Below are 288,358 nucleotides of genomic sequence, written 5' to 3' on the forward strand. Positions count from 1 at the left end.
CTATATAGAGAGAATTCAATCCAACAGGCAATAGAGACTGCTGTTTCTAACATTTGCTTTCTGTAGTTTTTTTTAAATTGCAATGACATACAACAATAAAACAATTGCCCCCCACAAGACAGAAACTATACCAACTCATGCATAAAATAAATCATCTAAAGGCAGTAAGACTGCCAACTATTGCTAACAAGATTCATTTTACTTAAAAAATACCTAAAAGTTACCCAACCCTATTTTGCCTTTTCCTGGGGCCTGATTCTGTTTCTGCATGTTAACGTCAACAGTTACAAATGGGGTTGAACTCCTGAACCAGGTGACCAGTGCTTCGCTGGACTTATGAAAATGTTTCTGGAAAGTTATTTATAAATTAAATCAAATCAGAAACTCTCTAGAGGAAATTGTTATCTAAAGAAATTTTATAAGAAAATTTTAAAAAGGAAGGTATCTGGTAAAAGAAAATGTCCTCGGATTTGATGTTCATGTATACATTTTGTTTTTCTTATTTTGGACATGCATTAAGCAAAGTATGTCTAGAGTTCTCCTTTTTGAAAGTCATCAGAAATCAAATGACATTGAGGTATCAGACCACTCTAAAGTAGTGTGCCAGAGCAGGAGGATGTTGAACCTAGTTAACTGAGGACTGTGCCTAAGTGAAATTAAAGCCTTTTTCTCTTTCCTTGTTGAGCCAGATTTATAATATTTGGACTGAAATATTTTTATATATAGGGATAACATATTTATTTTCATAAAGAAGTTTTTTTTTAAGTTAGAAGAAAGGAGAAAAAAAGCTCTCATCTGAGGAGTTTTGAACTCATTCTTTGGCAGGTGACAGAAAGTCAATTCAAACTAGTTTGAGAGAAAAAAAAAAAAATCAGTACTCATGAGCCCCTTAGCAGGATGAAACTATCTAATTCCTCAAATCGTTGCTAAGAACTGACAACTTTTCACCAATCTGAAAAATTTTCTTCCTTTGATTATTGGTGGTACTTACAGTCTTTTTCTATGCCTATTAGCTGTTCAACTGATTTTGTCAATTGCTCATTTGTTTATTTTTATTAAAATGTTTTAAAGTCAAGAATGCTAATATTTTGGTTATTAAGGGTTACACTTGTTATCCTATTGCCTTTTGACCTTATTGTGTGAATTTTATTTTGCTCACCATTTAAAATTTTTACATAGACAACCCTGTCAATCTTTTCCTATATGGAATTACGAGTTACTTAACACACTTAGAAAAACTTTCCTACTTCACAATAATTTTCTTGTTTTTGTAGTGTCATTTTTTACATTTAAATATTTTATTTGGAATTCTGTTGTAAGAAGTAGCTACCTAGTAAACTTTCCTAAAAAACACTTTTGGTGCTGCAGTTATTGGCCATATCAATTAAAATAGGGACAATCATGGACTAATTTGGCTCGGAAAATCATGAATTTTCTTGTTTTGTCTTGGCTTTATTAACTGTATTAGTTAAGATTCTTTTGGTATACTTGTAGTAGTTGTCTTGTGTTAATATTTTAAGTCACATACTGACTTAAAATAAGAATAAACATTTATTATCCTCAGAGTTTCTGTGGGTTATAAATTTTGTAGTGACTTCTCTGAGTGTTCTGCCTCAGGTTCTTTCATGAGATTGAGTCAAGATGTGAGCTGGAAGTGCAATTATCTGAAAGTTTGGCTGGGACCAGAGGCTCTGCTCCCAAGGTGCTCATCTAGCATGCTGGTGCTGTTGAGGCCTCAGTTCCAGCCCACATGGGCCTCCCACAAGACTGTTTGAGTGTCTTCATGATGTCGTGCTGGTTCCCTCCAGAACTGGTGACCCAAGAGAGCAGGCTAAGTGAAAGATACCCTGTCTATGACCTGGCCTGGAAACTCAAACAGCATTTCCTCTGCCATATTTAATCTGTTAGAAAAGCATTACTTAGGACTCAAGTAAAGTTGCCAGGATTAGAGTTCCCTTTCTCCATCTTCGAGCTCAGCTTTCTCAGCATTAATTTGTTCCAGAGAAGCTCTTCTCTTGGGTTGTAAGATGATGCCAGCTTAGGTTACCACATTCTAACATCTTGATATACTGATTTGCTTAGCCCTGGGTTACATGGTTTACCCCATCTCTAAGATCTGCTTCAGACCACATAAATAGAGAGTGGAGGGAGAATATACCCCTTCACAGAAAGAAGGTATATTTTTAGAAGAAGATGAAACTGATGCTAGTGTGGCAAACAACAAGTGTTTTACTGTACTATCCACGTATACATACACCTGAATGGCCCATCACTATAACTTAGATTACATTTCGCATAGGACAGAAATCACATTTCTCAAATTTATTTTGTATAGTGCCAATTACAGTATCATGCACTGGGTTGGACTCACCTAGTGCTTCTGGGTAATCATTGATGAATGACTTAGCATTAGTTGAGCATGGATACGCAAGACCAGGAATCCCACACAAGTGTAGAATACCAGAATGTAGAGCAAGGTTAACGGCAGCCTGGGTTCAATGGGTACTGAAGAAGGAACCATGTATTGCTGGGAGACCTTCATAGTGGCAGTTGAAATAGCATAAGTGAATAGATGACACTGCTTAATGTTTTGTGTTCCTGGGACCACTGAGGAGGAATAGTATCAAATCCCATCGCAAACCTCTTGAAATTAACAAATGTGAAGACATGTGATTATTCCTTTTGTACAGCATATGCTCCCTTATGTTTATCCCAATTTGGTAGTAACACTTCACAAACTTACAATTTTCCCAAAGTTTACAAACATTATAGAGATTGGGGCTATATTTTACTCTCCTAAAAAGTCTCGTTGCAGAGAGTTCTTGACAACCATGCTGTGGAGATCTCTCGCCTCATGCCATCATTCAAAGCATCTGTTTAGCTGAATGGCAGCTGGGAAGAAATAGTTGTGAAGGACCCCACAAAGAAAAGATGAAGTGTGCAAAGGGAAACACAGGTTCTATAGTTTCTCATAAAGCCCCTTCTGTACTAGGAGTGTCTGTGTAAACAGCAGCCCCAGCAGAAAGGTGAAGCTTCCCAAGGAGAGCTAACAATTAATACAATTCAGGTTAGTTCACACTGTTTCCTTTTTCTTTTATTTTACTTACTTTCTTTCTTTCTTTTTAGAGACAGTCTTGCTATGTTGCCCTGGCTGGACTTCAGCTCCTGGGCTCAAGTGACCCTCCTGCCTCAGTTTCCCAAGTAGCTGGGACTTCAGATGCCTGCCACCACGCCTAGTTCACATTGTATTTTAAACAACTTTCTCATGATGTAACTACATCTCGGCCTTCATATAACTAATCATGTATTTAGTCACATCCTTGGCATGACTTGCAGAGTGCTAAAGCCAACTTCATCCCCACAGTGCATCCTCACCTTCACACAAAGGCTGAAGTCTCGTACGAGTGACGCCTTCAGATAGGTTCTTTGTTACAATGCCAGGGACAACAACAATAGACAGAAAGTAATCTCAGAATGGGCTCTTAAATGCACATCAATGTCTAGAAAATGAATTTTCTAGTTTCTTTCTCAGCTGCTGTGTGCTCTATAAGAGAGAGGCAGCCCTATCATATTTTAAATTTCTGCATGGTCCCAGGGAGGAGTGCTCTAGAACATAAAAGTATGTGTCCTTTTGTGTGGGAGAAGGAAGATGATGGTATAGGTTGGAGGAGGACATGGAAGAAAGAAAAAGATGCATTTGAGGACAACACTGTGTACTTGAAGTTGCCCAGGGGAAGCTCCTACTCATTTACTAGGAGATAGGAATTGAAGTTTTAGACTATATTAAATTCGTTAGGCAGTTGTGACCTTCAAGTCCATCTTCACTGTATTTGTCAGGGTCCTCCAAAGGAGCAAAATCAATAAGGGTGTGTGTGTGTGTGTGTGTGTGTGTGTGTGTGTGTGTGTGTAAAGAGAAAGAGAATAGGTCAGAGATACAAGTAAGAAGAGTTCAAGCCTGAAGGCACTGCGCTAGCGCAATTCCTTCTTCCTTTGAGAAGGCAGTCTTTTTTCTTTTTTATTTGTTTTTTATTTATTTATTGCATTTATTTATTTTTATGTATATAATAGTTGTACATATTTGGGAGGTACCTGATATACTTTGGTACCTGCATATAATGTGTAGTAATCAAATCAGGGTAATTGGACCATCTATCACCTCAAACATTTGTCTTTTCTTTGTGTTGGGAACATTACGAATCTTCTCTCTAGCTATTTGGAAATATACAATAAATTATTGTTTCCCTACTGTACTATCACATACTAGAATTTATTTCTTCTACCTAACCATATTTTTGTACCTCTTAACCAAGTTCTCTTCACCTTCAACTTATTGAGTGAAGTTCACCTATATTTTGGAGGGTAATCTTTACTCAAAGTCTACTGATTTAAATGCTTATTTCATCCAAAAATACCTTCACGGAAACATTTAGATTCATGTTGGGTCCAATAGCAGGGCACTGTGGCCAGGCCAAGCTGACATATAAAATTAACCATCTTATTCACTATGGCCACTGATAGAGAACACGCCAGTGGTTTTAGGACCAAATCTTCCAATTCTGTCTTGAATAATAAGAAAAGGGCTTCTCATGATGAAGTTTTTAATTATTCGTCTCAAAACATGATTACAGAAATATGACATGTGATAAGGAGTTGGCAACATGATGACCTTTGTCTTATTCCAGGGAGTTCACTGAGCCACATAGTTCAAAGACATTAAGTATGGCACCCGTATCAGAGGTGAGAGTTCATACAGCTGTTAATTTCCAGTCTCTGGGGTACAATAATTAATGTTTAATGATCTGCTGGCAGGGCTCACACCTTATAGATTATATGAAGAAAACCGTCACTTTCATAGTTTATTTGTTCACTACTCAGCAAAAACATTTAATGCCTATTATGTGCTAGTATGCGAGCTAGATGCTGAAGAGACAATTAAGTTAAAAATCTCTCTCCTCACAATCAAAATAGAGATACAGGTCAATACCCTTCCCTCCCTAAAACCGAAAACGATAAGTATTTTGAAAGTTCTTAATTCCACTTTGAAGGAGTTAGGTAAAGAAATGATTGTCTGAGGTCAACGTGACTTCTGAAATAAGACTTACGTGATGAGTTATAGGAATAATAATAAAAGATTCCTTGAGTACTTTTTTATGTTTCAGGCATGGTTATAAGCACTTCCCATGTATTCAATTATTTAATGAGTAATATTTTTCCAGTAGCTCAGGGTGGGATGGCATTCTAGGTGTAAGGCACAGCATGTAGATGAAAACACAGTGGCCTATGAGAGGAGGACACACATTCAGGGAACTGCAAGTAACTTAGCAGTGGAACACAGGGCTCCTACGTAGAGGATCAGTCAATGAGACTAAAACCTCTCTCCCTAAGATATTCCCAGTTGTCAACAGGCACTCCCTGGTTTGTCTCTAGTGCCAACATCCATCCTCAGTCCTTTAGACCTGGGCTGTGGAGCCTCCCAAGCCTTCACCCAACAGACCCAGGAACTTGGAATACACTTACTTTTTATTCACAGTGTTAATTGCTTCAGGGTCTCAGCCTGTTTCCTTTGTTAACTGAGTCACCTACCATCCTTGCCACCATCATAGCTGACCCCTCCTCCGGTACCTTGAGTTATAGATTCTCATGATATTTTCTCTTTGTCAACTGGCTTCTACCTGCTTTATATCTTTAAGGAATTCATCACAAATTTTTGTCAAGACAGTATCTTTTATGCTTTAATAATATTCTTGAATTCATCTTTATCTAAATAATTTATAAATATGTATATATTTATTTGTATGTACATAAGCATATGTATGTTAAAGGATTTGGGGCATCAGGAGAGGTCAGTATATGCTCATTCCACCATTATGATAATTTTGACTGCTGAGTCAATGAATTAAGCATCCCCATTGTTTTATTTTTATTTTTTATTTATTTTTATTTTTATTTTTTAGGTTTTGCTGCTGATATTCGTTGCCCTGGCCTCGTAGTGAATATTGAAATCCTCCTGACCTTGGAATCAATGCTCCAGTCCTCATCTCAAAACCCAAGGGGCAGTTTAATCTGTCTCTGTAGTTTGAGAGAGCAGGGAGAGACACTCAGCATCTGGATCTGCTGACTGTCCCCGTAGGATCCTAAGTCTTTTTTTTTCTTGATGGTCTTTGTCTAGTGTCCTTTCAAAGACTCTCCCTTAGTCCCCTGCTGAGGATCAAAGGAAATAACACAATGGCTTGATATGCAAACATGGTAGTTTATAAACTACTGTCATCCCAGGCGAGAGGCCCTCTGGGGTACTTTAACTTCCCTTTTCACATTCTTGTGCTGTTCTGTGTGCCTGACTTCTTTGTGGTGGCAGGGTGAAAATGGTTTGAGGACTCAGCTCAGAAAAAAAGGAATTTCTGAAGTTAGAGTGGGGTTCCTAACAGAGATTCAAAAAGTTGGAAACACCTTAAGTATGTAGGTTTCTAAGGTCAGTCACTGAAAGGAACAAAAGGTCAAGACATTGGAATTACAGGAACTGCCTTACAGGATATGGCAGCAGAGCATGAGATCAGATTTTTCCTTAAGTCATCTGGATTTTCTATCAGAATTTCCATCATTTCACCTGAGCACAGTGCTTTGGGGTCCCTGAGAGACCCAGACTGCATCTTTCTCCTACTCTTTTTTATTTCTCTGCTTCCTGCTTATTATTTAAAACTTTATTTTTTGTCCAAATTGTAGGAAAGTTGCTCTGATATCATTTCCTTTATTTGCTCTGACTATTTTAGTAAAACTGGATGGTCCAAAGCCCACCATGATTGATTTTTTTTTTAAATCACACTTTGTTCCAACTAGAATTTTTTAAATCACAGCTTGATTGAAGTAGAATTCATGTAACATAAAATTTAGTCTTTTAAATTATACAATTCAGTGATTATAAATATATTCATGGAGTTGTGCAACTATTGCCACAATCTAACTACAAAACACTATCAGCACCCCAAAGAGAAACCCCATATACATTAGCAATAATTTCTCATTTTCCTCTTTCCTCCAGCCTTTGACAACCATGGATCTACTTTCTTTTTTAGTGAATTTAACTGTGCTGGACATTTCACATAAGTAGAATTATATGATATGTGATTTTTTGTGACCAGTTTCTTTCACTAGGCATAATGTTTTCAAGGTCTATCCATGTTGTAGCATGCATCAGTACTGCATTCCCTTGTATTGCTGAATAATATCCCATTGTATACATAGACCACATTTTGTTTACCCATTATTCAATTAATGGAAATATGAGTTATTCCTACTTTCTGGCTATTATGAGTAACACTTCTATGAACATTCATGTGTAGATTTTAGGGTACACTTGATTTTCAATTCTCTTAGGTGTATGCTTCAGTTCCTGGTTTGTATGGTAAGCCTACGTTTAACCTTTTGAGAAACTGTCAGGCTCTCTTCCAAGTAGGCTGAGCCATTTTACATTCCAACCAGCAGTATGTAAGAGTTCCAATTCTCCACATCCTTACCAACAGTACTATTATATGTCCTTTTGCTTATAGCTTTCCTTCTGTGTATAAAGTTTTATCTCATTGTGATTTTGATTTGCATTTCCCTGCTAGCTAATGATGTTGAGCATATTTTGATGTGATTATTTGTCATATGTATATCTTCTGTGGAAAAATTCCTTTCAAAGACTGATCATTTTTAAATCTGGTTGTTTTCTTATTGTTGAGATTTAAGTTTTCTATATATTCTAGATACAGTTCCCTTATCAGATATATGGTTTACAAATATGTTCTACCATTTTCTGGGTTGTTTCTCGCTTTCTTGTGTTCTTTGAAGCACAAAAGCTTTTTAATTTTGATGAAGTTCAGTCTACTTATTTATCGTTTGTAACTTGTGTTTTCTATTTGGTTCTTCATATGCCAAAATAGTTGTTGGAGTTTAGAAAAACTCTGCTCTCTATGCACACAGTATGGCTATAAAAATTGTTGTCTCATCATAGACTTAATAAAGTCCAAACTCAAAGGCTGATCAAAGACTTCTTTGTCCTAGAAAGTACCGGAAGCAATAATCTTTAATGGAAGATCTGCTAGGAGAGTTAAGATGTGGAAGAGATTGATTTCTGCTGGGGAGGACCAAAGACATATCAAAGACACTTTTTTCAACTTCGGTAGGTTTTAAGTATGGAGAAAAATTTACAATCCCAAGGGCACTGCAGACCTATTCTAAAGACAAAGATGAAAAGGCTGGTTGAAATCTGAGTCAGAGAGGAGGAGTGCATGATAAAGCATTGAATGCCAAGCCAAGGAGGAATTCATATTCTCTTATGAAGAAACCATTAGATAGTTTAGGGGAAGGTAGGACTGTGAGTCCTTCTGGACTTTGCAAATGTTAATCAGATTATAGTCTGGAGAAATGATTGCAAAAAGAGAGCACAGAGTCAAGGAAGCCAACAGGGAGACTACGGCAATGGGATAGATGAGAGTTAGTACAGATGGAAGCCTTGCTCGTAACTGTAGGGCAAGGAAAAAGAAAAGATGCCGCAGTGGTCAGTTTGTCAAATACCTGGCACTACTAAGATGCAAGGTGGGGTCTCACAACGGGAATAAGAAAACAAGCTAATTGCGATGAAAAAAAATTCCAATTAAAGAAAGTTATTTTGAATTCATTGTAATCCATTGTTCTGATGTTCCAAACATCAGAAGTTTGTAGATTCCTTAATAAAATATATCTAAATTATATCGTTTTTTGAAAAATATTCCTGCAAATATTTTTTCAGCTGCAAAGGCAGGAACAATGTTGAAAAAGAAAATTTATTTACTTTGTCATTTTGACTCCAGCTGTAATGGAGAAAGAAGCCTGAACTCTATTTTCAGCTCTTCATGGAAACATCTTAAAATTCTCATTTCTTTATGCAGATTAGGTGCAACTTAAATGGTTGTATGTTTTCCCCTCTTGAAGACAAAAAAGATTGTATATATGTGACTGCAATAGCATATGAAGCAGTGTTTTTCTGTATTATATTTTTGTTCTTATATATTGCTCCACTGAAGCCCCTGGGGGTTCTAACAGATATTAAATTTGTACAGTAGATCTAAAGGAGTGAGAAGAAGTTCATTTTTTCTGGCTTTTCTCCCTATAAGCTCTAGTGACCACTAAAGAGCAAAGATAGTTAATCTAGTTTAGGTTTAAGGAAATCAGGTAAAGACAAGAGATATTCTAACTAAATTTAATTAGACATTTCTTACCTAACAAAAGAAAAATGGGGAGATAGGGAAAAAGTATTTCCCACATAGATGTGTGATGACAGATTCTTTAGTGCTGGTTCTAGTTGTGTTCTAGGTGGCAGTTTTTTGTTTATATGTTTTTTTCTTTTTAACCTCCTTTTGTCATAGTGACTTTAGGAAACGTAATGCAAGCCATGGACTTTTTCCCAGGAAACACACTGCAATAAGCATACAGGTTCAGGGGTATGCAGACTCCCCTAAAACCCAATTACAGACACACCACGAAGAAGTCACTAGCATCACACTTGAGTGATGTTAATACCCAAGATTATATTGTAAAGATAATAATGTTAAAATAATCACATTGATATGACTGTCTAAAAGTCAATCATGAGTTCAGAGTATATTAAAAAATAAAAACTCATAGCAGAAGAAGGGCACTTTGGGTATCTTAACACAAGACAGTTAATAAAAGAGTTGGTAACTTCTCATGTCTTAATCACTTTACAGTAGCCATAATGCATTCAACTCTTCATCATTCCCAAATAATCTAATAAAGTTATATACTAAGACAAATCAGAAAGATATGGAATAAGTGTCCCCATTCCATTTGTCTACTCAGAGCTAGCTTCATGCAAGGTACATAACCTCAGTCAAGATTTACTGGGTGTGAATTTTTCAAAAATTTACTTGCTGTTTGCTTTGATGAAATTAATTAACCACTTTAGTTGAAGAGCACTTTTACTGTACTGCAGGTAGCAGTAAATGCAAAGGTGCTGGTTCTACCATTGTATAGTAAAATTGGGGTGTGCCTGATCACACCTTAAGCTCTCATTCTTGCAACAAGGCAGTCTGTGAATTCATGGTTGCTAGTGCCTATCAGGAAGCAGCCTCTAGCCTATGACCTTGTCACAAGTACCTGTACAGATGACCCTGAGCTTAGAGATTGTAATACTGGCTCCCCATACCCTCTAATGTGGAAGGGATTCAGAAGGGCAATGTGTCATGCCAAAGAGAAGGTCACTGAGGACTCAGTGGGCCAGCAGTTGCCTGACATTGAGCTGCAGACAGAGCAGAGGCAGGAAGCTTTATGAGAAGCAAAGCTCACGACAGGAGGTCCATGTATGGCTGTGCAGGTTGGGTCCTGTGCCAAACACCCCACTGAAAGGGTTTGCGGACACAACATTCTGCATCCAGAATCACTCGCTTTGGTGGATAGCAGTGTCTACCTGCAGGGGAAATCTCTTTCCAGTTCTGAAAAATGTCCAAATGCCCCACATAGGCTATTGGTGGTCCTGATTCCAGGTCCGTGGCAGGTACTGATGTCTTCACAAACTCAGTGGAACAGCCTCCATCACGATCAAAATCAGGACTGAGAGAGGCTGATTCTCTGAGAGAAGTGGAATAAGATGACAACATGAAAAACAGGCCAAACCTCAAAACACTGAGGTTATATCAGCTCCCTTTGAACCAAGATTCTACTTTTGGAAGGAAAAAGTTGAGAGGATAACCAGTCCTGGATGGAAATTGGAGTTTAAAACACCTGAGTATTTACCCAGATGACCCTGATCAACCTGAGAGAGACAATGCAAAAGTAAAAGAGTTTGCTGGAACTAAAATTGCCAAGTTTGTATCCTTACATCCTACTCCAACAGACATATCCAGCCTCTGAAAGTTATTGAATGAATTTCATGTAGGAGATGACTACATTTATAGAAAGCCAAGAACTCTATGTTTCTGATGATTAAGCGTAAAAACTTATATATCACATCTATTCCCATATAATTTTAAGTCTCTCCCCCCAGTATTTATTTTATTTCCCAGAAGCTCTTGAGAATGCTTTGAATATAGCATATTGTAGATGCTCAATATATTTGCAGACGAAGTGTTTTGCTAATGGCTTAGGATATCATGAGGCATGTTTAGCTCTTCCATTGAAGACTGACTGCCTTTTCAGACTCCAAATAACTTATGTCGTTGTTTTTATCACATTGGATGTCTTTGTTGTCAATGTTTTGGGTTTTGGCAGAAGAAGAGAGAAGGAAAACCTGTTAGCTATATTTGCACAACATATACAGTCAAACGTTGGCATAGCTACAGCCTAAACCTGATAAAAATCTGCTCAACAATCTTTCTAAATTAGTTCTTTAATCCTATGAAAGGCAAAAAAAATATTGGGAGATGAACAGAATGCTTAGAAGATGCTAGATTAACAATTCTTGAAGCTGAAGATTTCTCTAATTAAATCACAAATAGTGAGACCCATTTCTCCTAGCTATACTATACTCACATCCCTGGCTGAATTATGTAATATCTTTAGAGGGTGACATTAAGTGGTCTTCTACCTTTTGTGTGTGAACGTTACTTGTGTCACACTGAGACAGGAAAAAGCTGGACAAGGCACCAATATGAAAAGCTTTCTAACTTGTCTGCCTGCTATATGCAACAAACTTTTACTGTAATTATTTCGCTTGGTTAAAATATTTTTATATTTATTTATATTTTTGATAGTGCAAGATTTATATCCAAAATGGAAATCTTTATTGCTTTGCTTTAATTCCAAATGTATCAGGTAAATAGCTTATATTTTCATATTAATAACTCATGGTATAAATATTACTTGATATTTTTCTACTTTTCTTCACTGTGTATGGAGCATCATCTCAGCACACATAGACTGCCTTAATCTTTTTAAAAGAATGTATGCTATTACATTGTATAGTCTCCACATAAATATATATCAATGGAAAATGGATTAAGATGGTTTTTACCTTTTTAGTGCTTTTGCAATCAATATTATATTAAACAACTTGAACATATATCTCTGTGGATTTTTCAATAAATTTCTCTGGGTCTCTATAAACAGAATTGCCAGGTTAAGCAATATGTGCATTTAAACTGTTGATTTGCATTGCCAGCCTACTCTAGAATGGTTGTACTACTTTGGACATTAACGTGGCACTTACCATTTTTTTTCAACTCATGATGCATAGAGGAAATGAAAGTGTCTGGATGATATCTTAGATTGTTTGGGCTGCTATAAAAATGCCTTAGACTGTGTTGGGCGCAGTGGCTTACGCCTGTAATCCCAGCACTTTGGGAGGCCGAGGTGGGTGGATCACGAGGTCAGGAGATCGAGACCATACTGGCTAGAGATGGTGAAATCCCATCTCTACTAAAAATACAAAAAATTAGCCAGGCATAGTGGCAGGTGCCTGTAGTCCCAGCTACTTGGGAGGCTGAGACAGGAGAATGGCATGAACCCGGGAGGCAAAGCTTGCAGTGAGCCGAGATCGTGCCACTGCACTCCAGCCTGGGAGACAGAGCGAGACTCCATCTCAAAAAAAAAAAAAAAAAAAAAAAAAAAAAAAGCCTTAGACTGGATGATTTACAAACAACAGAAATGTATTGCTCACAGTTCTGGAGGATGGAAAGTTCAAGATCAAGGCACCAGCAGATTCAGTGTTCGGTGAGCGCCCACACTCCACTTTATAGATGGCACCTTTTAACTGTGTCTTCAAATGGAGAAGGGGGGACTAGCTTCCTCCAGCCTCTTTAATAAGGATATTAATCCCATCCATGAGGACAGAGCCCTCATGACCTAATCACCTCCTAATAATGCCACCTCTTAATACCGTTCTACTAAGGATTCAGTCTCAACATAAAAAGTTGTGGGGACACAAACATTTAAACCATAGCAAATGGCATGCAGATAAACATAGGAAGTTGTTCTCAGCTAGGCAAACCAGCCCGAGGGCTTCAGTTACACCTAAGTTTAAGAGTATGAGTATTCCTCCAGACCATTTCTGACGCCCCATATAGGAAGCATTATTCTGACCAACAGTGTGTTGAAGTCTATTATCAACATTTAAAAAAATCTCCATTTAACCAGCAAAATTCCTTTTTTAATTTTATATTTCTTTGACAATTAGTGACATTGAACTTTTTTTTTTTATGTCAATGGATGTCTGTGTTTTTCTAAGAATTAGCTCTACATGTGCTTTGTCCATGTAACCCCAACCTGTGCCACATGGATGTTCCCAACTCCACACTTCTGAACACTCTTTCCACTGGATAAGCCCTCTCCCCACACCCTAGAGAATCATTACCCTTTCCTCATAGTTTCTGAGAGTTTGGCACATGGTGGGGTTGGTTATACCCATTGGCTCTTCCCTTGTGGCTGCTGTTCTTATTCAACCACTTGCCCTCACCCCATGAGGGACACCACTCCTTTTTTTGACTAACACAGTGTTAATAGAAGCCCGTTTAAGTTGTAAATGTTTAAGCAAATTTGGAGTCAACACGGGGTTACAACATAGAATAGCCCACGCATCATAAACAGTATTAGACTTCAGTGTTCCCAGGATGGATCTTTGCCACGCCCACCAATGGGAGACTCTCTGGGCTACCCTGTACCTGCTTAGTTCTTACTTAAGCTTCTCCACACTTCTTGGGCCCTTTCTTTTCCCTGTGTCTACCTTTCTCCAAATTCTAGACTCCATAGTCTCTCCATAAACTCTAAACTTCTGTTAGTTTAAATATCAGGCAATCTTGATCATGTACCTACACTTTTCAATTAAGCTAAAACTGGAGGACTTCTTCTCAGACTATAAGGTCCATCAAAGTGTTTCCTGAACAGGAAATGCATTCTCTTCTGTGATAAAGATAAAAATACTGTACCCTTTCCTTCATTTCTGTTGTTGTCTTTTTAAAGAAGATGTGCCCCATTTTTCTAGTGGGCTGTTTGCTTTTCACTTTCATTTGTAAAAAAATCATTTATAACTTATTTTTATCACTCACAAGCTGCATGCCTTGGATAAGTTTTTAAATTTCTCACTATCTCAGTTTCCTCATCTGTAAAATGAGTCTAACAGTAGGACATACGTTAAAGTCATTGAACAAACCAGATATATACTTATTCCAATTACTAGCATGTAGTAATCACTGTATATATTAGCTATTATTGCTATAATTAGTACCATTATGAAGAATATTAACCTTTTCTGTGTATTGTAACTAATTTTCCCAGTTTATAATCTGCATTTCTAGTTTTTGCCCTCAATCTTTTATTCTACAAAAATTCTTAGGTAATCCGTCAGGTGTTTTCTTTTATGCTTTCTGCCTTCCCCATCATGTTAAGAAAGAGTTCCCCCACCCCAAGATTATTTTTAAGAATTCATTTTCACTTTTATATTTACTATTATTATTTAATCTGGAAACGTTTGTTAAAAGTGCTAGACAGGAATGCAATACCTCCACTCACCCAAATGAATATTCTCATATCCTCAGAATCTATAAAGGAGTTCTTTAAACTTGAAATTTAATAAGGATAACAAAAGATTCATCATAGAATAGGTGCATATTTTTTATCATGTAATGGGCTTAAATAAGCATAAAATGGACACAAGACTGTAAACCACAGTTACTGGGTTCTTACTTTAGCTTCTAGACCTTCCTCAGTAAGGCCTTTGTGAAACTTGAGCCAGGTTCACGGAGAAAAATATCCTCATGGAAGAGTTTGGATTCTCCTTTTCTCACTTTCTATTTAGCACGATCCTCACCTACCTAAGGGCTCCACACTCTCTGTTAGTCTGAATTTGGAGACATTGTAGCAACAAGACTTAAATTTCTTTATATTAATATAAAGCCTGTGATACATGGCAGGGGGCAGGGGTGGGTATCAGTTCCATGCAGACCAGACGTAGGCTCCTCCTCAACTGCTTAAGAAGACTTCATCCCTGATCTTTCTAGCTACTGCAGATCCCCATGATAATGAAACCTAAGGAGATCTATCCTTCAACAAACTCAGCTTCATTCCTGCTGCGGCTGCCAATCACTCAAAAACAGCTTCTATTTCTCTGTACTCTATGTCTTTGAGTTTGGAGAGAAAGAAGTAGTAGAAAAAAGCAGCTTTGAGCTGGCTCCTACAACTCTATCCAGCCTTTCAGGAATTTATGGCACTTTCTTGATGAGATTACCACATGCACCGCTCATAGATTTTGAAACTTAAATTTTACTGTGGGGGTATTTTAAGCCTACTTGGACTGAATAGTCATTCTGCTATACTGTGGGCTCACAGGGGGAAAACTGTACTGCAAGATACCCAGCCCTAGGTGTAGGCAGAATAAACATCTGTGTAAAAGAGAAATGAAAAATCACCCTCGATGGATTGTTATGGAACCTACAATTTCATTAATATCCTTTTTAAAGGCCTCCTTGAGAATACAAGTGTTTGCATCTCAATTAAATAGGCATAACCATTTTTTAAATTGTGAATCAGAAAAATTTATGTATCTCATAATTCAGTGCTCGTGAAAGCACTAAATTAGTGGAAATTAATAGGGAAGTGGTCACAAGCAGGTGACAGGGGTTAGGGATGGGGAAATATAAGTTGTAAAGTGTAGTTGAAAGAGGACTAGTTTGAAGTCAGAATACTCCATTCATTCACACACAAAAAATTTAATCACAAATTAGTATGTGCTGAATAATGTGTATGACGGGGAGTATATGCTGGTGACTAGGACAGACATGTCCTCAGCCTCGAGGGAGCTTATACACTGTTGAGGAAGACCAACGGGTAGATATATAATTACAAATGGCTATGCGTGCCACAGGGGCAAATGAGCAGGGTGTGGAGATAGGAACAGACTTTAGAGGGGGGACTTTTTCATTAGATTGGTCAAAAAAGGGGCCTCTGAGGAGATGATTTTTAATTCAAAACCCAAAGCATGATCAGGAGTCAGTGATGTGAATGAATCAGACAGAGAGGAAATCACATGAGAAGACCCAGAGAAGTGACAAGATTATGGAGTTTGAGGACCTACTGGGGGTTGCATGACTGGAAAATGACGGAAACAGCAGAGAAAAACATAAGATGAAGTTGAAGGATAGGCAGAGGTCGCAGCATGAAGGGCATTCCCAGCTACCCTATGGACTTTGGGCTTATTTGAAGTGAGGGGAAGTCGTAGGAAAGTTTTAAGCAAAAGAACATGTGATCTGATTTGCATTTAGAGCTATTCTCTGGCTACTGTATGGGAATTAGACTGTTTTTATAGTCTCGACTCTGCCTTAATTTGCAGTTAGATCCAGCCCTGTGGACTGTAGATGTTCTCTAGGTTCCCTTCAAGTTGTAAAATCTTAGACTCTTACTAGCTCTAATGAAAAGGTGTGATGGAAAACTGGGAGAAATGTGTAACTTGGTGGTGATGGGGATTTGGAGATGTTATGTTAGAAACCGCTAGATGGATATTTACGGCAGCGTGGAAGAATGACAGTCAAATGGTTCATGTCACAGGCTTATCCAGAGTCAATCTTTCCTACATGCCAGAAATGTGAATAACACACATCTTTACTTAGCACTGCTTGACCTGATAATCCTTTATTTACATTTGGGGAATCTAGTTCAATAGTCTTTTGTACACTCACCAAATATTTATTGAATGCTTTGTATTTACATAGCACTGGGAGGGACACAAAGAAGGTGGTGTGATCTAATGAAAAACATGTGGGACGTGGAGTCAGTTCTGAATTTACATCTCAGCCCTACCATTTATTAAACCAATAGTGTCAGGTCTCTGAGTCAATTCCCACTTCTGAGAAGTGAAAATGATGACACCAACCCGAATGAGATGATGTATATCAAGTACCTAATATAAGCATCTATCGCAGAGTAAACACTCAATAAACATGTGCAACATTTTAGGATCTCAGTGACTGTTTCTCACGAGGCAGGCAACTTAATATGCAGTCTATTCTTCCAATATAGTAAAGTGAGTTCAAGATTGCAAACTCATTTCTCATAAGTTCCTAAAAGCCTGTATTTTTTCTAATGTAAAAGGGAAACAAGTTGAACAGTCACACTAAGAAAAATTGTTACTTAGCAATATCTATTCCCCAGAGAAATTTAGTCTTTCAATTTTTCTCTTAAGAAATAGATATGTACAGGCATTTGCAATTTTGTTGACTTGTATATTTCCCCCATAGCTCATGAGGCCTGTTCAAATACAAACTTGGCTTTCATACAAAGCCCTTGATTTGTAGATAATACAGTCCTAAAAGGTGCTATGTGGAACTCTCTTTAGCAACATTTCTTAAAGCTTAAGATCTTCTCATTCAGACACTGGCATTAGAACTGAATCGTATTTTTGGCTAAAGAAAATAGCATAAGCCACTACAGGATTTTCTTTTCATTTTTGCAAAGGATTCATCAACTTGTCATAGAAGCAGCAGGGCTGACTCCTCTACCATTCCTTCTCTACTAACTGACACTGATGCTTGTATTTATAAGAAAGCTAAGTTCTAAAGGCCAAAAGAAAACCAAACACCCTGTTGTAAATAGCCGAGAGACAGATTTCATAATATGTGTACAAATATTAATGTTTTAGCATAAGCGATACAAACATCTTGAATGAGTTTTGCATCTTTATACTGCAAAGCGGTATCCTCTCTGAAATAAAACTCAAGCAAAATATTGAACTAAAAGGATCACTTGCAGCATGTGGGAGGTAAGGTTTAAATGGCAATTTCTTTCTAAAAGACATAGCCAGAGTCTAGAGTTAGTGTCACTTATACCTGACCTCAGAATATGCATATGGAGGTAAATATTCCTATTAATTCAAACGTACTGGTACCTGCCATGGCCTTACTTTATTTGATGTATTCTTTTTACAATGGGGTCCCCACTGTATCATTCAGCTCGCCCAGACAGCAATGACTTTGTTGATGCAGTATTCTCAGGAGCTGCTTACCTCACCCAATCTTCTTTACGTATAGAATCTGAAATTGAAATTGCAGTTGTCTACCTAGTTTAAGTACCCTTAGCTACCCTTACCTTCTTTTTCAACTTATAAAGCACTTATCCAGAATGATTGAATCCCTATCCCCAAAATAACCTATATATAATCTAATGATCAGTTATGTATAAATGCAAAGATACATGTCATATGGCTATAGTTTTATATCTTTATCCTTATTCTTGAAATTCTCACCCATGACAATTTGTTCTATTTGTGCTAAGGATCTTTACTGGTCCTCTATTAAAATGCAAATACTTTAACAGAATTTCTGGGACTTTCAGCCAGGGATTGGCTTTACTGTTCTTACTATAAATGTGTTTACCTGAGTAGTAACTACAGAGGTAGCTGAGATTTAAGTCGATATGGAATATGACATCAGCAGTTTCTGATAAGCTGACAGGACAGAGTGTGGGAAAATAGTCTTAAAGCAAGGGGATGACCAGAGGAGGTGAGGAGACAGTCTTTCGTGGATTCTCATGTAGTTAGAAGAATAGCATGAAGGCCTTGAGTACTCACTGTAGGAAGAAAAAGAGTAGCCTGGAAGAAGAAAGAAGCTCTAAAAAGTGAGTAGGAATATCCAGCCATCGGTTTACTTCTTCATAGTCTTAGAAGTGACATTTTTGTTCCATAAGTGATTCTACCTCAGTACATGTTTCAGAAGGTGCTTGGCCTATGTGCTGTCTATATCTGACATATGACAGCGTTAAAACAGATAACACAAAAAGTTGCTTTCTACTCAAACATTCCATGAACTCACTCCCCAATGAGGAAGATGGAGGCAAAAGCAAAATCTCCTTCATTTGTCCATAAGAATATTGATTTGTTTATGCCACAGATACATAAATAGCAAGGCAAAACCTCCACAATGGAATTCATGCAATTTTCATGGAAACTAGAGTGTAACAGCCAAGGCTGGAAAACTGACATTGGAATAATATCATTCTTATAAGCCATCACCCTGATTAAAATGGAAAGTTGCCAGGGGCTTGAAAGGGGTTTCAGATGAATGGTTTCATTTGTTTTGAGGATATTTGCAAACCCTAGATTCAATCATGTACTCATACATTAAAGGACCTGGTGAAAACAAAGACACTCTTGAGATACTCTGAATGAGAAAAAAACAGAAAAGTCAAAGCTTGACCAGAAAGCTTTCAAAATACTTCCACTAAAAGTACCCAAATGTGGACTCATATTTCTTATCATTTGAATAACTCAAATCCATTTAGTTGCAAGTTTACTCTGTTTCCCCTTGCTGCCATAGTCATTTTCAGAAAGTATATTAAATACCCCAACCTTCCATAACTCCTTATAGCCTTTTTCTGATGTTTAAGATCCTCCAAATCTTAGTCCCAATTACTCATATAATGTTACTTTTTCCCACATGTAGATATCTACTGATTGAAACAAATTTTACATTTATAAATACATGAACATGCTGGGTCATTTTGCTTTTGTTATTGTTGGAATAACAACCTTTCTCCTACTTCCTACAATAGATATTCAACTCATCCCTCGAGATTCATCTATCCTAATCTCCCCAGTCACCAGCTTAACTTTTTTCTCCTTTAATTCACTCCACCACCATCTCAAAGCACTTAATATTTAATACTTTTTATGACACTTTTAATATTGCGCCTAAAATCTGGGGGTTTCTTTTGTTATTATTTTTTACTTTTAGAGAATGAGGTACTTATCTAAGTTTCCCTTCTGGATTGTTTCTATTTCAAGGCAGGAACTAGGTTTCACTCACCTTTAGAACAATTGTATCTCTCACATTTCTGTTGAATTAAATATTAATGTTGACTTTCCTAGACTTTTAAAGGCATTCCCAGATATAACTGAATTTTGGAATTGTGGAAAGAACATAACAAAAGCTAAGGCATGCTGGTTAGTTAAATAATTCAGCCTCTTGTGTAGAAACGTGCCTAAGATTACTGTCCAAATTATCTGTCGTGTTCTTAATACAAGGAACCACTCAATAGGTTTCTGTTTGACTTCTATAGCCAGAAAAAAATTTCCTGCTGGTGTGTCTGTTCACTCATTTTTTTTTCCTTAATGTTGTGAGCACTCACTATGTACTAGGATTAACAAGAGAAAAATAAGAGAAAGTCATACATTTTGGTGTATATTCATCTTAACAGCCTTTCCAAAATGGTTTGTTCTACTTAAATCCAATACCTGAAAACATCTATTCCCCCCATTATTTTTCATCCTCACGTGTCATATTTTGCACTGTTTAAATCTGTAAGTTGCTACAGATCCCTTTGGACGTAGGCGAAGGATGCATAGTGAATATTAATGACTACATCTGCTAATACTCATCATCCAAATGCCTCAAAAGTTCCACAGATCATATCAACACCTACAGAGAGCACTCTGAGATACACCCTCCTCCATTTGAAAACGGAGTGATGTATAAGATAATCTCATCAAGTTTCTTTCTTTTTGGCTGCTGTGAAACATGAAGATTTTGGGCACTGAGCACGTTTTGCCATTAAGGATCCCACAGCACAAATTGTCCACAACGAGATGCTCATAACCCAGACACCTTGGCCTAACTCCAAAGAAAGTAATTACATTCAGTCTACCTGAAATTCCCACTGCAGTGAGAATTGGAATCAGGTCTGTCTCCTGCTTAGTTGAACTATTATGCAGCATCATTGTACAGCAATAAAACAGCTGCTCTATCTGACTTATTTCTACTTTCTCCCAGTTTGGGCAACTAAAATGGCTCTGTACAAAATTCTTTCAGTAAGAACTTGGACAGATAAGACCTAGAGATTACTTCATCTTTCTCTAAGACCCAGGAATTCTGATGTTAAGAAAATTTATTTATGGGGCTATATAATCTCAGCATTACAAAGAGCCAAGTTGCTACATGGTATAGACATGTTTAAAATTACCATTTTTCATTTTTCATTATTATTGTCAGCAAAAAGAAAAGTCAGTGGCAAGTCCTACAAAGACTCTCTAGTTTCTTCAATGACAACAACAACAATATCAACAATTTATACAGTCAGGATGAAGCCCGTCTTTTATTTTTATTTTGTTTTACTAATAACGCTAAACTCATGAGAAATTATGATGCCTATTACAAGTAGTTCTTAATACATCATAGTTTTTTTCCTCTTCTTTGCGGGTCAGAATATATTGATTAATTCCTAATCCTAGAATTAGAAATGTTTTATATACTTTTACTGAGTGTCATTCATTATCGGATAACATGGTAAACTGCTATAGGAGAAACTCTTAACACCTGTTTTTGCAGGCAGATATTTATTTTCTTTTTTATGAGCTACAAACAAAAATGGCCAAGTCTTTGACTGGGCTATCAATGTAAGATCAAAGTGAAGCAACATCTCTCAAAAGGAATAGCTAATTATCACTAGCACTTATTGATGACCTCACTGTGTGTCAGGCTCTATGTTAAAGAAATGACTGTGTGTTCTCATTTAATTGTCACAGTAATCCTATAAAGTAAGTGGTTTTAGTCTTCTTAGGTTAACGATGAGGAGAATTAGGCTTTTAAAAGTAAATAACTTGCCTAGTATCACAGACAGAAAGTGGCAGAATCAGAATATAAAAGTCAATCAGCCTGACCCTCAGTCTATAATATAGATATTGTGGAAATGTTAAATGTTGAAATATCTTAGAATTTTTAAAAAATGAAATACTATGACAGAAACTAAGAAAAACTCTCGAGTCCTTTGTAAAAAAAAAAGAGGCATTAATTTTCAATCTATTTTTAAATGGTCAAAATAACTAGTTATTTAAATAAAACAATAATACTAATAAAGTTCAAAGGCCCTTGAGCAACTTTGCTTTAGAACATGGCTTGATAGAACAGCTTATTTTAAGTAGGACATTCAGATAAGTGTTATTATTTTTGTGCTGGGGTCTGAGCAAAACAAAAAAAGACCAGAATCTGCTAAAACACAATCCTTCTAGGGAATGTTTCTTTATTACCATAAAACAATTAGTAATACTTGGCATAATGCAATGAGAAAACCAACAGCACCTGCTCATCCAAAAAAGGTTCATTAAGGTTCACTTTTCTCTACTGAGACATGAATATGACTGAGCAAATACAGTCCCTTTTGTTTGACCCCTGTTGAAAGTCTAATTTGTATTTTGTTTTGGCTTTCCCTCCAACTTTTTTGTTGTTGTTGTTGATACCTTTCTTCTCCAGAAAATCCATTAAATAGAATGATTTACTTCTTGTGTATCTCGCTTAACTTAGGGTTTCCCATGTTACTCAGTAAAAGACAATGGGGCACTAAGAGAATGGGATACTAATCCCATACAGGGATTTTAGAGCACACTTCCTTCTGGCAAGAGGCCTGGGTGGGAAAGAAGTTTTCTTGAATGAATGGTGTTTCTTTAATCTTCCATGTCAGGTATGCCATAATCTCTCACAGATATTTGTAATTACTCAAAAGTAGCTACCACGCCCGGCCAAAAGTAGCTCTACTTTTTAGGGTAGTGGCTTTATAAAGTTTGACACACATCAGAATCACCTGAAGTGCTTGTTAAAACGGATTCTTAGGACCCACCCCACAATTTCTGATCAGGACTCCAGAGTGAGGCCAAGGGTTTGTATGCCTAACATGTTCCCATGTTACTGATGCTGCTGGTCTGGTAACCATACTTTGTGAGACACTTTTCCAAGTTATATGGAGGCATTCTTTTGCCATGCTGACATTTTTTAAATCTGTAATAGTTTTTATTTTCCTCTTACCACACCTTCTCTTGTTGTGTTAAATTCCAACCATGCACCTCCCACAGTATTGTTCAGATTCTACAGGTCACAATCATGGATGACTTGCCCAAATCTATGCACCTGTCCGAATATCTGCTAATAAAGAGATTTCCCTGGGATTTTTTTTTTTCTAATGGAGGACAGAAAAGTGCAACTCTTTCTTTTTCTGGTGCAAGAGTCTCAAGGTATAAAATGTAGGAGCTCTTGGTATCTATATTTCCTTCACATGATGAAGTTTAGTCTGTAGAGCAGAAGATTAAGGAGCATGCAGTGAGAAGTAGAGGTGAGAGGCTGAAGAAGGTTATTAAAGCATTGAGTTCTAGCTGTTCTCGATGTATGGCTACTCCTGCCCTTCCTGTTGTTTGGGTAAATGAAGTACTCTAGTGAAGTACCCTGCTAAACAATTTTTTTTTTTTTTCTGAGCCAGCCAGAGTTGGCTTTTTTGTTACTACTGAAAATGTAACAGCCCTTTTGTCTGCACTTAATGTATACACCATTGATTTCTCCTAATGAGTTAAAACCATGTAAAATCAAGTAGCAAATCACCAAGATTTAGTGTTTAATTAAACTGACTTATGGAAACACATCCCAGATTACTTGACTCAAAAATCATGTTCCTAACAATGGGACTTAAGAGAAACAAACTCTTTTGCCCATGTATGGATTGTCCAAGGTCACCACTGCTATACAGAGATTGAGACCCCATGTCTCGATGGCTCCCTAGAGCCAGACCTCTAGGGACCATAAGGACTATTCCAGAAAGAAGATATTCATGTTCTGCAACAGCCAAGACCACATACATATATGGCTCCTGGAACTCAGCTTGCTTTTCACTTTGAGGCTTTGTGGTAACCAATTGTTCTCAGTTTGTCCGGGACTATCCTGGTTTTTATTTATTTTTTATTTATTTATTTATTTTTTAATGCTTTTTAAAATTATTTTATTTTATTTTATTATTATTATACTTTAAGTTTTAGGGTACATGTACACAATGTGCAGGTTAGTTACATATGTATACATGTGCCATGCTGGTGTGCTGCACCCATTAACTCGTCATTTAGCATTAGGTATATCTCCTAATGCTATCCCTCCCCCCTCCCCCCTCCCCCCACCCCACGAAAGTCCCCAGAGTGTGATGTTCCCCTTCCTGTGTCCATGTGTTCTCATTGTTCAATTCCCACCTATGAGTGAGAACATGCGGTGTTTGGTATTTTGTCCTTGCGATAGTTTACTGAGAATGATGATTTCCAGTTTCATCCATGTCCCTACAAAGGACATGAACTCATCATTTTTTATGGCTGCATAGTATTCCATGGTGTATATGTGCCACATTTTCTTAATCCAGTCTATCATTGTTGGACATTTGGCTTGGTTCCAAGTCTTTGCTATTGTGAATAGTGCCGCAGTAAACATACGTGTGCATGTGTCTTTATAGCAGTATGATTTATAGTCTTTTGGGTATATACCCAGTAATGGGATGGCTGGGTCAAATGGTATTTCTAGTTCTAGATCCCTGAGGAATCGCCACACTGACTTCCACAATGGTTAAACTAGTTTACAGTCCCACCAACAGTGTAAAAGTGTTCCTATTTCTCCACATCCTCTACAGCACCTGTTGTTTCCTGACTTTTTAATGATTGCCATTCTAACTGGTGTGAGATGGTATCTCATTGTGGTTTTGATTTGCATTTCTCTGATGGCCAGTGATGGTGAGCATTTTTTCATGTGTCTTTTGGCTGCATAAATGTCTTCTTTTGAGAAGTGTCTGTTCATGTCTTTCATCCACTTTTTGATGGGGTTGTTTGTTTTTTTCTTGTAAATTTGTTTGAGTTCATTGTAGATTCTGGATATTAGCCCTTTGTCAGATGAGTAGGTTGTGAAAATTTTGTCCCATTTTGTAGGTTGCCTGTTCACTCTGATAGTAGTTTCTTTTGCTGTGCAGAAGCTCTTTAGTTTAATTCGATCCCATTTGTCAATTTTGGCTTTTGTTGCCATTGCTTTTGGTGTTTTAGACATGAAGTCCTTGCCCATGCCTATGTCCTGAATGGTAATGCCTCGGTTTTCTTCTAGGGTTTTTGTGGTTTATTCAAGATGGATTAAAGACTTAAACGTTATCCTGGTTTTTAAAAGGTAAGACTCACATCCCAGAATCTACTCAGTCCTGAGTAAACCTAAACATTTGGCCAATCTACTTTGAACCCACTATTCACTGAAGAAATGATTCTCTGCCCTTTTCAAATGGGAAACATGATCTTTCAAAATGGAAGCTTATTAAGTAAACCTGTTGGTCTTGATTTCAGGAAAACAAGCTATGAATAAATATATCCTTTCACCAAAGAAACCTTAGCAAATCTTTGTAACTATACACTCCTAGCACGTTATCAGTCTGTGCCCACATTATTTTCAGTACTTTTTTTTCCGAATTGAAGACCAAACTTCACAAATGTAGTCTTTTTCCCCCACACTTATCTGTCACATCTGAAAAACTGTTTATCTAGACTTCTCAATGCTAAACTGTGTAGAAGCTGAAGATGTTGATGTATTTTCTGAAGTCTTACTAATCGCCTCCATTTTTATTAGCAATTTACCTTAACATATAAATGGCTAATAATATTTTACTCCCCTGGTAGTATTTGTTTTTGTAATAAAAGGCTCTTATGAACATAAAACCTTACTCTCAAGGGAGTTTCTATTGCTGGAATTTATAAATCAATAATTGACCCGAACTGAATCAGTGCTCATTTGGAATAACATTGTATTAAGAGATTTGTTGCATTGCATTCTGGTGCATTTAAATGATCTGGTCATCATTTAATCAGATATAACAGGTCCTCTCAAGGATAACAAAGTACAGAGTCAGCATTCACCAAGTATTTGTTAAAGGAATAAAAATATGCCAGTGTGACCATCTTGAAGACAGTCGCTTTTGAAAAATATTCAGATATGTTTAGCCACAGCTATCCATCCCATGTAGATTAACATAGAGTAGTGACTTTACATTTCAACCAGCAACTCCTCCTAATGTTCTTTCTCATGCTTCAATTTCCAAGAATGCCACCATCACTCTTCCAGTTACCCATGCATGAAACCTGGGAGTCTTTCCTTTAATTCATCATCTTCAAGGAAAACAAATTTCCTAGTCTTATTAATGTCTTACATGAACCCCTCTGCTGCTACTATCCTGGTTCTGGTCACACTAACTTCAGCCTGAACCTCCTACCTAGGAGTATTCTCCTGTTTGTCCACTATTTAATCCGTAGTGTCATTTTCACAATGCTAATATTACTAAAGTATCATTTGATCATGCTATTAACATAATGAAAAATACCAATGTCTCTTACCTAACTACTGAAAAAAATGATGCATATAAAATAAGGATCATTCTCAAAGTATTTTCAATAGTAATTTCAATTAAAATGGTATTATTTGCAACAATTCTAATCAAAAGTCATTTATAACGTTAGAACCTGGTTGTTTTTCTAGTGTCTACCATGGATTTCATTCTTCTCCTATAGTACTTTTGTTACCCAACTCTGGGAATTTCTAGGAGAAAATGGCACCATGTGGTACATATTGATCTACAGGGAACAATAAACTGGGGGTAATGGAACCAAACTCCCAAGATAATTTTCTTTTTTTGTAAATGCAAAACTCCACAGCTGCTAATCTAATGAATTAGCCCAGCATGGAGTCTTAATTTTTCCATGCTTTTCCCCTTCTTGAAAAATGCTATTTATATTCATTTAAGAAATCACATTGTAAAAAGGAAACATCATGTGAAATTAATTGTGACAAAACCTAACTATGAAAATAAATATTTGTAAAAATAAATAAAGCTTCTGGAAGATTTTTAACAAATAGTTATCTCAAAACTTGAGCTGTAGAGCTTGGCACTATGTTAGGCATCCCAACACCAAGTTTATTCCTCTACCTTGCTCAGTTTCCACTGCTACCCTGAGAAAGGCACGGCCCTGGGGTTTTCAGCATCTGGAAGGTTCCAGACTTCTAAAGTAAGCTGCTGAACATGCACTCAAGGCACCCACCAGAGGTAATTTTCAGAGACAATGGAGTGTTGTCTTCTAGAAAAATATTTGTGCATTATATCAAGATCTCTGTATAGTATTATATACCCAGTAGATAAACTAAATGGGTCCAAGAGCCAATGTGTGGTAGCACGTGTGGTGGTCCCTTTTATAGTTACTTCAAATGATCCATTGAAAAACTTTATTTTTTTCATCTTTTTGTCTTAAGGTCTCTGGTCACTGAATGGAGTATGCTTTCCTAGGGTCCCATTGAATTAAAGGTATTGCTAACATCTGGGCTCTTTAGGATCCTTGAATCCAGAAACCAGCAGGTAAGAAGTAGAGTAGCCATCTTGGCAAGGACAATTTACCCAGATCATCAGGAAGAGTAATCCTGCTGTTACACAGTGGAAACCAGGTGGTCCACTTGAGTGCATCTTGGTAATTACTTGCCCAATCACTGCTTTAGTTGGTCAGGTACAGGCCTCAGAAGGATATGGTGACAAGGGTTTTAGGACCCTCAGGGTCAGGAATTTGGGTAGTGCCACCAGGGATACCACCAAGTTTAGCAGAAATAATAGCTAAAGGTGAGAGACTATAGAATGGATAGTGGAGGAGAAGAGTGATAAGCATTATTTTTAGACTCAAGACCTGTTGCAGTGATGGAGGCCTGCCTTCCTAGCCTAACTGTTGTAAGTTTACTCTCAAGAGGAGAGGCTACTAGAGTCCTGGAAGAGCTACTCCCAAAACATATTAAGAAGTGGACCTAGGCAGTGCAACGGATGAATATTAGCAGATATGGAGATATGTTACCTAGATTCCCCTTCAAAGAATGAATTGCCACTCGACTGTGAGCAGTTAGTCACCTCCCATATTGTCTGCTTCAGCTTCAAAGAGCTTCCTTGTGAAAAGTTACAACCTTCCCTTGAAGCCCATATTGGGTGACTGAATGAGGCATCAGCATAAAATTTTGGCCATCTTGACACAATGTTCAACAACTTTAATGGATTCTCTCTAGAGTGCTCTATTTTGTTGGGTAAGGATTTGTCAGAATGCATTTCAGTTCAGCTTCTCTCTCTGCCCAATAATGGTTCTCCCCCTTCCTTTACAGATGTTGATTCATAATAAATACCTTATATCTAACCCCTAACCTGAGATAACTTTCAAACGATTTGCAAAGATTTGAAGCTGAATTTCTGAGAATATATTGGAACATACGTTCCCCCAGTAGACAGACCTGGATCTACTTGATCTGGAGGGTCTTTCTTGATCTGGAGAAATTGAGCTTGAATCCTAATTCCACTACCCTTAATGATTCGCAATCAGGGACAATTTTGCCCCTCAGTAGACATTTTTCAATGTTTGCAAGCATTTTGAGCTATTAAAAATGGAGCAGGGTGCTACTGGCATCTAGTAGGTATAGGCAAGGAATACTGGTAAACGTTTTACAATGCACAGGACAGCACCCACAACAGTGAAGTCCTGCTCAAAATGTCAATAGTGTCAAGGTTGAGAACCCTTGTCCTAGATGAGTAACCTTGTGGGAATTAACTACTCTTACTAAGTACATTATTTTTCTCTTGCTGCTATAACAAATAATCCCAAACTTGGTGGCTTAAAACAATGCAAATTTTTTCTTTTACATTTATGGAGGCCGGAAATCTGAAATCAGGTTCATTTGGTTAAAATCAAGGTGTTGGTAGGGCTGGTTCTTTCTGCAGGGTATAGGGGAGAATTTGTTTCATTACCTCTTCCAGCTTCTAGAGGTCACCTGCATCATGGCTCTTTCCTGCATCGTTTTATCCTCTGCTTCCATTATCACATCTCCTACTGTGTTTTTGACTCCTAGTGTGTGTTTTGTTTCCTCAATATAAGGATCCTTGTGATACATCTAACCCACCTGGATAATCCGGATTTCTGCATCTCGAGATCTTTAACTTAATTACATTTGCAAAGTCCCTTCTGCCATATAAGGTAACATATTCTCAGGTTCTCAGGGACCTTCGGGAGCCATTATTCTGTCTGCCACACTAAACTTCCATTTTCTCATGTCCAAAGTAAAAATAATAAGAGTAATTAGAGTTATTCTCCTGGAGTTGTAAGGATAAGATGAGTGATTGTATGTATATTCCTTAGCAGAGTGTCTGGCACATAATTATAGCTAATATTGTTTATCTTTACAAATATTATTTAACTAGGCCTATGATATAAATCATGAGTCCACTATTTATATCATAGCATTTTATCCATGACCTCCAAATTTTTATCTACAGTGGCAGACACACAAAACATGCTTCCCTATTTCCAGGGTGCTTCTGGCATACTTCTGGATTTGGAGAGTAAAAGATTTCAACTGGTACATCTTATTACATGGGTGGTCGAGTTATTGAACTCTATTGACAAAAGGCTGGATTTTCCAGCAAGATGGAGCTTCATTAAAATTCTGCAGAGACTGAAAATTCAATAATCTCTCTCACAAAGAACTGCATGAGCAGGGCTGATTAGGCAATTTCTTTCTCATTCCATTTCTTTTGCTAAAAGCACTGTTACTTCTTGTTTGGTACAAAAAGACAATCATTAAATGAACATTCGTTATAGGTGATTAAGCGGAAAGTTTTAAAGGTGCTCTGACTTCTTTCTCAAAGTCTAATTGAGGGCTTGAAGGGGAGTGTGAAGAAAAATATAAAACAAAACATCATTACCATATTCTGGTCTAAAATATGAAAAGTGCGATGCTAATAAATACTTTGCAGTTTGCTTCTTTTCAACTCTTGATCTCTGTCTTGTTTACTCAAACATGCTTCCTTTCCACTATCCCATTGCCTTCTCCCTTCTACTGCCCAATCCTTTTTGTACTCTACTACTTCTGTCTGGAAGAATACACTCATGTTGGACAGAATACACAATAGTGCCCAATGAGCCTTACATTTTCCTGATTAAACCCCCCATAATTATTGAAATCAAGAGACTTCCCAGGTATTTATCTTTCTATCCACACTTAATATCGAATACCCGATTGCATTACTGTAGTAGCTTTAGAAAACTGAACTAGTACACGCAAGTAAAATTTTAGGATAAAGACTAAGGCATCTTTCCTTTTCATTCATGTATTACCTTTCTTGATAGATAGATAGACAGATAGATAGATAGATAGATAGATAGATAGATAGATAGATAGATAGATGACAGATAGATAGATAGACCTCTCAATCTTTTTTCTGTATGGGACATGGCTTTGCCATGAGGGCAGAGACTTTTTTGGTGGCTTTTATTTACCGTTGTATATCAAGTATGAAGTAGAATGTCAAGTACATAGACCTGTTCAATAAATATTTGTTCACTCAATGTATCTTGAGTGTAATAACAGATATGATCTTCCCTGTACAGAAGTCTTATCTAGAACAATAACTGGGTGAGGTCTTTAACTTGAGTCTTTATGAAGATAGCAATCTTTACTGTAAGTAAAAAAAGCATATATTTGTTGTCAATTATTTTATACTTAATTATGTTTAAGAAAAATATAAATAGTATCTACTGGGGTTCCAACAGAAAATTTTCATTTCTTTTACAGAAGATGTCCTTGAAATATCTTGAGTAGATATTCCCAAGACTCTCCTTTCTAATTCAGTCCATATTCCTCATGTTTCACTGAGTCCTGCTGATTCTCTTAAGCTCAGGCCATTTTGTTCTTGGCCCATAACAGCTTGCTATGGGATGTCACTTTTTAATATCAGGCCTTTTATCCTCAATATTTTATGAAGTAAAGATCAAATTCCCAGTAACAGGCCTTTGTCCACCGTTATTTCTAAGAAGACTTTAATCCCAACCAATGCCGGTGTAGATTACTTGCTATAGATCACTCACCTAATCATTTCCAGACGACTTCAGGTGTTCTCACTAACGTAAGCACCCACAAGGTCTTAACTCTGTGTTTTGCCTGTGCCGCTAGAAAAGGGAAGAATATTTTCCTGTTCCCTTTGGCAGGAATAGAAACAAGTTAACTCTATTCCATGTGAAATCTCTGTCTATCAAACTCCATGAGCCTCCCAAAGTATTTGAATATATGGGAATTATAAAATAAAAAATATGCACAGGCCTTACCTACAAACCTCAGAGCTTGGTCTTCCTGTGTTCTGAATTGGCAAATAAAAAAGAGTATCCTGAATCTAGCATGAGAGAGAGAGAGGAGAGGAGGCACATTCTAGCCCATGCCTTTTCTTCTCTGGAGTTCCTGAATGATTCTTTATGAGTTGATATGGGGTTCTGTGTGTAGTCAGATAAGTTGGACGGGATGAGATGAACAATAGGAAATGACAAGCAGAAAGGCAGTGTATTCCTTGTGGCAGGCTAGATGGAAGTACATTGCAGGGTAGCTGCACTGTGAGTGAAGACAGATCAATGGCAGGCAGAGAAGACAGAGCTATGCCTCCGGATTCACAGACACTGCCTCCAGTGCTGACATGGTGCCAGAGGCATCTGGGAAACTACTACAGCTGACGGTTTGACAAGCCAGTCTGGTCTATGGCTAGGAGAGGTGAACTTGCTGTCTTTGAGCAAAGAATTCAGGCCAATTGTAACTACACAAAGCAGCGCAGGAAACAGTAATATGTGCTATGTGTATTAGCAGAGCCAGGCCCAAAAGATAACGAATATTTATAGGTGACCCTGGAATAATGCAGGGGTTAGGGCAGGTGTTAGGAATGCAACTCCTCCCCCACCTCCACACACACACACACACACACAAACACACACACACAGTCAAAAATCTGTGTGTAACTTTTTTGGCTGCCCCAAAACTTAACTACTAATAGCCTAGTGTTAAATGGAAGTCTTACCAATAACAAGCAGTTAACACATATTTTATGTATGTATTAAATACTATATTATTTTTTTATTATTATACTTGAAGTTCTGGGGTACATGTGCAGAATGTGCAGGTTTGTTACATAGGTATACACGTGCCATGGTGGTTTGCTGCACCCATCAACCCATCATTTACATTAGGTATTTCTCCTAATGCTATCCCTTCTCTAGCCCTCCACCCTCAGACAGGCCCCCGAGTGTGATGTTCCCCTCCCTGTGTCCATGTGAAAACATGTGGTGTTTGGTTTTTCTGTTCTTGTGTTAGTTTGCTGAGAATGATGATTTCCAGCTTCATCCATGTCCCTGCAAAGGACATGAACTCTCCTTTTCACGGCTGCCTAGTATTCCATGGTGTATATGTGCCACATTTTCTTTATCCAGTCTACCATTGATGGGCATTTGGGTTGGTTCCAAGTCTTTACTCTTGTGAATAGTGCTGCAATAAACACACGTGTGCATGTGTCTTTATAGCAGAATGACTTATAATCTTTTGGGTATATACCCAGTAATGGGATTGCTGGGTCAAATGGTATTTCTAGTTCTCGATCCTTGAGGAATTGCCACACTGTCTTCCACATGGTTGAACTAATTTACACTCCTACCAACAGTGTAAAAGTGTTCCTATTTCTCCACATCCTCTCCAGCATCTGTTGTTTCCTGACTTCTTAATGATTGCCATTCTAACTGGCATGAGATGGTATCTCACTGTGGTTTTGATTTGCATTTCTCTAATGACCAGTGATGATGAGCTTTTTTTCATATGTTTTTTTGGCTGCATAAGTGTCTTCTTTCGAGAAGTGTCTGTTCATATCCTTTGCCCACTTTTTGATGGGGTTGTTTTTTTCTTGTAAATTTGTTTAAGTATTAAATACTGTATTCTTAAAATAACGTAAGCTAGAGAAAAAGGTTATTAAGATAATCACATAGAAGAGAAAATATATTTACTATTCATTATGTGGAAGTGGACCATCATAAGATCTTCATCCTCATTATCTTCTTGTAGAGTAGGCTGAGGAAGAGGAGAGATTGGTTTTTCTGTCTCAGGAGTGGCAGAGGTGGAGGGGAAGGCAGGGGAGACAAGCACATTAGATGTAACTTTTATTGAAAAAATTCATGTGTAAGTGGATCCATGCAGTTGAAACTTATGTTGTTCCTTTTTTATGGTTGTGTAGTATCCCGTGGTGTATATGTACCACTTTTTCTTCATCCACTCCAACGTCGATGGGCATCTAGGTTGATTCCATGTCTTTATAATTGTGAATAGTGCTGTGATGAAGGCATGTGTCATGTGTCTTTTGGTATGATCATTTATATTTCTTTGGGTATACACCCAGTGATGGAATTGCTGGGTCAAATGGTAGTTCTATTTTAACTTCTTTAGGAAGTTAAACATTTGTTTATCTTGAAAAGTGCCCCTTATGCATTTGAGAAGAATGTGTGTTCTGTTGTTGGGTAGAGTGTTCTGTACATGTCTATCAGATTTAGTTGGTTTTTTATATTGTTAAAGTCATCTATTTTCTTACGTATCTTCTGTCTCTTTGTCCTATCCAGCAACCAGACATCTCCAGACTGGGAAATCTTCAGACTGCTTCCTAGAGTAACTGGACTAATTTACATTCCCACCAGCAGCATATAAGAATTCCCTTTTCTCTGCAACCTCACAGCACCTGTTATCTTTTTGCTTTTAATAATAGCCATTCTGACTACTGTGAGATGGTATCTCATTGTGGTTTTGTTTTGCATTTTCCTAATGATTAATGATGTTGAGCATTTTTTCATACGCTTGTCACATATGTGTCTTCTTTTGAAAAGTATCTGTTCATGTCCTTTGCATATTTTTCATGGAGTTATTTGCTTTTTGCTTGTTAATTTACATTCCTTATGGATTCTGGGTATTATGTCTTTGTTGGATGCATAGTTTGCAAATATTCTCTCCAATTCTGTAGGTTGTTTGTTTACTCTGCTGATAGTTTCTTTTGCTGTGCAGAAGCTCTTCAGTCTAATTAGGCACCACTTGTCGATTTTTGCTTTTATTGCAATTGGTTTTAGAGTCTTCATTATGAAGTTTTTGCCAGGACCCATGTCCAGAATGGTAATTCCTAGGTTTTTCTCTAGGGTTTTTATAGTTTTAGATTTTACATTTAAGTCTTCAATCCATCTTGAGTTGATTTTGGTATATGGTGAAAGGTAGTGATCCAGTTTCAATCTTCTGCATATGGCTAGCCAGTTATTTCAGCACCATTTATTTGATAGAGAGTTCTTTTCCCATTGCTTGTTATTATTGGCTTTGTCAAAGATTAGATAGTCATCGGTGTACACCTTTATTTCTGGGTTCTCTATTCTGTTCCATTGGTCTGTGTGTCTGTTTTTGTAAAAGTAGCATGCTGTTTTAGTTACTGTAGCCTGGAGGTACAGTTTGAAGTCGGGGAGTGTGATGCCTGTAGCTTTGTTCTTTTTGCTCAGGATTGCTTTGGCAATTTAAACTCCTGTTTGGTTTCAAATGAATTTTAGAATTTTTTTTTTATTCTGTGAAAAATATCATTGGTACTTTGATAGGAATACCATCGAGTCTGTAAATTGCTTTGGGCGGTATGGCCATTTTAACAATATTGATTCTTCATGTCCATGAATGCGAAATATTTTTCCATTGGTTTGTGTTATCTCTGATTTCTTTCAGCAGTCTCTTGTAATTCTCATTGTTGAGATCTTTCACCTTCCTGGTTAGTTGTATTCCTAGGTATTTTATTCTTTTTGTGGCTATTGTGAATGGGATTGCATTCTTGATTTGGCTCTCAAAATTCTTGATTTGGCTTGGATATTATTGATATATAGAAATGGTACTGATTTGTATACATTGATTTTGTATCTTGAAACTTCGCTGAAGTTTTATCAGATCCAGGAGGCTTTGAGCAAAGATTATGGGGTTTTCTACGTATCGAATTACATTGTCTGTGAAAACAAATAGTTTGACTTCCTCTCTTCCTATTTAGATGCCTTTTACTTCCCTCTTTTTCCTGGTTGCTCTGGCTAGGCCTTCTAGGACTATGTTGAATTGGAGTGGTGAAAGTGGTTATTCTTGCCTTGTTCTGGCTTTCAAGGGGAATGCTTCCAGCTTTTGACTGTTCAGTATGATGTTGGCTATGGGTTTGTCATACATGGCTCTTATTATTTTAAGGTATTTACCTTGAATTCCTGGTTTGTTGAGAATTTTTAACATGAAAGGATGTTGAATTTTATCAAAAGACTTTTCTGCATTTATTGGGATGATCATGTAGTTTTTATTTTTAGTTTTGTTTATATGATGAATCACATTTATTGATTTGCATAAACAGAAATCAATAAATGTGATTCTTGCTGTGTTGAATTTTATATTGATATATACTGTCTTTCTTTGTCTCTTGCAACATTTTTCATTTTAATGTCTAATTCATCTGATATTATCAGATTACAAAGATTATCATTTTGTAAATTTTTAAATAATCGAAGTTTACTTTTGATATAAAAACTTTTTAAATGTGATATTTCTTAATTTCTTTCTTTAACATAAAATGCTGATCTTAACATTTTCTTTACTACTCAGAGGCAGTATACTGAACATTCATTTTCACCGGAGTGTGCTGTAACCATTCTTGAGGTTTTCTGCCTCTTCCTTCAGGCTCAAAGACATCATCTCTTACTACCACTAGGATGCCTACGTGTGTGAAAATAGAGCTGGCAAAACTACAAAGACATGAAACAAAGATAGCAACTGCACTTAATCTATCTGAGACCCAATTTCGTCATTCATAAAATTATTATGTTTGTGGGAATTAAGAAATACTGTCCTTCACATTGAAAGTGCTCAATGAATAGTAAATATTAACATTATTATAATCAGCAAGCAGAAATGACAGGGTGTATAAGAGGAGGTGAGGACATGAGGAATAGTTGAAGGGTGGAAAGATAACATTAGACTCAGAAATATATAAACTTTCATAATCTTCCCACTTTCCAGTAACCTTTACTTTATCTGTTAAATCCTACTGATCCTTCATGGCTTAACTCAAAATCTCCACCACCGAGAATTCAGAATGAACCCCTGTATCTGTCAGGGTTCAGCCAGTAGGAGATATATCTCGAGATTTACTGCAGGGAATTGGCTTAGGTGATTGTTGGGGCTCATATGGCAAGTTAGAAATTTTATAGGATAGGCCATCAGGAAAGTCAAGCCACAACTCTCCATTATGAGCTGAGGCTGCTGTCCACAGGTATAATTTCTACTTCTAGGAAATCTCAGCTTTTCTCTTAAGGCCTTTCAACTGGTTAAATCAGCCTCACCCAGACTATCTAGAATAATCTCCTTTACTTAAAATTAATTTCTCATAAATGTTAATCACATATACAAAATACCTTCATACAAACACCTGAATTACAGTGTGATTGAATACTGGGGACTATAGCCAAGCCAAGCTGACATATATACTGACCATCACAACCCTCTACCCTGTTACTGTTATATCTCCATTGAAGTACTCACCATGGTGTGTCTTGTGTTAGAATTAGGTACACAGCTGTTCTTCCAACAAAGAAACCCTTGAGAACAAACACCATGAATTAGCATTGTTGTTTCCTGCAGACTTGAAATTGAAACTCAATTTACATTTGATTAATTAAATTCTCCCACAATCCCACTTTAATAAAATACTATATTTTCTGTTCGCTGAGTTTGCCCAACGTTTAATCTCTGAAGAAATGGGATTTTATCTTATTGTACATTGGCCACAGGAAGTAGCTAGTATTTACTTCTCCACTCTACAGGAGGAAAATTGCATGTTTCCTAAATCAACTTCTTTAGAAAACATACTCTGTGCATGTGCAGACACGTATGTGTATACACACACACACACACACGACAGGTTGATAAACAAAATGAATGAGAGATAACTTTATTTCACCTTAGTTTTCTCAATGCATTATCCTGGGCTTAAATGTCTGTGTAGACTATGTTTTAGAAATGCTGTTCATTATTTCTGAACTGTTAATCCCTCTCAGAGAGAAAAGTAAAATGAATATATATATATATAGTCATACTTTGTTTTAGTAGAGGTTATACTAATGGTCATGAGTCATGTCAAAGAATCATTTTGAAGGAAGGACTTTTGAGCTACTCCTTTGATGTAGCCATATTCTTGCCCTCCCAAAAATAAGTTAATAAAACAAAATTAAGTAACAATGTGGAAACAATTTTATCCTTTCAGAAAATGCATAAATAATCCCACTGTGCCCTGGGATATGTTTAGGGATAGAAAGAGGGATTGTAAATAATGGTCTAATAAAGAGAGATGAAAAATGAATAATTAAGTAGTGACCGAAGAAAAGCATGCTCATTTAGAAAGAGAAAAATGGATTCTAGTATTATCTATGAGTGTGTCTTAGAAAGAGAAACAGAGACAGACTGAGAGAGAAAGAGAAGCACAAAAATGAAAATTACTCTTCTGGGTCTAACTCTGAACAAAAGAGTAGAAACTGAATGGAGAAGATGTGATAGATGCCCCAAGAGAGACTGTCAAAAACATTTATAGGGATATGGCCAAAGTCAAATGTGTGGCATAAATTTCAAAATAACTTTATAAAGTCTAGAAGGAAGATGGAAACACTCCAAAAGGAAATATGGCAAAAAGGGGGTAGAGAGCAATAAAAAAAAAGACATCCATTTAAATTTTTCAGAAGTCTTAAAGAGAAAGAAATAAAGTAGGAATTCAAAGAGATCAAGGTGTCTGGAAAGCAAGCCTTCTGGTGGGCTCAGAATTGAAGGATTTGAAAGGGTATCACATAACCAAGAATTAAGGCATCTAATAGAGTGCCCCCATGAAGTGTCCAGATGCTTATAATTGCACAAGTGAACACAATGTCTCATTTAAGAGCATACTGATGATAGAAAAAGGCACTGGAGAGGACCAAACAAAGTTATGTAAATAACCAAAAAGTCACAAAGTACCCACTGCACTGAAGGAAACAGTGCAGTGGTTTGATAAAAATGGCTCACCTTGTCCTCCTCCACTAGGCAAGGTTCTGGAGCAGAGTGGGAAAATATGCACAAATAGACCAAGGCCTTCTGGAGAAAAGGTGGGTCACAAATGTATGTGTAGGAGAAGACTATAAACTAGCATGATGCTGAAGAATGTCTACAGGCAGGATAGAATACTAGGTAAACTCATCAAGGGAGGGTGATTCTCAACTGAAGAGCTGAGCTAAACAATGGTCTACAGGATCCTGAGAAAGGTTGCTTCCAGTACAAAGCCCCTCTGTTCACAATTGCCACAGGATGGTAATATGACTTGGAGAACCTTGGCTGACTATAAAATGAAAGAGCCCTTGGCTAACCTCCAGAATGAGTGAAACTTCAGAAACGCATTAAAGATAACCAAAGAGCTATTAGAGTGATGTCACCTAAGATGATGGAATAGGAGATACCAGCCTTCATTATCCCACAGAAAAGCAACACAGATGGCTATTCACAAACCAAAATGGTGCAGAGAGGGCTCCATGGCCTATTAAAAATCTGAAGCAACATAGTGGAGCAAAAACACAGAGAATATTTACATAGAAAAGACCACTGGTGAGATTGGCATACATGAGATGTCAGGAGATGTCTAGGAGCAAAGAATAAAGGTGAAAGTTATTGGTATCAGCCACACAGCAGAAACCATCATAGTTCCCAGCAGCCTTTTCTGCAGAGGACACTAGCATCTCTTGCCAATGAGGTAACCAACAGCTATTTTTATTGAGGAACCCAAGAGAGGGAGAATTGGCTGCATACCCCTCCCTAACCCAAGAAGCAGCCGCTATGGAGTCATTTTGAGAAAGGAGCCACTCTCTCTCCCAATCCTGTGCATGTCCCATTTCTGGAGCCATGGCTACTCTGTAAGTGCCTACATTCCAGATCCAGGCCCTGTAGCTAGATTGGGTCTGCCCATGTCTCAGACTTTGAAGTCATCACCATATACAGCTAGTTTGCACTCTGGGCCCCAGTAACAAGCCCTCATTGCAAACGCCCATGCTATAGACACTGGCTTACCTAGAGAGCTAGGCCCCTCCCTGACCCTGGAGCTGCTTTAATGCTGCACACATGTGTGTTTTCATTCTAGGATCCCCCTAATGTTTCACAAGCATCCTCATCTCACACAAAGATATCAATTCAACGTCAGAGGTGGCTGCCCAACGAGCACCAGTGCCATTGCTACTCTGGATCCTAGAACTGCAGTGTTTCCAATCATGACTGTTTTTCAGACCTCAGCTCCATGGCCATTTTGGGGTTTCACTCATCAGACACCAGTGCCACAGCCACTGAAAGTGAAAATCCACAGTTCTGCAGACACCGCTGCTGATACCCAGGCAAACAGGGTCTGGAGTGGACCTACAGAAAACTCCAAGAGACCAGCAGCTGAGGGTGCTGTCTGTTAGAAGGAAAACTAACAAAGAGAAAGGACATCCACACCAAAAACCCATCTGTACGTCACCATCATCAAAGACCAAAAGTAGATAAAACCACAAGATGGGGAAAAAACAGAGCAGAAAAACTGGAAACTCTAAAAAGCAGAGTGCCTGTCCTCCTCCAAAGGAATACAGTTCCTCACCAGCAACGGAACAAAGCTGGACGGAGAATGACAAGTTGAGAGAAGGCTTCAGATGATCAAACTACTCCGAGGTACAGGACGAAATTCAAACCAAAGGCAAAGAAGTTGAAAACTTGGAAAAAAGTTTAGACGAATGTATAACTAGAATAACCAATACAGAGAAGGGCTTAAAGAAGCTTGAGAACTACGTGAAGAATGAAGAAACCTCAGGAGCCAATGCGATCAACTGGAAGAAAGGGTATCAGTGATGGAAGATGAAATGAATGAAATGAAGCAAGAAGGGAAGTTTAGAGAAAAAAGAATAAAAAGAAATGAACAAAGCCTCCAAGAAATATGGGACTATGTGAAAAGACCAAATCTACATCTGATTGGTGTACCTGAAAGTGACCAGGAGAACGGAACCAAGTTGGAAAATACTCTGCAGGATATTATCCAGGAGAACTTCCCCAATCTAGCAAGGCAGGCCAACATTCACATTCAGGAAATACAGAGAACGCCACAAAGATACTCCTCGAGAAGAGCAACTCCAAGACACATAATTGTCAGATTCACCAAAGCTGAAATGAAGGAAAAAATGTTAAGGGCAGCCAGAGAGAAAGGTCGGGTTACCCACAAAGGGAAGCCCATCAGACTAACAGCTGATCTCTCAGCAGAAACTCTACAAGCCAGAAGAGAGTGGGGGCCAATATTCAACATTCTTAAAGAAAAGAATTTTCAACCCAGAATTCATATCCAGCCAAACTAAGCTTCATAAGTGAAGGAGAAATAAAATACTTTACAGACAAGCAAATGCTGAGAGATTTTATCACCACCAGGCCTGCCCTAAAAGAGCTCCTGAAGGAAGCACTAAACATGGAAAGGCACAACCGGTACCAGCCGCTGCAAAATCATGCCAAAATGTAAAGACCATCGAGACTAGGAAGAAACTGCATCAACTAACGAGCAAAATAACCAGCTAACATCATAATGACGGGATCAAATTCACACATAACAATATTAACTTTAAATGTAAATGCACTAAATGCTCCAATTAAAAGACACAGACTGGTAAATTGGATAAAGAGTCAAGACCCATCAGTGTGCTGTATTCAGGAAACCAATCTCACATGCAGAGACACACATAGGCTCAAAATAAAAGGATGGAGGAAGATCTACCAAGCAAATGGAAAACAAAAAAAGGCAGGGGTTGCAATCCTAGTCTGATAAAACAGACGTTAAACCAACAAAAATCAAAAGAGACAAAGAAGGCCATTACATAATGGTAAAGGGATCAATTCAACAAGAAGAGCTAACTATCCTAAATATATATGCACCCAATACAGGAGTACCCAGATTCATAAAGCAAGTCCTGAGTGACCTAAAAGAGACTTAGACTCCCACACAATAATAATGGGAGAATTTAACACCCCACTGTCAACATTAGACAGATCAACGAGACAGAAAGTTAACAAGGATACCCAGGAATTGAACCCAGCTCTGCACCAAGCTGACCTAATAGACATCTACAGAACTCTCCACCCCAAATCAACAGAATATACATTCTTTTCAGCACCACACCACACCTATTCCAAAATTGACCACATACTTGGAAGTAAAGCTCTCCTCAGCAAATGTAAAAGAACAGAAATTATAACAAACTGTCTCTCAGACCACAGTGCAATCAAACTAGAACTCAGGATTAAGAAACTCACTCAAAACCACTCAACTACATGGAAACTGAACAACCTGCTCCTGAATGACTACTGGGTACATAACAAAATGAAGGCAGAAATAAATATGTTCTTTGAAACCAATGAGAATAAAGACACAACATACCAGAATCTCTGGGACATATTCAAAGCAGTGTGTAGAGGGAAATTTATAGCACTAAATGCCCACAAGAGAAAGCAGGAAAGATCCAAAATTGACACCCTAACATCACAATTAAAAGAACTAGAAAAGCAAGAGCAAACACATTCAAAAGCTAGCAGAAGGCAAAAAATAACTAAAATCAGAGCATAACTGAAGGAAATAGAGATAAAAAAAAAAACCCCTTCAAAAAATTAATGAATCCAGGAGCTGGTTTTTTTGAAAGGATCAAACAAATTGATAGACCACTAGCAAGACTAATAAAGAGAAAAAGAGAGAAGAATCAAATAGACGCAATAAAAAATGATAAAGGGGATATCACCACCGATCCCACAGAAATACAAACTACCATCAGAGAATACTACAAACACCTCTACGCAAATAAACTAGAAAGTCTAGAAGAAATGGATAAATTCCTCAACACATACACTCTCCCAGGACTAAACCAGGAAGAAGTTGAATCTCTGAATAGACCAATAATAGGAGCTGAAATTGTGGCAATAATCAACAGCTTACCACCCAAAAAGAGTCCAGGACCAGATGGATTCACAGCTGAATTCTACCAGAGGTACAAGGAGGAACTGGTACCATTCCTTCTGAAACTATTCCAATCAATAGAAAAAGAGGGAATCCTCCCTAACTCATTTTATGAGGCCAGCATCATCCTGATACCAAAGCCGGGCAGAGACACAACCAAAAAAGAGAATTTTAGACCAATATCCTTGATGAACATTGACGCAAAAATCCTCAATAAAATACTGGCAAACCGAATCCAGCAGCACATCAAAAAGCTTATCCATCATGATTGAGTGGGCTTCATCCCTGGGATGCAAGGCTGGTTCAACATACGCAAATCAATAAATGTAATCCAGCATATAAACAGAACCAAAGACAAAAACCACATGATTATCTCAATAGATGCAGAAAAGGCCTTTGACAACATTCAACAACACTTCATGCTAAAAACTTTCAATAAATTAGGAATGGATGGGACGTATCTCAAAATAAGAAGAGCTATCTATGACAAACCCACAGCCAGTATAATACTGAATGGGCAAAAACTGGAAGCATTCCCTTTGAAAACTGGCACAAGACAGGGATGCCCTCTCTCACCACTGCTATTCAACATAGTGTTGGAAGTTCTGGCCAGGGCAATTAGGCAGAAGAAGGAAATAAAGGGTATCCAATTAGGAAAAGAGGAAGTCAAATTGTCCCTGTTTGCAGACGACATGACTGTATATCTAGAAAACCCCACTGTCCCAGCCCAAAATCTCCTTCAGCTGATAAGCAACTTTAGCAAAGTCTCAGGATATAAAATCAATGTAAAAAAATCACAAGCATTGTTATACACCAATAACAGACAAACAGAGAGCCAAATCAAGAGTGAACTCCCATTCACAATTGCTTCAAAGAGAATAAAATACTTAGGAATCCAACTTACAAGAGATGTGAAGGACCTCTTCAAGGAGAACTACAAACCACTGCTCAAGGAAATAAAAGAGGATACAAACAAATGGAAGAACATTCCATGCTCATGGGCAGGAAGAATCAATATTGTGAAAATGGCCATACTGCCCAAGGTAATTTATAGATTCAATGCCATCCCCATCAAGCTACCAATGACTTTCTTCACAGAATTGGAAAAAAACTACTTTAATGCTCATATGGAACCAAAAAAGAGTCTACATCGCCAAGTCAATCCTAAGCCAAAAGAACAAAGCTGGAGGCATCACGCTACCAGACTTCAAACTATACTACAATGCTACAGTAACCAAAACAGCATGGTACTGGTACCAAAACAGAGATATAGATCAGTGGAACAGAACAGAGCCCTCAGAAATAATGCCACATATCTATAACTATCTGATCTTTGACAAACCTGAGAAAAACAAGCAATGGGGAAAGGATTCCCTATTTAATAAATGGTGCTGGGAAAACTGGCTAGCCATATGTAGAAAGCTGAAACTGGATCCCTTCCTTACACCTTATACAAAAATTAATTCAAGATGGATTAAAGGCTTAAATGTTAGACCTGAAACCATAAAAACCCTAGAAGAAAACCTAGGCATTACCATTCAGAACATAGGCATGGGCAAGGACTTCATGTCTAAAACACCAAAAGCAATGGCAACAAAAGCCAAAATTGACAGATGGGATCTCATTAAACTAAAGAACTTCTGCGCAGCAAAAGAAACTACCATCAGAGTGAACAGGCAACCTACAAAATGGGAGAAAATTTTCACAACCTACTCATCTGAAAAAGGGCTAATATCCAGAATCTACAATGAACTCAAACAAATTTAGAAGAAGAAACAAACAACCCCAACAAAAAGTGGGCAAAGGATATGAACAGACACTTCTCAAAAGAAGACATTTATGCAGCCAAAAGACACATGAAAAAATGCTCATCATCACTGGCCATCAGAGAAATGCAAATCAAAACCACAATAAGATATCACCTCACACCAGTTAGAGTGGTGATCATTAAAAAGTCAGGAAACAACAGGTGCTGTAGAGGATGTGGAGAAATAGGAACACTTTTACACTGTTGGTGGGACTGTAAACTAGTTCAACCATTGTGGAAGTCAGTGTGGCGATTCCTCAGGGATCTAGAACTAGAAATACCATTTGACCCAGCCATCCCATTACTGGGTATATACCCAAAGGACTATAAATCATGCTGCTATAAAGACACATGCACACGTATGTTTATTGCGGCACTATTCACAATAGCAAAGACTTGGAACCAAGCCAAATGTCCAACAATGATAGACTGGATTAAGAAAATGTGGCACATATACACCATGGAATATTATGCAGCCATAAAAAAGGATGAGTTCATGTCCTTTGTAGGGACATGGATGAAACTGGAAATCATCATTCTTAGTAAACTATCACAAGGACAAAAACCAAACACCGCATGTTCTCACTCATAGGTGGGAATTGAACAATGAGAACACACGGACACAGGAAGGGGAACATCACGCTCTGGGGACAGTTGTGGGGTGGGGGGGGGGGAGGGATAGCATTAGGAGATATACCTAATGCTAAATGACGAGTTAATGGGTGCAGCACACCAGCATGGCACATGTATACATATGTAACTAACGTGCACATTGTGCACATGTAGCCTAAAACTTAAAGTATAATAATAAAAAAAAAAAAAAAGAAAATGAGCTCACAAGTCAGATCCTATGCCAAAAGGGATCCCCTCAGGCACAACTTCTCAGGGGTGGAAGAAAAAGACATTGGGAAGACCCTGGCAACTATCTAACCAAAGATCCCAAAAACCCACAGTGCCACTGCAGACATCCATGGCATTGCCTACAAAGGATCCCTGCAATCTTTATCAATGCCAACCTTACCTGGCAGAGCTACACAGATACTAAACATCTGGCACACTCACTGGTGCCAGATGTTTTCCAGGTTTTCCAGAGTGAAACTAGCTGGCAAAACCTGCAAGAGGTAACTGCTCTACCAAACGCCAGACATCAACACAAGGCAACAAAAAACACAAAACCAAGGAGATGTAACACCACCAAAAGAACACAGTAACCTTCTAGTAGCTGCCAAAAGAAAGGCAGATATACAAACTACCTGACAAAAAATTCAAAATAATTGTTTTAAGATAGTGCAACAAACTTCAAGAAAACATAAACAATTCTATAAAATTAGAAAAACTATAAATGACAAAAGGAGAATTTAACAGAAAGATTGAAATTATAAAAACAAAAAATCAAACAGAAATTTCGGAGATGAAAATATGATGAATGAAATTTAAAAATGCAATAGAGAGCATTGACAGTAGAATTGATCAAGCAAAAGAAAAAAAAACTGTGAAGTTGAACACAGGTAAATTGAAAATAGAGTCAGGCACCACATAACAACATTTCTGTTAATGATGAGTTACAAAAATGATGGCCATCCTATAAGATTATAATAGAGCTGAAATTGTCTAGTGATGTCATGGTCATTGTAACACCATAGTGTAATATATTACTCGCATGTTTGTGGTGACATTGGTGTAAAAAAAACTGACTATGCTGCCACTTGTATAAAAGTATATCACATACAACTATGTGTAGTACATAATACTTGATAACAATAGTAAACAACTATGTTACTGGTTTATGTACTTAACATACTACTTTACTATTATTTTACATGAAATTCTTTGACTTATTAAAAAAGTTAACTGTAAAACAGTTATACAGTTCTAGTTTTACAGTTAACTTTTTAACTCAGGCATGTCCTCTAGGAGGTATTCCAAAAGAAAGCATTATTGTAATAGGAGATGACAGCTCCATGCATGTTAATGCCCCTGAAGGCCTTCCAGTGGGACAAGATTTGGAGGTTGAAGATGGTGATATTGATTATCCTGATTCTGTAAGCCTTAGTTAATGTGTGTGTTTGGGTCTTAGCTTTTGCCAAAAAAGTCTAAAGAGTAAAAAGTAAAAAGAGTAAAAACTTACAGAGTAAGGGTATAAAGAAGAAAATACTTTGTACAGCTATACAATGAGATTGCATTTTAAGCTATGTTATTATAAAATAATCAAAGAGCTAAAAATTAAAACGTTTATATAAAGTAAAAATGTTATAGTAAGTTAATTTATTATTGAAAAAAGAAAAAATACTTTTAATAAATCTAGTGTAGCCTAATTGTACAGTGTTATAAACTACAGTAATATACAGTAATGTCCTTGGTCTTCAAATTCACTCAGCACTCACTCATTGACCCATGCAGAGCAATTTCCAGTCCTGCATTTCCCACTTCCTCCATTTGTGGAAAGTGACCTATACATGTGTATCATTTTTTATCTTTTATGTCATATTTTTGCTGTACCTTTTCTATGTTTAGATATGTTTAGACACACATGTCTATGTTTAGATATGTTTAGACTATGAACAAATAGAAAATTTGAACAGACCGACAACTAATAATGAAATTGAATCATTAATAAAAAGTTTCCCATCAAAGAAAAGCTGAGGACCTGATAATTTCATCACTGAATTTTATCAATAGTTTTAATCTTCAAACTCTTTCAAAAAAATAAAGAAAAGGGAATACTTACAAATTTATTTTAGAAGTCCAGCATTACCCTGATGCCAAAGCGAAACAAGGACACTACAAGGAAATAAAATTATGGGTCAATATTCCTGATAAAAATAGATGCAAAAATCCTCAACAAAGTACTAGCAAATTAAATTCAACAGCACATTAAAAGGATCATTAACCATGATCAAGTGGGATGCATCCCAGGGATGCAAATATGATTCCACATATGGAAATTAATAAATGTGATACACCACATTAATAGAATGAAGCATAAAACCCATATGATTATCTCAGTAAGTTCAGATAAGGTGTATTACAAAATTCAACATGCTTTTATTTTTAAAAACTCTCAAGAAATTAGGTACAGAAGGAATGTACCTCAACACAATAAAGACCATTATAATCACTGGTGCAAAATTAAATATTTCCTTTAGTATTAGAAGCAAGTCAAGGATGCCCACTCTCACACTTACAACACAGTACTAGAAATCCCAGCCAGAGCAATTAGGCAAGAGAAAGAAATAAAAAGCATCTAAATCAGAAAGGAAATAGTTAAATTGTCTCTACAGATGATATAAGCATACACATAAAAATCCCAAATTATTTTACCAAAAAGCTGTTAGAACTAATATAAAAATTCAGTAAAATTCAGTAAAATTTCAGGATACAAAGTCAACACACAAATATGAGTAGTCTTCCTATACACTAACAACAAACTATCTGAAAAAAAGTCAAGAAAACAATTCCACTTACAATAGATATAAAAATAAATAAAATACTAAGAAATATATTTAACCAAAGAGGTAAAAGATCTCTGTACTGAAAACTACATTGATGAAAGAAATGAAAGAAGACACAAATAAATGGAAAGATATCTCATGTTCATAGATTGAAAAAAAAAAACCTTTAAATGCCCATATAAACCAAAGCAATCAACAGATTAAATGCAATCTTTATCAGAGTTTCAATCACATTTCAATAACAGAAATTTCTTTTAAAAAAATATTAAAATTTTGAAGGAACTGCAAAAGACCCTGAATACAAAAAGTAATCCAGAGAAAAAAGAACAAGGCCAGAGGCATTATACTACCTCGTGAGAAAATCTAATACAAAACTATAGTAATTAAAACAGTATGGTACTGACATAAAAACAGACACATAAACCAATAGAGCAGAACAGAGAGCCCATAAATACATCTTTCATTTACAGTCATATGATTTGCAACAAAAGTGCCAAGAACACACAATTGGAAAGGAGAATTTCTTTAAAAAATGGTACTGGGACAACTAGATATCCAAATACATAAAAATGAAATTAGATCTTTATTTTTTACCATATGCAAAAATCAACTCAGAATGAATTAAAGATTTAAATGTAAGAACTGAAACTCTAAAAGTAGCAAAAGAAAACACAAAAAGCTCCATGACATTGGTCTGGGCAAAAATGTTTTTAAAACAACCTCAAAAGCACAGGCAACAAAAGCAAACATAGACATATGAAATTACATCAAACTAAAAAGCTTTGGTCCAGCAAAGGAAACAATGAACAGAGTGAAGAGACAGCCTATAGTAGGGGTCTTCTGGGCCGTGGGTTGCTATTGGTCCATGACCTGTTATGAACAAGGCCACACAGCAGGAGGCCAGTGGCAAGCCAGTAAGCATTACCACCTGAGCTCCCCCTCCTGTCAGATCAGTGACAGCATTAGATCCTCACAGGAGCACAAACCCTATTGTGAACTGCACACGTGAAGAATCTAGGTTGCTCCTCATGAGACTCTAATGCCTGATGATCTGAAGTGGAACAGTTTCATCCCAAAACAATTTTCCCTCCCCCAGACCATGGAAAAATTGTCTTCCATGAAAGTTGTCCCTGGTGCTGAAAGGTTGAGGACTGATGACTTATAGACTGAGAGACTATATTTGAAAATCATACATCTAATGAGGGGCTAATATTCAAAATACGTAAGAAACTCAAACTCAGTAGTAAGAAAACAATCTGATTAAAATCTGGGTGAAGGACTTGAATAGATGTTTCTCAAAAGAATACATATAAATAAACAACAGGTAATAAAGAAAAATGTTCAGCCGGGCATGGTGGCTCATACCTGTAATCCCAGCACTTTGGAAGGCCAAGGTGAATGGATCACCTGAGGTCAGGAGTTCGAGACCAGCCTGACCAAAAAGGTGAAACCCCATCTCTACTAAAAATACAAAAATTAGCCGGGTGTGGTGGCAGGCACCTGTAGTCCCAGCTACACAGGAGGCTGAGACAAGAGAATTGCTTGAACCCGGGAGGAGGAGGTTGCAGTGAGCCAAGATTGTGCCACTGCACTCCAGCTTGGGTGATAGAGCAACATTCTGTCTCAAAAAAAAAAAAAAAAAGAAAGAAAGAAAGAAAAGAAAAAGAAAGAAAAAAAGAAAAAAGAAAAATGTTGAACATCACTAATGATCAGTAAAACAGAAATTAAAACCACAATATTGCTTTATACCTGTTAGAAGGGGTATTACTAAAAAGACAAAAGATAACAAGTGTTAATGAGGATGTGGAGAAAAAAGAATCCCTGTATACTGTTAGTGGAAATATGAATTGCTACAGCCATTATGGAAAATAGTATGGAGGTTTCTCAAAAAATTAAAAGTAAAATGTATGATTCAGCAATCTCACTACTGGGTATGTATCTAAAAAATATGAAATTAGTATGTCAAAGAGATATCTACACTCCCATGTTCATTGCAGCATTAGTCACAATAGCCAAGATATGAAATCAACTTAAGCATCCTGAAACAGATCAAAGTGCTAAAAAAAAGTGATATATATATATATATATATATATATATATATATATATACACACACACACAAAAAAAAAGGAATACTATCCTGCCTTTTAAAAAGGAGATAACTGGATCAGTTTCAAGATGGCTGAATAGGAACAGCTCCAGTCTGCAGCTCCCAGCGTGATCGATGCAGAAGATGGGTGATTTCTGCATTTCCAACTGAGGTACATGGTTCATTTCATTGGGACTGGTTGGACAGTGGGTGCAGCCCACAGAGGGCAAGCCGAAGCAGGGTGGGGTGTCACCTCACCCGGGAAGCTCAAGGGGTCAGGGGATTTCCCTTTCCTAGCCAAGGGAAGCTGTCACAGACTGTATCTGGAAAAACGGGACACTCTCACCCAAATACTGCACTTTTCCCATGGTCTCAGAAACTGGCATACCAGGAGATTCTCTCCCTTGCCTAGCTCGGCAATTCCCACACCCATGGAGCCTTGCTCACTGCTAGTGAAGCAGTCTGAGATCCACCTGCAAGGCAGCAGCCTGGGAGGGGAGGGGTGCCCACCATTGCTGAGGCTTGATTAAGTAAACAAAGCAGCTGGGAAGCTTAAACTGGGCAGAGCCCACCACAGCTCAGCAAGGCCTAGTGCCTCTATAGACTTCACCTCTGTAGGCAGCGCATAGCTGAAAAAAGCCAGCAGAAACTTCTGCAGACTTAAACATCCCTGTCTGACAGCTCTGAAGAGAGCAGTGGTTCTCCAGCATGGCGTTTGAGCTCTGAGAGCAGACAGACTGCCTCTTCAAGTGGGTCCCTGAGCCCCATGTAGCCTAACTGGGAGACACCTCCCAGTAGGGGCCGACAGACTCCTCATACAGGCAGGTGCCCCTCTGGGATGAAGCTTCCAGAGAAAGAATCAGGCAGAAATACTTGCTGCTCTGCAATGTTTGCTGTTCTGCAGCCTCCACTGGTGATACCCAGGCAAACAGGGTCTGGAGTGGACCTCCAGCAAACTCCATCAGACCTGGAGCTGAGGGACCAGGCTATTAGAAGGAAAACTAACAAACAGAAAGGAATAGCATCAACATCAACAAAAAGGACATTCACACCAAAACCCCATCTGAGGTCACCAACATCAAAGACCAAAGGTAGGTAAAGCCACAAAGGTGGTGAGAAACCAGAGCAGAAAGCCTGAAAATTCTAAAATCCAGAGTGCCTCTTCTCCTCCAAAGGATGGCAGCTCCTCACCAGCTATGGAACAAAGCTGGACAGAGAAGGACTTTGATGAATTGACAGAAGTAGGCTTCAGAAGGTCGGTAATAACAAACTTCTCTGAGCTAAAGGAACATGTTCTAACCCAACACAAGGAGGCTAAAAACCTTGAAAAACAGTTAGATTAATGGCTAACTAGAACAAACAGTGTGGAGAAGATGTTAAATGACCTGATGGAGCTGAAAACCATGGCACGAGAACTTTGTGACACATGCACAAGTTTCAGTAGCAGATTTGATCAAGTGGAAGAAAGGATATCAGTGATTGAATATCAAATTAATGAAATAAAGCAAGAGGAGGAGTTTAGAGAAAAAAGAGTAAAGAGAGACAAACAAAGCCTCCAAGAAATATGGGACAATGTGAAAAGACCAAATCTATGTTTGATTGGTATACCTGAAAGTGATGGGGAGAATGGAACCAAGTTGGAAAACACTTTTCAGGATATTATCCAGGAGAACTTCCCCAACCTAGCAAGGCAGGCCAACATTCAAATTCAGGAAATACAGAAAACACCACAAAGATACTCCTTGAGAAGAGCAACCCCGAGACACATAATTGTCAGATTCACTAAGGTTGAAATGAAGGAAAAAATGTTAAAAGCAGCCAGAGAGAAAGGTCAGGTTACCCACAAAGGGAAGCCCATCAGACTAACAGTGGATCTCTCAGCAGAAACCTTAGAAGCCAGAAGAGAGTGGGGACCAATATTCAACATTCTTAAAGAAAAGAATTTTCCACCCATAATCTCATATCCAGCCAAACTAAGCTTCATAAGCGAAGGAGAAATAAAATACTTTACAGACAAGCAAATGCTGAGAGATTTTGTCACCACCGGGCCTGCCTTACAAGACCTCCTGAAGGAAGCACTAAACACGGAAAGTAACAACTGGTACCAGCCACTGCAAAGCATGCCAAATTGTAAAGACCTTTGATGCTATGAAGAAACTGCATTGATTAACGGGCAAAATAACCAGCTAACATCATAATGACAGGATCAAATTCACACATAACAATATTAACCTTAAATGTAAGTGGGCTAAATGCCCCAATTAAAAGACACAGACTGGCAAATTGGATAAAGAGTCAAGACCCATCAGTGTCCTGTATTCAGGAGACCCATCTCATATGCAAAGACACAAATAGGCTCAAAATAAAGGAATAGAGGAAGATCTACCAAGCAAATGGAAAGCAAAAAAAAAAAGCAGGGGTTGCAATCCTAGTATCTGATAAAACAGACTTTAAACCAACAAAGGTCAAAAGAGACAAAGCAAGCCATTACATAATGGTAAAGGGATCAATTAAACAAGAAGAGCTAACTATCCTAAATATATATGCACCCAATACAGGAGCACCCACATTCATAAAGCAAGTCCTTAGAGACCTACAAAGAGACTTAGACTCCCACACAATAATAATGGGAGACACTAATAATGTCTAATATTGACACCCCACTGTCAATATTAGACAGATCAATGAGACAGAAGGTTAACAAGGATATCCAGGACTTGAACTCAGCTCTGCACTAGGCAGATCTAATAGACATCTATAGAACTCTACACCCCAAATCAACAGAATATATGTTCTTCTCAGCAACACATCACACTTTTTCTAAAATTGACCACATAATTGGAAGTAAAGCACTCCTCAAAAAATGTAAAAGAACAGAAATCACAACAAATTTCCTCTCAGACCACAGTGCAATCAAATTAGAACTCAGGATTAAAAAACTCACTCAAAACCGTACAACTACATGGAAACTGAACAACCTGCTCCCGAATGACTACTGGGTACAGGCAAAAATGAAGATGTTCTTTGAAACCAATGAGAACAAAGACAGAACGTACCAGAATCTCTGGGACACATTTAAAGCAGTGTGTAGAGAGAAATTTATAGCACTAAATGTCCACAAAAGTAAGCAGGAAAGATCTAAAATCAACATCCTAACATCACAATTAAAAGAACTAGAGAAGCAAGAGCAAACAAATTCAAAAGCCAGCAGAAGACAAGAAATAACTAAGAACAGAGCAGAACTGAAGGACATAGAGACATAAAAAACCCTTCAAAAAATCAATGAATCCAGGAGCTGGTTTTTTGAGAAGATCAACAAAATTGATAGCCCTCTAGCAAGACTAATAAAGAAGAAAAGAGAGAAGAATCAAATAGACACAATAAAAAAAGATGAGATATCACCACCAATCCCACATAAATACAAACTACCATCAGAGAATACTATAAACACCTTACACAAATAAACTAGAAAATCTAGAAGAAATGGATAAATTCCTGGACACATACACTCTCCCAAGACTAAACCAGGAAGAAATTGAATCTCTGAATAGACCAATAACAGGCTCTGTAATTGAGGCAATAATTAATAGCTTACCAACCCAAAAATGTCCAGGACCAGAGGGAATCACAGCTGAATTCTACCAGAGGTACAAAGAGGATCTGGTACCATTCCTTCTGAAACTATTCCAATCAACAGAAAAAGAGGGAATCCTCCCTAACTCATTTTATGAAGCCAGCATCATCCTGATACCAAAGCCTGGCAGAGACACAACAAAAACAGAATTTTAGACCAATATCCCTGATGAACATCGATGCAAAAATCCTCAACAAAATACTGGCAAACTGAATCCAGCAGTACATCAGAAAGCTTATCCACCATGATCAAGTCGGCTTCAACCTGGGATGCAAGGCTGGTTCAACATATGCAAATCAATAAACATAATCCATCACATAAACAGAACCAACGACAAAAACCACATGATTATCTCAATAGATGCAGAAAAGGCCTTTGACAAAATTCAACAGCCCTTCATGCTAAAAACTCTCAATAAACTAGGTACTGATGGAACGTATCTCAAAGTAATAAGAGCTATTTATGACAAACTTACAGCCAATATCATATGGAATGGCCAAAAACTGGAAGCATTCCCTTTGAAAACTGGCACGAGAAAAGGATACACTCTCTCACCACTCCTATTCAACATAGTGTTGGAAGTTCTAGCCAGGGCAATCAGGCAAGAGAAAGAAATAATGGGTATTCAATTAGGAAAAGAGGAAGTCAAATTGTCCCTGTTTGCAGATGACATGATTGTATATTTAGAAAACCCCATCATATCAGCCCAAAATCTCCTTAAGCTGATAAGCAGCTTCAGCAAAGTCTCAGGATACAAAATCAATGTGCAAAAATCACAAGCGTTCCTATACACCAATTAACAGACAGACAGCCAAATCATGAGTGAACTCCTATTCACAATGGCTACAAAGAGAATAAAATACCTAGGAATCCAACTTACAAGGGAAGTGAAGGACCTCTTCAAAGAGAACTACAAACCACAGCTCAACAAAATAATAGAGGACACAAACAAATGGAAGAACATTCCATGCTCATGGATGGGAAGAATCAATATTGTAAAAACGGCCATACTGCCTAAGGTAATTTATAGATTCAATGCCATCCCCATCAAGCTACCAATGACTTTCTTCACAGAATTGGAAAAAACTACTTTGAAGTTCACATCGAACCAAAAAAGAGCCCGCATTGCCAAGACAATCCTAAGCCAAAAGAACAAAGCTGGAGGCATCATGCTACCTGACTTCAAATTATACTACAAGGCTGCAGTAACCAAAACAGCATGGTACTGGTACCAAAGCAGATGTATAGACCAATGGAACAGAATAGAGGCCTCAGAAGTTACCACCACACATCTACAATCATCTGATCTTTAGCAAACCTGACAAAAACAAGCAATGGGGAAAGGATTCCCTATTTAATAAATGGTGCTGGGAAAACTGGTTAGCCATATGTAGAAAGCTGAAACTGGATCCCTTCCTTACACCTTATACAAAAATTAATTCAAGATGGATTACAGATTTAAATATTAGGCCTAAAACCATAAAAACCCTAGAAGAAAACCTAGGCAATACCATTCAGGACATACGCATGGGCAAGGACTTCATGACTAAAACATCAAAAGCAATGGCAACAAAAGCCAAAATACACAAATGGGATCTAATGAAACTAATGAAATGATCTAATGAATCTAATGAAACTTCTTCTGCACGGCAAAAGAAACTACCATCAGAGTGAACAGGCAACCTACAGAATGGGAGAAAATTTTTGCAATCTACCCATCTGACAAAGGGCTAATATCCAGAATCTACAAAGAACTTAAACAAATTTACAGGAAAAAAACAAACAAACCCATCAAAAATTGGGCAAAGTATATGAACAGACACTTCTCAAAAGAAGACATTTATGCAGCCAAAAGACACATGAAAAAATGCTCATCATCACTGGTCATCAGAGAAATACAAATCAAAACCACAGTGTGATACCATCTCATACCAGTTAGAATGGTGATAATTAAAAAGTCAGGAAACAACAGGTGCTGGAGAGGATGTGGAGAAATAGGAATGCTTTTACACTGTTGGTGGGAGTGTAAAATAGTTCAACCATTGTGGAAGACAGTGTGGTGACTCCTCAAGGATCTAGAACTAGAAATACCATTTGACCCAGTGATTCCATTACTGGGTATATACACAAAGGATTATAAATCATGCTACTATAAAGACACATGCACACATATGTTTATTGTGGCACTATTCCCAATAGCAAAGACTTGGAACCAACCGAAATGTCCATCAGTGATAGACTGGATTAAGAATATGTGGCAAATATATGCCACAGAATACTATGCAGCCATAAAAAAGGATGAGTTCATGTCCTTTGCAGAGACATGGATGAAGCTGGAAATCATCATTCTCAGCAAACTATCACAAGGACAGAAAACCAAACACCGCATATTCTCACTCATAGGTGGGAACTGAACAACGAGAACACTTGGACATAGGGCAGGGAACATCACACATCAGGGCCTGTCAGGGGGTGGGGGTTTGGGGGAGGGATAGCATTAGGAGAAATACCTAATGTAAATGATGAGTTGATGGGTGCAGCAAACCAACATGGCATATGTATACCTATGCAACAAGACTACACATTGTGCACATGTATCCTAGAACTTAAGGTATAATAATAATAATAAAAATCCTCTAGTGAAAAAAAAAAAAGGAGAAAATCTTGTCATTTGCAGCAAAATGGATGAATCTGGAGGACATGGTTAAGTGAAATAAGCCGGGTACAGAAAGACAAATACTACATGATCTCATATGAAAAGTATTTAAAAAATCAAACTTACAGAAAGTTTGATTTTCAAACCAAATTTTATGAAAATTTTATATCAAATTTTATATTGGTATGAAATGGTGCTTATCAGAGGCTGGGGAGCAGAAAGCTTGGGGAAATGTTGGTCAAAGGCCATAAAATTTTAGTTAGGAGGAATAACTTTAAGAGATCTATTATACATTATAGTGACTATAGTTAATAACAATGAATCATATACTTGAACATTGCTAAGACAATGGATTTTGTGGGTTCTCACCGCAAAAAAATGATAAGTAATGATCTGAGGTAATGCATATGTTAAGTAACTTGATTTGGCCATTTCACAATGTATACATACATCAAACATTGTGTTGTACACCATAAATATATATTTTTACTTAATTTTTAAAAAGGCCAAAGATATCTACAAATTATGTTGGAGGAAAAGATCAAGAAAGGAATAGTCCCAGCAATGATGGTCTGACAAAAGTCAGGGATAATAAACAGAACTTCCTAGAATAATATTTTACCTTATACTCACTGTGAAAAGGCTTGTTAGGATAAGAGATGTAAGAAAGAACTAGTTTCACTGACTGAATTTAAATCTCCTAACCAAAATGAGTGATTTTCCTGACTACAAAGAGTCTTATTTATGAGAGTACTAAACCGTTTATTAAAAGGAAGGTGCAAGAGGATAGGATATGACCGTGTGGTCCTGTGAATGATCGCCTGGTTAGATTTCTGGCAATTTGGTGCAATCTATTCACTTTTTATGAGCACTTTGATAACAATGATTATTATTTCATTTTTAAGCTTGAGTTTACAATGCAGAAGTCTTACTAGATCTACCTCGTTTTATTTTTGGATAATTTCTTTTTTCTTTTTCTTTTTTCTTTTTTTTGAGACGGAGCCTTGCTCTGTCGCCCAGGCTGGAGTGCAGTGGCGCGATCTCGGCTCACTGCAAGCTCCGCCTCCCGGGTTCACGCCATTCTCCTGCCTCAGCCTCCGGAGTAGCTGGGACTACAGGCGCCTGCCCCCACGCTGGGCTAATTTTTTGTATTTTTAGTAGAGACAGGGTTTCACTAAGCTGGCCAGGCTGGTCTGGAACGCCTGATCTTGTTATCACCCTGCCTCGGCCTCCCAAAGTGCTGGGATTAGAGGCATGAGCCACCGCACCCGGCCCATTTTTGGATAATTTCTATCCTGGTGGATAGCCCTGTGTGAAAATAATGTTTCCGAATTTTATCACTGCATTTGACAAGGTGTCTTTCATAAAATGGTTGTGAACTAGATGGAAAGATATACTTGGACAACAACAATCAGGTGCCTTAGTTATGTTTAATAAGTATATGCTTTGAGTGATAATACATTGATATGTAGAAGAAGGTCTCATTTTTTGTTTTGTTAAATGTTATCTAACTAATTATTACATGAATACAATTAGTTAACAGCTACTATTACAGTTTTTACACTGTACCAGATTCCAGGATATGTGTACTTTCTCGTTTGATCTTCTCAAAACTCTGTAAGGTAGATACTAATATTACCTTCATTTCACATAAAAGGAAGCTGAGAGTTGGAGATTTCCACTGCCAGCTGACTAGCAAAATAGCAGTGATGGCTCACTCACACTGCTATTTTATTCAATCCTAGAGAAATCTTAGAAATAAAAAGAAAATGTGGATCACAGCAACTGACAGTAACAAAAGCAATATCAAAAATCTATAGGAAACCCTGGGCTATTTTTGGCTGGCAAATTCAGCCAAAGTAAGAAAAGGAAGCCCAGATGTTTTCAGACAAGAACAAGTAAGAAAATGAAGACGTGGATATTTCACACTGTTTGCCTGTGGTATCTTAAGACAATTATTGGCTGCTGCTTTAATGGGAGGGGCCTACAGCAGTGAACCAGAACCCCAGTGCAGGTTTCTGAGGGGTTAATAGGGTAGTTGCAAAACTCCACTAGGGTAAGAAGTTGATGAGAATAGACATGGTTAACCTGTTCTCCTCAGGCCTTTATTGTCCACGCCTTCAGATCAAAACCTTCAATGTTGGTGTTATACTATGAGGAAACTGTCTCTGACGGCTTTTTCAAGGTTTAGAAGATGAAGTTATAACCAGAAGAATTGCATGGTAGAGCGGCAGCAAACGGGAGTGGTAAAAAAGGGATCTCTGGCACCTGCAATTTCTCAGTCCACAGATTCACCTCTTCCCATTAAAATCACTAAGCTCTAACACAGATGAAAGCTTCTTTTTTTTCTAGGTTTTTCTGCAAATCACATTACCATTCAGAGGAGCTGATGCCCTCAAGTAATATAAACTCGGAGACTATAATAACCAGATATTAGAGTAGCACAACCACCTCAGAAGGCACACGAGGACTTGAATTTTTCATATGCTTTCTCAGGTAAAAGTACTAGAGAAAAGATGGACCGAGATTTTAAAGTAGTTCAGGAGATAAGAAAAAATATAATCATTATGAAACAAGAAGAAAAAAATTCTTTAAAAAAAACCCACTGGGAATATTAAGTTAAAAAAATATGATAGTTTGACTTCTCTGTCTGGGCATAATGGAGTAAATGGAGCCAAATTTGATCTTCAATGGTGAAAAATTAGAAAACTGAAATAGATGTTACACACACAAACACACACAAAATTTTACTATATTTAAATATTTAACAACAAGCAGTAAAGAAAGAGGACATGTGGGAGAAGAGAAATAAATGAGATAAGCCCCATGACTTACCAAGATTTCCACCTTAAGGCATTTTTCAAACTATGGCAGGAAGGGTATAACCAAGCTGAGGTGAAGAGCAGAGATCGGAAGTGGAAGCAGATGGAATTTGTGGGCAAATGGCCAGAAATGAAGACTAGCTCCTGTTAGATGCATAGAAGTCTGTTTAAGTCTGGCTGAATACGAAGTTGAGCATTTATAAGATAAAACTTCATGAATCCTGGTAAAGAATCACCATAAGTGAAACAATTCTCAAAGCTCATATAGAACGCCATGGTAGTCAAGGTCTGACCTGCTAAAACAGAGAAACCTTAATGAAGCTGCAGCATATTTAGTATAGATCCCATGATGACCATGCTCTATTTGTAGATTTAAACTAGACATGGGTCCTCAAAGTGTGGCCTGTAGAACCCTAGGGGGCCCCTGAGATCATTTCAAAGGGTCCATAGTGTCAGAATTCTTTTCATAATAAGAAGGTATTTGTTACCTTTTTCATTACATTGATATATATACTAAAGGTGCAAAAGCAATTGTGGGTAAAACTACTGATGATTTAGTATGAATCAACGAGGTAGCATAATAATGTATTAGTTGGTCATTGTATTCTTCATCTCAATGTACTTGTGGTTTAAAAAATAAATTTCAATTATGAATATTCTTGAAGCTGTAAAAGTGATTAATTTTTTAAAATCTTAACTCTTGTTTACATATATTTTTCTTATTCTAGGTGACAAAATAGGGGATACATAAAAAGCATTTCTACTGCTTACTGAAGGATGGTGATGACTGCAAGGAAAAGCACTTTTATAATTTTCTGAGTTACCAGATGAACAAGCCACTTACACAAGTAGTGGTTTCTTAAAAGTTAGTTGCAAAGTAGAATCTGAAACCATAGCAATGAACTTCTGTACTTTAAAAATATTAGAGCACTTTCTCAAGCTGTGAAGACAAAAAACCTATAACCAATGTGATGGCTAAATTTATGTGTCGACTTGACTGGGCTAAAGGATTCCCATATACAGCTGTTAAACCTTATTCTGAGTGTGTCTGAGGGTGTTTCTGTAAGAGATTAGCATTTGAATTGGTAGATTGACTAAAGAAGATCACTGTCACCAATGTGGGTAGGCTTCATTCAATTTGTTAAGGCCCAAATACAACAAGAAGGTGGAGAAAGGGGTAAATTTGTTCTCTTTGCTTGAGCTGACACATTCGTCGTCTTCTGTTCTCAGACACTGGCCCTCCTGGTTCTTGAGGTTTTGAACTCACACCGAGACATACACCATCAACCTCCTAATTCTCAAGCCTTTAGACTCAAACTGAATTACACCACCAGCTTTCCTGATTCTCTAGCTTGCAATTGGCAAATTCTGGGACTTCTTGACCTCCGTAATCACATGAGTCAATTCCTATAATAAATTTCCTCTTATATAAACAGTTCTCCCTCAGTATACATGGGAGATTGGCTGTAGAATCCCACCACAAATACTAAAATTTGTGAATAATCAAGTTACTTATATAAAACTGGGATAGTATTTGCCTATGATCTACACACAGCCTCTCATACGTTTTAAATTATCTCCAGATTACGTATGTCATTTTAAATTCATATTCTTTTTATTACTGGATTGCTATTTTTTAATATTTTTGATACACAGCTGGTTTAATCTGTGGGTGTGGAACCTACAAATATGAAGGGCTAACTGTATCTATATATCTCCTATTGGTTCTATTTCTCTGGAAAACCCTGACTAATACAGGCAACTGAATAAGACTGATTTTTTTTCCTCTTGATGTCAGGAACAAGGCAAGGATGCCCACTTTCATCATTTCTTTTCAACATTATGCTGGAGTGCCTAGCTATTACAATAAGGTAAAAAACAAAAAATGAAAGTCATAAATATCACAAAAAAGTTATTTCTATTTATAATATTATTATTTACATTGGAAGCCACAAGAAATGTCCAAAATAACTACTAGAACTCATAAGTAAATCTAGCAATGTCACAGGATGCAAATTGAATACACAAAACTCAATTACATATTTTTAAAAATTGAATATAAAATATTTTAAAATTATATTTTTATAGTACCATAAAACATCACATTTAGGAATAAGTCCAACAAAGGCACTCAAGATGTTTACACTGAAAACCACGCACATTGCTGAGAAAAATTAAAGACCTAAATAAATAGAGAGGTATGTCATCTTCCTGAATTACAAGATTCAATATTGTTAAGATATCAATTTTCCCCAAAATAACCTATGGATTCAATGCATTCCTAGCAAAATTCCAACAAGCATTTTATAGAAACTGCCAAACTTATTCTAAGCATTATGTGGAAATTTAAAGAACCTAGAATAACTAAAGTTGTTTTTAAAAAGAGCACAGTTGAAGGATTTACATTATCTAATTGCAAGACTTAACACATATAGGCGGCCCTTTGTTTCTGTTGGTTCAGCATCTGTGGATTCAACCAATCATGGGTAAAAAATATTGGAAAAAAATTTGGATGATTGCATCTGAACTGAACAGATACAGCTTTTCTTCTAATCACTATTACCTAAACAATATAGTCAAGAATTATTAACATAGCATTTACATTGTGTTAGGAATTATAAGTAACCTAGAGATGATTTGAAGTATATGGGAGGATGTGCATAGGTCATAAGCAAATACTACAGCATTCTATAACAAGAGCTTGAGCATTGAGGATTTTGGTATCTTTGGAAGGTACTGGAACCAATATCCCATGGATACTTAGGGAAAACTGTAATAGGTAATCAAGACAGTTCAGTATTGGCAAAAGAGAGAGAAAAAATTATAGATAAATGAAATAGAATAGAGAATCAAAAATGGAGCCCCCACAAGTATGAGCAATTGAGTTTCAACGAAGGTCTTCGGATAATTAAATGAGAAAAGGAAATTGCTCTTCAACAAACCATGGTAAATCAACTAAATATTTAAAATGATAAAAATGAATATTGACCCTTACCTTATACCATGAACAAATTTAACTTGAAATTGATAAAAGAAAAACTTCAGCCAAATTAAATTTAAAAGAGTTTAATTAAGCAATGAACAATTCATGAATCGGGCAGCCCCCAGAATCACAGCAGATTCAGACTCCAGGGGTGCCTTGTGGTCAGAACGAATTTATAGACAAAAAAGTTAAACTGACATACAGGAATCAGAAGTGAGGTACAGAAACAGTGAGATTGGTTACAGCTCGGCGTTTGCCTTATTTGAACACAATTTGAACATTCAACTGTCTATAAGTGGTTGAAGTATGGCCACTGAGATTGGCCAACACTCAGCCATTGTTACAGGTGCATACTATTAAGTTAGGTTTTCAATTTTGTCTGACTATTAAGCTAGGCTACAGTTCATCCACAAGAACTCAAATATAGAAGTACGGAGTCCTTCTCAGGCCACAATGAGTTTGCTTTAACAAAATCAATTATAGCTCTAACTTTAAAATCTATAACTATAAAACTTCTAGAAGAAAACATCGAAAAAGATCTTTGCAACTTTACAGTATGTAAAGTTTCCTTAGATAGAAGAAAATAGCATAAACCATAAAATTTAAAGAATAGACTAAGCTTACTTCATCAACATTTAAAACATTTGCTCTTCTAAAAGCACCATCAAGATAGTATGCCATAGAATGGGAGCAAATATTTGCAACACAAATATCAAACAGGAGACTCATATCAATAACATATAAAGAATTCTTATAATTCAAAAATTAATTATACAATCTGATAAAAATACAGGCAAAAGATTTGAACAGATACTTTATGAAATAAGATAATCAAATGGCAAAATTTCACATGAAAGATACTTAACATCATTAGTAGTCAGAGGAACACAAACTGAAAACACAATGGGATATAATTATGTGCTTGTTAGATTGCTTAAAATTGAAGTGACTGAATATAACAAGTGTTGACAAGGTAGTGGAGCAACTAGAACTCCTAAACACTTCTGTAGAAAATGCAAAATGGTAAAACCACTTTAGAAACCAGTTTGTTAGTTTCTGATAAAATTAAACATAATTTTAATTTGATCCACTACCATATGATGTAGGCATTCCACTCCTAAGTATTTACACGACAGAAACAAAACTTATAATCTACCCCAAGACTGGTGCACAAATGTTTATAGTAACTTTATTTTTAATAGTCCCAAATTGGAAATATCCACATGTCCATCAACATGTTAACAAATAAACAATTTGTGCTATATCCACATGAAAGAATACTCCTTAGCAATAAAAAGAAACCATTGATATACACAACATGGATAAATCTTGAAATCATGATGCTAAGTGAAAGCAAGAAAAAAAGAGAATGTGAGATATTTTATACAAAATTCTAAAATGTAAACTAATTTATGGTGATGGTAAGCCGGAATGGTTGCTTAGGGATAGGAGTAGTTGGAGGACAGATTACAAAGAAGTATGAAGAAACTTTTGGCAGTGATATAAATATTTGTTTTGTTCATTATGATTTTGCAGGTGTTTGCATATATCAAAACTGATTAAATTGTATTTTTAAAATAGTTGGGTGTCTATATTATTCTTTCATTATGTATAAATAAAGCTCTACAAATTCAGAAAAATTATTTATTATCTCTTTCCGCAGAAGCAGCCTAAAACAATGACAAACTCAGTTGTGATGAGAACCCCTAACAACCACTAGAGGAAATCATGGCTCCTTGGGAACAATAGTAGGTTTCAGGTCTGGAGCAGAAACTGAATGTTGAGCATAGATCATGTTATCATACCAGGGAGCAAGAAAGCTGCTATAGTCTGAATGTTTGTGTTTGCTCAAAATATATGTTGAAATTATAACCCGAAAGGTAATGGCATTAAATGTTGGGTCTTTGGGAGATAATTAGGATTATATGAGGTCATAAAGATGCAATCCTTATTAATGAGATTAGTGCCCTTATATGTCCCAAGAGAAGTTGCCTCCCCACTTCCACCATGTAAGGACCCAGCAAGAAGTTGGCATCTACGAACCACAGAGCAGGCCCTCAACAAAGACTGAATTTGCTGTTGCCTTGAACTTGGACTTCCCAGTCTCCAGAATAGTGAGAAATCAATGTTTGTATTTAAACTACTCAGTTTAGAGTATTTGATATCGTAGCCCGAAGAGACTAAGAAGCTACCAAGGACTTCTAGGGTCCTATCAAAAGGAACTCTAGGCTATGAAATCATAACTATACACTAAAGAAAAGTAAAAAGCCTCAAGCCTCCAGATCTATTACCAATCAATAGGAAATAGAGGGGACAGGCACCATAGTGATAGAATCAGCAAAATTCAGACTATAAGAAGTAGCTGGGTTTCTTCCACACCACAACAAAAATTAAGTAGTTCATTCATTCATTCATTGAATTACAAAAAAGAGCAGCAACTATATATATATATATGTGTGTGTATATATATGTGTATATATATATATATATACACACACACACACAAAGTGATTATTAATTAATTGAAATGTATGGGCCAGGCTTTTTAAGGATTCTAATTTTAACAATGAATTGAACCAAAAGATTCTAAGATATTTGGGGAAATGTACACACTGCTTGGATATTTGATGATATTGAGAAATGACTGCTTATTTTGTGAAGTAGCAATCATGAATAAAAACAGAATACTAATCACTTACTAGACCAACCTCCTGAAATATTTGAAGATGAAATGTTATATTAAAGCATTTAGCTAAGCAGAAAGATTTTGCTAGTCAAAAAGAAGAGCTTTGTGTAAGTGGAGTTGCCCAAAGATGGAATGGAGTGTCTTGACAAATAGTATGCGCTTTTATCACAGGTGGATAAGCAATCAGGGTTTGATGACCCCGGTAGAGAATATTGAGGAAGGACTTCTGGCAGTGTGTTAAATAATATCTAAGGTTCTTCTCAGTCTCATATTTTATGATTCTAAATAGATTTTATCTGTGTACCAATAATCTTAAAACTAAAAGTGATTCCTGGGATTTCCAGGACTTCAAATAACCTTTCCGATCTCTTCTCTGTCTTACATGCTTCAGAATCGTTCACAGGTGTCCAATCTTTTGGCTTCCCTGGGCCACATTGCCACATTAGAAGAAGAATAATTGTGTTGGGCCACACATAAAATACACTAACACTAAAGGTAGCTGATGAGCTAAAAAAAAAAAAGGTTACTAAAAATTCTCATAATGTTTTAAGAAAGTTTATAAATTTGTGTTGCACCTCATTCAAAGCCATCCTGGGCCGCATGTAGCCTGTGGGCTGCAGGTTGGACAAGCCTGATATAGACAGATTAAATAAATTGGTCAGGGTCACACAGCTAATAACGATATGTTCTTTCCATCACATCACATTGTAAATTTCTTCTGGCATTGTTTGGCAAGTCGTTGGCCTCGTGGATTTTAATGTTTAATTATAATACATTCTGGTCACTCATGTTCTGTTTTATTTGCTTTGCTTATTATTGTTCTCCTTATCATCATCATCATTATCACCATCATCATCATCATAGTTATTAAGTATTTATATTTTTCCATGATTGTTATAAAGGTAGCCATGACTTAAATTTAAATAAATAGTATTTTATCCATCTTTTGTTTACTACTTGAACCTCAAATTTGTAAGACTGCTATTTCAAAAAATAATAATATATCTTTTAGGAAGAGGACTTTGTGGGATTTTTTTTTTAAAGGATATCTACTACCTTTTCAGCTATATGATTTCTTTTTTCCAAAAGAAAGTGTGATCTCTTTAGTAAGTACCACATATCCTCCAATTTCCTTAATAATCTCAGGTGCCTGTCTAGCTGATTTATAATTATGCAAATTTTCCAAGTTCTCTATTCCCTCACCTGATTTTTGCCAATAGCTATTTGGCAACGTTTATATCCTAATAGTCCAAATTTGTTGCTTCATTTTTCCTGTTAAAAGCAGATTCGAAGAATGAGTTCATTCTCTCAGCCATTTTAGAATCATCCTCAATTTCATGTCTACGCCTGCTGATTGGCAGCCTTGATTTCTCCTGTTGTTCAATGTCCCTGGACGTATTTATTAAAGCCTTCTTTTGTACTTTGAAACCCATTTTAGCACTAATCATTTCACTACCTCTGTCTTTTCTCTACCAAGTTTTAACTGATGTGGAATATTTTTACTCTATGCTCTTCTTTTTAGGCATGTCAAGCGAGAATTTTGCTCTCTCATCAGTCCTCTGTGATAGTACATTGAATGTGTCATGCAATTAGCATTGCTGTTTTTCAGAAGAATTGAAGCACTATCCTGATAATTTGGTTCCGAGCTTCACTTCTGCCTGAAATGTCTAGATAATTGCAGCATATGTGGGTGTTGTGAGGTTTTTTTCTGCTTGAATTATCCAAATAATTGCTTTAATTCTCCACTTTGCCTTACATATAGAGACACAAAGAAAGTGGATCAAGAAAATGGAGGAACCACGGGAATTTTTTTGTGGAATCCTTATTCTGTGCAAGGCTATGATCTGATTGCCTTCTCTTCTGAAAGGAAGTGCCTTCTGGTCACCAATATGTCACTTGCCTGGTATCTTTCTATTTTGAGTATTTCTCTCTGTGTGAACTGCTGCTTAGCTGGCCAGGACTCAAATGGTTTCTTACATAACCCAAGATATTTTCTTAGATTCTCTTCTATGAGTCAGTGAATCATAATATTCAGGGCATATCAGAGATAAAAGAAGTCCAGAACATCAACCACCTCTCAACCTCTGACCACTGACCCCACCATTATATAGATGTAGTCATTGAGACCTAAAGGGGTAATGTAAATTATAAACGCTTTCATAGAAAATCGGTGCAGAAGCAGGAACAAACAAACACAGGATGTATGTTAACTGTGGACCAAAAACAAAATGAAAACTCCAAAACTGATTTTACTTATCTTTTCCCTAAATGCATATAAAGCTCACAATATCAGTTGAGTCATCTATAAAACATGATTTAGGGAAAACTGGACGAGTGACAACAGAGGCTCTCTCCATCTCTTCCCAAGGCGGTACTCTCCCCTCTTTTGTTGAGTAATGTAGGGTAGCGAAAAAAAATAAAACAGACCTACATAATTCCTCCAGAAAAGGGGACGGCACCTGAAAGCAAGAGGTATGTCTCCTTCCTCTTCATCCTCTGCAGAGTTGTTCAAGAAGTCAGCTCTCAGGCACCAGCTAAAACTCTGGAGCCAGCACAACTCCAATTTTGGAAACTACCATTATGGAAAGAAGAAAGTGAGCACAGCCGTGAGAGGTCTATGGCTCCGAATATGGAACTCTTCATCCTCTCAAACCTTTCTCCAGCTTCCATAGAAGACTTCATCTTCTTATCTCTATTATCATTTTCCTGCTCAGTGAAAGTTGCTCTTCTACCTCCACCCCCAGGCCCGGGTGTGTGTGTGTGTTCCTTTGCAACTCAGCTCTAGGTGTCCAAGCAAAAGCTTGAGTTTTGCCGTCTCTTCCTTCAGCTTGGGATTCCTGTGGAAGGAATTGCTGACAGTGAACACTGCCCACCACTAGAGAGCAGTCAAAGCCAACATTTTCCTGGGCAAAAACTTCTAAGAAGTTGTTTTCAAAGGAGCCAGGTTCTCTTGGTCCTCTCTTTCCCTCTCTCATCTTTCTCAGGGCGGAGCACCCTGTCGGTCTCCTTCACAAAGGCATATTCTACATATCTATTTAGACATTATGGGCACAATGAACACTGCTAATTCTGCCAGAGAAGCCATTGTCAAAAACGTTTGTTCTTGAAATCTTCATGTTTTTACCCCATCAGCACAAACATAGCATCAAGCTGACCTATGTGAATCATAAAATGTTGAAAGTAAAGGCAATATTGCAGTTAAGAAAAGAGTTATCTTCATAAATCCATAAAGGAAACAAAATCAGATCTTGGTTGATTCTTCCCTAACCCTCTTTAGTGAGACTAACAGCAGACAAACCTAAGCAGGGTCCTATGCACATCTTTAGATATGCTTTATTCCTTCAGACTACATGCTTTTTCCAACCTTAATGAAGAGAACAATTGTGCCTCATATAGGCTGTCTTTCAAATTTCAGTAGGTCCATGTCTACATTATTTAACTTACTTTAATGAACAGTAAAAGAAAATAATTATTGCAGATTGGCCTGTTAGTGTGCAGGAAGAATCCTCTAGTCTACTAGACTGGAAGGTGAAGAAAGGGAAAAAGAACTTCTGGAAGGAAAGGTAGCTGGATTCACATTCACTCTGGATTCAACCTTAGATTTACATTTGAATCATGTCTTTGCCACTTGCTTAAGTGTAACCTCAGGCAAGTTACTTAAGTTCTCTCTAAATCTTAGTTTCTTCCTCTGTAAATTGGAGGTCATAAGTGTTTTCATCAAATAGCATAGTTTTAAGAATTAAAAGAACAGTGTATGTAAAGCACTTAATAAAGATTTGCTGTTATTGTTCAGGAAGAGAACTTTGTGACTTATTTCTGCCTTCTTCCTCTATTGCTTTATTTCTATACATCCAATTTCAATTTTAATTTTGCTAAATATTCATTATACATGTTTTATGTTCCATGTATAATATAATTCTGATCCTTAAGAGGTTACAATGTGGTTTTTAAAAGAGATAAATATGAAGGAATGAAATACAAAGAAGACACATTTTATAACATTAGATTCTAAAGATAACACATAACACAGAAGGTCTATATTGTCAATACTACCCGCAAGAGTCCCAGAACTGGGCTTCTCATAAAGTCCAGTTCTACATATATATATATATGAGTTTTTGTAACTCTTTATTACCCAGCATTAAAGGTTAATAAATTTATGGCTGAAATGAATGCACCAAAGTCACCCCTACTATTGGTATCACCAGCTTCTTGCTTGACCTCTTACATAATAAGAATCACATCTCAGTCATGAAAAAGAACTTTTAAATCAATTCACACTTATTTTCTGAGATTCTTTCAGGCTTGGTTGCATTCATTGCCTGTTTAATATAAATGATGCAATAGCACCATTGCCAAGCACCTTGAGTTGGATTCTTTCAGCCGATGCCCTGAGCAATTTAACTCCACGCTATGGGCTAAATGGAAATTCAGTCCACTTGTTCTTGGAGCACAAAACAAAGTTCAAGTAATTATCACTGTAGGGCATTTAGGGAAGGATCCACAGAAGATGGAATTGAACTTGCATGATGAGTTGGATTTTAATAAAGAAAGATGATGAGGAAGAAAAGGAGATTATACAAGGATGAGGGAAGAACATGATTAAAAACAGCAAGAAAGAAGGGAAAATAGCATTTATTGATTAACCCCTATGAAACTAGTTGGACACCTTGACTCCCTTAACTTGTTTCATTGTCTCCACAAACCTAAAAGGTTTATAGGATTAGCTCCATTCTTGCCAGTCAAGGGAACATGAGATGGAGGATGTGCAATAAAGCCACACAGCCAGTAAGCAGCAAAACCGGGATTTGTATTCAGATGAACAGAATTCCAAAATACATGCCCACTATGCCACATTGCCAAAGGCAAAAAGAAGTATAATTACAGAGGAGGTGATGCTGAAATAAAAGCAAAACCATTGCATTGTCTCTTTGAGAGACAATAAACATTTTAACAGGGTTTTCTTTTTTATTAAAAAGTGCTTGCTAAACATTAAAAAATGATAACTGTACGTTGCTACAGTTTTCCCCCTGCAGCTGGGGACTTGCTCATAGATGACCACTGACTTTTTCATAACCAAGGCTAATCAAGAGACCAACTAGCATTTTGAAAAAAATGAGAGAAAGTCTGAGGTTAAGCAGATAAAAGAGTTATGACTGAGTTAGAAAATAATGGATGTTAAGTGGAAAGGATGCTGTAGATGGGAAAAGAACCTAGCCACTATGAATATATCAAGTAGTCAAATGTGTCCTTTTTTAGGAAACTATAACCCATCTGTTTGAAATAGAGATATTTCTTTATTATTGCTGTTCTTTCATTAATTAGAGCTGATCGAAGTCTAAACTCTAGCCCCTACCTTAAGAAGTTACAAAGATCTCATTTTTCAAGATCTAGCTAAAAAAGCACTTCTTTCTAAAAGGCTTATTTAATCCCTTACAGCGAGATTTTTGAACTCTTACAGGCATTTTTGTTTGTATCTATATTTTTTATTTATTGATGGCTTATCTTTCCTTTTAGACTGTAAGGTCCTGGAAACTATGGTAAGTATGATTCATTATTGTATGTCCAGACCCTGCTTTACATATAGTCAGCACTCAAAATATTCGTTGGGTGAATATTGCAAGTGTTTCAGATGGGTTAGCATCAGCTTTTCAAATCAAGCATTATGTATACATAAATTATTTTCTGCCTATTCTTTTTTTCCATTAGTCATCTCATGGTCACTGCAATAATCGTAGATTCTATAACATCCTGAGTGAATGGACTACCCTGCTGAACAAATAAACTCAGTGAATCTGGATTTCCAAATGAAACTGGTTCCCCATCTCTCACTTTAAACAAAAATAAATTCAAGATGAATCAAAGACCTAATTTAAGACCTGAAACCCTAAAAATTCTAGAAGATAACATTGGAAAAACCCTTCTGGATATTGGCGTAGGCAAATAATTCATGACTAAGACACCAAAAGCAAATGCAACAAGAACAAAAATAAGTAAATAGAAGCTAATTAAACTAAAAAGCTCCTGCACAGCAAAAGAAATAATCAGCAGAGTAAACAGACAACCCATAGAGTGGGAGAAAATATTTGCAAACTATGCATCTGACAAAGGACTAATATCTGGAATCTACAAGGAACTCAAACAAATCATCCAGAAAAAGTCAAATAATCCCATCAATAAGTGGGCAAGATATGAATAGATAGTTCTCAAAAGAAGATGAACAAGCAGCCAACCAACATATGAAAAAAGTGCTCAACATCACTAATTATCAAGAAAATGCAAATTAAAACCACAATGGGATACTGCACCTTTCTTCTACGAGAATGGCCATAATTTAAAAGTCAAAAAACAATAGATACTGGCATGGCTGTGGTGCAAAGAGAACACTTTTACACTTCTGCTGGGAATGTAAGTCAGTACAACCTCTATGGAAAACAGTATGGAGATTCCTTAAAGAACTAAAAGTAGATCTACCGTACAACCCAGCAATCCCACTACTGGATATCTATTCAAAGGAAAAGAAGTCATTATGTGAAAAAGACACATACACATGCATGTTTATAGCAGCACAATTAACAATTACAAAGATACAGAACAAACCCAAGTGCTCATCGATCAAAAAGTAGATAATGAAAATGTGGTATATGTACACCATGGAATAATACTCAGCCATAACAAGGAATGAAATAATGGTCTTTTGCAGTAACTTGGATGGTGCTAGAGACCATTATTCTAAGTGAAGTAACTCATGAATGTAAAACAAAATACCATATGTTCTCACTAATAAGTGGGAGCTAAAGCTATGAGGTCACAAAGACATTACAGAGTGATATAATGGATTTTGGAGACTCACTGTGTGGGTGGAGATTGGGAGAGAGGGTGATGGATAAAAGACTACATATTGGGTATGGTGTATACTGCTCAGGTGACAGAAAATCTCAGAATTCACCATTATAGAATCCCATCCATGTAACCAAAAACCGCTTGTACCCCAAAAGCTATTGAAATAAAAAAAATAGAAATGATATTAAAAGATCAAAATTCTGCATGGAATTAATTATAGGAAAAATATTTATCACTAATAGCCCAAAGTGATTATAGCTTTTGTTAAAGCCACCGAATAAAACTTTTCGTCAAAAGGGTTCCATAATTTCAGGCTTCAATACACTTCTAGCAGTGACATTTAAAACCTACAAAGAGTAAAGCAATGAGACATAGTTATGGTGAAAACAAAATAAATAACTATGTGGACCAAAATCCAAGCCCACAAGTGATGCTGAAGCTCAAGGCTACAGAGGTCTGAAGTCAAAAGCAGACTAGGCCACTCAGAGAGCTGGCTCTTGCAGAGACCTAGTGACTACAAGGGTTCAACAAGAGTCGGGAGGTAGGAGGGAGCAGACTCACTGTTTAAAACCAGGGGAAAGTGGATCTCTTCACCTGCAAAAGCGTGGTTTGGGGTGGGTGGGTGGGTGGCTGCCGTGATGGTTAATACTGAGTGTCTACCTGATTGGATTGAAGGATGCGAAGTATTGCTCCTGAATGTATCTGTAAGGGTGTTGCCAAAGGAGATTCACTTTTGAGTTAGTGGGCTGGGAAAGGCAGACCCACCCTTAATCTGGGTGGGCACCATATAAGCAGATGCCAGTGTGGCTAGAATATAAAACAGGCAGAAAAACGTGAAAAGGTTAGAATGGCTTAGACTCCCAGCCTACATCTTTCTCCCGTGCTAGATGCTTCCTGCCCTTTAACATTGGACTTGAAGTTCTTCAGCTTTGGGACTGGGACTGGCTTCCTTGCTCCTCAGCTTGCAGATAGCCTATTGTGGGACCTTGTGATTGTGTGAGTTAACACTCCTTAATAAACCCCCATACATATCTAGAGGATATATATTTACATATCCACAGGAAGTTGTTATACAACTATCTAGAAGAAGCTATATATACTTATAGATATATAAGATATATTTACATATCTAGAGGAAGTATATATTTGATACACAACTTCCTCTAGATAAGTAAATATATCTTAATATTTTTCTGAATCATATAAAAGAAAGCTACAGAAATTATATTTATTTACCCCTAAGTACTTATATTTGTATAACCACAATAAGATAATAAAAATCAGGAAAATAATAAAGATACAACACTATTCTATAATCTATAAAACTTACTCAAATTTTGTTCATTGTCCCAATATTATTCTTTACAGCAAATAAAGAAGAATAAATATGCTTTAGGATCACATAATTCATTTAGTTGTCATGTAACTTTCATATCTTGAATCAGTCTCTTTTTTGTCTCTAATGACATAAAAATTTTGCAGATGTCCCTCAATTTATGGATGTCTGATGTTTCCTCAGAGTTAGATTTGGGTTATGCCCTCTTGTCAGGAATACTACAGAAGTGATTTGGCTTCCATGGCTTTTAATACAAAGTCTGCAGTAATTCTTATCTTTTGTCTCACTAAATAATGTTGGGGGGTGGTTCTTGCTGTTTTTAAGATTCATCACTTTATTAATGGTTTTTACTAGTTTAATTACCATGTTCCTTGCTGTAGTTCTTATTTTCCAATTATATATATGCTAGGTCCCTTGATAGTTCCTCAGGATACTGAGTCTCTATTCATGTTTTTAAATCTTTTCTCTATGCTCCATTTAGTTAGGATAGTTTCTATAGCTGTATAGCTAAGTCAAATAATCTTTACTTCTGCAGTGTCAGTTCTGCTGTAAATACTGTCCAGTGAATTTTTAAAATTTCAGATACTGTATTTCACAAATAAATGATTCTTTTGGTGTTTTTATATCTCCTAATTCTCTCTTCATTATGTTCATATTTTTATTTAAATCCTTGAGAATGTTATATATATATATATATACACATATATATGTGTGTGTATATATATATATATGTCTGTGTATATATATATGTGTGTATGTGTATATATATGTCCCTGTATATATATATATATGTCCCTGTTCTGCTAATTCCATCGTCTCATTTTTATGTCCGTTTCTACTAATTTATTTTCTTCTGATTATGAGTCATATTTTCCTAATTCTTGACATGTTCTAGTAAAAACATTCTAGTAATGTTTTTATTAGATGCTGGATCTTGTGATTTGTATGTTTTTCAGTGCCTGGATTTTATTGTTTACCTTTAAAGTTTGCTGGACTTTACTCGTGAATTAGCTGGATCTTTCTGTGGCTTGATTTTAAGATTTGTTACAGAAGGTCTAGAGTAGCCTTTCCTCTCAGAGTTGTTTAGCCCTACTACTAAATTTGACCCTTCTAGGGTCTCTATCCATTGTTTGGTTAACGAGTGACAACTCTTAATTCTAGATGGTTAGAGCCTGAACATTTTCCCCACTCTCTGTACACTCTAGGAATATTTCAATTTATTGCTCCATAAAAGTGATTCTCTCTTCAGCCCCATGGAATTTTATTTTACACATGTAGAGATTAACCATCACTAAATACCCAAGATTTATGTAGATTTCGGAAGCTGTGTGTGTGTGTGTGTGTGTGTGTGTGTGTGTGCATGTATGTAGTAGTATCAGTAGCAGTAGTAGTAACAATAATAGCTCCCTCTTCTCTGGACATCTGCCCTAAAACCTCTGCCTCCATGACCTGTGTCTGATTTACCTTAACTCAATGAGGCTAGTATTCTGCTTAGGATTCTCGTCTTCACACCATAGTCTAAAATGTGCCTCCAGTTAGGAAGTCAGACTAATCTTAGGGTCCACTTTTATTTTCCTACTCTCAGGGGTCCCTGTCCTGTGCTGCCAGTTGTTCACTATCTGAAAACAACTGGTTCATATACTTTTGTTCATTTTTCTAGTTGTTTACAGAGGAAGTGTAAGTTTATTCCCTGTTATGTCATCGTTGCCAGAAGTAAAAAATTGCCCCTTCCTCTTTCTTCTCTTCTCCCCAAGAAACAATTCTTGTCTAATACTGTGTTCCAGGACACTACAAACTTTTACATCAGTGCTCTGGTTTACTAGGATTGTTCCTCAGTATTTTTGTACTTATGAAAACTTTGTCTTTCTAGTGTAGTTTTCTCTTAATCTTCTCTCCTCTGTGTACTTTCACTCTTTCCTTTTGTTCCCCACAAAGCCTTATAGTAGAAGATGAAAAATTAGTTATCCCCAAAATTACTGTTTTTTTTCTTTTTTATTTATAGAAATTTATCTTCTGTAATTTGAAGTCTATGTTTCTTTGTCTTCTAGTTATGATGAAGGTTTGAGATTTGTGTGCATTCATTTATTTTTGCTGTATATTTATTAGTCTGTTTTCAAACTGCTATAAAGAACTGCCTGAGACTGGGTAATTTATAAAGGAAAAAGGTTTAATTGACTCACAATTCAGCATAGCTGGGGAGGCCTCAGGAAACTTACAATCCTGACAGAAGGAGAAGCAAACCTGTCCTTCACATGGTGGCAACAAGGAGAAGTGCTGAGCAAAGTGGGGGAAAAGCCCCTAATAAAACCATCAGATCTCATGAGAACTCACTATCATGAGGAGAGCATGAAGATAACTGCCCCATGATTAAGTTACCTCTTACCAGGTCCCTCCCATGACATGTGAAGATTATGGGCACTATGATTCAAGATGGGACTTGGGTGGGGACACAGCCAAATCATATCAGGCCAGAATAAATAAATAAATAAATAAATAAATAAAATACCTAAGAATAAATTTAACCAAAGAGGTGAAAGATCTGTATACTGAAAACTATAAAACATTAATAAAAAAGTTGAAGACACAAATAAATGGAAAAACAGTCCATGTTTACAGATTGGAAGAATTCATACTGCTAAAACGTCTGTGATATCAAAGCGATCAACAGATTAATGAAATCTCTTATCAAAACACCATAACATTTTTCACAGAAACAGAAAAAAAACAAACCTAAAATTTATATGGAACCACAAAATCCAAATAGCCAAAGCAATTTGATCAAAAAGAATAAAGCTGGAGGCATCATACTATAACTTCAAAATATACTACAAAGCTATAGTAACCAAAACAGCATGGTACAACATAACAACAGACACACCAACCATGAAACAGAAAAGAGAACCTAGAAATAAATCCATGCACTTACAGCCAATTGATTCTTAACAAAGATTCCAAGAACACACAATGGGAAATGAACAGTCTCTTCAACAAACTGGATATCCACATACAGAAGAGTAAACTTAGACCCTTCTCACCATATGCAAAAACCAACTCACAATATAGTAAATAATATTAAAGACTTAAATGTAAGACCAAAACTATGAAGTTCTAGAAAAAAACATACAGGAAAACTCCATGACATTGATCTAAACACAATTTTTTTGTATATGACCTCAAAAGCACAGGTTAGAACAGCAAAAATAGACAACTGGGATTACATCAAACTAAAAATCTTCTGCATGGCAAAGGAAATAATCAACAGAATGAAAATACAACCTACAGAATATGAGAAAATATTTGCAAACTATAAATATGATAAGGGATTCTATCCAAAAAATATATAAAGAACTTAAAAAGCTCAATAGCAAGAAATAATCCAATTTTTAAAATGGGCAAAAGACCTAAATAGACATTTCTCAAAAGAAGACATACAAATGGATGATAGTTAGATGAAAAAAATGTTCAACTTCAGTAATTATCAGTGAAATGCAAATCAAAACCACAAGAGATATCACCTTATTCCTGTTAAAATGGTTACTATTAAAACAACAAAAGATGACAAGTGTTAGCAAGAATGTAGAGAAAAAGGAAACCCTTACACACAGTTGGTGGAAATGCAGATTAGTATAGCCATTATAAAAATTTAAAGTAGAACCACCATAGGATGCATCAATGCCACTACTCGGTATATATCCAAAGAAAATGAAATTAGTCTTTGAAGAGATTATATATATTTATGTTTATTGTAACACTATTCACAAAAGCCAAGAAATGGAATCAACCTAAGTGTCCATCAATAGATGAATGGATAAAGAAAATGTGGCATATATGCAAAATGTGATAGTATTTAGCCATAAAAAAGAAGGAAATCCTGTCATTTGTGACAATATGGATGAACCTAGAGGACACTGTGTTAAATAAAACAAGCCAGACACAATTAGATACATACTACGTGATCTCACTCATATGTGGAACCTAAAAAAGTTGATCTCATAAAAGTAGACAGTAGAATGGTGGTTACCAGAGGCTGGGGTGGATAGGAAGATACTGGTCAAAGTATGTATATTTATAGTTAGATAGGAGGAATAAGATCAAGAGATCTATTACACAGCATGGTGACTATAGTTAATGATGATAAATTGTATTCTTTAAAAATGCTGAGAGTGGATATTATGTATTCTCACCACAAAATGATAACTATGTGAGGTAATGTATTTATTTGTTAATTAACTGTATTTAACCACTGTGCAAGGTATATATGCTGTGTTGTATAGGATAGATATAATTTTAATGGAAATTTAAAATAAATAAATAAAACAAACTTTTTTTAAGGAAACACACAAATAAAGTCAGGTTTATTCAATTTGATACAACAAGGGAGACTACATCCTGGAAGAACCTTAGGAGAATTTCAGGAAAGGGATTTGAGGGTATGTTTGGGTATAAGTTGGATTATTCTAAAAAAGGATTAGGAGAGTGGGGAAGACTTCTGAATTAGAGACTGTTAAAAAGAAGCAGGAACTAGGGATTCAGTATTTGGATATGTCAGAATTTCTTTGTTCACAAGGTGGGAGGAACCAAGCAGCACTAGGCTATCAATGGCACCAGGCTAACAATAACTTAGAAAAAAAAATTGCCACCCATTATTACAGTTGTACTCTGACCTTGTATAGAAAAGGTGCCTACTTTCCTTACCATGTGGTAATAGAAATATTAGTTACAGTTGGTTAGCAGAATTGCTGATTTTCAGTCTCTGAAAATTACTGAGTTAGAATATAGCTTAAAAGAATTCACTCAGAATTTAGGTCAAAAAGTCATAGATAAATATATAAATATATATTTATAAACTCACAAAAAAGAGATGAAGGAGCTTGCTCAAGAATCTCCAAAAAACGAGTGAGAAGCTATATTTAAAGGGATCGGAGCTTTTGCCAGAGAATTTTCCAGAATTGAATAAAATATTATTCCTTAGATTCACTTCAGAAATGAGTAATAGTAAAAAACAAAAACTGTAGACATTAATAACAAGATGGTAAAGGAATGTCCATGTAACATTAAAGAGCGAAAAGTTTCTTTTCATGTCTTGGAAAATAAAAACATAATATACATATGAAAAATTAAGGTAACCACAATACAATAGTAAAATATATAATATATACAATAATATAACACTATATCTCCCAATTCCGCAGATAAAAATTGAGGAAATATTTTAAAAATTTTCCTTCAAAGAGAAAACAAGCAAAGAGAAAAACAAAAGGAAAGAAAATTATAAGTAGTATGATTAAGACGGTAGGAATATTTGCAAATGTATTAGTGATCATGATATATGTTAATTTGCAGGGTAGAAAACAGAATATCCAAATGGACTTTAAAAAATATATCTCAACAATTCTTTTTTTAAAAAAATCACACAGACAAGTTAAAATCACATGGATATCAAGTCACATCAATAAAGTACTAACCAAAGCAAAGCTGTATTAATAGCAGACAAATTAGAATTCTTTGTAAAAATCAATAATAGTGATAGGGGAAAAATCCACCAAGATGGTTTGATTATCAGAAATTTAGATGCACTTACTGATTTAAAATTAAAATATATAATGCAAAAATTGACATAATTGCAAAGAGTAGTTAGCAAATCTGCAATTAGTAGGGGACTACACTCCTCTTGTAACACTCTTCTCTCAGAAACCAGTCTATGAAGATGACAAAAATTAGTAAGTACAGTAAATTTAAATAATACAATTAACAAGATTAATCCACTAGAAATGTTAATAGAACTTGCATCCAATAAATAAAATATACATTATTTGCAGGTATTCATGAAATATTTACTAACAACTAAGGTCTAACAAATTCCAACAATTATAGACTACATTCTGTAACCATAATTTGATTAAGTTCAATTAACAATGAAAATAGCATTTTACTGAAACAAACAAAAAATTTGGAAACTTTAAGGTGCATTCAGGAAGGCTATCTAGTTTAAGATAAACTGCACTAAACGAATCATTTCTTACCCATCTGTTTTAGTTTACCAATGTGTGTAATTAATAAACTGGACAATTAGAAGATCAGGAACTCTACTATGTTTTATTTTACAACATAAATTGCAGAAATCAAAGAGTGATGATAAAATATTGAGAAACAGTGTACTTGTTAATTTGTTAAACCAAAAGATTTTTGAAAGAACCAAGATTCCTTTTGAGAAATGTGGTAAAAATAAAAGTTATTTGTGTATTAATAAAAATGCAATGACATTTTTTAAACATAGTTACATTTTGCTATTACCATTTGCTGCTTACTATTTTAAAATATAGTTACATTTACCAAATTACATTTTTGTAAAAGACTGCTTTATATTACATACTGTAATCTCTTTTAATATTAACAATAGCAATAACAGCTTATGATAATGACAATTAAGGTTATTTTTATCACCTTCCTTAAATAACTACATTTACTCAATTATAGCTTTAACCCTCAGAATACTATAATTTTTCAAACTCCTGGTCAATTGCATATTTAGGAAGAGTGAATCCTTGTTTTTATTGATCATTCCAATGACCATTGTCTTGGTTGTATTGCTGAGATTTCTTTTTTAAAAGAACACATTCTTCATTTTGTATGTTGAATAAATGTCTTGATTCTATCCAAGGACACATTCAATGTGTTTTCTTTCACCACAACTAAGCTTTAGTTCACTTTCCAAGTCGACCTTCCTAATTCCAAGTCTATCTTTCATATTCTCCCAACAATTTAAAATATTCATGTTTATGTTTCCAAGATCCCCCTTTTCCATTTCATACATTCTTTTACTCTTTCAACAAACATTTAGTTGCTTCCTGTTGCATGCCAGGAGGTGTAAGGCTTTATGCCAGGTCCAGTGTTAAGAACTTCTCCTAAATAATCATATTTAATATTCTCAACAATCCAAAGAAATAGATATTGATCTTATCCCCACATAACAGATGAGAAAATATAAGGACAAAGATGTTAAGAAACTTGCCCAAGGTCACATTTCTACTAAATTCCTTAGCTAGCTCTAAAACCTAGGCACAGAGCATAGTCTCTGTACTGTGGCTAACTTGGGAAAAACAGTAGTGGAAGTTTGCACTACATCACTCCAATACATCACCAATTTTGTACATAGCCCTCTGCCATGTAACTTTCCTGACCCTCAGGCTAAAGGCATGATATGTTTTTCCACTCTATAAATATTGGGTATGGCCATGTGGCTTGCTTTGGCCAGTGAAATATTTGCAAACATAATACAAGCAAAGGACTGAAATAGCTTATGTGATTGAGCTGTGCATTTTTTCCATCACATACAAAGGTAGCTCCTTGGCCCCAGACCTGACCTTAAATCAACTGAACCCAGTCAACCAGCAAATGCTTATCGAGAAATGAGTCTTGTTTTTGCATGCTACTGAGATGTTGTGGTTGTTATGCAACAGCTTGTCAGCAAATAACTGACTGAAACAAGTGACAAGTAAGCAAATAACACTAATACATTGTTGTCAGTGATTTTATAAAAGACATTCTGGGTGCTAAAAAACAGAGACAAAGCAGGGGTTTTGGTATGCTATCTGGAGACAATGATACCTGAATTAGTTCTAAAATAACCTATAATTTTTTTCCGAAAATGGGTTTTGTGGCGAATTGAAGGCTGTTACTAGAAGAGGGCAACATGTTTGCTGGCCTGGCCTTGAAAGAGAGGTAATTTTAGAGATTTGTTGCAGCTGGAATATAGGGTTCCACAGAGGGAATGATAGTGATAACAATCAACCATTCCCAATCTTCCTGGAACTGAGAGCTTTTCCAGAAGGTAGAATTCTTAGGGCTAGCACTGGAATACTTCTGGGTAATCCAGCATAGTTGTCACATAAAACTGAAAAAATATTATAATAGACAAGTAGGGGCCAGGAGCAGTGGCTCACACCTGTAATCCCAGCACTTTGGAAGGCCGAGGTAGATGGATCACCTGAGGTCAGGAGTTCGAGACCAGCCTGGCCAACATGCCGAAACCACATCTCTAATAAAAAGAAAAAAAATAGCCAGGCTTGTAGCCCATGCCTGTAGTCACAGCTACTTGGGAGGCTGAGGTGGGAGAATGCTTGAACCTGGGAGGCAGAGGTCACAGTGAGCCGAGATCATGTCACTGCACTCCAGCCTGGGTGACAGAGCGAGACTCCCTCTAATAAAAACAACAACAACAAAAATTGACAAGTAGGCAAATGTTATTTAATCTTTTTGTTCACTCAATTTTTTTATCATTCTATATAAATTAAAATAAAATTAAGGGGAAATTAGTGAAACCTAGGTGCTCATGAGTGCATGTACAAAAGTACACTGATATGTTGTACTTTGCTAGTTGGTTCCATGCAACTATCTACCTCTTAAACACATTTCTCCTGAAGTTTTAACTCCATATACATGATTACACATTTTGTTCATTCAAGCACAAATTTCAAGGCTAGGACACACTTTAGTCAGTAGAAGTGGCTCATACTGGCAATGATTCAAAACAGGGGAGGGGAAAGCATATGAGCATCTAGAGAGAAGCTGGAAATAAAAGAATAAAAAGCTCAGCAAATCGTCTCCCTACAAAATATTTATAAAACTGGAAACAATATAGAATTATGGAAATTGACTAAAAGAATACACCAAGTTGAGAGGTGAGTGTTTTTCAAGAAAAGAAAAAGAAAACTAAGCTATGGATTAGAACAGGGAGAGTACAGCATTTCTCCCATGGGCTAATCCCAACCCTCACCTCAGCTCAATTTGCACACTTATTCTACCAGTGCAGGGCAATGAGGAGAGGCATGCCTTGATTGGGGTCAGGGCACAGAAAGGTCTCACAAGTGGCATTGTCTGAACGGTTGTGATCTTAGTGGAAAATGCATTGTGAAGACCAGTGCTAAGTTAGCCTGAGGTTGCCCTTCTGCCTGGGGCAAAAATGGACCAGGAACCTAGCCAGAAATTTTACAAAGAGATACTCCAAATAAGTTATTCATAGGGTTCTTTAACAAACTCTTCACACACCTGCACAAAAGAGACTGGAGAGAGTCTAAGCTATCTATCCATACACCCCTGGTTGATCTTGATATGCATATCTTCATAGAAGAGAGGCCAAAAAACCTAAAAGCTGGGCTGATTTAAAAACTGCCTGAAATTTGAATGTATTCCCCAATACAAAAACATATCCACTAATATAGGGTGGAAGCTTTACTGGCTTGAGGTCTTTGAACACAATCTCTGACCAGTCATTGACTGACCACTAAGCTATGCAGAGAGAGGTGACTCTTATGTAAGCAGGCTTAAAATAATAATAATAATAAAACAAGAATTAAATGTGTGTATGTGCGTGTGTGTATGTGTGTGTGTGTGTGTATGTTTGTATACCAAGCAGAGACACAAGTATCCACAAAGCATCATCAAATTCCAGAGATATAGTCCAGGCAAGTTACTAAACAGGCAGAAGCAACAACTTTAGGGATAAATTATAATACAGACTTGCTGCAATATGTTATCTAAAATATCTAATTTTTAACACACAAAGAAATGAGATATGGAAAGAAACAGTGTATCTCATTAAAAAAATAGTAATAGATAGAAACTGTTTCTGAGGGGGCCCACATTTTGGACTTAGTAGATAAATACTTCAAAGGAGTTGTTACATATGTATGTTAAAATGACTAAAGAAATTTTGTATAAAGAATTAAAAGAAAGTATAATGACAATAATTCAACAAATAGGTTATTGTGATAAATTCATAGAAATTATTTAAAATATGGAAATTTGGGGGTGACAAGTAAAAGAACAGAAATTTAGAACTTACTAGAGGTGCTAAACAGTAAATGTGAGATGACAGAAAATGAGTAAATTTGAAGACATGTTATTAGAATTTATTGAATATGAAGAAAGAAAAATAAAGAAATATGAACAGAATCTAAGAAACTTGTAAGAAAACACGAGGCATATATGTGTCCTAGAAGTACTAAAAGAGGAAAGAAAAAAGCAGAAATATATATTTGAATAAATAATGTTAAAATACTTCCAAATTTGATAAAAATATTTAAAGATGTAAAATTTTCAACAAACCCCAAATTAGATAAACTCTGAAATTTTACACCTCAACACATAATAAGAAAGGCAAAAAAAAAAGGACAAAGGCACCTACAATTTTTTTTCAATCTATCAACACAGAACTGTACTTCTTTATTTGACATCTTCAGATTAGTGATGAGTCTTGAAATGAATCAATTTGTGACAAGACACAAGGAAAGGCAAAGCAAGGTTAGGGAGTGGAGAATACTTGTTTTTCTCCAAGTTTCGGGGCGAGATCAATTAAATCTTGGACGTCTAGCCATCACCCCTCTTTCTCCAAAGAGTGGGCCCAGCTGCCTTCATGGGCTGGCAACACAATTCATTTTTACTCAGAGTCTGTATTTCTGGCTTTCTTGGCTCCTCAGGTCTGAGAAAATTGGACCTGGCAGTGTCAGTGCCACTTGACAAAAGTCTAGATAATCTATTGTATCCATTCCCTGAGTAGTATGAAAAACAACTCATCACATACAGGAGACAAAAATACAATTAAAGGAATTTTCGTCAGAAATGATGGAGTCAAGAAGGCAATGACATGACATATTCAAATTACTAAAAAAAAAATTGTCAACAAAGAATTCTACGTTAAGCAATGTGTAACAACAAGCAAAGATTAGTTCTGATGGTTAGTTTTATGCATCAATTTGACCGGACTAAGGGATGCCTAACTAGCCAGTAAAATACTATTTCTAAGTGTGTCTATGAAGGTGTTTTGGAAGAAATTAGCATTTGAATCAGTAGAATTAGTAAAGATCACCCTCACTAATGTGGGAGAACATCATCCAATTCATTAAAGGCCCAAATAGTACAAAAAGGCAGAGGAAGGGCAAATTCTGTCTTCTGGAGCTGGGATATTCGTCTTCTCCTGCTCTTAGACATCAGAGGTCCTGGTTTCAGGCCTTTAGGTTTCGGGACTTACACCAGCAGCCCCCACACCAGTTCTGAGGACTTTGGCTTCAGACTGGCAATTGTACCACAAGCTCTCCTTGTCCTCAGGCCTTTAAAATTAGACTAAATTACACTACTGGTTTTCCTGGTTCTCCTCTCCAGCTTGCAGACAGCACATCATGGGATTTCTCAGCCTTCATAATTGTGTGTGCCAATTTCAATAATATGTCTCTCTCTCTCTCTCTCTCTCTCTTTTCTTGTGTGTTTGTGTGTGTATATACACATACACACACACACATATATATAATATCTCACATGGGTTTTGTTTCTTTGGAGAACTCTAATACATTAGTTGTTTGAAAAGACCAAAAAATTGGCAATCCTTTAGGTAGACTGAGAAAGAAAAAAACATTAATGAAAACAGAAGAAAAGAGGAGACATCACTACCAACCATACAGACATTAAAAATATTAAAAGGGAACACTATGCAAAAATTTATACAAATAGTTAACTTAGATGAGATGGACAAATTCCTAAAAATATACAAGTAACTGCAACTGACTCAATATGAGATAGAAAATCTGAATAGGCATATATATAACACAAAAAGAAATTGAACTAGAAATTTAAAATCTTTCCACAAAGAAAAGCGCACACCCAGATGACTTCACTGGTAATTTCTAGCAAACATTTTAAGAAGAAATAATACCAACCACTCACAATTTTTTTTTTCAAAAGTAGAAGAGGAAGGTACAATTTCCAACTAATTCTATGAGGTCTGTGTTACCTTGATACAAATACCTGACAAGCCCCACAAGAAGAAAAGACCAGTAACCCTCATGAGCAGAAATGAAAAAATCCTTCAAAAAATTAGTGAACTAAATCTAGCAACATATTAAAAGGACTCTCCACCATGACCAAGTAGGATTTATTTATGTAATGAAAGATTGCTTTCGTTATCAAAAATAAATTCATGTTAATAGAATGAAGAAAAAGACAATCATCTCAATAGATGCAGAAAAACACATTTGACAATATTCGACCACTATTTATGGTAAAGTCTCTCAATAAATAAGTAACACAAACTATCTAAATATGATAAAGGAGCTAGGAGGCAGCAGGAATTGACTGCACACAGACAAGAAAGAACTTACTTGGGTGAGGGAGATGTTCTAAACCTACATCATGGTTATGACTGTACAATTTTATAAATTTACAAAAACTCATTGAATTACATACTCTAAGTACTTTTAATACTTAAGATTTGTGCATTATTGCTACATTAATTTTACCTTAATAAAGCAATAAAACCTAATGAACAGCAAGAGGTAAATGGGGGAAGCTGTAGATGAAACAAGGTTAGCAATATACTGATAATTGCTAAAGCTGAGCCATGAATAATAGCAAGTTATTACACTATTCCACTCACTTTTATGAATGTTTGAAAATATATCATAATAAAATGTTGGGGTTTTAAAAATTAGAAATATCAGGGAAAAACAACTGAGGGCTTGGAGAAGGAGCAAGTATAATATGAAAATGTCCCTTGAGTTATTCCAATATTCCCTTATTCTCTCCTTAAGAAGCACCTCCTTAAGTTCTACATTGCTTTTACAATTTTTTCTTTGGTTAGTGAATTTGATCCTAACACTTGGAGAAAGGAAGATAGACATCATTATTTCGCTATATAGATGAAGAAACCACAATCCAAGGTGAAAAAATAGAAAGGGGGGAAGCTGTGGACAAAGTCTGCATGTCCAGTACTCTGCTCACTGCATTTTAATCATCTGTGCATTCCAGGCCTAAGCAATGCTAGATGTAAGGTAAATTGTGTAGTAGGTAAGAATTGTCTGCAGTATTCTCAAAATCCTCATTTGGCCTCATTGACATATTTCAACCTAGCTTTACATTGCTCCTGTCCCAAACACACACATATACACATACATTTTATTTTGATACTTCTTGAAAGGCAGTTTTTTTTTCAAATAGCACCCTTCACTCTGCTTCTCTTCCATCTCACTTTCCCTACCCCATCAGTACCTTCCCTCTCAATTCTTGGTTGACAATACTTAATAAAGTATTCTCTCCACAGAATTATTAGATTAATGCTACTCTTATCAGAAGTATTTACATTTTAACAGAATCCAACAAAATCTTAAAGAAATGTATATCTTACTGATAAAACTTTAAGACTTTGTGGAATGTGGATAGGGAGAATATTTTAGCCTAAGGAGGAAACTTCTTGGGCCCTGTGTATTACCTTCCAGGTTACATATTATGTCAAACCTGACCAAAGGCAGCATTAACAAATATTGAGAATGAGGAACAAATTAGCATCAGTCTAGTGAACTAAGCTTCTGCTTATTAACACCAGAAACTAGTATTTCATTGTTTAGATAAGATGGAAACACTGTGGTGAGTCAGCTATAAATGAATTGGTGTGGACAATTCCACGGGGGACAATAATAGTGGACAGTGTTTGGAATTTGTCTAGTCTAGTGGCCTGCTTCTCTCTTTAATATAAGAGAATAAGATCACTCTTACATTCAAATGTGGATCAGTGAATCAGAATATTGTATATTTGGTTTAAAGGCAGTATTTCTCTCAGAATCATCCCCACATTCTCTCCAGTTGAGACTTTGCTGTTTGATCCACACACTCAGATATCTCTTCATTGACATCATCATGTTGCATTGAATATGTGCATATACACTTATTCTTTCAAAAAATATATTTGAGCACCTGCTATGTGTCAATACTGTTCTGGGTATATAGGAAGTCATCAGTGAACAAAATAGAGGAAGATTCCACCTTGTAGAGGAAAGTGAAAATGAAGCAAATGGAAGGAGTTCTTCATATATTCTGAGTACATATATGTCTGACAGATTTTTTTATACTGTTCGTTATGCCTTTCACTCTCTTGGTGGTGTCTTTTGATAAGCAGAAGTTTAAATTTTAGTATTATTAAAATAAACTTGTATAGAATGTTAGGAGTTTGTCGATGCTAGGAAAGATTAGTCATGCAAATGGCCAAAGATTGCTGAATGTACGGGTTGTCTAAGGAGCAATAAAAGAGGACAGCGTGGCTAGAGAAGACTGAATGGGATAGGAGTGGGTAGGGAAGAACAGCAGGAGGTGAAGTCCAAGAGTCAAACAAGGAGAGGCCTCTGCAAGGGCCTACTTCTTTGTGCAATAGGGAGTCATTGCAGATTTTGAGAATTGACCTTGCTTACATTGGAAAAGAATCACTCTAGTCGTTATGTTGATAATAAGATAGAATATAAAAGCACAGAGATCAATTAAAAGCCTATTGGAAAAAAACAGGTGAGAAAAGATGGTCCAGAGTGGTAGTAGCAGAGATGAGGACAAATGCTCTTATGGATACAGTGAATATAGACCCAAGAGACTTTCCTTCTACAGAGAATATCTCTATCTCCTTCACTAACCTGGAGCTTAGCATCCCTGAACACACCATGTGTTCAATGACCATGTGATTAATGGGTTAAAAAATCAAAGAATGAGTGCTGAGCAGCTGTAATCAACCTGGAATGGAAAGCTATTTCAAGACAGTGTGGAAAAAAATAAACATTATCCATAGCCACAAACTTTTAATTGTTATAAAGAATAGCTATAGTCATCTTTGAGTACAGAGGCTACTGGTAGTTTTCATTTGAATATATCTGAAATAAATATTTATGTAATAGAATTGGAGGGTTTTTTTTTTTTTGCTTGAGAATTGTCCTCAATAAATGCATAAAATGAACGCTCCTTCATCCAGCAGCTGCTATTAAAGAAATGTGTATAAACAACATACAATTATAAAATGCTACTGAGTTCCTAAAATGTGGTGAGTGGTTGACAGGCCATAGCAATAGTCTTCTAACTCTTCTCCTACCTCCAGTTTCCCTTGCCGACATTGATCTGTACCACTCCTAGGGCATGCTTTCTAAAGCGTATTTCTGCTAAAATCTTTTAATAACTTTTCATAGTCTTCTGAGTTAATAAATACCTTCTCAATCTTGACATTCAAGGTATTTCTAAATGTCTAGCTTTATGTCTCCAGCCATTACCTATACTCATGACAAATATAGCTAATATTGAAAGGAACTTAAGTTCTTACTAAGGGGACAAGTTCTGAAGATAAGCTACCTGGGTTTAAATCCCAGTTGAGCATAAAAATTAACCCATTTAGCTTTAGCATCAGCTTTTGGAAAAATGGGATAGTAACAGTTCCTACCTTATACCTTGTGAAGATTTATTGAGATAACAAATGTAAATTATGCTAGATTGTAAGCTCCATGAAGGCAGGAATCAAATTTATGCTATTCCACACTAAACTTCAATACCATGTACATACATATATACACGGTATTGAATATATATATATATATATATATATATATATATATATATATACATGAATATATATATATATTCAGTGTCTACTATCTGCCTGGTTCTTTTCTAAACCCTGAGGATACCATGGTCTGTATCATGAATTCTCATGTAGCTCACCTTTTGGTAAAGGAAGATAGATAATAAATCCACAAATAAATACACATTTGAACACTATATGAAAAGTGTTATATTAAAAGTGTTATATTGAAAAGTATTATATTAAAAAATTACAATGGGGTAACATATGGGGGTATTTGATTTTGTAGTCATGGAAGAACTCTGAGGAAGTCACACATGAACTCAGATCCAAATATTGGGAAACAAAAATCATGCAAAACTAGGGGAAGTGGGAACATTACTAAGTATTCCTAGAAGGAACCTAAAGTTAGGATGCCTTATGGCAGATGGGTTCAATGAACAGAGAAAAGACCAGCATAGCTATGTCATGCTGTCATGGTAGTGGTGAAAATAATACAAGTGGAATTCAGATTAGGAGCCAGGGCTCCCTAAGAAGATGAGATTTTATTTAGAGTGCAATAGGAACCAACTGGAGCTATTTAAGCAGAGGAATAATCACAGTTCACTGGGCCATTGCATAGAAAATGGATTGTGGGGGACAAAAGCAAAATTAAGGAACTGGTTAAGAGTTCACACTTTAATAGATATAAGAAATTATGGTGGTTAGCTTTTGTCTGACAAAATGGAAACGGAGTGAATGCAAAATATTTGGAATATAGTTTGTATGTAGAAACAAAGGAATAAGAGTCAAGATGGTTTAATTCAGGGCCATGTTGTATCTCTTATCGGCCTTCTGCACTTTTGCTTTCATGGCTCTTTCCACCATGAAAACAATATTAAGAACTGTATTTCACAAGTGCACTGGAATAAAGATGAATATAATCCACTCTGGATTATATTATTTTTCCTTTTGGTTTAAAAAAAATTAAAACATTTTCAATAGCTCCTAAAAGATTTGTGGGTCCTAAGCACTCTGCCCAATGGGTAAGTTGACTCTGGTTTTATTTCTAACAACAAAAAAATACAACTATTAGTAGACTACATTTGAAAGTGGTAAAACTTTAATGCATATTAGCTATCACATTATTATTATTATACCCTGGACATGACTTGTGCTTCCTTACCTCTGTGGATTTGCTCGTGTTGCCTCTTGAACTTCTCCCTTCCTTACTTGTCAAAAATTCATCTACCCTTCAGTGCTCAGACCAAATGCCAGCTCTTTTATAAAGTCTTTTCTGATTCCTTCATTGGTCTTAATCCTTCTCGTCTCTGTCTCCACAAGTCCACGTCAGTATCAGTCTCACAGCTCTAATTAGAGTTTGGTCTTGATTTATGTTAATTTATATACTTCTTTCCCTGACACATGTTTTAACTCCTTTAAATCCTTAGTGATACCTCATAAATCATAGCTTTATCTCTTACTGTGCCTAGCCAAGTGGCTTGCATAAAGTAAAGCCTCAATAAATATTTTTGACTTGAATATCCAAGAAAACAGTCAGTCAGCCAAGTACTCTCACCAAAGCCTGTTGGGGCAAGATTGGTCTTCAGTATTGCTGCCCAGACTGTGGCACATGATCACTTTGAGACCATCTATTAAGCAACAAAATTCTAAGAGGAATGCCAACTGTGACTCCCCACTTTACAAAGGATGCTGCCAGGCTTCTAAATAACAACTCCATGGAGCATCCATCCAAAACACCAGCTGGAGTGCAGACAGACTTGCACCTTCTTGACTCCCAGAACCATAAATCTAGAGCCTTGGCTAGTCTCCAGTTTGGTTAATGATGATTGAGATCTGAAACAGCTGAAAGATAAGGATTCTGATTAGATAGAGAAAGGAAATTAGATCCTGGGTAAATGGAAACATGATCCATTTAAATTGCGTCTGTCCTAATACTTACTTTGTAGAAAGCACTGTGCTTGGTACCATGGAAAATACAAATAGATCTTAGACCCAATCCTTGCTCTCAATGGAAATTATTTACAGCAGGAAATGGAGCTAGAGGAAAAAGATACTAGTGGAATCACAAATATAAAAACGACTCTGTGTCTTCAATGAAAAGAAGATATTATTTAGCTCCAGATAGACACTGACATATGACATCAGATGAATAAGCCCATATTCCTTAATTTCATTTTCTCTATAGAAAAACAACAACAGCAACCACAACAACAACAACAACAACTACTACTACTACTACTATTGCTACTTTTCCTTCTATCAGGAATATAGGTGGTCTCACTACGTAGGAAACATAATAATTTCTTTTCTTTTAAACATTTTTATTGCGCAGTTTTCAGTTAAATGCATGAATTTCATTCAATTTGCAATTGAAATTGCAAATTTCGATTTTTCCTACTATTTTGAGAAAGAAAAGAGGAATTAATGCCCCAATAAATTGATAATTAACCATAATTGATATTCATATATTTATCAACAATTGTTTATTGAGCACCAAATACGACAAAGGAATTTTGATCAGTGTAAACTTGTGGTTCTCAACTGTGGCTAGCTTGTCCCAAATTCACCCTAACTAGCATTTTCAAATAGTTAGGGAGCTAGTTAGGGAGCATTTGACAATGTCTGCCAGTATTCTTGGTTGTCTATTTTTATGTCGTGTGTTTTCTGGAAAATAGGCATTTTCTCATGCATGTCTCTTTTCTTGGAAGATACGTCCTATTATCTTTTTTCAACTAACCTTTTCCTATTGAAAAATAACCAAGACACAAGTAATTTTCAACTGGGAGTATAACAAAAGGAATCATGAAATATTAGGTCAAATAATTCTTTGTTGTGGAGAGCTGTCTTGTAAACTCTAAGATATTTAGCAAGCATCCCTATGTCTTCCCCACTAATGCCAGCAGCACCTCCCTAGTCATGAAAATCAAAATGTCTCCAGACATTTACGAGCATCCTCTGGGTGGGGAGGTGGACTGAGGTGGTGGTGACCAAGGGGATGAGAGGAAGCACAGTCAATTTCACCGTTGGTGTAGGGAATTAAAAGGAACTGAGAAATGTAGTAACATTTTATAGATACAGGCCCTTTTATATACTACTGTGAGGAGTAAAGCCATTTTGCACTCTTAATCAGAAGGTTTAACAAATGCTCCTAACCTTTGAGATGTTAATTCCACTTCTAGGTAATCTGTTATAAGGAAATAATTGTAAAAAACAAAAACAAAAAACAAACAAAAACTTTAAGCACTTCAATGTCTAACATTTCCCTGAGGAAAAATTAATTATAGAATAGCTACATCATGAAATATTAGGCAAACGATAGTATGTTTAAGAAGAGGTTCTTTTTTTAATGTTAAGTGAAAAAAAGTAAGTTGCTAAATCACAATTACGTTAATAATACTTGGTAAACAAACAAACTAAACTAAAAGGAAAAACAGCAAAAATTTCAATAATATTATTTTCAGATTCAGGACAAAATATGGATATTTTACCCCTTTGTATACTGTATATTTTAATTTCCTTAAAAGTATACATAGAGTCAACATATTTTTTCTTATTTTTGAAAGTCTGAGTCAATGTAAAATACTAAAGGTGGAATCATTGGTAATGTCTCTCTGTAATGATGGATTGAGCATCTCAATGTTTTCTTCAACCCTCTTATGATATTGTTTTGGAAAAAAAATGTTGGTTCCATTGTTGGTATTCTGTTCATTGATAGAAAAGAGCAAATAATCAGTAGTTGGTTCTCCTTTTGCCCCAAAATTTGGCATCCAAAACAAACCACTGATGAAATCCATTTGCATTTGAATTATATCCACCCCAGAGCCAATTTCAGATCTCTTCCAAAAGCTTTTTATGTGCGATGTGAGTTCTTGTTCAGCTCGTTCCAATAGTGGGGCTCTCTTCAAAAAAATGACTTCCAGTTTAGCTGAGTGGAGGTAGGGCCTGCCAAGAGAGAGCCGTCACTTTATGAATATGAAACTTTCATAAAGAACACAGCTTCAGTAAGTTGTTCCTCAAAGGAAATGTTGATGGTGTAAGATTCCATAAATTAGAGTGCAAAGGTGTAGCTTCTGATGTCTATAGGCAAATAGTTTTATAAAACATGCAAATGTATTCATTTGCTGTTATCAGATATTCCATTTTCTAGATGATCATTTATAAACAACTTGAAATCAAGCAGAACAATGTTTAAAAACATAGTATTAATGTGTGGGAGTTGTTTTATAATGCATTGAACTTTTTTATGATAAGTGGTAGGAAAAATGCTTGTAAAGGGTATACACACATAATTGCACATGCATAGACTTACACACACACCCCGGATGTAACCTGCTTCAACAAGCTACACTGGAAAATACAATTTCCTTTCTTTGTAACCATACTTCATTTACTCAATGCAGTAGTACTTTGAAAACTGATCTTTTCCTTAGCTATGCTGAACTTGCATGTAACTGGGCACATCAAAATATCCATGTTTTTCTTTAATGCCAAGAAAAAGTGACAACATCCTTTCTTTGAGACTTTGATTAACAACGTCCTTCCCAGAACACCACCAGAGAAAGTTATTTCACTGATGGGATGCAATGGTATGCTTCACATATGACACCCTCCTGAAGATGCTGCCTAAGAAAATCAGAAAACTCTCTGAGAGAGTGGAGTAAGTCATTTTCCACATGAAATTTTAGCCACTGCCTGAGTTTGTCACCCCTCTGAACATGGTGTGCAATCTGGTCATTTTCAAGGCAAACCTATTCATGGTGAGTCATTTTTCCCTCTCAGTGTGGGGTTCTCTCATATGTACAACTGGCTGAGCAGTAAGAAGAAATGATACAAAGATGCATAATTATTCAATCTGGGTACAGTAATGGTTTTAGTGCACAGTTCAATCTTAATTTCTATCCAACCTTTCAAATTCAAGTGACTGCCTCTGCTTTTTTATATGTAGTTTCCCTTGAGTCCCACCCTTTTGTACAAAGATATTCGAAAAGAGGTGATTTCAGGGAACTTAGCACAGGAATGAAGGTCTGAGAGACTCATTATTCTAGACTAGTCACTATGAGCATTATACAAACACTCAATGAGCTCTTGCATTTAAAATGATAAGCACATTGCTAATCTGATGTTTTATGCTATTTAATACATGAAACAACTTTGTAAAATTTACTTTATTATCCTCAGTTTACAGCTTGAGAAACTGAGGCACAGAAAGACACAAGTTCTCATAGCTGAGACAAATAGGATAAGCTGGAAATTTTAAGTAGAGTTTATTGGGTCTCTGGGAAAATTACCTAATGTCTCTGTCTTAGTTACAAAATCCTGAAATAATTTAGACATTATAGCTCTTTGCCACCCCCTGCCCCAAAGTACAATTCTCCTCAGATCAACTGAGCAAGGCTTGTGCTGCACCTAATCTTATAACCAAATACCTTTTAGCTTTATGGAACAGTATAACAATAACCCTCTTCAGGAACGTGACCCTAATCTAACCCTATCACCAAAAATGTGGCACATGTACTATGCACTAAGAACATGCCTCCAAGAGAGTGTTTCAGAAGCAGAGAAGCTGGAGGTGTGGTTGAGGTTACACTGAAAAAGATCCACCGCGGAGGATGAAAATACACACGTTTAAAATAATGACTGAAATCTCAGATATTTTAGATTGTCATGAGGGTAACTTCAACTCTGAGGTAGGGTTCCCAACTTTTTTTTGTTTCTTTTTTTCTTTCCTTTTTTTTTTTTTCCAAGACTTGCAGTCTTGCTCTGTTGTCCAGGCTGGAGTGCAGTAGCACGATCTTGGCTCACTGCAACCTCCGTCTTCCAGGTTCAAGCAATTCTCCTGCCTTACCCTCCTGAGTAGCTGGGATTACAGGCATGCGCCCCCATGCTCAGCTAATTTTTATATGTTTAGTAGAGACAGGGTTTCACCATGTTGGCCAGGCTGGTCTCCAACTCCTGACCTCGTGATCTGCCTGCTTCGGCCTCTCAAAGTGCTAGGATTACAGGCATAAGCCACTGCCCCTAGCCAGGTTCCCAAGTTCTATTCACAGAGTAAGCTCTACCAAATATGAAGTAGAGGTGTAATCGTATCCACACATCCTTGTTTCCTTTATCTGTCTCTAGTAATTTCCTTATTCCCAAATTATTTTCACCAAGACATAAGGAATATCAGTGGTGCATCACTTGTAGAATATTTGCATTAAAAAATGGGCCATGTGATAAAGCAATTTTGGAACAAAGAAATACATCTCTAAAGCAGTGTGACTTTAGGCATCACATTGGCATATTGGGGACAAGGACTTGCCCAGGGCCCTATAAATTACTACCTACTCAGACAGTGCAGTTGGACAGAGATTATTAGATTTTTCTATATTCTTTTTCTCTAAAAACTGTCCTTAAGGGAGTTCTTGGGGCAAAGAAAGTATTAGCCACTATGTCTTCATAATATAATTCATATAATTAGCCACTATATCTTCATAATATAATTCATATAATTAGCCACTATATCTTCATCTCCAGCCTTCAAACTCCTCTGAGCTTCCGATTTATATGTGTAACTTTCCACTATTGGTCTTCACCTTAGTATTATATAGACACCTCAAATCCATGCACAAAACTGAACAGAATGTTTCTGCTCCTAAACTTGGCTTTCTCCTTGTTCCTCCTCTTCTCACTGTGCCACACAAGAGTCCCCAACTCTTCCTATGCCCAAACTGATGTTTACCATCTCTACTCCTCAAAATTATCTCACACCCCACTGTTCCATCCTTGTTGCAAGGCCCTGATTTAAGCCTTCATCATCTCTCACTTGATTTTCTAAAAAGCCTCCTATGTAATGTGCTGTCAAAGTCACACTCCCTGAATCCATATCCTATATTGTTACTAGAGAATATTTATAAAATATAGCTAATCATGTTACTCCTCTGCTTGAAAATATTTACTCTAGAAGTCACTCCAAAATTCAAAGTCCTTGTGAGTCAAGGCACTTTAAAATCTGACCCTATCTACTTTTCTATCTCTAACGGGCATACTCTTTATTTTCACAATTGCACACAAAACTCAGGTGTATAAAATGCTAGGTTCATTTTTGTAGATTTGAAGCAAACTTACCTTTGAGCCACAATTTTCACTCTGTACTAAATCTTGAAATTTTAAAGTTAATTCGATCACTTCTGGATTTTTTCCCTGTCCTAGTTCAGTAATTTATTAGTCACTCCAAGTTTAAAGCTTAATATAATTTGGGATTTTTTTACCCCTCATTCAGGCCCTTTAGAGTGTTCTCTGTTTCCCTGTCTCTTGCTTTTGATTCCAAACCTCTGGGTGGTTCAGCAATTCCCTCCATGTGACTGTAGAGTAAGCAGCACATTCTTTTGGCTTCAGGGGCCATGCTTGGCACCTGTAGCTAAAGTCCTCATCCTGTCTGATTCTCAGCTGAGATGATGCCCAGTGCTTGTTGAGAGGTGGAAACTGGTCCATCTGTCACTCTTCCATTGACTCTTATATGTATTTCTGGCATCTAAATTTTAACAAGGATACAGTTACATCCTTTTCCACTCTGTATGGGTGATCCAAACCCCTACTCTGCATTGTGGTCTTCTGATTGTCATATTGGCTTTCCCTCCCACCTAATATATGGGTTTTACTCATGGCCTCAGAAGACAACAATATCTTCTCAAAGTCACGTGGGGACCCACAGGAAGTTGAGGGAAAGATCTTCCAGATAGATATGGATGTTGCCATGTCATCTACCCTTCATGCATTGGGTCCATCCGTGGAGCTGCTACACTCAAAAACTTACAGAAAGAAAGCTGGTTCCAAATACACCCAAATCTTGGGTCTCAATCTTATAGGCAAGTTTATTCTAGGAAATGGTATGAAGTACCAGCCTCCTCCATGGTTTCATTGTCTCCAAATCCTCTCTCTCTTCTTCAGATCAGAATCCTTTCACCCAGTTGGACAAGAACATGAGTAAGGTGGAGAAAATAATCCCTTGTCTGATTTCATCTTCCTACCAATCTATCAGTTGTGTGCACAGTGAGGAGATAGAAGTAAAACACAGCTATCGTCTTTAATTTAAGACCTCTACATTGAAAACTAAAAAAAAATGTATATTCTTGAGAGAAATGAAAGAAGACTTAAATAAGTGGAAGGATATATCATGTTCTTCAAATGGATGATTTCCAGTAGTGTACTTTATTCAACTGTGTCCTTCAAGATTGTTTTTCTATTCTTAGCTGTTTGACTTTTATATAAATATTACAGTTAGATAATCTCTAAAAAAATCCTGCTGATATTTTGATTGAAGTTTCCATGGTGCTTTCCAGCACCATTTCATATATCAGACTTGTGGGCTTTTTTCGTCACACCAACAAATGTCGCAACTCTCTACACACCAATTGAGCATCCTACAATTCAGTTCAGATCTGACACTATCTACCTGAAGTTAGCATTGGGTCCCAGGAGTCAACAAGTCATTCCTATAAGACTTTCCTCACTTCAGTCCCAGCCACAAGTCTCAGTTTGTCACCCATACTTCTGGGTGAACAACTATAAATTCAGGGGCTCTCACAACCACCTCCTAGGGTTTGATAATTCGCTAAAACAAGTCACAGAACTCAGGAAAGTGTTTGATTTACTGTTGCTGGTTTCTTATAAAGAATACAACTCAAGAACAGCCCAATGGAAGAGTATCTAGAGTAAGATATGGGGGAGCAGAGGCAAAAGCTTCCCTGCCCTCTCCATGTGCCCCAACCTCCTACCACCTCAATGTGTTCACCAATCTGGAAGCTCCATAAACCCCATCATTTAGGAGTTTTTAAGGAGGTTTCATCTGGTAAGCCTGATTGACCAAATAATTGGCCCTTGTGGGTGAGGCTGAAAGTTCCAATCCTCTAATCATGGCTTGGTCTTTCTGGTGACCAGCTGGCATCCTGAAGCTCTCTAGAGATAACCAGCCACCAGTCATCTTATTAGCATAAAAAGACACCCCTATTACTCCAAAGTATCCAAGAGTCTTAAGAATTGTGTGCTATCAAACAGGGAAAATCATCAAACATCAAACATTTATTTATTTTTTGTTATGTCACAGAATTACATTAATTTACCGATCAATTTAGGGAAAATTAACATATTCACAATACTGAATCTTCCATAATGTTGAGTAAAAGAAGCCAGACAAAAAAATCACATAATGTATGACCCATTTATACAATTTTTTTAAGTATACTTGTTTATTCTCCATTTTCTGTGCCTATTAGGCACTTTCATGCTTCTAAGCTTTGCACATGCTGTCTCACTCCCCAACCTCATGATAATCTCGTCATCCATCAAGGCCCACTAAAAATGTCACTTCATTTATGAAGTAAAGAACCAGAGAGCTATAAAAGAAAAACCTCTGGGATTGATTGATTGCATCAGTAGCCCGAATTCCTCATCCCTTCCTAGGTGCTCACCTTTTGCTATGCCACATTGTAGTGTATTCCAGTTCTGCCTCTGGATCTGGCCGTGAGACTTTCCTTGGCCAATGAGATGTTCACAAACCTAATGTGAAGCAACGCTTTAAAACACTTGCATAATTGGGCTTTCTTCCCTCTTGACCTCTGCCACTGCCATAAGAACATGCCCAATTAACACATTAAAATATGGAACCCTTATGGATCAGAGCCTGGTAAACCAGTTGTCCCAGATGAGGTCTGCTTAGATCAGCCATCTGACAGCAGATTTTTAGACATGTGAATGAGCTCAGCTAAGATCAGCAGAGCCACCTAGAAGACTTGCAGCTGACTGTAGATGCATAAACCAGGCCAACTGAGATGATCACCTTACCCCAGATCAGCAGTACCCTGCAGACTCATGAACTAAATGACTGTTTATTATTGTATAGTAATAAAAGTTTGTGTCCATAGATCATTGATGTTATCTAGAATTCCTTCTGTCTACTTAGTATTGAAATTCTATAAAGTTTGGTGTCTTGGGCTTTCACACATTGTTCCTTGAAAATGTGGATAAAATCACTGGTTGTATTATATGGAACAAGAGGGAATATTTCTCTCTTGATGCATGGTTCTGTTTTTTAAAGACAATGTCTGTGTGGCAGGGCTGTGATCTGTAGGAGGTCACAAACAAGAAGGGAGAAGGTGGCCTTCATTAGTGAACCTTTTCGGGGGCAATCTTTGATCTCAGCAAAGATTAATGGATGGAAATTGAATTGCTTTGGAAACGTATTCTTGTTTTGCTTTCAATTCTCAGCTAAATCTGAGAAGACAAGTTAACTTGGCTGAAGATTATAAAAGTATAAAAGATCTTCATCTTAGAAAAAGACCTGGGTGCAAATCCTGCCTGTGTTGCGCTACTTCAGGCCAGTGCCCATAAAATAAGGACAATCTTACCTATATCACAACTCTGTTGTAAGGATTACGTGAGCCACACTCTTACCCAAGGAGGAGTCTTTTCCATCCTTCTGCTCACACAGCCAAAACAGGTGACATGACCAGATTCAACAGCAGAAACCAAAAGAATATAATAGAAACTAGGTACAAACTATCAGACTGAATACTTCTTATAAACAGGTTGCCCTTCACCTGCTCGGATGTTAGTACAAGGCTATATAAATCACCAGTTAGTACCTTTTATTCAGGTTTGGTCAAGAGTCAGAACTATGGCTCCAGGCCATAAGATAAGCACAGCATTGCAACAGAGCAGCTGACATGAATTCTGTACCTACACAGTTCATTCTCCAAATCTCCAGCAAACTGTCTTAATTATGAATCTCTCATCATCATTCTTTCTGAATCTTTTATGATATTTATAAACAAACATGGTAGACCCATAATAATTGAATAAATGCTATTCAAATACTGTTGTGTAACATGTTTAAAGAGAAGTGCTGGTGGTTTGGTTCATTTTTTCCTACAACCTGCTTCAAGTCATCCCTGGTGTGCTGTTCCTTCTTTCAGAGTAAACACTTATTTGACAGTGATATGATGGATAATGACAGCATGGTGGCATTTAAGAAGCTTATGCATAAATCTTTTATCCTTGTTTGAGTATGAAATCACTTTCAGGAACAGTAATAAGTGGCAACCAGCATGTTGCTGTCCCATCAAAGGCCTATCATTCATGTAGCTGAACTCTGAGGTGAACTTTTGGGTACTCTGAGCCATTTTGGGAAGAAGTCGAGTATAATAAAGATGTTCTTCCTCTGAAATGATTCCACCAAATCAACTGAGGTCTTAACTATGTTATGTGTTTGTGTATGTATATGCGTGTGTGTGTGTATTTCTGTACTGACCCTTCTAAATAGAAGCATAGGTCCTTATCACCCTGACCTCTCCCACACATATTTATAGATTTTTTTTCAATATAAGAAATAATTTTAGAAATCAATTTATTAATTTTGGAAAACATTAAATTGATTAATTTTCAGAAATTAATTAATTTGAAACATAATGTTTCAGCCAATGAATGACATCATGCAAATCTATGGCTCTTCTCAGTCATCCCACTACCAAGAGAGAATGCAGAGGCTAGGGAGTGGCTGCCAATTTAAATGTTTTATGTGGAGGGGAGGAGCCAAGATGGCCAAATAGGAACAGCTCCGGTCTACAGCTCCCAGAGTGAGCGACGCAGAAGATGGGTGATTTCTGCATTTCCATCTGAGGTACCGGGTTCATCTCACTAGGGAGTGCCAGACAGTGGGCGCAGGTCAGTGGGTGCAGTGCACCGTGCGCGAGCTGAAGCAGGGCGAGGCATTGCCTCACTCAGGAAGCTCAAGGGGTCAGGGAGTTCCCTTTCCTAGTCAAAGAAAGGGGTGACAGACGGCGGAAAAACGGGTCACTCCCACCTGAATACGGCACTTTTCCGACAGGCTTAAAAAACGGCGCACCAGGAGATTATATCCTGCACCTGGCTCGGAGGGTCCTACGCCCACGGACTCTCGCTGATTGCTAGCACAGCAGTCTGAGATCAAACTGCAAGGCGGCAGTGAGGCTGTGGGAGGGGCGCCCTCCATTGCCCAGGCTTGCTTAGGTAAACAAAGCAGCCGGGAAGCTCCAACTGGGTGGAGCCAACCACAGCTCAAGGAGGCCTGCCTGCCTCTGTAGGCTCCACCTCTGGGGGCAGGGCACAGACAAACAAAAAGACAGCAGGAACCTCTGCAGACTTAAATGTCCCTGTCTGACAGCTTTGAAGAGAGCAGTGGTTCTCCCAGCACGCAGCTGGAGATCTGAGAATGGGCAGACTGCCTCCTCAAGTGGGTCCCTGACCCCTGACCCCTGAGCAGCCTAACTGGGAGGCCCCCCCAGTAGGGGCAAACTGACACCTCACACGGCCGGGTACTCCTCTGAGACAAAACTTCCAGAGGAACGAGCAAACAGCAGCATTCGCGGTTCATGAGAAACCACTGTTCTGCAGACACCGCTGCTGATACCCAGGCAAACAGGGTCTGGAGTGGACCTCTAGCAAACTCCAACAGACCTGCAGCTGAGGGTGCTGTCTGTTAGAAGGAAAACTAACAAACAGAAAGGACAGCCACACCAAAAACCCATCTGTACATCACCATCATCAAAGACCAAAAGTAGATAAAACCACAAAGATGGGGAAAAAACAGAGCAGAAAAACTGGAAACTCTAAAAAGCAGAGCACCTTTCCTCCTCCAAAGGAATGCAGTTCCTCACCAGCAACGGAACAAAGCTGCATGGAGAATGACTTTGACGAGTTGAGAGAAGAAGGCTTCAGACGATCAAACTATGAGCTACAGGAGGAAATTCAAACTAAAGGCAAAGAAGTTAAAAACTTTGAAAAAAATTTAGACGAATGTATAACTAAAATAACCAATACAGAGAAGTGCTTAAAGGAGCTGATGGAGCTGAAAGCCAAGGCTCAAGAACTACATGAAGAATGCAGAAGCCTCAGGAGCCAATGTGGTCAATTGGAAGAAAGGGTATCAGTGATGGAAAATGAAATGAATGAAATGAAGTGAGAAGGGAAGTTTAGAGAAAAAAGAATAAAAAGAAATGAACAAAGCCTCCAAGAAATATGGGACTATGTGAAAAGACCAAATCTACATCTGATTGGTGTATCTGAAAGTGACCAGGAGAATGGAACCAAGTTGGAAAACACTCTGCAGGATATTATCCAGGAGAACTTCCCCAATCTACCAAGGCAGGCCAACATTCACATTCAGGAAATACAGAGAACGCCACAAAGATACTCCTCGAGAAGAGCAACTCCAAGACACATAATTGTCAGATTCACCAAAGTTGAAATTAAGGAAAAAATGTTAAGGGCAGCCAGAGAGAAAGGTCAGGTTACCCACAAAAGGAAGCCCATCAGACTAACCGCTGATCTCTCGGCAGAAACTCTACAAGCCAGAAGAGAGTGGGGGCCAATATTCAACATTCATAAAGAAAAGAATTTCCAACCCAGAATTTCATATCCAGCCAAACTAAGCTTCATAGGTGAAGGAGAAATAAAACACTTTACAGACAAGCAAATGCTGAGAGATTTTGTCACCACCAGGCCTGCACTAAAAGAGCTCCTGAAGGAAGCAGTAAACATGGAAAGAAACAACTGGTACCAGCTGCTGCAAAATCATGCCAAAATGTAAAGACCATCGAGACTAGGAAGAAACTGCATCAACTAATGAGCAAAATAACCAGCTAACATCATAATGACAGGTTCAAATTCACACATAGCAATATTAACTTTAAATGTAAATGGACTAAATGCTCCAATTAAAAGACACAGACTGGCAAATTGGATAAAGAGTCAAGACCCATCAGTGTGTTGTATTCAGGAAACCCACCTCACATGCAGAGACACACGTAGGCTCAAAATAAAAGGATGGAGGAAGATCTACCAAGCAAATGGAAAACAAAGAAAGGCAGGGGTTGCAATCCTAGTCTCTGATAAAACAGACTTTAAACCAACAAAGATCAAAAGAGACAAAGAAGGCCATTACATAATGGTAAAGGGATCAATTCAACAAGAAGTGCTAATTATCCTAAATATATATGCACCCAATACAGGAGCACCCAGATTCATAAAGCAAGTCCTGAGTGACCTACAAAGAGACTTAGACTCCCACACATTAATAATGGGAGACTTTAACACCCCACTGTCAACATTAGACAGATCAACGAGACAGAAAGTCAACAAGGATACCCAGGAATTGAACTCAGCTCTGCACCTAGCAGACCTAATAGACATCTACAGAACTCTCCACCCCAAATCAACAGAATATACATTCTTTACAGCACCACACCACACCTATTCCAAAATTGACCACATACTTGGAAGTAAAGCTCTCCTCAGCAAATGTAAAAGAACAGAAATTATAACAAACTATCTCTCAGACCACAGTGCAATCAAACTAGAACTCAGCATTAAGAAACTCACTCAAAACCACTCAACTACATGGAAACTGAACAACCTGCTCCTGAATGACTACTGGGTACATAACGAAATGAAGGCAAAAATAAACATGTTCTTTGAAACCAATGAGAATAAAGACACAACATACCAGAATCTCTGGGACACATTGAAAGCAGCATGTAGAGGGAAATTTATAGCACTAAATGCCCACAAGAGAAAGCAGGAAAGATCCAAAATTGACACTTAACATCACAATTAAAAGAACTAGAAAAGCAAGAGCAAACACATTCAAAAGCTAGCAGAAGGCAAGAAATAACTAAAATCAGAGCAGAACTGAAGGAAATAGAGACACAAAAAAACCCTTCAAAAAATTAATGAATCCAGGAGCTGTTTTTCTTGAAAGGATCAACAAAATTGATAGACCGCTAGCAAGACTAATAAAGAGAAAAAGAGAGAAGAATCAAATAGACGCAATAAAAAATGATAAAGGGGATATCACCACCGATCCCACAGAAATACAAACTACCATTAGAGAATACTACAAACACCTCTATGCAAATAAACTAGAAAATCTAGAAGAAATGGATAAATTCCTCGACACATACACTCTCCCAAGACTAAACCAGGAAGAAGTTGAATCTCTGAATAGACCAATAACAGGAGCTGAAATTGTGGCAATAATCAATAGCTTACCGACCAAAAAGAGTCCAGGACCAGATGGATTCACAGCTAAATTCTACCAGAGGTACAAGGAGGAACTGGTACCATTCCTTCTGAAACTATTCCAATCAATAGAAAAAGAGGGAATCCTCCCTAACTCATTTTATGAGGCCAGCATCATCCTGATACCAAAGCCAGGCAGAGACACGACGAACAAAGAGAATTTTAGACCAATATCCTTGATGAACATTGATGCAAAGATCCTCAGTAAAATACTGGCAAACCGAATCGAGCAGCACATCAAAAAGCTTATCCACTATGATCAAGTGGGCTTCATCCCTGGGATGCAAGGCTGGTTCAATATATGCAAATCAATAAATGTAATCCAGCATATAAACAGAACCAAAGACAAAAACCACATGATTATCTCAATAGATGCAGAAAAGGCCTTTGACAAAATTCAACAACCCTTCATGCTAAAAACTCTCAATAAATTAGGAATGGATGGGATGTATCTCAAAATAAGAAGAGCTATCTATGACAAGTCCACAGCCAATATCATACTAAATGGGCAAAAACTGGAAGCATTCCCTTTGAAAACTGGCACAAGACAGGGATGCCCTCTCTCACCACTCCTCTTCAACATAGTGTTGGAAGTTCTGGCCAGGGCAATCAGGCAGGAGAAGGAAATAAAGGGCATTCAATTAGGAAAAGAGGAAGTCAAATTGTCCCTGTTTGCAGACGATATGATTGTATATCTAGAAAACCCCATTGTCTCAGCCCAAAATCTCCCTCAGCTGATAAGCAACTTCAGCAAAGACTCAGAATACAAAATCAATGTACAAAAACCACAAGCATTGTTATACACCAATAACAGACAAACAGAGAGCCAAATCATGAGTGAACTCCCATTCACAATTGCTTCAAAGAGAATAAAATACCTAGGAATCCAACTTACAAGGGACATGAAGGACTTCTTCAAGGAGAACTACAAACCACTGCTCAATGAAATAAAAGAGGATACAAACAAATGGAAGAACATTCCATGCTCATGGGTAGGAAGAATCAAGATAGTGAAAATGGCCATACTGCCCAAGGTAATTTATAGATTCAATGCGATCCCCATCAAGCTACCAATGACTTTCTTCACAGAGTTGGAAAAAACTACTTTAAAGTTCATATGGAACCAAAAAAGAGCCCGCATCACCAAGTCAATCCTAAGCCAAAAGAACAAAGCTGGAGGCATCACGCTACCTGACTTCAAACTATACTACAAGGCTACAGTAAACAAAACAGCATGGTACTGGTACCAAAACAGAGATATAGATCAATGGAACAGAACAGAGCCCTCAGAAATAACGCCGCATATCTACAACTATCTGATCTTTGACAAACCTGAGAAAAACAAGCAACGGGGAAAGGATTCCCTATTTAATAAATGGTGCTGGGAAAACTGGCTAGCCATATGTAGAAAGCTGAAACTGGTTCCCTTCCTCACACCTTATACAAAAATCAATTCAAGATGGATTAAAGACTTAAACGTTACATCTAAAACCATAAAAACCCTAGAAGAAAACCTAGGCATTACCATTCAGGACACAGGCACGGGCAAGGACTTCATGTCTAAAACACCAAAAGCAATGGCAACAAAAGACAAAATTGACAAATGGGATCTAATTAAACTAAAGAGCTTCTGCACAGCAAAAGAAACTACTATCAGAGTGAACAGGCAACCTACAAAATGGGAGAAAATTTTCACAACATACTCATCTGACAAAGGGCTAATATCCAGAATCTACAATGAACTCAAACAAATTTACAAGGAAAAACAAACAACCCCATCAAAAAGTGGGCAAAGGACACTTTGTGACACTTTGTGGCACATATACACCATGGAATACTATGCAGCCATAAAAAATGATGAGTTCGTGTCCTTTGTAGGGACATGGATGAAATTGGAAATCATCATTCTCAGTAAACTATCGCAAGAACGAAAAACCAAACACCGCATATTCTCACTCATAGGTGGGAACTGAACAATGAGAACACATGGACACAGGAAGGGGAACATCACACTCTGGGGACTGTTGTGGGGTAGGGGGAGGGGGGAGGGATAGCACTGGGAGATATACCTAATGCTAGATGACGAGTTAGTGGGTGCATTGCACCAGCATGTCACATGTATACATATGTAACTAACCTGCACATTCTGCACATGTACCCTAAAACTTAAAGTATAATAATAATAATAATAATAAAGAAAAAAATGCTTTATGTGCAAACTTTTGGGGTTCTTTATCTTAATGTCAGCTCTCTGTTCAGTCTAATTTGCCACAAATTGTACAGCACATCAAAATTGAAAGTCTTTTTTAAGGGGGGTCAGGTAGGCAGCTGCTCCTAGTTTATTAATAAAGATTCCAAAGTACAGTGTTCCCCTTATCCATGGTATTGCTTTTCACTCTTTCAGTTACCCATGGTAAACCGTGGTCAGAAAGTAGGTGAGTTCAGTACAATAAGATATTTTGAGAGAGAAAGAGACATCAACATAACTTTTACTACAGCATATTGCTCCAGTTGTTCTATTTTATTATTAGTTATTGCTGTTCACCTCTTACTGTGCCTAATTTATAAATTAAACTTTACCATAGATATGTACGTATAGGAAAAAAATACAGTATATATAGAGTTCAGTACTATTCACATTTTCAGGCATTCACTGGGGGGTCTTGGGATGCATTCCCCACAGTTAAGAGGGACTACTCTACATTATATTTCAGAAACATAGAAATGAGCACCCGCAGGTGTGGTGGCTCACTCCTGTAATCCCGGTAGTTTAGGAGGCCAAGGCAGGAGGATTACTTGAGGCCAGGAGTTTAAGACCAGTCCGGTCTTAAACTTATAGTGAGACTACATCTCTACCAAAAAAAAAATAGAAAAATTAGCTAGGCATGGTGGCACACACCTGTAGTCCAAGCTACTTGGGAGTCTGGGATGGGAAGATTGCTTGAGCCCAGGAGTTCAAGGTACAGTGAGCTACGAGTGTGCCTCTGCACTCCAGCCTGGGTGACAGCGAGATCCTGTTACTAAAAAATCTTAAAAAAAGAAAAAAAACTAATGTGGGAAAATATGGATTCTGAATTTGTGCTAATGCATTATTCTTTGCAGTATGCATTGTCATTGAGAACTAAGTCACTGGGACTTTGATGTTGTGTGGTATTTGCACAAACACACATCTCAAATGTTCCAAGAGATGAGTCAGTGGTTAGAAATAATGGTCTATGTTCATTTTAAATACTAGACCAGACTCAGAATTCAGTCACTGCTTTTCATTCCTGAGAGAGTCCAAATGATTTAAAGTCGTGAGTCAACACTACCAAATGTCTTTTTCTATTAGGTGATAAAGAGGTTCACCATTGGTGGCTTTTGTGGAAGTACAGCATGGCAGAAATTGAGTAGCCTCGGGAAAGGCTTGAAGCAATTGCTTTGTTTTTGGAAGGGATGCCTCACGGAATGCACGTATTTTATCCTGAATATGATAAATACCAGCAGCATTCACGCAATAACCTAAGAAAACAGCAGTGGAAATTTCTCAGTTATCTTTCCCCGCCTTGCTTTACTTGGATACTTGAGTGTTGAAGCAGTGTAGTTCCTTGACGTTTTTCTGCAAATCTATGATGTTGATCTTGGAACATAATAGAAGTATGGTGTTATATATGGAAACCTAGGAAACAGATTTCTCATTAAGTCCTGGAGAACATCAGTAGCATCAGAAATGCTGAACAGAAATTGCTTAAACCACTGTTATCTTTAATGGGGACAATTGTTTAGTTGTCTGTAGTAGTGTCCACAGTGATAATCTGGCATTGGTAGCTTCGGTAAAATTAAATTCTTGTAAGATTTTCTATCTATCAATGTTAGCAAAGAGCCAGATGAGGTGATTGCGGAATGGAAGGTCTAGCCATAGTACATGTACTGGTCATCTCTGAGGCCATAATAAAGTACCATAGACTGAGTGGCTTAAATAACAGATATTTATTTTCTCACAATTCTGAAAGCTGGAAGTCTGAGATCAGGGTACCAACATGGTTGGGTTCTGGATGGTGAAGGCCCTGGGGGAGTCAGATACTCCCCTCAGCCCTGCTTAAACTTGTTCCTGAAACAACTGATGCTGGCAAGGCTGTGGAGAAATAGGAACACTTTTACACTGTTGGTGGGAGTATAAATTAGTTCCACCATGTGGAAGACAGTGTGGCGATTCCTGAAGGATCTAGAACCAGAAATACCATTTGACCCACCAATCCCATTACTGTATCTATACCCAAAGGATTATAAATCAAGCTACTATAAAGACACATGCACACGTATGTTTATTGCAGCACTATTTACAATAGCAAAGGCTTGGAACTAACCCAAATGCCCCTCAATGATAGACTGGATAAAGAAAATGTGATACATATACACCGTGGAATACTATGCAGCCATAAAAAAGAATGAGTTCATGTCCTTTGCAGGGACACGGATGAAGCTAGAAGCCGTCATTCTCAGCAAACTAACACGGAAACGGAAAACCAAACACTGCATGTTCTCGCTCATAATTTAGAGTTGAACAATGAGAACACATGGACACAGGGAGAGGAACATCATACACTGGGGCCTGTCAGGGGTTGGCGGCAAGGGGAGGGAGAGCATCAGGACGAATATCTAATCCATGCAGTGCTTAAAACCTGGATGACGGGTTAATAGGTGCAGCAAACCACCATGGCACATGCATACCTATGTAACAAACCTGCACGTTCTGCACATGTATCCCAGGAATTAAAGTAAAATTAAAAAAAAAAACATAACATAACAAAACAAAACAAAACTTCTTCCTAAGCTCCTATTGGGAGCCATTGGACTAGTGACCAAGAAACCTGGATTCTGGTCATGACTGCTACTTCCCATCTGTAAGACATTCGATAAGTCAATTAACTTCTAGACACTTTCATTTCCTCATCTTGAAAAATAAGGCTGAGCCAGGTGCAGTGGCTCACACCTGTAATCCCAGCACTTTGGGAGGCCAAGGCAGGCGGATCACTTGAAGTCAGGAGTTTGAGACCAGGCTGACCAACATGGAGGAACCCTGTCTCTACTGAAAATACAAAATTAATAGGGTGTGGTGGTGCATGCCTTTAATCCCAGCTACTTGGGAGACTGACGCAGGAGAATGGCTTGAGCCTGGGAGGCGGAGGTTGCAGTGAGCCGAGATCGTGCCATTGCACTCCAGCCTGGGCAACAAGAGTGAAACTCCATCCCAAAAAACAAACAAACAAAATAAGGCTGATAAAAGTATTCAGTGTCTATCTCAAAAGGCTGTACAGCTCTAACTAGGGTGTTGTATGAGAAAGCACATAACAAATCGTAAGATCGTGTTAATCCAAGTCATCATTGCCGTTGTAGCAAGCACTGAGGTGCATGAAGATCTTCCACTGGTTAAGGGACATTAGTAGTCAGATTGTGACAATGTACACATTTATACCTGAACTAGATTAATGATTTACTTGTGAACATCTTCCTTGAGGTCACAGCCAAAAAAAAGTTTCACACTTCCCATGAAATCTTGCCAAGTTTTTTTTTTTTTAATCCAAAATTGTGGGAGCAAATTACAGAAGAGAGCTAGGAAACCATTCCCAGCTCCTGGTGCATGGGATCTTCCTTTAGCAACTTTCCCTCCCACCCTGTGAGTCTGCTCTGTGCAGGTCACAGATCTGTTCATGTATCCTAGGCTGATGAGTCTTGCAATTCCCCTTTGCACAAGATTGATCTTACTACCCAGAAGCTATTTGAGGAAGCAACAGATTAAATTATCTTTTCTATATATTTTTTCGGATAATTTTGGATTTCTTATGAAAGTGTTCACATACTTCAGCAGTGTCTGTCATCTCTAGAGTCTTAGGTCACAATTATACGGCCTTCACATGAATAGGGAAAAAAAAAAGAGAAGCTCTTTCAGTTTTTAAAATTCTTCCCTTTATGAGGAATCCACTTGCAAAAGGAAATATGAAAAACATTAAATCATGGAACAGCCAAATTGTTTTAAGCAGACAATTGTTCAAAGTTTCCATGAAGGCCTTGGTGGCTCTTTTCTGATACACTATTCTCTTTTATGTACATAATACTGAGTATTTGGAGGCTTGGGTTTCCTTATTAAGTCAGAAGTTTGTCAAATTTAACTCCCTGGGGGCTAGAATAAACTTATTTTCTTTCTTTTTCCTCTACCAAATTCCATAGTTCTTTCCCTCCCATATTTCTCTGTTTGCCTGAGGAAGTGACTCCTTTGCCCACATTCCCCACATCCCAAAGGGTAATAATTATTTTTTATATTAGCTAACACCCACTGCTATAAGGGAGGCAAAAAGCAGGAACCTGGGGGGAACAGTCAAGAACTTCAATGGCCACAATGCAGGCAGTGAAAATTATTACCAGGGCTGGAACTGTGAAAACAGTGGGTCACTCTTAAAATGGGTAATGTGAGAGTCCCCAGAGAGCATTTGGTGATTGCAAAAGTCAATCTTTGAGCTCATGATTCTTGGCCCAATTGGAGCATTTTCCTTTATAGTCTTCTTACCTTGGACTCCTCATTCCAGTGGCCTGAAAAAGTCTACCTTGTTTCTTATCCAGAGAAGGGGGAGTGGATTTTATTTTTCAAGGTCTACATGTGCTCTAGACACAAGGAGATGCCATCCTCTGACTTAGAGTTTTAGTCCTCCCCTACCACATCTGCACACCCCAGTAGTGATGATAGATAGTCACTGAGCCACTTTCTTTGAAAACCATCTTTGCATTTGGGAAAATAGGGAAAATTAGCAATGCATGTTTTCTACACAGGATACTGCTATCTTTCCTACCAATTCACTAGTACACGGAAAGCCTGTGAACTGTGAATGGGTATCTCCAACAGAGTCCTGTTTCACCCTCGACCAGCATGGCAGGCTCAGCTCATGTGATCTCCATATTTCCCATTTAGAGGTTTTCCTTTTGCTTTGCTTTGTTTTTCAACCTTAATTCCCCACCAAGGAAGAGCAAACTGCTGTTTAGGAAGTAAGCTACCACATCATCCACCCTTGATTTCAATGTCTATTCCCACATTAGGAACATACAATGTGAAGTTTAAGCCAAACTAAAGCTAAAGGCAAAGGTCAAGTTCACTCAGCAGCCTACTGACAGGTCTAAACCTATTGACCTGCCTGAAGAAGTATGCTTCATGGTTAACCAGACTGAAATGTTTATTCCACAGCAGGAGGGAAAAACCAAATAACCAGGTTGTTCACCTGAAGAGTAGGATTCAACATGTTAAAATTATATGAACAAACAGCAGTAGCCTACAAGCCACAGCCCAAATAAAGAGCAGCAATTCGTTGATGAATATAAACCATTTTGTTGTGAATTTTAAAACATTTCATACTGTTTTATTATTATTATTTTGCTTTTACGGCTTTTAAGTACTAACTCTCTACAAAGGTTGGTTTATCACTATCCCTGGTAAACACTCATAATCCTAAGTTAGTTTTAAAGAAAATAGTCTTAAAAGTTACAAGACGAAAAGAGCACCAGACTTCAGCATGTGAAAAGCTCCTGGGAGGATTCGATGGATTGTGGTCCTGTTCCCTCTGCAAGTGGTACGAAGAGTCCTTTTGCCCCCAGTTTGCTTGTGCCTTGGGACATAAAGTTGTTCCTAAGAGTGGAGACAAGCACCATCCTTCTAGAAGGCCTTGGGGACAACGCACCTTAAATAGACAATGGCTCAGAGGCTGATGGATTAAAAGATGCTGTATCCCCCATGGGATTCCACAATCCAAATGACTAAGTAATCCGAAAAATTATTTGATACCCTTTTTTTTTTCTTTTTCTCGACTACAAGGAGACAGGCTCAGTCGTGAATCCCACCCAGGCTCACATGGCTCCAGTTCTGGAGTCAGGGTCACCTATCAATTTTGTGCATGGGTGCACAGGACAGGATTTGGGATCTAGGGCACTCATAAGAAGCTTGTTCTCTTGCTCTTATAACCATGCCACAGTTGTGCCATACAGAAAGAGAAAAGGTATATGAAAGTTATTAAGGGAGTTTCACCAATAGTTAATTATATTAATCTATTAACATGTAAATGCTCCTCTCCAATTTCAGCTAAGATACCAGTATATGGGCATTGAGGATGGCATCTGCAGAAGAAAGTGGATTTTTTTTTTTTAATTATAGAGAAACGTGTTGACCAACAAGGAGAAATCCGTATGGTACTGTGAGAGAACAGCTCCCTTGTCACAGATCGGGCAGGCAGCAGTTGCTAGCTAGGACTGGGGCTTATGTAAGGCACTGCTCTCAGCCCTGGGGCCCTGGGGCCCAGTTTCCAGCCAGGATCCAATGGGTCAGCGTGCCAGGTGAATGAAATCCTGCCTTTGTTTAACTGCCCCAGAGTCTCCCTTGCTCTGGGACGTTCCGTGCAACAGAAACCCAGACACGCTTATTATACAGAAACCCAGGAGGGAAAGAGGAAGGAGGCTTGTAGGTGCCAACGGCAGTGGCAAAAACTGAATAGGCAAGAACTTTCTCTCAGCCAAGTCAGCAGAGTGTCCCAAAGTCTCAGAGATTCCAGTCTATGGGGATGGGAGAAAGTGTCCTATAAAAGCAATCCAACCACCATAACTCAGCACCCACATAAAAAGTAACGCTGATTTTAACAACTAAGTTATGCAGAGAGGATTTTTTAGAAGATATTTAAAAAATTGTTTTTAAATGTAGGTTTTTAATCATATGTGTTAACTAGGTTGAAGGCTGTTGGGTTCCTACTAAACAGACCCAGATTATGTGTCACAATAATAACATCATTGATCCATCAAATTAACAAAAATACATAAACTATTAGGTGAAATCATATAATTCACATGATTATTTTTATTATGAAAGTAATAAAAAATAGAAAAGGCAAATTGTCACATCCAATGTCACTAATCTAGCCCAATCACCATTATATACTAAACAATTTTTAAAGTTTTGATTTAAGCTGCTCACAGTTGAATTGTTTGTTCTCAGTCCTACCTCCCAAGAAGGTGGCAACAAAAAAGGTACTTTCCTGGGTATTTGTGAACACTCACACAAATATAAATATTAGAGAAGGCACACTGAAATTTTAAATTCAGCAAACAAAAGTCTATCAGATTGTTGAAAACCAACTGTGTGCCTCACACTGTTGGTTATTATTTCATACCAATTATATTATTCCATCTATACACTTGAGGCTCTTATCCTCAAGTAAATTAGTTCATATTTTCACACATAAATACATTCATATTTTTAAGATTTTCCATGTTAGTTATTTCTTTATGTGGTGGACTGCCTAAAGTTACTTTGCATCACGGTTGTAGCATCACAGGATGGGGTAAAGTTTTAACATGAGATGTAGAAAAATAATAAGCCTTAAAAATCAGCCAAGTAATTAGTAATATTTATCAAGTACCTGCCCCATGCACAACAGGGGCCTATAGTAAGCTGGTTAACTAGCAGTTTCTGGCCATCTACTCAGTATGCAATAGACCAAGTGCACTGAGAAATGAAAGAGAAGGACATTGCATAGTCCATATTCTCAAAGAATTTTCTTCTAAACACAAAATCTACACATGGGAATTGACTTGGGGGCACTTATAAAAACACACGGGAAATTAGCATATTTCAAACTGATTTTAGAAAATATATCCAGAATACATAATAGAGGAGCCAGCATGGCTGGATGGGATTCATCACAAAGTCTTCTGCCAGAGAGAAAGGAGAGGTTTAGGGACTTGCTCATTTCATTTAGAAGCCTCATGCTTCACTTTGCACCTTACTTTTGCATTTCCAAGGTTTAATTTTTTAATTGCAAAGTTAAAATTGTAGTCTCTCAGTGCACTATTCTCTGACACACTGTTGGAGATCAGGCTCTGCATAAATACCTGGAGAGAAATCTTAAGTGAGTTAGCGCTACTGGCAGGGGATTGAAACTCCTCCTACGCAGTTCCGGAGCAACTCTTTAGGAGGCCTGCCTAACCATGAGTGATGGCACACAAAAAGAATGGTGGGAATTGAAAGTGCAAAAACAGTCTTTATTTTTCTTCTGGAATAACTGCAGTTTTTAAATAAATTACAAATTTGCCAGTGATTTAGATTTTCGTTTAATTCCACAAGTTTCTCTCTCTCTCTGTACATATATATATATACACGCATATATATACACATACATATACATATATATACACATATACTCACACAAGTCTATATATACAATTATATATTATGTAATAATATATAATATAGACTTGCAGAATATATATATAAATATATATATTCTACAAGTCTCTCTTTTTTGTGTGTGTATATATACACATATATATACACAAGTCTATATATATGTGTGTGTGCGTGTTTTATATTTATATATCTACATATATATTTTTATATCTATATATCTACATATATATATACAGTTATATATATGTAGATATATAGATATAAAAAATCCATGGGCTCTGGAGGAGATGGTCTGTGATCCATCCCAGCTCTATAAGATGGAAGAATCTCTGATCAGCAAATCTGGTAGCACTGTGGAGGCAGAAAGGAGTCTATAGTACCTAAGATCTTTCTGGAACAGTCTGCAGGAAAAGCCTCCCTTCCTTTGCAAAGCAAGAGATAGAGCCATTTCCAGAATGCCAAGAGGAGACACCAGACAGAAGCAAGAAGAATTGCAGGAGGCCAAGGGTGAGAAAAGATCGGCTGTCATGAGCACCAGGAAGGGGCCCTGGAGACACATTGCTCAATTAAGACTTTGTAGCAGAGTTGCTTAGTAAGGAAATGCTACCAGGAGGTCCTTGGCCCTAGAGCTTTGCAACCAAATGTCAGACTCCTTAGAATAGAGGTCCTCAATAGATTTTTCTTTTATTTGTTTTTTCCTTTGTTTCTTTTGTTTTTTATATTAATATAAATATGCTTCCATGATATATTCATGGTATGTAAATTTCAGCTATAAGTCCACTTCTGTCTCACTCAAAAGAATATTCTAGAAAATGAGTGAGAATGATTTTATTACATAAATATCCTTGAATCTCTTCTAATTTAATATTTTTATTTAATTAAAATTTTAATCAAAATTACTTTTTAGAGACATAAAGCAAACTACATTATTACACATAAGTTTATTTGAACAATTATCTTCGTAATATATAAAATAAGATAGAGTTGCTAAATTTTTCTACATTTTTAAATAAATATTCAATTATATTTCAAAAATTACCTTTATGTACTAAAATTCAGTTCTGTAAAAATTTACTTACTTGGAAAAAAACATTTTAAGAATTTATATCTATTAAAATGTCAAGAATATTATCTTTATCACTTCTGAAAAGAATGTCTTTAAACACTAAGAGCTAGTAACTGTTGAAATCAAAGGAAGAGAGAAAAGCACTGAAACACTGTTAGCGTTTTCTTCTTCACAAACCTCCGAAACATCACATGTACCATTGTCTTCAGTTTAGCCTGTATTGAAATTCAGATTTTTCTTCACTACTTTAAAATTATTCCAATAAGGATTGTATTGGTGAGCCACAAAGTTTTGTTCATCTCTGATAGGAAATGCAATTCTCTTTGTACCTAATTCTATATTCTCCTGTAGATATTTCTCATTTATATCTTAAAAAGTAGATTATTTACAATTTTGGTACTTTATCCATTAGCAATTACAGTTTGCTAATACCTCATAAATAACAGCAGTACACTGAGAACCACTGTTTTAGAGGACTGGGCTCCTCAGTCCTGTCCTTAAGGGCAGAAAGCCAATGAGAAAGGGCAGCATTGAGAAGCAATGTTAAAGAGAGCTTAGGTTCGCCTGTTCCAGGAGCTAGGGAAATATAGATGAGCTCAACACCCTGAAATAAAGGATAGCAAGAAATATACAGAAATATCATAGGTTTTTCCTACTAGAAAAAGAGAAGTGGTAGCCTTTTGGCAAATTAATGTGATGCCTGGCATGTGTATGTACACTGAGACAGAAACCAATATGAGGCACCAGAGAAGTGATCATGAGCAAGACAGAAAGTTGTGTATATAAAACTGAACACAAATTAGTCTTCTCTAATGTATTCTATACCAATATCTAGAGATATGGCCCTAATAGAAGACTGAAACTATATGGAGATAGTCAGCATGAAACAAAGGTAGCCAGATTAGTACTGAAAGTCTGTTTCTAAGAAGTTCAATAGTTCCTTAGTATAAAGAAGCATTGGTGATTAACACCATGCTTCTGCTATTCTAGTTGCAATTAGGTACATAGAATTTTCCATCAAATGCCATATTTTTTAAATCCAGTATACATAAAATTTTCTTAACTTGTCTAAGTTATTTATTTCCAAAGTCCTAATATTTAAGAACTGTAAAAACTGCAACTCTTGAATTAGGTGAACCTAACTAACCAATGGATCATGACTTTGATGCTCAGACAAGGCCTACCTTAATTTAGTTTTACATAATGAGTGATATATTTATTTACTTATTTATTCATTCCACAGACATTATAGAGACACTTACCATATTCAAGGCACTGTTTTAGACTCAAGGGCTATGATAGTAAACAAGGCAGGTAATTGTGCTCTTATCTGAGATCCAGATGGAAACATTCGTCACTATAGTTATGCCAAGGCAGGTTGTACTTGCTCTACCTTGCAATCCTCTTTGCGCTCCTTGAGTTGCTACTATCCTGGAAACCCATCCCCATGAGTTAAGCCAGGTGTCCAACACAGACTTCAAGCCAGGATATAGTGATTTTCTTCTTCTATCACAGTTTGAGGAGAGAACTCCACTGGAGGTATGAACAGATTTCCTAGCCTGTATGAACAGAGAATTACCCAACACCCAAGACATAATTAGGCTGATTAGTTCCTTTTGCTCTGGCTGGACAAATTTTTTGTGACCTCATTATAAAAACCAGGAAGCCAGAAGAAGAAAAGGAGGAATGCGTATTGGACATTCCCAAGCCCACTCCTAAATGTCCTTGTTTTGTCTTTTGTTTTTATTGAGTTTTAAACTCAAATCAGAAAAGGCAAACATGCAAGCAAGAAACGTCAAAAACACAAATTTTGGCTGATAGAAACACCAGATTTTTATAATAAAATAATTTTCCACATATTAACCCATCCATAATTTTCTCAAATGAAATATTCCCATTGTTGCACAATAGTCCAAATTCCGCTCTAAATTGTGGACAAATGTCCTTTCCAGGAATAAAGCTTAGTTACACACAATTTGGACAGCATTTGCCTCAACACACAATTGAGATAGGAAGTGCCTTTCAGTTTTTGTGTTCTTTGGCAGCTGGATGTCTCTGATTTTTATAGGCCTCAAACTTAGGGCAACACGAAAGGTAACTGCAGGTTGACAATTTTTATTTGTATAACATATGTGTGTTGAGTATGGCTCTGCAATGATATGAGAGCAAATTCTAGAAATGAAAGTATTAGGTACCAAAATATATCTTTTAGAGTTGTTACTGAGCCATAAGAAGTAATTCCTCATAAACACTGTGTAAGAAACAGATTTTATGACACATATAACTTAAAACCAAATAAATGAATGAAAAACAGAATGCTTCTTTCTGGTATCAGCTCAATAAATAATTGATCATCAACAATTTGAGTTGCTGTCATCTTTGCACTACTTCTCAGTAATGTATATTTAAGTGTCCTTAGGCTGAAATCCAACCCCCTTCCAGCAGAAGCAGATTATTTTCTCTACCTCTTACCAAATTAGGGTCAGCAAATTCATGGTTGGCTCACCCCCACTTTCCCATACCACATCTCTGACAGCAGGAAAGGATTATTTAATTGATTAGAGATGTGCAAGATACAATGCTTTGGAACCATTCTCAACATAACCCTCCAGGCAGCCATGACCAATCCATTGGAGTAGCCACGGAGATGAAATCCTTTTGCCATCAAATAAATAACAAACCAAATTGAGATGATGAGCTTAATGAATGAGGTTAGCAAACGCTTCTGCCAGGAACATTTAGATAATTATAAAGTTCAATTAGTTATTTACTGAACACTTAGAATATTCTTAGCACTTTGCTAGGAAAAGCATGAGATTAAAAATAAAGTGTATGTCATAGTGTAAGTCAACCTAGATAGGGAGGCAACATTAACATGTAAATTTTAAAAAATGTGTTAGTCATTGCATAGGTAGGAAGAATCACTAAAGAAATTTAAAACGGACTGAAATCAGCAAGGTCGGGAGTTATGAGTAAAATTTTCATGGATAAAGCTTGAAATGGAACTTAAGCAGAGTACATTTTAACTAGAAAAAGGGAAGTTAGAAGAGCATTCCAAGTTAGGAAAAATAATCTAATGAAAAGCAAGACATGGGACTAGGTATGGAATAGTCATCAGAACACAAAGAGACTAGAATTAGGAAGAAGGGAGCATGACAGTAAAAATCCAACAGTAAGTGGGAAATAAAGTAGAATGGGTTCTAAAACGCAGGACCAGAAACCCAGATAGGGGTATTTAGAACCGACACAAGAAGGAAGGAGGCCCTGTTCCTGTTTTCCATTTAGAATCAACTCAATAAGTTTTTCTATGTAAGCCATGGAGTGTGACTTGGAATCCTGGCTCCCCTCCTTATTAACTTAAATATTAACCCTTGTATCTCAATTTCTTTTTCTGTAAAACAAGTATCATATTATCACCACAGGGTGAAGGTGAGGAATAAATGAATGAATATTTGTGAACTTCTTAGAATAATCCTGGACACATTGTAGTCACTGCATGGATGTGTGAAATAAATGAGAAGCATAGCATGGTTTACAGAAACAAGAATAGATCTGAGATGTACATGGCAGGATGTCTCCTGGGCTCCATCATCTTTTCTCCAACTTTTTTTTAATCCATTTAAAAGTAGCATCAGGGAAGTATCCTCTTGATACTTAATATCCTCTTGCCTCCCAGAGTGAGCGGCAACTGAGTTATGTGAGGGCATAACTCAGGCTCCCACAGGCCATTAGGAGGGCTGAGGAATGGACCACATCCTTACAGCGGTTTCAAAGAAACCCTCCTTTTATGTTCCTGAAGATGTAGGGGAGGCTTATACAAACAACCAAAATAACTTCAGATTTCACTGAACATGGAAGTGAATTCTCACATATGTTCTCTCAATTTCACACTCCCTACGAGATCCACCATGCCAACCACAGAGTCTCGGAGAGGTCAAAAACTCCCTATTTTTACAAAAAGCCTTACAGTTTAGAAAATTGTTTGCTTAAATTGGCTTCCAGGATAATTCCTATGTCCCTTCAAGGTGAGTGTGTGGAATTCTTTTATCTCACTTTACAGATAAAGGGACTGAAATTCAAGTCACACGTAAGGGGTCAGGTCTACCATCTCTTACTCCCAGGCTCTTATACTTGGCTATTCTAGCCCTTAGACCTAATGCCTCCCAGTGTCTTAAATATGTGCTCTATTCTGTGTCACTCCAGAGGAAGTTATCATGGGGACAGCATTGGATTGCCCTCCTATTTTGTCATCCACCTGAAAGAATAAGCTTAGCTTTACTGTAGATATTTCCATGTTGGCAACTTCCAGTTGAAAACTCCTTCAAAACGTCTGAATCAAATGGATATATATGCCCAGTCATATTGATAGGGTGAGCTTTGTGACTGGCTGGCATAAAACTAGTCTGGGTCAGCTGGACCCATGGGGAAGCTGAAGGGACGTGTAGAGGCAAACCCATGGGCTCCAGCTTCAGATGGATGTGCATTTGATCTCAGTCTGCCACCCTAACATTTAGGTCTTTACTAGCTGCGTGACCTTGGTTAAGTTACTTTACCTTTCTGAGCCTTAGTTTTCAACAATACCTATCTTACAGGGTTATAGGAAGGAATAAGGGACAAATAGTTAGAGATGTATAGTTACACACACATCATGGGTGCTAAGTAAATAGTTACAACTATTTTTATTATTCTAAAGCTCATCATTTGCACAAGCACAATGAAAGATGGTAGATTGTTATCCTCAGGAGATCCCCAAGTAAGTCCATTCTAACCTCTCTTCTTACTGTGCCTCAGTCACCAGATACCCACAGTCAGTGACATTATGGGCAGAGTTCAAATTCCTTCCATTCTTCACTGTGCTAGAAAGTATTGCACGTCCAGAAATGCTGGGTCTGGCCCTCTTTTCTCACTTCCTTACAGTGAAACCTTAGGGGAAACCCCTTATACTTCTCCAGAGGGGTTTTTTTTTTGTTTTTGTTTTTGTTTTTGTTTTTTTTGTGGCAGAAAGTGACAAATGAAGGGAAGTATAAGAGTGGTAGAAGGTATATATAACATACGCCCTGCCTACCTCACAGAGTTCTATGGAAGATGAAATGTGATCATGCATGTGAAATTGTCATATTAATTCAAGGGGCAATGGAAATGCCAGAGACTACTACGTGGAATTTTGAATATGCCTTCTACTCTATATTGCATGTACTTTTCATAAGGTAGTTTTTTTCTTTGCAAAAAATAACAAATATTTGACCAAGTAAAACCTAATGGACACATCTACCAGTGACTTCCCTCCTAGCACATGCTCAGTTTTCCTTCCCACCACTGCTCACATACCCAAGGAATTGTTGGCCTTTGCTCAAGTATCAAATTAATCTAAAGAAAACCTTTCCACTCCTATCTTGCTGACCATTAAAGGAAAACTGCAAGCAACATCAAAGGGAACCCAATCTTTATATTCAACACAGGCTGTGAAAGGCTGGGGCAAAGTACCCAGCAGGGATTGGACTGCATATCTATCTAAGACCTTGAAACTCCGTATTTGTCTAAGACCTTGAAACCAGCTTAACCATGCAGGATCTGATGCAGAGAGAACAGACTCACTCTGCCCAGACCTGATGCAATAAATTAGACTCAGAAAAGCAATTTAAAATTTTATCAAAGAGAATTAGCCCTTTCTGATAGGGAAACCAATTTGAGAATTCCAAATTTATTGAACACTTGATATGTACAAAGCACCATGAGTGCTACAAAGATGTCGTCCCTATTTTTAAGAAGGCTGTAACCAAATATGGTGAATATGAACACACTTCATAGACTAGAATCAAGGTTTTGCTGGAATGCAGGATTCCTATTAAAATAGTAATGGGGAATAAGTCTATAGAGCCATACTATAGAAGTCTCAGGGATACAGATATCTTCTGTGTTTTGAGTACCTATAAATCACTATCTAGTATCATATTTAATTCTCCCAACAGTCCTATAAAGTATTTATCATCAACTTCATATTATAGATGAAGAAACCAGATTTCAGAGATGTGAAATAACTTTTCCCAAATTACCCAGCTAGAAATAGGTTTAGCTGGGATTTGAACTCAAGTCTCTTCGATGCCAATACTCAGGGAATTTCCAGTACACTTCACTCTCTCCCCGCATAAGAAATTTTTATAAAAGCCTAAGTAATCAGGAGCTGTTGAAAGTTATTGCGCAAGAGAAGAGAAGAATAGTTTTGGGTTTTGGAAGATCAATTTGACATTAATTAGTAAAATGGGCTAGAAACAGGGGAGAGATAATAAGGAAGACAGTTAAAGTTATTTTAATAGCCTAGCTGAAGGAAACCAAGGTCTGGTCTAGATCAGCAGCAACAGAACGGAAAGGATGGAGCGGAGACAAGAGACTGCAAAGTTTGATTTATTAGATATGGCAAATGTCTAGCTGTGGAGGAAACCAAACTGAAATAAGATGGGTCACAGTTGGCTAACGTGAATACTTCTATGGCAGATGCTTTACAAGGGTACACTGACCTTGTGTTTGATCTGCCAATGAGATGAGTTTATTTGTAACTGTGAAGTCCATAATTTTAAGTAGAGTCAAAATTAGGGCCTATTTTATTGGAAAACTGATGACTTGGACATCACGGTCACTTCATAGTTGATCTGAAGTCACAGTACAGCTACTCAAAATGTTAGCTTGGTCCCACATGTCCACTGGTCCCAACTTAGGATATGTGGGAAATGGTTGCTTTAACACAAAAGAGTCTACCCAGTTAGGTGACAGGGGTTCTGGGTCATTATCAGTTGAAGTTCAGCCCCTAAACTCTTAAGGAAAATTTCAAGCATTTTCAAGTACTTAACTTTCATTTTTAGAACAAAATAAAACAGGAGGAGAGGCAAGAAGGGAAGCTGAGTTTCAAAAGATGCCATTTTGCAAGACAATGTGCAACTGGAAACCTTTATAGAAAGTCATTTTAGGGAGCACTTATCTCTTTTTAAATTAATGGAGCTTGCTAGTTCCAAGAATCTCTTGGGCCACCTAGGATTTATTCCACATGTTGTTAGCAAGTGGCAATATATAAAAGACGAGATCTAATATTCAAAATGCTTGTAATAGCAACGTCCTTCCTGCCAATTGTAATAGCATAAAAACAATTGCACACATCTAATAAATCTGCTGGCTTTCAACAGTTGGAATCAGACCAGCGTCACCTTCTGTCTGCTGCATGAAGCCAGAACTCTGAAGACTAAAAAAAAAATCAGTGCTGGTATGAACTCTGACCTCCCGATCTTCTGACCTGGGTGATCTACTGTTACCCCCATTAGACTCGACTCATGAAACCCAACGTCTCTATCATTCAAAAAATGGACAGCTGGGGAGCAGGACACATGGAAACAGTATCTAGGGACTTGTAAAATCAGAGAGAGAAAATTGCAAAGAAGTGTAAATGAGGCAGATGAGCCTTTTCTTATGTGCATGGCAAGAAAATCAAGCTTCATCAGAAGTAATATGTACAGAGCTGAGAAAAATGTAGGAAAAGGCTTCCAGGGTGATGGGGTAGAAACCAAAATTATCTAGAATGAATTAGAGTTGTGGTGGACACAGAAGAGAAAGGATTAGAATGGTGATAGGCACCCAAGTGAGAACAGGAAGAATAAGTCAAAAAGAGAACCATTTCTCAAGGAGAAGCCTGGTTGCATTGCAGTGGTCTCCTTGGTTACCCATCCATGCTAATTATGGCAGTGAGGAAATTAAGGAAAAGCAGAGGTCCCATTGGAAATACAGCGAACTACATACTGAGGCATCTGGGTTCTCATCCTGATAAAGCTGACAACTAACTTGAGAAAGTCATTTAATTTCTCTAGTCTTTAATTCCTCAGCCATAAAGATGGTCCTATTCCATCTCTGTGGCTTTGATGTAATAAGATTTAACCTCTATGAATTTCTAATATGAATTCTAGAAGTTGGAAAATTGGAAGAGCCTTTGAAATTGTTCAGTCCAACTCCTATTTCCAGAACCCAATAAGGACAATAAAAGGAACATGGAATTTTGAGATCGTAAGATTTTTATTACTTAATCCTGTGCCTAGAACATTTCAATAAATGTAAATTAATCTAATAAGAAAATATACCAAAATGTATATTTAAATTACCTTTAAAGTTTCTTTACACATACCTTAAAAACTTAATAAAAATAATGTGTCTAGCTTTAGCAAAAATTGATATGGAAAATCCAAACTTTTAAAGCCAGTGAGCTAAAAGTTAATGCCTTTATAAAGGAATTTAACTTAGCAATCTTTTCTGTAAAAATTGCCCTTCCCTGCAGCATTTAAGACATTTAAAAACTGAAGTTTGTAAATTAAAACCAAATTCCAATAGAAAATTTTTGTATAAAACTAAATGCCCACAATAAAATATATTCAGAAATCTAGAATTTAAAATGCTTTGTATGAGGGTCAAGTTCTGAAATTACCAATGCATGTCTGCATTTTGTTATAAATATTTTACTAAAGATCTAATTTCACAGACAGTAAAAGTCGAATTCTGTACAGTGACCCTGCGATTCTTTCCTCTCCTCCCACCACACAGGGTACCATGTATCTTCATCTTCTACTGGCCTCCTCTCTCCACCCTGGTTCATTTCTCTCCAAGCACATTAATCTCTTTGTTGTTCCTATAACGTGCCAGGCATGCTCCCGTTGCAGGGCCTTTGCACCTGCTATTCCCTTTGGCTAGAATGCTCTTCCCCCTCAGATATCCAGAAGAATCGTTCTTTGCCTTTTTGTGAAGTCTTTCCTGGAGACATATTTAAAATTGCAAAACCATTTAACAGTTTTATTTTCTTCCTTTAGCACATATCGACTATCTAACATACTAGAAATTTTACTTAGGTGTGTTGTTTATCATAAGCTTCAGGAGGCCAGGTGTTACATATGTTTTGCTGTGTTCCTCTGCACCTTGAGCATTTCTTGGCATAGAGAATGCAGATACTTAAATATTTGCTGAATTAATAAGTAATCAATAAGATATGGCATCATGGCCCTTGTTGATTTCTGATTCTTGATAAAAAGATAGCTAAAATGATCTCACCAATCATTTTACAAACTGTTAATAATCAGATATGGGTGTCCTCATTTGAGGGGGTTGTTGTGAATCACATGATTAGAAATCCATATTTATGAGATCCCCTAATCTTTTATGAATTATGCCTCTTTACTTTTAACTTAAGAGAGTTCAAAACAGATTTTATCAATTTTATCCAAACAACTGATAAAGTTATGGCCTCATTGTACCTATGAATAAAATTTTATTAGTCAGTAGGAATATTAATATTTGGTACACTGTATTCTCAAAAATTTTGGGGGTTGTTTTAAATGGTGAAACACCTCAATTTGAACCTGAAATTTCAGGTGTCCTGAGCTTCATATTTGGTCCTGTAAAATTTCAGAATATTGCAGCTTTTTTTTTTTTTTTTTTTTTTTGAGATGGAGTCTTGCTTTATCGCCCAGGCAGGAGTGAAGTGGCGCAACCTCTGCTCACTGCAAGCTCCACCTCCCGAGTTCATGCCATTCTCCTGCCTCAACCTCCGGAGTACCTGGGACTACAGGCACCCAGCACCACGCCTGGCTAATTTTTTGTATTTTTAGTAGAGGCAGGGTTTCGCCGTGTTAGCCAGGATGGTTTCGATCTCCTGACCTCGTGATCTGCCCGCCTCGGCCTCCCAAAGTGCTGGGATTACAGGCGTGAGCCACCGTGCCCAGCCTATTGCAGCTTTTTAAAGCATTTTCTCTTCAAACTTAGCTACACAAATATGACACACTGCTCAATGATCCTAGGGGTTTGCCCTTATCAAAGGCAAGTGCAAAAACTTAAAGCCCAATTCAAACTCATCAAAGTTTGTGAATTTCTTCTGAAAATGTAGCTTAATCTCCACCCAATAGCAGTAATTCTATTGAACTCATCATACTTTAACAATGGAAAATAAGGGCAGTATGAAGACATCAATTTCCTTAACCCACTTTGATAATGGATGCAGGTATTTCCTTGAATAAATCCATAATGTTCTTGATCTCCTTTCCACCACCAGTTTAAGTTTTTGTGTTTGGTTGCTTTCAATGTCAATCAGAATGTGTCTACTAGAGAACAATTCTAAACAGTTCTTCATTTTAGTGTAGGTTGTTGGTTTGATTACAGAAACAAGGTATTTGCCAAGCTGCTTCTTCATATAAACTTAATGTTTATATTCTACTTGGGCACCTTTAAGCATCCCACAACCTGGTGGGGATTGTTGAGTGTGGACATCAAGAAACTCATGATTTTTATCTCTCCTTTCATCACATCTGGTAATTAAGCTAACTTGTAAAATTTGGCATACTCTTCTGAAAAATGATGCAAAGAGAGCTAGTAAATCATAATTGTAACTTTCCTTTTTCCCCTTTCCTTGGTAAATGAACTCAGTATTTCCATGCTCAGGCTAAACATCTTAAATTCCTTACTAGTTGGGGGGTTAGACCACACTGGTTCATGTATACCATCTAGTTTGATAAAATCTCTTTTGCTGAATTCTCAAGCATGAAGCACCCTGGGAAAAAATAAGTGGAATTGGACCTGTGGACTAATTTTTGAAATCAGCCCTGGACTATGAGTCAGATGAACTGAGTTTCTATCTTGTACTGCCAGTTACAAATTCTGGAAGTATGGGCAAGTTATAAAAGCTCCTTGAGCCTCAATTTCCTCTTATATATAGCAGAGTAAATATATACATATATAATATCTTCTTTACCCTCAGAGGGATATTGAAAAAAATGTTGCTCCATTACTTTATAAACTGCATGATACTGTTTAAATGATGAATTGTTACACTTATTCCAGCTATTGCCAAGTGAACTGCGGCTGATGCTTTGCTTTGTCTGGGCTATATGCTTCTCCTTTATCACTTGGCTACTACCTGACACAATCCAAAAGCTGCACAAATGATTCAGTGCACTGGACATTTGTGAAATTGCTTAAAATAAATACCTTTGAGAATGATTTTTGCTCTGAGTTTTCTTTGTGATTTTTTTTTCTGTTAGATCAACGCTGGGTAAAATTATGCAAGAGTATTTTTAGTAACCCCATTTTTCTTCTCACAACACCATCTGTCTTCTCTACGCCCCCCCCCTTTTTTTTTCTAGGAAATCTAATGCTTCATCAACTCCAGTGATGGAAGAAAACCTTAACATAGTAACTGTGGGGCTTCCTCCTTTATTGCTCATGGAAGTAGTACCCCCACTGCTCTCCTATTCTCTAATATATACTTTCAAATGTGGCTGATTGGAGCTGCATTCTTAACAGATACAGCCAAACTGATTAACTAGTTTGCACTACATTAATAATGAAAAATAATGGCTTAATACCTTTTCCCCACCCACGTTTAAAATTTGCATTTTAATACTTGTTTGTAATGCCTCACCTCAAAAGCTATCTGTTCTTTCTAGGGTTCCTTATCCACAGGGAGGCCCCTTCCTTGCCTCTTCCCTTCCTTTATCTAGTTAATACTTATTCTACCCCCATCACTAAGGAAGAAGTCTTTTCTGATCTCCCTGACTAGATTAATTCCTTCCAACATAATTTCTTAGAGCATCATGGGGTTTTTTTTCTTCACATCATTTATCATACTTGTAGTTTTATATTTATTCACCCAATTTTTAATGACTTTCTTCCCAATCCCACTCAAAGCTCCAAGAGAGTATAGACTATCATACATTGTACTTTTTATCTTCATGCCCAAGGGCCTAGATAATGATAGACACTCAACAAATATTAAATGATTGACAGTCTCATCCGTGAACAAATTCCTTTTTTATCAGAAAGATTCATGAAGGCAATTACTTTTGAATTGCCTTCTGAAGGTGATCAAGAATCGTCAGTGGGAGTTCTTCTGTAAGCAAAACTTGACCCTCTTTCTGGCTATTTGAAATCAGAATAGATGTACTCGAAGAACTTTTGGGGTAGATGGCAATAGGCATTCACCAGCAACTCATCGGTATGCTAAGAGATCAGACTTGAAAATAGTAGGAAATAAGAGAATTCCAAATGTTTGAAACCAGAAAAGAAGAAGCACAACCATTCCCTGGGCAAGAAAAGTGGTCTCAATGCCTCTTCTGCTGCTACTCACACTGCTGTCTCTCCCACCCCTGTCACTACAGCCCCTATTTCTGTATCAAAATGAATCTGATCTTCAAATTCTGCTATATTACCATATCACCAACTAAACAGTCAAAATTCTGTTTGGCTGAATTTAGGTCATGTGCCAGGCCTGGCTAGAAGATGGAGCCTTAGTGGGAAAAGATCTCAGCAGGTAGATAACAGGAATTACAATTCAACTCAGACTATTTCTACTTTAGAGAAGGAATTCCCTTAAAAAATTAATGGGATGAATGCTGGGCATCAAAAAAACCTGATCAAAATAAACTGCAAGTGACTAAGCAGTCAGTATAATTCTAGCTCTGTTTATCCTAAAGAAAATAAGTCTGAAAATGGCAGAAAACCTAAGAGAAGAACATTTAGCATCCTCCAACAGGTCCAGAAATAAGTATAAAATGCAGATATGGTAAATTCCTCACAAACTCACAGAGTCAGCAAAATGTAGATCCTGCTAGTCTACATTTAAAAAATCACTTAGGAATTAAAATTTCAGTCAAGCTCTCTGTCTGTTCACTGATTATAATAATTGGTTACTATCCAAAATGGAACAACATCTGATTCCTCAAATAAACTTATCCCAAAAGTTAAAGATCAAAAGTTAGGGCAACAAAACTGTTAGTTAGCTCTCCTCATCTTATTTCTTCTAATGCATTTAGATTCTAGTGAATTACTGGAATGCAGTAACTGGATGTTACATCCATATGCTCAATGCATTGCCCAAGAGAAACAAATTACTTAACCATCAGATGCTGCTCTGCAGAAACTTCCATAATTCCCTGATCCTACCACTTAACTGCTCCCCATGTTCATATTATGTGTGCTGTTTTCTTTTATGAATATTTTACTTTATTTTCCCATTTTATTGTGCACCTCTTTTAATCTCCACTGTCCTTCCTGTTCATTAACTTAGTGATCTGAAACTTAAAAGCAGCCAATATCAAATATTAAGTGGGAACCCTTATTTCTAATTCCTGATGATTCCTTTCTGTGCAAGAATCCAAATTAGTATAACACCTAACCTCTGCTTCTTGACTCACTGGCCCCAGAAGCACAGCCTTACCTGAAGAATAAACCTGGCCAGGATAACCCAACTCCACACTTCCATAGAGTGTGCTACTACCCTATCCCCCTCAGTTGCTCCTCTAGGGCAGGATCTTACCCTCTTGCCCATGTCCAGTGTTGGAAGAGACCTAGAGCTTAAGCCTGCCATATTCTGGGAATCTGAGCTCTCAGGGTAGGTGTATTAGTTCATTCTCATGCTGCTAATAAAGACATACCCAAGACTGGGTAATTTATAAAGGAAAGAGATTTAATTGACTCATAGTTCCACATGGCTGGGGATGCCTCACAATCATGGCAGAAGGTGAATGAGGAGCAAAGTCATGTCTTACATGGTGGCAGGCCAGAAGCTTGTGTAGGGGAACTCCCCTTTATAAAACCATCAGATCTTGTGAGACTTACTGACTATCATGAGAACAGTATGGGGAAGATCTACCCACCATGATTCAATTACCTACCACTGTGTCCCTCCCACAACACTTGTGAATTATGGGAGCTACCATTCAAGATGAGTTTTGGGTGGGGACACAGCCAAACCATATCACTAGGCTTCCCAGCTTATGAGATAATATGCTTTCCTCCAATTGCTACTCCTTTGTTTCATTTCAAATTGTTCAAAACCTAAATGGAAGGAGAGGTGCAATTTGAGGGCCATTAAAACCCAAAACACAAATACTCTTCACCTAATTTTATCTCAGCAGTATTTGTATCTCCATTTTTGCCTCTCTCTATTAATTGAGTGAAAACTGAGAAAAAGAAATGAAGTATCCAGGGTTCTTGTCTGAGGCAGCTGGGCTAAAATACATTCTTCTGGTCTAGGAGGTTTTTTGTGCAGGATCAATCCTGATGAAATCATAAGAAGAGAATTTAAAATGAGAACATCTGGCTGGTAGGCTCCACAGAGGTTAAAGAACTGATACTGTCCCAAATATGCTATCACCAATGTTATTAGAAATGTTTTTTATCTTCTATTCTCTAGCATGCATGGCAAACAGGCACCAGGTGTTCCAGTCCTCTTTGGTAGCACAATTAGTAGCAAACCATGCATGGAGTACAATTGCTTGGCCCCCGAGTGATTTGGCTCTCCAAACTGAAGAGGCTGAGAGCAAGCTGGTGCTTCCCTGACCACTCAAATCACAGCTGCGTACTCCATTCATAGGACTCCCTCCCAGCCTCATCAGTGTGTGTCCAACCTATCTGGGCTCACAGAAGCTTGGATAGAACAGAAGGAAACACTTTAGATTGCTTTCAGGCACAATTCACCATATTGGTTGTTTGTCTATGAAGAGTAGTGAAAATGGGTCCTAGATTTTGTTTTATTTGCAGAGGACTTTTATACCAATAATGTCAGTTGTTCAAGATAATGTTCCAAAAGAGGATTCATGTATTCCAAAATTTTAGTGGCAAATACTAAACCAGAAAAACTGTTTATGTCAAAAAATGAGTCAGACCCTTGGGTTCCAAGAGACTTTGGCCATTCATCTACATAATCTTTAAAAAATATAAAAGATTATATTGTTCATCTGCTTAAAATCCTCAGTGGCTTCCCTTTGTAGTTCAAACCTAAATTTTTTACATGTTATGTTTATTCTGCTCCAAGACTATTCGTCTGTCTCTTCTCTGTGCTTTGGATACTTCCTTTTCCCTTTCCTAACCTCCTGGACCAGATTGGCTCATTCTTATTATCTGGTTCTTAGCTCAAACATGGTCTCCTCAGCGAGATCTTTTCTGATTATTTAAAGAGGCACACTAACCCTAGTCATTCTCGAGCTTGTTTTGTTTTTGTTTTCTTCTTTTTCATGTGTATTGCCTGCCTTTCTCGCTAAGGTGTAAACTACATTAGGCAGGGACGACGATTGTCATATTCACCATGGTAGCCCCACCTCCTAGAAGAGTGCCTGCTGGATATATGGCAGGCACTCTGATGAATTTATTGAAGCATAGCAACCCAAACACTTTCAATGGCAATATACATATTTACATATTCGTATTTGTATATATAAAAATATACATAATTGTAATACATAAAAATATATATCATAAATAACTATAACAATATGGATCTAGGTATCAAGAAAACCTTTCTACATCTTGCATTTGCATTGATTCCACTTGGTGGAATAGTCTAGTATGCTTGAGATTAATTACTAGGTGTTCTTCATCAGTCTCTGCACAGTACTATACAGCAAGTATCACAAAGGAAGGAATTCTGGGCAGACAAAAAATATATGATAGCCCTTTGCACAGAATTTCCCGTGTGCTTTCTGTATCATTTGATCATTCCGCACTATTAGCAATCAGGTAAGAAATAAAGGAGCCTAAACAGAAGAGACACTGCCTATTAAATTTTGAGCTATACCTAAGTTTCTGTAAATGGTAAGCAGTGAATTCAACCAATGCAGAACATAAAGTTTTGTAAATATCTGAATCAATAATTCACCAACTTTACTATTTTTGCATTATTCTCAGCATTCTGTGTCACATCATTTTAAAGTGATGTTATGACATGCGTAGATAGTGGCCACATGATAAATAATATTTTGGTTTCCTGTTACCATGTAATTAAACTACTGAATAATCTGATTTTTTTAAAAAATTAGAAAAGCAATTCTTGTAGATTTTTTTATGTTTGAGTTTTTCATCTTTTAATTCAATGTTGTTTTGTTCAGATTCAACCTTAAGTTGTTAAGCATCAGGATTGAGACAGGACCCACAAGAAAGCAACTAAATTATATGTATATGTGTATGTGCGTGCATCACATAGAGATATAGATCATTCTCATGGATCCTTAAAACAGCTCGGGGAGGCCATGAAAGTGTTCTTACTTTTGAGGCTTGCAAGTTGCACAAAGGTTCTTTTAGTTACAAGTTATACAAACCCAAGTTAAAAACTAGCTCAAGTTCATACTTGAATGAACTTGAAATGAATTTGTACCAATAGCCAGGGAGTAAATCAAGATACTTCAAGGAATGAGAGAAAATGCTTCATAAATGAGTGCTTCAGAATCTGGAACTGGAACCTGGGATTACAATGCTGTCAGGTCTTTCTTACTGTCCATCCATCTCATCCCCACCTGACTCTGCTTCTCTTTGTATATCAGTTAAATTATTTCCTACTACAGAGAAGCCTTCTTCATGTGGCAGTGAATATAGCTCCTATCAGCTTCAGCTTAGCACAGGAAAAATCTTTCCCTTTTCCCAATGACCTTGTATCAATCCATGGAAACAGTCTGGCTTCTCCTGCTTCAATTAAATGCCAACTATTATAATTAAGGTGCATAAAGTCCATTAGTAAGAGGGGAAATCTAATTGGGCAGGGAGAAAATGCAATTTCAGTCTATTTCAAAGGCTAAGAATCAATTTCTTTACTGTCATCATTTGCTGAGTATCCCCTTCATCCTAGGCATTCAACTAAGGACTGTCAACACAGATAAAATCTGTAATTCCTAAAACATTACTTTATACACACATATTAATTAGTTACTTTTTTCCCTCGATGGGTTCACGATATACTTTGAGAGCCAGACCATAAACATTAAAAGGGTTATATATGACAGTTTTGTAAGCACCAAAGAGATACACCGCTGATTAACACCGTAGAGTTTTTTTTTTTGAAGAGGGTCAACATTATTTTAGGCTATAATAATCTGGGACATTTTAATGGAAGACATAGGAATTAACTTCCCAGCCAACCTCAAAGGACTGGCAGAACCTAGATAAGTGGAGAGCCACTGATCCTTCTGGAGCCCACTTCTCCATACTGTTTCAATATACCAGCTAGGTCTGAGATCCACAAAGGAATCAGAAGGCCCAGGCCCTTGCCGGTGTCTCCTTCTAGAAGTTCAGAGTGGGCACTGAGCTCCGACTCTGACCACTCACCCCTCTGGCTTCAGGGCTCTGGCTAGTAGGACATATACAGAAAGAAGAAATTGCCAAATAAGGATTCAAGTATCAGCTTCATAATGGGCCAGGATAGGGCTCTTTCCTAACTGCTATATTGAAGCAGGATAGAGGGTTTTCTTACCCTCACCTGTGTATTGGTTTCCTAGGACTCCCATAACAAATCACCACAAACTTGGTGGCTTAAAACAATATGAATGTATCCTCTCTCAGTTCTGAAGACCAAAAGTCCAAAATTAAGATGAGACAGCCATACTTCCTCTGAAGTTTCTAAATGAGAATCTATCCTTGCCTCTTTCAGCTTCTGGTGGCTCCAGGCTGTCTTTTGTGTGTGGATGCATAACTTTAATCTCTGCTTCCATCTTTACATGGCTTTTTCTCCTGTGTCTCTGTCTCAAATCTCCCTCTGCCTTTCTAAAGATCCTTATCATTGGACTTGAGCCTCATGCTAAATCTAGAGTGATTTCATCTCAAAATCCTTAGTTTAATTATATCTGCGCAGACTTCTGATATGGTTTGGATGTTTGTCCCCTACAAATCTCATGTTGAAATGTAATTCTCAGTGTTGGAGGTGGGGCCTGGTGGGAGGTGATTGGACCATGAGGGCAAATCCCTCATGAATGGTTTATCATCATCCCCTTGGTGACAAATGAGTTCTTGTTCAGTTAGTTCATGTGAGATCTGGTTGTTTTAAAGTGTGTGGCACCTCTCCCTTTGCTCTCTTGCTCCCTCTCTCATCATGTGATGTGCCACTCCCCCTTTGCCTTCTGCTATGATTGAAAGCTTCCTGAGGCCTCACCAGAAGCTGAGCAGATGCCAGCACCATGCTTCCTGTACATCCTGCAGCACTGTGAGCCAATTAAATATCTTCACAAATTTAAACCTGTTTATGAATTTCTTTATAAATTACTCAGTCTTGGGTATTTCTTTATAGCAGCCCAAGAATGGCCTAACAGAAAATTGGTACCAAGGAGAAGAGCACTTGTGATAAAGATACTTGAAAATCTATATACTATCTTTACTTGATACTTGAAAAGCAGCTTTGAGACTGTGTGATGTCAGAGGTTGGAAGAGTTTGGAGGGTTCAAAAAAAGATAGGAAGATGAGGGAAAGTTTGGAACTTCTCAGAAACTGTTAAATGGTTGTGATCAAAATGCTGATAGAAATATGGGAAGTGATGGTCAGGCTGAGGAGGTCTCAGAGGGACATGAGAAACTTATTGAGAACTCCCTAGCAAAGGACTTGGCTGCATTGTGTCCATGTCCTATGGTTTTGTGGAAGTTTGAACTTAAGAGTGATGACTTAGGGTATCAGGTGGAAGAAATTTCTAGGCAACAAAGCATTCAAGAAGTCACATAGCTGCTTCTAACAGCTGACAATCAGATGTGGAAGAAAAGGCATGACTTAAAGTTGGAACTTATATGTAAAAGGGAAGTAGAGCATAAAAATTTGGAAAATTCATAGCCTATCCATGTGGTAGAGAAGGAAAGCCTGTTTTCATGGGAAGAATTCAAGAGAGCTGTGGTGCAACCACTTGCTAGAGAGGTTAGCATGACTGAAAGAAAGATAACTGCCAATATTCAAGACAATGGGGAAAAGGCTTCAAAGGCATTTCAGAGATCTTTCAGGCCACCTGATATGGTTTGGTTTTGTGGTACCACCCAAATCTCATGTCAAATTGGAGGAGGGGCCTGGTAGGCCGTGATTGAATCATGGGGGAGGATATCCTCCTTGCTGTTCTTGTGATAGTAAGTTCTCGAGATCTGATAGTTTAAAAAGTGTGTAGCATTTCTCTTCTCTCTCTCTCTTTTTCCTGCTGCCATGTAAGACATGCCTTGCTTCCCCTTCACCTTCTTCCATGCTTGTAAGTTTCCTGAGGGCTCCCAGTCATGCTTCCTGTTAAGCCTCCTGTGGAATCATGAGTCAATGAAACCTATTTTCTTCATAAGCTACCCAGTCTCAGGCAATTTGTTGCAGCAGAGAATGGACTAATATACCACCCATCCCATTATAGTCCCAGAGGCCTAAGAGGAAAGACTAATACACCACCCTCCCATTACAGGCCCAGAGGCCTAAGAGGAAAAAATGGTTTAGTAGGTCAGGCCCAGGGCCTCATTGTCCTACACAGCCTCAGCACACTGCTCCCCACAACCAGGTGCTCTGGCTCCAGCCTCAGCTCAAAGTGCTCAAAGCTTAGGCTGCTGCTTGGGGAATGCAAGCCACCATGAACCTTAGCAGTTTCCACATGGTGTTAAGCCTGTGGGCATACAGAATGCAATCATAAAGGAGACTTGGCAGCTTCCCCCTAGATTTCAGAAGATTCATGGAAAAGCCCAGGAGCCCAGGTGCCCAGGCAGAAATCTGCTACAGGAGTGGAGCCTCCACAGAGAACCTCTGCTAGGGCAGTGCTGAAGACAAATGTGGAGTTGGAGCCCACACACAGAGTCTCCATCAGGGCACTGCCTAGTGGAGCTGTGGGAAGAGGGCTACCACCCTCCAAACCTGAGAATAGTTGTTTCATGGCAGCCTGCATCTTGAGCCTGGAAAAGCTGCAGGCACCCAACTCTAACTCATGAGAGCAGCCATGGGGGCTGCACCCTGCAAAGCCGCATGGGTAGAGCTGTGTGTGGCCTTGGGAGCCCACCCTTTGCACCAGTGTGCCATAGATGCAGAATATGGAATTAAAGGAGATTCTTTGGGGGTTTAAGCTGTAATGACTGCTCTGCTGGGTTTCAGACTGATATGGGGCCTGTAGCCTTTTTCTTTTGGCCAATTCTCCCTTTTGGAATGGTAATTTATACCCAATGCCTGTGCCACCATTGTATCTTGGGAATAAATAACTTACTTATTTATTATCTCAGAGGCTCACAGGTGGGAGAAACTCATCTTCAGATGAGACTTGAGACTTGGGACTTTTGAGTTAATGCTGGGATGAGTTAAGACTTCGAGGAACTTTAGAAAGACACGATTGTATTTTGGAATGTGAGAAGGACATGAGATTTGTGGGTCTAGAGGCAGAATGATGTGGTTTGGATGTTTGTCCCCTCCAAATCTCATATTGAAATGTGATTCTCAATGTTGGTGGTAGTGTGGCCTGGAATAAAGTGATCAGATTATATGGGTGGATCTTTCATGAATGGTTTAGTGCCATCCCTTTGGTGATAAGTGATCTCTCTCTCAGTTCACAGGAGATTTAGTTGTTTAAAAGTGTGTGGCACCTTCTTCCTCACTCTCTTACTCTGGCTTTCACTATATGATGTGCCTGCTCCCCTTTTGCCTTCTGCCATGTCTGCGAGCTTCCTAAAGTCTCACCAGAATATGAGGAGATGCCAGTGCCATGTGTGCTGTGCAGTCTGCCAGGACCATGAGCCAATTAAACTTCTTTTCTTTATGTTATCCAGCTTCAGGTGTTCCTTTATAGCAATGCAAGAATAGCCTAACACAACTCCTTTTCCAAATAAGATCACTTTCACAGGTTCTGGAGGTTAGCACCTGAACATACATTTTGAGGATCGCTACTCAAGCCACTATGCCCTGTATTAAAGATAGCTGGCTCTGTTTGACTTATCTATCTAGGCACATTTAAGAAGCCAGAGATTGGCAGCCACCACCTCCACCGAAGTGGATTTAATGCTGGAGGATCAGAAGCAAAGGAGAGGACTAGAGGGCAAGCATGCCTGCTGCATCTGAGCACATTCAGTCCAAGAGGTCAAGACAGAAAGGCATTTCTATTGTGAGTAGTACTCTCCCTAGAAAACTGTGGCCCACTGGAAGAGGAGTTCTCACTATTCAAATTCATGACTCCTTATCCTAGGGGAAAAGTAAGAAAGATACAGAAGGTGAGCCAAGGTGTTTATTCTAAACCACTCCTTAGCTTATCGGGAGAAAAGAAGCAGTCCTCTCCTCCACAGAAATTCATGAAAGGACAATGGGTTTCCTCACTAATTCCTCATTCTGGTCTTCAAAAAGAAATGCACTAATATGAGCTAATAGTTTAAGTTAGTCTATAATGTTTGAAAAGTTGGCTCCAAGTTGATACAAAGATGTATTCACTCATTAGTCATTTATTTAGCAATGTAGGCTAAGCACCAGCTACTTTCTGTAAATATAGGGGTAATGAGGTAGTCATGGTCCCTGCCCAAATGGAATGTATAGGGTAGTTCATGGGACAACATACTATATTATAATTACCATCTTCCATTGTCTAAGTGTTCTGATATAGAAGCAAAGACCAAGGATCTTGTAACCTAGTTATTCAGGAAGTGGCACTAAGACTTAGACCCAACTGGGCGCAATGGCTCACTCCTGTAATCCCAGCACTTTGGGAGACTGAGGCAGGTGGATCACGAGGTCAGGAGATCGAGACCATCCTAGCTAACCAGGTCAGGAGATCGAGACCACCCTAGAGATGGCGAAACCCCATCTCTACTAAAAGAAATACAAAAAAATTAGCTAGGCATGGTGGCATGCACTTGTAGTCCCAGCTACTCGGGAGGCTGAGCCAGGAGAATCGCTTGAACTCAGGAGGTGGAGGTTACAGTGAGCCGAGATCACACCACTGCACTCTAGCCAGGGTGACATAGCAAGACTCTGTCTTAAAAAAAAAAAAAAAAGGACAAAAAAGGACTTAGACTCAAAGAGAAAGTAGTATGTTGGTAAAGGAAAACAAGACAGGCAGATAGCAGGTGAGAGAGAACCTGGAAATGTAGCAGCTGGTGAAATAAACAGATATTAGGACACAAAGGGTCTTGTACACATGTTGAGGTGTTTGGACTTGTCCTGTAAGCTTTGAGGACTCTCTGAAGAGATAGTGGCATGATCAGATTTGCATGTTGAAATGCTCACTTCTAACTACAACATGAAGAATTGATTAATGAAAAGCAGAGGTGCAATCACCAATTAAGAATCTCTTGTGATAAAATACAGTTGTTTATTTGTATGTTCTATGTCAAAATGAATCAAAATCCACTGTGGACCTCCTATTCAGTTATCCCCGCCTCTGATTCCACAGTCTGTGGGTCACAGTGGCTAGTCTAGGGTGGAAGGAATTTAGGGGTTGCTGCTTAAATTTCACAGTGATGCATCTACAGCCTTCAGATTGGCTTAAGTCAAAAGAATAAATTATCAGTCTTTGTATCTAGAAACCGACTTCAGGCATATCTGGATCTGGGGATTCAAACAATGCCATAAGAACAAGGTCTTTCTGCCTGGCCAAAACAGTGAAACCCCGCCTCTATTGAAAATACAAAAATTAGCCAGGAGTGGTGGTGCACACCTGTAATCCCAGCTACTCAGGAGGCCAAGGTATTGAGAATCACTTAAACCCCAGAGGCGGAGGCTGCAGTGAGCCAAGATCATGCCACTGCACTCCATCCTGGTCAACAGAGTGAGACCCTGTCTCAAAACAAAACAAAACAAAAACAAAAACAAAAAACAGATTGAGGTCCCTCTCTTTCCATTTTTTAAATTCTGCCCTCCTTCATATTGAGATCACCATTGGTGATATCTTCTCCAAAACTGTGGCTCTTTTAAATTAACTCATGAGTTGCATCTTCCTAGCTTCATAAGCAGCAGTAAGAGTGCATTGTCTCTTCTAAAAATTATGAAAAAGTCCTCCCATTAATACAAATTGGATCATGTGTCCAACTCTGAACCAACTAGCATGTTAAGAAAATAGAATATATTTCTACGGTTGGTTGTGGTTAAGGTGCTCATCCCTGAAGTGGGGCATAGGCACATCTTATATGAAATAGACTAAAAGTGAGAGACAGGCAATGGTTAAAAGGAAATCATACGTGTCATTATTCTATAAGTCTCAAAAGTAAAGGTACTGGATTCTGGACTAACAAAAGTTTTCCACCACACAACCTCATTCTTCTAATCTGTCAAACACAGATTTATATAATCAATCTATATTTTTTTCATTAATAATCTCAGGTTGTGTACAAGAATCCTAGAACTTGTGAAAGAACCATTATGAAGGATTGGGCTTCTTTCTGGGTAAATTAGACCTCTTGGTTCAACCAGATTGTGGCATTATTTGCCGTGCAGCAGCCAGGTGGACTCCATTCTGGGGTAGAGAAGCCTGCCAGCTGATTATTCCATGTCCCATTCTAATTTAGGTCTCAAAGAAAATTTTCACAGCCTTGAGTGAAGCCATGTTGGAATCAGGGATTGAGACCAAGAGAACAATGGAATAATACAAAGCCCAGGGCCTTGCCTTTCTCATTGGGGAGCTCCTGTATTCCATGCAGAGTAAGAGTCAAATCTTACTCTACATGGATACAAATCCCATATCCATAAAATGCAAGTCAATCCCTGAGAGAATCTGTGAGAGGTACACCAGTTATCTTGGCCAAATCAATGCCTAAGAAGCAAGGAGTCAGAACCCTGGCCAGCAAAGATGGAAGGGCGTCCTTTTGGCTGCAGAAGCCACCTGGAAATTCAAATGCAGCGGTGAATACAGTGGAGCTCCTGGTGGCTAACACCACTGAACAGCATTGCATCACAATCCAAAATGCCTTTCTCTGGCTCCTCTTCATCAGCCAAAGAATCATGAAGTTACAGTGAAAAATATAACTTTTCTTCAGGATGTCCATAATTGGAATTTTGAACAATGAACTAGAACTTGGCATCAGGGACCTTTTTTTTTTTCTTTTCCATAGCAGGCATCTATCTTTTCTGGCTGATTAAGGTCTGTTTCCCTGTATTGTAAAAATATTCCCATCTCAGTGATTCAGGTGAGATTCCAGGAGTGGACATGAGGACCTGGCCTGTGCAAACTTTGGCCACAGTGACTGGTTCAATGATGAGCATGTGACCTAATTAAGGTCAATGAAAGTCATACCTGGGACTTTTGCTTAAATTATTGGAACTGAATGCCCTTTATTCTCTGGGACATTAATATGGCAGGATGTAAGCTCAAAGCTGATGAGTAAGTGTCTCCACGTGGAGACAGAGAGAGAAAAAGCAATAAATTCCTGATGCAGATGACCTTTTTTGAGCTTCGAGATCACCTTCTGCTTAAAGTCAGATCTATTCCTGAGCTTTACCATTATGTGAGATAAGAATCTCTCCATTTTTGCTTCAGTGAAATTTCAAGCCCCTGCAACTGAAAGCTTTCTGTCTAATACAGTTTCTAAGTCCTCAAGGTGCCTCCACACTCAGATTCAAGGTATTCAGAACACGGTACTAAGTAGAATCCTTTCCATGTGGAAATATTAACAAACAGGAAAAGTGAGCCTCTGCTTCCACCCAGATCTAGCTTAATCTGGAGAATTAGTACAGAGGGAAAGTTTATGCCCTAGTAAGACATGCAGCATGTATTTGTTAAGATAAAATTCTATCTTATCTTCACAATAGGACAATTATAAAATGAGCAATAGGGCCATTATAAAACGACCGGTAATTGTGATTGACTTTTTTTTTTATTTTTAATTATTATGGGTACATAATAGTTGTATATGTTATTGGGTACATGTGATGTTTTCATACAAGCATACAATGTGTAATGATCAAATCAGGGTAATTGGAGTATGCATCACCTCAAGCATTTATCATTTCTTTGTGTTGGAAACATTCCAATTTCACTCTTGGTAAATGGAGTATCCATCACCTCAAGAATTTATCATTTCTTTGTGTTAGAAACAGTCCAATTTCGCTCTTTTCATTATTTTAAAATAAGCAATAAATTCTTGTTAGCTATAATCACCCAATTGTGCTACCAAATACTAGATCATATTCATTTTATCTAACTGTACTTTTGTACTCACTAACTATTACCACTTCAGCCCCCTCTCCCTGCTATCTTTTCTAGTCTCTGGTAACCGTCACTCTACTCTCTATCTCCATGAGTTCAAAAAAAAATATTTTTTTTAGCTCTCACATATGAGCGAGAATATGTGATATCTGTCTTCCTGTGCCTGGTTTATTTCACTTAAAATAATGTCTCCCAGTTCCATCTATGTTGTTACAAATGACAGGGTTTTGTTCTTTTTATGGCTGAATAATATTCCACTGTGTATATACAGCACATTTTCATTATCCATTCATTCATTCTTCCATTGATGGACACGCAGATTGATTCTATATCTTGGCTACTGTAAATAGTGCTGCAATTAACATAGGAGTACAGATATCTATTCAATATACTGACTTTCTTTCTTTTGAATATGTAACCAGCAGTGAAATTGTAATCCTAAAATATATACAAAACCACAAAAGACCAGAATAGCCAAAGCCATCCTGAGCAAAAAGAACAAAATTAGAGGAATCTCATTTCCTGACTTCAAATTATACTACAAAGCTATGGTAACTGAAACATTGTGGTACTGACATAAAGACAGATACTTAGACCAATGGAACAGAATAACTCCAGACATAACTCCACACATTTAAAGTTAACTAATTTTCAACAAAAGTACCAAACACATACACATTGGGGAAAGGATAGTTTCTTCAATAAATGGTGCTGGGAAAACTAGATACCCATACGCAGAAGAATGAAACTAGACCCCGTCTCTTACCATACACAAAAATAAAATTAAAATTTATTAAATACTTTAATTTGGGGTCTGAAACTATGAAACTATTATAAGAAAACATTGAGGACATCCAGAACATAGATCTGGACAAAGATTTCTTGAGTAAGTTCTTAAAAGCATAGGCAACTAAAGCAAAAATGGACAATTTGGATCACATTAAGCTAAAAAGCTTCTGCTCAAAGAAATAATCCGAATTGAAGAGACAACCCACAGAATGGGAGAAAATATCTGCAAACTACTCATTTGACAAGAGATTAATAACCAGAATATATAAAGAGTTCAAACAACTCAATAGAGAAAAATAATCTGATTTAAAAAATGGAAAAGGGTCTGAATAGACATTTCTCAAAAGAAGACTTATGAATGGCCAAAAGGCATATGAAAGAATGTTCAACATCACTAAAAATGCTCAAATTTGATTTGAGAAATGCAAATCAAAACTACAATGACATATAATCTCATCCTAGTTAAAATGTTTTTTTTTTTTAAAAAAATAGGCGATAATGAATGCTGGCAAGGATGTGGAGATAGGGCACTCCTCATACACTATTGGTGGGAATGTAAATTAGTATAACCACTATGGAGAATAGTATGGAGGTTTCTTAAAAACTAAAAATGTGATTGCAATTTTCATAGAACATTTTATCAGGGAGCTGAGGCCTTAATTCTGTCAGTTTAGTCAAATGGTATCCACAGACCTACCCGCCACCTCAATCATTTCTTTGTTGCCTTTAATATGCAAAAAGTTGTGGGAGGATGGTCTAATGTTTTGGCCAGTTAATTGGAGAAGATAAAGTTTAATTGCAGGTCAGGGTCTATATTAAAGTGATTTGGGTAAAGAAAGGGTAACACAGTCTGTTTCCCCATTCCCACACTCTCTTTTAACACCCTATGTAGTTAGAAAGTAATGAAACTGACAAAATTGTGTTATAAGATTGAGTGAATCACACAAAAAGAAGCAGCTCTGCTTGGGTAACTTTTAGAAAGAAGCCATTTTAGCTACCTCTATACAGGCTGAGCCCCATTCTGGAACCCTGAGGTTATCTAATATAGCTGCCTAACAAACTACTTCCCAAAACTTAGTGGCTTAAAAAAGCAACCATTTTATTTCTTCACAGTTCTGTCAGTCAGAAATTCTGGCTCATCTCTGCTTCTCAATGTTCCTTACAGCATGGTAGTCACAAAGTTGTAAAAGTTCTTTCATGACAACTGGTTTCCAAAAAATAATACTCCGATAGAATACGACCCATCGTACAAGCACTTATTGAGCCTCTGCCTGAATCATGTTTGCTGATATCCCTTTGCTCAAAGCAAGTCACATGGTCTAGCCCAGAATCAACATGGAAGGGGATAAAGCAAGAACATACACAAGGAAGCGAGATTCAATTGTGAAGGAAGGGCACTAATAAATCAAGTCTACCATAGGCTTAAATACTGAATTTCTCACAAAAATAATGTGCTTTTTTCCAGGTGCTTTTTAGAGACTGCAGGTAAGCAGTAATTACTGGTTCAGGAAAGGAAAAACATAGTAGCCACCAAAACATTGCTGCAGTTAAAAGATTGTCTTATGAATATAAGAGAAGTATTCTCTTGGGTACTCTGAGAAATAACTACAGAATATCCAAAGGAGTGCTAATTTCCTACTTGAGCATGGTATCATAATTTGGCGATAAATGGAAATGTGACTTCATTTTCTAATTAAAGCCTGGCAAGATACGGACTTAAAAATGATAGAGAAGACAACAACAATAATAAGTAAGTGGTATTTTAAAGCCCGGACTATTTCCTTAGGTTTTACCCAATTTCTTTATATAACATTTGAGTACCACACCACTAGTGGCTCCCATAGTATTTTAAACTATCCAAATTGTGTATGTTCGCCACCATGAGGAAACAAAAATTTAACCTGTGATTTAAAAAAAAAAATCATAGTTAACAATGTTCACGACAGGGATTCAAAGTAAGTATCTTCTACCTTTTTTTTCATTAATTCAATATTGGTCAATGCTATAAAATCTACCTTTCTAAGAGGAAATACTTCAAAATGACTTTGATTTGGAAGGGTATCATCTATTCTTTGTCCTTAACTACTCTTACCAATGAAAGAAAATTTAATACTGATCTTTCCTGCCAGTTACTGGCGACAATGGCAGATCTCTCTGAAAAGAAAGCAAACTTACTTAATTAACAGCTCAGATGGAACGGTAAACTGACCTTCATTTGATGGTATTACCACATTCAAAGACACTCCTCAGGGAAAAATAGTCTACTTGAAACAGAGTACTTCCCATTATGGGGAAATATCAAGAAGAAATCAAGCCCATATCCACATGAGAGAAAGGAAGATTAACTATTTCTATAGAACATAAAGTAATTATTATTCTAGTTTTGGTTTCTTATTCTTTACTTCTGGAAAATTCTCTTCCACAACTTGGCCAAGCTAAATGTCAACCACTTGATTTGTTCTAATGCAAATGGACCACAATGAAGTATAAGACTACTTCAATATAAGTGTATACCAAACTTATTTGTATGTAATCTATTATCTACCATCTTTAGCATTAAAATATATATTTTGACTTTAGTTAGGCAATCAACACTTTTTTTATTGCATGTCTAGTATGTACTAGGTGCCATTCTAAATGTTAGGACTATAAGTGTGAATAGGAGAAATTCTTTGCTTGATGACTTATATTTATGTGTGAGGGGGGACAAGAAATGAGGGAAAAAACAGTAAATACACAGGAAAATAAAATTTCATGTACTCATAGAGCTGTGAAAATGATAAAATGGGGATATGATTGCAAGTGACTGAGGGAAAGAAGATGAAATGGGATAATATGATAACATGTACTTGGGTAAAAGAATGGGAGTCTGCTTCAGCTAAGATGATGTTTCTCACCTCTGAGACCATAGGATTGGTCCCTCTCCCTCTCCCTCTCCCCACGGTCTCCCTCTCCCTCTCTTTCCACGGTCTCCCTCTGATGCCGAGCTGAAGCTGGACTGTACTGCTGCCATCTCGGCTCACTGCAACCTCCCTGCCTGATTCTCCTGCCTCAGCCTGCCGAGTGCCTGTGATTGCAGGCGCGCGCCGCCATGCCTGACTGGTTTTCTTATTTTTTTGGTGGAGACGGGGTTTCGCTGTGTTGGCCGGGCTGATCTCCAGCTCCTAACCGCGAGTGATCCGCCAGCCTCGGCCTCCCGAGGTGCCGGGATTGCGGACGGAGTCTTGTTCACTCAGTGCTCAATGGTGCCCAGGCTGGAGTGCAGTGGCATGATCTCGGCTGGCTACAACCTCCACCTCCCAGCCGCCTGCCTTGGCCTCCCAAAGTGCCAAGATTGCAGCCTCTGCCTGGCCGCCACCCCTTCTGGGAAGTGAGGAGCATCTCTGCCTGGCTGCCAATCATCTGGGATGTGAGGAGCCCCTCTGTCTGGATGCCCGGTCTGGAAAGTGAGGAGTGTCTCTGCCCGGCCGCCATCCCATCTAGGAAGTGAGGAGTGCCTCTTCCCGGCCGCCATCCCATCTAGGAAGTGAGGAGCGTCTCTGCCCGGCCGCCCATCGTCTGAGATGTGGGGAGTGCCTCTGCCCCTTCGCCCCATCTGGGATGTGAGGAGCGCCTCTGCCCGGCCGCGACACAGTCTGGGAGGTGAGGAGCGTCTCTGCCTGGCCGCCCTGTCTGAGAAGTGAGGAGCCCCTCCGCCCGGCAGCCGCCCCGTCTGAGAAGTGAGGAGCCCCTCCGCCTGACAGCCACCCCATCTGAGAAGTGAGGAGCCCCTCCACCCGGCAGCCACCCCATCTGGGAAGTGAGGAGCGTCTCCGCCCAGCAGCCGCCCCGTCCGGGAGGGAGGTGGAGGTCAGCCCCCGCCAGGCCAGCCGCCCCATCCGGGAGGGAGGTGGGGGGGTCAGCCCCCGCCCGGCCAGCCGCCCCATCCGGGAGGGAGGTGGGGGGTCAGCCCCCGCCCAGCCAGCCGCCCTGTCCGGGAGGTGAAGGGTGCCTCTGCCCGGCCGCCCCTACTGGGAAGTGAGGAGCCCCTCTGCCTGGCCACCACCCCATCTGGGAGGTGTACCCAACAGCTCATTGAGAACGGGCCATGATGACAATGGCGGTTTTGTGGAATAGAAAAGGGCGAAAGGTGGGGAAAAGATTGAGAAATCAGATGGTTGCTGTGTCTGTGTAGAAAGAAGTAGACATGGGAGACTTTTCATTTTGTTCTGTACTAAGAAAAATTCTTCTGCCTTGGGATCCTGTTGATCTATGACCTTACCCCCAACCCTGTGCTCTCTGAAACATGTGCTGTGTCCACTCAGGGTTAAATGGATTAAGGGCGGTGCAAGATGTGCTTTGTTAAACAGATGCTTGAAGGCAGCATGCTTGTTAAGAGTCATCACCACTCCCTAATCTCAAGTACCCAGGGACACAAACACTACGGAGGGCCGCAGGGTCCTCTGCCTAGGAAAACCAGAGACCTTTGTTCACTTGTTTATCTGCTGACCCTCCCTCCACTACTGTCCTATGACCCTGCCAAATCCCCCTCTGCGAGAAACACCCAAGAATGATCAATAAAAAAAAAAAAAAGAAAAGAAATCTGAGGGGCCGGGCATGGTGGCTCACACCTGTAATCCCGGCACTTTGGGTTGCCGAGGCGGGCAGATCACCTAAGGTCAGGAGTTCAAGACCACCCTGGCTAACATGGTGAAATCCCATCTCTACTAAAAAAACATACAAAAATTAGCTGGGCATGGTGGCAGGTGCCTGTAATCCCAGCTACTAGGGAGGCTGAGGCAAGAATCGCTTGAACCCAGGAGGCAGAGGTTGCAGTGAGCCGAGATCACACCATTGCACTCTAGCCTGGGTGACAAGAGCAAAACTCCATCTCAAAAACAAAAACAAAAACAAAAACAAAAAACACCAAAGATACAATCGGCTAAATATAGACTGGAAAGTTCTACAGGGCAAATGATCCAGTTTTTCCAACAAATTAATGGAATGGGGGAGAGGAGGAGGAAGGGGGACTTGTTAAGTAAAAAAGCCTTAAGAGACATCAATGAATGCCATTTTTGGACAATTTTGAAACATTCAGTAGAAACAAGATATACACTGATTATAATCATTATAAGATAACATTAAAGAATTGATTTTCAAAAAAAAAAAAGGATTGGTAAATAGCTAGATTGAGGTCACAGGCAGGCAGGCTGAACTACAAATAGTCTCCTCACTGTAAAACTTGGAGTTACTGTATAATTTATTGTCCAACCTGGGGCACTTCTGAGAGTAAAAGGTGAATGTGATTAATAATTATTGCAGAACAGCAGGCATAAATGGGACCATCTCAGATAAACCAAGACATGTAATTGCAATTCAATGAAGAAAAATACTGTTATCATTCTTTATAAAATAATAAGAATAATGATAGTGATTGCTGTGGTTGGATGTGGTTTGTCCCCACCAAAACTTACGCTGAAATTTCACTCCCGATGTGGCAGTGTTGGAAGGTGGGGCCTACTGGGAGGTGTTTGGGTCGTGGGGGTAGATGCTTCCTGAATAGGCTAATGCCTTCCCTGGGCGTGAGTTCTTGCTCTTTCAGGAATGAATTACTTCTCATGAGATGGGGTTGTTAAAAAGAGTCTGGTTTTCTCAGGTTTTCTCTCTTGCTTCTTCTCTGGTCGTGTGATCTTGTTGTCATGCCAGCTCCCATTCCACTTTCCACCATGAGTGGAACCAGCCTGAGACCCTTATCAGGTGCAGCTTCCCAATCTTGAGCCTTCCAGCCACAAAATCATGAGCCAAATAAACCTCTTTTCTTTATAATTTGCCCAGCTTTATACATTTTGTCATAGCAGCACAAAATGGACTAAGGTAGTGGTAATAACTTAACTATGGCATTTATCTTTGGAGGCATTCCAGTCATTTCACATACATTATTTAATTGATTTTCTTGAGGAAAAGAGAACTTCTCACAAATAAGAGAGCTGTTCCAAATAAAAAGGCAAGATCATTCTAAGAGACATAAAAAAAACCATTGCATTTTCTAAATTCAATGTGAAGATTTTAAAGGTTAAATTTAAATTAAATAAAAGCCTATTTTTTATTTAATTTACATTAAATAAATGTGAACCTCAAATGGGCAACTATTTGGTAAGCATATAATAAACACCAGGCACAGTATTAGGTTCTAGGAGACATAGATCAATAGGAAAAGACCATTGCCCTGGAGAAGCCCTCTTCAGCTGGCTAAAGAATACTTCCTGCAGCTAAAATAGACTCACTGTGTTTCACAAACAAATGAATAAACACTTCTCTGGTCCATTAGTCCATTAGTCCATTAGTATTTTCTGCCTTTTGCTTCCTCTGTTGTTACATAATCTCAAAGTGAGAAGACTTTGGCTATAGTTGCCTATGCACTGTTGACTAGCCACTTGTGCTACTGTTCCCACTGTATCAATGTGGTCCTGCAAAACAAATATGAAAATTCCCATAACCTCCATCTTCATGGGTATGTTCAAAAGACAAAGGATATGCAGGGGTAAATATTATTTTGATAAAGCTCTCTGTGTGCAGACATTGAAGCCGACAACCTCTATGGGTAGCCCAGCCTCTGGTTTTATTCCATTCCTGCCTGTTATAACATAATAAAAAATGTGCATTTGGTCTCTGCCCCAGTTTTCTGAGACAGAGCTCCTAAAACCCTTATACATAGGAATGGCAGGACAATGTTTTGTTCTATTACTTTGTCTTTGACCCCAGTTTCTAACATAGAGTTTCTACGGCCTTTTTAATTTCCTGAGTGATAGGAGCCTTGAACACAAAGCTCCTAAATCTCTTGGAATTTCATAGGTAATAGAAGCATCTTTTGTTCTAATGAGGCAACACTTTGGTGGGCTCCTGGTGGGGGCTGCTCACTAGAAAGATCAAGCCATAATATTAGCTTGGAAATTCCAGCCCTACTCCTATCCTCAAGGACGAGACAGGGGCTGGAAATTGAGTAAATAAGCAAGCATGCCTATGTGATAAGGCCTTCATCAAAATCCCAAAATTACGGAGTTTGGAAAGCTTCCAGGTTGCTGAATTCATGGAGATGCTGGGAGGGAGCATGCGGGAAAGGACATGTAAGATCTGAACCCCTTTCCCCATACCTTGCCCTGTCCATTTCTTCCATCTGGCTGTTCCTGAGTTATATTATTTTATCAAAACAAAACAAACAGGTAAACATAAGTAAAGCATTCCCCAAGTTCTGTGAACCATGATCAACCTCAAGAAGGGGTTGTGGGAACTTCTAATTTACAGTTGGTTGGTCAGAAGTACTGGAGGCCTGCACTTGTGATTGGCATCTGAAGTGGGTGGCCATCTTACAGGACTGAACCTTTAACCTGAGGGATCTGATGTTAACTCCAGGTAGATAGGGTCAGAATTGGATTTAATTCTAGGATATCCAGCTTGTATTGGAGAATTGGTCAGTGTGTGAAAAACTCCATGTATATCTTGGTGACCAGAAGTATTGTGAGAGAAGAGTAAGAGAAAAGACAGTTTTGTTTTCTCTATGTATCTACCCTAAAGAATAACCAGGGCCTGCTTCTAGGTTCCTTGTCCACTATAAAACTCTAGCCTCAGGGAAAGATTTAATGCATATCCTTCCTAGTCCATTTGACCTGCTATAACAAACGACCATGAACAGGGAGACTTATTAACAACAGAAATTTATTTCTCACATTTCTGGAGGCTGGGAAATCCAACATCAAGGCACCAGGAGACTTGATGTCTGATGATGGTCTGCTTCCTCTTAGAAGGTCATCTTCTCACTAAAGGAAGGGCACTAATCCCATTAATGAGGGTGGAGCACTCATGATCTAGTCATCCACAAAGATCCCACCTCCAGATACCCTCACAGTGAGTATTAGGTTTCAACATAGGAATTCTGGGAGCATACAAATATTTAGACTATAGCAAAGTCTAGTTGATTCCACTGGCTTCTTGTCTCTGGTAATTGGTGGTTCAAAACTTATTACTAATTGCCTAAGAAGGGCTTTTTCCCTGGTTGGAGGAATTTCAGGAATTTTGGAGAGAAGATGGAGAAGGAGTTCTATTAGGCAAGGTGTCTATTTGGGTCAAGTGTAAAGCCTAGCAGAAGGAATAATTGAATTCAAGACATTTCAGAAAAAAGAGCATTGTAATTTCCTAAAAGTCCTCAAGAGATTGCCATGCCTTTTGGGAGATGGGCATGGGAGTGGTGGCTGACAGAAGGTAAAAGGAAATAAAAGTTGACATTGTGAATAATCCTATTTTCTCCTGTTCATGACCACTATTAATGTCACAGCTGTTTCCAAAAGTGTTCTAAGTCGCTTAGCAAGCTGACTTGGCTAATAAGTGAGGGATTATGAAGAGCTGGTATTTATTTTCCAAGAAAGTGATAGAAACCCAAACTTAGGAGACATTTTCCCTCATTCATTCCTTACTGACTGGAGATAATGAACTGAGACCTCTAAGGCAGCTGGAGGAACAAAAGCCTGCCAGAGCCTCTAAACCGTCTAGTTCAAAAATGATCTGTGTCACTAGCCTGGCCTGAACTCCTGTAAGTTATATAACTCATTTCCTCACATGTAAGTTGGGGAAACAGTAGACATCCAACCAGACAGTGGTTGTAAAGATTTTTGTTAAGCCAAGTGCAGCAGTGAATGTGCACTGAGAAAAGTCAATACACATTTGTCAGTTGGCATGAAATGAAAGAGAGTCACAGTGGGAAGACTGTGGTGAGTTATAACCTGCCCAGTCTTCCACTTCAGTGAAGTAACAGCCAGAACAGTGGGAGAAGATAGTCCAATAAACACCCTGATGGATGACACCTCATTCTTGCAAATCAGTCAAATGAGACCTCCCAGGTAGATGTAGATGAGAGGAACCTCACAGCCACAAGAAGGGAACCAATTTGAGGGATGGAAAAAAGCTCACAGCATAGCCAAAACAGTTTCATCTGTGACTCCATGACACCCACCTTGATTCATTCCCTTCTTTAGGCATTCATTTGTTAAAATAGTAAATTTTTGTTGGATTTTCACTCTGGGCCAGGCATTGTGTTAGGCATGTGAACTCAAAACCTAGTTCTTGCCTTCAAGTTTATGAGGTAGTAGGGCAAAACAGACAATTCAGTGATGTAAGTGTCTTAACAAGGAAAATAAGAGGATGCTATGAGATCCCAAAAACCAAATCATTGAGAAGAAGGTGAGGCTTTAAGAGGAAGTGCTATCTACCTGGAACTGAAGGACAGTGTAAGGGAAATGGCTGCATTTCAGTCAGGAGTAGGCTGAGGCAGCCTTCCAGCACAGTGTGACTCAGCAGGTTTGGAGTGCAGGTGCACAACCCTGCCCATTACATAATCACGCCACATGAGGTGCATTAGGTAATCACTCACATGAGCTTGTGCTTGCTTGGAGCCACTATTGTTTATAAAAGGTATAATTACCCTGCTAATGCTATACATATGTCTGGCACACAGGCTTTTGCCCAGAGAGAGCATAAAGCCATGTTGAAACTGTCAACGATTCTTTGAGTGTTTCTCCAGCTACCGGCTACCTGCCCACTGATTCCCTTTGGACCTCAGTTTGGGCTAGAACCTGACAGACAGTTATAAGCTACCCCAGCAAAAGTGTCAGAAATAAGGAAGCAGGGGTACAGGGAGAAGTTTTCAAGAAAAGGAACAGTAACACTATGCTTAAAGACTCAGAGACCTTTTTTTTCCAATATTTATAGATTGACTTCTTCAAGGTAAGCAATGTACTAGATGCATTGCTATGCATTAAGATGAGAATATACTACTCCAGTATACAAGGAACTTAAAACCTCACAAATAAGATGGCTTTGATAACAGTTATAAAGGAAAGCATAATTTACATGCCAAAGACCTCTTAAGTTTGTTTAGTTAATTCAGCCTCCTAGCCCACTCTCCCCCATAACTCCCACCCCCAAGAAACTAGTTTATTGTTAGAATTTATGTTAGCTAAAACACCATTTAACAGGTGATTTTTCTCTTCCAGTTCTTACTCCATTATAAGAAAAAGGAAGAATTAAATTAATTGCATCTTTGCATATTCAGCTGAAATATGGTCAATTCAGTGGTTAAAAGAAAACCCTATTGCAACTGAATGAGTAAACATTGATTTACTCTGTCAGTTCAATAATCTGAGCTTCTGTAACTATGGCCACACTATTCTCTTCTTTGATATTTTTTCTCAACTATCTTATATTGTGACATCTGCTGTCTACACAGTGACCTACATGGACCAGAGCACACTGTAAATGCCCTTGTGGGGAAAGCCTATGTCCTTTAACTTCTGTGTTCCCTGCTCAGTATTTAAAACAGAGACTTAAACAATTTAGGAAACATTTGTTCACTCATCAACGGCTTTACCTGGGACACGAGAGTGCCTGAAAATAAAGAAGTAAGAGTCAGTATTTGAAAGGTGTAGATACCAGAGAAGGAGAGCAAGCCATTAGTCATGACTTAAGGACATAGAGGTCAGGAGGTGAACTGACTCAGGGAACTGGCTCCTGAATGTCAAGAAATGCTTTCAATCTTGTGGGTTGTATATGCCCTCCATGAATTATGGAATTGTTTAGGCCCTTTACATGCTCCCTGGCCTCGAGCAACACAGGAGAAGAAGTCTCAGGGAATACTGCTGTCTTTCTCTGGTCAATGGAGCAGCTGGTGAATGGAGCAGCTGATCTGATTTTGCCTTTTCTATACAAATTTCAATATGATTCAATTGGCCTGGGGCCCCAGTGAAATGCAGTCTGCCCTGACCTCTGCTGTCCTGTTGCATGGCTTAAAATCCAGTTGCCAAGTCACAATGGCAGCTCAGATTCCGGCCTCCTGGCTTCTCCTTGTCAGAATCTGCTCATGTAATGAAGTGCAGCCTCTGCTTTCCGGGCAGTTTCCAGTATCTGCTCCATCTCACTTACATTTACTTCACTGACTTTTGACAGATTACTTTCTACAGGAAACCACAGTTGGAAACTGGAATCTGATGAGGCTCTGAAGAACTCTCTTTGGTAATGAAAGAGAGGCCAACAACAAACAAACAAGCTCTTGAAGTAGAGCAATTAGGGGCAATGTTCTTGGTTATGGATTCTCCCTGCCATGTCATCTCTTTTGTTCTGCTCATCTTGTCTTTGTCCCAAGAAGTTGCTGAGCAGCAAAGAGCAGCACAAGGAAGGTCACACTAGAGAACTTGAAGAATAGGCAACGCAGCTTACTGGGCTCTTAGTACATGGAAGGTGGCTTCAGAGCTATGTTTAAAAATTGGTATTGTCTCGGATGACCCAAATTCTCCTTGAGGTGTTCTGGAAAGACTATGGGCTTTCAGCTTTACCAATTAGTAGGTGGAAAGTTACATTATGTCTCCGCTTACAAGCAGAGTTTGTAGCCCTTTCTATAGAATGTCAGCGTTGCCTTTCAGGGCACTCTTCAACCGAGGAAAGTCATTCTTTCCCTTCAGCCCAGCCTCCCGTATTTATTATGATTCTAAATATTGCTCACCCTCTCTTGCCACCCAGAAGCTAAGACAACAACTAATTAAGAGCATCTTTGGAGAACTCGGAATATTCTAGATCAATATTAATGTTTTACTGTTGAGATAAAAGATTATGCCATTCATTGCAGGAACAAGTTATAAAGAAACATCCTAAGACAAAATTATACTTTGAAATATAAATATCCAAAATATAAATGATGATTCACTTGTGACCAGGTTTGGGGAGAAAGGCGGTTAAGCTTGGCATTAGTACTCTCCTTGGGGTTATTGTTTTTTTATCACTAGGGATGGCTGAGTTGCTAAGCTCACCCAAGATTAGAAGTGTTTCCAAAACACCTCAGTGTGCACATGGGTCAAAATTTTTCCCTATGGGGCAGTCAACTCCTAACTGCTACTCTTAATCAGGCTCCTCTGGGGCACTGTCATGTCACAGCCTCATGAACATCATTATCAAGCCTGATTTTTGCCCTGTGGCTGCAACAATGAACTTTTGCCCTACTACATGTTTCAACTTTCAGAATCAAGTAAGGGTTTTTTGTTGTTGTCGTTGTGTTTTTCTTTTTTTTTTTTTTTTTTTTTTTTTTTTGGTGAGATATTTGGAAACATGGCATAAACCTCAGGGTTTTTTTCCCAATCATGTCAGTAAAATATTACCCTGACCTTCATCCTTCCTGACCCCTTAGAAAACATGGACTCCTACTCATGGGGAGGTGACTACTAGATTTTCTGACATAAATGTTCACGATAAACACTAGGAGCACAGGAGTTGATACTTACAAATTCTCTCCTGTCCTCTGATCACAGTGCTGTGCAAATTCAAATCCTAAGAAGGGAGGGACAGAGAAGAGGGAACTCTGTCCTCTGCTAACCTTCCCCGCTTCAGCAAATTCTCACTTCTTAACAGCACTGCCCGTTTGAAAGCATGTATCCCATTTTTCAAGAAGGAAAGCCACAATGTCCATTTTTTCCTTAATGTTTTCTACTCATAATAGCTATAAAATACTCTAGGCACATATTTAATTTCATCTTTACAAAGAACGCAAGGAAGCTAGAGACCAGGGTGTCTGAGAGCAATAAGTGGCTAGGCTGATATTCAAACTCTGATGTTTCTGTTCTGAGGCAGGAGAGCAAAGTGGCGAAAGCTAGGAGCTGGAGGATGAAGTTTTCAGTGCTCTGCAGCCTTTTCTCCAGCCAAACCCCTGTCTGTATATTTTGGGATAATAACCCAATTATATATAGAGTAAAGCATGGAGTGTTCTATTATTGGGAGTGTGGGGAGGAAAGGTGTGGTGTCTTGGACCACTCCTATTCTAAAAGCATTTAAGACTATCTGATAAGTAATACTACCCTCCCAAACACACTGCCTCAGGAAAAGGATTGTGCCAAATCATCGCTAGAAATACATATAATGCATGGGAATAAAACCAACACTGATGTTAAGAATATTCCTCTTACTTTGTAAAAGGAACTCCAGAACTTTTCAAGAGGAAAGAGCAGAGAAATAAGGTTTTCCTGAGAAAGCCACCAGGTAGGGCATGGCTTCTCAAACAGACAAGGACATCCTGGTTACTGTTAAAAGATTCCCGTCTCCTTCCCAAGAGAGAGTTAGAACAAAGGTGAAAATTAGAGCAGAGGAAAGCTGATGGGGCTGCCAAAAATTAGGGTACACTTTTTACCAAGGATGCAGAATTACCATGACTAAGGTACTCCCCTACCTGTATCAACAAATCTCTTCCTCTCTATTGTATTCTCTCTTTTCAGAAAATATACAAACACATTCTAATGGTATCTTCCTTTAAAATGAAAATCTCTGTCTAGTTATATCTCTGTTTTCTGCTCCCCACCACAGGAAAAATTCCAGAAAATTCCCTGTGTGTTATCTCCATTTTCTGTTACAGTCAACCTTTTGTTTTTCCCATTAAATCTTCAGTCCAGCCTGGCTTTAGTCCCATCATTCCATTGAAACTGCTCATGTCAAAATCAGCAGTGACCTCCGTGTTGCCAAATACAAAGAACAATTTATGTCTTCACTCTTCTACGAAACAGTCTCCTCTCTTGACTTCTGTGACTATATCCTCTTCTGGGTATTTTCCCCCTCGGTTATGGTCACTTCTTCTAACAGTCTTTGGCTTGTTTTTCCTTCATTACCTAAACTTAAATATTAGTGCTCCTTGGGGGTTTGCCTTGTATTCCCTTCACCTTCCTTCATACGACACTAAGTGATGACTATTTTCATTCCCTTACTATCTCTATGATACACTCCCTTATTTGTATTTTTTGGTACATACATCTTCTCTGAGCTCCAGAAGTCTTCATCCAAGTGCCCACCTGACAGCTCCACTTGGAAACTTTATGGTCTTCTCAGGCTTTGTATCCTTGAGGCAGATCTCATTTCTTCCTGCGTCTCCCTTTCCCATGTCAGTAACATCTCGGCTATTTAATTGCTAAGGGTAAAAGTCTAAGTGCCATCCTGTATTTGCCTTTGTCCCCTTCATCCTTCACATCCAATCCGTTTGCACCCTGATTATTTTATCTCCATCAAGTCTCAGCTCTATCCATGATGCAGCATCTCCATTGCCACCTCCCTATTCCCCCAACCATGCTGCCCTCATGAACACAGTAGACGCTTGGCACATTGCCTTGCTTTCGTTGCCATTCATCTCCTACCAATTTTCTTTATATTAGCTAAAATAATCTTTTTAAGCCTGTAAATCAAATTCTATTGCCTTTCTGATTCAATATCTTGGATGAGTTCCCAATGCATTTAGAATATAATCTGGATACCTGCAAGGCTCTAAATGAGAAGGCCTTTCTCTTCAGTTTAGCTAAATCTCGTTCTTGTCCTTACTTTCTATCCATCAAGTAAATGCTTATCAACATTCTCCATCATAGTTTTCTGTTCATTTCCTACATAAGGCATGCAAATTGCACCTGAAAAATATATCCAGGTCCTAATCCCTGAAACCTGTGAATGTTGCCTTCTTTAGTTAAAAAGGAATTTGCAAATATGATTAAGGATCTTGAGATGGGGAAATGAGTCTGGATTATTCAGATGGGCCCTAAATACAATCACATATGTCCCTATAACAGAAAGGCTGAGGGAAATTTCACCAAACAAGAAGAGGGGGCAATGTGACCAGAGAGAGAGGAATTGGAATGATGCAGCCACAAACCAAGGAATGCCAGCAGCCATCAGAGGCTGAAAGAGGCAAGCTCTCTCCTCAAGCCTCCTGTGTGTGCAGCCTTGCTGACATCTTGATTCCATCCCACTGATACTGATCTTAAATGTTTGGTCTTCAGAACTGTGAGAGAGTACATTTCTGTTGTTCAAGCCACCAAGTTTGTGGTCATTTATCATGGCAGTCACAAGAAATGGATCCAGTCTTCATAATTGATGATTATTTTATCTACTTATTTGTTTACTTATGTTTTCCCTTTTTGGTTTGTAAACCATGTAAGAGCAGGGACTACATCTGTGACTAGTGCTCACCATTATATGGCCAGTACTCTGCTGTTTGTAAGAGATCAATAAATATTTTGAAAGAATGGATTAATTTCTCTTTTTCAATAAGGTGCTGCTGTTTAAAAGACTAGACAAGATAACCTCTACATTATGTATAAGCATGTTCACAATATGTATTAAATGTAGCATGTGAAGCAGTGTGCTAAACATTACAAATGCATTAGAGGCCTTTAATTTGCTCTTGTGTCTAAAGGCTGAGATCTTTAGTAACGTTCAATAAAGCAGGCAACTTTTCTTCCTACCTTATCTCCTTCCAGCCCAAATCAAATCCATCATGACTTCTTCGTCCCCAATCTGTGAATTCTTCTCCAATGCCACTCCACCTCCACCCTATTACAAACTACTAGAATCTCTTCTAGTACTAGCAAAAACCCTTCCTAACTGGTTTACCTGCTTCTCTTCTTGCCCATTTCTAATATAATAATTGCACACCCATTAGAATAATGTTGTAAAACAGATTCGGTCATACAATCTTATGCTTAAAGTCCAGTAACTTCTTGGACCAAAATCCTTAACAAGAACTACAAAGTCCTTCATCATCTGTCCATTCCTACTTCCCCATCCTATCACCACGGCATCCCCTTCCCAGTTCTCCACAGCAGGGTGGTTTTAAGTCCTCATTATTCATCTTACACCTCTCACTACAAAGCTTTGGAACTTATTTTCCTCTCTCACTTCATTTTAGTTTTCATTCGTTGTTCTGCTTCACTACATCGGGTAAACTAAGAGGGCATAAGGGCGTGATGGTAGAAATCACATTTTAAAAATCATTACTGTAATCACAGAATTTAGCTAGTGCAGTAGTAGATTGTCAATAAAATTGAGAGTTAAAAATTGTTAGTTAATAAATGGTGATCTCAGTAGAAAATATTTTAATTTTTTAAAAAGACACTAGAATTTTTTTATAATGACTTCAAGCATTTTAAAGTGTTTTTTATACACTATCACATTTAATACTCCTAGAGGTCCTGTGATATAGACAGGATAGATCATCCAATTCTTTCCATTTTAAACTATGGAGAGTAGAACTCTCAGAAGGCTTAAATGACTTAGCCATGATCATAGGACTGGTAAGTTTTAAAAGGCATAATTATATTATACACAAGAATACAAGATGACCTGTACATTATGTATAAGCATATTCATAATATGTATTAAATGTAGGATGTCGAGTAGTGTAAACATTATAAATGCATTTATTCACTCAATCCATAAAACAACCCTCCAAGGTAAATACCATTATATTCCCATTTTAAGAATGAAGAAGTGGCCGGGCGCGGTGGCTCACGCCTGTAATCCCAGCACTTTGGGAGGCCAAGGCGGGCGGATCACGAGGTCAGGAGATCGAGACCATCCTGGCTAACACGGTGAAACCCCGTCTCTACTAAAAATACAAAAAAATTAGCCGGGCGTGGTAGCGGGCGCCTGTAGTCCCAGCTACTCGGGAGGCTGAGGCAGGAGAATGGCGTGAACCCGGGAGGCGGAGCTTGCAGTGAGCCGAGATCGCGCCACTGCACTCCAGCCTGGGCGACAGAGCGAGACTCCGTCTCAAGAAAAAAAAAAAGAATGAAGAAGTTGATTTTTGGTTAAGTAACTATCTCAAAAAAACCACAGTTATTACAAAGGAGAACTAAGACTTAAAGTTAGACCTCTGTTTTTCAATAGGCCACAATTTTTAACCACTCGCCTTGGAGCTTTTAATTTGGAGATACATATACAAAAAGTATGAAAACAATATTTTAAAAATCCATCGACTTACCACTAAACATAAGAAATAAAACGTTACAGATAAAAGCCATGTCTCCTAAGTTTCTTACATTCCCTTTTCTCAGTGGTACAGCTAACTACTTACCAGAGGTTATTTGATCATTTCCATAGCTGTGTTTATATTTTTACTGCACATGTATGTACTCCTAAATAATACACGTCATTGTTAGCATGTTATATAAATGTTATCCTACTATCTTCTCTGTAATTTTCTTTATGATATTCATTCTTATGAATATATGTAGCTTTTTTTAAAATTTATGCTAGGAGTAATTACACTATAAAATTAGTTTTATACCAAGAAAACCAACTAGTCTTTCAAGGGGGGATGATTTCTCTACTGTTCTTTCCCATAAATGGAAAAAAAATGGGAAGAGACGAGTAGTTTGTGTAGTTTTCCTCCCCTCTTTGCTATAATTATCCCAGTGTAGCACTGAGGTTGAACAAAAAGGTAACTGCAATGTTCTCTGCCAAAACATATCTAATGAGAGCTCTTTCGAGGTTTATGAGGATGCACCTTTAAAGGAGTCCTTTGGAAAATGCCCCAGTAATCCAGATGCTTCACAAAGTTCCTCTGACAGAACACTAGATCCCTTCTGGGAACAGGAAATTTTCTCTACCACATCTCTTTAATCCCGCAGAAGGATAACTAAAACCTTGGTAATATTTTGGATAAAATATTGTTCAGAATGCTTCAAAAACCAGACTTGGAGTGAGTTAAGCTTCTTTGTCAATTAATTGATTGTTAGAAAGAATCAGTTAGGTGAGAAATAAAACACTATTTTTGAACTAACCAATGGAAGTTGTGATACAAAGAATACCTAGTTGTAGAATCTATAGAACACTCCTCTGGCATTGCCCTATTTAGCTTGGAGAGAGCTTGCTTGCAGGGAAAAAAAAGTGGAGCAGGTGATTATTTCCCATGACAAATGTATAAAACATTTTTTCTTAAATTCTCCTTAAACAGCTGGTACATTGTATCTGAGTTCTGGGTTGCACTATTAATTCAAAAAGCTTGTAATACTGTTCAGTGGTATGTCCATTGGCTATAATACATTTTCTAATTGTGCCTATTGCAACTTCTAGTGCAACTTCTCTACTGGTTCTTCCATATTCTAGAAGAATGTACTGGTTATATTGTGAGGCAAAGGCCTATTGAATTGAATGTTTATTACATGTCATTCTGTCAATTAATTGAAATGTGTAGTCATTCTGTAGTTTACTATAGGTCTATATATAGCTGAATATTTGTAAAAACATAAAGAAAATTGGAAATATAAGTAATAATGAACAGTTTCCTTTAAGTACAGGCTTAAACTGAATCTTTGGTTTGGTTCTTCTTTGAGTAATTTTTTTCCTCTCTTTGCATAATAACATTAAATTTAACTTGAAGATTGACCAGGAAAAAAAAACTAAAGAAGAAGAAGGGAAATTTCCATCCATCTTCAGTAAATTAATACCAGTAAAAGATGAGTCCAGTATGCAAATCCCTCTAAAGAAACCTGTAAAAACTATTTTTCAGTCTATGTATCTGGAAAGCCTTTTTAAGAAGTCAGGGACAGGTTGGGTGTGGAAATGGACACAAGACAAACCATTCTGGAAAAGTCAAGTGGATCTTACTAAATATCCCCAAATCAAATATGAGAGTGCTTGGTTCCAGGCAGCTGCAGGTGGAAATGTGTCCTGACATTGGGCACCAGTGTTTGCTCTTGTCTGGGATGTTTTCACACTTAATTCCCTACCTCCTTCCTGCCTACCCCACCCTATCTCCTCCATTTCTACCTCTTGCAGTCAAAAGAGATTCATACTGAAATGTTGACATGGTGATCTCATTCCAAGGCCCTGTCTATTTAGACACAATAATTTGAAGAGGAAATAAAATTGGTCATATTGGGAAAGAAAAACTAATAAAGAGGTTTCACTCAATTGCTTAAAAGGAATAAACTGAATTCAATCTCTGTTTCATTCCCAAGCTGGTATGTGTATGTAGGCAAAGCCTGGGTAGTAACACAAACTCAACACACTGGGATTCTCAACAAGTAGCTCAATGGTCCTGGTATTGAGGTTCTTCACTCATAGCTGATGTGAAGCCATTTCTGGGATGGAATGTGGCAGCTATCTCACAGCTGGCTAACATTCTGGCCTGGTGATGACACCAGGCAATGACAAATAGCCCATTGAATTTCAACTGTTAGACTGATGAAGAAGGAAGAAAGCGGTCCAAAATAAAATTCAGGTTGGAATCTGGCTAAAGTGTTGGAATTCATCATTTCCAATATTAATCAAAGGGGGTCAAAGAGACTGATTAGCCACAGAAATTCAAAATTATAGATTTATCCCTTCAAGAAACTGGATCTGTTTCCCCAATACATAAAGAGACAGCAAACGAAAAATTTTGGGATAACTTCTGACAGAAAAACATTTTTAATAAAAGTTAGTTTCATACATATTTTATGGTAGTAAAAAAACACCTAATGTTTATTTAACACCCACCTGGTGTCAGGCATGGTGTGGGAAAATTTAGATACAAAACCTCACTAAATTGTGACAGAAGTCCAATGAGCTCCTGTAAGGAGAAATAAAAGCCCTTAGCAATGTCCCAGTTTGGAGGATTACATAGGAAAAACTAGGTTTTTTCCAACAACACTAAATGACACTAACCTTGGCAATGAAATGTTGTAGTGATCAGGCAGTTCTCCCATCTGCCAGAGACAGAGAAGAGCTGTTAAACTTGAGCTGAACTCTGACAACTGCTCTAGTGGGTGAGATATTAGACAGTCTTAGAGGAACAAAAGGATTCCCCATAACAGTAGTAAGGAAGAGGTTCTTTCCATAGAAAAATTATACAAATTAAGCAGAATTGATGGATAGCTTTGATAAGATCTAAAGATATTTGATTTGGAATTGAATTAATTGACAGTTCTAAGACCCCCAAATATATTTGCTCTTTGATCTCCAAATCTGGATGAAGAATTGTTCTAGTCGTCTAAATTGTATTGAATAATGACTTACTATACAAAGCAGTGGGAGCTAGACTGATAACCAAAGGTGGTCATTTCTTGCAAATAGCTTGCTATACAGCTAATAGGTCCTGCATATTGTCTTAGAACCACCATTCATGATCTCTGTAAGCTCAGGCCTCTCAAAATATGGCATGACATACACTTGCAAACCAAAAATCCTTATAGATTTGGTTTGTGTGAGGAGGGGTGTAGGGTAGAAGTCTGAGTGAATACTGGGTCTTCTTGACCACCATAGCTAATATTAAAAAGGATTTAAACCAGCTTCGAATAGCAACTTTTAACCACCACAGTAAATTTCTCCAGTGGACTTTTCTAACCAGACAAATCATCCAGTAACAATTACAATATTTAATAGACAAGTAAACTGGGACTCAGCATAATGCAGTGACTTGCCCATTTGTCATGGCTTGCCAGAATCAAGCTCCTCTTTGTTGTATCCAATGTGGTTTCTCCTATACCAGTTGGCCCATGATGCCAAACTATTTCTCAACCCTTTTCTGAACCATAATCCATTAATTAAAACCATGGCTTAGTTTATTTATGTACTTAAGATTTTAATGGGTTGACCAGTTGCTTCAATGACTGGCTAATTCAAGACAAATGGTCAATCCTATTATAGCCTTAGGTAAATTCAGCTTCCAAGACTTACCTTCCTGTGTATGATGAATGATGTCAATGTGCAAAGTTGTTTGTCAAAGAATAGTGTGAACTCACAATCAGCCCGTTTGGAAAGATTCTAGTGACTAAATGATGATGGTGTCAGTGCTTTGGTAGCACGGTGATGAAGAGTTATAGGGCAAATTGAGCCACTTATTACCCCATCTGAGTTCCCCGATGATAGAGGGCACATTGTGTTGCCATGCCCATGTGAGATTAAGGTAATCATTTTAACTATAACAGACTAAAGCCATTAGGAAATATTTATTAGTAACTATTAAGCAATTCCTACCTTTGATTTTGGGCTGAGTGTTGCATTGTCATTAAAGTATACCTGAGTTACATGATTTGGATATATTGATATGATCAAGAGCAGAGTCCTGCATATTGTATTGGAACTACCACTAATGATCTAATTGTTTAGCTCTCTCAAAGCATGGAGCAATATACACTTACAGACCAAGAATCCTGATAGAGTTGGAAGAAACAACATTTGAAACTCCACGGAGAGTCTACTTAATGTCCCTGAAACTATTCACTAACTCATGGTTTTGTAACACAAACATGGTAACCTTATTAATGATAACTTATGAATAAGTTGAATTGGAATTGTTTATCTTGGATAATTATCTCAACAATCAGCAGCCTTTGATACCATTGGACCTAAAGTCCAACTGAGGTGACTATGAGCTTTGGAAGAGATGAATAGATTTTATTACAGTGGATCCTTTCAAATTTCCTGAAATTTGAAAAGTACTTCAAAGAATGAAGTACTTGAAGACTGCTTATCTATCTAAAAGATCAATTTATGCCTCTCTTAGTCGTCACAAGCATAAAGCTATTAGAAAAGAGAATGAATGAGCACATTGAATGCCAATCTTACTATTGTCTTAATGAGTAGCAAATAAAAAACTGGCATGACTACTTATCCCTACTTTACCTTCTCCCCTTCACCTAATATACTATTTTCCTCCAAATCTGCCATATATACTCACCCTTCGCCATTAGATCCCTGGAAATTTCACCTTTTCCATAAAGTCTAAATAGAAGTGTGAAGCTCTAAGTAACCTCCTTGGCTAGAGGATTAGAGGGAGCAAAGTCATTTTGATTTCTTTATATAACGACTTTCTAAAAAACATATTTGAAAAATATTTAATTAAATTTATTGTAATTTGTTATATTTTAATTAAATATTTTTGCTAAAATATTTTTAAAGCTTATTAAAACACAATATTAAAACTACTTTTAAAAGGTATTTTAAAATATTTGTAATAAACAGGATTTAATTCCCTTCTTTAAAATACATGATTTCCCAAATTTTCCTGCACTAAGGTAAATACAGCTCTTAAAAGCATCTAAATAGCTAAATAAGATGGCAATATAATTGTGATTCATATTGACATTTAAGGAAACAATATGGCCTCCTGAGGTTCCTTTAAGATATTAGTGTCCAGAGGTCAATGAAATAACCAGCTTGTTGCAGATCAGCTATCCAAGTCACAGTCTTCATACAACTGTGGTATGGTGATTTGTATACTTATATGTTATTTTTAATTTATAAATAATAATTGTATATATTTATGGGGTACGATGTGATGTTTTGATATATCTTTACAATGTAGAGTGACTAAATTGGTCTAATTAACAAATCTGTTACCTCATATACTTATTATTTTTTGTGTTGAAAACATAAAATCTGCTTTTTTATCAGTTTTGAAATTTGCAATGTGTTTTTATTTATTATAGTCACTATTCTGTGCAATAAGTCACTAAAGCTTATTTCTGTCATCTAACTAAAACTTTGTACCCTTTGATCAACATCTTTCCTTTCCCCAATCCCCTCCCTTTCTGAGCCTCTCATAACCAATGTTCTATTCTCTACTTCTATGAGTTCAGCTTTTTAGATTACACATAAAAGTGAGATCATGTGGTATATGTCTTTCTGTGCCTGGCTTATTTCACTTAGCATAATATCTTCCAAGTCCATTCATGTTGTCACAAATGATGGGACTGTCCCCTTTTATAAGGCGGAATAGTATCCCATTGTGTATATATCCATTTTATTTATCCATTTATATGATGATGAACACTTAGATTGCCACCACATCTCAGCTTCTGTGAATAACCTTGCAATGAACATGGGGGTGCAGATATCACTTTGGCATATTGATTTCAATTTACTTGGATATATACCCAGAAGTGGAATCACTGGATCATATAGTAATTCTATTTTTAGTTTACTGAGGAAACTCCATATTGTTTTCATAATTCCTATATTAATTTACATACCCACCAACACTGTGTAAGTGTTCCCTTTTCTCTACACCATTGCCAATATTTATCTTTCATCTTTTTAGTAATAGCCATTCTAACATGTGTGAGGTGGTATCTCATTGTGGTTTTAATTTGCATTTCCCAAATGATCAGTAATGATGAGCATATTTTTACATACTTGTTGGCCATTTGTATGTCTTCTTTTAAGAAGTGTCTATTTAGGCCTTTTGCCCATTTTTTGATTGGGCTCTTTGTTTCTTGTTATTTAGTTAAGTTCTTTCCATTTTAGATATTAGCTCCTTATTAGATGTGTGATTTGCAAATATTTTCTCTCAATTTCTACATTGTTTTTCCAATCTGTTAATTGTTTCCTTTGCTGTAGAGGAGCTTTTTAGTTTAATGCAATCCCGTTTGTCTATTTTTGCTTTTGTTGCCTGTGCCTTTGGGGTCATATTCAAGAAATTTCTGCAAAGACCACTGTCATGGAGCCTGCAATTCAGCACGTGGCTTCTAGTGCCATATTGCCTAGATTTTAAATATTTCCTTCACTCTACAAGTAAGTGCACTAAAATAAATAAACTAACATCTCTGTCTATTTTTCCTCATCTGCAACATGAGGGTAATACTAGTGTCTACCTCCTTGGATTATTCTAAATTGGATTTATGCATTATTATATATTATGTATTAATACATACTATTATAATTAATATAAATGAAGTGCTTAGAGTACTGTCTAACACAAAAGAGCTATTATTTTTCACTTGGATGTAGTTGGCTTTTCCTCACCTCACACGGGCAGCTTTCACTTGCCATCTACTTCAGATTCCTCTTCTGATTCACCCATGCCTACACCTCACTCTGACACATAGTACCACAGAAACTCCTTAAAGTTAGAGACCACATCCTTTACGTTCTTGGGTTTCCCACATAACCTAGCATTGTACTCAGCATAGGGTGGGTAAAAAGTAATGATTTGTGAAAACAAGTTGTCCTGTTTATCCCTAGACAAGAAATTGTCTGTCAGGCACCCTTCTCTCTCTGGTGCCTTGATGAGATGACCCTAATGTCACTCTTGAGATTAATTAAACAGAAATAAGCAGCATGACTACGATGAAGCCATTAAATCTTATAGGGTGTGATTTGCAATATCTTCATTACTTAGTACTCAGTTAATTATTGGGAGAAAGGAAAAAGGTCAAAAACACATGTAAAGATAGATGCCAGCTTATAAGCCCTAATATTCAGAGTATGAACTGTAATAATTCCCTTAGCATCCACAGGGATTGGTTTCAGGACCACTGTGGATACCAACATTTATGGATGCTCAAGTCCCTTATATAAAATGGTTTAGTATTTCATGTAACCTACATACATCCTTCCATATACTTTAAATCATCTCTAGATTACTTATAATACCTAATACAATGTAGATGCTATGTAAACAATTGTTATACTGTACTGTTTTTTATTCCCATTATGTTTTATTGCTGTATTTTTATTTTGGGGGGTATTTTTGATCCACGGTTGGTTGGATCCACAGATATGGAACCTGAGGATATGGGGTATCCACTATATAATGGTCAAATTACTATTTCTGAAAAATAATAGCCACATTAAGAAATGGGATGAAAAGAAATCAAATTACAAATTTCACTGACATATAGCCAAGAATCTAGTCTACCAAAACACCCTCTACCTTAACCAGTTACCTCCATAATTCTCATACAATAGCCAAAATTAAATACTATTAAAACATGAGGGACAATTCAGTCAATATAGAAAAAATGAAAGGGTAAAAAGTGTTTTTCAGCAAAAGTTACATCTTTTTACCTCCTTCTGGTTTTTGTTTTTGTTTTTTTCATGTATATAGGGATGGATGAGTGGTAGACCTCTGTATGATATATAGAGTTTTTCTTCCAACTTAAGTATTCTATGATACTAACCTTGACCAGGCAACCAGAAGCAGACTATATATTATATTTCTCAACTCGTGCTGACATGATCCATGGCCATAGAGAAATAAAGTCGGACCAAGGAAAGTAAAAATGAGTCTTTCAGGAGGAGAGCCCTGAGTCACCCATCTAGTACTGATCTAGTAAATGACTTTAATAACACCTCCAAAGAACAAAAGAAGAATTTTTATACTTAGTCGACCTTATCTTTCCAAGGTTCAGCCAGCCATTTTAGGGCTACAGACAAATAAATGTGAGAAGGACACAGCCTATATTTTTTAAACTTAAAAATGACATTTTTAAAGGTTCTCTCTAAATCAATGTTTTATAAATTCAATCACTTCAAATGTGTTTAAAAAGTTTGGTATTTCAAGTAACTCTAGAATGATTTTTTCCACATAGCAAATGATTGGCAGTTCATGTATGTGATTGATATATTCACTTTTGTAATTAATCAGAGTCCATCCCTAACAGAAAAAAAAAAGTGCCATAATGCCAGAGGTTTCTTATCAGGTTTATTCTTGCCTTTGTTTTGTAAAGACTAGGCAAGTTAATATATGTAAAGCTTTTCAAAAGAGTCTAACAGTTGTAAACATTCAAGAAACATCAGCTGTTGTTGCTCATGTCTTTTTTCTTTATGGTACTATGCTCATAAATTCCCAAAAATATTCCCTAGTGAGGTGGGTTGGAGAAACCCTCTTTTTAGAGAAAAGCTTGCTTTTCTATGAACCTCTCCTCACTACCAAATTCTCCCTAAGGCAAATAAAAGCTCTAACTGGAAAAACAGGACTCAAGTAAATTCTTTAGAGGATTTCACAATCAGATTTAGCCCAAGTAATGCATAATTCATAATACTGAGTTCATATTTTGGCTAAGACAAAAAGTCAGCTATTAGTCTTACTTATATTAATTTAAGTAGTAAAATCTCACTTGCATTTCTACTTAGCCTTTTATTGTCAAGTCTAATTACTTACTTAAGTAAGTTTATCTGCCCTGATTATCACCTATAAAAATTAAGAGTTTTATCTATGTTTTTCTTTCAAACTTCACAAGTTCTTTTGAATTTCAGAAATTTTAACACCTAAACCAATAGATATATTTTTACATGCTACCCGTTCTGATAAAAAGTATAAAGGAGGCGGTATAACATAGAATTAAAAGATGGGTTTTGGAATCAGACACAGCTTTCCCCTTCTATTAATCATTAGGCCTTCAGCACATTCGTTATCCTCTTTCAACTTCAGTTTTCTCATTTCTAAGATACGGACAAAAATAGTTAAGAGTTTGTAGAGTTATTGTGGAAAATTAAGTAATTTAAAATAAATGTTCATAGTAAATTCTTGATGTTGGCAATTCTACAAAAATTGCTGAGGTGGGCAGAATTTCAGAGGTCATTAGTATAACCTTTGATTATTAGCTTCAACAACTATTCATTTAATTAAAAATTAAATAAAAATATAATATATATACTGTTCTCAAGTACAGATATTTACTTTGACCTTGTACATTGATATTCACTCAGATCTAAGTACACAAACACACACATAACTTACATAGTTATATGTCCATTCATATGTGCCTTTATATGTACAATATGAATATTGTTGGTCTGTGACTTCCTTTGAACAAATTTAACGACATATTAACCATTTATTTTCTGGACTTGGGATTGGCTCAGCATATTCTCACTGAAACTCAAATTTTCCATGTTTTTCCATTAGAAAACATTTTCTGTTTTCCTACAGCTTTGATAATGCCTAGTAATGAGAATTCTTCATTCATTATCTGTTTGAAAAACTTAATGTGTTATATTTAAATCTAGACCATCTATTAAAACTTTAGAAAGAGCTATCCTTCCTTCCTATAACCATCTCTAACCCATCAGTTTTCAAATACATTAATTTATGTTACAGGATCACATCCAAGCCCTGCATTGTTTACCTGGACGGTACCAAAACCTCTCTTGCTAAAAAATACGAAAATTACCCAAGAATAGGAAAGCATCCAATTCCTTCCATATTGGTAAATGTTGGTGTTTGAATGTATGGGGACTATAAGTTTGAGGAACCTATGGGTGTTTACCAAATAACGTATTGTACTTTGTAATAAAGATGATGTTACTAACTTATCTTCACAACACAGCAGTTTCAAATTGTTTTTCCAATAGAATAATGTATTATATAAACATGCATATTCTTAAATAAATTTTGCCCTATCTGCTCCCCATCCCCTGCTTCTTTCACTTCATTCCTTTCTTAATCAAATATATTTATGGCTGGGGTAAGTAGGATTGAGAGTATAATATGTATTCTCCAATAGATAAAACATAACTGGCCCATACTGAGCTCATGACTCTGACTTCATTAAATGCTTACACTCATTCATGGAGCTAACTGGCCTACACTTAATTGATATTAATTGGGTTACTGATAAATTAAATTAGCCCTAGTATAATTTCAATATCCTTATCAACTCAAGAAAAAATCTTGGCTAGCTAGTGAAGTTATGTTATCGACCTTCCCTCTATTACTTAGTAACCAAAACAAGATACTCTTTGAATCTTTAGGGTTCTATTTTGTCTCTGACCGGTATTTTTCAACATTTTGTATGTGTGTGCGTGTGTATGTGCATATTAGCTGTTACTGCATCTAGAATTCTTTTATGCCTAAATCTCCTGGTTTCTTCTTCCCTATTCCCTCACTATTTATGAATATGCTAAATATTTTTGCCATGGCATAACATTTCTGGGTTTTCTATGAAGTTGATTGTTTGTGCATCATTTTCTTGCCTACTTTTTAAAAAACTTACTGTCTGTTTTTCCTTTTCTCTCCAACTGTTCCTGAACTTTCACTTAAGGCAGAATTTCATTATTAGAGTGGAATTAAGACAAAGAACAGGAAGATATTAACTCATTTAACTCATTAGAAAGCAAAAACAGCATTTAATGCAGCCTAAGGTCTGTTTTAGGGAAATTCTAATTTCTGCTCAGGAATCTGTAGATATACTTAAGCTATTTCAGGCTGGCATATAGTCCTTATATTAAATAATAATAATAGCAGTAATGATGAATTTATACTAATACAATATTAGAAAACAAAATTTAATGTAAATACTACAAATATTGGCATACGTAATATACTAGAATCTAAAACTATATAACAAATGCAATAATATAAATATGTCATACCTATCAATATTGATTTATATGAGATAATTAAAATCATTGCTATGATAAATAGTATCATAGTCTTACAGTATTAATATTATAAAATAATATTATTATGTTTTTATTTACTTACATGATTAATTCCAGGAACAATGCCTTTTATGTCATTTTTAGTTCCATTGTGATACCTGGCAAAATAAGAGATATATATCTCCTATTGGCTTTATCTTTCTGGAGAACATTGACTAATACTGGACCAGCCTGAAAACATCATTAAATATTAGGAAGTTCTCTGTTGCCACACATCTAAGCCATTTCTTCCAGTTCAGTGTTGAGTAATAAAGCTAAATTTTTCATCTCTAGGATTATCTTTCAATTCTTTGTTTTATCTCTTAAGTGGTTCCTAACCCACCTGATAAAGAGAGTTGCTCTTCATTGGGTTTCCTCAAACCTAACACTGAGCTAGACAAGAGAGAAGAGACTGATTCTAGATAAGGCAAGTGGCAGACATGAGTGCTACTTGCTGGTGTTCCTGGTTCTTCTCTTCTTCCAAATATGCAAGTCAATTGCATGCCTTAGCCCCTTAATATCAATGAGCAAAATGACCTGTGTGACTTCCACATGGAAGCATTTAAGAGCTAGTGCACCAGAGTAATTCTCTACCTTCACTGTTCTATTCTGCCATAAAAATCATAGCTACATACAGTGAAATGGGGCATCCTGTAAGCATGGAGCATCTATAGCCCAGGTCCCTGCATGACTACAATAAATAGAACTGCTGAGCCAAGATGGACTTGAAGTGTGATGGGGAATAAACCTTGGCTGTAAGCCATTGAGATTTTGGAGTTCTTGGTCATGGCTGCAGATGATGAGATCAAGATACATCTTTCTGAGGAAGTACAGTGACACTGAAGCTGAGGCTACAGATAAGAAAGAGCTGGACTCATGCAGAGTAGAAAGATCATTTTACACATAAACAGCTGCCACAAAGGACCTTAGAAGATAAGCAGCACAGAATATTTAAGGAACTAATGAAATTCCTGCTTGAATACAATCTGAAAGAAAGGGACAGTGGCCCAAGTGTTGTCCAGGCCAACTCATTCTAGCTCCACTCTCTTATAAAGAATGAGGGAGAAAACTTGAACCCCAGAAAGTCAATATTGGTGAGCACCATTGATCTAGAACATCCTGCCTGTTCCTGATTATCCTGCTCTCTGAGAAGACAGAGATGGGAAGTGTTTAGGAGAAAGTAGAGAAAGGTAGCTTACAGAAATAATTTTCTTAATAGCAAAGCACCATTATTTGAGTCCATGATAAACAAGACATCCTAGTGAGCCTGGGTATGGACAGCAGAGGCAGAATCAAACTTTTCAGGTCTAAGGAGGCCCCAGCAGGGGCCTCTTTAGGGTCCTGAAAATGAAGGTTTCAGAAGCTTATCTTTATCAGCTTCACAGTAACTCACGTTTGTGTGATCTTCTGATTTTAAAACACTGGTGCTGTTTCATTGTCTACTATGATATTCTTCAAGCTTTTAAAAACTTGAGTTTCCTCGAGGTACATAAAAATATGATCACCCTCCACTCCCCATCATTGCAATTGTAAAAAATCTCCTGACTTTTCTATGATCCCCCACCAGTACACAGACCATCAACTCACTTAGATATAATACAAACTTTTTGGAGTGATATTAAAATCCCTTCACAAGCAGATACTTGTCTGCATTTGTAGGCCTTCACACCAGACAACACAGCATTTCCCTTCACCAAACCACATGGCTTATTATATATATATAACTCATGCTAAATAATTTCTTAGGCTGTGAATCTCATACTCCTTTATTTTCAATAATTCACAAAATTGTGATTTTTCTTTAAGATTCAGCCTGAATGTCTTCCATGATATTATCACTAAATTTCCTAGATCTATTTATTCTATTAATTAAGTCCTTTTCTGTGCTCCTCAGTATTCTATTATAGCACATACTAAATGACATTATTGTTACTTGTAGCTGTGTCTCTCTCTGCCATTGAAATATAGTGTCCTACATGGAAACTAGTACTTGCTGGGTGTTCAACAAATGTTTTCAGTTGGAAGCTTTGTGGGGTGAAAGGAAGGGAAGTAGAGCTAAAAAGAAGGTAGAAGACAGCTCCCCAGTTGAGAAATGTATTTTTTAATGAAATTCCTTTAGCAACACTTGGCTTTTGCCTCCTTGTGATTTGTTTCTTTCCATTTCAAAAGTTGTTCATATTTCAGTAAATATGAGTCACCTGGCTTATTGTTACTTGTAGCAGTATCATTAGTGAGGATCCTTCAGGGAATGGGCCCTTAAGCATTTGCTTCAAAGGACAGATGACTGGTTCCATGCTATTAAACTGATCTCTCACCCCATTCCAGACCCTAGCCAGACACTGGAAGCACTAACACCATCATAACTCTTACTCTGGACCGTCTATGAACCAGTTTACTTTCAGGATGTTGTTCATTTGTTTTGGTTGAACACATCAAGTTTCTCTGAACGTTTACTGCTCTCCATTCAGCACAGGTCAAATCTCCTTCATAAACTCTGCCTTCACATGTGAGACTTGCCACTCTCCTCAGACACCCTTTCCACCCTACCTCTGCAACTCTCTTATAGTCCCTTCTTCATCTGCAAGGTTATTCTCATTTTCTATTTCCAGAGTTCCAAATCTCTCCTAACCCAAAGAATCTCGTAGAGGTCAGAAAGAGGTTCCTTGTCATTTACATTCTGCTCAAACAAAAAAAAAAGAGGAATAAGAACTAGAAAACAAACCAGATCATACTGGGTATTGGGCAATGACATTAACTCTCCCTGCATCCTTTCCTAATCCAGCTACTCTAACGTCATTGCTCCTTCCTCCATTCTCCCCGGAGTATTATTTCCAATATTTGTTATCATATTCTATATCATAGTATTTGCACGTATTCTAACTTGGCCTAAATTGTGAGGTCCCTGAGGGCAGAAATGTTATGTTATTTACCTTTCTCTCCATAGCATCTGACACACAGCACATACTTAATAAGTGGTTTTTGAATTGAGTTACTTTAATCACCTGACTCCTGAGACCATTATCAGGGTTACTTATCCCTTAAAGTAAATTGCTCCATCAACCTTTTTTTTTTTTTTTTTTTTTTTGAGACGGAGTCTCTCACTGTCACCCAGGCTGGAGTGCAGTGGTGCAATCTCAGCTCACTGCAACCTCTGCCTCACAGGTTCAAGCAACTCTCCTGCCCCAGCCTCCTCAGTAGCTGGGACTACAGACATGTGCCACCATTCCTGGCTAATTTTTTATATTTTTAGTAGAGACAGGGTTTCACCATGCTGGCCAGACTGGTCTCGAACTCTTGACCTTGTGATCTGCCCTCCTCAGCCTCCTAAAGTGCTGGGATTACAGGCGTGAGCCACTGCACCCGGCGCCATCAACCTTTTTGAAAATAAAAACACTGAACATCTTTAATATATATACACATATACACGTGTTTATATATATACACATACACATATACGTGTTTATATATGTGTGTGTTTATATATGTGTGTATATATAAACACATATATATAATGGAAAACTCACATTTTTGTATATATGAAAATATATTTTTATATATGTAATACTTTTCATGTATATATTTTATATATATATATAAATACAGATAAATGTCAGATAGTTTTCCAAGGTTTTCAAAAAAAGCAGCCATCTCTGTGTTCCTTTCCACCCCTGACCTCATCCTCAGAGGCAAACACTTCAACTCCTGTATTCCTTCCCACTACTTGCCTCTGCATGTGTAAACGGTACACAGTGATCTTTCTTAACCCTTCCCATGGTATGAAGTGGAAGATAAGGGTTGAGCTTTTTACGTGCTTTCTTTTCCCCCACACGTATTTTACCTCCTTCCAAACTCCAATAGAGTTCAACTCAATTACTCCTCAGGCCCTCTACCCTCTCGTTTCTATCTGGAACGTTGCTCTTGGGGTCTGTTTCATAGCTGCCATCCTGAGATTCCCCCTCAGCATCATCTTTGCCATTTTTTTTCAGTCCTCTCCTGTGCTGATTTCCATGTTTCCTGGATCCCAGATATTTGTATTTTTGTGTTTATTTCTTCCTGTGTTGCATCATGTCTTCAGCACTTTTTCAATACATCCTTTATAAAAAAATAATATTCACTTTTCGGGAACTTACATTTTTGAGAACTTGCATGTTTTTAAAAAAACTTTTATTCGACTTTCACACATAATGGGGAGTTTGACTTAAAATAGAATTATAGGTTAGAGATGACTATCACATGGAATTTGGAAGGCATCACCGCCTTAAGAGGTTCCAGTGAAGTGCATGTAAAGAATCTCTTAGATTATGTGAAAAGGTGAATGAATGCTTGTCTGAGGGATGCAAGACACAAATCCAGGTAAGCCAACTGGAGAGGCAACATTGGAGGGAATTCAGAAGATGGAGATGAATTTGAAAAATGAGGCAGATTTTCCAAATCATCGTTGATTCAACCATGACAGAACAGGGTAGAAACTGGGAAAGCCTGAAGAAAGCAAAAGGATTGGAAGAAGAGACTTTTATGTGGAGCCAAAAAAAAATGTCCTGGGACAAAATAATAAATAAAATAAACTACCTCCGGTTGCTTTTGACTTGGTGCCAGCAGCTGGCTTAGAGAGAATCTCTTCAAGGGCTGACCAAAGTCTTGACACCTGGGCTTTCTCCCGCCCCAATTTCATTTTCTTAGATGAAGTTAGCTCAGCTCTCATTAATTCCTATAATATATTAATTCCTTAAAATATAAAACGTAATCACACCAGGCAACAAGGCCATTTGTCTCTTCTTGCAACTGAGGACCTTTTCAGTCCAGCAACTAAGGCCAAGAACAAAATGGCTCAAGTGTTTTTTCAAATTGTCCTGCTGAAGAGGATCCTTTAGTTCTACAATGTTAGGCAGCTGCTATCCCTGAAATTGAAAGGTTGGGAACACTGGCCAGGACAGAAACAATCTATCTGATTGCTGAGAACTCCAAACAAGCAGCGAGTACAGAATTCCATGAAGATATAGAATTCCATCTGAATCCATGTGCAGTGATACCTGTGTCTTCCTTGATGTGCTGTTCCATTCTGCTGGAAAGTGTCTCTTTGGCTTTGGTGCTAATGTATGCTTGATCTTTCATGATAATTGTGATAGAGCTTCAGGATAATTCCTTAAATGGCACTCAATGTGCCCTACCCATACCACACCAGAGTCCAACAATGTTTCCTAATCAAGGACATCAGATGATATCAACAGTCGGAGACCATCACCTATTGCTGCTAAGTAAAGTGTGCAAAGATCTCTTGCCTCTTCCAAAACAGATGGGCTATGTATCTGCTTTGAGCTTTGGGTATTTATGATGCTAAAAATGCGCTGGAGGAAAAATTTAAAAAAAGGCATCCCTTAGTATCCCAAGTAAAGTAAAGAAAAAACGGGAGGAAGTCATAAAAGGGATGTAAATATCTTCTGCCATGCCTCCTCCTTCTTTGCTGAAAAGTTGCAAGGTTTTCCTACAGGCCTTAATTCACAAATTGTGGTCCACTTGACAGCAGCGTCTGATCCCCAGGGATCTTATTAGAAATTCAGAATCTCAGACCCCAACCCTCCTCAGTCAGAATCTTCATTTTTAACAAGTCCCTAGGTGATTCATATAAATATTAAAACCGGAGAATCACTGCCTATAGGGACATTGCATCGCAGTGGGAGGCACAGGATGCCGCTATGTTTCATTACTGCTGAAATGGTTAAGGTGATCATTTGGTTAAGGTGATGTCTGCCAGGTTTCTTCACTGTAGTTACTTACTTCCTCTTTGTAATTAATAAGCATTTTACCCTGAGATACTTTAAACTACACAAGTATTTTTGCCCCCTAATTTTAATATCCATTGACGATAACTGACTGCAACAATTATTACGATGGTATTTGCCAAATGGTGACTTTTAAAATTTGTAATTGACTATTTTTGAGAATAGTTTTAAAATACATATATACCCCACAACTAGTTCTATTGTTAAAATCTTACATTAATGATATATTTGTTACAATTAATGAACCAATATTGACACATTATTATTAACTACAGTTCATAGTTTCAGATTTCCTTAGTTCTACTTAAGGTCCTTTTCTGTTCCAGAATCTCAACCAGGATACTACATTACATTTAGCTGTCCTGTCTCCATAGGCTCCTCTTAGCTGTAAAAGTTTCTCTGGCATCTGTTTTCACCACTCCTTCCTCATTTATAAATTGGAATTCAACTTAAAGAGCTATCTCTTTTCCATCACTTCTTTAATTATTTACATCTATATGGACTCATGGATATTTATTTATTATCTGTGTTTTAAGCCATTACCATCATTATCTGTTTTATTACACAGATGGACTCAGATGTGTTATTTGGGAACTTCCTCCAGTTAGCTTCTGGACATGCTTCCATTGTTTTTTGAGCACTTGCTTACTTTCTGGCATCATTAAATGTTCTAGGCTCATCTCGTACTTTCCTGACCCCTTCTTGGAGTCAGACATTTCTCTGAGGAGTCTAGGTCCTTTAATTGGTGAATGGTATTTAGAAACCAAGATCTCAGGGCTGGGTGTTCTTCTGTAACTGGGATATCATTATTTCCAGGCTCTCTTAGCAGCAGAGCTAAAAAATATGTGTATGTATACTGACCCAAGCTCACATATACATCTATATCTATTTCCACATCTATTAAAAACCATGAGTTCATACTGATACCTCTGATTCCACCTAACAGCATGGGGTTCTCTCTAGTAATGGTCCCTATTACTTATTTGTAAGCTCTTTCTCTAACAATGAGAAAATAAGCTTTCATTATTTATAGTAAATTTACTTATTTATTCAGTATCAGAATATAAATAAAGAAGTTTCAGAATTGCTAATCCAAACCTCTGTGAAAAACAAATTTACTAACTAGAGCACAGTATTTGTGCATAGTTCTTTTTTTATCTTTAATCTTTCAGGATATGGTTGAAATATTGTTTTCCAAGATGACATGTAGGTTAGATCTTTTCTTCCCCACCCTGTATTGTGGCAATGTGGTTCATTTGTAATACAGCACAATTCATTTGCTACTGTTTTTATTCCATTTTGGGGTTCTAGTGAAGAGAAATCTTTTGTCTTATCAAAGGGTCCTACCTTCAACAAAGAGCTAAAAGCAGAGCCAGCAATATTCCAGTATTCCTTGGCATTGTAAAGTATTCCATAAAGAGTGAGAGATATTTTGGCCTCTTTGATCAGTATATGATTATCAGTATTTTTAAATTCCTATCTTAATACAATCCAAATAAGCAAAGTACAGCCTAGTCTGGAAGAGGGAGGCGTCTCTAATTTAGACATGCTCTAAAACAATGATGTGCCTTCTTTTAGTAATTTAATAAAAATTTTAAGCTGAATTTATACATCCAAACAAAACTGGGTTAGAGGGAGAAGAAAGTGACAATCAGTAATCCATCAATGATAAAACATATTAGGCATTTATTGAAATTAGACAGTAGAGTCAAAAATAAGTATCATAGAAAGATCACAGGCACCTAATATTCTATATGGCAGACCAGGTAAGCATAATAAAAAAATGAATAATTTATAAGCGCAAAATACACGTCCTTTTGTTTTGGATGGCTAAAAGTCACGGTAACAGTCTGCATTTTTAGTGGACTCAAGGCAAAGGATCCTAAGCTCTGTTAGAGTATTAACAGGGACTTATCACCTTTTCCCCTCAAAAAAGGTAGAAAAACCTTCTTTAACTCAAGCACCAACAGATAATGCACCCAATCTCAAATCTCAGCATGGTCCCCTTAGGTCTTATCCAATGCCTCTACGGTCACTCTTGTCTCTGTTCTTTCCTACTTACATCTAAATCCCAGTAAATCTCTCTCCTGGGTAAAAATTATGGCAATGATCCCTCATTTTCTCTACTGATTAGGAGAAAATGGTTTAACAGAGCTCCAGAAACAAGTACAGATTTGTAAAGACAAATCTGTTCCAGTCGTTTCTGAAGAGGCCCAGTTGCATAACCACCCTTCTCAGAGTTTGGATGTTGTTTTTTTCTTTATGTTATGTGAGATACCCCAGTGCATTCAATGGTTAATATTGTCCCAAAATATTTGTGGCTTCACATAGTATATTGGTATATACTAAAGTATATCACATAGTATATCCTACTCATGCGGTCCATACTCTTTTAGGTGGCTTTTCTTTGAGCAGTCACTCAGGGACTCAGGTTTCTGCCAGCCTGTGGCTTCATTTCACTTTGGTGTTTGGAGCCTTCTCTATCCAGGGGCCAAATGGTAAAATAAAATGGGATATTGCACATGGGAGGGATTCATGAGCCAGCCAGTGGTACATATATATCACTTCTGCCCACATTCCATTGGTGGAATTCAGTTATATTGTCATGCCCAATTGCGGGGAGGCTGGGAAAAGACCACGGTTGAGTACCCATAAGGAAGAAGCAATGGTCTGGTGAAGAGCCAACCTGTCTTTACCATAGCTCATGAACTCCCATTTCAAAGATTCTTATTTTTTGCTTAAACTCATTTGATTTGGTATATCATCACTTGCAACCAAGGGTACAGACTAGTACATGTCTTAGGTATAATAATATAGATTTGACCAAGGACAAGTGCTAAATTCCTCAGGTGAACACTTAAGTAATTGCAGTATAGATTTCATTGTTCTTTTTTGTTGTAAAAAATAAGAACAGAGACTCAGAATGTAAGGTAAGAGACATAAGAGATGGTAAAGATACAATGAAAAGGATCATAATATCCAGCATAATATTAAGTATATGTCATTTTTTTAAGGATTAAACTTTTTCTCTAACCACTGACATGCAATTCTGTCTTATGGGGTGATGGGATTTCTTTATTACTTTCTATCAAAATCTAAGAGTTTTATAAACTCTTCCAAGTTATTCTCCACAACTCTCTTCATACACCAGTGGTTATTATATTTGTCCATGCATCAAAATAAGGAGCTTATTTAAAACATGAAAGCCCAGGCAAAAACCCTAAAGATAATCAGTCATCAGTTGAGGTTAGGGCTGTGTCTCTGTATTTATTTAATGCCAGAGGTGATTTTGACATGCAGCTAATTTGGAGAACCACTGTCATAGGATGTAAGAATAAATGTGAATCTTCTCTTAGCAATAACCATATATTTCCCATAGTTTCTCAAGTTAAACTTATAATTTAAATAATTAAAACATTGCTTTATAAGAACCCAGTGGAAGACATCCAAAATATCTATGAGAATTGTTTCCATAAGGTAGATGGTAGGCACTATGAATGTAGGGATGTTGCTGGCTGAACTGAGCTGTGCAGGCTTCACAGGGCAATATTATTTGACCTTGCCCTGGTAAGTGGATACAATTGGATAAAAGCATAGGACAGACCACTTCAGACATGTGGAAGCAGCAAAAACAGTCACAGTTGGGAAAGCAGCAGGCAGAGACAAGGGATAAGAAGCAGGCCAGCATAGCTAGAGCAGAAACAATGAAGGAAAAATCCAGAGCAGCATAACAAAATTCTAAACTGTGCACTGTGAGCTCAAAGTGCTATGGAAATTCCAAAAAGAGAGTCATTTGGTTAGAACAGCCAAGAAGACTTCATGAAGAAAGCAGAACTTGAGCTGGGTCATGAAGGACAGTGGGATTCTGTTAACCAGAGAGGAAAGGGGAAAAAATTATTTTTATTTTGATGTTTCTAAAATCCAGCTGACAAAATAAAACACTACCTGGCTGAAATATTCTATTTTTTGTGTAGATGTACCAAGGTCTTATGTGTACAGTTTGATTATTGTAAAATTTTATAATTGTATTATCCAATTTGTTTAAATGTCTATTTACCACATAGTGCTTGAGTAAGCTTTTAGTGAATAATTTTTAATATAAGATAATATTTTTAAAAACTAAATCAAGAAAAAATACAAATAAAAATAAGCATTAAGGAAACAGAGGAATATAAATATATAAGCATGTAAGCATGGATATATAACATAATTAGTTTATGTTAGCCATAATTTTTCTCAGAGTGTCCTGGAAATTCAACCAAAAACAGAAACTCAATGAGTTACACAATTCTCAGTATCTCTAAGAAGAAATTATACTAATTTTTCATGGGAAGAAAAATTTAGTCTGCACCTAGCGGTAGAAGAAATGTATCAACTGCGTTTCAATATTGAACCCTGTCGTCACCAATGGATTTTTTTATGTTTTCTTTATTGCAACCACAGGAGATATGCAAATCACAGAAGCTGCCCAATCGGTAGACCCATCGCAGTCTCTTTGGTGTACTTCATGACACATGAATCGCTCACCCACAGAGAGCCAAAGCAAACTTGATTTTCAATATTTTCCCTGCTGCTAGTCCTAAAACCCTGGAGGAACCAGGATCATCAGAAAGGAATGTTTCTGATGTGTCTATACAGAGTTGGTTCAGCTGCTTTGATTTAATTAACAACCAGTCGATTCAATCAATTAACAATTTCATTCCATGAAAAACATTCCACCAAAATTTAGTAATATGAAAATGAAGTAACTCACTAATATCCCAGATTTTTATCTATTCATATGGCTATGTAGACCATGCAGAGAAACAGCTTTTTTTCTTTTCCTATTTTTTTTTAGTTCAGATCTGAATATTCTTGAGGAGTGACTAATTATCTGATGATAATGATAACCATCTGCTCCATGCTTTCAGACCTTCACAAGTATAACCATCCTGTGAGATTGTGTTTTCACCTGTGAAACAGGAGGTTCAATGACTCGAAAAAAGTCTAAGATGTAGTTATTAATAGACGAGGAGGAGGTATGGTGTTATACAAAGAGCTTTGGAGTCATATTAAACAAAAGTTTATTTTCCAAATCCTGCATTTACTGGTAGGGTGGCTTGATATCATCTGCCTAGTTCCAAATTGTAAACTCTATCCTCTCAATATTGGTTTCCACCTTTGGCCCTTCGGATTTAGTTTTTATTTTCATTCTCACTTGAAATTTGGTCCTTGGCTCTATTCTTACTATTTTTGACTGTGCCAGTGCCAGCTCCCCTGGCCTCATCATCTTCTTGCTGTCTTGAATCACAACACCCGTACAACTATCTAACTCCAGCAAAACAGAACTCAACCCTTAGGCCGGTCCCTTAGCTAGAGCAGCCCAAACTACTGGCAAGGCATCCATGCACAACACAGGCAACTCCCACAAGCAGTAAACACTAGCACAGGACTCATACCAAATGGCGGGGCACAGGGGAAGACTGGGACAAAAAAGAAAAAAAGAGGACCAGCTGGGCATGGTAGGTCACGCCTGTAATCCCAGCACTTTGGGAGGCTGAGGCGGGTGGATTGCCAGGTCAGGAGTTCAAGACCAGCCCGGCCAAGGTGGTGAAACCCCATCACAACTAATAATACAAAAATTAGCTGGGTGTGGTGGGGGGCTCCTGTAATCCTAGCTACTCGGACGGCTGAGGCAAAGAATTGCTTGAACCCAGAAGGCGGAGGTTGCAGTGAGCTAAGATTGCGCCACTGCACTCCAGCCTGGGTGACAGAGCGAGACTCCATCTCAAAAAAAAAAAAAAAAAAAAAAAAAAAGACCAAAACACAAATAACACAAATATATAATATACATTGATACATGCCCAAAACAACACAAGTCCCTTACCCTGGAGAAAAAAAAAAATGTGTTTACATGGATTTAAAGTGAGAGTCTGTAAGCAAAATCTCATAAGCAAATGTAAATTCAAAATTCTCTCCACTTGTTTACATTTTCAAATTTATAGACAAATCATTTTCCACCAGAGGGAGGTACACATTTTAAATCATGCTCTGACGTGCTCCGTAGAAATAGAACCATATGGAATTTAGCCCTTATTCCAGTGTTGCAGTCCTACTTTTTTCCCTAAATCTGTTGAAAAGATCAGCTTTCGGGACTCTTTCATTAAGGTGCTACCAATTAATAAATTGAGTGACACTGGATGGTGGCAGAGACAATTAAAACAAAGTTACTTGGTGAGATATTTATCTGTCTTATGGGCTGATTTATAAGCCTTCTACAAGAAGTAATTTAACAGCCCTTTAATAGAAGGAGGCTTGATAAAATACCAGCAGATGGTATTATGGGTAATGACCCAGGCAATAATGATTTTAGTAATGGCACGTCTTATTTATTTACCTGTACTCAAAGAGTAAACTTGCGTAGATGCGCGCACACACACACACACAAAGAGAGAGAGACATTGTCTTCTGATGGACTAGACTGCCTAAAAGCCTTTAAGACAGGGTAAAAACATTCTCCTTGATTAAATAATCAAAATATATAAAACTCAAGAAAGAAGCAAAAAGTGGAGATTATAATGATACTAGTGATAATGATGATGATGGTGATGATAAAATCCAAACAGAAATTATTTGGCGCATCCATTCTGACCTGCCTTGGCTTTCCATCAAAAAGTACATGACATCTTCCTAGAGAGTGTATCTGTGTTTTAATCATTTCCAGTAAGTTTCACAGAGATCTTGAGTTATGCACTGCCAAAAAGGATGCTTATTCCTTCAAATAACCCTTTGGTATCCATGCACAACACAGGCAATGTACAAAAGCAGTAAGGGCTGGCACAGGACTCAGACCAAATAACATCTCCTTTACTAAGTGATTTCGCTTGATCTCTATTATCTCAGTCACATATCCAGCAGCTACAGCCAAGTGTTGGGTAGATCCCTCTGAACTTGTGGGAGTAAAACTGTGAATGGGAGTTTTCCTTAAAAGAAAATGACCAGGTCAAGTGCAATGACATTCTGCCTACCGTTTTATTTTAAGTATTGGTGGAGCATGAGGCCCAGAAGTCTGGGTAGAACCCAGAGAGTCAGTGAGGAACAGGAGGCTGAGACACAAGAGGGGAAGTCCACAATGACTGACTTCCTTGGCCATTCTGGACGATGAGATTAAGGAGTTTCAAGAACCCATTCTCTCTTATGCCCTGGCCAGAGCTGAGTCAGTTTTAGGCACCATCTATGACCGATCTTTCGCAGTGGAAATATCAGCACATTATTTCAGGAAAGTTGAGCTCGCCTCTGACCTCTGCTCCTGGTGTCCCAGACAGTACTGCTTGCCTCTGGCCATGATGAGAAGGTCTATGAGCTCATTTCTGGGCAACATTTCTATGGAATAGAGACAGGGTCCACTGGGGCTAGTATGTGAGGGAAATTTCAAGGCCTTGTTTCCTAAGAGAGCTGGGAAAGACATTATTAGGTGTTGAGACGAGTAGCCTGTGGGCTTTTTAAATAAAATAATTTTTAAAAAGCAAAATAAGAATTTTCCCAGGAAAACTTGACTTGGACATACTTTCTGTGGGTGGAACAGCAGACACCAGCACTGACCTTGCTGGCCAGCTTTGGATAAGCAAAACTCATCATCTGGGCCCTTAGTAAGCACCATGAGTGCCCGTCCTGCCCCTGGCCTCCCCTGTATACAAATTCTAGGTTTTCCCTCCCACAGGGTATCCTAGTCTGTCCCCATCCCCACTACCCTAAAATAACAAGCTGGTTTTCTAAGCTTTCCAATCTGGTAGCCACTAGCCACGTGTGTCTATTGAGCACTTGAAATGTTGCTAGCCTGAAATGGAATGTGCCGTAAATGTAAAATATGTAAGAGATTTCAAAGATCTGGTACAAGAAAGGAATGTAAAATATCACATCAAAATGTTTTTATACTGATTACATGTTGAAATGAAAATATTTTTGATATATTAGGTTAAATAAAATATATTATTAAAATTAATTTCAACTCTTTTTCTTTCCTTTTTTTAAAATGTGGTTACTATAAATTTTAAAATTACATTTGTGGCTTGCATTTGGGGCTCAAATTATATTTCTATTGGACTACACTGTTCTCTGTTCTCAGGACTCTTATTTCTGATATATCAATTTACCCTTGACAATGACAAGGGTGAACGTTCTCAAATGACATATTCGTTTTTAACAGGAATTAGTGGAAAGAGGTACGCGAGAGAACAGGTAATTCCCTTACTATTAGAATATGCTTCCTTCTTGTTCGTTCTGGCAAGCTCTTATTCATCCATCAAGACCCAGATCATATGTCTCCTCTACCAGGAAGCTTTCCCTAACTCCCCCAGGCAGAGATAGTTACTCCCTTTTGTACTGTCTTGGCACTACAAATTTCTACCAGAGCACTCTAAATTAAACCATCAGGCTCCTTTAATTTACATATCTCCCCTTCTAAGCAGTGAACTCCTCCAAAGTTAGAACTGAGTCTTACTAATTTTAATAACAATAATGCTGTAATTATCATATGAAAATGTCTTCTCATGCCTTTATTTATTCCTTTGTAATTTTCTACATTCATCCTTACATAAAGCTTTCTAATCCACTTAATCAGCACAGGAATCTCTCCACACCCCTCGTTCTTATTCTTCAGATAGTCCATAATGATGAAGCTTGGAGTATGATTTCACCTGATGAACTGCCAATCCATCTATTGGCAATGTATTCATCTAGAAATAATTATATCAGTGACAATTGAAGACAACCTTTTAGCTATGTCTTTCATTCTCCTGCCTGTGTAAGTGCCCTGGGTTTACCTCTCCTTGTACGTGTTACCTGTACTTCTATCTGGGTCAGCTTTGTCTCCCATTCTGGCATTGTTCCCCCACTTTCTTTCTTTCTAGTGATGTTCCCAGGATTCTGTTGTCAAGCATCTCCTCACCCCGCCCCTGTGAATACTTTCCTGCTTTGAAATGCAATGTTTATTACATTGTTTGGGTGTTGACTCTCCTCAAAGCCAATAGAATATGGGATTCATTAGGAAGATGATAAAACTGTGCTCCTAAGACTTAATTATTTAACAAGGATTATATGCCCTTTCCTGTTTCCTGATAACTGCCAACCTAAAAGCTGACAAGTCAAGTGAACCTTCTAACACATCCAAACCAGGGTGTCCTTTGGATTCTGTCTGTAGTTTTGTTGGTCTCTGTCATGTCTAGAGATGTTCTGTGTGTAGAAAAAGTCAGAACTTGCTTAGATGGCTGGAGGCATTTGCCTTCTGCATCAACACCCCGTGAGATATCAGGAACAGCCCCCTTGCTCCAGCTTTCGGCATCCCCCTTTCTAAGGGGTGCTGTGTGAACAACCCATACCGTTTGGCTTTTTAAAAGTAGGTTCCAGCTTTTGTAAGCAACGGCCTCAAAAGAGGAGACAGCCTCAGTGTTCTTGTGAAAGGGACATGGTTAATACTCCATCTTCAATTATCATTGAGATTATAAAAACAAACCAGGTTGCCAAACAGTCATCACTAAGTTAGTGAAAACAAACAAAAAGTCATTTTGAAAAGTATCAGACTTTCTTTGGTCTTGAGAAGGTAATAACAAGAAATTCATATAATTTCTAAAGAGAAAATGGAAGTTTAATTTATGCAATCCTCATCTTTTAAATATGAGATTGCACAATTGTGGAACTTTAATCCTTAGCTTCTTTGTCTCATTCCTATTTGTCAGATCCATTGGAATAGTTTAAAGATAAAAATTTAGTCTGCATGGAATACTCCCAGACCTCCCACTTTGCTTGAATAACATCTATCACTTCTTCCCTTCTCAGCTTGGACACCACTCCTACTGAGAAGTATTCTCTGATCTCTCAAGATGGATAAAGAAGTTCACTTCTGTGTGCCTGGTTTTCAGCATAATATCCTATCCACATAGGTAGTCAAGAAATGTTTATTGAGTGAGTGAATGAATGAAAGAATGAATGGTAGCAAAAATACTTGACTTGGAGATCAGGTTCTAGCTCTGCCGTTTATCAAAGTTATTGACCTTTCTGAGTCTTGTGTGCTCAACTATAAAATGGAGATAACTGTGTCAACTTCACAGAGCTTTCTGAGGGCAAGTAAGGTTATGGGTGTGAAAGTATTTTGCAAACTGAAATGTGGTACAAAACTTGAAGCAACAGATTGAGTCCCTTTCTATTTTACCTGCATAGATGCTATGAGGGCTTAAATATTTAATATAATGCAACGTCTGGGTACATGAGCCAAAATTATACAGGAAGCAGATTGGAGTCAGCCTGCCAACCATGTACTGTGCTAAGTGCAATTCCACAGTGAACTACATGTAATCCACAGCTGATACGCAGAGAATTTCTCCTGTGCAATTCAGGTGGTCCAGCTTAGAGGTCCCTAGAGCCACAGCGGTGCAAGCACTGGATAAAAGAGACGCTTCATGCCTCTCATCACCTGTGACTATTTCCACAGAGAAGAACAACTGAATTTTGAGACCCGAGGTCAGAGGGACAGCTGTGATGCACTGTTTAAATGTTTTAATAGCTTTTTCAAATTACTGGGTTGAGTATAATGTAAATTTTATTACCTTACCTTCCCATGAAGCTATTCAAGTGATGTGTCATCAGAAGAGTGAAAAGGATGCATATAGAATCTTGTTCACCATCCTGTGAATTCATCATAGCATCTACAATGAGCTAGAAGAAGGACTGACTGTAAAAGAAAGGAGAGAAAAAAATTAGTTAACTGGGAAAATTTGAATTTGAACCTTGTACTGAGGGGCTTGTGAATATGTTTGATAAGTTATTGTTGATCTTATTTATCAGTATTTAGGAGGTAGGCACTGAGTTGTCAAACAGAGCATAGTATGAGGATAGCTGCTGAAAGAAAACCAAGCCAAGGTTCCTCATCCAAATCTGCCATATGTTGTCTGAGTGGCCTTGGCAATCTGTATAAACTCTCGGGAGAGACGAAAGGTCAACATGATGCAAATCTAGTAAAGTCAAACATTGAATCTTAAAGATAAAAGATTAAGTTCTCCGAAGTGTAATCTGACCTGAGTGTCTTTGCGATTGTTACAAGGAATACAGACCTAACTAGCTTATGCAAAATATTTACACTATAAGAAAGCAAAGAAGATTTCACTGACAGCTGAGAGAAGACAAAGAAGAGAAGAGCCACACAAGAACAAGAATGTGAACTGGAATTCCAGGAGTAGGGCAACCTTTTTGTTTCTCTTGGGCACCATGGGCACGTGCATCTTTGCTTCTCCTATCTCTTTTGTATCTTGATTGGCCTCCTTTGGTCACATATGGTCCCCTATGGCATTTTAGACAATGCACCGTCACTACTCTCTAGTGCAAGCTGATCTAATCCATGGCCTGTGAGCCGCATGCAGCCCAGGATGGCTTTGAATGAAGCCCAACACAAATTTGTAAACTTTCTTGAAAGATTTTTTTTTTTTTGGCAATTTTTTTTTGGCTCATTGCTATCGTTAGTGTTAGTATATTTTATGTGTGGCCCAAGACAATTCTTTTTATTCCAACATGGCCCACGGAAGCCAAAAGATTGGACACCCCTGCTCTAATGCCTGGAAACATTTGTTCATGTACCTCCCCTTTGATCCAATCAGCTATAGTCATTATATACAGGGTCACACAATAAAAGAAGGAAGAAGGGCTCTGTGCAGAGGCAGAGGTACAAAAGTCACCTAAGTGGTTAAATCTACCCTTTGAGAGCCATTCTGGTCCTATGAGTGGTGCCGAGGATGTGGAAAAAAGCATGGTTAAAGAGGAGCATGAGGTCGATGGTCTTCTTCATTTAAGAACCACACCAATAAAGCAGAAAACCAGGGAATGCCGAAGTGTGATGCATCTCCTCCTTTGTCTTGGTGTTTCCTATCACGGGCTACTAAAGGAAATGGTGATTAGAGTCTACTGTGAGTCACAAAGGGATAGGAAGATTCCTCAAATGGACCTCTAATTGTGGTTTGGGAGAAAGCCTTGTTAAAAATCTGTGCCTAATTTTTCCCTTACCTGTCAGTATGTTCAGCATACTAGGACCAGTAACCAAAATATTAAGCTATTCCTCGATTTTAATTCACCTTTCATTGCTCTGCTTGTTGCCTCAGCTTGCTGTCTACACAGGGTTGAATGGCCCCTGTGGACTGCATGATTCATGGCCAGAGTATAAAGAAAACTTCATATTGTGGTCCACCCATCTTCTTTTCCCACACTGTCATCTTTCACCACAAAGAGCCTTAGGCCAATGAAGTGGACACTGAAACCTATCTCAACCCATATTTCTCCTCCAAAACAACCACCTCTTAACCATCACTTGGGTCAAGAGAAACACAGCAACAGCACAGCCCACTCTTGGGAGGACCAACTGGGGAAGAGGGCTGAGCAAGCCTTGAGAAGTGGCTTCAGCATCTCAGCAGTGTAGAAGTGGGGTAGTTCTAGGAGAGGGGAGCTCTGCAAACTCCTTACACCCTATGGGAAAGGCCAAACCTCTAAAGTCCCAAGCCCGGAGCAGGGACCTTAGTTGCTAGGGTCTAAAAGCAGTTCTGGCTGGAAATGTAAGGTGATTTACCTAAGGACCCTTGGACCTGGGTAGGATCTTTGGCATTGGAATTAGAGCTATGCTTCCAATCTCTTGGCAGGGAAGGAAGCAGGCATGGTGTGGGTCACTGGCCATAGAGGACTGGGCACTCTCTGTTTTTATTTTTATTTTTGCCCATGTGCTGTCAAGGAAGGGAAGGATGATTCAATGAGATCATTACAGGTCCTAAAGCAGACTTTCTAGGTGCAGTTTAGTTAAAACGTAAGATATGATTTGCACCCATTATCTCATAAAAATCCCAAATGTGTGATGTCTTGTCAGCATCAGAAATATATTTAAAATCAAATTCATCATCATTTTTTCTAAACTTTCCCCTCTTCTTGCTTCCCTTCACTACCCACCCCTGCTATGAGTACCAATTTACCTCAATAACTTTGATTCCATATGCCTTTGGCTTCTCTCTTTCCTGTACTCTGTGTCATTGAATACTGCCACCAAGACCCTTTGATTGTTCCTGTCTCTGATCAAATGTCTCTTCTCTTTCCTATCCTGCAAAATGTAGTTCTGGCCCTTATTACTTCCTGTCTAGACAATTACAATAAATTCCAGTCAATTTTCCACTTGAGCCCAACCTAAACAATAACAATACTTCTGTCTTAATCTTAAAACCTTCAGTGGCTCCCCATTGACTAAAGAATGCACCCAAAACCCTTACCCTGGTATTCAAGTCCTTCACCACTGCAGCCCCAGCCAAACCCTCTCCATGACATTTTTTGTTTGACTGGTTTTTTTATTGTTATTGTTATTTTTTAAACAACCCCAGGTAATTTCAGGAAATTTGTGCAGAAAATTATGACAAATGATATAAATCTCATCCCTATTTTCTCCATTCAGAGATATTTTGTTCTATTTACATGTGTCCTTATTTACAAAAGTGGAAACGTCCTGCTTTCTTTCATTTGATAGTATATCACAGTAGCATTTTTCTGTATTTAAAAATAAGTTTTGCTTGTTCTGTATCATTTGCTACACTGACTCAAAAATAAATTATCTGTTTTTATTATATAATTAATCTGTATTTATTGTAAAATGTAAGATACAAACAAGACTACATAAGTAAACAAGTCAATGTGTTTCACACTTGGATAACATAGAATTCACCATTGCTGACATTTTAGTATATAAAGTTACTCCTAATTTTGTTTAATACTATACCATAGGATTTATCTGAGGTTATCTTTTCTTTCTTTTTTTTCTCTAGTGATTTGGAAGGTTTACATAATGTTCTCTTTCTAGCAATGATGAACTAATTAACTTCTATCTTAAAAAAGATATTAGAAACTAGTTTCTCTATTAGAATTGAGAATGAAAAGTATCCACTTATTCCCCCACTGCATTACATGACATGATTTTATGTTATTACTCTTTCATTTATTCATCAATTTCCCAGTTTTTATGATATAATCTCAGTTGAGTTCTTAAAGCAAATTACTATCACTTTTAGAATGTAACTTCTATTTTAAAGATTATTTTATATGCAAAATGTTTTATCACCTCCAGGTTATTGCTAAATAGTTTTAGAGCTCAATACCTTTTTTTTTTTTTTTTTTTTTTTTTTTTGAGACAAGGTCTCACTCAGATACCCAGGCTGGAGTGCAGAGGTGTGATCACAGCTCACTGCAACTATGACTTCCTGGGCTCAGGTGATTCTCCCACCTCAGCCTCCCAAGTAGGTGGGACTATAGGTGCACAACACCATACATGGCTAATTTTTGTATTTTTGTAGAGAGAGGGTCTCATTATGTTGCCCAGGTTGGTCTCAAACTCCTGGGCTCAAGTGATCTGCCTGCCTTGGCCTCCCTCCCAGCATTCTTATTTTTGAGTTCATGATTTTGTCTTCATTTTCACTTGCCTTCCCAGAATGTATATGCAAGTAATTTTTTTCAGGAAGTATACACTTATAAGATATGTCCTAGCCCCTGAATATTTGAAATATATTGTCCTTGCCCAAATATGTGTACATTTATATAAAAAATAATATATATATTGTCTTGGGTAACAATTCTTTAAAATTCAAAACACTTTTGCTCATTCTCCTTCCTCTTATCTTTAGTATTTTGGAGAAGTGCAATGCCAGTCTCACCTTAGATATTTTTCAACCTAATTAGCTTCTGTGCTTTTAAGTTTACTTCATCTTTGATTTACAAAAATTCAACGAGCTATAAATAGGTGTTGGTATATTTCTATTAAAATTACCTGAATAATTGGTGAATCCTCTCAAAGACTTGTCAGTTCAGAACAATTTTCTTTTATTTCTTTCTTATTCTTTCTGTTCTGCTACTCTGCATTTTATGTGTGCATTTTTTGTTTTAAATTTGCACTCACGTGTGGATTTTTTTCTAAATTTGCATTTAATTTTTACTTTTTTGTCTCTCAAGAATTCCAGTTTTTTAATTTCCTTGGTTCTTGGAGAAATGTTCAGTTTCAAACATCTGAAACAGTTTTTAGAGCATTCAATCAACTTTTCACTGCCTCCTTTTAAGTATTCAGTTTTGAAAATTCTTATAAATCTTTCTTGATTTCAGAATATTCATTTTTCACAACTGGTGCTCAATTTTTATACCTGTGATAACTTCTTGAATCATGTCAATAATAGGAATGAGAATACTTCTAATTTTTTTCTTCCACCCAAGAAAAGATAGCACCACCCTTTTGAATTGCAGCATTATTTTTTATGTGTGTGAGGATATGTTCCTATTTATATGTCCTCATAGCTGAAGAAAGAAAGTCAGTCATACTTGGCCTCTGCTAGAACAGTAGAAGCCAAAGGAGATAAGACTTCCTCCATATCCCTAAGATAAAAACCTTTGATCTTCTAATTATTTTCGCTTCCTGTAACTTCTCACCTAAGTTGGCCCTTCCTCTAAATTAAGTCCAATCAATATGTTCTACCAAGTCCTCCTTTAATCTCTACCTCTTCAAGGACAGAGTACCTGTTCTTCACAGGAGGCAAAATGTTAGGTCATTCTTCTATCCTTTATTTCATTTGTCCTTTTTTGAACTTTATCTGAAACTTCTTGATGTTTTTGGAAGGTAGATCTCACAATTTATACTTTTACCACATTTTTGCATGACCTTGACCTATTGGAATCTGGTGATGGGGAAGTTGTATACCTCTGTGAATGCCACCATTCTTTTAAAACCTTGCTTTCCAATCTTTTATCTCTTCCATAATTTTCCATCAATATCTTTACTATATGCCCTATGATTTCTGGGAAATATGCATTTTCTCAAGCTGTGTTTTGCTCCAGGAAATCATTCCTAGTATTTCTTCTCAACCTGGCTCTTCCTATGGAAATAACCAAAACTCAAGCAATTTTCAACTAGAGGGTTAACAAAAGTGTTCATGAATGAGGTAATACAGAACTCTCTCCATGTGTGCTCTCATGCTGTTGGTTCGTGTATATTAAAGTCTACCATGACTGATAGCCCTATATGGTTATATTTTATTTCCACAATTACAGAATTTAGTCCTTGAGAATAGGAATAATGCTTTGTTCATGTTTATTTCCTCTATAAGGCGTAAACAGAAACCTTTACATCGCAAGGGCTCCAAAAAGAGTGTAAGTTTAGGGTAAGTTTGGCTATCATCTATTATACACTCCATATCAGTATATGTGGTACTTCTAGTCCATTCAACAAATATAATACAAATATAAAACAAAAATAATACTTCACAGTGAAGTATTATTTCTTTTTGTAAAAGAGGTATCTGAGGCACAGACAAGATTAATAACTTTAAAGTCATCCAGTTAGTGACTGAAATGGGACTCACACCCAAGTCTGATTCCAAGGTCCATGTGATTTTCTGCCACACCATTCGGATTCAATTAAATGTTAATTAAGTTGGGATGACCTCACCAGGCAGAAAACTTGTAGAAGAAATAGAATTGGGTTAGATATGAAACAACATTCCTCCCTCACCAAGTCCACTTTATAAGTTCTCTCATTGATTAAAAGTGGGAAATAGACCCCAAGGTTTCTACTGAATTGCTTGGTATACTACTTCTGACACCCTTCCTACATATCTCTTTTCTTCTCCTAAATAATTTGACAATTCTCTGATTATAAGCTATGTAAAATAACTTAGCCATATTGCACCTTGAAAATCTGAAGTCAAATTTGCTCAAGAATATCGTTTTCCTCATGTCACAACTACAATGTCATCCTAGAACGCTAAACCCGCACATATTGTGACCCAAATCTATTAGGCTTGATCTACCTTTTATAAAGGCAGCAGAAAAATATTGTACAACAACTGTTGTTCACTGACCAGAAAAGTAGGAATTGAAGATGATAAGGGCAGAAAAATCCTTTTAAAACATAAACTGACAGCCCATGGGCCAAGCCCAACTGCTGTTATGTTTTGTTTGGATTAAACAGTATTTTAAAGCTATTTGACTTCATAGCCAATATTTAAAAGTTTAAAATTCACATAGAAATCAGATTTCTGGCTTCTTTTTTAAAAAAATATGAAGATCTGATCTCACTGGACTTGCATTCCTGCATGAAAACTATTTACTGGTTATATTTTATTTCCCCAATTTAAGTTGAGTAGCAGCAGGGATAGCTAGTCCCTCCAACTGTGGGCCAGTGAGTTTGGAGCATACAACATATACGAAGTAAATACAAAATATAGAGAATTAAAGCTGGGAGAGATCTTAGCAAAATTAAATCAGCCTTTTTATTATAAATAAGGAAATTGGGCCAGAAAGGTGATATGATATAACCCAGGGTCACATAGGTGGTAAACAGCAGAGCTACAACAAAAGACTAGATATTCTAACCACTCAGGCCATCATTCTGTTTATTGACAAACTTCATAATGAAACAAGGCTCTCTCATGAAATTACATTATTTAGTAACTTAAAAATGTGAAGCGTATTATAAAATATCTGCCTGCTGTTCTCATGTTTCTTTGGCCTCTCATTTTTCTCTATTTGCGTTAGCGCTTTACCTTATTGAACACCAAATAAATCCTTTGCAATAGCAATGCCAATTTACTTGTGTGACCATATATCATTATATTCTGAAAATGGTATATTGTACAAGATCCAGCTTGTATAAACATAAGTGTTGGTCCTTAATATATATTTACATTAATTTGTTCACTTATTCAACAAATATTTATTGAGAACCTATCATGTTCAGGGAACTATATTGGAAACTCACTAAAGATAAAAAGAATGAACACGACGAATAAGATCTCTGCCTCCATGGTCATAGATTAGCAGTACCATAGTCATAGAATCGCCAACCGTGAGTAACCTAAACATGTGTTTCTCCAGATCTAAAGCAGAATTTCTTTATATTTTATAGAGGACAGCAAATATAACACACATAATTCATGATTTTTTAAAAAGTCAATATTACTAGTGGCAAATTAGAATCAGAGACTCAAAGTCTGTAAATTAATGAATCCAATGATGGAACAAATTCTCTGGAACTGAGTTAAAATACTTTTAATAATCTACATTTGTAGCCAATAATTCGTTTCTCTGTTTGAAGGTTAATTTTAAAGTATACTTCTGACGCAAGAATATTAATATTTGAAAAAAACATTCTTGGCCACCCATAAAGTCTAGAATAAATTGTCTCCTAAATATGCATGATGCATCAGACTTCACTGTAGTTGGTGGCAGCTGTAGGAGGAATGAAGTGTTTTTTGTTTTTGTTTTATTTATTTCCCAGGGAACAGTCCTCTCTCCACAAAATTTACTCTAATGAACATGTATTAAGCACTATCAATCAGTCACTGTGTTTATCACTGGAAGAATAGAAAGATGACTACAAAATACTTACTTTCCTATATTAAATGTTTATCAAAGACAGGAATTAACACAGATAGAAAATAGTTAATGCTTAGCTACATGTTGTATTTTTGTTCTAAAAAAAAAACCCCAGAAAATAAATGTAATAGATACCTTAAAATGGAAGAAAACAGTGATAGGAGTCAAGGTGGGCTTTAAGGGGGCATGAGCATTGAGGAGCAGTAGTAACTGCAGAGGAAGGGGTGAACATTTCAGAGCACTGCAAGATTAAAACCTCACCAGACATAGAGAAATACGTTTTTTTATTATCGAAATTAAACCCTAATTATACTTCCAAAAGGGAAAGAAAGATGGCTAGAATAAAATAACCAATTTGTTTTAAAAATGTAAAAAAATGAAGTTAGCCAGAAGAAACTAAAGAAAAATAAAGAAAAGGAAGAGGGAAATTAGTGGCTTGGTTAGCTAGATTCAGGTACTGAGATAATGTCATCAGAAAACCCTCTCGCTCAGCTCCCAGCTCTGCTTTTTTGTATTATCTTTCATTTCATTCCCTAAATTCAGCCAACAATGAAATCTCTCCTTTCTTTCCCCCATCCATACCTGACCCATATATTTAGGCAATTGATTATATTTAGTCCATACTTAATTAAACAATAATAATAGATAGATGTAATAGATATTTTTTGTTTTGAGATGAAGTCTGCCTCTGTTGCCCAGGCTAGAGTGCAATGGCACTATCTCAGCTCACTGCAACCTCTGCCTCTCAGGTTCAAGCAATTCTCCTGCCTCAGCCTCCCAAGTCACTGGAGTTATAGGTGCCCACTACCATGCCAGGCCAATTGTTGTATTTTTAGCAGAGACGGGGTTTCACCATGTTGGCCAGGCTGGTCTCAACTCCTTACCTCAAGTGATCCACCTGCCTTGGCCTCCCAAAGTGCTGAGATTACAGGCGTGAGCCACTGTGCCCAGCAATATCGTATTTTTGTTATTCCTGTGAAACTAAGAACGTTATGGAAATGACCAAATAATGTATGTCTTTTGTATAATCTGTAGCAGCTTGCATATTACCTTTCACAAAGCAGATGATCGATATCTACTAGTTGCATTAAAATTATATGGAATTAATCTTAATTGAGGTAGTTAGGACCTTGTATTCTGGGTGGGAATTAGAAATGATCATTTATAATACAGGCATTGGGACAAAGAAGGGTCAGTGACAGATTGCATGAAATACACTAAAGTTCAGTAATCATTTCTAGTATTTTCAAGGTTTACATATGAAAAAAGTAGGAATAATATTGACATGTTATAATAACAAAATAGCAATGTTTAATGGGAGAATCAATTTGTGGAAGAAGATAAATTTTATTTTGGACACCTTGAGAGCTTTAACAGCTAATAAAATATTGAAGTTGCTAGTTCATATTTCCAAATGCCTTGGGAAGTAGCAAGTAGATGAAAGTTGAAGTCTGAAGGTATGGAGTAGGATTCACTGTCATAAGCATAGTATTGATGATGCTCATAATTAGGAATGGATACCATTCCAAAGGAAGGAAAACCAGCATTTGACAATATGATTGGCTACATATTCTAGGAAAAACCTACCATAAACCCTAAGAAATTCTGGATACAATAAAATAAATAGAATTTAAAATGCATTAATGAGCAACAAAGAAAGTGAAAGAAATTCACGGTTCAAAAAGGCTAAAAAGAGCTTGAAACTTAGTGTGAGCAAATGCTAAACTCACAGACTGTCCAAGGGCATCTCCTGAGAGCAGGAATCTAGATGCTTGGGTTTTTTAATGTTTACAACCAGGGAAAGTGAAAAAGCCTTCAGTCTGGCTCAAGGTAATAAGTCAAATCTGAGCCTTCTGGAGAAAGTTGGGTTACTTGAAGCGATATTCCCTCAATAAAAAAAAATGTAAGCCAGAAAAGATTTCATCCGCTGGGAAAGAGAGGAACAGAGGAATCAGTTTGCCTTAGGTCTTGGTAGAAAGAAAAAATGAGCCTCCCTTCAAAATTCATAATGAGGCAGGCATGGTGGCACACGCCTGTAATCCCAGCTACTCAGTAGGCTGAGGCAGGAGAATCACTTGAACCAGGGAGTCAGAGGTTGCAGTGAGCCGAGATCGCACCATTACACTCCAGGATGGGCAAAAAGAACAAAACTCCATCTCAAAACAAAACAAAACAAAACAAAAAAAACATAATGATAAGCCTGCCCTCACATGGGTTGGAGATTTGAACATTTATTATCTTTGCATTCTAGTAGACCACAAGCAAAATTAATGTTTAAGGGTTTCCAGGCTGATAGTAGCCCAGGACACCTGGCAGAAGAAACACAGATCCTGTGTGGAGATACGTTTTCTTAACCTAGGTTCCTCAGGATCCCTATAAATTAATATCAGCCAAAGGAAAGCTTACAAAAGAAAATTATCAAAAACTCAATTAAATAATGTACTAAAAATAAGAGCCAGTAGAAAAATAACCCATGGTCATCAGATATTGAAGAATCAGATACAAATTATTTTAAAGTATGCTTTAAATTTTGGGGGGGTGAAAGATAATTAAAAATAAGAACAATAGAACAAGGTGTTTTCAAGAATTCACCAGGCACATTTGAAAAAGAACTCAAAATAACTTGTATAAATGAACAATGTAAATTTTGAACTTCAAAACTCAGCAGATTGGTTAAACAATAGGTTAGACACAGCTGAAGGGAGAATTGAAGAACTTGTAAAAAAGATCTGAAGAAACTAAAAACAATGCAACGTCTTTGAAATTTAAAAAAGTGTAAGAGACTTTGAGAACAGAATGATCAGGACACACATACATCTATTTGGAGTTTACAAAGGAAAATAAAACAGAGAAATGGAGAAGAGTTGACACAAAGAGATAATAGCTTTGAAGCTGGGTGTGGTGGCTCATGCCTATAATCCCAGCACTTTGTTAAACTGAGGCATGCAAATCACTTGAGCCTAGGCATATGAGACTAGTCTGGGCACCAATGGTGAGACCCTGTCTCTATAAAAAACAAACAAACGAAAAATTAGCCAGGCACAATGGCACATGCCTGTAGCCCCAGCTACTTGGTAGGCTGAGGCAGGAGGTCACTTGAGCCTGGAAGGCAGAGGTTCCAGTGAGCTGAGATAGCACCACTGCACTCCAGCCTGGGTGAAAGAACCATGGCCAGGCACGGTGGCTCACACCTGTAATCCCAGCACTTTGGGAGGCTGAGGCAGGCAGATCACCTGAGGTCAGGAGTTCAAGACCAGTCTGGCCAACATGGTGAAACCCTGTCTCTACTAAAAATGCAAAATTAGCCAGGCATGGTGGCCACGCCTGTAGTCCCAGCTACACAGGAGGCTGAGGCAGGAGAATCACTGGAAGCCAGGAGGCAGAGGTTGCAGTGAGCCAAGATCACGCCACTGCACTCCAGCCTGGGTGACAGAGCAAGACTCCATCTCAAAACAAAACAAAAAAAAAAGTGACACCTTATCTTAAAAAAAAGAAAGAAATAATAGCTTTGAATTTTTCAGTCTCTATGACATGTATCTTTAATTCACAAAGTACAACAAACACCAATAAAAGTAAGTAAAAGAAAATCCACCCTTTATTTCTTTATTTTATTTTTTATTTTTTTGAGACAGACTCTTTTTCTGTCACCCAGGCTGGAGTGCAGTGGAGCAATCTCAGCTCACTGCAACCTCCGCCTCCCAGGCTCAAGCGATTCTCCTGCCTCAGCCTCCTGAGTAGCTGGGATTTACAGGTGCGTGCCATCACGCCCAGCTAATTTTGGGGTGTGTCTTTGCCCAAAAATTAGTAGAGATGGTGTTTCACCATGTTGACCAGGCTGGTCTGGAACTCCTGACCTCAGGTGCTCCACTGTCCTCGACCTCCCAAAGTGCTGGGATTAAAGGTGTGAGCCAACACGCTCAGCCCCACACTTTAATTACATGGTAGGTAGTGAAATTTCAAAATGCCAGTGACAAAGTGAAAACCTAAAATGCAGCTGGTGAGAAATATATGTGTGTGTCTATATGTATATATATGTGTGTGTGTGTGTGTGTGTGTCTATCTATCTATATATAGATAGATAGACACACAAATGGGTAACAGACTGTCAGCAGATTCTCATCAGCAATCTTGGAAACACCAGTAGAATAACATTTCCAAAGGGTTCAGGGAAGATAATGGTCAATCTAACATAGACTGATATAATATATATAGATATTATATAGTTATATATAGATACAACCAATAATTATATCTTTGCCTAAACTTTCATTCAAGAACAAGAGTAAAATAAAGATATTTGTAGACAAAAAAATAAAATAGGAAAACTTTAGTAGCAGCACTTTCTCACCAAAGGAAGACTTGAAGAATGTTTTTCAAGAAGAAAAAAGGTCAGCTCACGAAGTAGGATTGATATTTGAGAAGAAATGATAAGCAAATACATTGATAAATATGTGGGTGAATACAAATAATGACAGGATGCAAAATAATTATAGTAATGTGAATAAGATAGGACTAAAATATTGTACCAAGTTATGTTAGAAGATGTGGAAGATATTTATTGAGAAAATTAAAAATTTAATTGAAAAGCATCAAAGAATACCTAATAAATGTAAATGTATACCATGTTCACAGATAGGAAGATGGAATACTAAATAGATGTCCATTATCTCACAAAATTATGTATAAATTCAACACAATTCAAGTTAAAATGCTAAAAGTGTTCTTTTTTCGGAACAGAGAAAGCCAATTCTAAAGTATATCTAAAAAAGTACGGTGCCAATAATAATCAATATACTCCTTAGAAAGAAAATGTCAATGAGAAAAGTTAGGGAAGTAATTGGCTATAACAAAGCTTATCATAAAACTATAGCATTAATTTTGAATCCCATGAAACTGACTTTTTACAGGTCCAAAACAAATATTGGCCATTTCTTATGATTTAAGCTCACAATAAAGATGTCATATGGTATTGGTACAGGAAAGACAATAGATGAGGAAAATCCAGAATAGAGTGTATAGGGACAGATCCGTGCATATTTGGGAACATTGTCAGAAAGGCCACTATAGGTCATTGGGAGAAAATTAATAAAGGGTACTCCATTAATTAATTACCTGATAGGAAAGTAAAGTCAAATTAGGTTTATTACCTAATACAATAAACAAAACTAGCTGCACATGGGTAAAACACATACTTATAAAAAGCAAATATTAAAACTGGTAAAAGAAAATATAGGAGAAAGTCTTTACAAATATCTATTTTCCACTCCTACAGTAATAAAATTTTCATATGGGCATATGGCTATCCAGAATAAAGACTACATTTCCTGACCTTTTTTGCAGGTAAGCAGGATCACTGGATGACAAAGTACTGGCCAATGAGATATAAGTGAACATATCCATAAAGCAGCTCCCAAGGACCTCCTTAAAAGAGATGGTACACACACACTTTGCTCTTTTTTTCTGTTCCTTTGTCTACCTTTCTGCCTAGACTATGAGTACATAAGGGGCAATAAGGCATCATAAGATGAGAGCAGAGAGCTTGAGAGAGCCTAGATCTCTGAAGACTGTATGGAGCAGAGCTCCCATACCACTCCAGATTGCCTGGCTTGAGACTTTCACATGAGAGAAAAAAATAAGCTTTTTTTCTTGTTTAAGTCACTATTATTTTAGGTCTCTATTCCTCACTGTCAAACCAAATGCTAACTGCAATTTGCAATGACATTTCTTCTCTCCTTATTTCATTTTCTTTTTTTAAAACCTGAAGTTCTGATATCTAATCTCCTTACTTCAAAATAAGTGCAAGAGAGAAAAGCAGAATACATAGAAATAATTTTATAGAAACATTCATTTTTAATACACTAGATGAGAAGAGAGAACAATGAAAGAGAAAAAACTGTAAGAGAAATGCCAAATGCTATTGAAATGTGAAGAGTGAGGACTAAAAAAAAAAACAAATAATAACTCCTGCATTTGTCTGGATTGCAAAGACGTCACTGGTGACTTTAGAGAGCTATTTCCAAATAGTGACCAGGAAGCCAATGAACCAACACAGCATTCATGGGATTATTGGCACGTAAACATTATTTGGAGGCCTTCCAGCTCAAAACAAAACCGGGAGACAGACTCGTTTAGTGTTTCTGAGCTACAGGTGTAACTAAGTATACCGGAATCATCAAAACACAGAAATAGCCCTTACCCTCGATAAATTTTTGATGTCTTTTCCATAATCATGTTACACACCTAATAGGAGCATGCCTGGTCTACTCTATCTGGTCACTAGAATGGCAACTGCGAATTCAATTGGAGTTCCATCTATCTCTCTCCTTAACTATATGAAGGAATCCTTTTTTTTCTCTCTAGGCTTTAGAAGGTAACCATTGCATACCAAGGAATGAACTGTAAAGACTATTATTGGCAATATATTTATGTATGTATATATAAGTGTTTATGTGTAATGGAAAGTGACAAATCTCCTAAAGATATAATAAGAATATGAGCCATATCTCATTCACCAATCTCTGTGCAGAGGCCCTGAGCACCAGAACAAAGGAAACAGAAGTGAATGCAGGCCACAGCTTTGAACTTTGCAAATTATGAGTACATATTCTTTGACATATCCAAGGAGTTGCTTTTGAAAATGTGTGCATGAACTGAGAACACATATACCAGAAGAAAACTTTCCTTAAGAAGTACTGATAAAGAATGAATTTAGGGGATTTCAGTCATTGCAACATATAATAGCTTATATTCATATATCCTTAAAGTATAATTAGAAGCATACTTAGCTGGGCGTGGTGGCTCATGCCCGTAATCCCAGCACTTTGGGAGACCAAGGCATGTGGATCGCCTGAGGTCGAGAGATCAAGACCAGCTTGGCCAACGTGGTGAAACACTGTCTCTACTAAAAATACAAAATTAGCCAGGCATGGTGGCAGGCACCTGTAATCCCAGCTACTCCAGAGGCTGAGGCAGGAGAATCGCTTGAACCCGGGAGGCGGAGGTTGCGGTGAGCCAAGATTGCGCCACTGCACTCCAGCCTGGGCGACAAGAGCGAAAAAAAAAAAGAAAAGAAAAGAAAAATTCATTAAAAATACATTTTAAAAAGAAGCATACTTAATTTGGTAGATTTAGTGATTCAGTAGTAGCATTGACCAAAAAAGTTAGTGTTGGGTTTGATGAAGAGTGTAGCTATTACAAAAGCGAGGGAGGTTTGTCTCCATAAGATGATCTTCTTGGAAATAGAGGACTAGCTTCCCCTATTGCCATCAGATGGCAGGAATTTCTTAAATTCCCCTTAAATTTACTTCACTTTACAGAAACTTTACTATGTCAAACGTTTACAATGCATTCCTTCTTCCCTTAGAATGAGTACAGCACTTAAACCTCAAACCATAAAGGTAACAAAGGTAACCTATGAGGTATTAAAACAGAAACAGAAACACAAAAGGCACTAAAACCTGCCTGGTGGCTGAAGCAGAAATGCCTGATGAGTAACTTTCCTGCCACATTAGGTGAGGATGCTGATAAAGAATGAATTTAGGGGATTTCAGTCATTGCAACATATAATAGCTTATATTCATATATCCTTAAAGTATAATTAGAAGCATACTTAGCTGGGCGTGGTGGCTCATGCCCGTAATCCCAGCACTTTGGGAGGCCAAGGCGTGTGGATCGCCTGAGGTCGAGAGATCAAGACCAGCAGTGAACACCTATGAGGTGGACACCTATGAGGACACGTAGACACAGGGTCTGCACACGTGTGAACAAATCGCTTAAATTGCCTCACACGTTTCTTTTCTTTTCTTTGAGATGGCGTTTTGCTCTTGTCCCCCAGGCTGGAGTGCAATGGCGCGATCTCAGCTCACCGCAACTTCTGCCTCCCGGGTTCAAGCGATTCTCCTGCCTCAGCCTCCCACGTAGCTAGGATTACAGGCATGCGCCATCACGCTGGGCTAATTTTGTATTTTTAGTAGAGACGGGGTTCCTCCATGTTGGTCAGCCTGGTCTCAAACTCCCAACCTCAGGTGGTCTGCCCGCCTCGGCCTCCCAAAGTGCTGGGATTACAGGTGTGAGCCACCGCACCCAGCCACCTCACACGTTTCTAAAGTGGATAAATCACGATTTTTACCTGATTACGTAAATTGTATTAACTATACAGTGCACTCCATGCCATCCCATCTCTATGCTCCTTGAAAAAAAAGTTGCCTTTTTTGACGGGAAAGGAAAAATATGTAGTAGGGGAGGTCGAAGCCAGGAGAGAAAACAGAAGTCAAATTCCCTTTTCTGAAGCAGGAATGGAAGAGGATGGGATCATGCTGTCACAGAATCCTCTCAGCCAAATCTCCCTGGTTTGGACCAGTTAATGTAACCACAATTTATCAAGAGGTACCTGGAATCTCTGCTACTACTCTGGAAGACCTAGGCAGCTTCATGACCCAGAATTGTTCCTCCTGAATATTTGAACTACAAAATGCAAATGTCAGCATGTGCTCCAAGTGGAGCTCTGCAGCAGGAATCTAATTTATCTTCTACAGGTACACCCCTTAACCCAATGTCTAGATGTGCAGCCTCACCCAGGACATCTCATTAACCTTACAATCATCGCCTGCATTTTCCCAGTTGAAAGTTTTCAACTTTTTGGACTAGTCTGTGGGGGGGATTTATTCCATGCCTCTGACTCTGTCTTCTTTTCCTTTTGGATCTTGCACAAATCAAGGCCATTATAGTTGACTAAGATGATTAAGCCATAGTGAATCCTCACCTATGTAAATCCAGAAAAGAATTGTGAATACCTTCAGAGAAAGTCCTAATAGAATGCCTTACTCTAGGCAATTCTTTTACATAACTTCCTGAAATACTTATTTTAAGGGCTGAATGCTAGCTAGAAGACTCCCTTATTTTACAAATGCATTTTTTCTGTTTCTCCTCCAATATTTTTCTCAAGGTCCTTGGAGATAGAGTTAAAGAGCAAACCTTCCAGATTTTAAGCCTCAGTACATTTGAAGGTTATGTCAGGAACATTAGATATCTTTATGTTTGGATTTCTTATTTATCAACTACACTAAACTCTCATATTGTAAGAAACCATATTTTATATTATTTGTGTATACACATTATAATGTAGTGCCTTACAATAACTAGTGGCTTATCTGTGAACTAATGGGTGCTCAAAACATTCATCATTGGTTGTATTTTAGTTATTTCAATGTCTGTTCATTCAAGAGGGAGAAATAAAGAAAAAATTAAAACATAGCTCATATCCTCAGTTCTTTTACTGAATTGAATTCTGCCTTGTAAGGATGATTGACATAGTTTAGTGCCTTTGCATTTGTCCTCTTTAGTCACAACAATGGATACTTAGTAAATAATTGATTTTCTAAATGAAAAACCACCTATCTTCTCTATCTAAAGCTTGCCCATCCTTCTAGGTCAATCCAAGTCCCTTTAAACTCCACAACGTCACCTCTGAGAGCTCTATCCATAGGGCCCTTCCTTCCTCTGGGCCTGTCCTTATCAAATGTATATATTAATACTAATCAAGTTATTCTGATTTAATGATTCTTATTAAAGAAGTTAAAAATAATGGCCACTAAGACTTCTGGATTTCAGTAACTCCTCTTAGATTGATAAGAAAGGTTGAGACATAGGACAAAACACTATTCCTAAGATTAGAGAGATAGGCGAATACAGGGAGTCAAGCTTACCAGGAAACTTACAAGTGGAAATCACTGCAGGAACCATAGCCTGAGTTGAAAAAAAAAATCTGAACTGTAATTAACAAATTGCTAGAGGCTCTGTGTGAGCAAGTCTGAGAGTTAAAAATTCCAGAAGGACCTAGTCGTGGGAAGCTGTCGTATTTTTCTGAGTTTTGCCTCCAGGAGCTTGACCAGATTCTTCTTAGGGTAAGTGCTTGAGAAAATCCCATCCAGCTTCCTGCAGGGAGAGGAGAAAAAAAAAAATTGAAATACACTAGAGCACTCTGTTCTTTTAACAAGGTCTGTCCTCAGGAGAAACTAGTTAACCAAAACGAAACCTGCTGGGATACAATCAAAGCCTAAATGACCTGAGAGAAGAGAAATACCCAACTCCAGCCAGCTCTAGCCTTCCACATGGGAGAAGGGAAATATTCAACTCTATCCGATGGTAGCCATCCTGTCCTATCTAAGAAAGAAGAAAAATATTGAGAAACACTTGTGAAATTCACAACCCAGAGGCCTGGGGTCACTAAAAGACCTAATCTCAAGACTATAGAACACTTTTCCTCCCCTTACACCTTACCATCACATTACTAAAGGTCTAGTTACAACAATTCCATGTATCTGGTATGTTATGTCCAGCTATCAAAAAAAAAAAAAAATTACCAAGAATACTAAAAGGCAAAAAACACAACTTGAAAAGACAGAACAAGCATCAGAAGCAAATATGCCAGGGATCTTGGAATTATCAGACCAGGATTTAAAGCAAGTATGGTTAATATTTAAAGGCCTTAATGGATACAGTAAACAGCATGCAAAAACACATGGACAATGTAAGCACACAGACAGAAATCCTAAGAAGGAACTAAAAAGAAATTCTAGAGATCAAAAAGACTATAACGCAAATAAAGAATGTCCTTAATAGGCTTATTAGTAGACCAAATACAGCTGAGAAAAGAATCTCCGTGCTTGAGGATATACCAATAGAAACCTCCAAAACAGAAAAGTAAAAAAAAATAAAGACTGAAAAAACCCAAACCAAAACCGAATATCTAAGGACTGTGGGACAACTACAGAAAAATCTAACGTATGTGTAATAGAAATACCAAAAGGAAAAGAAAAAGATAAAGGAAAGAAAAAGTATTTTAGACTAATAACTGACGATTTCTCCAAACTAATGTCAGAAACCAAGCCAAAAATTCAGGTAGCTCAGAGAATACCAAGCAGGATAAATGTCAAAATTAAAAAATTTAAAAAAAAGGAAAGAAAGAAACCCAACTAGTCAACCAACAAACAAAAATCAACTACACCTGGACATATTATTTCCAAATTATAAAAATATCAAAAAGAAAGAAAAAGTCCTGAAAGAAATCAGAGGGAGGAAAAAAAAAACCCTATAGAGTACCAATAGAATAACATCCTTCTTCTCAGAAATCTTAAAAGCAAAAAGAGAATAAAGTGAAATACTTAAAGTGTTGAGAGAAAGAAGCCACTAATCTGAATTGTGTAGCCTGTGAAATTATCCCTCAAACGTGAAGAATACATACTTTCTCAGAAACACAAAAATTGAGGAAATTTGTTGTCAGTAGAACTGCCTTGCAAGAAATGTTAAAAGAAGTTATTTAGAAAGAAGTAACATAATATAGGTCAGAAACTGAGATCTGCATAAAGAAAGAACAACGAGGAAAGAATAAGTGGAGATAAAGTAAAAACTCATTTTTCCTGTACTTAACAGATCTAACAGATAACAGTTTGTCCAAAATAATAATAGCAACAATGTATTTAACTATGTATGCTTATGTATACATCTTATTATATATACGCTTAGGAGGGATAAGAAGGAGAAATAAGAATTATTTTGTTATTATAAGGCACCCACACTACCTGTGAAGTAGTATAGTGTTACTTGACAGTAAACTTAGATTCGTTGTGATTATATATTGCAAAAGCTACAGCAACAACTTCAAAAAGTACAAAAAAAGTATTACTGATATGCTAAGAAAGGGAAGAAAGTGGAATAATATAAAATGTACAGTTTAAAACCACAAAACGGGCCGGGAGCGGTGGCTCACGCCTGTAATCCTGGCACTTTGGTTGGCCGAGGTGGGCGGGTCACGAGGTCAGGAGATCAAGACCATCCTGGCTCACACGGTGAAACCCCGTCTCTATTTAAAAAATACAAAAAAAATTAGCCGGGTGTGGTGGCGGGCGCCTGTAGTCCCAGCTACCCAGGAGGCCGAGGCAGGAGAATGGCGTGAACCCGGGAGGCAGAACTTGCAGTGAGCAAGATCGCACCACTGCACTCCAGCCTGGGCGACAGAGCGAGGCTCTGTCTCAAAAAAAAGAAAAAAGAAAACCACAAAAGGAAAAAAGAGAGTAAAAGACAAAAATAGGAACAAACAGCAAGATCAACAAATATAAAACAGTAATAATTATGGTAGATATTAATCCAACTATATCTTTCATCATTTTGAAAATCAGTGGTCTTAGTATACCAATTGAAAGACATTGTCAGAGTAGGTCAAAAACAAGACCCAACTGGATGTATTATACAAGAAATTTACTTTAGATATTAAAACACTGTTAGAAAAAAGTAAACAAATGAAGAACAATATATATACAATGCTAACGTTAACGTTAATCAAAAGAAAGCAGAACTAGCTAAGTTAATTTCAAACAGAGCAGACTTCAAAGGAAGGAAAGTTATCAGAGACAAAGAAGGATATTACGTTAATGATAAAGGGGCCAGTTCTCCAAGAAGACATAACAATCTTTAATGTGTATGTGGCTAACAATGATGTCAAAATGCATGAGGCAAAAACTGATAGAACTGCAAGAAGAGGCCGGGCACGGTGGCTCACACCTGTAATCCCAGCACTTTGGGAAGCCGAGTTGGGTGGATCGTTTGAGGTCAGGAGTTCCAGACCAGCCTGGCCAACATGGTGAAACCCCGTCTCTACTAAAAATACAAAAACTAGCTGGGTGTGGTCACGGGTACCTGTAATCCCACATACTTGGGAGACTGAGGCAGGAGAATTGCTTGAACCCGGGAGGCAGAGGTCACACTGAGCCGAGATAGTGCCATTGCACTCCGGCCTGGGTGACAACAGTGAAACTCCGTCTCAAACAAACAAAAAACAAAACAAAACAAAAAAACTGCAAGGAGAAATAGGTGAATCCACTATCATAGCTGAACACTTCAAACCCCCTTTATCATAAGTGGACAGATTCAGCAGACAGAAAATCAGTGGGGCATAAGTGAATTCAGGAACACCATCATTCAACTGGTATAATTGACATCTACAGACTCCTTCATCAAACAACAGCAAAATATACATTCGTCTCAAGCTCCAAGAAATATTTACCAAATAGACCACATCTGGGGTCAGAAAATACACCTTAACATTAAAAAAAAAATAGAAATCATACAATGTCTGCTCTCAGACCACAATGGAATCAAACTCGAAATAAATAACAGAAAGACAACTAGAAAATGCCAAAATATATGGCTATTAAACTCAACTTCTAAACAACATGAGTCAAATAAAAAACCTCAGTAGAAATTTTAAAATATTTTGAACTAAGTGAAAGTGAAAACACATCTTATCAAAATTTGTGGGATGTGAAACCGGTGCTTAGAGAGAGGTGCTTATAGCATTGAATACATATATTAGAAAAGAACAAAGATCTTAAATCAATAAATTTTCACCTCACAAAACTAGAAAAAAGAATAAATTAAATCCAGAGTAAGGAGAGGAAAAGAAGAAATCAATAAAATTGAAAACAGGAAATCAAGAGAAAAATCAATAAAATGAAAAGCTGGTTTTTTAAAAAGATCTATAAAATTGATAAGCCTCTAGCCAGGCTAACCAAGAAAAAAACAGAGAGGACACAAATTACAAATAATCAGAAATGAGATAGGGGCATCACTACAGATCACATGAACATTAACAGGATAATAAAGGAATAGTATAAATAACTATATGCCCACAAATTTGACAACCTAGATGGCATGGGCCAATTTCTTGAAAGACACCATCTGCCAAAACTCAAGGAAAATAGACTGTGTGAATGGTCCTACATCTATCAAAGAAATTGAGTCAACAATTAAATAATATTCCAAAAAAGACAGCACCAGTTTCAGATGGGTTTGCTGGTGAATTCTACCAAATATTTAAAGAAGAAATTATACCAATTCTCTACAATCTCTTGCAGAAGATAGAAGTACAGGGAATACTTTGTAACTCATTTTATGAGGCCAACATTACCCTACCAAACTAAAGGCATCAGAAGAAAAAGAAACGACAGACCCATATCTCTCATAAACACAGATGCAAAAATCCTCAACAAAATATTACCAAATTGAATTCCACGTGTATAAGCAGAATTATACACCATTCTGAGTGGAGTTTATTCCATGTATGCAATGCTAAAATCTGGTCCAAAATTCAAAAATTAATTCATGTAATTCATCACATCAACAAGCTAAAAAAATCACATGATCATATCAATAAATACAGAAAAGGCATTTGACAAAATCCAATACCACGTCATGATAAAAACACTCAGTACACTAGAAGTGAAGGTAACCTTGTCAATCTGTTAAAGAGAATCTACAAAAATACTACAGCTAACGTCATACTTGATGAGAAACTCAAAGCTTTCCTACTATGATCAGAAACAAGGTAAAAATGTCCCCTCTCACCACTTCTTTTTAACAGTGTACTAGAAGTCCTAGCCAATACAGTAAGACAAAAAAGAATATAAAAGGTATACAGAATTGGAAGGAAAAAATAAAGCTGTCTTTGGATGCATATTACATGATTGCTCTTTGTAGAAAATACAAAATAATCCTTTTTTTGAAAAAAACCTTCTGGGACTAACAAGCAATTACATTAATAGAAAGGGTGCAGGAAAGAAGGTTCATATACAAAAGTCAATCATTTCCCTATATACCAGAAATAAACAAGGGGAATTTGAAATTGAAAACAAAATGCATCAAATTATTTAGAACTTATATATATATATATATATATATATATATATATATGTTCCATATGTAGAAAATGATAAAACTTTGACAAAAATATCGAAGAATAACTAAATGAGATATTCCGTGTTTATGGGTAGGAATACTCAATATTGTCAAGATATCAGTTCTTCCCAATGTGATCTATAGATTCAATTCAATGCAAATAAAAATCCCAGCAAGTTATTTTGTGGATATCAATCAACAAACTCATTCGACAGTTATAAGAAGGCAAAAGACACACAACAGCCAACACAATACTGAGGGAGAAGTACAGACTGAGAGAATTGACACGACCTAACCTCAAGACTTAACCATAAAGCTACAGTAGTCAAGACAGTGTGATATTGATGAAGGAATATACAAAAAGATAATAGAACAGAATAGAGAGCCTAAAAATAGATCCACAAAAATATAGTCTAGTAGCCTTTGACAATGGAGCAAAGGCAATACAATCTTGTCAACAAATCACTCTGTAATACAGAGCTTGCAGCCTTCATAAAAATTGACTCAAAGTAGATTATACATCTAAATGTAAAATACAAAACCATAAAGCTTTTAGAAGATAACATAAGAGAAAACCTAGATGATCGTGGGTATGGTGATAACTTTTCAGATGTGTTACCAAAATCCTCATCCATGAAGGAAATAATTGAAAAGCTAGATTTCATTAAAATGAAAAACTTCTATTCTGTGAAAGACAATGTCAAAAAAATGAGAAGACAAGCCACAGATTGGGAGAAAATATTTTCAAAAGACACATATAATTAGGGACTGTTATCCAAAATATACAACAAACTCTTTAAAACTCAACAGAAGATAAGATAACAAACAATCAGTTTCAAAAATGAGCCAAAGATCTTAACAGACACCTCACCAGAGAAGATGTATAAGTGGAAAATAACATATGAAAAGATGCTCCATATCATATGTTATCAAGGAAATGCAAATTAATTGTAATATGGTATCCTGGAATGGATTCTGGAACAGAAAAAGCACATTAGAATATAGATTATGGACTTTAGTTGATAATAATACCATATCATTATTGGCCCATTAGCTATAGGAAGTGTATAAATTAACATAATACATTGATAATAGGGGGAAATTGGTATGGGGCTTATAAGAACTCTCTGTACTATCTTCTTAATTTCTCTGTACATCTCAAATTGTTCTAAAATAAAAATTTTATCTTTTTAAAAAAAGTAAAAATCATTTCAGACATGAAGACTAAACCAAACCAAATATAAGAAGAAATACAGACAAGGAATGGACTGTGAAATAATTTTTAAAAAAAAGATACCACCTCATACCTATCAGAGTGTCCAAAATCCAGAACATTGACAACACCAAGTGTTAGTAAGGATGTGGAACATCAGGAATTCTGATCCATTGCCGGTGGGAATGCGAAATGGTACAGCTACTTTGGAAGACAGTTTGGCAATGTCTTACAAAACCTTAAAATGCTCTTACCATACAATTAAGTAACCATGCTCTTCAATATTTACCCAAAGGAGTTGAAAACCTATGTCTATATAGAAACCTGCACACAGATGTTAATAGCAGTTTTATTCATAATGACCAAAACTTGGAAGCAACCAAGATGTCTTTCAGTAGGTAAATGGATAAATAAAATCTGGTATATCCAGATAATGGAATATTATTCAGCACTAAAAGGAAATGAGCTATCAAGCCAGGAAAAGGCACAGAGAATCCCTAAATGCATATTACTAAGTGAAAGAAGTCAATCTGAAAGGCTAGGTACTGTACAATTCCTATAAGACATTCTGGAAAGATAAAACCCTGGAGACAATAGAAAGATCAGTGGTTGCCAGGGGCTGGGAGTGGCAAGGGATGAAGAGGCAGAGCACAGAGGATTTTTAGGGCAATGAAAATAAAAATACCTTGTTTCATTTTATAATGATGGGTAACATGTCATTATACATTTGTCCAAACTCATAGAAAGTATAAAACAGTCCTAATGTAAGCTATGGACTTTGGGTGATAATGATGTGTCAGTATAGGTTCATCAACTGTAATAAATATATCACTCTGGTGAGAGATGTTGATAATAGGGGAGGGTTATTCCTGTGTGGAGCAGGAGGTATATGGAAAATCTCCATACCTTCTTCTGAAAGTTGCTGGGAACTTAAAACTGCTCTTAAAAAATAAAAAGTCTCTTTCTTAAAAAAAAAAAAAAAAAGCCACTGAGTTAACATCTGGTATCTCTCTATATTCGAGCCCTTCTTGCTCTCCTTTTTCTAGTAACAGATCCTACCCCCATTCAACAAAGTGGGCATGTTAGGCAAATTGGTCCAATCCAAGTTCTTCCCTGGGAATAAGGTCAAACTCCATCTGAACCACTTTATAATGAAATTGTAAGTCAGAGGCTTCCCCTAGCCAGATCACCCAACATACAGAGAAGCTGGTCTGGGTGAAAAAGCTGGCACCCAAAAAAAGAATGAAGACAAAAGACCTGGCAAGCACTGAAGGCTTCTATGTTCCTGAATCCAGTTGTTACTAAGGCAAGTTTTATCCCAATCATTTGCAGAGTTTGGTTATTTCAGCCAATAAGTTCCACTTTTGTTTTTGTTTTTGTTTTTTTTTAGATTGACTTGGTCACTTGCAGGGTCTTAATGAATCCACAACAGGCTCCTTAAGGGAATGTCTTAGTTTATTTTCTGTTGCTATAACAGAATACCACAGACTGGGTAATTTTTAAACAATAGAAATTTGTTTGGCTCACATTTCTGGAAGCTGGGAAGTCTAAGATCTCAGGGCCACATCTGGTGAAAGCCTCTTGCTGTGTCAGAACGTGGCAGAAGGCATTACATGGTGAGAGAGGGCGACAGTGCACAAAACAGAGAAACGGGGGCCGAACCTCATCCTTTTATTAGAAGCCCACTCTCCCATTAACTAACCCACTCCCTCCATAATGGCAATAATCTATTCAAGAAGGGAGAGCCCTCATAACCTAATCGCCTCTTAAAGGCCCCACTTCCCAGTACTATTATATCAGCAATTAAATTTCAACATGAGTTTTAGAGGGGGCATTCAAACCATGGCATGAAGTGATGTTTTTATGAGTTTGGTTATATTGTTTTTACACATTACATTGTACCTAGCACAGGGCCCTGCAAAGAATAGAAACTCAACAAATAGTTGTCAAAGTAATGATTTTTTAAATTTCCTTTTGAAATTCTGGAATAGTATGTAAGATGCTAATATTAATAAAATTATTTTGTGTAGGAAATCACGAGCAAGTTCAGAGTCTCAAGAGATACTCCTACTTTAAGTTGCCTGTTTTCCAAAAAATGCACATATTTAACCATGTTATGAACATATTCCTTTTCATTAACAGTCCATTGCCTCCACAGAACATATCTTTTATACCTCCTCATAGTGAAAAGTGCTTGATATAAATGTGTTCAAATTTATCACATATTAATACACTGCCAATCATATAACAAATAATATAGAAGTGTGTGTATATAGTACATGTGTGTATGTGTGTGTGTGTGTGTGTGTGTGTGTCATTTTAACCAATTTCTTGGAGAGTATATTAATTGCACTTAGAAAGCCTGAGATGTAAATCTAACGAAGTAAAAGTTGGCTCCACAGTCTCTTAAACAGGCCCCTTTCTATGAATTCTGTGTGTAACTTGTTCATAAATAAGGAAAGTATCTGAAGATTTTCTTTTTACTTGTCTTGATTTCCTTGACGACCCTGGCACATAGCATGAGATTAAAATAATCTGGCATTGCTGGCTACTTTGCCCACAAATACCAAGGAATAAATATTAGAATGATGGATTCTCTTTCCCTTGTCAACCATGAATATGTCCCAGCCTGGGGCAAGTTCTAGGGAGAAATGTTAAAATAAACAAATAGAACCAAAGAGTAGCTTTATTCTTTTATTCAAAGTTTATTAAAATACAAGAACAAATTGTATAAGCACACATAGCACTCAGCACCAATATGATAACACTCTTTCTACTGATAATCTCCAAAGCAGTTCATTTTCTGCAACTGAGAAGCACATATGTGTAGCATATGCACGCATGCATTCTCACCACATTTACCCAGGACTCTTAGCATCATGTCCCGAATATTCTCCTTGCCAGGGAGACAAAGATGGGGAGAGGCAAACTAATGTGACTACATCCAACCACTAACTGAGTCGATGACTCTTTCGTCAGTAGTTATCATCCGCACACTGGTCAACTCTGCACATCTCTGTCTCCCTCTTCGGGCGCCCGATTACTTGGGCTAGTGAGTCTGGTGACAATGTGATGCAAAACTAAACAAAACTGGCCAACATTCCCTACCCAATATCATTTAATTGCTTTGGTTATAAAGTACTGGATACTTATTTCTTCACATCCCCCAATCCTAATACACATAAAAACCACGCTGACCAGTGACATGGGCCTGGAGAAGTCTTGAGAGAATTTTCTTTATTTCCCATCCCCTTCTGTGGGTTTCTTTCATTTATGTGTTTACCTGTTGGCTTTTTGAGGGGAGGGGGAGAAATGGAGGGTTTGAGCCAAAATAGTGACTTCATTAAACATCTGCTGGGTCTTCGAAGTCTCAGTAAATATTGAATAAGCTCCCTGGAGCTCTGCTGTTGCTGCCTAAGACGGGCAGCCAGCCCCGACTTGCATGAGCAGTCTTGTTTGGATATCTGCACATGTTTGCTTTCTATTGGTTCAGACTCACTTTGGAACAGAGCTGGGTCTGTTAAGTCTGAGACCTTGCTTCTGGTACTATACACATAGGGCATTAGGAAGTGGCCCAATGTTTTGCTCATCCTAAAGTCACTCAATGACTTGCAGCAGCCTTCAGCCTTCCTTCAGTTGCGAGAAGTTTGTTTTCAAATCTTCCCAGATTGGTAGACCAAGCCCTCAGGGCCTTGTTCTTCCCAGTTAGCAACTTTCTAGCTCTCCCATCCTGGATCCTCTCTTTTCTTAGAGAGCCTCAGGACATGACCAAGATTGTGCCCATTGCAAAGCAGAGATTGGTACTTAAGCCCCATTCTGGAAGCATATATGAAGAGTGGGTTTGGATTCTATTTTTAGAGTGAAGGAGGAAGTTGGAATCTAACTATATATATTTTAACTCTGACTTTTGGCAATACCATTTAGGGAAAACAAACAAAAAAAAACCTCCTAAAATTAAAAGCCTTACTTGCAGTCTCCACTGCTGAGACACATGACAGTGGGGATGTTCTGAAAAGCTCTAAATGCCAGTAAAGGTTTTCATTAATCCTTCAGCGGGACGGAAGTCAATGTCTACATTTTTCCTTTTTCAATGGTCATATGATCCTAATTAAAGTTATTTTCCAAACCATCAGTCAGAGGTCGGGTGGAACAAATGTCCAGATTCATCCATCCTCTTAAGATTGACATAAAGAGAAGTCCTGTAAATCAGTCAATTCCTCTTGCTTCGCACATAGGCCATAGGGCATGCTGAGGACACCTTGTAATCCACCTTCGAATTTTCCCAAAGGCATACATACTGTCTCTAACCGGCCCTCTAGAATTTTATGCAGCAAGGCAGCACCAACATGTGACCTCACCATATTTCATAATTTTTATTTCAGAGCCCAAATAGTAAAATACACTCAGGCAAAATGAAAGACAATAGGCTATTCTTCCCACTGTGATGAGAGAATAAGCACTTCCTGGTTAATGGGAGAAGAACTTAACTGAACAGATCACTGGGAAGTTGATACTACCAAAAATCAAGGAGACGTGCTATAAATGAGGTGAAGACACAGGACCAGAGACCCAATGTGAAAGAAGAAAGTCATGTAAGTTAAGTGACTGTCACTTAGCTATACAAAGTAGGAACAGTTACTAATCTGCCTCTAAGGAGGTCAGTTACATTTTAATAGCTGTATGAAACATTTCTACCTTACTGTGCGGGCATCTCCATTCACGCCCATTCAAGAAAATCATTGTTGATCCCACTAGTATTTCCACTAAGCAATAAATAAAGTCAGTTTTTGATAGGTCCAAGACATAAGTCTTTCAAACAATAAGTGTTTGAGTAGACCCAGATGCTATGATAATATCTAAAATTTCTTGGAAACTATTTCAATAATAGACAAGCTAATGAAGCTTAAAAGGCTAAACCGATAGCTCCATGTAAACACAGCCTATGGGAGAAACATGATTAGGGACTAAGAAAGAGAACTCAGACTTTTATATATGATATAAATATATCATAGATTTATACTATGATATATAAATAGATACACATTTCCCTGTGGGACTAAGAACTACAATTCTTCAAAGGAACATACCTTATAAAACACATGATACGTACATGAGTATTGGCAATCTAATAATTTCTCAGCATATCAGATAAAGCATTGATTTTCCTCTACCTCAAAATAATGAGTTCTTGTTAATTTCATAAAAGAATACATCACAAGAAATCATAAAAATTCATGTTGCGATAAATAGGTTACATAATTACAGGCTTAACCCTGATAACACCAAGACATTGTACATAGTGTAGGATTCCTGAGCTTTGTCCATTCATTTTCTCCATTGGCCCTTCCACAGCCTTTCTTCCAGAAATTCTTGCATGTTCTATTGAACATCTTCCTCCCTGATAGCCCATGTCTTTCTATGTTTCCTTCCTCTGCTTCATTTCTCCTTTGGGCTAACCTCAGGGAGAATTGTCTGCACACATAAACGACCTCCTTCTTTAAAAATACAGCACAACTGGGTGATTTTTCCATCATCCTTTTCCCCAGTTGACTAGCACTGCCTCAGCCTAATCTCATCCCCCCACCGGCTTATCTGACATACTGTTACTTTATCGTACATATAGAACAAAGGGGAAGTTTAAGGACAACAGTGTGAATGTGCTGCAACCAGATTTTTTATTTTACTGCTTTAGGGTTCCACGTAAATCTCAACACCATTTTGAGGTTAAAAATCAATGGGGGCAGAGATAAGCCTTGAATGTAGAGGTTAACAACTGAGGAATCTGAAATAATTATTCTCAATATGATTTTCCAGGAACTCATTAGATAATGAAATTTGCTTTGTTTCTTTGTGGGTGGTTTTTATAGAATTTAGAACATTAGAAAGCTGATGTTGCCATGAAAAATCAGTCCCAATGGAGCTTTAATATTTACACAATATACCAGCTGGTGACACGACTGATATGTTGCTCCCATTTAAAAAATAAAATAAAATACGTTTGGTTCTTGCACACCTAGTTCTCACTCTTTTCTCATTTCAGACAACTAGTTTAAGAATGTATTTTCAACTTTAGTTTTTTTCTATCCATTTTATTTATTTTTTATTCAGTTATTAATGGAATGGACAAAAGATCCTTTGATTGTACCTTTAAATACAATCATATACTATGATTTCATAATAGTCTCATACTTACCAAAGAGAAATTATGATACGAAAGTGGTTGGTCCATTCTTTTGGGAGCTATAATCTTTAAATATTACTTATGGGTAAAACTATAGTGTCTATTTTAAAAGGAAAAAAATATTTTATATATATATATTTTAAAATAGCATTATAATCATATACTATAGGGACTTTAGATTACTAAACCTCAGCTAATGGGACCAAAGGAAGATCCAAGTCCAAATTCAAATGTCAATGGAAATTCCATGATATACCGGGGGTTGCCGTATAACAAAGCCTCCAAAATGATTGATCGGAATTATCTCTAACTTCCTCTTCTTCTATTTTGCAATGGAAGTAAGCTTGTTTGTTTGCACCTATTCTTCACTATAGCTCACCTACTTTGGGAGGAAATCAAGGCTGTGCTGAATGGCCATGGTACCTACCTCCCGCAGCAGCTGAGAATATATATACATATATTTGTATGTATGTATGTATGTATGTATGTACGTATAATTTCTTCAGCTCAGCATTCAGAGAGAACACTGCTATAGAGACCAAGATTAGGAATGACTTGGGCCACATAGAAATTGTAGGAATGGGGAGGAAAAGACCAGCACCAGCAGACCCACTGGTTTTCCTTTAATAGGTATCATGGGGTATAATTAACCCACTGAAAATATACATACCACATACATGGTTCAAAAGTAATTATTTCCAAAAGAAACCCCTCACAATTACAAATATTTAAGTATTTTTTTTCTTTCAATCACCCCTTTCTCCTCTCTAGGAGCATATGACAAATATATTGTTTTTATATGTGTATTCTCTATGCCACTTTTAGTTGAGCTCCTTCTTTTTCTGGCCTTGTGTATGTTTCTATGTTTCTGTGGCTAACAAATGAGACCCACTCTCTACAGCTTAAGGGTGAAACTCTGTGAATTTTCCAAATCTTTCTGCCTCCTCTTTCCTAGCTTGTCAATTTCATTTCTTTTTTACCACTCTCTCCACCTGCCTAGAAATTAACCCTCAGATTACAGATGATCATTCTAACCTCCCAGACTGAGGGATCATTCTCGGTATCTACAAATATGCCAATAATTTCTGGGATATGAAGACTGAGAGCACTACATGGCTAGAAGCTGGAACATCAGAAACGACTCTAACATAAGGTCTAACCTTAACACCAACGTCTAACCACATGGCCTGGGTTCAAGGACTTGTTGTAATATTTGGGAATTTTCCAACTGGGCTCCATCCATGCCAAATAGAGCCAAGGCAATACCCTTTATCTTAACGTAGACAGTAGCTTCCCTAATGTAGTAATTATTCAGGTAAGTCTTTTCTTCTGGTCTCAAAGCATGCATCAGATGTATCAGTTCCTTCTCAATGCAGAATGAACACATGCTGAATTAGGGTTTCTTCCTCTCCATCTTGGGATCTTTTCACATAGGGCTTTTTACTAAGAAGAGAGGTGATACGGTTACTTACTCAGCCCAATGCCATTTGAGTAGTGAAAGAAGTATGGAGCTGTTAGAGATTCATGTTCTTCCGATAGATAAACTCCTGTCTTTCAGTAAGCCAATAGGGCTCTGTTGAAATATGGATTCAGTTCTTAATTTCCTTGCCTTTATATAACTTTTTTAAACAATAAGCTCTCTTATAATCATACCTTTAACCAGCTAATCTAGTTTTCTTTCATCTCTTGCTGAAATTCTTCTCCAGCCAATGCCGGACTTCTTGAAGGTTGTAGGAGAAGGGGCCCTTTCCTCCCAGATAAGCAATTTTCTGTCTCTGCACAATGCACACACGTTCAAAGGCTACCCCGTAAGCTATGTTGGCGTTATTGTCCATGCTGTCAGCCACAACTCGGCACTGGGGCGGCAAGGAGAAACGCTCCAGAAGCTGCTGGGCTGCTGCACATCGATCTTCCTGGTTCTGGTGCTTCTTCACCTCAAAAGACAAAGAGGAGTCCCCCGGTATCGCCCAGCCATCTGATGGATGAGCCTCATCAATGTAGACCAGCAGGAAGTCAGCCACTGAGGAGAACTCTTCCACCAGTTTGCGGAAGGCTGGCAGCTGGCTCGTGAAAGGAGGTCAAGTGGCTGAGCCAAAGTTGACCACTAGTGGGCGCTCAGGGCTGGCAAAGTCAAGAAGGTGGCATGTGGCTCCCTCAGCTATCTTCTCCTGGGTACCATTGCCACTGTTGTCACCTCCTTCTGCACTGGAGACATGCACCACACTGGAATTGGGAGCATCCTCACCCAATTTCACCTGACGGTAAAAAAAAAAAAAAAAAAAAGAAGAAGAAGAAGAAGGCGAGAATATCACATTAAACACATTGCCACTTGAATTCACATTAAATAGTTACAATTGGCTCTAATAGAGTGTGGTATTTCCTTCAGAGCATTTGGTAAACATTTATTGATTTGAGTAAAGAGGCATGATGGCAGGTAATGTAAAGAATGGCCCAAAAGATAATAAAAGTCTTTTTCATTCTGTATAGTCACTGAAGATAATTATTTTCATCACTGAAGGCACTGGAGTTAACTCTTTTTAAAATTAAGCCAAGGCTGGTATTCTTTACTATCCTTATTTTGCTGTCAATTCTTAACATGCATTCTATAACAAATGATTAATTGACTTCATTTTAAAAATTAGAAGCAAATGGTCTACTTTAAGACAAATTATCAGGGTCTTGGGACATGGTGCCTCTTTCTGAATTCTGAAACACCAGGCAGGACCTTCATTTTCTTGCATGATACTAAGTCATTTAATCTCAACCAATGGCCAGTGATACCAGTGGGCTCTATTCTTGGCCAGATCTAGAAAACCTGAGGTCTACCACTTATAAGAAGTGTTACTTCCACTTAACCTCTTTAGTGATTCAGCTTTCCCACCTGTAAAATGGAAATAATAATGCCTGTCTTCCACATATGGCAACTGGAGGACAACATGAGAAAATGAGCTCTTTGTGCACTGTAACTGTATGGGTGTGTGTTGTCCTTATCAGATGCTACCCCACCATGTGAAACAGAACGTCATCATTCTTGGGCAATTCTGTGTTTGTTTTTGTTTTTTTAAATGCCCTGAGCAAAGCTTTGCACTCTCCTCAATATGGCATCCTCCCTGGAGGCTTCTACTGCCACTGCTTACAAGGTGGTTCTTACCACTCCAGTCTTACAATTTCCATTTAAAAAAAAAATAAAAACAGACAAAAAAACAAAAATGGTTACTCCAGAATTCTACTTTAAGTCAATTTCTCATTTTCCATGTGTGCTTGTTTCCTTCTTTTTATCTAGGAAGTCACATTAAAAAGTACTTTTCTACCCCACAATTTGTTAACAAGCTCCTCTGAATGATAAAATATTGGGGCAGAAGAGGTAGAGATAAAAATTGTTTCATGTGCTCCCTTTGCACATGGTTTAAATAGTAGAGAACAGAATGAAGGAAAGTTTGCAGCCTTTGAATCTGTAAATTGATCATAAAAAGCAGGCAACAATAAAAGAGCTAATTACTTCAGTTTGAATTAATACGATTGGATCTTCCTTAGAATGGTTTAATCAAAGCCAATAACATTAGGGACAATTTAGGGACAGTACAATTGATTTTTATATACTATCCTTAATATTACAATATACTTCCAACTGGGTTGACTTATTTCCCTCATATACATACAGCCACACATAATGCTACTGTTAATTGAAGTCACTTCGAAGTGAATTGTTAAAGATGTAACAATCCAAACTGATATAACCCACTCAAGGGCTTTTATTCAGAAGCTTCTATCTAATGTTAATGCATAACTCATTTTAACCGTAGAGAAAGAATTAAAGTTCTTTCTCTCCCTTCTGAAAAATCCTAGCAGGGAAGGTTTGAAATAAGCATTATTAGTGTTCTAAGAGAAATCTTACTGTAATAATCTTCCTTCTCAGAAAGGAAGCTGCTGGTGTGATTTAAGTAAGTACATTTGTTTTTTAGTCACCACCACAGAGAAAATTATTTTGCTTATACTAACTTTCTTGATTAATTTGCAAATGACACTAGATGGAGAAATCTAATAAGCACATTTAGCTGGATTCTTTCATATGAACTACCCTAGTCTTTAAGGCATGAAAATATACGTCAAATTTAAAGATATACATGTTGAAGGTATTATTAACCTTTTAAGCCGTGAGTTCTTTTTGTACTTCTTTTTTTTTATAGATCTAGGTAGTGGGTAGCAGTCTCTTCTCTTTAGATCTTTCCCATTTGAAATAATAGTAATGATTCTAGAAGGGGTGTTTTAACAATATAATGTGTACTGTGTGCCTCAACGTACCGTGATAAGAAGACCTAAATGCATTCAGATTAGTCCGTTGTAGGGACTTCCTGTTAAGTAAGCAACCTGTACACTTGTAGGTTCTTGACAGGTAAAAACATTCATCTGCATTTTGGAATCATTTTTGAAACCCATGAACAATTATGTGGCCTTGACAAATGCGCCTCTAACCCCCTGATTCATCCGAGCAGACCTGTTGATCCTTTCATTATGTCTGATTATTCAACTGAATAATCTAATCTGTTGCTTTAGTCACAGGGGACTCTCTTATTACCTGCAGTAAATTTTCTTGGAAAGTTAAGGCACCTTCTCCTTCTTAGAAACAATGTATAGTTCAGCTGCAGAATTCTTTCCAAAACACAGACTAATTTGCCTTGGGAAATTTAGAGTAAGTACAACACTGTCGGTCTAAAATAAAAAAATTAGGAAAGTTACCAAATTCGTAATGCTCTTTATGTGGGGGATTTAGCATTTTGTTAGGATTAGGGTTAGACTGGGAAGTATTTATTTTATTGAATGAATGCTAGTTGTTATAATCCTAGGTCAGTGAAGACTTTTACACTTAATGATAACCCTGACCTGCAATGAACATAATCATATTTGGGTGATGGATAAGCTCACTGAGGCAGATAAATTTAGAAATATGAATCCTGGGGCCCTCTCATAGAGTACTACCAAAATCAGCACTCAATGTTATTGATCTGTCCTTGACAGTCTCATCTGGTCAGTGCACAAAACAAATGTGGCCTATTCTTTTTATTTTGTTTTTTGTTCTTTTTATTTTGTTCAGTAAGCCAGGGTCCCTTACTGAATGTTATAATGTCATAAATGGATATGCTTATTCATGAAGGTGCCTAGGCAAGAGAAAATGCATAGATAAAATTAATATTATTAATAAAACTAAGAAGGAAAAACACACACCCACCATCCATAAATCCAAATGTGAGTAGACCAGTAGTCTGCTTTTATAAGCTTCATATACTAGTCATAAAATGTGTCCATCTTTGCTAAAACCTGATGGAGGACAATTTAGCTAAAATAAAGAAAAAAACCTTTTTTTAGATATGGAAGTTTCCTTTAACCTAAAAGAAAATATTCTAAAAGGATATTACTGTTCATTCTCATCTCCCCATTTGGTCACCATAAAAATTAAATTCCTAATAGACCAGAGTTTCAAATGGAGAACTTCTTGGTTTGCTGGGTTATGCACCCTGCTGAGACAGGCTGGGAGAATCACCATTGTCTTCGATGATGGAAGATTCTTTGCTCTCCCCACGAGCAAAGCATTCCTTGACACAGAGCCAAAATGATGAAGAAAATAAAGTTGGTCCCATAATAACATTTAGGCTGCAGGAAAGAAGCTCAACAAAAACAAGTTATCCCCTGGTACTCCCAAACTTTGTTTTAATTTCCCACAGTGGCACAGAAAGTCTGGCCACAAGTTACCTATCATCTTAATTTCTCCTTCTTAGAGGGTTTGTGTTTGGTTTTTGTCCTTAATGAGACATATTTGCCAAAGAGGCATTCAAAAGGCATTTTTTACTCTTGCGGAAGAGTAATTAGGTCGGTACCTCTTTCCCTGCCAGCATTAGCCGCTCTAAAGAGAACCCTGCCCAGTATTTAATGCCCCAACACAAGAAGCATCATTTCCACTAATTGGTCTTGAAGTTCCGATGTTCCCAAAGGGTCCCTTTATTTTGCAAGGATCAGAAAGGACATACGTAAAATGTGATATTGTCATCGCTGACTTTTATCTCTCTCATCTGCACTATTACAGTGGTCCTTTCTTATGTTTTTGCAAGCAACATCAACACAACACCAAAAAAGGAGGTAAATAAAGGATTTGCATTTTTACAACAGAAGACATCTCTGGGCCAAGTTCAAATGTTGGAATGGAAATCTTTATAAATATGAACACGAACATAAACATATAGCATATATAAAAATTTGATTCCCTTGATGATGTTCAGTGTTCAGTGCATGGGGAAAAAGGAAATGCTGCTTTAGCATGTGGACTGTGAAATGCAGGGCAAGGGGGAGAAAAGAACCATTCATCAAGTAGAAGCAGAAAATACAGCATATACTACTAACCTTGTTTCTTGTTTTGGGATTTTATTTCTTTTTCTTTTCCACAGCCTGAGAAAGCCTTGTGGACAATATATCACATAATCTCATAACAGAAACTAAAGCAAATTACAAAAATGAAGGGTGGGTGTGTGGTAGCAGAATTTTCACACATACTTCTTGCTATCCAAAGCCCTGAAAATGGCTTTATTAACTATCAGGAAGTTTCAAATTCTTTGACATAATGACCAGGCTACATCAATGTCCTTAGAAACATGGCCAAATTATCATTAAGCAGAGATTTAACCATTTATATTCAGATTGGCCAAATAAATCAGAGTTGAAGAATAGGCTACGTACTCCTTCCTCTGAGCTCAATTCCCTTTTAGCTATTCTCTTTTTAATTTGTACCTTGAAAATGTAGCTCTAAGCTCTATCATTCCCCAATGTTTTATCCAAGTGATGGACAAGCTCTGGCTGTGGCCTGCTTTGTGTTCTTTTGGGACTGTTTCTCTCTTAAAAGGGCCATTTTCCATTGTGGAAACTAGTGTCAAAGGCTTGAGGTGAATGAAGAGGAGGAGGAGAATGTTAAAGAGACCCTTTCAAAACCAAAATTATATGTTCAAATGAATATGTTTTCTGTACCTCTGCAATATTAACCGTGCAGAAGCTAAACTGCCTGTCAGCATCTATACTGTGTGTTTACTTTTACACTTCATTTAGGTAAGAGCCAGGCTCCCAGACAGAGCAATTTGCTTATTGGTTGCATGTTTTTAGTCTCTGAGCGCCGGCACAAGGATATACTGTTCAGATGCAATGACACTGACTAAAGAAACTTAAATAACAAACACCTTTTATTCACCTCAGGGTCTCTCACCAGTGTCTATAGACTTTCCTTTCAATCAAAATTGTACACAGAATCCATCTCTTACTAAACTCACATTATCTTTAAAGGTTTCTCCATAAAGTTAATTCAAATCCCTTTCAACCTTTTAGAAAGGGTTTATTTTAAAAAAAAGAAAAGAAAAGAAAATATTTTGTTCTTTCCTTATTTCTGTGTTGCCCCTTGTGAAGGCAAAACACAGGGATAATACTTTTACTCCACTTTCTCTACATATCTTTCCAGGCATCTGACATGCAGCAACAAGGAGAATTAATAACAGTAAATCACATGTGTAGTTGTATCACATGGGCACACACCCCTCTCATCCTGGAAAACTTCACTTCTGGGGATGGGCAGCCTCAAAATAATGCAAGTCAGGGTTATGAAATAGTGTGATGCCATCTCAAACAGAACCTCTTACAACGTCTCTGGAAATGACTACACCCAAAGACAGCGGCACAGATGACAAGAGCATTCAGAGAAGTGATCCAACCTGGTTGAGAGATTCTGAGTGACCCTCAAATGCCACCACAGAAACCACCACCCTTGCCATACTTGAAGACAGAAAAGAGACCATCATTCAGTTCCAGCTGTGTTCATAATGTTTCCATTTATCACACACCCAGTCCAGTCTTGTTTCTGGATATGTGGGTCCTGGGGTTGCTTCTGCACATGGTAGCTATTACATAAATCATCAAAAGCAAACATAATAACATCAGTCGTGAACTTGGTCACTAATCAAATCAGTAGGCAGGGACAAAGAAATACAGAATAGGAATATACAAACCACATGCAAAAAGAAAAAACAAATCACTCATCCTTCGCAATTTCCTAGAATAGGAATAACAACATATTGCAACACAATGGAACACTATACATTGGTGAAAAAAACAATAAACTTTATTAAAGATGTATTTGTTTGCTTTTCCATTTTATGTTCAATAAGCTGCTTAATGGGAGAAACAACCTCACTTAATATTTGTGAGTAACATTACAGTGCCCATTGTTTATATGAGAGATGACTGTTTTTCATGTTTTTCTTAATGAAACATGACATTTATATAAGAAATATATGTATATAAGTAAAATTCTTCCAATAAGTTTTTTTTTTTTTACTTTATAGGCAAAAGGCAATTGTCCTTCCAAAAAGTAAGAGTTTAATATACTGAGATCAAATCACTGATATTTCCATGGTATCTGCTAACACGTATAAAATATGATGTTGAAGAGGGAACTTCCTAATTAATAATATGTCTGATATACTTGTGTACTCCTCCACCTGCCTCCAAATTGCCTTCCACTAAAACAAACCATTAAAAACTTCCCATTCAATGTATACTTTTGTGGAAATGAAATAATCAATTCAATATCTACTTTTCTAGATCTCCCGTCCTCGCTGACATGCACAATATAAATGAGTTTTTACTGTTAGAACTTTGAGCACCAATTCATATTCTCATAAAAGAATTTCCATCTACTAATAAGAGCTCTTACTATTCACATTTTTAACAACAATAAACACAAACCCTCTTTGGGTTACTATCAATAATAAAGATGTGCATTGTGGTAAAATTTCCCTAGTTCACAACAGATATTTTCTTCTTGAACATCTGATTTTCAGAAGAACAATCCTGTCCTGAATTCTTTGTAATTTTACAAGTTACTTCTTCTCTTTTCTTGGCGCATGGTTTTAGTTTTCTAGTGTTTATTTATGCAGGATGCATTCCCTTGCGCCTCTATTATTTCGAGTTCCCCGTCTCTGGTTCTAAGGTGCTGCCTGCCTAAAACACACCACTTCACTTGAACACCTGGCTTCTATATTCCTCTAAAATACAGATGTACAGTTGCTTTTTCTGGCATCTTGGGCAAGGTCCCACAACACTTTTAGGGAAACCAAGATTGTCTATTTTGATAACTACTTTTGCCAAAATAGTTCATTCTTCTCAAGCCTGGTTGAGGGGGTGGAGGGGACCTTTAGAAGTCATATGGGCATAGCAGGTGGGGGAAAACTGACAAAAGACCGGGGCGAAAATCATCCTCTGTGCCCCTGAAGATCTTAGTTGAAAATGCTCTACTAACATCTCTCACCAGCAAAAAGCCTGGAACACAGTATTTTTCATTTGGAAACTAAGATCACTACCTCTGATTTTGAGAGAGCAGCCCCTGGGCACTACCTGAGCAGGTAAGGGAGACCACTGCTCTAATGCTCATAACAGCTCTGAGATTTAATGAATCACAGACCCATCATCTCTTTCTAGGGCAACGTATTTTATTTTTGAGAAACAAAGTAAAGGAGGCTTCCCTTACAAATGCTGGATTTCCGACAGCTAGTTTTCAGACTTTTCTTTTGCAAGTTGATATCTAGTAACTCAGGATCACTGCCTGAAAATCGCTTCCAAAGGGTTCAAATTTGAATCAATGTAGAGGAGGTGGCACACAGCTGCTTGCTTTCATTAACTCTTACCTCTACCAGAAACCAAGCAGCTACGATGCCCAATCACAATTTCTATGACCATTTTCTTATCTTGTCAACTCTCTGAGAGTTCTGAGTAGCATTTCTCATTTCTTGCTTTTCAGTACCCACCCCTCGAACATACTTCCTCAGTGTACCTCAGCCTCCCATCAAGCAAAAAATCAAAATTCCAGTTTATGGCAAGAGCAGAATAAATGCAGCAGTCTCCTCTTCTCCATCATTTTCTGACTTTTCCCAAGTTATTGTACCAGCACAAATGCCTTCTACTCCCAAATCACAGCAAGATATTAATAACCCTTAGTAGAAAGATTCCTTATTAGGTCACACAGAGTCATTATGGCTTAATAGCTGTCACCCTCCCAAGCTAACCTGTGCAACAGGTGTGGAAAGTAAACTTAGAGGCTCACTTGGCAACCCCACAAATAGGGCTTCACAGCTCTCCCCCCAATGCTCCCAATGGCCTCTGGTCCCCAGCATATGAGCCCCTGCCCCTGTAGACCTAGGGAGAAGCCCTTCTCAGCTCGGCTCACCTGTTTGTAGGCATCGAGGAGGAAGCTCTTCCAGACGCAGCGCAGTCCCTCTGAGGTCAGCATGCGCCGCCACTCTCCGCGAGTGGACTTGGAGCGGCTCAACAGCAGCACCACGTGCTTGAGCAGAATGACCGAGTCATAGAGAGCCAGGAAGAGGCAGTTGGAGAAAAAAACTGGCAGAATTTGCAGTGTGATCAGCAAGTCTACGCTGAGGATGCCCATCTTCTCTGCCTCCTGAGTCAGTTCCTTTGTGCGCTCTGGTTCCCCTTCACCCTCTTATTTAAAAGGGGGGTGGTGATAAAGGGGGTGGGGGAGGTAAGGGGGAAGGTTGGGGGTTGGGGGAGAAGGGGGAAAAAAACTAAATTAAAAGGAAGCCCAAGTTGTCTCCTCTTTCAAAGAAGCAGAAATGGCAAGACTAAGTCCAGTCTCTCCAGCCCAGCAGTTGGAGTGTGCCCATCAATTCATTCAATTCGGAGCTGCTGCCTTTTTTTTTTTTTTTTTTTTTTTTTTTTTTCAGGATTTAAGATGTTAAAAAAAAAAAAAAAAAAAAAAAAAAAGCTGGCGTACTCGTCCCTAATCCAGTTACCTCTGTCAGAGTCCGTTAAAGACAAGCAGTTCTACTTTCATTTCCAAGCACCTATGAGACTGTGGCAGAGATTTTAAAATTTTCTTTAGCCTTTCATTGTCTCTATGCTCTTTAAACGTAGCCTGTTTCTTTCTTGAATTGCCAGAGTTTTTTTTTTTTTTAATGTGCTTTAAGGGTAGTTTTTTTTTTTTTTCTTTCTTTACTCCGTTTTACACACACTTTCTGTGCTTCTCTTTCTCCCAGTCTCACTCTCTCCCTTCCCCAGGAGCGACTGACTCCTCTTTTTTCTCACTCTCTGTCTTTCCCTTCTTGCTATCTGTCTGTGGTGCAAAGTGCCTCTCTCTGCAGCCCAGTGAGTCTCCCTGACGCCTTTTATACATTCCCTGGCTAATTGCTGCAATAGAGAAATGAAAGCCTAATCTTGGTAAAGATCTTGACGTCATTGAGAAAGAGGGCTTTACTTTGGCCAGGACTGCAGTGAATAGAAAAGCAAAACTCGACAACTTTTTTTTTTTTTTAGAAGGGGTTGGGGAGAGACAGTGGAATTTTGCTTTGTGATTTAAAGAGAGAGAAAAAAACTAATACCCTTGACAGCCTTCAGGAAATGCTTCCAAACTTTGGGAAAAGTAATTTAATATAATGTGCAGATTGATATGGCCAACACTCTCTCTTCTGATTATCATTATCATTAATTTATGAGGGGTTTTGGAAAGAAAGGATCCTGGAAGGCAGGTAGAAAAAAGGAAGAGTATCACAGGTGGTCTTTGCTCTGTTTCTTGGAAAACATGAACATTTATATACAATCTTTATACCTTTATACCATGACTCCAACCCTTTGTAAGATCTGTGACCTAGGTCCTTTAAATTTTTTGAGTCATTATCTTATTTAAGAAAATGCAAAGTGAGTTGTAGGTGGAAAACTTGTAAACTATTTGAGTACCATCCCAGCATTTCTTTAAAGCTTCTTGCAGAAACTTGAATACAGGTTTCTTTTTAGTTTTACCCAAGCTTCTAATGAAAAAAAAAAAAAAAAATCCAAGTTCCTCCAGACAGGGAAGGAGCTAGGCGACATTCTTTTAGCTTCATTTTGCAGATAAAATTAAAACTTTCCATTGAATAGCATTAAGAAGCCATAAGACTGAGAAATTATTAATGAAAGCTCTTTAAATTTGGTGTTTCACCTACTTCTGTTAGCATAACCCCTAAGAGACCTGATACTTTAAGGAATCTTCCTTTTTGTTTGAAAAAAAATTTAATTAAATGTATGGGAAGTTAAGAGCCGACTGAATTGGTTCAAGGTGCCACATTGACCATTGTTCATTGGCTTGCCTCTCCCATGAGTCTTTAGGACAGGTATTTAGGCAGACAATGCTTTGGCAGAATGGCATGACCCCCACTTTATTCTACTTTTTCATCCTGTGTTACCTAATAGATCACTGAGTTTTCTCAGTGATAGATACTGAGTTTTAGATACTGGGTAATAGATAGCTGAGTTTTCTATGTAGCCAGAGCTTAGGCATAAGCTAAGCAGTAGGTGCAAGCTTGTGGTTAGCGTATTGCGTATTTTTTCCATGTGGCTAAAACCTTCATGATCACAGAAATAATTTAAAAGCCTAGACAAGAGTCATTAATTTGTCGTCCTGTTAGCTGAATTCTGCATATTAATGCATTTTGTTTGGTTGGCAGGTTGCTTTTTTGCCTTTAAAAAAACAATAATCAAAAGAGAATGCCTTTAGGTTCCGTGAGAGCAGGGATTCTTGTCCACTTTGTTCACTGCTACCTCCCCAACACCTAGAACCATGCTTGGCGCACAGTCGGCTCATTGAGGATGTCCTGAATGAATGAATGAACAGGGCATGTAGAGGGCCTCTGCATTGCTCTACACTAGGGGGCACCATTCACATACAATATGATGTGAATGGGGGTGCCCTGGAATTGTAAAACGTGGTGGCCTTGTGCAATGCCCTCTCTTGTGACACAACCCTCAGCATTCCCTACAAATTCTTTCATTTTTTTCATTAGTTTGGCTCCTGATGAGTTTATAATTTGCATCTCATGGACGAAATTGTTAAAGACTTCAAAGCTTAGAAAAATAATATAAACCACATAGAAAAATTACACCTTCCCTATGACTAGCATACAATGTTAGCAAAATAATATTACTAATATATGCATTGTACATTTACTGCATGTATCTTCTCAAACTACTCAATGTCCTTATGGGAAAAAAGAAAGAACAAAGGCAGGGAGTTGACAACACAGTATTTTAACTGGTGGAGATGTGAAAGCTATATTGCCATAGTTCCCACCAACAATGGCAGAAGGAGGTGTAGACTCAGGAAATGCTGCTTCCACTCAATTACCCAGGCCTTAAAATCTCTCCCCTTCTCAGACCTTCATTCTACCTTGATTGAATTAAACCAGTGCTCCCCTGCAGTGGAGACTTCAGCAGCTTTAAACCAATTCTCTCTCACTTGCTTTTGCTCTTAAGGAGGAAAGTATGTTTGTAAATGGCAAGCTAAGGAGAGGGATTGATAGAAAATCAGAAAAACCTTTCTTTTAAATGTGAAGTTCAAAGCATATCCAGACTTTAAGTGGTTATAAGTTAGAATTAGGACTCTGTTGGGGGCTTTTGTTTCTTTTTATTTATTTATTTATTGAGGTTAGAAGTGTTTGAAGGGAATTTTTTTTTAAATAGGAGAACAAAAAGATACACAGCCAATCTGGTTATGTCATTTCTCAGATTTCTTCTATCATTTTTCTAAATGAACGATAAACACATCACAAAACTGAGGGCCATTCCTCTAGCAGATAGACAATCTGTCCATCCAAGAAATTACATTTCTCCAAAGCTATTTCTTTTTTTATGCATGGTGCACAATTGCTCGTTCCAGTTATTAAGAATATTTACCACATTGATTTTCAAGTAATTTTATACTCATTAAGTAACAGAATAATCCTAAGGTGACAGAGTATGACTTTTCCCATCATATAGATGAGAGAAAGCAGATTACCAAAATTAGGGAGTCCAAGCGGGTGTTGGGATATTTTCCCTAACTCTAAATAAGCCTCACTTTTTTTCTTTAATGTCTGTTATGGGTCCTGGTCATTACTCTGAGAACCAAAACCCTTGTTGAAAGTGGTTTGCTAGTAATTTAATCTTCAAAATGGCAAAGGCTGTGAGGACTTCACATCTGTTTAAGACTGTCCCGACTCAGGCTCCTTGTTTAGATTTCATATGTTCTTTCAAAGGGCTTGGCTATCTTCTTGGTCATGTATGTGTTCTTAGCAATCAACATGTAATGAGTGAAATGCAAACCAACGAGGGGCATGTCGGTTGCATTTCCCCATACGATGTTCCACACGGGTTTTAAATTCCAAAGAGAAGCAGCCTAGGGCAAAATGCTTTGGGCTTTTTATGAAAAAACCTTTGCAAAATTGTTTAACTTTTTTATATTCCCATAGTAAAAGAGCATCATGTCCTACTGTTGCCTCTTTCTGGTTGGAAAATAACAAGCATATGAGTCACAAGACTTTCTTTAGTCCTCTTCTTGAGTCTAAAATTGAGATTGAGAAAATAAAGTTGGATAATCTGAAAGCAGACTTGGAAATTTTAAGCACAACAGTTGCCACTACTATTTCCTTATTCTTATTTGAAAGAGCAGAAGAGCATCCAGACAGTTCTGTCATGTTAACAACTCATACCGTGGACTTTCAAGCTGCCTTTGTTTCGTGGAATTTTATTCTTTCTAATTCCAGTGATTTGTCAAGTGCATAATTTAAAAAATGGCATTTCATTTTTACTTTCTTAAAAACATGTCAAATAAATACATTATAAATCCAAAAATGTCTGGAAACAGCAGGCATGCTGATTTTGGATTTGAAAATATGGTTGCCATACATAACGCCTAAAACAGCGCCGCTCTTATCAGAGCAAGGAATCACAAACTGTATAACCTACTGCCTCCAGTGACTCTGTGCCTGACAGGGAGTTATGACGAACGGCTTACACCACAACTACTGAATCACTCAAAATTCCCTGTGGGCCCATCCATTCCACAAACAGCCGTGTTCTCTGCCTTGTGATGAAAGGAGAAGCTCAATGGATAAAATACACAATCCCAGAATAAACTCTGACACACCTTGAGCACAGCAACTTGGGGGCGGGAGGGCAGGCTGACGCCTTGGGAGGTATGAGCATTCTCTCCCAGCAGCCCTCTCCGTAGGTTCCTCTGCAGTGCTGGCAGACAGCACCCATCCGAGTTGTTAATGCATTCTTCCCTCAGGAACTGTTGCTTCTCTTTTTTTTCCAGGCTACCTACTGGTAAGACAGAGGGGGAGAAAAAGACAAAGGAAATAAAAAGGAGAGGGAAAGCAAAAATGAGGAGAAAAAGGGAGATAAAGATGGTAGGAGATAGGCAGGGAAAGAAAAGATTCAATGAGTTGCCAGTGGAGGCCACCAACAAACAGCCAATTAATGCTAATTGTGGCGATGCTCTTTGTGAGGCCACAGCTGTCCGGTATCTGGATGAAAGCCACCACCGCATTTCACAGAGGCCACAGAACAGCTGTTAGGAGACAACAATATACTTCACTTAGGATTGGCCTAGTCTGGATCCACATTGATAGCCAATCCCCTCTCCCCACTGCCCAAACCTCTCCAGGTGCCTTGACTCTTATTTGGTTTTGAGAACAGTTTATCAGCCTCTAGAGACACCCAGAGTTTGGGATGCTGTGGGAAGAGGGGTGGTAGGGGAATTAAGAAGAAGACTTTGTAACGTTATACATGGTGAATTGATTCATGACCAAAAATAAATAAATAAATAAATAAATAAATAAATAAATAAATAAAAAGTTGAAAATGAGGAAACTGAACTCACCCTTTCTTTTCTGAAACTGTGACTCAATCTCTTCTTTCTCCCTAAATCCTTGACCCAATGCAGTAGACCAAAAGAAACAAAGGAAAATGGTCAAAAAAGTCATCATCTCTGGAACAACATTTCCTTTACTTTGTTTCATTCCTCGGCTTGTAGGAAACCACCGGATGATATTAAGTTTTAAAATAAAATAGGTCATTCTTTATAAAAGGCTTTACAGCAGCTTTTTTAAAAAGTCACTTATCCATCACCTCCCTCATATGCTGAAAATGTGAACACCAAGCATGACAAAATATATTAAGAAACATGCTGGCTCATGCCATTTCAGAGGTAATGGTGTAGTTTGTTCCCAATGAGAGCAAAGGATGCCACACCTCCTCCCTCAAGAATCAGTACACTAAGTAAGGCTCAAAGAAAATAAACTAGATATTCTATTCTAACCTCAGTGGAAATGAGGAAGCTAATAGAATGAACTGTAGCATGAAAAATTTCTGTTTGGTAAGAGGATAAAATACCTGCAATGAGGATGATTGTATAATGAGTGTGTTACCAAGGGAGGTTATGAAAATGTTATCAGTGGACTCACAAGGTAGGGAGGAAGGCTAATAAAATAATCTCTCAAAACCTTTTTAAGCTCATGGTACTCTTAAAATAATGGTTCAGGATAAGTTACTACATAACATTACATAAACAACACAACAGAGCAACTGGTGGGACACAATAATTTATAAATTATTGTTCTGTTTCCATTTCAATTTTGAAGACTAATTTTTTTGTCATATTAAGTGAATCCTTATGCTTTTCTAAGAGGTGGTAGACAGGAAAGCATTAGTGTGTCTTCCAAGGACAAAATATAAGGCATGAAATTTGAATCTATTTTTACATCCAGTCTCATTTATTAGATGGACACTGGGAGTCTTTTATCAAGATGTGACCACTTAGCTAAATGATTATTTTCAAAAGAGATGTATAAACAAATTTCCAAATAGTCATGCTTTACTATGTCAGGGGAATTTTCTGTCATGTTTTAAAGACTCTATGTCTGCCTTCCCAAAATAAAACCAAGACATTTTATGTTTTTTGTATCAGTAATAAGCTAAATGATACACAAATCTAAGACCTCAAATTCCTCAAAGCAAATACCTCTATTGCTTTCTGATAAATGTTAAATAATACCAACTCACTCAGCAGTTTGGCATTTGCCTTTTATCAAGAGATGTCACGTTCTGGTGGACTTCAATCATAAGTCACAGAATCTATTTCTGGGGCCATACAGGCCCATATGACCAGAAACAAATCTCTGATTTTATTTTTCTACCTGCAAAATGGAGGTTAAAATGTTTTCTCATATTTATGCCATGTTGATGGGTAATATATTCAAGTTTATAAGAAACTTAGCTTTATTCTAAAAATATTCAATATAAAAAAAATCTTGACAAGTTTTTTCAGACCTGCCTAAGTCAATAGATTCCGTCTAATAAGACCTTCTTTGTAAAAACAAACAAACAAACAAACAAAAACAAAGACACACACACACATAAACAAAAAAAAAAAAACAAACAGACCCTGGCAGGCAGGCCACGTATTATTTTTAGTTTGAATTACCAACCCCTTCTACCTAACTTGATGGAAACTTTGGATGTAGTAGAAAATAGAAAAAAATATCTGTAACTAGGAACTTTATGGGTGGGTTCTTTGCCTAAAGAATAATAATTATCAACCTGAATCTTAAACTCAACCCTAAACTGAACCTGATGCAGAGCCCTTGAGAGAGGTATGTTCCTTACCTCTAAATTACCACATAACATTCCCTTTATTTTCCAAGATTCAAGGGAGAATAGAAATAAAAGCTGGCCAAATATTCCTGACCCTGGAAAACAAATGTTCTCTAAGTTTCCTGGACCAGAAAGGAGTAGAAAAACTTTTAAAAACATAGGAGAAAAATCAATGACATTTTAATGGACAATGTGCTTATCAAAGTAAAGCCTCAACAAAATGCAGTGTTTGGGCCTGGCAAGGTGGGTCATGCCTCTAATCCCAGCACTTTGGGAGGCCAAGGTGGGTGGATCGCTTGAGGCTAGGAGTTCGAGACCAGCCTGGCCAACATGATGAAACCCCATCTGTACTTAAAATACAAAAATTAGCATGGCGTGGTGGTGCATGCCTGTAACCTCAGCTACTCAGGAGGCTGAGGCACGAGAATCGCTTGAATCCAGGAGGCAGAGGTTGCAGTGAGCCGAGATTGGGCCACTGCACTCCAGCCCAGGCCACAGAGTGAGACTCTGTCTCAAAAAGAAAAAAGAAAAAAATGCAATGTCTGCCAATACTTTGGGTACTACTTTGCATGCTCTTTAAGAGATCATTTAAATCATCCTACAAAGAAATGTTTCCCTACTGTCCTGGGACCTGAAAACTATGGATCTCAAAAGATTGTCTTTTTATACAACAGACTCTCTCTTCTAGGCATTAGAGGGTACCAGTGGTTGGAAAAGGCAAATGGTGAAGCAGAAAGGTGGAAGGTAGGGCTGGATTTAGAGGAATGGATGTCATAAGGAATTTGAGGGCAGTGCAATAATAAATAGCATTTGATTGCCTTATTGCAATAGATGCTAAATATTAGAAAAGTAGAGTTCAATTAGTTCAATGACAGGATATGAAATTGAAAGTCAGTAGGCAAAATATTTCCGTTTTCTATCTGTAACCCCAGCATAAAGACATGGGATATGTGAGAAAAGGAATAGGAAAAAGCCAAGAGACACCGGCTTACATTAGAAAATCTACTCAAAATCACTCAAAGGATTGACAACTGTAAGTCTTTTTTTTTTTTTTTTTTTTTTGGTTGAGTTATCCATTCACTTACAACAAACATTTGTTGAAAGCTACAAAGTTAGTCATTGCGCTGGGCATTGAAAATGATCCTGAGTCTCAAAAATGTTTAGAGACCAGTAGGAGGAGACAGACATATAAACTAAAGAAGGCAACACGATGCTTCCTTACATGCTATAATACGTGCTATAATAGAACTGAATCGTACAGTAGAGTATAGAGAAAGAATTACCCAAATCTGTGTGAAGCCAGAGTCAATAAAGAGTTAATGAAGAAAATGCACAGGTCCAGCTAAATACAGTATTACAAAATGAAATTCATTCATGTGGTATTTGATAATGGAACAAGTTTAAAACGATTGTTTTGTATACACCGTGTTTGTAACATTTTATTATAAATCACTATGAGAGGAACTTACGTGGTATTTTTTGACCTTAGAACATAATTAGGAATGGATAACCTTCTCTTGATAAGCATAAAGTTGATAGAGATCAACAAAATGAAAGAAGTTTGTTACAATCTTGTTTTGTGTGTGTGTGTGTGTGTGTGTTTTGTTGTTGTTTTGTTTTTGTTTTTTGAGAGGGAGTCTCGCTCTGTCGCCCAGGCTGGAGTGCAGTGGCGCGATCTTGGCTCACTGCAAGCTCAGCCTCCCGTGTTCACGCCATTCTCCTGCCTCAGCCTCCTGAGCAGCTGGGACTACAGGCGCCCGCCACCATGCAATCATTGTTTTTGACAGACCCTATCAGTATCAGCAAGGAACAGGGACCTGGGTACATCCTTTGTCTCCTTTTCAATTAACAGAAAGTTAGTGCATATAAGCTCAATGAGTCTTAGCATCTAGGTGTTACAGAGCATAGGAACTAGGAAGCAGTTCTTGGCAATGCTGTTCATTTATAGTTAAAGAATACATTAGTGGTGAAGATAGCAACAACCAATTAAATTTTAGTTCTCCACAGCCACACTTATATAATTTGGAGCCATTCCTTTCATTTTGGGTTTGGCCAGGTACCTCACCATGACATTTTCATAAAACATGCTGACATTCCAAATTAGTGACTAGATAATATTAGAGCCTTTGGAATTAATCTTAGTATGAATATTAGTGGTAATATAATAACTAATATTAATGCTGCTTGTTGGGGGGAATGGGCTTATAACTAAAAATGACTTTAATCTACATTTCCATTCTTCCAATTCTCCTCAGTCTAAACCTCAGGAAATTACTCTTGCTTCATTTGTGGTGCTTCTTACCTCTGTCCTCTCATGACAAGTCACCTGAACAGTGCATAGGAGGCACGGCTAGAGACTTTGAGGATGTTTACTGGTAGTAGAGTTGTATAGGCCATCTCAAGAAAGAGGTAGACATCAAGATTTCACGAATATAGGAAGTATTTATGAAATACAGAGTCTGTCGTATATGGGTAAAATGAACATTCTTATTTCCATATTCAGAGTATAAGTTCCTGCTGGGAAACAGTTAAATCCTGAGATTTTTTTAAAAACTTTTTATCATGGAAAAATTTCAAACATATGCAAAAGTAGAATGATGTGTATAAGGAACTACTCAGCATAAGCTCCTAACCAATCTTGTGTCCATCTTTATAACCCCTACTCACTTCTTGCTTCCTATGTAATTTGAAGGATGTTCCAGTGAAGTTTTTGGTCTTCCCAGAACATCTACAATGGTATTATTGTCTACAGAAAGCATCATATAAATTACCTAGCTAATTGATTTTTTTCTCTTATATCTACCTTTTTGCTCTCTCTTTGACAATCATCTGTCAAGCTACTAAGAAATACATGGGAAATAGAAATTTTTCTCCATCATTTCTAAGCTAGAAACCAATGTTTTGTCTGAGTGCCTACATGCTACAGTGATAGGTGTTTTTAAAAAGGTAGAGACAGATAAAAAAAAACCATAACATTTTCATAAATTATTGAACCACAGTCATTTTCTTTTTTTCGCATTCATTTTTAATGGTATGCAGTACACATGCTGACTCAGAGTAAGATTGCTTTTTAAATTATGAGGTGGTCTCAGTTTATTCATTTACATCTATCCCAAAATGCAATGTACTACAAGGTATGACAAGAAATTGCCATCCAGGTCATAAGAATCTGACAACTGTGATAAAACAGAAGCAGATGATAAGAATTTGTGGAAGTAATCAATACCAAACTAATGTGTTTCTTAATAAGAAGTTTCTCATAATGAAACTTCATTGATACAAAAAACAAGCAATTTACCATAAAAACAAATACTGTATGACTATAAACTTCTTAGTGCAACTCATAATAGGTCTGTGCAACTTACTCTCTAAAGTCATTCCCCTTCCTGAGTCATTGACCTTGTCCTACAAGTAATAATCTCTTTCATCAGTGATCTGTCATCTTCTCAACTATTTACCATTCCAGAACAACCCCAAGCCCAGAAAGTGATGAATGGATGTTTTGGAGGTTTTTATGGAAAATGTAATACCCTTCCCCATATCACTGATTACTGAGAGAGGAGGAAGGTGGGAGGGGAGAAGTGTGTGCAACTATTTGATTCTCTGCACTCTCTCCAACAGAGGTATAAAATTTTACCTGATGCTCTACAAGGATAGCACACTTGCATATATGCATGTACATTAAATTTTGTAGGTGTGCTTTGCTATATTGAAAAACAGATTCAAATAATAAATCTCAATACATGCAAATGATTTTCTTTTCCTACAATACATAAAAATGCCAGGGCAATCTGCTTTCTATGATCAGACACCAAAGAGCTAAACATTGAGTGATAGCCAATGTTATGAGACACATAAAAATGAAATAAAAATGAGTAAGAACATAAACATTTAAAGAGATAAACACTGTCAAACAGAAATGATTACAAAGTTTGTAACAATCTGCATTTTTCATTGTTTTCTATCTACCTAGCCTTCCCCACTAAGAATTTCTTTTGCTTATTTTCCTTCTTTTAATAATGTTGGCTCCCATAATCATTGACATTAGAGGACAGGAAGCAAGACTCAGTTTATATTTATTGGGAGAAATATAAGTAACTTGAAAATGCAAAAAAATTCCTATATTCTTGAATGTTTTAGTTAGCAACTTTCATTTAATAGCTCTGAAAAATTGAACCTCTTCACAGGGATACTATTTGTTTATCTTGTGCCATATGAAACTACCACATTCAACCTTTTCTTAACCTACAAAAACAGCAATTTCATATGGTTTAATTATTTGCTAATTTTAAATAGCAAAAGGTCTACAGATTGCCATTCTACTTGAACTATATATGGTTATTTATTGGTGAAATGTACAGAGGAAAAATGGAAGTATTATTTCTTTGTTTCTATTTTTTTTTTTTTTGAGACAGGGTCTTGCTTCATTGCCCAGGCTTCAGTGCAGTGCAGTGGCACAATCATAGCTCATTGCAGCCTCAAACTCCTGGACTCAAGCAATCCTCCTGCCTCAGCCTCCTGAGTAGCTGGGATTACTGAAGCATACCACCATGCCTAGCTAATTATTTTATTTTTTGTAGAGATGGAGTCTTGCTGGTCTCAAACTCCTGGGCTCAAGAGATCTTCCCACCTCTGCCTCCCAAGGTCAAGGGATTATAGGCATAATCCATCATGCCCAGCCTGGAAATACTGTTTCTATTGGTACGTGCTTGACATTGCTATTTGAAATTTTATTTTTTTAATTGTATCATACTAATGGTGAAAAACCCATTAATAATATTTTCAGTCTCACCCATCAATGACTGTGTTATTGGCTTAACATATAGCCCCTGGATGAAGTTACATACCTTGTCAATTAGTATGTCAAGCACAATAGTGCATTCTTTAAAATGACTACACTTAAAATATATGTTAGAACATAGCATGTTAAAACTCAGTAAAACTTTGGGCTGGAAAAGGTTTTGTAGGCAATATGTTGTGTTGCTATTAACAAATGTGAAGGAATTATACTACAATAGTAATGAGAAGAAAGGGGTAATTTAAAGTTTTAGAGGTAGAAAGGCAATCTTAACCAGGGATGGACTCAACAAAAGTTATGTTAGGTACAGCATTCAAGTCAGCAGGAAAGGACTTCTGTTACAATATAAAAGTTTGAGCTTTTACTCATATTCATAAAAAGTTGAAAAAGTGAATTATACAATTTTAAAGTAGAATGTAATTTCTTCTCTGAGGGAACAGCATATCTCTGCTACTCCTAAGGCTATCATTCTTAAGGGAATCTTTTGTAAGACTTGGTTTCAAAGTTGCCTACTCAATTTGGGAGTTGGCTTAGTCTGCCCATGTTGTAGACAAAGTTAAATAAAATCCACAAAGCAGATTAAACACATTCTTTAGACACCAAGTCAGTACTTTAATCACTTTTGTGACCCACCTTGATTAAATGTATCAAAACAAAGTAACAGTAAGGAAATACCGATTATATCACAGGCCACCAAGCAAGTACCCAATTATCTTCTCACATAATCCTGCTTTTATAAGAATGATAATATCAACACAAACTGCACCAACAAGTAAGGATTGCTGACTCTCATTGAGAACTTATTATATACCTGCCCCTCTTCTAAATATTTCAGTAGCATTAAGTCATGTAATCTTCATAACAATCTTATGGCCTAACTACCACTATTAGATTCATTTTGTAAATGAGAAAACCAATACTCGGGGAAGGGTGAAGCAAATTGCCAAAGGTCACAATCTTTGAATTACAGAATTCTTATGCTGGAAGTACCATGAAGCAATCAATTAGTTTGTTTCACAATTTGTATGATAGGCTAAAAAATTCCACCACCTCCAACCAACAGATACTAAATCCTAATCTCTGGAACCTGTAAATGTTGTCTTATTTGGAAAAAGACTCTTTGCAGATGTGATTATGTTAAGGATCTTGAGATAGGAAAGTTATCCTAGATTATCTGAAGGTCCTTAAATGCCATCTCATGTGTCTTTATAAAATGGAGGTAGAGAGATATTACACACACACACACACACACACACGCACACACACACAAGACAACAATGAGAAGATGGAACACAATGAGACTTGAAAAGCAATTTTTGCCCACTGACACTGATTCCAGACTTCTGGCCTCCAAAACTGTGATTGAATACATTTTCATTGGTTTTTAAGCCAACCAATTTTTGATAATCTGTTATAGCAGCCACAGGAAACTCATACAGGCTGCAATTTGAAGAATATTTAAACTGTTGAACACAAGCTAAATGTTCCTGTTTTGTAAAAACTAAAGAGGAGAGTTTAGATTTCTTCCTTCAGCAATGTACTATGTATTACTCAGGGTTCCCTAGAGGGACAGAACTAATAGGATAGATATATATAAAGGGGAGTTTATTAAGTATTAACTTACATGATCACAAGGTCCCACAATAGGCTGTCTGCAAGCTTGAGGAGAAAAGAGAGCCAGTCTGAGTCTCAAAACTGAAGAACTTGGAGTCCGATGTTTGAGGGCAGGAAGCATGCAGCACGGGAGAAAGATGTAGTCTGGGAGGCTAGGCCAGTCTCACCTTTTCATGTTTTTCTTCCTGCTTTATATTCACTGGCAGCTGATTATATGGTGCCCACCAGATTAAGGGTGGTTCTGCCTTCCCCAGCCCACTGACTCAAATGTTAATCTCTTTTGGTAGCACCCTCACAGGCACACCCAGGAACAATACTTTGCATCCTTCAATCCAATCAGGTTGACACTCAGTATCTACCATCACAAATCCACCTCTTGCCAACTTGAACCCATATACATCTCCTGAGATCACACATAGTCTTCAAATAAAGACAATAGTAAGGTCATAATTACACCTAACATAATACAACTCTCCTTCCTACAACCAGACACACACCAATCCCAAACCAAATACTATTACATGAAGTTAACAATACTTAAATGCTGAGATGAGGTCAATAAATCTTATGCTCCATGATAAAGGAAAAGGAAATAAAATGAAGATATTATCTTAGTACAAGTATATACACGCACAAACGTTTTTAACAAAAGGAAGAAATACTCATGACATTTACAATCCTCGTTTCTGCAGCTGTTCACGTGGTCATAGCTGGTATTGATGATTACCTTCTTCTACTGCCCATTCTGTATTTCTTTTGCCTTCAGCAAACACCTCAGCAGGTCGTGGTTTTTTTTCCTGGTGAAGTGACTCAAACCTTCATTCCTGAGGGGTCTGGACCATTTGTAGTCCTGCCTGGATTGGGCTGTTATAGTTTCCCATTGACCTTAATCGCAGGGCATGGTAATACTAAGAGACACCTTAATGGTGCAGTAGACTGATTTCATCTTGATGAAATCACTCCAGCCAACACTGTAACTCCCTTCTTAGCCTGTTGACTTAAAGGTAGGAGGAGCCCAAAGTGTCCAGGTGGCAATCATAACTTCCAGTTTAATGGAATCATTGTTGTGTCTCCTGATGGCAGCATTCCTCCCTCTGGAATTAAGACCTCTAAATCAGCAGAATGTAATGTCACGGGAACAGGAATCAAAAATTTCGCTAGTGGATCACTAGGGGTGATGGTGAGTGGTGCCACTCCCACTTTCACCGCTTGATTCCTAGACCCATGAATCTCGGCCATGTGAGAAAGAGTACTATATATTGGATGCTGATTCAGAGCATACACAGCCTTCTGGAGAACTTTGCCCCAGTCCTGCAAAGTATTGTCACCTAGTTGGTATTGTAATTGTGACTTCAAAAGGTCGTTCCACCATTCTATCAATCCAGCTGCTTCAGGATGATAGAGAACATGGTAAGACCAGTGAATTCCATGAGCGTGAGCCCACTGCCACACTTATTTAGCCATAAAGTGAGTGCCTTGGTCAGGGGCAATGCTGTGTGGAATATCATGATGGTGGAAAAGGCATTCCGTGAATCCACAGATGGTAGTCTTGGCGGAAGCATTGCATGCAGGATAGGAAAACTTGTATCTGGAGTAAATGTCTATTCCAGTGAGGACAAACCTGTGCCCTTCCCATGATGGAAGAGGTCCAATATAATACCTGCCACCAGGTAGCTGGCTGATCACCCCAAGGAATGGTGCCATACCAAGAACTCAGTGTTGGTCTCTGCTGCTGGTAAATTGGGCACTCGGCAATGGCTATAGCCAGGTCAGCCTTGGTGAGTGGAAGTCCATGTTGCTGAGTTTATGCATAACCTCCAACCCTGCCACCATGGCCACTTTGTTCATGGGCCCATTGGGCAATGACAGGGGTGGCTGGGGAAAGAGGCTGTGTGGTGTCCACAGAATGGGTCATCCTATCCACTTGATTATTAAAATCCTCCTCTGCTGAGGTCACGCATTGGTCAGCACTCACATGGGGTACAAATATCTTCACAGTTGTTGACCAGAGAGATCCATCCACATATGTCTTCCCCACATTTCTTTGTCACCAATTTTCCAATCATGCTTCTTCCAAGTCCCTGACCATCCAGCCAAATGATTGGCTACAGCCCATGAATCAGTATGTAATCACACATCTGGCCATTTCTCCTTCCATGAAAAGTGCACAACCAGGTACACTGCTCAAAGTTCTACCTACTGGGAAGATTTCCTTCCACTGCTGTCCCCCAGTGATGTCCTAGAAAGGGGCTGCAGTGCTGTAGCTGTCCACTCTCAGGTGGTGCCTGCATATCATGCACAACCATCTGTGAACCAGGCCCTAGTCTTCTCTCCCTCCGTTAACTGATCATAGGGAACTCCCCATGATGCCATTGGTGTAGGCTGGGGAAGAGAAGGCAGGGTAGCAGGAGTGGAGACCATGGGCATTTGAGCCACTTTCTCATGTAACTTACTTATGCCTTCAGGACCTGCTCGAGCTCAATCACGTATATACCACTTCCATTTGATGATACAATGCTGCTGTGCATGACCCACTTTATGGCTAGATGGGTCAGAAAGCATCCAGTTCATGATAGGCAATTCAGGTTGCATGGTAACTTGATGACCCATAGTCAAACATTCAGTTTCCACCAAGGCCCAGGAACAGGCAAAGAGCTGTCTCTCAAAAGGAGAGTAGTTATCTGCAGAAGATGGCAGGGCCATGCTCCAAAATCCTACAGGCCTCTGCTGTGATTCACCTATGAGGGCCTGCCAAAGGCTCCAAACAGCGTCTCTATCTGCCACTAACACCTCAAGCACGATTGGATCTGTTGGGTCATATGGCCCAAGTGGAAGAGCAGCTTGCACAGCAGCCTGGACCTTTTGCAGAACCTTCTCCGGTTCTGGATTCCACTCAAAAATGGCAGCCTTTTGAATCACTAGATAAAGGGGCTGGAGTAGCACACCCAAATGAGGAATGTGTTGCCTCCAAAATCCAAATAGACCCACTAGGCGTTGTGCCTCTTTCTTGGTTGTAGGAGGGGCCAAATGCAGCAACTTATCCTTTACCTTAGAAAGAATATCTCTACAGGCCACACACCACTGGACCCCTAGAAATTTTACTAAGGTAGAAGGTCCCTGAATTTTAGTCGGACTTATTTCCCATCCTCTGACACACAAATGTCTCACCAATAAGTCCAGTGTGTTTGCTACTTCTTGCTCACTGGATCCAATCAGCATAATGTCATCAGTGTAATGGACCAGTGTGATATCTTGCAGAAGCAAAAAGCAATCAAGGTTGTTCCGAATAAGATTATGACACAAAGCCAGAGAGTTGATATACCCCTGAAGTAGGACAGTAAATGTATATTGCTGGTCTTGCCAGCTGAAAGCAAATTGCTTCTGGTGATCCTTATGGATAGGAATGGAGAAAAAGGCATTTGCCAAGTCAGTGGTTGCATACCAGGTACCAGGAAATGTGTTAATTTGGTCAAGCAATGAAACCACATCTGGTACAGCAGATGCATTAGGAGTGACCACTTGGTTAAGCTTATGATAATCCACTGTCATTCTTCAAGATCAATCTGTCTTCTACACAGACCAAATGGGAGAGTTGAATGGGGATGTGGTGGGAATCACCACCCCTGCATCTTTCAAGCCCTTGATGGTGGCACTAATCTCTGCAATCCCTCCAGGGATGTGATATTGTCTTGATTTACTATTTTTCTAGGTAGAGCCAGCTCTAATGGATTCTATTTGGCTTTTCCCACCATAATAGCCCTCACCCTACCAGGCAGGGAGCCAATGTGGGGGTTCTGCCAGCTAATAAGTATGTCTATACCAATTATGCATTCTGGCACTGGGGAAATGACCACAGGATGAGTCTGGGGACCCACTGGACCTACTATACATTGGACCTGAGTAAAACTCAATTAATTATCTGACCTCTATAAGTCCCTACTTTAACTGGAGGGCCACAGTGACATTTTGGGTCCCCTGGAATCAACATCAGCTCAGAGCCAGTGTCAAGTAGTCCCCAAAATGTCTGATTATTGCCCTTTCTCCAATGCACAGCTACCCTGGTAAAAGGTTGGAGGTCTCCTTAGGGAAGGATGGGAGAAAGATTCACTGCATAAACTGTCCATAATGTAGTGGGTTCCTACCTCAAGGGGACCCAGGCTCCCCTTCATTCAAGGGGTACTGGGTCTGTAAACTGGCTCAAGTCTGGAAATTGATTGAGGGGCCATGATTCTCTGTTTTTATAATTCAAATTAGCCTTTTGTCCATTCAACCTAGAAGTTTTCTGCTTGTATGAATTAAGTAGGAATGCAGTAGGCTTCCTACCAATTTCACTTCTAGGAACACCATGATTAATTAGCCAATGCCAGAGCTCTACACAAGTCAGATTATTCTGATTGCTGCTTTGTCTCTACTGTCCATTACAATAGCTACATCCACTTTGCCTTTGATGGTTGAGTGCTGCCACTTGGCCCCTGCCACCTTGGGATCCCATTATTCCCATTGTACTTAAATTTTATAGTTGAGTGACTGTGGGTTCTCACTGTTAGATCTGACATATAAAGAAGAGCAATTATAGGGCTCTTCAAAGATGCAGGTGCTGCCCTCACACATCTATTTTGCAAGGCATTGGTCAAGGGTATATCTTCTGGACCCTCCCAGCTGGGATAAGTAGGTCTGAGGTAACTAATCCACTCCACCATCCCAATCTCCCTAAGCCTTTGGATCCCTTCCTCTACATTAAGCCAAGGAAGATCAGGCATTTCTAGCTCACTCACAGTGTGCCATCTTTTAATCTATATTTCAGCTAACCAAGCAAATAAACTATTAGAACATTTTTTTCACTCCCAGAGCTGCAACATTAACTGCAGAGTTCCTACTTAGTGGGCCCAAATCAATAAATTCAGCCTGATCCAACTCTGTTCCTTCCACCATTAACTCATACCATTAATGTTCATTCCCATGCCTGTTCTCCAGATTGCTGTTTATATAAATTAAAGAACTCAAACAGTTCTTTTTGAATGTGGCGCACCTCCTCATGAGTCACACTCTCAACCTCACCTCTAGGGGCCTGCTAGGACTTTAGTTATAGGTCTAGAAGCAAACAGGGGTGTTGGGGGTAGCTCCTGAGGAGAATCAACATTATTTTTCCTGGCAATTGCCTCAGGGGAGGCCATCGCTGTTGCCTCAGGCAGCATAGGGTTTATCTCCTCAGACAAAGGTGGAAAGACTAACGGCAGCATGCGTCGAGGCGGGGATGTGGCCACTACTGGGAATGGGGAAGCTGTTCCTTCTGGCAAAGAAGTTTCATCAGAGTTTACAAACTCAGCGTCCCCAGCTTCATCAGGGTCCTCCAACACATCCCCATTCCAAGTTTCAGGGTCCCATTCTTTTCCAGTCAATACCCTCACTTTAACAGTAGACACCTGGTGAGGCTGTGCATGCACCTTTCACTGCAGGTCAGCCACTCGTATAATATGAGCTTGTGTCTGTTTTTCCACAATTTCAGCTCTTTCTCCATAGGAGATAAGACTCACTGAGGGCAATCTTAGCAGATTTGAGGCTCAATATCTGCTTTTGAGGCCAGGATACAGAATCCCTGAATTCATCATTTTCTTTCATTACTTTTCCCACTGAACATAGGAGGAACAAATCAGCTTCATTATGTTCCTTGATTCTCCACATATGGTCAAAGGTATGATGTACAGAGTCACTAAACTCCTTACCTCTCATGAGCTGTGAATCAGGAGTGGCAAATGCATTAATTTTGCATAACTCTCTAAACAATTCATGTCAAGAACTATCACTGTTCTTCACACTATTAGAATTAGAGTCCTTAGCATTTTTGGTTATAATCATATTAAGCAGCCAACTCTAGAAACCCTAAAAGCAATGAAAGAACTTCATCCTTAATATTATGTTCCTCTAGAATCACTCCTGGTACCAAAATCTGTATTAGTCAGGGTTCTCTAGAGGGACAGAACTAATAGGATATATACAAAGGAGAGTTTATTATCTTACATGATCACAACGTCCCACAATAGGCTGTCTGCAAGCTTGAGGAGCAAGGACAGTCAGTCTGAGTCTCAAAACTGAAGAACTTGGAGTCCGATGTTTGAGGGCAGGAAGCATCCAGCACTGAAGAAAGATGTAGGCTGGGAGGCTAGACCAGTCTCACCTCTTCACGTTTTTCTGCCTGCTTTATATTTGCTGGCAGCTGATTAGATTGTGCTCACCAGATTAAGGGTGGGTCTCCCTTCCCCAGCCCAGTGACTGGAATGTTAATCTCCTTTGGTAACACCCTCACAGACACACCCAGGAATAATACTTTGCATCTTTCAATCCAGTCAAGTTGACACTCAGTATTAACCATCACATACTACAATATTTGACCACCTCACTCTCAAGAAATGTTCCTTCTAATCAATAAATCATCCATGTCCTTTTGCCCTGCCTCCTTCAGAAGTACATATTAGCTTTGTTTTTGCCCTTTCCAATAGGCCTCCATATTCTAAGTGATTTCATATCACTGTTACATTCCATAGACTGAATTATGCTCCTTCATTTAGTCTCTTTCTTACAAGACCAATTTCTGGCATTAAAATCATGTTTCTAGTATTCCTCTAATATCCCACTATAGTTGTGAAACTGAGGAATGGTCCCAAGATTTGAATTAACTGATTTTTTTCAAGACATGAGTATAACAGAGAGACTAAGATATATGTTGAATGAGGTGGATGTGTTGTGTGATTTAAGATTAATATTGGATCTTTAACTTAAAAAACAATTAGGTTAATTTCATCAAAATCCTTCTATTATGAGTGGTTATATATTCCAGATGCATTCCTAGCAAGCCCATGAAGTTGCTTTTAGTCATCCAAACTCTCAAGAAATTATTAAATAATATCATCTGTGACTTCTATATTTAGAATTTAATCTATAAGGTTACGTAACAAATTGAAACAACAAATGTTTCCTAAGTGAGAGTAAACAAGACTTTTGCATAAGAACAAATGCAGGGGACACCATGATCTCTAGCCTATTTACAAAAGTTATAAAAATTACAGATACTTTCACATGCCTTAAGCTCTGGCAGATTTTATACCAACTGACTGACTACTGTAAAACAGCAACTGCATTACTCCATCCTACGATAGCCAATAGAGGTGAGGCTGTCCATCCCAACCCATTTCTCCTTCTTAAGTAACAATAAAAGATAAGAGTCCAAAATCAGAACCTGTTTTACTCAAGCCAGTTGATGTAGTCATAACTAACAATGACACAAGAGACCTGGGAGCTCATGATAGAAAGGATGCATTTTCAATTGCCTGTAAAACTTTTTCAACATATCATCATCAAAAAGATTTCATTCTTTCTACTTTATGTACACTATTTTTGGCCAGGTTTCTCTAACTAAGCACTATTGACATATTGGGTTGGATAATTCGAGGCTGTCTTGTACATTGTAGAATGTCTAGTAGCATCCCTGGTCTGTCTTCACTAGAGGCCAGTAGTACCACCCCATCCCCGACCCAGTTACGACAATCAAAAATGTCTTCAATATTGTCAGATGTCCCCCGGCAAACAAAATTATCCCTGTCATTTAGAACGCATATTAATACTAATCAGTACAACAAATTGGCTGAAATGGGATAAGTTAAGAAAAAAAAAAGCAGAGGACTAAACTCTCTTTTACATTGGTCTTGCTTTAAAGAAAATAATAAAGTTGTAAAGCAGGCCAACAAGGACACCCCTTCACATGAAAGACAGGCTTTTTTAAAAGAATAATTGGGAGTTTATTTTCAATCAGCCAATTTTGTGGCCAAAGGATAGCCTGTTCATCTTTTACATCCCTTCAACCGTTCTCACTGTGGGTTTCTGGTAATGAGAATTTTAAAGCCAATCTGTGATTTACAAGGATTACCATGATGCCCAGGACAGGGAGGCATTCACAGAAGTTCTATTCATATATGTATCTAGAGCACACAGAGGCAATGTTTCTGTATTAGACACGAGCAATTTCATTAATTTAAGTGGCCAACAGGCAGAGTTTTAATTCCCTGGATGATCTAGGAGTGGAGGTAAGGAGAAAAGGACTTAAAAGAGGCCAACTGAGATGCCTTTCCCCTGTTTTCACCCCAAAAGAGAAATATCTGTTTTTTCTACAGCGATGAAACTCAGTGATGTTAGTCATGGGGCTCCCCATTGCAATAAGATATCATAACCTTTAAGAGAAATGGAAAGTTGGGAAGCAGATTTCCAGGCCTTTGTTTTCAAAATAATTTTAAAAACTATATAAGCACCCAAATTTTTAAAAAATTATTCATCAGTAGCATAAATTTCTGTGAATCTTTGTAGAAATGACAACCATTCTAGTTGCTGGGACTCTATGAAGTGTCCACTTGCACTGTGATTCTTCTTCAAATGATGTAAATGCTTGATATTTTTAATAATATCAGGGGTTACATGATACTCTCTAGATGTCTATTCCATTTATTTTATGGTCAAAAAATTACAACCCTGCTTTCAGATCTAAATAATTCTCATAACTCCCAGAAACACATTACAGTCTTTCCACCTGTTACCAAGTGAGAGCAAAGCTTAACAACTGGCTTTCATTTCTGGTACATTCAGCCAGCAATTCATTTCTGCCCATCCCACAAAGACAATGCATGTGCAAAAAAAATATGGGCATGTGTTCATGATTATTCTTTTCAATCAGACATCATCATACCGGCAATATTGGAACCTTCCTGTTCCTGGCATCACAACCACTCCCTTCCAAAGCAAAGGACATGAACCCTGCCTGAACTCCTGTACCAGCAAGTCAAGGGCTTCTACTGAGGATCTTTTTCAGAGTCATGCAAAATTGAGTTCAAGAAGTGTAGACTGAAAGTAGACAGGGCCTGTTCTTTTTGCCAGAGATAGGCACTCCTGCCCCTCCTTCTGATTAAGGGTTTTGTTCTTTTGATGGAGGGAGTTTCAGTGGATGAGGAAAGCTACCCTTGAATTATCATCTCTTAAGTGGAAGCTGACAGTGCTAACAGTTCAAGCACAGGTTGATTGATGAGACTGTCCCAGACTTAGAGGCAGGCTATCTTTGTCATTGCAAGGCTCAGGCAAGCAGTTTCACCTGCCGCAATGCTAGTATCACTCCTCCTCTTCCCATCCTGCTCAAAAGTAAGTGAGGAGCACTACTGTTACTGAGCACAAAAATCTCAGGTACTCTGAGTTTTGTTGACTTCACAGATCTGAGGACTTTGGTTGACAAATTGGGATTCCTCTACCAATGATTCTTAGTGAATAAGGTAGGATATGGAAGAACATGGGGGAAAAATCCAGGTTTTTTGAGGCCTGAAGTTTCTATAATTTGGGGGCCCTCTTTAAGAAAAAAGGTATTACACATTTATAAATACAAAAATTAGGTAAAAAGTCTATAGTTATTCAGAACGTGAAAAAAGCTTGCAACAAATTACAAATTTTAAAATCCTGAGAAGTACCACAAACATCACAAAGCCCAGAAAAAAATTGCACAATATTTTAAAATTAATTACCTATACATTTCTTACATTCTGTGACTGTATTTTCTCCAATCACCTCTTCATAATACAATAATATTGTCATGTAATCTTCTATAGAGAGAGCAAAAAGATAATAGTCTTTTCTGTAAATCTGCAAATAGGAATAATGTTCCTTCTTATTGGCTGTTTAGAAGATTTTATTTCAACTTTACAACCCATTGAAGGCAATGTAAAATTTTATTATGGGTGGTACATTTTCTTTCATATGAGAGCTGTAAGTCTGGATTTTCAAGTAATGAGCTTCTGCTTTAATACATTTTTAACCTTATTTTTCCTCCACAACCACATTTCTTAGTCCTCTTGTTCTGTACCGTGCTGTCACAATACCAGGCGATTTCTCACAGAAGACGGTATGCCTAGAAGTATCCCCATGCTCGGACAGATAGCAACGTATTCGCTATGACTGCAAATCACACATATACCATTAAATCTAAACTAAATGTATTTCTACTAAAATTGCTGCTCTTCAACTCCACCGAACACAAAAAGTATGAAGGTGCAAAAGTCAGGATGTAAAAAGACAGTTGTTTCAATCAGTTGTGGTTAAAATGCCTCATTTTTCTAAATTTTGCAAAAATATATGACTATGTAAATACATTGAAAGTGAAGGGCTTGAAGATTAGCTTCATTAGCATCAGCATAAATCTGCCATAGGGAAAACAGAAAAGGCTGTGCACCCTGTTCAACACTCTCATCTCTCTCTGATTTTCCCCAAACTTCCCAACTTGTTTTACCACAAAGTCACTGGCAAGAAAGTTACTTATGTAGACTCTGCCAGGAAAATTTTTAACACTAGAATGACTATATTAATTGTCAAAGGAAGACACCATGAGGATTTAGGCACACACTCAACAAATACACAGGATCTTGGGAAAATCAATGACACAGATACAGAGCATTTGGAGAAATAAATACACAAAGACAGCTTAATTCTGTACATATTCATGTCAATGCACGTATTATGTATTTGTTAGACCAAGCATTGTGTATTAGTCCCTTTTCATGCTGCGGATAAAGACATACCCAAGACTGGGTAATTTATAAAGTAAAAGAGGTTTCATGGACTCACAGTTCCACTTGGCTGGGGAGGCCTCATAATCATGGTAGAAGGCAAAAGGCACAACTTACATGCAGGGACGCAAGAGAGAATGAGAGCCAAGTGAAACAGTAAACCCATTTGATAGGTTTGGCTGTGTCCCCACCCAAATCTCATCTTGAATTCCCATGTGTTGTGGGAGGGAACTGGTCAGTGGTAATTGCATCATGGGACAAGTCTTTCCCATGCTGTTCTCATGATAATGAATAAATCTCACGACATCTGATGATTTAAAAAGAGGAATTCCCCTACACAAGTTCTCTCTTTTTGCCTACTGCCATCCATGTAAGATGTGACTTGCTCCTCCTCGACTTTCACCATAATCGTGAGACCTCTCCAGGCATGTGGAACTGTAAGTCCAATAAACCTCTTTCTTTTGTAAATTGCCTAGTCTCAGGTATGTCTTTATCAGGAGTGTGAAAACAGACTAATACACTCTTATAAAACCATCAGATCTCATGAGACTTATTCACTACCATGAGAACAGTATGGGGGAAACTGCCCCCATGATTCAATTATCTCCCACCAGTTCCTTCCCATGACACATGGGGATTATGGGAGCTACAATTTAAGGTGACATTTGGGTGGGGATACAGCCAAACCATATCATTCCATCCCTGGCCCCTCACAAATCTCATGTCCTCACATTTCAAAACCAGTCATGCACTCCCAACAGCCCCCCAAAGTCTTAACTCATTTCAGCATGACCTAAAAAGTCCACATTCCAAAATATCATCTGAGACAAGGCAAGTCCCTTCTGCCTATCAGTCTGTAAAATCAAAAGCAAGTTAGTTACTTCCTAGATACAATGGGGGTACAGGCATTGGATAAAAACACCCATTCCAAATGGGAGAAATTGGCCAAAATGGAGGGGTTAAAGGCCCCATGCAAGTCTGAAATCCAGTGGGGCAGTCAAATATTAAAGCTCCAGAATGTTCTCCTTTGACTCCATGTCTCATATCCGGGTCATGCTGATGCCAGAGGTGGGTTCCCATGGTCTTGAGCAGCTCCACCCTGTAGCTTTGCAGGGTATAGCCTTTATCCTGGCTGTTTTCATGGGCTGGTGTTGAATGTCTGCAGTTTTTCCAGGTGCACCATGCAAGCTGTCAGTGGATCTACCATTCTGGGGTCTGGAGGATAGTGGCCCTCTTCTCACAGCTCCACTAGTCAGTTCCCCATTGGGGACACTGTGTGGGAGCTTCAACCCCATGTTTCCCTCAGGTTCTCCCTGAGGCCTCTGCCCCTGCAGTAGACTTCTGCCTGGACATACATCCTCTGAAATCTAGGCAGGGGTTCCCAAACCTCAATTCTTTTTTTTTTTTTTTTTTCAGATGGAGTTTTGCTCTTGTTGCCCAGGCTGGAGTGCAATGGTGGGATCTCAGCTCACTGCAACCTCCACCTCCCAGGTTCAAGTGATTCTCCCACCTCAGCCTCCCAAGTAGCTGGGATTACAGGCATGCACCACCACACCCAGCTAATTTTTTGTATTTTTAGTAGAGACGGGGTTTCTCCATGTTGGTCAGGCTGGTCTCAAGCTCCTGATCTCAGGTGACGCACCCACTTCAGCATCCCCAAATGCTGGGATTACAGGCATGAGCCACCATGCCCGGCCTTCCCAAACCTCAATTCTTGACTTCTGTGTAACCTCAGGTTCAACACCACATGAAAGCTGCCAAGGCTTGGGCTTGCATCCTCTGAAGTCACAGCCCAAGCTATACTTTATCCCCTTTGAGCCATGGTTAGAGTATCCGGGATGCAGGTCACCAAGTCCCTATGCAGCACACAGCATGAGAACCCTGGGCCCAGCACATGAAACCATTTTTTCCTCCTGGGCCTCTGGGCCTGTGATGGGAGGAGCTACCGTGAAAACCTCTGATATGCCCTGGAGACATTTTTCCCCATTTTCGTGGTGATTAACATTTGACTCCTTGTTACTTATGCAACTTTCTGTAGCTGACTTGAATTTCTCCTCAGAATGGGTTTTTCTTTTCTATCATATCATCAGGCTGCAAATCTTCCAAACTTTTAGGCTCTGTTTCCCTTTTAAAACTGAATGCTTTTATTAGCACCCAAGTCCCCTCTTGAATACTTTGCTGCTTAGAAATTTCTTCTGCCAGATACCCTAAATCTTCTTCCTCGAGTTCAAAATTTCACAAATCTCTAGGGCAGGAGCAAAATGTGGCCAGTCTCTTTGTTAAAACATAGCAAGAGCTACTTTTACTCCAGTTCCCAACAAGTTCCTTATCTCCATCTGAGACAACCTTAGCCTGGATTTCATTGTCCATATTATGATCAGCACTTTAATCAAAGCCAATCAACAAGTCTCTAGGAAGTTCCAAAGTTTCCCACATTTTCCTGTCTTCTTCTGAGCCCTCTAAACTGTTCCAACCTCTGCCTGTTACCCAGTTCCAATGTCGCTACCACATTTTCAGGTATCTTTACAGCAGTGCCCCATTCTATCAGTACCAGCTTATTGTATTAGTTTGTTTTCATGCTGTTGATAAAGACATACTCAAGACTGGGTAATTTATTTAAAAAAAAAAAAAAAAGGTTTAATGGACTCACAGTTCCATGTGGTTGGGGAGGCCTCACAATCATGTCAAAAGGTGAAATGCATGTCCTACGTGGCAGCAGGCAAGAGAGAATAAGAGCCAAGTGAAAGGGGAAGCCCCTTATAAAACCATCAGATAGATCTTGTGAGACTTATTTACTACCACTAAAACAGTATGAGGGAAATCACCCCCCCCCCCCATGATTCAATTATCTCCCACTGGGTCCCTCCCACAACACATGGGTTATGAGAGCTACAATTCAAGATAAGATTTGGGTGGGGACACAGCCAAACCATATCACATTGTACTTGGCGTTAGAGATATGCAGTCTGGACTTTGCCCTCTGTAGAGTCCTCATCTTAAGGATAATGTGTTAACTCAAATTCTCACATGAGAAAGAAATATGTTTTTACTTAAAAATGCATGAAATCATGAAAAAAAAAAACCCTCCAAGAAAAGACAGGTGAATATTTAACTGATCTGTTTTGGAGGAAAGATAATTACAGCATATAACACAAGAAACCACAAAGGAAAATCTATAGGTTTAAGTATATTACGATTAAGCTCATCTCTACACACAAACTATTATCAACTACATTGAAAATCAAAAAGTGAGCTGGGGAAAATCTCTAACACATTTACTGCAGATGGAGGGTAAATATAATTTTTATATAGAGTTATTTGAATTAGCAAAGAAAAGATCTAGTAATCCAATAGAAAAGTAGACAAGAGACAGGAATAGATAATTCACCAAAGAAATATATTACCAAAACATATGAACACAAATTTTTAAATATGAATTAAATCAATGAGATTATTTTTCACTTACAAAATTACTAAAATTGTTTGTTTTAAAGGCAGAGTTTAGTCCTGGTGAAAGCACATTAAGAGCAATTCCACCATATTGTTAGTGGGAGTTTCAATTGGTATAAATATTGCAGTAGGTTGAATAACAGCCCCCAAAGATGGCCAGGTCAAAAGTGTTAATATCTATGAACAAATACTTCTACTTTTAAAATTATCCTAGGAAATAATTAGAGATGTAAAAAAGTGTAGGGGAAATGTTGTTTATAGTACTATACTTGTAGTAGCAAAATAATTGATGCAAACTACATGTCCAACAATAAACAATAATACAGTAACATAGTCTACACATATAAAGAAATAATTTGCAGTCATAGATTTTTTGAATAATGTTCAATGTCATAAAGCCATGCCTAAAGTATAATATAAAGATGTTTTAAAGTAGGACATAAGAACATTTACATATGGACAATGTTACATAATCAAGTTCCTCACAATGTGCTTATGTTAATGAAAATGTTAGAAAAAACCATGAATGTGCAACAACAAATAAATTCTATAACATCACATGACTGCATACTGGGAAGCTACACCAGGGATTACAATTTGCTTGTCTAATATATTCTACTTTACCCTTAACAACATAACCCCAATTCTATTTGAAGCTACTTCCCAGATAACAGTACATTTCCCCACTTCCTTTAACAGCTAGATGATCATGAGACTACGTTTCGGTTAATAGAAAAAAAAAAAAAAGCAAAATTTCTTGAGTGGAACTTCAGAGAACACCCCTCTAAAAGATAGAAAACTGGTAGATTTTCTTTTTCTCATTCTGTTATTTGTGCTTCAAATATGGATAGAGTTCTGACAGCCACTTCAGACCCTGTGACAACTTGAGAATGGAAACCACATGCTAAGCCTTGTAGAGAAGAAATATAAAAATGTCCTAGGTCTGTAATGACCACAGAAATGCTAAGCATGCATTGAATGGGTTATTTCTAGACTTCTTTAATGTGAAAAAAATACAAGTCTCTCTTACTTAAGTATCTGATTTGAGTTTTCTGTTACAAGCATCCAAATTTCAATTTAACACAATAGTTTTTATTTATTTATTTATTTATTTATTTTTTTTTTTTTTGAGATGGAGTCTCCCTCTGCCACCCAGGCAGGAGTGCAGTGGCGTGATCTCAGCTCACTGCAAGCTCCACCTCCTGGGTTCACGCCATTCTCCTGCCTCAGCCTCCCAAGTAGCTGGGACTACAGGCGCCCACCACCACGCCCAGCTAATTTTTGCATTTTTAGTACAGACAGGGTTTCACCATGTTAGCCAGGATGGTCTCAATCTCCTGACCTTGTGATCCACCCGCCTAGGCCTCCCAAAGTGCTGGGATTACAGGCATGAGCCACCGCGCCCAGCCTTACGTAATAGTTATTTTTAAAATCTGCTTAGTAATATTTGCAAAATAGGTAATTCAAGCAAATCTTCCCACTGAAAACAAATAGAAAAGTTAGACAAAATAATTTTTACAAGATAACTTGAAGCTATGAGAAAAAAGGAGGCTGTAAAAAAATTATAAACCAAAAATGTAGGAGAAAAGGGCAGAGAGAGACAAATCTAGCATTTGGGGCAACTTCAAATGTAAGAGGGTGCATAGATCCTGGAAGAGTAGCTAAGCGGCTCAGAACCTAAGAAGCGCTTTTGAACAACTTGTAGGGTAGAAAGACAAAACTTGAAATCCAAGATTCCAGTGCTTTATATAAGGAACCCAAAAAGCTGTACCTTAAGAACAAAGATAACTCAGTAATATACCAACCCTCAAAAAATGAAGAAAGTTCAATAATTTCAAGCCCTGAAATTAGATTAAGTTTATCCCAATTGTTTGTGCTCCCAGCCACTTGTCAGATGCAAAAGTAAAGCTTCACTGAAGAAAAATAACATTATCTTAGTTTATTATCTCCAGAATTGTTTATATACAATATCTTGTGCTCAACCAAAAATAAACAGACACAAAACAGAGACAAAAATTGTGACAAGACAGCAAAAGAGAGAGAGAGAGGAGAGAGAGAGGGAAAGGGAGGAGAAGAGAAAGAGAGAAATTAGTTAATAGAAACAAAGCAATCAAATATCAAGATAATAAAGTTATCAAAACTAAATGTTGAATCAGCTAACTAGATAGTGGACTTGTTGAAAACTATGCCAAATATTTTCAAGGAAATAAATCAAGATTGGAAATATTTTCCTAAAAAACTCTCAGGAATCACAAAAGAAGTGAATCAGATCAAAATTCCAAAATCAAAAATACAATAATCAAAATTAAGAATCCAATGGATAAATTTAAGAACAAATTTGTATTAATCTAAATACTATATTCAGATTAAGTTACAATTGTGAAATAATAAAAAATATACATAATGGTCTCTGTCCAAAGTACTTGGCACAGAGTTCCTGAAACTCTTACAATGTCCTAAGCAATAGGGGTGCTAGAATTATTTCTTCTAATGTGTGGTCTCTGTTCTGGTTCCTGAGAGATAGCTCCTGATACCCTTGTAGACCAGGGTGCTAGGAGAATCTTCTGTTATAACATTTGGCCTTTCCCCCTTGGTTCCCAACACAGTGCTCCTTCCAATCCCTTGGAATATCCTGGGTGATAGGAGAATCTTTTCTTCTAATGAAGCAATTCTTGGTGGGCTTCTGGATAGCCTCAGGATAGGGGCTGGTTGCCAGGGGCAACTCACCATGTGATTAAAAGCTTGGAACATTCAGACCCACCCCTAACCTCTGGAGAGGAAAAAGGGGCTAAAGGTTGAGTTTATCACTAATGCCCAGGGATGTAATCAACCATCCATATGTAATGAAGCCTTCATCAAAACCTAAAGTAACTTGCTTCAGATGAGCTTTGAAACAGTGGAACACATGGAAGTTCCTGGGGGATGGGTATTCAGAGAGGGTATAGGAACTCCACACTCCTTCTCATGTGCCTTGCCCTATGCACCTCTTCCATCTGGCTGTTCATCTTTGTAATATCCTTTATAATAAACTGGTTTAAATGTAAATAAAGTGTTTCCCAGAGAAGGAGGTCATGGGAACCCCCAATTTATAGCTGGTCATCAGATGCCCAGGTTACAACCTACTATTTGCAACTAGCACCTGCAGCGGGGGAGGTCTTGTGGGACTGAGTCCTCAACCTATGGGATCTGATGCTATCTACAGGTAGATAGTGTAAGAATTGAGTTGAATAAGAGGATACCAGCTATTGTCTGCTGAAGAATCTACTACAGAATCAATTGGTTGCTGGTAGGGAGAAATCCCCACAAATTTTGGTGACCAGAGGCCACAAAAGTATTCTAAATACTTTTTTTCTTTATTTCTCAATGCTTTTTTCCCCCTATATCTCAGAGCAGCTGAAGAGAGAATTAGTGATTTGGAAGACAAGTAGATGGGGAGAGAGTGTTCAGGATAAGCATATATTAAAAGCACAAAAAATACAAAAAAGTAAAATAACAAAACACTTAAAAGACACACTAACAAGGTCTGACACACCTGGACTCTTAGAATAAGGGGACAAATAATCAGCTAAGAAAACTCTAAACCTGATGAAAATGCCATAGCTTATGAGCTTAAGAAGTATATATGAAGAGGAAACAATAACAACTTCTGTTTCTACCCAAGATACAGAAATAGGAACCAGATTTACCATCGTACCATAAACAAATGGAAAGCAAAAAATATATATATGAAAATTGATTTTCGGACCCTGAGTAACAGGCAATGTAGGGCTATAATCCTGGATAACAAGAAAACAAATAAGCAAGGTAAACCTTATGCTTTTACCAGCTTGTGTTTAGAGGCAATTTCAAAGCTGTAGTAAAGAAAGGGGAACCAAAATAGAGCCTAATGGTCTCACTAAGTGAAGGGAACAGAATGTGATTTAAAATTTTTTTTATTTTTTCTCTTATGTTTCATTTAGGATTTTCTCAATGTCTGATTTTCATAATTTTTCTTTATATTTATCTTGTGTGGAGTTTGCTGAACCTCTCACATCTCTTGCCTATTATCTCTTCAATTGTTGCTTAAGTCTCATTCTCTATCTCCTTTCTTTCTGGGACTTTACTTATATATACTGTCATGCAACACTTAACAAAGGGAATATATGTTTTGAAAATTTCATTATTAGGTAATTTCATCATTGTGTAAACATCATAGAGTATATTTCTGCAAACCTAAATGGAAAGTGTACAATAGCCTATTGCACACTTAGGCTATATGGTGTAGCCTATTGCTCCTAGCCTACAAACTTGTATAGCATTTTACTGTGCTGAGTACTGCAGGCCATTGTAATACAATAGTATTTTTGTATCTAAACATAGAAAAGATACAGTGATAGTGCTATATTATAATTTTCTCAGACCGCCATCATATTTCTAGTCTATTGAATTCTTCATTCATTCATATTTTTCTATGTTTTGGTAATTTATATTCACTTGACTTTGAGTTCCTCAATGTTATCTAGGATGTACAATCTAATGTTAAACCATTCCCATGAGTTCTTAATTTAGTTATTGCTTTTCTTTTCAGATCCATAATATTCACTTGAAAATTTTTTATAGATTGTATTTATCTGTTGAAATTGCCATCTTTTTATTAATATTGTCATTTTTCTGCTTTCTTTAACAAATTTTATAGTCATTTTATAGTCTTTGCTGCTAATTCCAGCATCTGGGTCATCTGGGGACTGGTCTATATAGTTATCTTTAATTATGGATCATATTTTTCACCTTTCTCATATGTCTCATCATTGTTTTATTTATGCCAGAAAGAACAATAGAGACTGGAGTAAATGTTATGTTCCTTCATAAAGAGCATCCCTTGTCCTCTATTAAGCAGGCGGGATGAATGGCTGGCTATTTTTGAACTAATTATTAATTGAGCTGGGTGACAGTTTGGTTGCTACTTTAGTTTGACTCTGTCACAATTTAATAAAATGTAAGAGAAGTAGCAAGGAAGAAATACAGACTGATAGAATTCACACATAGAAAATCAAAAAGAACTTACAGACTGGATACAAGGTCGATATGCAAAAATCAGTAGTTTTTTTATACATCGACAAACAAAAAATGAAATTTTAAATGATATCATCTACAATAGTATCCAAATATATTACATTTCTAGGAATTAATCTAAGAAAACATGTAAAGCATCTCTATTCAGAACAATATAAAACATTATGGAAAGAAATAAGCATCCAAATCAGGGTCCAGCCAACTTTTTCTGTAAGGATCAAGTAATAAGTATTTTAGCCTTTGTAGCTAGCTGGTCTATATCATAACTGCCCAATTCTGCATTATAATGCCAACACAGAAATAGACAATGTGTAAACCAATAGGTGTGACTGTGTTCCCATAAAACTTTTTTTCAAAAACAGGCAGAGGATACATATTTATCCTATAGACTATAGTTTGTTGACCCCTGATCTAAATAATCACAGAAATAAAATATATTAATATGTCATAAATATACAATAACTGTGTCCATTCTCCCCAAATTGATTTTTTAATTCAAATCCTTCACAGTCAAATTCAGATGTTTGTGGGGTTATTTTTTGTTTGTTTGTTTTTTGTTTTGGTAAATATTGACAAGCTAATTCCAACATACAATAAAAATTAAATGGGCAAAAATTTGCCAAGACAACACTGAAGAAAAACAGAATTAAAAGACTTCACAGATGTCAAGAGTTTTTTAACACTCTAGTAATTAACAAAGCATGCTATTGCCAACAGAATATATGCCTAGACAAATAGGACCTAGGAGGCAATCCAGTAACGTCTTTGCATGTACAAATATTTGATTCATGAGAAAGCTATCACTGCAAGGCAGTGGAGAAGGGATGGTCATTCCAATAACCCATCTAGATGGGTCATCTAGATAGAAATAATGTAAAAGAAGATACCCTCATATAATACACAAAATTAATTATATGTATATGATAGCTCTAAATGTGAAAAATAAAACAATGAGGCTTCCAAAAGAAACTACAGAGGAATATTTTCAGAACGTTGAGGTAGGCAAAAATTTCTTAACCAGTACATATAAAAGACTAGTGGCAAAAGAGAAGACATTAAAAAGAAACACGTCTAATTATCAAAGACATTTTGAGTGAAAAGGGAAGCCATGAGCTGAGAGAAGATGTTTTCAGAGACTTAGATAGATATTACATAAAAGAAGATCTCCAGGTGAAAAGATGCCAAGGATTATAACACATCAGGAAAAATGTAAATCAAAATCACAAAAAGATATCAATAAGAGTTGGAGTGGCTAAAACAGCAAGAATGATAATATTAAGTATTGGTGAAAATGTGGGACGCCTAAAATTCTCATACACTGCTGGTGGGCCGTAAGTTGGAAGAACTATATTATATGCTAAAGTTGAATATACACATTGGAAGAACTACACTGCATGCTAAAGTTAAATGTACACATTTCCTATTAACCAATTCCATTTTTAGGTATAGTTCAAAAAGAAATATATGCACATATACACAACAATGTTCACAGTGGCACCATTCATAATAATCCAATAAATTTGTGTTATTTCCCATAAAACTGGGAAACAACACAAATTCTTGACATCAGTAGAATGGATAAATCATTTGTAGAATATTAATTCAATATACTATTATGCAATAATGAAAATAAACTACTGTCCCACATATAATATGGTTATACCTCAGAAACATAATGCAGAGTAAAAGAATTTGCCAGATATGGAAAATATGTATTATATTGTTTCTTTTTTTAATTTTATTATTATTATACTTTAAGTTTTAGGGTACATGTGCACACCGTGCAAGTTTGTTACATATGTATACATGTGCCATGTTGGTGTGCTGCACCCATTAACTCGTCATTTAGCATTAGGTATATCTCCTAATGCTATCCCTCCCAACTTCCCCCACCCCACAACAGTCCCCAGTGTGTGATGTTCCCCTTCTGTGTCCATGTGTTCTCATTGTTCAATTCCCACCTATGAGTGAGAACAAGCGGTGTTTGGTTTTTTGTCCTTGCCATAGTTTACTGAGAATCATGGTTTCCAGCTTCATCCATGTCCCTACAAAGGACATGAACTCATCATTTTTTATGGCTGCATAGTATTCCATGGTGTATATGTGCCACATTTTCTTAATCCAGTCTATCATTGTTGGACATTTGGGTTGGTTCCAAGTCTTTGCTATTGTGAATAGCACCGCAATAAACATACGTGTGCATGTGTCTTTATAGTAGCATGATTTATAGTCCTTTGGGTATATACCCCGTAATGGGATGGCTGGGTCAAATGGTATTTCTAGTTCTAGATCCCTGAGGAATCGCCACACTGAATTCCACAATGGTTGAACTAGTTTACAGTCCCACCAACAGTATAAAAGTGTTCCTATTTCTCCACATCCTCTCCAGCACCTTTTGTTTCCTGACTTTTTAATGATCACCATTCTAACTGGCGTGAGATGGTGTCTCATTGTGGTTTCAATTTGCATTTCTGTGATGGCCAGTGATGATGAGCATTTTTTCATGTGTTTTTTGGCTGCATAAATGTCTTCTTTTGAGAAGTGTCTGTTCATATCCTTCACCCACTTTTTGATGGGGTTGTTTGTTTTTTTCTTGTAAATTTGTTTGAGTTCATTGTAAATTCTGGATATTAGCCCTTTGTCAGATAAGTAGGTGGCAAAAATTTTCTCCCATTCTGTAGGTTGCCTGTTCACTCTGATGGTAGTTTCTTTTGCTGTGCAGAAGCTCTTTAGTTTAATTAGATCCCATTTGTCAATTCTGGCTTTTGTTGCCATTGCTTTTGGTGTTTTAGACATGAAGTCTTTGCCCATGCCTATGTCCTGAATGGTAATGCCTAGGTTTTCTTCTAGGGTTTTTATGGTTTTAGGTCTAACATTTAAGCCTTTAATCCATCTTGAATTAATCTTTGTATAAGGTGTAAGGAAGGGATCCAGTTTCAGCTTTCTACATGTGGCTAGCCTGTTTTACCAGCACCATTTATTAAATAGGGAATCCTTTCCCCATTGCTTGTTTTTCAGGTTTGTCAAAGATCAGATAGTTGTAGATATGTGGCATTATTTCTGAGGGCTCTGTTCTGTTCCATTGGTCTATATCTCTGTTTTGGTACCAGTACCGTGCTGTTTTGGTACCAGTACCATGCTGTTTGGGTTACCATAGGCTTGCAGTATAGTTTGAAGTCAGGTAGTGTGATGCCTCCAGCTTTGTTCTTTTGGCTTAGGATTGACTTGGCAATGCGGGCTCTTTTTTGGTTTCATATGAACTTTAAAGTAGTTTTTTACAATTCTGTGAAGAAAGTCATTGGTAGCTTGATGGGGATGGCATTGAATCTATAAATTACCTTGGGCAGTACGGCCATTTTCACGATATTGATTCTTCCTACCCATGAGCATAGAATGTTCTTCCATTTGTTTGTATCCTCTTTTATTTCATTGAGCAGTGGTTTGTTGTTCTCCTTGAAGAGGTCCTTCACATCCCTTGTAAGTTGGATTCCTAGGTATTTTATTCTCTTTGAAGCAATTGTGAATGGGAGTTCACTCATGATTTGGCTCTCTGTTTGTCTGTTGTTGGTGTATAAGAATGCTTGTGATTTTTGCACATTGATTTTGTATCCTGAGACTTTGCTGAAGTTGCTTATCAGCTTAAGGAGATTTTGGGCTGAGACGACGGGGTTTTCTAGATATACAATCATGTCATCTGCAAACAGGGACAATTTGACTTCCTCTTTTCCTAATTGAATACCTTTTATTTCTTTCTCCTGCCTGATTGCCCTGGCCAGAACTTCCAACACTATGTTGAATAGGAGTGTTGAGAGAGGGCATCCCTGTCTTGTGCCAGTTTTCAAAGGGAATGCTTCCAGTTTTTGTCTATTCAGTATGATATTGGCTGTGGGTTTGTCATAGATAGCTCTTCTTATTTTGAGATACATCCCATCAATACCTAATTTACTGAGAGTTTTTAGCATGAAGCGTTGTTGAATTTTGTCAAAGGCCTTTTCTGCATCTATTGAGATAATCATGTGGTTTTTGTCTTTGGTTCTGTTTATATGCTGGATTACATTTATTGATTTGCATATGTTGAACCAGCCTTGCATCCCAGGGATGAAGCCCAGTTGATCATGGCGGATAAGCTTTTTGATGTGCTGCTGGATTCAGTTTGCCAGTATTTTATTGAGAATTTTTGCTTCAATGTTCATCAAGAATATTGGTCTAAAATTCTCTTTTTTTGTTGTGTCTCTGCCAGGCGTTGGTATCAGGATGATGCTGGCCTCATAAAATGAGTTGGGGAGGATTCTCTCTTTTTCTATTGATTGGAATAGTTTCAGAAGGAATGGTACCAGCTCCTCCTTGCACCTCTGTTAGAATTCAGCTGTGAATCCATCTGCTACTGGACTTTTTTTGGTTGGTAAGCTGTTAATTATTGCCTCAATTTCAGAGCCTGTTATTGGTCTATTCAGAGATTCATCTTCTTCCTGGTTTACTCTTGGGAGGGTGTATGTATCAAGGAATTTATCCATTTCTTCTAGGTTTTCTAGTTTATTTGCATAGAGGTGTTTGTAGTATTCTCTGATGGTAGTTTGTATTTATGTGGGATCAGTGGTGATATCTCCTTTGTCATTTTTTATTGCATCTATTTGATTCTTCTCTCTGTTCTTCTTTATTAGTCTTGCTAGAGGGCTATCAATTTTGTTGATCTTTTCAAAAAACCAGCTCCTGGATTCATTGATTTTTTTAAAGGGTTTTTTTGTGTGTCTCTATTTCCTTCAGTTCTTCTCTGATCTTAGTTATTTCTTGCCTTCTGCTAGCTTTTGAATGTGTTTGCTCTTGCTACTCTAGTTCTTTTATTGTGATGTTAGGGTGTCAATTTTAGATCTTTCCTGCTTTCTCTTGTGGGCATTTAGTGCTATAAATTTCCCTCTACACACTGCTTTGAATGTGTCCCAGAGATTCTGGTATGTTGTGTCTTTGTTCTCGTTGGTTTCAAAGAACATCTTTATTTCTGCCTTCATTTCGTTATGTACCCAGTAGTTATTCAGGAGCAGGTTGTTCAGTTTCCATGTAGTTGAGCAGTTTGGAGGAAGTTTCTTAATCCTGAGTTCTAGTTTGATTGCACTGTGGTCTGAGAGACAGTTTGTTATAATTTCTGTTCTTTTACATTTGCTGAGGAGTGCTTTACTCTCAACTATGTGGTCAATTTTGGAATAGGTGTGGTGTGGTGCTGAAAAGAATGTATAATCTGTTGATTTGGGGTGGAGAGTTCTGTAGATGTCTATTAGGTCCACTTGGTGCAGAGCTGAGTTCAATTCCTGGATATCCTTGTTAACTTTCTGTCGTGTTGATCTGTCTAATGTTGACAGTGGGGTGTTAAAGTCTCCCATTATTATTGTGTGGGTGTCTAAGTCTCTTTGTAGGTCACTAAGGACTTGCTTTACGAATCTGGGTGCTCCAGTATTGGGTGCATATATATTTAGGATAGTTAGTTCTTCCTGTTGAATTGATCCCTTTACCATTATGTAATGGCCTTCTTTGTCTCTTTTGATTTTGTTGGTTTAAAGTCTGTTTTATCTGAGACTAGGATTGCAACCCCTGCCTTTTTTTTGTTTTCCATTTGCTTAGTAGATCTTCCTCCATCCCTTTATTGTGAGCCTACGTGTGTCTCTGCATGTGAGATGGGTTTCCTGAATACATCACACTGATGGGTCTTGACTCTTTATCCAATTTGCCAGTCTGTGTCTTTTAATTGGAGCATTTAGCCCATTTACATTTAAGGTTAGTATTGTTATGTGTGAATTTGATCCTGTCATTATGATGTTAGCTGGTTATTTTGCTCGTTAGTTGATGCAGTTTCTTCCTAGCCTCGATGGTCTTTACAATTTGGCATGTTTTTGCAGTGGCTGGTGCCAGTTTTTCCTTTCCATGTTTAGTGCTTCTTTCAGGAGATCTTTTAGGGCAGGCCTGGTGGTGACAAAATCTCTCAGCATTTGCTTGTCTGTAAAGTATTTTATTTCTCCTTCACATATGAAGCTTAGTTTGGCTGGATATGAAATTCTGGGTTGAAAAGTCTTTTCTTTAAGAATGTTGAATATTGGCCCCCATTCTCTTCTGGCTTGTAGAATTTCTGCTGAGAGATCAGTTGTTAGTCTGATGGGCTTCCCTTTGTCGGTAACCCGACCTTTCTCTCTGGCTGCCCTTAACATTTTTTCCTTCATTTCAACTTTGGTGAATCTGACAATTATGTGTCTTGGAGTTGCTCTTCTCGAGGAGTATCTTTGTGGTGTTCTCTGTATTTCCTGAATTTGAATGTTGGCCTGCCTTGCTAGATTGGGGAAGTTCTCCTGGATAATATCCTGCAGAGTGTTTTCCAACTTGGTTCCATTCTCCTGGTCACTTTCAGGTACACCAATCAGATGTAGATTTGGTCTTTTCACATAGTCCCATATTTCTTGGAGGTTTCGTTTGTTTCGTTTTATTCTTTTTTCTCTAAACTTCTCTTCTCACGTCATTTCATTCATTTCGTCTTCCATCGCTGATACCCTTTCTTCCAGTTGATCACAACAGCTACTGAGGCTTGTGCATTTGCCACGTAGTTCTCGTCCCATGGTTTTCATCTCCATCAGGTCCTTTAAGGACTTCTCTGCATTGGTTATTCTAGTTAGCCATTCGTCTAATTTTTTTTTCAAGGTTTTTAACTTCTTTGCCATTGGTTCGAACTTCCTCCTTTAGCTTGGAGTAGTTTGATCTTCTGAAGCCTTCTTCTCTCAACTCGTCAAAGTCATTCTCTGTCCAGCTTTGTTCTGTTGCTGGTGAGGAGCTGCATTCCTTTGGAGGAGAAGAGGCGCTCTGATTTTTAGTGTTTCTGGTTTTTCTGCTCTGTTTTTTCCCCATCTTTGTGGTTTTATCTACCTTTGGTCTTTGAAGATGGTGATGTACAGATGGGTTTTTGGTGTGGATGTCCTTTCTGTTTATTAGTTTTCCTTCTAACAGTCAGGACCCTCAGCTGCAGGTCTGTTGGAGTTACTGGAGGTCCACTCCAGACCCTGTTTGCCTGGGTATCAGCAGCAGTGGCTGCAGAACAGCAGATATTGGTGAACCACAAATGCTGCTGCCTGATCGTTCCTCTGAAACTTTTGTCTCAGAGGAGTACCCAGCTGTGTGAGGTGTCAGTCCACGCCTACTGGGGGGTGCCTCCCAGTTAGGCTATTCAGGGGTCAGGGACACACTTGAGGAGGCAGTCCGCCCATTCTCAGATTATACCTCAGAAACATAATGCAGAGTAAAAGAATTTTCCAGATATGGAAAATATGTATTATATTATTTCATTTAATTTTTTAAATAAGCAAAACAAAACTTTAACATCCTAAGTCACAATAGAAGTATCTCAACAGGCGAGAGAAGATAAGGTTATAGGAATTGCAATAATCAATTTCTTGACAAGGGTGATGGTTACATAGATATTTGGTTTTGTGATTATTATTTTAGCTATACACATTCACATTAATGTTAAAAAGTTTGCTCATTCAGATAAGCAGATACTAATTGGGTTTCTTTCTCTAGGGCACAGAACAGTGACTGCAAGGATAAATAATTTAAAAAATAATCACTTCCAGATGTTGAGGTTAGGGGTTATTTATTTTTGTTTTAGCTTTTATCTTTATACTTTTACTTTTTCTCTTTTAGAAAATAACAGTTGTCTGCATTCTTCTATACTAAGAAGCAATATGATTTTTTAAATTAAAGAAGAGCCACTTCAAATTTGTAAAGACTGGAAGTCTGAGATGATGTTAAAGCCATGAATCAGTATGGATAACAATAAAGGTCAAAGGGCACATTTTGACAAAAATAAAATCCTGCATATAGCTTAGCTTTGTGGAGATCAAGGTAGCAAAATAGAGGAGTCAATCAGAAATGAAAAGTCCCTCAAGGCTGAAGGTATATATTTAGCTATTGCAAACTTACCAAAGATGTAACAATTTACTCCAAGTGCGGAAAAATTTAAAGGAAAATGTTGAGGAAATATGGAATGTAAACATATGTGCCAATTCACATCAAACTTCAAATTTATTTGATTATGAGTGCATTGACTATCTATCTGGAAAAAAATCTTAACTTTTGGATCTCTCCATTTTAATATTTTTACTAACTATTGAGGTGAACACACATTACCTAACGTACCCCTTTATACAATGTAGTTTTGAAATGTTTGGTTAGTCATATAAATGCAAATCTGCTGCTGATACAAATCTAGGAAGAAAAGTCAATACATCAGATGTCAGAATCAGGACTGAAAATATCTCAACAGGCTAAAACCTTATAACCAAATTCCAAGATAAAACATTAGGAGTAAATGTAATGTCCCAAACACAGTTTAGAAAAATTAGCCTCACAAGTCTATGATGAGATATACATTGTGTGAAAAAGACTTAAAGGATTGAAATGATGAGGAGCCCAATATAAATTAATGCGGTGTACAAGGCTACAAAAACCTAGGTCAATTTTAGGCTATATCAATAAATGCAATGTCTTGAACAGGAAAGTTAATAGTCCCATCAGACATTTCACTGGCCAGAACAAACTGGAATGTTGAGCTTGGTTCTGGCTGCAGGTCCAGGGGAAGGCTGCCAAAATGGTGAGGTGTCTGGAAACCATGATTTAAGGATGGTTAATTCTTGGAAATGAAGAAACCTAAAGGGAGACAAGACAACTGTCTTTGAGTACTTAAAAGGCTCTCATGTGTAAAAGGGATTAGATTTTCTATGAAATTTTATAGTCCTGATAAAGAAGTGCTGAATATTTCACCTTAATGTGAAGAAACAGATTATAAGGTAGACACAGCCAAAGTTACAATGGGTGATGCATGAGGACTTCCTGTTGCTGAAACTCTTTTATCGTTATGTTGAAATTTAATAAATTGGTAGATTAAACATAACTCAATAGTTTAAACAACACTAATAAAGTCTCATGCACTTAGCACTAAAGTTAAGAAATAAAGGATTAGCAGTATTTTAGAAGCTCCTATGGGACAGAAATATCTTGAATTCATATTAACCATATTTTTGTTTTTCTTATAGTTTTACCTCCTAAGTGGGTTTCCCTAAATAATACATTGTTTAGTGTTAAACTTTATGAGTTAATCATGCTTCATATGCTATTCTGGCTTATGTTTATTTTCTCAATGTGAAGTTTTGTGTTTATCCATGATGATGCATGTAGGAATGGGTCTGATATGGTTTGGCTGTGTCCCCATCCAAATCTCATCTTGAACTGTAGTTCCCATAATTCCCACATGTTGTGGGTGGGACTTGGTTGGAGGTAACTGAATCATGTGAGTGGTTACCTCCCATGCTGCTTTCATGATAGTGAGTGAGTTCTCATGAGATCTGATGGTTTTTTAAGGGGATTTCTCCATTTTGCTCAGCACTTCGCTCTCCTGCCGCCATGTGAAGCAGGACATGTTTGCTTCCCCTTCCACCATGATTGTAAGTTTCCTGATGCCTCACCAGCCATGTGGAACTGTGAGTCAATTAAACCTCTTTCCTTTGTAAATTACCCAGTCACAGGTATTTCTTCATAGCAGCCTGAGAATGGACTAATATAGGCTTATTTATTTTCACTACTCTACAGTACTCTATTTGTATGGGCATATCACAATGTATCAATCCACTGACGCATATTTGAGTTGTTTGCAGTTGCTGTTAAGCACAACCCCAATAAAAACATGCTTTTGTATGCTTACCAGTGCACAGGGAAGGGTTTCTTGGGGTTGTAGAGCAAGTTCAACTTCACTAGGTAACACCAAACACTTCCAAAGTGGTTGTGCCAATTTACCTTCCCATCAGTTTTGGATGACAGCTTCCAGTACTTGAAGTTATTGACATCCCTTGGTATTTTCAGACTTTTAAAGTTGTTTATATGGTATGTGTGAAATGTACCTAATTGTGATTTTAATCTGTTAATCCCTTTATACAATGCTTTCATATGTTTAAAAAGCATCTGTCTTTCATTTTCTATGTCAGATCTCTTTATTTTTTTTGTCCATTTCTCTAATGAGTTATTATCTTTTTCTTATCGATACCTAGACACTAATCCTTTTTTGGTTACTTATTTTGTAATTATTTTCTTCTAGAATGTGTCTTGTCTTTTTTATTCCTTATGAAATTTTTAAATGTTAATTTAACCTCCTTAAATGGTAATTTTGTAGCATTTATCAACTTTTTTCCTTTATGGTTTAACTTTATGTAACTTTTTAAAGAATTATTTTTCTACTCTGAGTTACTAATATATCCTTCTTTATTGTCTCCTAAAGTTTTCTCTAGTTTTGCATTGACATTTGTCTTTACTTCATCTAGAATTGACATTTATGGTATAAGGTGTAATATAGGTATTCAATTCATTGTATCATTTTCGTATAATAATCACTGACATAAAGTTTCACCATTGAATGAATTGTTTCCATCCATGCATGAGTTTATGTGGGGACTCTCTTTTCTGTTTGTCAGTGAATCTATCCCTGCATACAGTTATACCTTGTTTTATTGTGCTTCACCTATTGTGTTCAGAGACACTGTGCATTTTACAAATTGAAGGTTTGTGGCAATCGTGCTTCCAGCAAGTCTATCAGCACCATTTTTTCAACAGCATGTGCTCACTTCAAGTCTCTGTGTCACATTTTGGTAATTCCAACAATATTTTAAGCCTTTCAAATTATTATTATTTTCGTTATGATCATTTGTGATCAGTGATCTTTGATGTTTCTATTATAATTGTTTTGTTTTGAGGCACCATAAACTACATCCCCATAAGATGGCAAACCTAATTAATAAATGTTCTGTGTGTTCTGACTGCTCCACACAGCAACCATCTTTCCCACATCCTTTATTTCTCCTTCTTCTCTGGCCTCTCTGTTCCCTGAGACACAAGAATATTAAAATTAGGCCAATTAATAACCCTAAAATGGCCTCTAAGTGTTCAGGTGAAAGGAAGAGTCACATATCTCTCATTTTATATCAAAAGCTGGAAATGATTAAGCTTAGTGAGAAAGCCATGATGAAAGATGAGATAGGCCAAAAGCTAGGCCTCTTGCACCAAATGGCTAGTTATGAATGCAAAGGAAAAGTTCTTAAAGAAAATTACAAGTGCTGCTCCAGTGAACACACAAATGAAAAGAAAGTGAAACAGCCTGATTACTGATATGGAGAAAGTTTTAGGGTTTGGATTGATGATCAAAGCAGTCACAACCTTCCCTTTAGCCAAAGTCTAACCCAGAGCAAAGCCATAACTATGTAGGCTGAGAGAGGTGAGGAAGCTATAGAAGAAAAGTGGGAAGGTAGTAGAGGTTGGTTCATGGGGTTTAAGGAAAAAAGCCATTTCCATAACATAAAAGTGCAAGGTGAAACAACAAGTGCTGATGTAGATGCTGCAGCAAGTTTCCAGAAGATCTAGGTAAGATCATTGATAAAGGTGTACACTAAACAATAGATTTTCAATGTAGATGAAAAGCCTTATAGTAGAAGATGCTATCTCAAATTTTCATAACTAGAGAAGATAAGTCAATGCCTAGCTTTAAAACTTCAAAGGACAGGCTGACTCTCCTTTTAGGGGCTAATGTATTTGGTGACTTTAAATTGAAGTCAATGCTCATTTACCATTTTACCATTCCAAAATCTTAGGGCTCTTAAGAATTACACTAAATCTACTCTGGCTGTACTCTCTAAATGGAAGAACAAAACCTGGATGGCAGTGTATCTGTTTCTAGTATGACTTACTGAAATATTTTAAGCCCACTGTGGAGACCTACTGTTCAGAAAAAAAGATTTCTTTCAAAAAAGTACTATTCATTCACAATACACCTGGTCACCCAAAAGCTCTGATGGAAATGTCCAAAAAGATTAATATTGTTTTCATGCCTGTTAACACAGCATCCATTCCATAAGCCCATAAATCAAGGAGTAACTTTGACTTTCAAATCTTGTTACTTAAGAAATACATTTCATAAGACTGTAACTGTCATAGGTATTGATTCCTCAGATGGATCTGGACAAAGTACATTGAAAATCTTCTAGAAAGGATTCACCATTCTAGATTAGATTAAGAACATTTGTGATTCATGGGAGAAGGTCAAAATGTCAACAATTATAGGAGTTTGGAAGAAGTTGATTCTAATCCTCATGGAAGACTTTGAGGGGTTCAAGACTTCAGTGAAGGAAGTCACTGTGGATGTGACAGAAATAGTAAGAGAACTAGAGTTAGAAGTGGAGCCTGAAGATGTGACTGGATTGCTGCAATCTCATACTAAAATTTGAATGGATGAGAAGTTGTTTCCTATGGGTAAGAAAAGAAAGTGGCTTCGTGAGATGCAATCTACTCCCAGTGAAGATGCTATAAACACTGTTGAAATGTCAACAAAAGATCTGGGATATTACATAAACTTAGTTGCTAAAACAGCAGCAGGGTTTGAGGGGATTGACTTCTATTTTGAAAGAAGTTCTACTGTGGGTAAAGTGCTATCAAACAGCATTGCATGCTATAGAGAAATCTTTCATGAAAGTGTCAGTCAATGTGGCAACCTTCATTAATGTCTTATTTTAAGAAATTGCCACCGCTACCTCAACCTTCAGCAATCACCACCTTGATCAGTCAGCAGCCATCAACACTGAGGCAAGACCCTCCACCAGCAAAAAGATTAGGACTTGCTGAAGGCTCAAAAATGATCGTTATCATTTTTTAGCAATGAAGTATTTTTAATTGAGGTATGTACATTGCTTTTTTTAGATATAATACAATGCTATTGCACACTTAATAGACTACAGTACAATGTAAATATAATTTTTGTATGCACTGGGAATCTAAAAAAATTGTGTGACTTGCATTATTCCAATATTTGCTTTATTGTGGTGGTCTAGAACTGAATCCACAATATTTCTGAGGTATGCTGTGTATATTATATTTTCTTGTTACAGTCTTTTTTGGTCTTGACATGTGGCCGAGCAAGATGTACTCACTCTCTCTCTCTCTCTCTCTCTCACACACACACACACACACACACACACACCAGTTTTTTTCTTTAGGAGTGTGGGATTTAGTTCCTAGTGCATTTGTTCTGGCATATCCATTTTATAACCAATTTATCAAGTTCCATAAAAGCAAAACAATGCAATGCAAGAAATATCTTATGGAGATTTTGTAGAGGATTCCTTGTAATGTATAGATCAGCGTGAGGAAAACTGACAACTTTACACCATGTACTCTTCTTTCTATCCAAGAACATTATTGAGATGTTTTGGTTTATTTGATATACTGCTTTTCAATAACCTTGACATGTTTTATCATAGAAATTTAAAACACCCTTTGTTTGATTTCTTCACTTTCATTTCTTTTGCTGTTGCTGTTTTAAATAGGACATTTGTATCAAATACCTCTTATGTATCATTTCACAAACTCTTGGCTTCAGCCCTTATTCCAGCTCTGCTGCTGTGATCCTGTCTAACAAATTTGTCCAGCTTTATTCTATGCAACCTTACAGCGTACCTGTGTTCATATATTATTAATTGTATTACTTTTAAATGGCAAAAACCGAAATTACTTTTGCACCAATCTAATATGTCATTTAGTGCCTGCCCCTGAGCCTCTTTTGCACCCAGTCAGAGACACTCATGGAAGCTCATCCACACTCATCTTTATGCAACCTAGAAGTGCAAGGGAGTTAGCATGTGGGGTCTCATCCCTGAGCACTGAGCAACAAGAGCATATGGATAGATGCATCCTCCTTTCCTATCACAGGAGGACATTTCTGAGAGGCCTTCCATAGGTTTTAGAAGGCTTTGTGGCCAGATCAATAATACAGATTTATCTTGGCTTTCTTTTCTTTCCTGCTTATCCCCCTATTCCTCACAATTATTACCTATAATCACATTATTGAATTACCTAACTGCACTAAAGCCTTTGTTACAGGCTCTGCCTCTGAGGGAACCCAAGCTAAGACAGTATTTTTAAATTATATTTTCTGGTTGTTGCTGATGTATAGAGTGCAACTGACTCTTTCATATCAACAACAATTCCACTATTTGAGTTCTAAGGAATAAGTGCTTTATATATTATCAATTTTAATCCTCATAGACTTTATGACGTAGGTACATGAGTATACATAATAATAAAGTTTAATATACTGACTTTTGTATATGGCAATATTGATAATTCATATTAATTATAATAAAATGTGTATAGAATCGTTAGAATTTTCTGTGTAAGCAATCCTTGGCTTCATGCTATATAAAAGGAAATACATTCAACATTTCACATTTAAATATAATGCTTACTGTAGGATTTTTATAGATCTCTACATTAGATTAAGGAAAGTATAATTTATTCCCCATTAGTTATGAGTTTTTGTTTTAAATAGATAAGAATTTCACTAAATGCTTTTTAACCTATTTATTAATTAGATATTAATTTGATTTTCTCCTTAATTTCAAATTAGAAATTAATTTAATTTAATTTAATTTATTTAATTGATATTAGATTACCATTGAAATAAACCCACTGTGGTCATGATTATCTCTTTTATATATCACTTAATTTCATTTGATATTATGTTTACTAATACTAATTTCATTTGTATTCATGTTTACTAATGAAACTTGTCTAGTATTAAGTATCAAGGTAATATTAATCTCAAGATGAGCTACAGAATGATATTGTTTGTCCTCTTTAAGAGTCAGCATATGTTTAGAATTATCTTTTCACTGAAAATTTAGTAAAACTTTCCATTAAAGCCATCTGAGATTAGTGCTTCCATTGTGGAAAGATTTTTAATCTTTAATTCAAGTTTCCTAATGACTATTTTTCATCCCTTGTATTCTTCTTGGGTCGCTTTTAGAAGTTGGATTTTTCTAAGAATTTACTTACTTTACCTAGGTTTTAAAATATTTTGTCATAAGCTATTTATAATATCTTCTTAATTTTCATAACTTTTGTCTCCTTTTTCATTTATAATATTGTTTGTTTGCAATTTGAACCATAGTTTTCGTGATTAATCTTGTCAGAGGTTCATCTAATTTATTATTATTTTCAAAGAACCAATCTCTGGTTTTGGTGATTTCATTATCCTTCTTCATTTTCTATGTCATTAATTTCTGTTATAATCTTCCTTCTACTTTTTAAGAATTATTTTGCTGTTCTAACTTTTCAAGTTGAATGTTTAAGATGTTTGATTGATTTTGAGTGTTTCTTCTTTAAGGTTGATAATTTCCTGTAATATAACTTTAGCTGTATAACAATTTTAACAATAGGATTTTCATTATCATTACATTCTAAGTATTTTTGAAATTGTATTATGGTTTACTCTTCAACCCGTGAGTATATTTAATAACATATATTTTAATTTTAATCACTTTTTTCTATGTTTTTGGAGGTTATTGATCTCTAATTTAATGACATTGTCACCTCAGATGATGCGGTATTTATTCTATCAATCCTTTGAAATTTGTTGTGACTAATTCTAAGTACAGCACATGGTCAGTTTTCACAAATTTCTTTATATGCTTGAAAATAATGTTTGTTATCCAATTATTAGATGTATAATAATTTCCCATATAGGTAAATTAGAACATGTTTACTGATTTTGCTATTAACATCTTCTATACATGTAGACATAAAAGTATCTTAATTGACTTGTGCTATCAATGACTAAGAGATACATTGTCAACCTTGATGATGTTTAATGTATCTTTCTCTTTGCGATTCCGTCAATTTTTTATTTAAAATTTTGAGGCGATGCAAGTGTGTACATAGCAATTGAGAATATTTTAATTTCTTGATGAATGTAGCTTTTCATTCTTTTCAGTGATTCTCAAAATTACAAGCAATTCTTTTTTGCCTTTGAGTTTACTCTGCATAGTATTAGCACTGCTATGGCAGCTTTGTCTTGGTTAGTATTTGACTTGAAGTCAAGGGAGGTTGAATGACAGGCCCAAGTTCACAAAGATAATTCCCAGAAGTTGAACTAGGACCCAGACTTTCTGACATCCAGTCCAGTTCTCTTGCTTGCATCCTACAGAACAAGTGTGATGTGATACAGAAGAGAGCCAGAAAGACATGAATGACATATGTTAAGAAGCAATGAAGACAGCTGGGCTAGCTACAGAGGAACAATGCAGTTAAACCCAGGCACAGAGTTTGAATTTTATGATCAGCGTGTCATGACCAAGTAAGATTTTAGGAAGCCTATAATTTCAGCCATATTCAAGAGAGAAAATGAGACCGTTTAAAAGGGTCCTGTCCCTCCAAACCCAGTATAATGTAATGAGAGTTTGACTCAAAGCCATGGGAATGAAAAGAAAAAGGCAGATTCAAGAGTCATTTTATGTAGGAAATGACACACCAAAATGACTTAATGGATTTTGGAGGTGAAGGAAATAGTAGAGTCAAAGATACTACCTCATTTATGTCTGTAGTAACCTGACAGCTTTATTACTTTTTAGGTTAGAAACCGCAGAGTGGGGAATCAGTAGATGGCCTAGGGAAGGAGAGAAAATAATGGGTTTCCTCTCCATGCAGTGAGTCGGGTATTTCTAGTATGCAGAGGAAATACACCACTAAGTACAGATTGAAATATGTAGGGATCTTTTTATTTGTTGTTGGTTTTGTGTCATTTTGCCCTATGAGAAAGGAGACCATTTGCATAGAAATCATAGTGGAATATTTGTTTCAGGCTCTGTGTTTCTTAACAAACACAAAGAATCATTGTCTGTCAAACATTTTAAATTAAAAATTGCTATAATTTATTACTGCTATATTTTAAAAATTGATATCAAAGATAATGGCTTTATGAACAAAATTCTGGTCAACCCAGAGGGCCTTCTTGGACAACCACTGTATTCCAGGCGCTCTTGAGCATCCTTGTATTAAATAAGTAAGATTTATTGCTTCAGCGGTTTGAAATTCCTTGTGGACCTCCCCTTAAAGTATTGACAAGGCTCAACCCTATTTAATCCACAACCATTAAGATCAAAGCATTATGTGGTACATCTGCTTGTGTAATTACCAGTAATGCCAGAAAACAGCTTTGTGAATTCGGTCACGATGAACTCTGAGGGAATAAGCAGCTGGAAAGGCTCTAGGAACTCTCTCTCCAGAACTTTAGAAAACTGTACTCAACCCAGTGAATATTTTTTTCAGTGAGTTTGGTTTTGGTTTTTGTTTTTCCAACTGGATATAATATAAATGTCTGAGATTTTGCTACATAATACGATCTCTTTGGAAGGGTCAATCCTAATGTTTTAGGCCAGTTCAGCAGGCTTGAGTTCAACTCTGGAAATATGTAAGTTCCAACAGGATCCTAAAAAACCACCTAAAAGAGCCTGTGTTTGCCCACAGATTATTTATGTGTGAGCCCTTCCACTGGTAGAACAGCGAAGCCCCAGGGGAATCATTGAGATGTCTGAACATCAACGGTAAGTCTATTTAGATGCTCTAAAATCACAAATTCAAATCCCCAGAAGGCCTACTAAGCCCTGGCTTCAAGGTACATTCATGTAGTATAATGCTGTCTGTTATGAGACTTTTATATTAATACAGAGCACACAGAACTTCAGTTTTAAAGTTCCCATGTCAATTTTTGTAGCAATAGAAGTTGTCTTTGTGTTCTCAGCCAATGTCTCTGGGACTTGGCTGAAATTTTGGAGCCATTGAGAAAGTGGCTATATATGTAATTTCAGATTAATAATAAAAGAGATATTTCTTTATTTAAAATCTCAAAATGTATTGTATATCTAGAGTAAATAAAGTGTTTTGAAAATGTCTCCTAACAATAGAACAAGATGAATCTACATTGGCCAAGGTTTTGCCTCCAAACTTCATATATAGTCATGAGACATTTCCAAAAGCTTCAGTAAACATAAAGTTTTTTAAAGCTTTTAGGAAGATGAGTTTTTCTTTTGTTTGTTTCCTCCAAGTAACCTGCTACTTGTCTATGTTCATCAGGAAACGTCACCTCTTAGTAATCTTAACTTTTTTCATTAGAGAATGAAAGAGACATAAATGGAACTGATTGCAATGCTCTAAAACCTCTCTCTTAATTTCTATGTGTTTTTATGTGTTGCTCCCTTTGCTTAGGTTATCCTTTCCTACACTCTTTTTAAAATAAATCCTAAAAATTCTTTTTCTTTCTCTTTTTCTCTCTCTCTCTTTTTTTTTTTTTTTTTTTTTTTTTTTTTTTTTTTTTTTTGGTGTTGTTGTTGTTTTAGACACAGGGTCTTACTCTGTCACCTAGGCTAGAGTGCAATGGTGTGATCACAGCTCTTTTCAGCCTCAAACTCTCGGGCTCCCGAGATCTTCCTGCCTCAACCTCTGGATTGGCTGGAACTACAGGCGCACATGCCACCACTCCTGGCTTATTTTATTTTGTTTTATTTTATTTTATTTTAGTAGATGAGGTTTCACTATGTTGTCAAGGCTGGTCATGAACTCCTGGGCTCAAGCAATCCTCTGCCTTGGCCTCCCAAAGTGCTGGAATTATAAGTGTGAGCTACCATGCCTAGCCAAAATCCTAAAGATTCTTTAGCACTTAGCTGAATTGTCACTTCTAGAAAGCTGTAGAAAGCCTAAACGTCTCTCTCCTACTTTAGTCTCTTCTCTTTTGACCAAACTGGGCATCTGCTCCTGACTTCCACAGTCACTTTGACCTTTTTCTGTCATAACACTCACTTGTATTTACTTCTCTCCAGCAAGAGCACCTCAAATATACTGCCTTATTTGCATCCTAGCACCTAGTGTAATAAATGTCTTTTAAGTGCATAATAGAACTCTGACAAACTGCTTTCTCACTCACTTCACAGACGTACAAAACAAATGTGATCTTTTCTTTTAAAGTTTTTGATAAATTATGTAGGGCGGGCATGGTGGCTCACAGCTGTAATCCCAGCACTTTGGGAGGCCTAGGAGGGTGGATCACCTGAGGTATGGAGTTCAAGACCAGCCTGACAAACATGGAGAAACCATGTCTCTACTAAAAATACAAAATTAGCCAGGCGTGGTGGCGCATGCCTGTAATCCCAGCTACTCGGGAGGCTCAGGCAGAAGAATCGCTTGAACCCGGGAGGCGGAGGTTGTGGTGAGCCGAGATCGCGCCATTGCACCCCAGCCTGGGGACAAGAGCGAAACTCCATCTTGAAAAAAAAAAAAAGTGAGAACCTGCTACATGCCTGGCACTGCAGGCACAGAAGACAGAGCGATGAACAAGCCCTTTCCTCTTACAGCTTATATAATAGTGGGGGAGACATAAAATAAAGCAAGCAAACAAAAAGTAAGTCTATAATGTGATGTCAAATAGTATTAAGTGCTGTGTAAAAAAAATCAGCCAGAGCCAGGGATAGAAAAAAATGTATAAAGTACAGCTGGGTGGTGGTGGGGGACAGGCTGTTTCTGGCCAGAATGAGGTGAGGGAATGAGACCAAGCCAGGAAGGGAAGAGCATTCAGGGAGGGGAACAGCAACTGCAAGGATTCCATGTCAGCACATCTGATGTGTGTGGAGAACAGCAAGGAGCCAGTGGGACTAGACTGGAGAGAGTAAGGGCCGAGAGGCACGGGATGGGTCTAAAGGTGGGCAGAGTTCTGACCACCCAGAGGCTTGGAGGCTCCTAGGGACTTTCCATGGAATGCATGGCTTGCAAGTGTGAAGATGGCCCGTTTGAGGCTTTGATCAGGGACAGAATGTGGTCTGAGGAATGTTTCAGCAGGAGCACTCTGGATGCTAGTGAGAAACTGAATGCAGGGGGACATGGAAAATTGTTAGGGAGCTCAAATACTAATCCAGCCAAGATGTTGACTTTAGCTAAGATGTAATAATTGAGGTGGTGGGAAGAAGTTCGATTTCAGATAAATTTAGAAAGCAGAGCTGATAGGATTTGGCATTTACTTTTGTGAAGTTATAAGTTTGTTACAAAGTAAATTAGAATCAGGCAAATCCCATGACTAACCATAATACTGACAACATACACGCACATATGCATAAACACACACATACCACACACATGGATGAACACACACACACACACCCCTACCACATCCAGATATAGCTAATGACACAACACACACAAACCTCTTGGTTCAATCTGATCTGGGGCAGTAGGCAGTATTGCAAATGCTATGGCAATCTGTGACTTAGGATTCACCTCATAACTGCTCTATATGAGCCACCTCTGGCTGCCTCTACCTAGTTCACAAGTCTACAACTACAGTTTGCCAATATTCCCTTCACAAATGCACTGCCCTGTCTTAGCCTGAATATAATTGTGGCCATGGGCAGTTACTTTTACCCCTCTGCCATCACAAAACCCTGGTTTTTTGTCCACTCAGAGAGGCTCAGCTGCCCCAAGCTCCACTCCAGAGATATAATGCAAAGAAGAAAGGCTTGGAGTTTGAATCTTGATTTTGCTGCTTACTGGTTGAGTAATGTCACTGACCTCTCTGAACCTTAGTTTCCTCATTTGTGAAATGCAGAAGTGTTAAAAACTTGAAGAGATGCAAGAGATAATCTTTCTCATTCTGCCTCTGTGCTTCAGGATGTCATTCACAGTCTTGTCCAAAAAAATATGCCATCAAAGTAACATTAGTAAAGCCACCAACTGGGATGTCTATGACATATTCAACACTCACAGCCATGTCTAAGGTCAGAATCTGACTCTGCTCTAAAGACTTCTAGTTTGGATCAATTCCTACCAGCAGTGGCATCACTGGGACCACTTGCTGTCCCAGAAACAGGGTCCCAAGATGGCTTCTAGTCTTGAGTTTTCATTAAACCCTTTGCATTTTGAGGATAATAATACTATCAACAGGGCAATCCACAAACAGAGATGATAATGATGTCTCAGAAAGGAGGCATCAAACCAAGATATTTTTCAAGATTTGGCAAGTCAGTCTCTTTACAAAGTTCCTTTAATCACTGAGGGGCTAAGGCCACTTGAATTTCATTTATTTTTAAGTAGTGTTTTAGGATAAAGGCTAAAATTGCTCCAATGGGAGGGAGAGAAAGAGAGGGCAGACAAGAGCAAAGGGTTGAGAGCTGAGCAATGTGTCAATACACACAATGGAAATCATCAACAGACACTGAGGGCAAATTACTTTCATATACAGGAATTATACCCCAATAAAAGAGACCGATAGATGCTTACACAGCTGTGGTTATCAGGATAACATAATAGTGTTTGTTCAAAGCAAATAATGGAGTAGCATCAGGCTCAATATGACAGGCTTTCAGACCTTACCAACAATAGAGAAAGGACAAGTACCGAATAAGGCAATAAAATAATCAGGGAAAAAGAACAAAGATTGAGCCCCAGGTTGATGTCGAGAAGTGCGAGTGATGTGAGGAGGGTTTTAAGGAGGCTGCTTTTTTAGCCTATAAGGTTAATTCTAAATATCTAACAGGTTAATGCACAATTTTCAGACAACTTTACAACCCATGCATAATTAGACTGATGTTTGTGAGTTATTTGTTTTGTTTCTAATTGAAATTTGGAATTTGAACTATGTAATAATTGGTGTTAGGAGGGAGATGGAATATGCAAAAAGTTGGCCATTTGTCCTCCAGAAGGAGACGTCTATGTGCCCCAGTCAAAGATAAAGTAACGTAAGCTATTTTGTCCTAGTAGTTTGTTATAAATTATAATTCAGGTAAAATATATCATTAGAAATGGCAGTAAATCATGGATTAAAGTAAGTTTGTGTTTCTTCTGTTGACATCGTCTTTTAATACAGCGCCTCAATCAAAACTTGGTTCTCTCTTCTCAAGAAATAAGATGTTTATTTTCCCTTTCTCAGACAAATTTTACCTGAGCAATAGCATTTTGTTTTGATAAATATAATCTTTGACTTCATAAAATAGAAGATCACCATCTTTATTTCTTTCTTTCCTCACCATGAAATAGGTTCTGGAATGCTACTTCTTGAAGGTACCAATAGGAGAAATAATTTCAACCATTATGTAAAATTGAATACAGGCCGAATAGTCCTTATACAAAATGCCTGGCACCAGAACTGTTTCAAATTTTGGATTTTTAAAAAATTTTGGAATATTTGCACATACATAATGAGATATTTTGGGAATGGGACCTAAATCTAAATATAAAATTTATTTATGTTTTATATACACATTATATACATATCCTGAAGGTAATTTTATGCAATATTTTTAAAAATTTCTTTTCTTAAGCTTAGTGGCAAGAATGCAATATTTTAAATAATTTTATGCGTGAAACAAAGTTTTGAATGAGTTTTGGCAGCAACCCATTACATAAGGTCAGATGTAGAATTTTCCACTTGTGACATCATGTCGGTGCTCAAGTTTCAGATTTTGGAGCATTTCAGGCTTCAGATTTTTGGATCAAGTCTGCTCAACCTGTATTGTCATATAGTGATTACTACATAGTTATTTTATAAAATTGTAGCAAAGCTGAATTTATGGCTATTGTTAAAAAAAATTGGCATTATCACCCAACCGACACTAATTCAAAGCATGCTATAACCTATTAACCATAATCCTCTGGCTATCTTTTCTGCGAACTGTATTTCAGGCCTTCTGACACAATTAAAAATGTCTTCTTTCTACTGAGCCTGAAAGTTCACTGGTAATGGAGGAGTTAATTAAGAGTTTGTAAAGCTTAAAAGCTTCACAGTCCCATTTGTTTCTTTGTGTTCAACAAAAAGCAGCCTTGAGAAAGTTTGACTGACATTTATGATAATTACATTTGGAGATTAAAATAATTTAGGGTTTCAAAAGGTTTAAAATTTATACACCATATTGGGCCTCACATGATTATGGCTTCCTTCATATCATTTTCGTCTGGCGTTGAAATTCATTTGATGTGAATGTAATAGTCATTTTAATGGATATTGTTAATTCCTTGTTTTCAGCATAATAGATAAAGGGGAATTTAATTAAATTCATTGTGTGAGCACTTATCAGGGGTAAAAAGGTTCACAGAATTATTATTTTTCTGGTGTGACATGTAAAGAACATTGTAAAAGACAGAACATGAGCCATATCAGAGTGTGGCTGGCATTAAAAGTCACACTAGTTTTACCTCCCCATAGATAATGTGGCAGGCTTCAAACCAACACTAAAAAGTGGTATCTTGAAACTATAATTTCCATAAGGGACCAGCATGATGTAACAACACTGCTTTCTCTCTTCTTCAAACTTGGTGAGACTCTTTAAGGTCAGAGTTCAAGTTTCCCGAAAAGTCTTAACAGAGAATCAAATCTTAGGTCCCCAAAATTCAGCAAGATATGGCAAGAGGTTTTGTTACAGTAGCAGCTCCACTTCTTGTGCCAGCTCAGAAAACCGGAAGAACAACCTCTCCCTGGAGATTTGGGGACACTCCTGGTTATAATCCCTGCTGACTAAAGGGCTCCAAAAGTCACTGGCCCAGGTACAAAGAAGCTATGACCTCATTCACGGAAGGTAACTTTCTGGGAAGGAAAGGTCCAACAAGAACTGCTGAGATGCTGAATTTATTTTGGTGGAAGAGAAAAGCCTGAATTATTTATTCTGTAGAATTTTTACAGCATATTGATTGATATCTCCCTTTGGGTCATTAAGCCCAGAAACTCTGCCCTTAGTTTACTAGTCACAAACCTTTGTCATAAATTCTTCAGAGTTGTAGACTACATTCAAACACCATAATCATTAAACGTAAAAATATACTGGAAAATTCCACTGAGAAAAAAACTAATTAGAAAAACTTTCAACTAATTTAACAGCAAACAAACTCTATCATAAATGAACCCACTACACTACTATCCAACCTTTAAAACTTTGAGTTACAATGCTAAAATTAAATAACATAATAGGTATATTTAGAAACACACACACACATCGAAGATAGGCTAACAGTTTCTCTGAGTAATTACATGTGATTTTCTTTTCTTTTTCATATGACTATTGATATGGTTTGACTATGTCCCCACCCAAATCTCTTCTTGAATTGTAGCTCCCATAATCCCCATATGTCGTGGGAGGAACTCAGTAGAAGGTAATTAAATCATGGGGGTGGATTTTTCCCGTGCTGTTCTCATGAGAGTGAATAAGACAGGTGAGTCTTGCAGGTCATAATAAACAGTATAAACTTTTTAAACTTCTTCCCATAAACAGTGGTAGTAAATAAGTCTCACGAGATCTGATGGTTTTATAAAGGGCAGTTCCCCTGCACACATGTTCTCTTGCCTGACACCACATAACACATGCCTTTGCTCCCCCTTCACCTTCTACCATGATTGTGAGGTCTCCCAGCCATGTGGAACTCTAAGTCCATTAAACCTCTTTTTCTTTATAAATTACCAGTCTCAGGTATTTCTTCATAGCAGAATGAAAATGGACTAATACAACTATATTATAATGATAATGACTATGCATCACTTTTTAAATGTGCAAAATGCCTTGAAAGAATTGAAAAAGTAAATAACTTAAATACAAAGGTCTCTCTCTGTTTCTGTCTCTCTCTCCCTCCTGTGTGTATGTGTGCGTATGGTGTGTGTGTTTGTGTGTATCACTTTTCCCAGACCAAACCCATTTTCTCCCACACTCAAAACATACTCTAACAGACTAAGAGTCAAAAGCAGCTGGTGTGAAAAGGAATGTGTAAAATGTAACAATATCACATCCCTTCACTTTGCCAAATTCAGTGGTGGGAGTAGTTTTAATATGCATCCTTTGGGGAGAAAAAGGGACACCACTCACCTCTCTTTGATCCTTCCAATCTGAACCCCATAATATTGCTGTTCCTTTCATAATTAAACTTTTCAAGAGTACTTCTTGCCTCAACCATCTCACCACACATTTCTCAATCTTTCTCATGTGGCTTCTACTTCCCACACATTAATTTTTAAAACTCTTTTCCAAAAAGTCACCATGACTTCCTAAATACCAATTAAAAGAATTCTCTCTCACTCTTTCTCTCCTTTGATCCTTCTGCTATATTTGACATATGTGCCTACTACCTCTTTCTTTAGAAACCAAAGGCAAACTGATTTTATTACTCTGCACTCTTGTCCTTCTCTGATTCCAATGACTACTTTTTGTTTTTATCGCCTGTTTTCATTCTTTTCCTGGATCTGCTTTCTTTTCCCACTCCCCACGTGAAAGCCATTTTCAAGCCTGTTTCCAATCCTCATGTCACTTGATTTCAACATTTATTAAGAACTTGCTACATATTTGGCACAATGCTGGGCACTGGGCATACAAAGATGACTATGCTGTGCAGAAGTATGCAGACTAATGAAAACATTTTAAATATTTTAAATGGGGTAAAATAGAACAATCAATGTTATAGATGCCAGGATAACAGTACAAACTGAAAACAGAGCAGTGTGCAAAGGAGAGAGTAGCAGATTCTCCTTGAAGAGATGTCTGGAATAACCACACCTGGGAAGAGGTGAGTCTTGCAGGTCATAATAAAGACTATAAACATTTTAGACTTCATTCCGCGGACAAAGGGAAGCTGAGAAATTTTACATGAATAAATGAAACAGATTTGCATTTTAGAAAACAATTATTGAAAGCAGTGAAAGAAATGGAAGAAAATGATATCATCTAGAGAACAGGAGACTTATTGGGACATGCTTGTTGTTGATGTTGAGGAGCGTTGAGTAGCCCTGAAATATTGCAGCATCCGTGAGAACAGAAAAGAGGAGGTGAATGAAGGAGGTAGAGAAGAGTGAGGATTAAAGAGATAAATATCTATAGGATTTAGTGCTGATTCTGTAGGGGAGGAAAGGAGACAGAGGGGATGGAATTCAAGATGACTCCTAGGATTCAGATTTGGGCTTCTAAATGAATCATGATGATGACATATGTCACCGATAAGCAATGTAGAAAGAGGTATTTGTTAATGGGGAGGCAGTGGGCTGGATTTTAAACATGTTGAAATTGGGATCTTTCAGGAAATTCTAGGAAATGTTGGCTAGGAGAATCAGAAGCTTATGTCCTGAATGGGAAACATTTAACACTCATAAGTATAAAAGAGACAGTCTAATCATATGATTGTGTAAGGAAAAGAGGTGAGTCACTCCGGGAGAGTGAACAGAATAAGAAGTAAATAACATTAAGCCAGAGTCCAGGAACTATCAGCACTTCAGTGGTGAGAGGAAGAAGAAGACTCAGCAAATGAAAACAAATGATTACCAGTTCCATAAACCCACCGGCAATGGCCGTCAAAGTTCCTGTTTTCCTTTTTGCTACAACTAAAGAAGTGTCCCCCTAAAATCTTCTGCCCTCTCAAGCAAACCTACAAATAACTCCAAAATCTGTATCACTCATTCAGCCTTTCTTCTAAACTCTTTAATACGATCCTCCAAAATCTGACTCAAATCTCTTTTGTCTAGACGTTTCTTCTGGAACTCTCTTAACACAGCCTCTGAGCTTTAGCCTGTCAAAATGACTTTCTTCCAATTTTGCATTTACTATTCCACATCTCTGCCTTTATTAATGCTGTTCCCTCATCCTAGTATTCCCCCATCCCTCACTCCCAGCCATCATTTATTATCATGACCCCTGGCTTATGAGAAGCTAAAAATAGCCCAAACTGGAGTCGCTAACATCAAAGGGAAAAGGAGGGAGAATATCACTATTTATCCAGGTTCTACTAATGTTCTAGAATTATGTTTGGCCGTGGGTGTGTCTGTGTTTGTGAATACATCTCATTTAATCTTGCAGCAGCCCTAAAAGATCATATTTATAAAGGAAGATACTGAAGCTTATTCATTTACATAATAAATGTTTATCAAATGCCTATTATTTACCAGTCGCTGTGCTTGGTGCTAAACAATGGTAAACCAGAGTCCCCAGTTTGCACCTACAAAGAGCTATTAACAATGAGAGAGACAAATATTGAAAATATAATTATGTAAATAAATGTATAATGGCAAGTTGAAGTAGCAGCCATGATGTGAAATGATGGGAAGCTAATTCAGGGAAGGGAACCTCCGTTCTTAGGCAGGGATATTCATGGGGTGATCTCAAGGATAAGTGGCCAGGTGAATAATGTGTCAGGCCAAGGAAGGAGCCTGTATGAAGTATGAAAACATAATGAAAGGCCAGTGATGCTAGAGAGGAGTGAGAAAACAGAAAAGAGGGGCTCTGTGAAGCTGAAAAAGGAGGCAGACAAGATTTTGCATGTCTTTATAGGCCACGTTCGAGAACGTAAATTTTACTCATTAAATAATTAGAAGACATTGAAGGATATTATGCAGCAGAGTTGCATAAAACATTTTTTTTAAATTAGAAAAAATAATTAAATAAAATCATCCATTTCATATATTACAGAACAAAAGGCTAAACATTGGGTCTGATCCCCAACTTTGCAGAAAGTTTGTCATCTCGTCTCAATCCAGACCTATTAGCATAATCTAAAAGACATGGCCACCCCTGGCAGGCTTGCGTGGTCTTAACTCAGATTCTGGTGCTCTTTGCTCAAATTCCAAATCTTACTTGAAAATCTCTTGAAGAATATAAACTTTTTTGCCATATAAAATTCTGGAATATTAGGCTATCTTTCAAGTATGGGGGGCCTTGTACATCAGCCTTTAGCAAAATTAAACTTGTCTACCTTTCAACTCATAGAATAATTGTGGTTCAACATGATGTTTGGGATGGAGCTGGTGCTAAAATCAGGCCCCTTGCTATTGTAACTTACAAGAAATGCATTAGCAAACAAAGACGGCAGAAGGTGGGGAGCCTGATTGCCTAGATTTCATGTCTGGCTCCACTACTTATTAGCTGTATAACTCTGGGCTAGGCATTCTAAGCCTATTTCCTCATCTATAAGATGGGGATGATAGGAAGAATAATACTTAACTCATAGGGTTGTGTAAGGATGAAATGAGCTAATACATTTAAAACTCATAGGATTGTGTAAGGATGAAATGAGCTAATATACATAAAGCACTTGCAACAGTACCTAACACAGAATAAATGCTGCATAAGTGATATCTGTTATTGTTAATAATTATGAAGGCATTTATAATTTGGGGTGTTTCTTAGAAAAAAATGCATATATCCATCTGTAACCATTATTTATAAATAGACTGACCTTTTAGGCGAAGAGGCCAACAGACATGCTCTTTCACATCCCTACTGAAATATGCAATGCTCAAGCTTGCCAAATGTTTCATTATCATTTCTATGCTTCTGTCCCCACATGAGAGGTAGGAAAACCTGGGCAAGTGGACTGTGTTTCCATCAGAATCTGGTATTCTGGTGGAAGGTACATCCTCCTCAAAGTGCTACATCTTAAAACACAGTGGCTGGCAGGATCTGAAAGCCACTTACATCCTTCTAGGACTATTTCTAGGGCTTATCCAATAAACAGCCATGAATAAGGAAGAGAAACAAACCCTGGAGACAAAGTCAGATTGAATACTTCCTTACAGTGACAACTTCTCAGAGAATATGATTCTAGACACTTTAGCTGAATATTATTACAATTAGCTTCCACACCTGAATCCTGCAAGAGTTCATGCTGTATTGTAGAGGAAGGGTGTCTCTGATTCTACTTCTATATTGAAGAAATGAAAGGCTCCGAATCCATGGATTATTTAAATGGAATGAGCTCCTCTGGCTTATTGCTGCCATGTTTTGTCACATGTTGAGGTCCAGCCCAGGTGTCCAAGTTGACCTAAGCAGAGGAGACCTTGAAGATGTTTACAAAACTAGGAGAAAAGTATATAGAATAGGAGAGAAGTGGATAAAATCAAGCTAATCTTAATTGGAGGAGGTGTGACCAGAAAGGCAGGACAAAATATTGTGAGGAGCTAAACAGAAACACACAAGGTTCATTGATTATGGTTGAAAAATGACTTGAAGAGCAACAGAGAGGGAAAGATGCTGAGAAAGAAGGAAGAGTCAATTCCCTTTCCCACCTGCCCTCCATTGTCTATGTGAGGCAAGGGGGAGATTAGAGGCTAATGGATATGAAGTCAAGGTACGACATTCAGCTGGTACCTTGGATATCTTACCTACAGCTCTCCAACTCCAACTTCCCATTTAGAAGGTGGGCATGGAAGATAGAGTTGCAGCTATCTTGAGATTGTATAGATACATAAATTCTACTTGGTGTTATATAAGTAGTCTATTGATAGATACATATTTTTATATATTTAAAATATTTTCCAATTAAATGAACACTGTTTTGCTAGGACTGAAACACTATTACATAAAATGCACCCATCAGTTACATTTCACAATTCCAAGAATAGCAACATAGCAGAAAAAAGTCTGATATACAAACAAAAAGCTCAGTGTTTGTGGAATGCCTCAAACAGCATAATAATGACCAGAGACATACCTAGGATTTGCATATTTTCTCAAAATTTGTTTTTATAAATTAAATTTTTGTTAGAGACGCAGGTCTTTGGCTCATTTTCCCCTGTTGTCTTTATGTTAGGCAGCTTCCTTCAAACATTTCAAAGGGATGAATGTGTTTCCTTCATGGTTTATTTGAACTTGTATCAGATGATACAAGTTATGGAAAAAACAATTGAGCTAAAAATATCATAGGAATATGTACATTGTAACATCTAGTCCAAACTAGAAACAGGTTGGAGAAGATGAGCTGAAAAATGCCCAAAAATTCAATTCCTTTTATGATTCATTTGTTTAAGACAGAAGACATTTTTTAAATTTGCCTATCAAAATCTTAATATTTTTATTACTTATTTAGACCACAAAACAATGTTTGTTTATTTATAAACTTTGGGAAAAAATTAAGGAAAAAAATAAAATCTTCAACAATATTTCTACCTAGATAATCACAGCTAACCTTTTGACATGTGTGCTCATTATATTTTTCATAAATATATTTATATAAACTTAAATAAAATTGGAATTATACTATGCACACTGTTTTGTAAATTAACCTTCCATTTTATTGTCTTAAACACTTGTCCAAATTATTACTTTTCTAAAAGATGAACTTTAATAGCTGCATAGAACCTCATCATAACTATACTCTAAATTATTAAATCAATAATTCATTGTTGGTCATTTAAATTATTTGCAATTATAGTGATGTTACAATAAGCATCCTTGACATAATTTTGAGAATGTACCAGATTATTTTTTTAGACTGAGCACGTAGAAGGAGAATTATTAGATTGAAGGATATAAACATTTTTAAGACATGTAATATATATTGCTAACCTTTGCCCATTAAGGTTGAGCCAATTTGCCTTCCTGCTAACTGTATACAATAAGCCTATGCTGACTAAGAAACAAAATGTAAACCCTTAAGTAATGCTACATAACAATTTCTGCTCTGACTATAACCAAATAAGAAGAGTGCAAAAAGAATAAAGTAGTAATAAATAAATGAAGAAAGCACAGATTTTCTTAAATTAGTGAGCATACTAAACTGGTATATTTATACGTAGGTTCAATAGGTTTCATTCTAATACTCATTAAACTTTTTAAAAAAGTGATATAGAATGACCAGGCATGGTGGCTCATGCCTGTAATCCCAGCACTTTGGGAGGCTGAGGCAGGCGGATCACTTGAGGTCAGGAGTTGAGACCAGCCTGGCCAACGTGATAGAACCCCATCTCTACTAAAAATACAAAAATTAGCCAGGCATGGTGGCCCCTGCCTGTAATCTCAGCTACTCAGGAGGCTGAGGCAGGAGAATCGCTTGAATCCAGGAGGTGAGGGTTGCAGTGAGCCAAGATCATGCCACTGCGCTCCAGCCTTGGTGACAGAGTGAGATTCTGTCTCAAAAAATAAATAAATAAATACAAGCAAACAACAAAAAAAATTTTTTTTAAAGTGGTATAGATAACTAGAATGGGCCATGGAGTAAGAGAGAAATGGGTTCAAGTCCCGGTTCTCCAATCTGAAACTGTGAGTGAATTACTTAAACCCTGTCACATTAAACTCATTCATAAAAGCACACTTCTCAAAATTTTGGGAAAGCCTACATGGGATGATGGATGAATGCTGCATAGCACCGTGCTTGATTCTTTGCAGGTCTTCACTCCTCACAATCTTCCATCTACCTTAAATGTGTTCTATTTATGTTATTTTGAAAAATACAATGGGAATATGCTGGCAAATTGTTGAAATGAATTCAAAACCTGTTGTGCTCATTCTTTTTTTTTGTTCATTTTCTTTCAGCAGGAAAGATTAAGAGATGAGCCATAAATGCTGACAAAAATATTTAGGAAAAAGCTTCATTTAGCCAATGTTTTAAAAATTGACATCACCAGTTCAAAATGGGAAAAGGCAAGATCTGCTCAGCAAATACCAACTGTGTTGGCCAAACCCTTGTTCCTCTTCCTCCATTAAATCTCCGTGATTCCCAAGATTGCATTCTCGTCAAAGGATCCACCCTCTAAAACAGTAATTTTTAGGTTCTTTATCCTCATTGCTTTTATATATTTTCTCAGATCTTCTCTGATGATTAATCTTTCCCATAAAGCCCATGCATCCTAATTTCTTGCCTTCTGCTCTATGTTGTGACCTACATTCCATCAGGCAGTAGGGGTGGGGGGCCAAAAAGCTTATTATGAGATATACTGAAGGATAAAGTGGTAGAGACTTTTCTAATATGCTGATGAATAGCTAACATAATTGACTCAAACATACGAACAAAAGAAAGTCATGAGAACTAAAAATGTGTGGGCAATGAAATATGCCATAAACAAAGGGGATTAACCTAATGAGTCATAGTACCATGTTGTCTGAATATTAGAATATGATG

General features: G+C 37.5%; 1 protein-coding gene, 1 long non-coding RNA gene and 1 pseudogene across 3 annotated transcripts; all 3 read right to left on the reverse strand.

Moving 5' to 3' along the window:
- Window positions 1-32,974: 32,974 nt before the first annotated feature.
- On the reverse strand, window positions 32,975-201,437 carry LOC129136908 (uncharacterized). Its single transcript, XR_008538939.2, has 4 exons — window positions 201,209-201,437; window positions 183,688-183,807; window positions 46,191-46,243; window positions 32,975-36,226 (listed from the first exon to the last, which is right to left on the reverse strand). It is a non-coding gene; the product is annotated as an uncharacterized LOC129136908 (long non-coding RNA).
- An 8,691-nt stretch (window positions 201,438-210,128) lies between these two features.
- DIO2 (iodothyronine deiodinase 2) lies at window positions 210,129-224,257 on the reverse strand. Of its 2 annotated transcripts, NM_001122637.4 has the most exon segments (3): window positions 210,129-215,883; window positions 218,856-218,963; window positions 223,881-224,257. In NM_001122637.4, coding segments are annotated over 3 exon segments (930 nt in total). In that variant the 5' UTR covers window positions 224,103-224,257; the 3' UTR covers window positions 210,129-215,283.
- An 11,611-nt stretch (window positions 224,258-235,868) lies between these two features.
- On the reverse strand, window positions 235,869-248,525 carry LOC134808335 (uncharacterized; annotated as a pseudogene).
- Between the last annotated feature and the right edge of the window lie 39,833 nt (window positions 248,526-288,358).

The sequence above is a fragment of the Pan troglodytes genome, chromosome 15, assembly GCF_028858775.2.
Source record: "Pan troglodytes isolate AG18354 chromosome 15, NHGRI_mPanTro3-v2.0_pri, whole genome shotgun sequence".
Taxonomy (NCBI): domain Eukaryota; kingdom Metazoa; phylum Chordata; class Mammalia; order Primates; family Hominidae; genus Pan; species Pan troglodytes.